This window comes from Xiphophorus maculatus, chromosome 20, assembly GCF_002775205.1.
Source record: "Xiphophorus maculatus strain JP 163 A chromosome 20, X_maculatus-5.0-male, whole genome shotgun sequence".
Classification (NCBI taxonomy): Eukaryota; Metazoa; Chordata; class Actinopteri; order Cyprinodontiformes; family Poeciliidae; genus Xiphophorus; species Xiphophorus maculatus.
Window position 1 is genome coordinate 27,552,300 of NC_036462.1, and position 263,814 is coordinate 27,816,113.

The 263,814-nt window shown below is 41.2% G+C and overlaps 10 protein-coding genes and 2 non-coding genes across 20 annotated transcripts; 4 read left to right on the plus strand and 8 right to left on the minus strand.

Annotated features, from left to right (window-relative positions):
* Positions 1-1,938: 1,938 nt before the first annotated feature.
* trnaf-gaa lies at positions 1,939-2,011 on the minus strand. The gene has a single exon. It is a non-coding gene; the product is annotated as a tRNA-Phe (tRNA).
* A 5,729-nt stretch (positions 2,012-7,740) lies between these two features.
* LOC102235397 (probable G-protein coupled receptor 22) lies at positions 7,741-30,079 on the minus strand. The gene is made up of 2 exons (XM_023324539.1): positions 29,972-30,079; positions 7,741-11,568 (listed from the first exon to the last, which is right to left on the minus strand). Exon 2 carries the CDS (start codon positions 11,452-11,454, stop codon positions 9,937-9,939), a length of 1,518 nt encoding a protein of 505 aa, XP_023180307.1. The 5' UTR covers positions 11,455-11,568; positions 29,972-30,079; the 3' UTR covers positions 7,741-9,936.
* A 960-nt stretch (positions 30,080-31,039) lies between these two features.
* On the minus strand, positions 31,040-38,038 carry LOC102228358 (cell death activator CIDE-3). 2 transcript variants are annotated; one of them, XM_005800647.3, is made up of 6 exons: positions 37,944-38,038; positions 36,432-36,500; positions 36,187-36,340; positions 35,503-35,652; positions 34,995-35,185; positions 31,040-32,039 (listed from the first exon to the last, which is right to left on the minus strand). In XM_005800647.3, the coding sequence occupies exons 2-6, from the start codon at positions 36,482-36,484 to the stop codon at positions 31,859-31,861; spliced, it is 729 nt and encodes a 242-aa protein (XP_005800704.1). In that variant the 5' UTR covers positions 36,485-36,500; positions 37,944-38,038; the 3' UTR covers positions 31,040-31,858. The 2 variants fall into 2 exon arrangements, with proteins under 2 accessions (XP_005800704.1, XP_023209249.1); XM_023353481.1 differs by lacking the exon at positions 37,944-38,038 and adding an exon at positions 36,697-36,893.
* A 1,541-nt stretch (positions 38,039-39,579) lies between these two features.
* Positions 39,580-43,546, plus strand: LOC102228617 (tubulin beta-4B chain-like). Its single transcript, XM_005800648.2, has 7 exons — positions 39,580-39,843; positions 40,156-40,264; positions 40,709-40,819; positions 41,053-41,297; positions 41,854-42,176; positions 42,262-42,606; positions 42,757-43,546. Exons 1-7 carry the CDS (start codon positions 39,787-39,789, stop codon positions 42,902-42,904), a joined length of 1,338 nt encoding a protein of 445 aa, XP_005800705.1. The 5' UTR covers positions 39,580-39,786; the 3' UTR covers positions 42,905-43,546.
* Positions 43,547-45,608: 2,062 nt separating this feature from the next.
* LOC102229072 (urocortin-3-like) lies at positions 45,609-52,836 on the minus strand. 3 transcript variants are annotated; one of them, XM_023324584.1, is made up of 3 exons: positions 52,571-52,836; positions 47,178-47,429; positions 45,609-46,213 (listed from the first exon to the last, which is right to left on the minus strand). In XM_023324584.1, exon 3 carries the CDS (start codon positions 46,200-46,202, stop codon positions 45,819-45,821), a length of 384 nt encoding a protein of 127 aa, XP_023180352.1. In that variant the 5' UTR covers positions 46,203-46,213; positions 47,178-47,429; positions 52,571-52,836; the 3' UTR covers positions 45,609-45,818. The 3 variants fall into 3 exon arrangements, with proteins under 3 accessions (XP_023180352.1, XP_023180351.1, XP_023180353.1); XM_023324583.1 differs by having other exon boundaries at positions 47,178-47,599; XM_023324585.1 differs by lacking the exon at positions 47,178-47,429.
* A 6,459-nt stretch (positions 52,837-59,295) lies between these two features.
* LOC102219450 (cytochrome b-c1 complex subunit 1, mitochondrial) lies at positions 59,296-68,249 on the minus strand. The gene is made up of 13 exons (XM_005816273.2): positions 68,141-68,249; positions 66,708-66,848; positions 66,512-66,598; positions 64,612-64,741; positions 64,282-64,480; positions 63,213-63,292; positions 63,014-63,129; positions 62,172-62,315; positions 61,317-61,477; positions 61,114-61,199; positions 60,008-60,096; positions 59,838-59,913; positions 59,296-59,749 (listed from the first exon to the last, which is right to left on the minus strand). Exons 1-13 carry the CDS (start codon positions 68,201-68,203, stop codon positions 59,685-59,687), a joined length of 1,437 nt encoding a protein of 478 aa, XP_005816330.1. The 5' UTR covers positions 68,204-68,249; the 3' UTR covers positions 59,296-59,684.
* Positions 68,233-77,217, minus strand: LOC102219698 (tubulin monoglycylase TTLL3-like). The gene is made up of 14 exons (XM_023324756.1): positions 77,156-77,217; positions 75,419-75,563; positions 74,482-74,567; positions 74,262-74,403; positions 74,132-74,187; positions 73,913-74,041; positions 73,681-73,795; positions 73,461-73,565; positions 72,822-73,014; positions 72,560-72,708; positions 72,238-72,481; positions 70,435-70,694; positions 69,358-69,533; positions 68,233-68,325 (listed from the first exon to the last, which is right to left on the minus strand). The coding sequence occupies exons 1-14, from the start codon at positions 77,156-77,158 to the stop codon at positions 68,236-68,238; spliced, it is 1,893 nt and encodes a 630-aa protein (XP_023180524.1). The 5' UTR covers positions 77,159-77,217; the 3' UTR covers positions 68,233-68,235.
* A 13-nt stretch (positions 77,218-77,230) lies between these two features.
* On the plus strand, positions 77,231-104,902 carry hmces (5-hydroxymethylcytosine (hmC) binding, ES cell-specific). Its single transcript, XM_023324757.1, has 6 exons — positions 77,231-77,661; positions 78,415-78,558; positions 78,642-78,857; positions 78,992-79,140; positions 103,741-103,933; positions 104,582-104,902. Exons 1-6 carry the CDS (start codon positions 77,473-77,475, stop codon positions 104,771-104,773), a joined length of 1,083 nt encoding a protein of 360 aa, XP_023180525.1. The 5' UTR covers positions 77,231-77,472; the 3' UTR covers positions 104,774-104,902.
* A 17-nt stretch (positions 104,903-104,919) lies between these two features.
* LOC102219790 (ras-related protein rab7-like) lies at positions 104,920-112,735 on the minus strand. The gene is made up of 6 exons (XM_005815883.2): positions 112,634-112,735; positions 108,619-108,681; positions 108,343-108,469; positions 108,047-108,265; positions 106,510-106,638; positions 104,920-106,413 (listed from the first exon to the last, which is right to left on the minus strand). Exons 2-6 carry the CDS (start codon positions 108,669-108,671, stop codon positions 106,318-106,320), a joined length of 624 nt encoding a protein of 207 aa, XP_005815940.1. The 5' UTR covers positions 108,672-108,681; positions 112,634-112,735; the 3' UTR covers positions 104,920-106,317.
* A 1,321-nt stretch (positions 112,736-114,056) lies between these two features.
* On the minus strand, positions 114,057-114,129 carry trnaf-gaa. The gene has a single exon. It is a non-coding gene; the product is annotated as a tRNA-Phe (tRNA).
* A 216-nt stretch (positions 114,130-114,345) lies between these two features.
* On the plus strand, positions 114,346-119,732 carry rpn1 (ribophorin I). 2 transcript variants are annotated; one of them, XM_023325644.1, is made up of 11 exons: positions 114,346-114,707; positions 115,718-115,782; positions 116,472-116,778; positions 116,871-117,080; positions 117,312-117,504; positions 117,604-117,703; positions 117,816-117,954; positions 118,210-118,329; positions 118,494-118,739; positions 118,821-119,042; positions 119,133-119,732. In XM_023325644.1, the coding sequence occupies exons 1-10, from the start codon at positions 114,468-114,470 to the stop codon at positions 119,001-119,003; spliced, it is 1,803 nt and encodes a 600-aa protein (XP_023181412.1). In that variant the 5' UTR covers positions 114,346-114,467; the 3' UTR covers positions 119,004-119,042; positions 119,133-119,732. The 2 variants fall into 2 exon arrangements, with proteins under 2 accessions (XP_023181412.1, XP_005815939.1); XM_005815882.2 differs by having other exon boundaries at positions 118,821-119,732.
* An 11,095-nt stretch (positions 119,733-130,827) lies between these two features.
* On the plus strand, positions 130,828-163,923 carry LOC102235646 (GATA-binding factor 2-like). 5 transcript variants are annotated; one of them, XM_023325162.1, is made up of 6 exons: positions 130,828-131,144; positions 136,714-137,136; positions 137,892-138,461; positions 158,297-158,454; positions 161,824-161,949; positions 162,644-163,923. In XM_023325162.1, exons 2-6 carry the CDS (start codon positions 136,908-136,910, stop codon positions 162,938-162,940), a joined length of 1,380 nt encoding a protein of 459 aa, XP_023180930.1. In that variant the 5' UTR covers positions 130,828-131,144; positions 136,714-136,907; the 3' UTR covers positions 162,941-163,923. The 5 variants fall into 5 exon arrangements, with proteins under 5 accessions (XP_023180930.1, XP_023180933.1, XP_023180932.1 ...); XM_023325165.1 differs by having other exon boundaries at positions 158,309-158,454; XM_023325164.1 differs by lacking the exon at positions 130,828-131,144 and adding an exon at positions 136,069-136,457.
* Positions 163,924-263,814: the final 99,891 nt, after the last annotated feature.

Below are 263,814 nucleotides of genomic sequence, written 5' to 3' on the forward strand. Positions count from 1 at the left end.
AGGAGAACAAAGCTGCCAGGAAACAGAGCTAAACACAGCAAGCAGCGCGAAAAAAAAAAAAAAAAAAAAAGAGGGGAGGAAGCGGGGAAGTGTTGTGTAACACTCTGAGCAGGATGTTCAACGACGGCAAATTAGATTACGACTAAGAAGAAATGGTGCTTATTGGTCTTGAACTGAGTTTTTATGTATCATTTTCAGCATCTTGACCACCCTCAGAAACAGCTGTACTGGCAGAAACACTGATGGGCTAAACTGGTTTTAAAATGTGTCCTTCTAATCATCTGCCAGCTGATCAACTTGTCTGCAGTTCATGAACATGAGCAACAAGGCATGTCTTAAATATTTTAAATATTTCCACTTGTCATTTCTAACAGACTGATTTATGAAAACAACATTCCTGCATGCAGAAGACAACTGTGGACAAAGGGCAACAAATCCAGCACCTTGCAAAAGTATTTACACCCTTTGAATATGTGCACACGTTATCACACTACGTCAATCAGTTCAGTGTTTTTTGTGCGTTTTCTCATATGACAGAACAATGCAAAGTAGTGCACAGAGGTGGAGCAGACAAATGAAGGATATTTTCAGGGGTTTTTTTTCCAAATGAGAATATGAAAAGTGTGGCTTGCATTACATATGTTTTCAACTTTACAATTAAATATTATAAGTAAATATTATGTAGAAACACCTTGTTGTGCAATTCCAGCTGAATTGTTGAACATTTTATCCAAAATAATCGCTTTGTAAGCATCAACATTCAGGTCTTGACACAGATTCTCAATTCGATTAAGTGTGGACTTTGCATAGGCCATTATAACACATAATCCATCGCCTAGTAGCTCATGGCTGTATGTTTAAGGGTGTTGTCCTGCTGGACAGAGACGTTCTGTCCCAGTGTCAAATCTGTTGCTCTTTCTGTCAGATTGTATTCGTTCTTTTAGTTGAACTCAACTCTGATCATTTGTCCCGTCTCTGCTTAAGAAAAAACATCCTATGATGGATACTTTGTGTTTTATTAAGGGTATCAGAATAAAGGCGGGTAGATACAGAGAACCTCTCACTTTTCAAATTTAATTCTTACATTTTGAAAGCAACATATCCACTTCCTTACACTTCATGGTTATGCATCACTTTCTTTTGGTTTGTGATATAAAGACAAAACTACACTGAAGTTTTGTGGTTGTAACATGATACGTTTAAGACACATTAATACTTTTGATGTCTTTTCGGTCAAAGTTTGATTATTCCAGCAAAAAATGGAACTAGCAGGCACACTAGTTGCACAAGCTCTTTGCACTTTTTTGATGTCTTCTCTGCTTCATATTGTCTGTTTTTTTCCATTATTCTTTGAAAACAAACTTATTTCAGACATAGTAGGTGTGTGTGTGTTGACATTCGTCATTACAAGAAATTTGAGAACTTTGCGCCGTTTCCATCCATTACAGTGAATTCCCTTGATTTAACACACTTTCTCTCTGTTCATTATCTATGCACTGCTGATTAGCACATCCCCACAGAGAGAGCCGTTTGGTCATTCATTCAGGTTTCAATGGCAATGACGCAAATCTCTGACCTGTTTGGTGGGCCAGGCATGTTCTTTTGGACTGAGGCCCTGCTGCCTCAACACACCAGCAGCCTAGCGCTCACACGAGCCAGAACAGCTGAGAAACAGTCTGAACCTCCAATGTGCCAGTAGAGCTCCAACAAACATCCCGTGGTTTGTCTGAGATCCACCTGGCACAATCTTTCCTGATCATGTAACAGCAATTGGCTTATGTTCCTGTGCTGTGCTCTAATTTCCCGGTGAGAGCAAACAGTTCAGACATATAGTCAGCAACGTCACGTGATGGCCACAAAAATATTTTCCCAAAGACTATGACTTTACAGTTCTAAATGAATACCTACATAAATAAATTCAAAAATGCTTTCAAGCACTGCCGAAACCCGGGATCGAACCAGGGACCTTTAGATCTTCAGTCTAACGCTCTCCCAACTGAGCTATTTCGGCACCTGATGACGTTGCAGGCGTAATCACATACAATGGGAAAAGTGATCTGTGTGACGTTTTTCTTTGATTGAGGAGGACAAAGGATGATCTGGTATTTTAGTAAAAGAGAATACAACAAAAAAATAAAACTATGTAGTATTCTGGATATTTAAGAACATATTCGTACACTCTGATAAATATTACATTTTCCAGAAATTACAATTGCATCAGATGAATATTTTATTATAACAGGGAGAAATGTGAAGGTTTTAATATAGAATTTAAGATAGGAGCAGTAGTCTTTTTACGTAATTTAAGATGCAATAAAGGTGTCTGCAATGTGTTAAAGTCCCCACCAGAGGGCGATCAAACATAAATCTTTGGTTCTCAGATGATATATTGAAATAATTTTTCAACCACAATTTTATTATAACTAATGAGTGGTGTTTATGATTTCCCCAAATTAAACTGCCTGTAATACCATAGAATATTATGGATCATGCTACGTATCAGTGATGCATGTCTTTGGGGCAGGAAATAGGTATGGAACTAACCTAATATGTTTAATCTTGTCTGACGTCATTCTAAGGTACACAAGTCTTGGGACTAGCCTTTGGTCTGATGTTCCTAATAAATATCTGGTGAGGAGTAAAGAAAAGAACTTTGTGTGTTAATCAGAAAAGAACACAAAGTTTTTGAAACTTTAACAACACTATATTTGCTGTTTTACTTTAGTTGAAAGTAGCTTGAAAAGTCAGTTTATGGGTGTGATGATAATTAGCCCAGCTCTTTACAAGTTTTTAGGAAACATGCCGCTGAGAGGAGACCCTGCAGAGGCAAACCTGGAACGCAAAGAACTGCATTTTTCCTTGGTTCTGGGAATGCTTTGGAATCTCATCGAACAAGCTGAAAGGACTGCTGGGAAAAGGCTCGTTCAGTTTTCCCCTCTGGACCTGTCTCTCTGCAACCCAAGTAAAGATCATGGAAGAGAGCAAGACTTTAACTAGGTAGAAAATTAGGTTTGGGATTTGAAACGATAAATGCATTTTACAAATATATTCATACAATTAGTTGAGTTTTAACCTACATACTAGTATGAGTGTTGCTGGTGTGTTAAAAAAGTGTTTTGTGAGGGCAGAACATCATTTGCCTAATCTTTAAATTTGAATGAGTTCATAAACAAAATCTGTTAAAAAGCAGATCTGAGGAAATGACTGGTGACTGGAATTGGCCAATTTTCAACCTGATCGGTCCTGCTGGCGACCGTGTTACTGGAAACTCAAGAATCCAATCTCTTTGCAATCAGGAAGCACATCATACCTAAGAAGGCTGCAATGACAACACTTTTCAGTGACTCAAGGTTAGCCATTTCCATTACCTTTGACATTGGTAAAATGAAGTGTGAGGAACCACACCGCTGTAAGAAGCTATTGTAAAGGAAACTGTATTTACTACAGTTTGAGACGTCTGTGGCTCATTCAGGTTCCGAGAGAGATCAAAGATTTCAACAGATAACAGGATGGCTGCTTGTATTTCTATGTAACAACAGTTCTGTTTCATCCACATTCTTTGGGTGATAAACACAGAGATGTGATGTCAGTTGTGCTGTTATTTGACTAAAGAACGTTTAAAATAGGAACTTTGCAATCATTTTGCCTTTGTTTTTAAATATTAATAAAACCCTGCTTTTCTGCTCCATCACACAGGCACTGTGATGTTACTTCTGCATAGTCACAGCTAACCCTTTTTGGTGCTGTTCTTCTATTCTTGTTTGTCATATAGTTATTTAAGAGAAACTGCTGGCCAGAATTTGCATCAGCAGGGTAAAGTTTTACAAAAAAACAGAGTTCTGAAATTGGCCACAGAATCCTGATCGGTGCCTTTAATAGGAATCATCAAATTAGGAAACCAGAGCTTTGACACAAACCTGAATGTTCTGGTTCCGAAAAACAATCCTGAAAGCAGTTAATATTTGTGTTGCGTTTCCAAGTTAGCTAGTGGAAGGAAAAATATTAGATCACTCATGGTGAAAATGTGAAGAAGTCATGAAGCAGAAAATTACAAGCTTCGTTTCTTTGCACCTCCTCTGGTTTTTAACACAGTTGGATTTCTGTGAGTCAGGAGCTTCTCTAATAAAAATCAGCATTCTGCATTGATCATTCTTTGCAGGCAAGTTGAGGAAATTACTCTTTGTTCTCTCAATGCATGGCGTGTAATCGGAGTGAAAAACAAAAGGGATAAAAGGAGAAACATTCCTTCATTCCTCACCTTGAGTCACTTTGAGTTCATGTTTGATGATTTGGCATGAATGGCTTGCGAAAATATTCACTCAATTGGTAGTTTTCAAACATTTATTTCTTCTTGTGTTACCTCATTGTTTTCAGTTTACAAGACAGATTTCTATGAAGATTATGTCTTGATGATTTAAGGAGGAACCTCTGGGTCTGCATGTTACCTGTCTTTTTTTTCTGCTGTAACTGTGTTTTATTAGTCTAACAAAAGCCACTGCGAACAATTCACCTTATGTTTTTTTTCTTCTTCTTTTGGCAGGGTGGCCAAATTTCTATTTGTAACTCTAAGATGTAATAAATTAAGTCTGACTGAGAGCTGGGGATCGAGTTGACAAGTTATTTTTCACTGTTCCCTAATAATCTCTTCTTTGGTAAATTTCCATTCAGGCAGTAATTATTTTTCTGTTTAGTTTTGTGTGCAACAATGGCCCATAACTGCATGAACCTCTCTGTGTGTTAATTAAAAATTCAATGGGGCATCTATCGATGAAGCTGTATTATTTCAGTTTGTGAGGTTTAGACTTGAATTATTATTTATTATTAGCATTAATTTCTATGTTATGCCCCCCGTTGTGTCTGTGATCCTGGCCAGAAGTTTGTATTCTCTCATATGGGGATGAATCTTGTGTTCATTTTGAGTTTTTATTGCTGTTGAAGCACCATATTTTATTCAGTCAGTGGATTTAAAAACATTAGTAGATTGTCTGAATCTTTATTGTGGTCCTATGGTTATGTTTATATGTGCTCAGATATATATATATAGCCACACTAATATTTGGAAACCATTTTGTCATCAAAATGGTACTCTCTCAATTTTGACAAACCTGAAACCAGCAACTTCTCAACAGAAACCCACAAAGTTTACCTTTTCAATAGAGTTGAGGTGTTTGAGGTTCAATGAACTCCAGCTTTTAATCAGCTTCCTTTATTTCAGAGTCAGCTCTTACCTGGGTTTGTGTTTAAGCCATCTAGACATCTATTTGCCATGAAGAATTTTATGGATTCTCCTTCTTCTTTGCTGCACTTGGCATATAGGAAAGCAGAACACATACTGATACCGCCATGCATCAAAGTTGTTGGTTCAAAGTTTCTGCTTAACTCCTCCAAACATTTTTTTGTGTCATTGTAGCCAAATGGCTCATTTTTTTTCTTCAACTGACTGTAAAACGGTTCTCTGGATCCTTGACCAGACTGTGTGGTCAGCTGCTGCAAACGCTAGGCAAAGTGATTCTTTCTCACTAAAGAGAGGATGTAAAATTCTGTCCACAACTGTATGTTTTATTGTGAAATTATAATTTGTTCACAGTAAATTTCACTGACTTAAATGTGAAGTAGTTTCAAAATTCATTGTCTCTTTCTCAGCTATTACAACAGATTGAGTATACTGTAATGCCCCCTGGTGTTGGTGGAAATTTCTAGCGTGAGTAGACGTCATCAGTTTGGGTCTGGAAAGCTCCGCCCACCTCCTCTTCTCCAAGCAACAAGACAAACGAGACAAACGGTTGTGAAGGAATATAATTGATGACAACACTCCAGTCCGGTAGGTGGCGGTAAATGCACCTTAAGTTGGTTGCCATCCGCCAATAAAACAGAAAAGAAGAAGAAGAACGGCAGCGAAAGCGCCATTTTTCTCCCACTGAAATGACTGGTAAGTTTCTTAGTGTAAGATAATAACGCAATTTTATGTTCTAATTTAAACAGCAATTGTTTTGGAAGAACGTTGTGTTTTAAGCCCTCGTTTGAGTGAGCTTTGATGTCTTAATGCTAAGTTTAAAACCGCTAACCTGACCCACTGAATGCCTAGCTTAAAATGTGTTCCTGTCCAACTCAACTATATTAACCTTAAATACATATTCTAGCCATGTTATGTAGGTTGTTTTTTTTTTGCTTGTTTTGTTTTTGTTTGTTTTTAAAGAAACATAACCACAGTTTCTTTGTTTGGTTAGTTGTTTTTGCTAGGTGAGTTTAAATATCAACATTTGACAATAGTCTTCTCCATACATAAGGTTTAGATTTTTTGATATGAGTTGTAGGTTAATAACTGATTTAACTTTTTCTTTTCACATGTTTATGATCTTATTTGGATTTTTTTTTCTTCATACTCTTTGGATGTGCCTGATGTGCAAACTAACGCCAATCCAAGATACAAATAGTCTTTCCATCTCATCTTCATGTTGGTTTATAAAATGAAATGTGTCAGTTTCCTCATTAATTGCGCCCCTGTAATGTGAGTCATTTTGTACCAGTAAGTGGGATGTAGAGCTCCGTCCTCTTACGTCAGGGGACTCTCTTGTGCGCAGGTATTGTGACTAACAAAGCTGCGTCATCTGAAAAGCACTTTATTTATTTTTTTACCAAATTACATGCATCTTGTCGTTCAGGTAAAAGATCGTGTCATGTGTATATTTGGATCTTCTGCTGCTGTCCTAGTCGGCATACTTCCATGTCCAGGATATATGTATTAAACATAACTCAGTCTAACTGTATCCCCACTGAGCAAAAACCCGATTTGAATATAAAGAAAAACTGGCTTTACTTTCTGAGTTTAACAGTTGTCCAGTGGCCAGTGCCCTGCATCTTTGTCTCTGATTTCTAAGTTCTTAGTTGAAAATAAACCAAAGAAGCCCCTGAAGTTTGAGAGTTAAGGATCTCCAAGGAACCTTAAGTTCAACATCCAATAGGAATGAATGATGAATGGTCTGTATCATATTTTATGTGGTTAAAGAGATAAAATTCAGAGAAATGCATTGTGAAGAATCTCCTGTTTCTTCTTATGTAATCAAAATCAATCAATAAGCTTCTAAAGTTTGTCATCTTGCTTTTAATCTTTAATTATCACACTAACATCATTTAAAATAAATACTACTGGTGAAAGGTGAAAAGATAAAGTACAATATAGATTAATTGTCGCATTCATAATGTAGAAATGACCAAATGGAGATATGACTAACAACTAAATGTGATTTAAATGTTAGCTCTTGTGGCCAAATTAGCATCTAAAAGACAGTCCAGTCCTACCTAATCATCATCATTATCATCGTTTTTCTTTCGGTTGAATTTGGGCAGGACTTAAAGGCTAAAAAAAGGTCAAATTTACAACACAGTTTCTGGGTCAAGAACAATGATTGGCTGAAATAAAATAGCAGACATGAAACCATTGTTTTCATTTTACCCCAAAACCTGTGATATTAGTTATTTGTTTTTAACCAGCAGATAAAAATCATCTGTGGTATCAGTGGCCTACTTGTTCTCTCTGCTGAATTAGCCTACTTTGCCCTGCAGGCTTCATCCCACATAGATGACCCTCTTTTTTTTTTTTTTTTTTTTTTTTTTTTTACTTTCCTGCTGAGGCCTGCAGCTCCTCCTTCCCACACAGCACAGAACCCACGCAAAGTTGATTTCTTTATTTTTTATTTTTTTAATTTTGCCAGCTCTAGAGCTGGTGTGTGTGCAGAAGGATTCACATGGAGGAGCACATGCTGAATGGTGCCAGGTGGACGCGCTCAGTGCCCACACAGGGATCCAAAGCTGGACATGGATACTGAAACAATATGGCGTCATGATGGAGCTCAAATAGGTCAGTAGGGAGGAGGTCCAGCGAAACTATTCTAAAATCAATTTTCTGATTAAAAAAAACAATTATAGCATACATTAACATCTCGTCTTATGTAAAATATCGAATATTACTCTATAGAAAACACAGAATAAAAGTCAAAGTGGTGATCTATGGTTCAACTTGATAAAATGAAAACTGAAGTTGACTTTCTGCGCCATCAGCAAAGAAAAACTGAACATTTAACTTGACATGTAAACAGTTCATAGAAAAAGAGTACACAACAAAGAAAGCTAATTAGTCCCTAATGTTTTCTTTTAGATTTATTAAAGTAATTTCTGATACATTCACTATAAATCAACACCATAGAGAACACATAAATATCGCACATTCTTGGTGTGAAACAACATCATTTTGCATTTTCCATTTGTTTACATTCAAAAATGCATTGCGACAGTTCACATGGATGCAGTGTGGGCATATCTTCAGAAGAGTGAGCAAACAAGCAGGAAGTCAACAGCAACCACGTGTCCTCATAATAATGATATTAACAATAGTCCCATTGATCCCATTGAACAGGAGCCGGCTGCCGTCTTGTGTGAAATACTCCTCTAATCTAGAAAAGTCGGTCAAAAAACGCTTTCAGGGCAAGTTGCTTGTTTTGAAGAATCCCGTGTAATAAATCACAACTTTGCGATATTTACAACATGTACTGTACATACATGTTTCTTAAAAAGTGCACTGCACCAATGAGCTACAGACATCTACTCAATACTATCCAAATATCATTGGTGAAGGTCTCAACTCCACTGTTGCTTCGTAAAAAGTTTATGTAAAGTACTTTTTTTTGCTATGTCTATCCATTTTACAGGGTTAGTTTGACTCATTTTCTCAGTCATCACCCACAATTCTGTCAACATTTAGTCTTTTGAGCTTACTATGAATCAGGAAAAAAACTAAAACATACACTATATATAACTCTGTGGCCAGTTTCTACAGTGCCTTGCATAAGTATTCATACCTGTTGAACCTTCTCATCTTTTGCCTCATTACAACTTTAAACCTTTTTGTGTTTCATTGTGATTTTACTCCACAGGATGGCAAAGTAGTGCATGATTGTGAACTGAAAAGAAAATGTTACATGGTTTTCAGAATTTTCTACAAATTTCTACCAAAAAAAATAATAAACCCACACCATGTTCCATCATGCGGATGGTTAATTCAGGGGGTGTTAGTTGTTTTTCCTTCATTCTCCAGCCCAAACAACTGGATCTGTTCGTAAAATATTGTAACCATGTATTATTTTGGTTTTTATAATTTGGCACTCTTTTTTGTTGTTTTATGCGAGGCACTGTATTGGACAGAACAAAGTAGAGTAAAAACAAGCAGTGATCAGCTAATCTGCAAGTTTCTGCAAGATGTTACACCATTAGTTAAAAACTAGGAAGAAAAGAAGTTGAAGTAATATCAACTGCTGATGCAAATTTTTACATAACCCTGTTATATCTGTGCAAAACTGCAAAGCTTATTTTACACTTTTACTGTCTTGAGACATGATCTTCATCTCTAGACCAAATCCTTTAGCCTTCCTTTTTTAGGTTTATTCAAGTTTATGTGGCAGTGTTTTTTTCCTTGCTAAATGTTTCTTCTGCAAAATAGAAAGCAAGGCTGGTATTGATTAGATTCGAAGAATATCCATGTATTCAAAGTGAACGAACATAAGATCATTTGAGTGGGAGAGCAGATCAGATCATTCTCTGGAGAAACCCATTCTTGGTTACAGTTACATAAAGACTTTTTGTGTGTAAATAAACCTCAGTATTTGACAAAGTAGGTACAAATAATACAGCCTCATTTACATGTGTGGAAGCTATGTGCTCCATTCTGACGACATCGTCCCGTTTCAACCTGTGCCTGAGGTGAGCGGAGCCGTGTTTAGCCGGGCCTTGCTGGTGGTTACATTTAAACGTCTCCCAGAGGTAAAAAATGTGCTCTTTGCATTTTTTACAGCGGCTCCTCGCTTCAGTGAAGTTCATGATGGAACGCACCTGCGACCTTATTCTGCTTTTTAATTATTCCAGCTGGACCCAAGGGTCTCGGCCTCAAAGGGCCTCGGCCAGGTGACGGTCTGTGCCTTCTCTTGCTTCCAGCCGCACCTGTCGGCTGGTTTTTCTGGTCTCCACCCAGGAGTTGTGGATCACTGTGCCCCCTGGGGACGGGTCCACCTGCAGCAGAGACACCACCCGTTTCTTCACTTTGGCACGAAGGGCACGGCGCAGTTTCTGCCGGGTGAAGGCATAGAGCAACGGGTGGGAGACAGTGGTGCCATAAGCGAGGGCCAGGAACCAGAGCCGCAGGCTGACCAGGACGTCACTGGGGCCAATGCTTAGTATGAGTATGTTGGTCACGGAAAGAGGAGCCCAACAGCCCAGGAAGGTCGTGATGATGATGAGGGACATCTTGAACACCCGTTTTTGTCGTTCTCGACGATCTCGATGGCGTCTCACTGCCCGACGCAGCGCTATTATCGCCGAGACAGAGGCCTGGACGCCCATGGTGGCCGGCAGGGCAGTGGCAGCGCCGGCCTCAGAGGCGATGAGAGGAGCGGCAGAGGACTGGGCGGGGGGAGAGGTAGCTGTTGGGGTTGGAGACTGGGAAGGAATGAGTGGGGGGTGGCTGAGCTGTTTGGTACCATCTATGGTGCACTGTTCCCCTGCTGCCTCTTCGTCGTTCCTCCTGAGTCCCACCTTCCTCTCTTTCTGTCTCTTGTGGCGCCCCCTTCTCCGCTGGCTCTTCCTCATGTGAGAGCCGATGCGGATGTTCAGAGCCCTCAGTATCCTGGAGTAGGTGAACAACATGACCACCACGGTGACGAAGAAGATGGGCACCTGAAGTATGAGATGGTAATACATTCCCAGACCTGTGTAATAACCCTGACCACCGACACATAGAAGGGTCCTGTTCCGCCATGCTGGCATAGCTGTTCCGCCAATACCAACTGAGGAGGTCACCTGACTTGTTTCCTCTGCTTCTGATGCACCGGACCACTGGACCTCCAAGAAAGGCATGAAAAACACTGCAACCGACGTGATCCAGACGGCAGTAAGGAGCAGCGCCGCTCTCCGTGTTGTCAGCAGCCTGTTGGCCGGACGCACCGAGATGTCGTAGCGGTCCAGGCTGATGACCAGGATGTTGATGGCTGTGGCGATGCTGGCGAATGTGACACAAGCCTCGTGGAAGCAGCAGAGCAAGGCCAGATTGGGTCCTGGCGGCAGCAGCACTACCACCAGAGTGAGCGGCACACACAACAAGCACACCGCTACGTCCAACACATGCAGATTGACCGTCACCATGTTGCTCACAGAGTCCACCAAATTAGACTGTGAGCAGTAGAGCACCAGAACCGTCAGGTTGCTGCTGAACCCCAGCACCAGCTCGAGCATGAGGAAGGCGGTGAGCGACATCTGGAAGCCCAGTGAGTACGGCATGTGCCAGGTCACACCACTGACCGGTGAGGCATCTCCTCCCTGATCCTGATGGGCCTCCGTAACCTCCAGGCCCGCTGGTATCCCCATCCAGTCAGTGGTGGCCGGGCCTGCGGTGTAGCTGTCAGACTCCATGACGACCCTTCAGTCCTTGTTGTGTGTTGTGTCTGTTCCCCTGCAGATTAGTTCCCATGATGCACCGGCCCGATCCTCCATGGTGAGGTGGTGAAAAACAGCGTGGCGACAGTTCTGGAGAAATGAGAACACAAAGCAGACTGATGAGAAACGGACTGTGTGGGACAGAATCCAAACGTCGCTCCCAAAGGGTCTGAGCGTGGCTATGGACTCAAATGTCACAAGATGAGACTGTAACCAATGCATGTTGGCTAAGATATGTCAATCTCATGCATATGCACACTGATAAAACCCATCTCCTGCACAGAACAAATTCTGAATTATGTATCAATCAACATGCTGTCAATCAGTGTCACTGATTAGCATTTTGTCTTAGCCACAGATGGGATACTGTATGCATGTTAGCTGCTAGAACCGCGGGCTGCTACAACACGCTGCACTGGAGTTCAGGGGGCACAGCCAAACTGAACAAAGGGAAGTAATCAGCTGAACTCAGTTTATCAGCACTAAAACACTTTGAGCAAAAGATATAAAATTAGCCACAATTTGAGCTTTGCTGCCTGTGGAAGACAACACGGTTATATAAAGTCATCTGAATTTTAAGAGGAGCTAGGTCCTTGCTATAGTAATACCAATATATAGTGTGTTTAAAGCGGCACACTAGAAACTTCACGGCAGAACTTACCCAATCATAGCGAGTTATTAAAACATAATTTAGCAGTTAAGGTGACATGTGCTGTACCATGTAGAAATAAGCGACATCTCTTGATGCATATCTGTGTTTAAGTTTTTGTGACGGACTAACAAAAAGTATCACATAGTTGTTAAGTGCAAGGAAGTCGAGGTTTTCTTCCATGATTCACCTGTATTTAGCTCCACCCATCTTCCCACCAACTCTGACCAGTTCCCTGTTTACCAAAGAAAACTGATGGTGTTAGGATGTAGGTCAGAGAATATTTATGCTGACCACAGAGCTTTCTTCCACATTTTCACCATGTCCCCAACATGGCTTTTTGGATTTATACTGTGATTACATTAAAAGTAGTTTCAAGAGTAAAGGGGCTGAATACAAATGCCTCAGACCTTTCCTTTAAATATGTATAAAACGGGTATCTTTTTTCTTCCACTTCACAATTATGTGCTACTTGGTCTTGGTTTATAACATTTAGTCTTTGTAAAAGGCAAAGACGTTTGCGGGTGTAACATGTTATATGCCAAGAAATGTGGAAAAGAGAAAATACAATTTTTTTCCAAGGCAATGAAAAGCGATTATTTATAGCATTTCAGAGTTTAAACAACATTGTGCATGCTATCAAGATCATCAAGACAAAATCTTTCTGTAGGAACTCTTTCTGTTCTCTTGCCATATTTTCCCCAGAATACACCCAACGCAGCTCAAGGTCTGCTGAACAGAGTCATAGAGTTATTCTGGAAAGGGCAGGAAGAACATTATAGCAGAAGGAGTTTAATTATATCCTTGTTATCTCTGGATCCTGAGCAGCCTGTCCCTCCTGCTATGATGTTGGCAGGTTGGTGCTAGATTGCCTCAGATTAGTTGTAGATTTGCGCTGCTGCGCTGTGAACGGTCGCTTCCCTACAAGGTTGTGAATGGTCTGTTTTCTCTCTCAGGCCACTGATGATTCCTGGGGCTTTTGAAAATATCACAGAGCAGCTCAATTGGGTCAGTTGTTGATTGCTTAATGTTTTACTTTTATTATTTTAAGACTTGGCCACAGATCTTAAAAGGTTGGCCAAATACAGTTTTCACAGATGATTTAATTAGGATTTTCACCGCATTAGTGACAACAACACACTTTTAGATTAGAGCACATTTGATGAAGTCCAGCAGTTATTAATGGAGGGAATGTTGCACATTTAAAATGTTGAGATTATAAATAATTAGTCTTAGTGCAGCTAAAATGTAAAAGCCTGTCATTCAGAACTTTATCACAGTATAAACTGTAACATTATATTTAATTGAAAAAGATGAGTGATTGTAGCTTGACTTGTTCAAGGTTTGGTAACATTCAATTAAGCTACAAAGTTCAGTGAATTTTTAGGTCTATAGTGAATTTTGAAGTTGACTAATTGAATAGGCTAAGTGGATTTAACATATTTGTTTCACATAGTTATACTAAGCACTTGATTTAAATAAGTTGAAGGCTTTTTGAGATAAAATAATTAAATTGAAGTAATGTGAAAGGGTATGTGACAGTGGGAATTGGTCATCCAAGTATGCTGCTGCCACCAGCAGCAGCAGGTAATTAAAGCACTTTGTATAAGGTGAAATGATAAACTCCAAAACATCATCAATGAAGCCACTTCATCAAGAATGAATCTGTATTTCAGAGGAGAGCTCAGCTTTGAGGCATTTCCATTTGCACACATGAAACTGCACCATGAGCGTAGGGTTGCAACACAGCATATGATCGTTTGTTTTACTGAAACCATTTCTATATTTTGTTGAAGTTTGACCGGAGATGTGAGTAAAAAGCAGGAGCCAGGAACTGTTTGAATCAAATAATTTAATTTTCAGTTTTTTTCTTCTTCTTTAGTTTCCCGTTATAATGTGCCTTCAGAAGGCTTTGGTTAGCTATACATATACCCCCAAAATATAAGCTTTGACTGCTGTTTTTGTAATTACAACATACTCAGACTTATTAAGTCAACTCAAGTGACACTCACTAAAACTGCATAAGTAATTTGCCTATATTTTTGAAGTAAAGAATACAGTACACACACAGATATGATGCATTTTCAAGGTAAGATGGAGTACTGAAATAAAACAAGAAACACAACTGAAAACAAAACCCAATCTAGAATAAAACCACAAAATGAAAACAAACTCCTTCAATTCATGACATATTTACCAACCTGCCTGCATCGATAGTCTGTAGGGATATTCCCTCCGACTGTGAAGCAATAATTCCTCTCCTGCTCACGATCCGTCATGTATTGATACTTCATGACAACCCACTCACCTGTGATATAAACGATGATCATCTCTAATAAAGTCCTGCGTGTCACTGCCTCAGCTCATCTCCATTCCCATAACCCCATAAGCACGCACTCTTATGAACCTCCAAGATTACAATTTTGATCGCTGTCTGTTTCTATTTCGTCCACTGTCGGATTTGTTTGCCGCGCGCACCGTGCAGCCGCAACCAGCCGGGTCATTTTCCATGAGCTGCTTTCTGCTGGAGGCTTGTTTCTGTTGCAAAGGGAATCGTGTCTGCTCTACAGAGTCAATCTCCACAGAGGAGGAAGTGGCTTTATAGCATCTGTGATGGCTTTTGCTAGTTTACATACGTAGATCAATGGTAGTAAAATCCTTGGAAATCATGTTCATTCAAATAAATTTCTCCCGCTTTTTGACATTGACCTCTGCGGGAATTTATCTTTCAACCATTTGTGGTATTAGTTGCATTGAGTAAATAGGATCACGTCAGCACGATCAAATCAAATCGCATTTTGCTTTTGAAACAATCCAAAAAAAACTAGGTCGGGTGGAGTGCTGCTGTCAGCATCCCTAAGATTGAAATCGCTTTGTGTTTCTTTGATGTTAATAGTCGTATAGATGGAGTAGGTGTGGCTATTTTAATGTGGTTCCACAAACGTATTTATGTGAATATAAAATTGGAATAGCATCGACAGGCATATTAAGAAAAACCGGACAAATCAGACATTGTTTGAAACATCACGTACCTTATTACATCTCAGTCTTACCTCTTGTCACATTGGCATTATTTTTGAACTTTGGTAGCTATTCTGGAATATTTGCAACTCTGACAAAACCTTTTTTAACCCCCAGGAACACTTTTCTGCAGACCTTTGCCAATATGCATTAAAACTCAGGTAATAGGTAATTAAAACATTGGTGTTAATTATTTAAAACTTTAGAATTAGCTCTCTGGAACTGTTAGAACAGTGATTTGGTACTCTAGGAATAATTTTTTGGAACTCTATTAATAGCTATTTGGAACTTGGAGAACAGGTTTTTTGGAAGTTTTGGGAATATGTATTTGAAACTCTGGGAATGACTCCATGAATCTTTCAGAATAGCTATTTGAAACATTGGAAAACAGTATTTGAATATTGGGAATAGATATTTTGACCTGTGGAATTGACAATCTTGAACTTTGATCATTTGGCATTTTACGAATAGCTATTTGAAAATGGGGGTAACTATTTGGAACTCCGGATTAGTTATTATAAACTCTGGAAATGGCTATTTGGAAAATTAGAAATAGTCATATGAGACTCAGAAAATGGATTTGGGTCACTGAGAATACAAATCACCGGTGGAGCGCTCTGCATAAGTTTGCACATCATTTGTTTTGAGGAGTTGTAGCTGACAAGATATAAACATGCATGTTTTGGTGGAAATGATTTGTATTTAGTATTACAACATTTTAACGTTAGGTTTTATATTTTCAAAACAGCACAATGTTAATATTTGCTAATTATAGGAGAAAAAACATGAATTCTCTCGTAATCTCGATTTGCTTATTTTTGTGTTTAGATCTAAAGTGAGAAAATAGAAATCACATAATATGGGTAAAGTTATGTTGCATAATGATCTTGAATCTAGTTGAGGGATACATTTATTTTTCTGTGATATATGATGGCAAAATCAAAAGTTTCAGCCAAAATAGGTGTTTTTCCTCAGTGGATGGACAGGACAGATAATCAATAATAACAACGACCAAATTTATAACAATCCCTAAGAATTACACAGGCTTTATTTTATTACAAAAGTGACTCCGGATGTCCAAGTTTAAATCACCAAGTCCACTGTAGGATTTGAATCCAAACAGCTAAAACTAGTGTAAAATGTAAAGGGCTTCCTTGATGGCTTTTTCTTCAAAGTTATCTAATTCTGAGAGCGCAGCAGCTCAACTGAGAACAGGCTAAAAGCCAACATTTAAAATACACTCATCGCTGATTAAGGGGGTGGTGACTAATTGCACCCGCAGGAAGCTGCGATTTAGAGCAATTTCAGTCGCGGCCTCTTTTCATCTGAGCTGGCGAGTGAAAGTTGCTAAATCAAGTGTTTAAAACACTGATGACAAAACACCACAGAAGAGCATAAAGTCCCTAACGTACACATCTACGCACATCTGCAGAACAGCAACGAAATGTTCAGTCGACAGATGGACTCGGTTTTCAGCCGTCCTTTGTTGCTCCAGCAACGGCACCAGAGATCTCACTAACGAGAACAAAGGTGATATGACACTGGAAGTGAGTTTTGTCATGACAACATGCTTGCTTCTGCGTCTTAACTACAAAAAAAGAAGCAATAAAAGGTCCAGAACTATTTTTGTTGTGTGGACAGTAAAATAATGCTCTTCCCAGAATCGATTGAGAAATCAAAGGTACGCATTTGAAGTTTAATTGTTTATCACCTAAAATGGATTTCAAATTTATCACAATATTTTGTGGCACTTTGGTGCAGTTATAATGTCAATAAGAACTATTTATTACTTCGGGGCTTAAACTGTTGTGCCATGACTGCATGGCACAACAGTTTAAGCCCCACAAACACAAAGGTTGCTCTTGAAAAACATTCAAGAGCAACCTTGAAAAACATTCCCATTTGTAATACGCTTCACTTCTTTATGACTAGGGCACCAGTCATAAAGAAGTGTGATTTGTATCATTAAACCGCTAACCATAATTGCATTTAATCAAATTTTCTATTTATTAAAATTTACAATCCCGACAATACAGACAGTTTTGGGGGCTCTTAAACATCATTAATTGGAATTTATCATGAGTACAATAAATCACATTTCTTATCATAAGAAATTTATCATGTTAAATGATGACCGATACCATAAATGCCCACCCCTAATCTGAAATACCACTAAACAGCATTAAAGCTAGCGCTAACATAAGAGTTAAAAAGGGTTGGAGTACATTTTAAAAGAGCAGTGTCGACTGCCATTTAAGTTTTGGTTTTAATGGCGCGAAATAAGCCGTGGCAAGTCAAAGAGAGAGGAAAACTGCTGAAGGAACAGATGAAAAACGTTCAAGGGTGAGATGAGACGGGCACGCTCGGAAATGATGGTGCGCAGAAGTCAGCCCCGCAGCTGGCCTCGCCGCCTCACGCTCCCAGCCGGCGTGATGGGGAGCAGGCTGATTGCCACCAGAGGCTTCAGATGAACACAGGATAGAAATGGAAATGCTCACCATCGGTGAAGCAGAGGATTCTCATTTGGAAAGGGGCGCAGCACCTGAAAGTAGGCTACCCAAAACACCGGAGAGAAAATTTTAGACAAGGGCGGGGAGTAAAAGATGCAAAATGAAGGCAGGAAGCGAAGAAGCGGGAAGAAACAGCTAGTGCTCGTAAACAAGCTGTCCCAGAGAGCAGAGGTGGCAGTTTTTTCCACTCTGAAGTCTTACATCAGCCTTCCTCTACAGCAGCTCACGGTTTCCTGGTCGCCAGCGGCCCCCAGAAGGCTGCTTTGGTCTCTAAAGGCTCATGATTGCCTGAGTGAAACGCTGCATGATTACCGGGCTACACACTCAAGGTACATTAAGGAGCAAAGGTGGAAAGATATTCCCAATCTTAAAATCACAGCAGCAGAGCAATCTGATCACCGAAGGATTACGCCGAGTCCTACTCATTTTCACCTTCCTACAATAATGGCCTCAGTCATTTTTTTCGCCAAAAGTTTAGAAAGGTGACGTTGTGCTATGTTGGTTTTCCTGCAGACATCATTGGATTGGCTGTTCCAGATTTATTTTTTAAAGTTTATTTCTAGGAGATTTGTAGCTCTACTGTGATCTCAACCCGCTGCTTTTTAGGCAAAAGTACAGTCCAGTTACTATTTTTAAAAGCACCACCGTCTAATTAGAGGGCTGCTCATGTGGCACGCACATCAGCCGGTGTGACGCTTGCTGAAAAGCCTGACCCTGGAGAGGAAACAGCTTTGAATGTTCTCAATCTTTAAAAAAAAAAAGTCCAATTAGACTGAATCTTTGAGGTTAGCTCTCTGCAGACAGATCATTTTCTAAATGCAGATAAAAGTCTTGGCAGAGAACAGCATGGCCACTCTTGCTAACTAGCTGAGTGTCAAAGGCAGGAAAGTGTACAAGTCGTTGCATTTCTGGACGTAATTTATCTATTTAAGTCACCACAAGTGGAAGAGGATCACCAACTACTCCTCCAGGTGATTGAAACCGGGAATATTTCCAAGATTTGAAGAAACCAATAATGGGAACAAGTACAGTCTGTAAATGATCAGCCTTTTTAGGCACTAATTTTGTCATTTCTCATATGTAATTTGACAGATTTACACCTGTATACACCTGGGGAAGTGTGTCTGCAGCTAGACATAATCGATGTTGCTTTCCACCCTGGGCGCCATCATTTCAGAGAGCAGCATTAGCACTCAAATAAAAAATAGTTCTGCTTATTTGCCGGTCAGATCAAGTAGAGACTAGAAACCAAAGAGAGCGCTCCACCAGCGTCAAGTCAGTGATGCTGAATGGTAAATGGTAAATTTGGGGTTAAGTGCCTTGCCCAGAGGCACATCAACACGTGGCAGGAGGAAGCTGGAATCGAACCTACAACCTTCCGATCGCAAGGTTAGTACTACTCTACCATAGAGCCACAGTCGCCCCTGAAGTTGGTTTCTGATTGAGAGGTTCCAACTTGGCTCTGTTCTAGGGACATTTTACTGTTTTTATTGGAATCTGAACTACATTTGAACGCCTCATGTTCATTATCTAAAAATACTTGGACTGCTACCACTGAAACTAAGTTCCTCTATACTCAAGTTGAGATGTTTGAAATCTAATAAGAAATTCTGGTGTTGACAACACAAAACAACCGAGGTTTCTAGTTTTCTCAAAAGTGCCATTAAAACTTTTCCTGTGCTATTTTTAAGCATGTGTGTTGTAATTGGAATATATGGATTGATTAAACCTGAATTAGTCAGCTGTAGACCCAGATTCTTTACAAGAAGATATTTGAAAAACCATTTTTGTAGAAACAGTTAACCTTGATGTTTCTTTTTTTGTTATTTCATTTTGTCATGGTCATTTGAAGTATACAAACATATTTAAAATTTCTACAATTATTTATTGGAATCAAGGAGCTTAAAATGATGTTGGTAGGAGTAAGCTTTTCTTTTACATTTATTCCTTCAATGTCTCTTTAGGGGGACTGTATGAACCTGTCAGGAAGTTGTAAATACATTTTGAAATGCAGTTTTTTTTTTTATATAACAAGTAAATAAAAATTCATTGGTTTTGATTATACTTCAACACTGTTTTATCATTACCAACCAGAAACAACTCTTGCTTTTGTATATTTCTGCTCTGGGAAATATTAAGACCCACTGCACTGAACCCCATTGAAAACTTCCTGGTTATTCCACCAAATATGAACTCTTTCTGAGTTAAAACATTAGTTTTGTTGTTCCTAAATCAATATGAACTTGTTTTCTTTGCATTATTTGAGGCCTGAAAGCGCTGCATCTTTTTCGTTATTTTGACCATTTCTCATTTTCTGCAAATAAATACTAAATGTTTTTTTCTTGGAATTTTGGAGACATTTTGTCAGTAGTTCATAGAATAAAAGAACGATGTTCATTTTACTCAAACATTTACCTACACAGAGTAAAATCAGAGAAACTAATCATTTTAAGTGGTCTCTTTTCTTTTTTTTTCCACAGCTGCATCTTGCGTAACCTTTTCACTACAGCTTAAATTTAACATGAAATCACTATTTAGAGCATCAAACTGAACCCTAAAAGTTTTACTGTGTTGGAATCTCAGATTTTAAATTGAGTCAATGCTCATCGATGCTGCCCCTTTTCCAATCAGACGCATCAAAAACATAATTTCTGCCACACCAACTAAACTTCTGAACATCGTGTCACAGTAATGTGACAGTATAGTTCATTCTGTTCAATATACACACACCACCAGAGACTCAGATTTACAGATAAAATCACAAATGTAGAGTAGCACCACTTTCCACACACATCTGATCCGCGGTGCTTTTCCCCTCCAGTGTGTGGAACCAGAAAGTGTGAGACAAGAGAACGCCTGGCATGTATAATTGAACAGCTTTGGACACATTGGCTTCTCCCAGAGGCGGCGGCTCAAAGATTAAAAAGATGAATGGCAGCGGAGATAATCTTGCTTTTCCTGCGTGACATGCTGATGTAACAGGTTGTCAAAATGACAGAGCTAGTAATGAGAGATAAAGAGGGGATACATGAATGGAGGATCCGTCAAGGAGCGGGGTTATTTTGAGGAATTTGGTTGGAAATAGAAACGCTGCGAATCACAGAACAAAAAGATCACGGTTGAATAATAACGGTAACAATAACAAGATGTGTAAAGTATGCGCTCAGTGACAACTGAGCCAATCATATCCTCCTCATGATTCTGTTCATTGTGACTTGAGTACCTTAAAACTAAAGACAATTTTTGCATCAGAAAGCGTAGTCTTTCCCTGGGGTTGCTTTTGGAACATGGAAAGTTTTTCATGATCTCTGTATCTTACAGGAACGCTGCAAGAACTGTAGACCAAAACGTGTAATGAATGAGGCAGACACACACTGTGAGAGATCAAACATGCAGCGCCGTGCAAAAATATTTACATCCCATTAACTTTTCCATAAACTATAGGACAAATCTACAGTGCATCTAGAAAGTATCTGCAGCCCTTCATTTTTTAACATTGTGTTATATTACTGCATTATTCCAAGTTTTATTAAATTTACTTCTTTCCTCAACATCATAAACACTTTGACACTCTCTTTTGAGATTTTTGCTAATTTATCAAAAACAGAAAACCAGTAAATCACGTCACAGGTTTTGCTTGATACTTTGTTTGATGGCAGCAATTAGAGCCTCAAATCTTTCTGAACACGGAGCCACCAGCTTCCAGTCACCTATCTTTATGCAGTTTGGCCAAATTTTCTTTCTATTTCTCCTCCAGCTCCATCAGGTTGGATGGGAAAAATATGTCGGACATTTTCAGATCTTTTCAGTGATCAATTGGATTCAAGCCCTGGCCACTCCAGTCCGGTAAGCTTCATATACCGACTGGTGCCTTTTATTAATGAACAGCTTTGGTCTGGTCACATAAATAAAACATTATAAAGCACTCACTCTGCCTTCTGGAGAGTGAGCTTGGCGAGAAATTGTGCTTTTTTTTCCCCTCTGGTGTTCTGTGTTGCAAATGAAAACAGAAAAAAAAACAAGATTTAATGAGCATCTTTAGGAGGATTTCTTCTGTCTGCCAAGCCCTCGCAGGCATTTTTAAACAATTTGTTCTGAATGATCCTAGAAAAACTGTCTGTAATACTGTGGTTTACACAAAATGAGGCCAAGTTCCACTTTTACAAATCCTTTTTTTTTGTTACTCCAGTTTGACCCTTCCCCAAAAATCATCTACAGTTCTGTCATTACAGAACTATAACAAATGGTTAAATTACGAACAAAAACAAGGCAGTCACGAGAGAGTGATCTGCCAATTTCTAATTCGATGCCAATCACAGCATAAAGCACAAAAACTACTGCCTACAGAGCCCTGCGGGGTACAGCTGCACCAGTAAAGTAAACCTTCTGCATACAGAGGCTGAGCACACTGCTTGAGTCTGTATGTTTATTGGAGACAGTGATTTAAACAGTTTTCATTGTCAACCACACGGTGTGTCATGCACAAACGAAATGTGTGCTCTTTCTTGAGGAACGATTTGTTTTAGACGTGTCCCTACGTAACACGGGTCCGTTAAGAAAAGCTGTGATTTACACATTAAAGCTGCATGTAGACCTCATTTAGACAGGAGTCAATAAAAACTCTATTATTAGTGGGTTGGTCTAAGAGGGAGCTTAAAATCCACAAAAAAAACTCAGCAAAAACACCAAGAAGCAAAACTCTAAACCAGCTTCATTTGATTTGGCATTAGAAAATAAACTATGAACCAAGCAAAGTAGCAAAAGTCCAAGATGATGAAAGCGTGAAAAGCCCAGCACCCACCGAAGTCTCACTCTGCTGTAGCAGCCTGAATAACCGGCCAACTAAAATACGTTTTACAAAGCCTCTAATGGTTTCTGTGATTCCTCTGACTTTGTTTTTAAAGACCTCGCTGGTACTGAAAATAGCTAACTTTGAGCTCGCTTCCCATGGTAACAACTTCCAACCCAACGAGTGCGGCGGCTGCTGTGGTGCATTCACTGATCGTAATATTTTTATTGTTTTTTTTACTCTTTTCTTTTAGTCCAGCTAAAAACCGCCCAAAAGCGGTCAACAGATGTCACTGCATCTCTTACGGTAAGTAGAAAAGAGAAGGCTTTCTGATCATGCATGTCTCTAAAGAGTCATTACAGATGGAAACAACTGTGAGGAGGAAGGATCTCCTGTAGAGGGTTGTGCTGCAGTGGGTTAGCAGTGGCCTCTGACTGAAGACGCTGTGTTGTGGAGTTACTGTATTAGGAAGTCTGTTATTAATTTTTTTTTCTTCTTCCCACGATTAGCTCTAAGACAGTGATCAGAACAGAGCTCAGGTTTCTCCTGAGCTTAAGTTTTTTTTAGTCACTGGGTCCCATGTTGCTACGCTAGCTGATGACGTCAGAGGAGATTACACTCTAAACAACAGACTTTCAAAATATAAAGATTTAAGGACATAAACTAAGCAGGCAACATACACACCTTCCATTAACACATGAACATATTTTTGGCACTAATGGAATCCCTACAAATACATAAGCACACAGCATATAGATGCAACATATGCCATTTAAAGCGTCACTTTCCTAAAATAATGGCCTAAATCTTTTTTTGCCACGTTTTTTTTTTTTTTTTTCATCTTCTGGCAAAAAATAGAAGTGGTGATTATTTTTTTTGGTCAAAATTTCTCTTGGCAAAAAATGACTTGGGTCATTATTTTACACACAAGCCTGCTACATACGCAGCTTACATATGTACAGAGACACATTTCATTACATAAGATAGATGTTTACATTTACAGTTTTGACACTAATGGAACCCCACATTAAACTTCTAAAAGCTTCTAAAATCTACTCTTCTCCTTTTCACATTAAAAATACGACAACCGCAAATGTATTTAACTGTCTGTACTGATGTTTTCTTTTTGTTAAGTTATTTATCGCATATAGAAAAACGTATCAACTTCAATAATAAATAGCCATTTTAACTGTTTATTATAATAATCCTCCACATTAGTAGGAGTTTAAGTGTCATAAAGCTCCCCTCATTAGCACAGTCACTCCTGCAGTACGAAATGTTAAGTAAACAAGGAGGCATTCATTAAATACCTCCACTTTTCTCTTCATCCGAGGGCTGACATGCCGTGTTTATGTTCAAATACGCTCATCTTCATTATGATGCAAAGTTATTCAAAGAGGCTCCCTAAAATCCTATCAGGCTGTCAAATCAATCAAGGGAAGCTGTCATGACAATGAAATTTCTGTCATATTCTGTCGCTGAAAGCGTCCAATGTGGCATAATTTGCGGGGTTTAATTTAATGGTCAGATGTAATTAAAGATGGTTCCAGGTGCAACTTGTGGATTATGAATAAATCAGAACATGCAGTCACTTGTTCACGTGTTTGGCCTGGTAAAACCTGACCTCGTGGATTCCGTAAAAAAAAAATTTGTGCAAAAAAAACAAAACAAAAAAAAGTTGACCTCCATCACCTGCTGCAGCAGCGTGGGCACAAAGCAAGTAGAGCAATGAGTCTCATATGAAGGTATTTTTGGTCCAAATATTTTGGTGCAGTGAAAAATACACTTAATTTTTTACTACATTTAAGATCTTTAATTTCTTGTAGTTTATCTGTGAAGGTCTAGCAGTAGTTTTGTGTCTGCGAGTCATAAATATTCATAATTTATTTTGTTTCCTCTCCCACCCCCAACATAGGTATGTGTCATTTGTTCTGGGTCATTTGGGGGCAAAAATGTAAAAGTGTAACTTTTTTAATATATATAATAAATACAATTTGTGGACTTTTTACTTAAGAATTTGAAGAGGTGCAACTGCCGTATGTCGAATGTAAAATTGCAAAACTTCTCTATGATTTTTCTCTCTGACTTCAACTTCTCAGTCACAAATCTTTTTTCATGAAAAATACCTTCATACTCTCATCACATTACATGGATCAAACCTGAGAAGCAGCTGCAAAATGGATGAGCAACAAAAAAATAAAATAAAAGCAACATGAGAATATACAGCAAAAAGTGCCTGTGCAGCAGAAGAATCAAGCTTATTGGAGAACTCGCTCCAGATCAGCCACCATGATGGAGACAAAATGTCAGTTAGATATTTGCAGGCCACTGCTCATCCTCAGCTCAATTGGCCCGAGAGAGAACAAAAACACACACACACACACACCTTCGACCATGCCACACACATAGCAGCGCATGCAGTGAGTAAGATGCTCTCCAAAGACTCCTGCTTATAGTCTACGCTAAATGGCTTTGTGGTGAGGCTGAAAGCAGAGATGATGAAAGTCAGGAGTGTAACACGGAGCTGTGAATGTTTGATACCAGGAGATGAGACGCGTCTAACAAATCAGCCACAGGTTCCTCGGGTCGGTTAGCTCTATTTCTGTCCTGCTCACACAGACCGGTCAACGCGCCTCCTGAGGGACGGAGTGTAGTCCTTGGACGTTTTGTGACTTTCCCAGTAAAACAGTCCTTTAAAAAGTGTTCATGCCTCTTAAGCCTTTTTCCTTTTCTTTATATTACCAAACGAACGTCTCCGTGTTTTATTGGATTTCATGTGATAGACCAACACAAAGTAGACTATAACTGTGAGGAGGAAGGAAAAGGAAACAATAATGAGAAAAAGTATTTACCACCTTACGGATTTGTTTGTTTGCACAATGAAACAAATAAACTCATTTCCATATTAGTTCACGTGCACTTTGCACACAAAAACATTCATCTCCTCGAATGCTCCTTCCTGAATTGCAAGATGGCTACACATTGCCATGGTGCTTACACTTTGTATTGAAAGTTGCAATATGCAACTTTCTCAAAAGTTGCATATCTTGCATGTCTTTTAAAAATAAAAGATTTTTACATATTTGTTAAAACTGTCACCATGTTGTGATAGCATGAGACAGATAATCTGTGGGGGGAAAAAATCTTAACTCCTCTACCTCCTTCTTGAGCTACTATTGCCGTCTGAAGAAATTCACAGCTTCCAATAAAAAACGACCAATCGGAGTCAGGGGGGAGGGACTTAGTGCAGTCAATCATCCCCGTTTACGCACTGCTCATTGTGCTGAGAAACAACTTACCGTTGCAGGAAAACAGTTTATCTATTGTCATTGGTGGTCATGCTAGCTAGCCTTAGCACTCACAACAGCATCTGTTCACAGATTCTCTCATAATATACTGTCCAGACATAGTCACAGTTTTAACAAATATCTACAAAACATTTTTATATATATAAATGTATATATAAACTTTACTTGCTGCAGCTTTAATAGGTTCAACAGATGAATTTTGCACTTTCGGGCTTTTGGAGGTCCGCCGTTATTTTTATGCCCGATATATTTTTATTTTTACATAAAGTCAATCACTGACTCACTGTGTTGAGGTGTTGCCCTTATACCCGTCCTCAGATGCACTTACAGTTGACACAAAAGTTGTGGATCAACTTATCAGAAGCCTACAAAGCCATGACATCATCATCTGGACTTTCTCATAGAAAGTTCTCCTGGCTCAGCGCTGTAGTCTTTTGTTGAACTGAGCCACTGAAAGAGATTTAATTTACTCTGTGTACTGTTTGTTTTTGTATTCTGTAGAAAGTATGCCTGAAGAGGTGCCTTTTTGTTTGTTTTGGTTCCTGTTAAAAGGGAGGGATTCTTTTCCACTGTCGCCACTTGCTTGTTTAATCTGTGGAATTGTTCTGAAACAAATTACTCCATACAGTAGGCTGGGCTTTTTTTGTTTTTTACCAATTGACATTAATGACCAACTGAATTTGCGCTGCATTCTGGGTTATGAATGTGATTCCATGACTTTGCTTTTTCTTGCTTGTCAAGGCAGAAACTTCAACTGACAGTGCAACAGTGGAATATAAAATATGAAAATGCAGCACCAGTTACAGCTACAAAAAGCAGGCAGCACCTACGTTATCAGCCTACAGAGGTATGTCGTGACGCAGGCATTATTTATGCAACGTGTCTTATATGTATTAACAATAATCTGTGAGTACAATGTGGTCATAAGCAAGGACGGGTGTAGCTGTCCAGCGTACAAGCCTGATAAACTGGGTTAAATTTGAAAACACTGGATCAAGTTGGCCTTTCTATTAGCAGTTCAGGTGAGTAAAAAATATGTAATTTTCTGCTGCAGGTAGTGAGAAGCTGGAAAAAAAAATATTCAGAGGCATAAAGCTTTAAAAAAAAACCTCGAGAGCACCATGAGGGAGAGGATAAATAAGAAAAAAAATCAAGTAAAAGCATTTCTTTTACTAAGTTTTTTTTTGTTTTTTTTTTAAACTGCTCTCTCTTTTTCACATTTTGTTTGCATAAACCTTCAACTGACGATAAACAGGAGAAGATTATTTGGTCACATTTGTCGCGTCTGCCTTTCAGCCACTTTGCACCGAATAAAGCCAGATCCATTATTCAGGTAGACTTTCCAAATGCTAGCTTCAGGTTTGAGAGGAGAGCATCGGAGCTCTAAGTGTTGCTTCCCTGAATTATTCATCACACACATGAAATATGGAGCCGAAACAGCCGGCCGCTGAAAGGCAAGAGAGAGAAGGTGGACAGAAAGTTGTCCAGCAACAAATTGATGAGGCAAGTCAACTGAATGAGGATTAGAGGTCAGTTAATCAATCTGGCCGACTGGAATCAGTCACATACACACACACACACACGCCGGCTTTCTGCCTTCAGTGTTTTCCTCCTTAATGTTGCAATCAAAGCTCTCTGCAGCAGAACAGAGCTCCTACCACACGCTTTCATCAAGGCTTCTCCCTTTTTCTTTCTTTGCTTATCTCCACCTCCACACCGTTGCCAGCAACGCCTCCCTGCTCAGTCGCTCCTCTTGCTGCATCTCATGTAGTTTCTCTCCATCTTCTGTACATCCATCTCTCTAGTTCTTTTTTTTCCCCTCGCCATTTTCTTGTTTTTGCAAATAGTTTCGCATCAAAAACCGCACTATGTTGGACTTTCTGGGCGCCATGTTCAACTGGCTCTGATGTCTGTGTCATTTTCAGCCTGAGGGTGAATAATAAGCAGCGGTGGAAACATCCCAGCACCATTTAATTTACAGATTGTTCCCATACGTTTAAATGATGCCCTCTAAACTTTTTCCACATTTAATCCCAAATTGTATGTATTTTATTGGGATTCTGGGTGATTAGATCCAACACTGAAGAGTTGTGTGCGCTCCGAGCAACGACATTTTGTGGACAAATTCACAAGTGTGTCTTTGTGCAAAGACAATAAAGTAAGTCTTAAGTCTAAAACCTCCTACTTATGAAGAGGAAGGAAAATAATTCATGGATATTCTTATTATTCTACAAACAAAAATCTGGATAGATTTCAATTGGATTTGTAAATTCATATTTGTCCCTAAGTCAAATACTTTTGGTGTTTGTTCAACTTTGTTGTTGTTATAAATCACTTGGACTTTCTGCTTTCATCCTCACCTATGATCAGTTTGAATGGCTAGAGCTGTAATTAATGACCAAGAAGAAAATGTTTGTCTTTCCAAATAAATAAATCCTTAAAATTAAAACAAGTACTTTTGGTGGCAAGTGCCCCGGGATGTGTCCCCCACCAGTTTTGCACATCTAGAGACTGAAGCCTTTGACTGTTCTTCTTCTCGGAAGAAGAACAGTCTTCTTCTGGTCATTTTAAATGACCATTTACAATGGTCATTTTAAATGGAGAAGCTCCATCCCAGTGTCCAGTCTTCTGCACCTTCAACAGCTTTTCTTTCAGGATGTTGAGCTTCTCTACATGGCAAACTACAAACAGGAAGTTGTTTGACTTTCTTCTATGACTTTCTTCTTGCCCACCTGCAGTAAACACCCAACAGCTGTCCTGTTACCAGACTCTCAAACCTGATCTGCACGGTTCTTCTAGTGACTGCGTTCGCTAGTTTGCAGTTGTACCACTCTTTTATTTTTCTTCTGTGAGATATCCAACACGTATCTCTAACCAAACTCTACTTTAAACTTCTCCACAAACTCTCTCTCCCAAGATCTCCTTGATCTCCATGATGCTAATCGCTCACTAATGTTCTCTAGTAAACCTAGTAAGACAATAAGTTGCACATGAAATTGTATCCAGGTGTTTCAAAATCAGGGGTTCTCTTTTTGCCTTGTAGTTATTCTTCTGTTGGTACATCAGATTCTGAAGCAAATAAAATGCATTGAGGTTTGTGTTTCTTAGGTACAAAGTTATGAAAAGTGGTGTGAATATTCAAGGATGTTCACATCACTAATATTTCAATGACTTAAATGGATATGAAGTAAAGAAAGCAGGAAAATAAAAAGCTGGATGGCGTAATTGTTAGCATTTTGTTGGAAACAATCATGGACATGAACAGATAGACACTAGGGGGCGGTAGAGCGCCTGCCCCCTTTTTCCCTGGACAAAATAAATCCCCTTCTGAAATCTTTTGGGGGTTTTTTTTGTTTGTTTTTACTGTGTATAGTGTGTGTGGCCCAAGGTAGCATGTATGACTATAGATATGAAATAGATATATAAGCCTTTTTTTAAAAATCTGACATTAGTAACGCAGCTGGCAGTTCCTCCCACAGACCCCTCCTCCCCCTTGATCGCCTGTCCCCCAAAATGTCTGTGCACGCCACTGGAAGCAATTACTCGTAGTCAGCTACTTGTTGATTAACACGGTATAAAATCCGCCAAGCCTTCAGCCACAGTAATTAGCACACATAAACCTCATATGAAAACGATTTGAAACGGCGTTTTTTAAGTTCTGTTGGTTCGCGCAGTGAGACACAAACGCATCCAAGCGACCGGGCGCGCTCTGGTGAGCGCAGCAGCGAGATGTTTCCAGCAGCTGCAGCGGGAGGCTCCCCGAGGAGCGTGGGAGAAGCACAGCCTGTGTCAGGCACCCCACTCCCACAGACACAGCCCCGAGGTTCCCAATAAAACCCAGATTCCAATGCAAAAAAAAGATAAAATCAATAAAAAATCAATATGCGAGCAGGCTCTGTGCCGAGCGGCACGCAGAGCGATGCGCCGCTCTAGCAATGAGCACGTAAACGATGAGAAGTTGAATGCAAATGTTGAAAGCGATGTTTGCTCACGTTTTAGACACTTGAAAGCAAAAAGTCAGGACTGCGTAAAAGTTCACCAAATGCAATATGACAGAAAGAGCTTGACCACAATTATAGAATCATAAGAGGAAATCGCAGTTTTAAATGTTTTTATGAAGATTGGTTTCAACTATCACTATGCTACTTATTTTCATTTTTAAAAGAAATCGCAAACAAAGCATGAGATGTCTAGTTAGGGATGAAAATCATCTCACCTCCCGCGTCCGGACCGCGCGCTCAGTGATGCATGTCTGCAACCTGTGGGCTGCCTGGTTCGGAGAGTTGATGTGAAGCTGGATCCCGCCTCGGTCCTGTGGTGGTGTTTTTTTTTTTTTTTTCCAGCAGCAGCAGCAGCAGAACAAACAGCAGCCAAAGCGACCCAATGAGAAACAGAAGAGCTACAGCATTGTCCGCAGGAAGAGCTCAGGCTCCTGCTGGATCCTCCGAGGATTCTATCAGCATGACTTTCACTGAGGAAGAGGTTCTACACCACATCTATGTTGTTATGAAGTCCAAACCACATTTGCAACTCATTTAGACTTAAGAGTCTGAGCTTTTATCTGGATTCTGCTCTGTGTGTTTGAACTGACTGTATCATACCAGGTTGTTTTTTTTTAAATGTTCATAATTTAGATGTAGTGGAATAACCACAGGAGAATGAGGCCCCTGAGGTGAGCTACAGGAACAATCTCCAAAAAGGTGCACATTAACCAAGAGATTAAAATTATTATTTTTTTAGTCCTTTTCGGAAAAGGTCATTATAAACATGAGCTCTCTTCTCAAAGTTCCTTCCTTCATAAAGCAAAAATGAAACATTAAGGCACTCTGTCCACACTCCAAAGTTAACTCCTTTATTCAGTGCTTAAAAGTTTAAAGCTATTCACCAGGAAACTATTTGAACATTTTAAGAAATCTTAAGTTGCTTCAAAGTGAAAAAGAGCGAGTTTCATCAGATAACAGGAAGGCTGAATGTATTACAACCAGAGATGAGAGTCGAGTAGATTTACCTGAGGATCCTTTCATAACAAATGTAACACTGAGTAGTTTTACAGAACTATTTTTTTTAACTTCTGCAATGCTTAAGTATTGCTTCTCTACCAACCTCTAATTACTTTACAAGTCAAAGAAAAAGCATGTTTTAAACAAAACGCAGACACACATAGCACAGTTAATAGACTGTTATACAATCTTTTTTTCTTAAAACTACTTTTCATTCAAAAAGTTGAGAAACATGTTTAAAATTGTAAATGAAATGTCCTCTACATTAATAAAAACCCAGGAGATAATTTACACAGCATTTATTGTAATTCACACATTTACATTTAAGTACCAATTCTTCCCCATATATATATAAAAAAAAAAAAAGAGGAAAAATTGTTTTAAAATACAGATAAGGCTGGGAAAAAAAGAAACCAGTTGGCATGAACGTGTGCCACATTTACACAAACTAATGAATCTGACATTTATCTTCAGGATGCAGACACCCAATTTTGAGAAAATCTGTCCTGCTTCATTTGCTACCTTCTTGAAAAATGTTGCTTCCCCAGTTTTATCCAGCACCCCCAACCCTCCTCCTGCTCCTCCTGCAGCTGCTGGTCGTTCCCTGTATTCCTTCGTCCTCCTCCGGTTTTCTGAGGCGGAGCTGCAGGCTGCAGCTGACAAGACGGTACGGACCGGGCGACAATTAGGGAAGCGTGGGAGAGACAGCCGAACCTGTTGCCAATTACGGTGACCATGATCTGGAACGGCGCATAAAGTCAGATTAATGGGCTCCCAGAGCGCGGCGCAACTCACTCCACAGCTCACCCAGCTCCACCATCAGGCACGGAGATAAAACAAGGTGCTTTTATTTATCACGTTTCCGTGGGAACAAGTTACACACAGAAGTAAAAAAAAAAAGTGCATTCATAGAACAACTTGTCAACTACAATATTTAGAACAAACTGTAACAGCAAAAAAAAAGAAAAAAAAAAAAAAGGTGACGTTTTAAAGGTATGACAAATCTAACCGGATCTGTTCAGTGTGTGAAATCTACACTGTGACCTAATCAAGGAGGAGATGGCATGTCTGCCTGCGACTTCAGAGCATCATCATCATCATCATCAGTAGGAGCTCTTCCCCAGCAGCATGCTCTGAAGCTGCCGCATCCGGCTCTCCTGCGGCAGCGCCAGCCTCTTCTCGGCACGCTCCTCTTCCTCCAGCAGCTGCTCGATGTAGCAGGAGGAGCCCAGCAGGATGTGGCCTGTGGCCTGCATGGAGAAGATGGTCCATCGCAGAGCCTCCCTACGGCGCAGAGCACAGGCAGAGTGAGGAGGAGAGCAGGCAGAAACGGTACCATAGCAGAAATACACAGCTCTGACATGCATATGCAAACATATATATATACACCATTTGGATTGGTTTGGTGCAGATTAACATGCATACAGAGCATCAACCAAAAAGGACCTGATGCAGTGGGTCGCACAAGCATTCGCACCCCTTAAACATCTCCATGTTTGTCCCATTACAGTGGTAAACTCTTAAAGGGGTTTTACCAGAAACCAAAGTAGCGGATAAGTGTGAAGCTGATGTTTCACAAATAAATCTGAAGTTCACCGTTTCATTGCATTAAGCATCCAGCTGCTTCATCTGTTGAATTAAAATTGTGTTTCATTCAATAGATGATGAAAATTGTGTTTTCATTCCACAATTTTTGTGTTGAGAATAAGAAATTTAAGAAAAGGCACAAAGGTGTGTGTATGTGTAGACAAGGTGGACAGGGGGGATTTGTAATAACTTCTATAGCTCCTGTAGCTCACAGTGTGTGTGTGTGTGTGTGCATTTATTTGTTCTATAATTATAGAACCAGCTGACACTGCAATTACAGCTAGAAACCAGTAGAGGCGCACTTCTACCAGCATGGAGCAGGTAAAGACATTCTGTTGTCCATTCTTGCTAAATAGCTCAAACTGTCGCAAAGTTTTGCTGGATGATGACGTGTCCTAGAAATTGTTGCGATAAATAATGTTTTGAGACCGTTTTAAATTAGTATTTTAATGGTATAGTAATGGAAGTTTTCCCTCTCAAAGACAAACTTTAACTTTGTACAGAACACTCCTGAGTGGAACTGGACATTTTGAATATAGAGAAATTAATAAAATAAAAATAAATAAATAAAGACGTAAGAAAATAAAAACTACACACGACCAAAATCAAATTAAATGGATCTAAACAAATCAATCACACCTTGAAAAAAATAAATAAATCAGAATGATACCAAGCTCATGTTAACTTGTGCAATTAAATGATGATTAATTGCATACTGTGACAGGTTCTCCAAATGCAGGATTAAACCCATTACGACTTCCAAATCTTGGAACTAGGTCTGAACTTGGACTGGACCATTCTGACATGAATATGTTTTACTTTAAACCAGTCTATTGAAGTTCCAGCTGCATGTTTAAGATAATTGTCTGACTGGCTTTCTTTTAGTCCTCTTAGATCAACTAGCTCATCACTGCTGAAAAAAAAAGATAATTAAAAAAAGCATCTCCACCATGTTTTGTTTTGGGGTCTGGTCCCTCGAAACACCAACCCTTTATGGTGTGGTGAAAGTTTGTCATTTCCTGGATTTTATTTAGGCGCATGAGAGTAAAGAGAGTCCAACAAAAATGTTCCACTTTTCAGATTTGAATTTGTAAATATTTTTGTCCTCTACTTTGTGCTCGTCTTCAACATAAAATCCCAATAAACTACAGTACACTGAAAAGTGTTTGGAGTTAAAAAAAAAAAACAGCCCAAAGCCATTTTTAGCCCTGCTTCCTCAAACTGCTCTCCAAGACCTCTCATGTCCTTTCAACAGCAGAGCGAGGGTCACATTTGACAAGTCTGCAAACCGTAATCCTCTTTGGCTGAGGCTCCGTATCAAAGCTGGAAACCAGCCGATCCAGGCAGTGGTGACATAACACCTCGGAAAATTAATCTCACTAAAATCTGACCTTTATTCTTCTGCCAGCTCACTATATTGCCACCAATAGAAAATGAGCAGATAAATTCCTGTTTTGTCTATTTAAGGTGCAAGTAACAATGCTGGAAATTGGTGCTCAGAAAAATAATTAAAAAAAGGTCACTAAAACACATCTGGAAAGGGGGAAACTGGCTCCAAAAAAGCAACTTAAAGATTGGTTTGCGGTTTGTAGATGTCGAGTCAATAATTTTTTTTAAACAAGCCCAGATTTTATATAGACTCAGTTTGACAGGAGTTCATTTCAAAAGGTCAAATCCTTAAATGGGACACAGCAGCCTAGTTTGTCTTTATGTTACTAAAGTAAAATATTAGACAGCAGTTCTGAAAAGGCCTCAGAGAGAACATCCCATGTTTTGAGCTCATGAAGCGCCATTGAATCCATCTGTTAAAACTAGAAAATGGCACAAGAAATGCAACTTCCTGTTTCAGTTTGCCACATAGGAAGCACAGGAATCATGCGGATGAAGCCCTTTGGCACGATTAGATTTGAGAGTATACTCCAAACTAACGCTATGTTGCAATCTGTACACCATTCTTATGGTGAAGCAGGGCGATGGCAGCGTCATGGTGTGGAGCTTAATCACTGCAACGCCATTTAATTTTGACCAATCCGCGTAGAATAGGTTAGACTTTTGAGACGTTCCATCGGATTTGGGTAAACTGCGTTTACACTCCATGCTAACTTGAATGACGGATTCATGTTTTGCACTTTGACAATTCAGAAGATGATTTTATTTGTATTAAGGGCACCATTTCAAAAAAGGCCTTTAAAAAAAAAAGTTATTTGCACTATAATTATCAACGGTGCAAAAAATCCAGTCTTTTTTTGAGAAGATTATATAGAGCAATTTCAACTTTTTTGTAAACTCACATTATAGATTTTACAAAAAAAGGTTTACGTTATAGAAAACCTAAACCTTACACAAATTTTTTTATTTTTTTTAACTGACAACTTAAAAAAAAAAAAAAAAAGAAAAGTGCTGCAGTTATTGGTAATTTTATGCTCTGACAATCACAAAGAGACATGGCAACATCCTGGAAGGACTGACTAGGAGCTCCTAACGAAACCCTCGTCAGCCAATCACCTAGCATCACCCATGTGTCAAACGAACTGACCTCCATGCTTTCTTATAAATGAACTGCTAGATAGTTTGCCAAGGAGAAATCCTGGTGTTGCCTGCATTATTCAAATAAACTAAAATCTCTGATATACGTTTAAGACTCTTACTCACTTGAGCATCTTTTTGGCTGCGTAGCATCGCAGGTCGTAGGACACAGTGTAAGCGCCGTAGAGCGTCGCTTTCACATTAAGGCAGCCAATGAAATCCTTGGGGTTGTTTTTGTATAGGTCGAAGGTCAGTTTGGCCACATCTGTGCGGCGCTTCTGTAGGCACTCGATGGTCTGAAGTCTGGAGGGGCTGTTCTGTGAGGAGGAGAGGAGACATAAGACACATTGATTGGAAGAGCATGTTGTTGGCAATCCAGTAAATATTCATAAAGAGGAATTCAACCTTTCCCTTTAATTAATTTATATTATGAATACACCTTATATTGATTATATCAGTTTAAAGGGCAAACCACATAATTAAAATTGTTTTTATTCTTTAGGTTAGATATCTAACATGCACTGGATCCCAACGCCTGACATTTCCCTACCAAATAAACAAGTGGCATTTTGAGGCATGGACAGACTGCTGAAGAGTGCCATCTAGTGTCCGTTACAGTGAACAAGAGCCTTACAGGATGTAGACTCCACTTTTGCCCCTTCTCCAGAACCATCAGAACCGTGTTCTCCGGCAGCGTTTGGAAGAACTCCTCGGTTTCCACGCCAGTGCCGTCCTCGTCCAGAACCAAGGCGCTGACACACTGCAGACTGAAAGAGTCGCTGACCTGGAGCCAGCAAAGAAAAGCAAAGACAGTCAGCACAGTTTATAATATATATATATATATATATATATATATATATATATATATATATATATATATGATAGACTTTATAAATATGCTAAAAATGTACAGCAAAACTAAATTTAGATGCATCACATGACATTAAAATCCAGGTGGTCTTCTTTGAGAGAGAGTCTGACAAGTACAAACCTATCAAGACAGACGCTTAAACCAGAAGTGAAATGGAAGCGTTTAGGATAGAAATGCAACAATTTGAAAGATTTGGACAGATATCTGATATTAGTATCGCCATTTAAATGCCGATAAACAATATACTGTAAAGATTTCTACCCTGATAACATGAAAATACAACCACATGACTGACATTGATTCTCTGTTTCAGTTAAACACCCAACAGTCTTGATCTGAATCACCATCATATGACCAAGCAAATCCCCCATGGACTCTACCATTAACTCAGGCTATCCTTGCCACTGCTAAGTCTTCAGCTTACATTTAGCTTGTCTATCTTCTCACCTTACTCATCAGGTCTAGAAGCGTCTCTGCCATAATTCCTTTCTTCACGCTGCGGTCCGCATTCGTTACCCTAAAGGGTTTTGGTCGAAGCGTTCGACCCGAAAGCAGCTGGGTGGTCATGGAGGCGCTGGCCGAGACGCTGGACGTCACAACCCTGAAAAAGAAACCAAATGGTTTGAGTGAAAACCTGCTGCTTCAACTTAGCAATGCCTTGATCATGCAGGCTAATGGAGGGTAGGCCTTACTTTGACAGGGAGGATGGAGTCAGAAGACTGAGAGACTTCATGGCATAATCCATGTGAGCGGATGCAGACCTGCAATTAGAAGCAGTGTTGGTTGACATCTTTCTACACGACACCTTGTAGAAAGCTTGAGTTACAAGGTTGAGACAGCTCAACTTGGTAACTCAATACTTCAAATAAAACCCAAGCAAAATGGAATCTATTCCTCAGTTCAGAACAATGTTTGACTGGGAAGCCCAAAACAGTAAGTTAAAACAAACAGTTTTACATTTTGAAAAACGTGACAAATCCCCAGCAGCTGTCCTCAGTTTTCTCTCAAGGGAAACCCTCACGCCTTCTTCCTCCAATACCGATCCAAGCTCAGACTCTTCCACCACCAACACGGATGCGCTCCCTGTTCTCTTGTCTCTCCTTCTTGCAACACTCCGTCACTGAACTTTGTGCTGATGACTGCTGAGCTGGTGGCGGGTCGTCAGCTTTATTGAGAAACTCTCCACGGACACTCCCACTGACTTTGGACCACACTTTGACCCAGTAACACAAACCAGGAAGCCTACTGGCCACCCAGACAGAAAACTACACATACTGCAATTTTAATTTTATCCCAAAGAATTCATTCAGTTCAATATTAGGTTTTAGTTTAATCATAAAATAAATTAAATGTTATTAACTTTGCAGGCTGTAACATTTCAGGCACATCTGAACACTTGGTAGCTTTGGCTGACTTCTACTTTGCTTCATCAGCTGTAGATAGTTGTGATCAAGATAGTCCTGTCATCATTTTATGCTCTTAGTTTAGCATTTTGTGAATGTTCACATGCTTCAATTTAAACCTCTAGTCTCTGACTAAAATGCATTTGAAGTGCTGTACAAATCTGATACTGTTCGCCGTTCCACTGATGTCACGTTGACTCGGTGAAACAACACCAGTGTTGAGTCTAAACTTCTTATTTAGAAACTCTGATTTTAAACATGGGATCAACTAATTAAGCAAGTAGTTCCCCGTTTTACTTCCGTTCAAATACGTATAGAAAATGAGGTAAGCAACCTGTACTGATCTTTCGCTGATGGACTTCAACTTGAGGTTTATGGTGCTGATTATTTACTGTGTCAGAGGTCACGCTGACTTTTGCAGTGATTATGATGGGATGGATCAATTCCCCGCATTAGGTCATGGTTAGTGTACGGTACATGCCAGCTAACACACCACCGCTGTGTCAGCTACTATAAAATCAGACAAGGTGTGTTCAGAACACCTGGTTAATTACCATGGTGCACCTGGAGAGGGTGGATAATTATTATTAAAAGGAACATGGGTCTAGGTACACGGTACTCTGCCGAGATATTGACAAACGACTTACAAAATATGGATATTTAACATGATAAGTAAAACATTTAGGCAGAGCAGGATGATGAGGAAAGCAAGAAGTAGATTTGACCATAAGAAATCCCAGAAACTTCAATAGAATGTTATTAAAAATACTTTTAAAAGGTCGAAAAAACACAGGAACTTACTTTTCCTGTGTGTTGCTCACGCGAAGAAGTTCTTCCAAACGAGCCTGCGTCTAGGTCCGCACCATTTACACGCCGGCGCAGGACTGCGGCTGAGGAAGTAGGCGGAGTCAGCAGTCCCTCTTAAATTGGCACATCAGCTGCCTGACACATAGCGCAAACCGCCAGCATCCGCCAAGTTAAGGTTACAAAAACAATACCCTATGCTCCGCAAAAAGAATAAAAAAAGAAAAAAAGATAAAGAAAGATCACTCGAGTATTTTAGCTTGTAGCCATTCAGGTTATGCATCTGTTTATTTCATGTTCATTTTGGTGTTGCGCTTTTTTTTTGTTGGCAAGTGAGGACACAATATTTCTTATTTGTTCTGAGACGTCTTCTCCGTTTCAACACCATCTCCCCCTGGAGCCGCCCTCACCGCTTACGGCTGGTGTCTGTGTCGGGACTCAGACGTAGGAGCGGACCTGATGTCTGATTAACACCTGGAAAGCATCAATTAAAGGATATGTTTCCAGTCTGCAGTTTTCTGCACATTATTATGTCTTTTTAAGTTGGGTATTAAAACATAGGGTTTGTGTTTATGTATAAAGCTCGGATACAAAAATACATTTTAAAGCAGGGCCGTGCAGAGACCTTTGGAGGGGCCGGGGCTCAAAGTTAGAAAGGGGCACATTGAACAAGATCTTAAAACACCGAACAACAACACAGCAACAACCTATATTGATCAAGAATTTAATATTTAATTGGATCATACTATATCATTGTCATCATGTGGGGACAATGCAAAGCAAATAGTTTCCCCGACAGGTATAATGTTGCTGCTTCTGCTGCTGACAGTCCTGGAGGGCTGAGCTGATCTGAGACTGGAGAGAAGGTCTCTGGTTATGAAGCATGTCATGAAATAAGCAAATGTTATGCTATTTTGCTAAATAAGCCCTACTACTTCTGTTTAACCTCTAACAACTAGGCTGCAAACTGATTTAAAGATCTAAAAAGCTCAGACAGGTTAACTACATAATTGTTTGATGTTAGAACCTCAGAGATCTAGAATTGTAAGACCCAGATATCAAGACAAAGAGAACTCTGTAGCTGCTGGTAGGGCCCTCCAGACATTCAGGGGACCCTAGAAATGGTTGCATTGTAACACAGTCCATAGATCTAAACCTGTAGCATAATTTATTAAAAATTACAATGCTAATAAATTTTATTTAATGCATTCAACAGAGAAAAAAATGTAAAAACTAAATAGTACATTTAGGATTTAATTAGGAAGTTTACTTTGTAAAAGTGCAAAGAAACATCTTGATAGTTTGATTGTTGTGTTACCATGGCTACATTATAGCTTGTATTGGTTTGTTCACACGTTTTTTGGCGGATGTTTACGCCTCCTTTTTTCTACAATGACCCTAATATGTTTGTCGTCGTAACCCTACTGAAATAAATCCTTGTTAAATTAAGAACTAAGAATTAAGAATAAAATGAAAGCTGGAATAGCTCCACGCGCCTGCGCATTAAGTCCCTACACTCTTGCAGGCGGAGTAAAAAGTAGTTCCCATCAAATCCGTCTTTAGGAAAAATCACAATAATTTCGTTACTTTCTAAGGTGCACTCGTTAAGATACATTATCCAAAGCGACTGAAGTATTGAAAGTATTTATACCTGACCTTGAGAGTCGATTTTAAAGCACAAAGGTCTGCTATCGGACGAATAGCTATTCTAGTATCAATCCGCACAACACTTTCACCCGTCAAAAAGCGAAGAAGAAGAAACAGTTCCCTCCATTAACGGATTGGTGCGCCAGACCCAACGTCACTCGTTGGATTATTAGAACGCTTTATTTCGATAAAAATGAGGGAAATTCTTCATCTTCAAGCTGGTCAATGTGGCAACCAGATTGGTGCAAAAGTAAGTAAACATTCATTTTTTTTAAATTATACCTAAATTCGTTGAGACACCGACTGTAAAGTTACATTTAGTTTGGGCGGGCTTCTGAATTAGCGTTAGCTAGCTTAGCAAAAAAGAAACAAAAAGTGAAGGTAAGTACTAGCTAAATGACAATCTTTAGCCATACAAAATAAAATAGCATGTCAATAATCCATCTTATATTGTTTAACACCGTCTGAAATCTTACATTTAGGTTGAGGCCAAAACCAGTTTACATAACCGCCAGCCGTTGGTTTCCATTAAGCCTAATTTTCCCTCTCTCTTTGGTTGTAGTTCTGGGAGGTAATAAGTGACGAACATGGCATTGACCCAACCGGGGTGTACCACGGAGACAGCGACCTGCAGCTCGACCGGATCAACGTTTATTACAACGAGGCTTCAGGTTTGTTCACACTTGGCGTCACAGTGCAGTTCGTGGAGGAAGCGCTTTGGTACCGTTACCACAGGAGGGCCGTTATGTCGCCTAATTAAACTTTTCAGGCGTTGCCATGGCGAAGGGGTAGAGCGCGCGCGACCAAATGCTCCTGCCGCATGTCGTCCCTCTCTGTCGCTTTCCTGTCCGACCAAAATCAAATGAATGAAGACACAATAAAAATAAAAAAAACCTACCAGTTGCTACCATTTTTCCCGAACTGCTAGAAACGAATTATGAGTGTACTGTATATACTGTAGGTTTCTGACGATTCTGCTTCAGTTTATACATGACATTTTCCACAAATCATTTTTGGTCCATTCATTCCAATGTTATCCAGATTTTATTTGTCAACCAGTTAATGATGTTAGTGTTTTTGTGTGACTGTTGTACCCTCTTCCCTCTCTCTTCTAGGGGGAAAATACGTCCCTCGTGCTGTGCTGGTTGACTTAGAGCCAGGCACCATGGACTCTGTGAGGTCTGGGCCATTTGGCCAAGTGTTTAGACCTGACAATTTTGTTTTTGGTATGTGTATTTCTGTAAAAAAAAAAAGAAAAAAAGTTTTGATTAAAATAAATGAAACTACTGCATATTGGGCTGCCAAACAAAACTGGAGTGTTAATGGTTTACTTTCTCGAAAGTTTTCCCATTAAAAAAAAAAAATTAAACTGGATAGCCTATTTAGTTTGTCAGGATTTTTATAGTAAGCTGACTTAAAAAAATAAAATAAAATTATTAAATACTTTGATTTGTAACAGGTCAGAGCGGTGCTGGTAATAACTGGGCTAAGGGCCACTACACCGAAGGAGCTGAGCTGGTGGACTCAGTCCTGGATGTGGTGAGAAAGGAGGCAGAGGGCTGCGACTGTCTGCAGGGATTCCAGCTCACCCACTCCCTGGGAGGAGGCACCGGCTCCGGCATGGGCACGCTCCTCATCAGCAAGATCCGAGAGGAGTACCCAGACCGCATCATGAACACGTTCAGCGTGGTGCCGTCACCCAAGGTTTATGTCGTCACCTTCCTTAAATAATGGGCCAAAATTATTTTATTTATTTATTTTTTGCTTTACTCATCTTTTTTTTTTTTTTTTTTTTTTTTTTTGCAATAAAGACGTGGTGATGTTTTATTTTATTTATTATTATTACTTTGTTTCTTTCTGTTTTTGCCAAAGGCAAAAAATGATTTAGGTCATAATTTTAGGGAGGTGATGATGTTCACTTCTGTTCAGATATGATGCTCTGCTTCCTGAAGGTGTCGACGCATACTTGAGGAAATACATTTATCGCCAGTTGGGTGGATGATATTCGTCTTCTGTTGCCAACTCATAAGATTCTATGTGTGCTGGGTACAAAAGAGACTGTAGTCGGCTGCTTCTAGTACTTCTAGAAGCACAAAGCTACAAATGTCTTTTGTACATTTCTGTTGCGATACAGGTCTTAAATTTCATTCATAGTGATCTTAAAAAGTCTTGTGTTTGGGTTGATGAAACCTTCTGAAATCCTTCTTCTCCCAGCCTTAAACTAGGTTCCATTGTTCTCTCTGTATTCCCCTCCTGGCAGGTGTCGGACACCGTGGTGGAGCCCTACAACGCCACCCTGTCCGTCCACCAGCTGGTGGAGAACACTGACGAGACCTTCTGCATCGACAACGAGGCGCTGTACGACATCTGCTTCCGTACGTTGAAGCTCACCACGCCCACCTACGGCGATCTGAACCACCTGGTGTCGGCCACCATGAGCGGCGTCACTACCTGCCTGCGCTTCCCCGGCCAGCTGAACGCCGACCTGAGGAAGCTGGCCGTCAACATGGTGCCGTTCCCCAGACTGCACTTCTTCATGCCGGGCTTCGCGCCGCTGACGAGCCGCGGCAGCCAGCAGTACCGGTGAAGACGCTCAGTCCACCTTTACATTAGGATCATCCCCCACTTTAGATATTTAATTCCAACTAAATGTCTTCTCTTTTCCAAGGGCCCTGACCGTCCCTGAACTCACCATGCAGATGTTCGACGCCAAGAACATGATGGCGGCGTGCGACCCGCGCCACGGCCGCTACCTGACGGTGGCCGCCATCTTTCGCGGCCGCATGTCCATGAAGGAGGTGGACGAGCAGATGCTGAACGTTCAGAACAAGAACAGCAGCTACTTCGTTGAGTGGATCCCCAACAACGTGAAGACGGCTGTCTGCGACATCCCGCCGCGCGGCCTCAAGATGTCCGCCACCTTCATCGGAAACAGCACGGCCATCCAGGAGCTGTTCAAGCGCATCTCGGAGCAGTTCACTGCCATGTTCCGCCGCAAGGCCTTCCTTCACTGGTGAGTTAGCGTTAATCAAACGTGAGTCTGTTTGCCTAGAGAGTTTGTTTGGGGAGGTGTGAATGTGCTATCCAACTGATGTGGACGGATAAAACAAATTCTGCTCCACCGAAAAACCTAGGTCTCAATTCTAATGTTGTCTCATCACAGGTACACTGGCGAGGGCATGGATGAGATGGAGTTCACCGAGGCGGAGAGCAACATGAACGACCTGGTCTCTGAGTACCAGCAGTACCAGGACGCCACGGCCGAGGAGGAGGGCGAGTTTGAAGAGGAGGGAGAAGAAGACATGGCCTAAGCAGCTGATATGGCGGCTTTGCTCCTGGGCAACATTGTTAGATTTCACCGTTTCTTTCTTTGTTCAAAGTGTCAAACACTTCAGGCGTGATAAATGTCACCAGTTTTGCTTGTTCTAAAAAAAAGTTTTAGGATTGCTTTCAGGCCTTGCAGAAAACATGTTAAATATCACAATAGATTTTTTTTTCCCCTGGAGCATAAATGTGTTAACCTGTAATTCTGCCCTGTAGTATTTTGAATGTTTTGTACATTGAAGCTTTGATATGTGAGCGGTTTGTTTTTATGTGGTGGCTCATTATTTACTGGGACTGTGATGATGAGTGTTTTTCTGAATGTTGTAACTCCTCCAGTCTGAGCGCCACATTTCCCTCTCACAATGCATTTCTTTAAAGCTGTTTGGTATTTTTCTACTTAACTCTGACAAGTTGGTACAGAACCCGTCTAGCGACATGGAAGAACAAAAAAACAACTATACATAATATTTTGTGAGAACCACTTCATTATAAAAAGGTATGGCCAAGAGTGTTTTTTTAATTCCCATGTCACCCGACGGACTCCAAGTTTGTCCGTCTTTGGATTTTGTTATTTTCTGAATGTGATGTATTTAGGATGGTTGCATGGATTTCACTACATTAATAACTTGATGGTATGTTCATAGAGTTTTAAATAAAGGTTTTTACCGTGGTACTAAGCTGTGAATTGTTGTTTTTATCAGTTGAAGGCATATAAATAAATACTTGAGCAATTCGAGGGGATTTCGACGCTTTCATGTTGAAAATGATGGAAATAAATCTGCATGTAAGAGAGCCACTGTATAAAGAGCGACATCTGCTGGCCAAATGGTAGCATTGTATTTAATCGGAGGGAACTTTTGAGCCATATGGAATTAAAATTTAAGCACATGCGCAGTAACATGATGTAATGATCTGTAATCATAATAAGACTAAACTGATAGAATATTTTCAGATCCATCAAACGTACAACAGCTGACGTTGGTGATGATCTGCAGAACTCTGGATCCTGAGGAGATGGGGTCATGTTCTTAAAACTGGTTTTGGCTCAGGATTTTCACTTCATTGGAGCTACTAAAATATTATGTAAAGTCATATTGCATGTCGGTATCATACGCCAAATTAAAACTATTATCCCAGCAGTATTTTTTTTTACAATTTCCTGCGTTGCTATATTGACAAAATACAACAAAAATATTACCATTTGAGATTTCTTTCTTTCTCTTTGCTCATTTGTTGCCCAAAGTCATTACAGCACCTAATTGTGGCCTCAGGATTCCTTTTCTGTGTGGACAGACCATCATGAAGAAGCTCCTAACTCTGCAGTGATAGTAAAATGTTAAATAATTAAATATACATAGATCAAAAAATTTAAAAAATCTGAGAAGTGTGGCGTGCATTTATATTCAGCCCCTTTTACCATTACTTGCGTAATCTTCAAATCTTCCTGCATGCATAATCCATCACATTTACGTCCCGTTTCTCTGTAATTAATTAAAGCTACAGTACTCTGACATGAGATAATCCAATTCCGTGCTCAGCGCAACACAGAACCAAGCTGGACGTAAATCAGGCGAGCAGCTCGTTTTCCCCCCCGCTGCTTCAGATCTTCCACTCCGGAGCAGGAGCGCAGATGACTCATCCGCGCAGATATTCGCCTAATCAAGAGCAGATAATGCATCTAACTTAAAATAGCTGCGGCATGTTAGCCAAATTTATTAAGTATTAAGTGAACAAAGGGTCCGCAGAAAGGATCTGTTCTTCCCTCAGAGGTCAATATCCTGCCCGGGCCTTTGTCCCGCAGTCCACAATCAGATACCGCTGTCGGGTGACGCAGGCTCACTCCGCCGGGCTTTTTACGGGCTGCTGATGCTTGTAATTACGCTGAGCTGCACGGCTGATATCAGCACTGAAATGAGGAGGAAGCGTGATCATCACATTGGATTTAATTGAACAATTTTTTTTTGTCGTTTGTTTTTTTTTTTTCTTTCAATTTAAGATCACACATGCAAACACGAGAGACGTTTCACGCCACAGTGCAAACAAAACGCCAGACCACCAATGTTCACAGCAGCGCGCACGTGGCACACACACGTCCCTCTGTCTGGTTATTTGGACTCCAAAGTCAGTAAATGAGGTGAAGTTTAGGTTATTTATCATGAGTAGAAAAAGTTGCACAGAACCAACACGGATCGTAGCGACAGGATTCACCCCAAACTGAGCTGGTTTGAAACAAAGATTTATGGTACAAAGTCTCGTTTTAGCGATTTTTTCCCCCCAGAGCCGGTCCAAGGTTGAATGAGGCCTTGAGCTGAATTTGATTTGGGGGCCAAGCTTCCTGTCAAACCCACCTCCTTCATAAACCTTTTTGAAATGGAAAATGTTTATGACACCAATAGCTTTTGTTTTTTTTTAATGCCAGTTTTTTTGCTCTTATTCTAAGTGCATTTCACTCAAACATTTTTTATAGTTTTTTTTTTCTTCTTTTACAATAACATTTTTTTTGTTTATTTTTTCTTAAATTTACTCTTTTGCTTTTTGTCTGTTCTAAATAAATAAATAAATACTCTCACAAATTTAGGAAACAAAAACAAACACCCAACACATTTTTGCACCTGCCAACACATTGAACTTGACTATATTCTGGCTTGTTCTGAACTTGGACATTTCCTAATTATTTTTCAAATAAAACAATTCAATTTGTAAAAGTTTAATTGCTCTGAAAATTCCAATTTGTGTTTTAACTTCAAATGTGTTTGAATTTTATTTTATTACATTCTCAACATAACTGTAAGTATTTAAAGATTTAATCTTTGAAAACTGACGCATTCCTTTGAGCCCGAGCTGCGCCTTCCTTCACTTATGCCTCAGGCCGGCTCTGGGTCTCCGTCCCTCCGGCTGCTTTCATTTCCTCTTGCCGATCCTCGCCATGAGTTCCGCGTTGGCCGCCGCCTTGGTCCTCATGTCCTGGTTCTTGGCGAGGTCTATGAGGACACTGAGGATGCTGGTGGGGACATCCAGGGACAGGGCGAAGCGGGAGCCCTGCTGGGCTCTCTTCGGCACCCGGGGCGCGGGGCGCGGGGCTCTGGCCTGCCGCAGCACCAGGTGATGCTCTGAACGGAGCAGTGAGTTCAACACGCCGTCGCGGTCCAGGAAGTCGACGGCCAGGACGTCTCTTTGCGTGTCCTCGTCGAGCCGGGCGAGGGCCGGGCGGCTCACATGGCTCTGAACGCAGCAGGGCAGCAGCAGAGCCAGGCAGAAACACACACACACACACACACTCCTCATGGTGAGCACGTCTAAGGAGAGAGAGAGAGAGAGAGAGAGAGAGAGAGAGAGAGAGAGAGAGAGAGAGAGAGAGAGAGAGAGAGAGAGAGAGAGAGAGACGGATCTGAATTACACAGTTGGGACACCGCAGAGCATCAGCAGGTGAAGGTTTGCGACAGAAATGTTGAGTGTTTAGTTGTTAAAAGCTCCCATTCCTTGTTCTCTGCATGTTTGGTTGTTGTTTTTAATTTTTTTTTTCTTTCTTTATGTTAATTTGACCAGAACTTTGCTCTTTCAAGCCTTTCATAAGCGCAGCAGCAGCTCCGTCCCTGCTGTGCTTTCTGTGCAAGTGACGCCAATTAAAGATCGATTTGTTAAACATGTACTGATGGAATCTCATTTGTGTCGCTTTTTAAAGTTATTTCCGCTGAAATTCCTTACTTCCTATTTTTTTCTACATACCGTAAATGTACCACATTTTATACATTAGAAGGAAAATAAATTCCACTTCCTGACAGTTTTTAATGAGTTTGTACACACACACACACACACACACGCACACACACACACACACACACGCACACACACACACACACACACACACACACACACACACACACACACACACACACACACACACACACACACACACACAAACCAAACAACTCCTGAAAACGGAGCACAATCAGTGTTTCTCCAAAGTTTTTGAAAAATTCGTTTATATGAGCCAGCAGGAAGAACACTTCTGGTTGTTGTTTTTGGTTTGACACAACTGCAGCACAAAAGGTTAATTCACGTTTCTTAAACGTTATTGATACATTTAAATGATCCAATTCATTAAAAAATATATATGTAGACATATACTTTTCTATGACAAGCTTTAAAAGGAAAAAAAAAAAGAAAAGAAGGACCATTTTGGTTGACAAAACTATCTCCAACTCTGATCCAACCTTCCATCCATAAAGGTCATGAAAGCAGAGGACACTCAGCACTCACTCAGGAGGGAAAAGCTGACGGCGTAACCAGGAGGCACTAGTTGCTCCTCTTGTGGTGATCACCTCCCTGCGAATCTGCAGCGTCCTCCTTCTTCTTCCGGCCTGTCAGATCTTCCTCTCCACTCGCGCGTCCTCAGCCTCTCTGGTCTTCCTGTGAGACGCGGCGTCCATCCCCTCTCTGTTTATCTCTCACGCCCGGGCGCCCTCCCCTCTTTTCACGTCCTCTCCACTCCAATCGCCGTCCTTCTCTTTTCTAAAAATAACACGATGCTAATCGCAGAGTGGATTTGCTTTTAATTAGTTGGATATCTGCTCCGGTTTTGGAGCCACGTCAGATTACACATGTTTCATGTGAGATGTTGATTTGACAGCTGATTGCGGGCAGAGAGATGCAGAATGTGGTTTCCGTTGCGCGTTATATAACTGCAGGGAAAAGGGTGTGGGGGAAACAGATTTGAAATAAATATGCATCTAAACACTCTGGACATTTTTTTTTTATAAATGTATAATGAACGTGGGGAACTGCAGGATGCGAGTCTCCCAACATCAACAACAAAACTGTAACTTTTGCAGATTTCTTCATGTTTTTTGTTTTTTTTTTTGTATTTTGCTGGAATTTTCTGTTAAAAATCGGAATAGCATTTTCATTCTCCCCATTTTTTACGGTGATACACTTAAAAAATATATAAATAAAAATTTCAACTGCTTCTAGAAGTGACCTCGATAGTAAATAACATCTCTATCCTGTTAGAGGCTCAGAGAACATTACCAGCGTTTGCAACTATACAAACCGGAGAAAAATATTAATGAAATTAAAAGTAAAAAAAACTAGAAAATTCCTGAAGAAATTTAACCGGGGCCTGCCAAAGTGTGCCTGTCGGTTTGGACCCAGTGTTCGGATGCTAAAAATTAGCATCAATGCTAAGATTAGCTACTGCGCAAGACAGTGACCTGACCTGAGAGAAAAAGATAATGCAAGGTAATATTATTGCATCACCTATGGCGGTGCACTAGTGGAGGGCAGTGAAGTGCTAATGTTTGTGCTAATGTTAATGTACTGCCTTGCTATGAAAGCCAGCGCACTAACCTAAGAGAGAAAGATAATACAGGCTAAAATTATTGCACCCCCTATGGCCGTGCACTAACCAGAGGGGAGTATTAAGGCTTTTATTTTGAAATTTTAAGTATACTTCATTTTAAATGTCCAAACTAATCCCATGAGTAACAGTGATTGGGTTAAATCGTTTCTATAATGCCCAAAAGAGCAATTACCTGATGTAAAAATTGTCAATGCTTTTATTTTGAAATGTTTAATAAGCTTCATTTTAAATGGCCACACTAATCCCATGTGTAACAATGGTTGGGTAAAATCAATTATAAAATGCCCAAAACACAAGTAGTTCTAAAGGCAGACTCAGTCCTCCTCTGTAGTAACTGACAGTTCCGCCATGTTGTAGTCCTAACCTTGAGTCATTGTAGTTCTAAAGAGCAGCTCAGCTGTCACGTGATGAAGCAGACAGGAAGAGACAGAATTCCAGTAGTTTGAAGTAGTTTGTTTTTCTGAAAGATCTGAGAGGAATATTCAGGCTTTTATTTTGAAATGTTCAGTAAGCTTCATTTTAAATGTCCAAACTAATCCCATGAGTAACAGTGATTGGGTGAAATCAGTTATATAATGCCCGAAAGAGCAATTACCTGATGTAAAAACTGTCAAGGCTTTTATTTTGACATTTTTATTAAGATTAATTTAAAATGGCCACACTAATCCCATGTGTAACAATGGTTGGGTAAAATCAGCTATAAAATGCCCAAAACACAAGTAGTTCTAAAGGCAGACTCATTCCTCCTCTGTAGTAACTGACAGTTCTGCCATGTTGTAGTTCTAACCTGCATGTTCTGCCATAGTTAGAACTACAGTGATGCGTTTTTGTAGTCCTAATCAGCTGCTCTGCCCTGCTCTTTGTTCTGTTGCTATGGTAATGAAGCTTGTCTGTCAGACACTCAGGGCTGACAGAATTCCATTTCTTTGAGCCAGCCAGTTTGACAGAAAAAAACAGTCCTAACAACTCCTTCCCGTTCGGGAACCGTGATACGTACTTGAAAACCGTTTGAAGCATCTGAGAGGGCTATTTGTCGTCTCTGATAGTACCACGATTCATATTCTCTACCTCACTCACAGTAATAACAGCGATGAGAGAAAGATGGTGTGTGCTGAGCTCAGAAATGCATGGAAGTCAATCTGTGACTATCCTCAGAGGGATATTGAGGCTTTTATCTTGAAATTTTCAGTAAGCTTCATATAGAATTGTTGTTTAGGTTAAATGAGTTATTTACTGGCAAAACAGCCAGTAGTTCTACATGGCAGCTCAGCCCTCTGTTTTAATTCAGTGTTAGTTAGAACTACAGATATGGCGTATTTGTAGTCCTATCTATTAGCATTAGGTTAAAGGCTAAAGCTAATAGATAGGCACTATCTGCGCAAGCCAGTGCCTTAACCTGAAATAACAAGATAATGCAGGCTAATATTAGGCCCCAATAAAGAGACGTTTTATTAGGTGTGGAACAATAGGTGCCTGCCATGCAAGACATTCTTGTTTTAACCTTCTTGTTTTCAAGAAGGTTAGGGATACAAATTTTCTAACCTTGAAATGTTGAAGATTTTAGAAATTTGGAATGAAGATGATGTCATGGAAAAGAGAACTTCCAACTACAAACACTTGTTTGGATTCTTGTTGGAAAGAAAGAAAATGGTTAAAATACTAGTGGAAACCATTTAAAAAAAAAAAAATAGTACTTAACAGTTGATTTCTTTTTACATAAAATCATGGTAAGTCTGGCTATTTTTAGACCAGGGGTCACAACCTTTTTGAGACCAGGAGCTACTTCACAGGTTCAGAGTAACACGAAGGGTTACTTGTTTGATACAGACATACATTTTCTTTACAACAAAAATTCATTTAAGTAAATATGATTACATGCTGCCTGATCATATTAATGTTAGGGACTATGCACAATAGTTATCAGTAAGGACAGCTATGGTTAATTGCTATATTGTGGTCAGACGTTCTTAGTTCAGAGTTTTAAGTTGGTGAGGTGGGGAACGCCGAAGCCTAAATCTTATAGGTCAGTTTTCTTTTTCTGTGAGCTAAAAATGATGACTGGAGTTTGAACCACTCATCATTTGAACCTCAGGTTCTGCCTGAGCTTTTTACAGTGCGCGGTTCTGGCGGGTTGTCGGTTTATTAGCTTTTTTGTGATTTTGTGAACTGAACAGCTGACGGGTCACCTGCGGGCTGACACAAGCAGATGTCGAAAAAAATGTCTGACAGATTGGAAGGTACAAAACTATCACTGCACCCGACCTGCAGGAGCACAACCACCTCTCCAACGCGCAAACATCGGCACAAAACTACACCACTAAAGCAGCGCACCCTTTTATTTCTTTTTTCTTTTTTTTTACACAAACGATGCTAAATAATAAAGACATTGAAGCGAAGCAGTGAGATCCACGGAAAGAGGAGGATTGGCGAAATCTTATAACTACGGGAGGTTCAAACTCCACTCATCATTTTTAGCTCACAGAAAAAGCAAACTGACCAATAAGATTTAGGCTTTGGGTGCCCTTTGACCCCCACAGACTCACACTGATGCGCGCTACATACAAGATGTTTTGGCACAAAAGAACTTTTTCTTCTCCATAATTTTATTAGTAAACAGGGTTGGATAATAGAAATACAATAACTTTTCTTTTTTTAATTTAAAGGAAAATCTCTCAGTGCGTCCAGCTGTACAGCTGCTGCTGCAACAATCCAAACTCTCAGTCACTTGTGGGCAATTTAGAATCACACAGAAAAGCTCCAAAAGGGAATCAAACTCAAAACTCTGAACTAAGAACTTCTGATCACATAATAGCAATTAACCATAGCTGCCATGGTAAATTATTACTGATAACTACTGTCAGTAGTCCCTAACATTAACATGATCAGGCAGCATGTAATCATATATATATATATATATATATATGTATATATATATATATATATATATATATATATATATATATATATATATATATATATATATATATATATATATAGCCAAGACAATTTATGTCTGTATCAGACAAGTAGCCCTTCGTGTTACTCTGGACCCGTGAAGTAGCTCCCAGTCTCTAAAAGGTTGGTGACCCCTGATCTAAGGAATCTGGGTGAATGAGAAAGACAACGGTATGCTTTAAACTTCTACTTTAATAATTCTGTCTTTTCCACTTTTCCTTCTCTAATGTCTCCTCCCACTTAGTTAATTAAGAAAACAGAGAAATAAATATATGGTAATCTGCTCTAATATTCCCTAAGTAAACATGCTCTGATCTGCATCCAGAAGAGCTTAGAAAGTTCTCAATTAACTATTGTTCTATTGTCTTTTCTGCAAAGAAAATATCATAAAGCATAACTTATTTTAAATACTTCATGTGAATAGCTGCACATTTAATATGCATGTCTTAAAAGTCTTAACTGTGACATTTGTAAAGCATTTCTTGAGGAAACAATGATAGTTCCCCTCTCTGCTGTCGCTATCCCCAAACATCCTGGTACCAGCAACCCCCCAAGCTCCCCTCTCTGCTGGCGCTATCCCCAAACATCCTGGTACCAGCAACCCCCCAAGCTCCCCTCTCTGCTGTCGCTATCCCCAAACATCCTGGTACCAGCAACCCCCCAAGCTCCCCTCTCTGCTGTCGCTATCCCCAAACATCCTGGTACCAGCAACCCCCCAAGCTCCCCTCTCTGCTGGCGCTATCCCCAAACATCCTGGTACCAGCATCCCCCCAAGCTCCCCTCTCTGCTGGCGCTATCCCCAAACATCCTGGTACCAGCAACCCCCCAAGCTCCCCTCTCTGCTGGCGCTATCCTCAAACATCCTGGTACCAGCAACCCCCCAAGCTCCCCTCTCTGCTGGCGCTATCCCCAAACATCCTGGTACCAGCTACCCCCCAAGTTCTCCTCTCTGCTGTCGCTAACCCCACAGCGTTATGGTACCAGCTGTCGTTACGCAATAGTCAGCCCCGCCCTCAACCTCACAACATCCAAGGAGTGACTACTGACCAGCTCTCCGTCCAACGGGTCCAAAAAATCTCTAAGCCTTCGAGTATTACCCTGAAGCAAGTCTAGTAGAGATGATCTATCTAAGCTGGTGTCGAAGGAGACTCAACTAGCCTTTAACTACCTACAGTCCAAGAGTTATGGCCTTTTCCAGTTAAGAAGCAATCAGCTGAGTAGCCCTCACACCTGCACAACCTCAATAACCACTCCTATTAACGGTAGCGCCCCCTCTAAGTACAACGTGCGCTTGTTACAGACTAGTCAAAATCCTCTTTGAAATAGAAGCAAAGCAGACCTGGCTGTTGTCCTTCGAACACTTCAGATCTTCATCACTCAGTCACCTTTGTCTTTTCTCCAAGTCTGTTGCTGCAACTTTGAGATCCTAGGGTTGAGGCAGAGTAAGGCAGCCAAATCAGGAACCAGGGCTGAGGGTCAAGGGGTCTTGTCCCTTCTGGCGGTGCGAAGTCTCAACTTCCCCATGGCTCCAGGGTGCCAGACCTCTCTTCTTGGTCCCCTTGGCCTTATATACCCTTTCAACCCATGCCTCTATAAGGCGTACGTGACCTCTTGAGCATGCAATTACCTCATCGGAAAGTCCCAGCCATTCCCACATATACCCTGCTTCCCTCCCTTACTTTCCTCGTGACCATCTTCGTGACCAGATCCTTAATTGGGACACAGCTCTGGGGCAAGTCCAGACATGTTCGGACTTGCCTTTTTCCCTTGCCTCTGTATCTAACACATTGTTTGATTATTACTTCAATTACAGTTTTATATATGGTGTATGATCATCATAAGTAAATTCAAAATATCTTGTCCCATAATCATCAAAAAATCAAAATGCAAGATTCACTTGCTCAGGCCTTCATGATCTGTTGTCTGCATTAGTCTGGAATGATCCCACCTCCTCATACCAGTTTTCACAACATAGTGACCCCCCAATACTTACGTCCAGTTCCCTGAAATTTTTTTCAGTTATTAAAAAATCCAGGGTGGCACCCAGTACCTCAGCGTTCCCGAATTATACATGTCAACAAAAACACGCCCAACTCTCCGGAATATATTTGGTTTTGGTGTTTCTTCCTCCTGTGTTTGATCAATTTGTGGCTCAATCTTGGTTTTTTCCACCCTGGATTCCATTCTGTCTATCTTGATTTTTAAAGCCACGATCTCCTTATTTAATTCCTCGTTCTCCCTAGTAAGGCACAGCAGTTTTTCTGACTTTTCTTTTAAAGATTTTTCCGCGTCATTTTTTGCCGTGGCCCGCTTCCGTTCTAGTTTAATTGTTAATTGTTGCATGTTGCAATAATCATTTTGCATTCTGTCAGTTGTTGTTCTCGCTTCCTCCAATTCCAAATTAACTTTAATCATTTGTTTTTTATAATACCCATTCGAACTTATGAGTTTGCAATTCTCTACATGCCAATTTGTTGAGTCATCGGTCCTGTTCAGTCTCTCTAGTTTCCTCTTCAGACTCTCCACTGTTTTCTGAAGCTGCTCATTTTCACTGTTCAGCTTCATCTGGTTCTTCTGGAGAATCTCTAACTTTTGTAACGTGAAATCTTTCTCCGCCATTGTTTCTTTCTCGTTCGAACCTTAAACTGCAAATGAATTTCTCTGTGGAATCTGGGAATACAAAGACAGTCACCAGTGATGTCACAAACAGGATGTGTGACATCACAGTTCAACATCATAGCCACAAGAAGTCTGTTGGGTGTGGGGGGGAAAGGGGGGATGTTTTTTTTTAAAAAAAAACTTTATTAACACTGTATAACGACAGAGAGAAACATTTGTTCTGCCTCAAGAAAAAACAAATACAGATAAACATGTTCAAGAAAAAGAAAAAGCTAAGGGGCTTCGGTTCCCAACTGTACATTCAAAGCAATACAGATTTCAATTGTTTTAATATCTATTTTTTGTCTTTGATGGTCGGGATATAAAACTTAACTTCATGGTAAAATGCAGCAAGGCATGGCTTCCCCTACCTGGAACAATGAATATGATATTTAGCTAGTGACAATAAAGGATTTATCAGAAACTCTGAATTGTTGAGCTTCTAGTGAGGCCAAGTAAGAATCTTCCCATAACAGCATAAATTGTGCTTCTATGTTGTTGTGGATAAAGTCACATGTATTGCTAACTAAGGCTAGGCGCCTGACTACAAATATGGTAATAGGCAGTCAGAAAGGTTCGGCTGAGGAGCCGAGTGTGAATAAAACACCAAGAGACAGGTAGTAAGTTTAGGTTATTGTACTCAAGCTTACAGTTTTGCATAAATTTATGGACCAGTTCGGCAAACATCAAAGAAGCTCATAAACCGACGACCCACCAGAACCGCACACGGTAAAAAGCTCTGCCGGGATCCAAACAACTGCTCTCTTAGAACTACGGGAGGTTCAAACTCCTGTCATTCATTTTTATGTCGTGTCTCCCAGTCCTCCCTCATCGCCCCCTGGTGGTCCCAGTGCTCCCTTGTCCCTTCGCAAGTCAGTCACTGCTCTCCTTATGCATTGCTATGGGCAGGCCCCAATTATCTTGAGACATTTTATTTAAATTGAATGGAAACAAAAATCAAAGAAGGCAAAACATATATATGTATCACCACATGCTTTTTGAGGAATTAGGAAGCTACAGCAGAAAAAAGCTTCTGATCCCAGCAAACAAAGAGGGCTGAGACTTCAGAGAGGACCAGCAGCAAGTTCTATACCTATACCAACTTATACCAAGTTGTATTACCTATGCTGAAACGTTTTCTAAAAAAAACACACAGATGCAGACTATTCAGGCAAAAACTTCTTCTGTTTGACAGTTTTTTCCCCATAGTGTTTCACAGTTGTTGCTTTAAGTTTTATCGTGACTCTGCTTCCTGTCTTCTACATAATAAGTAGATAAATACATGAATAAGTAAATTAATAAAATTTGCATCATTCACTAAGAGAGCAATAATGTTAACGTACAATGTTTTTTGTGAGCCATATGAGCCAAGAGCTGCCTGCTTTTTCCTGTCTTTTACTCATGTTGGTTTATCTGACGCCCCATTAAAGGTAGATTCAAATGTGAAGTTAAAAGTTTTCTGAAACATCAACTTCCGTCAAATCTATATGTAGGCTATTTCTCATTTGCAATACATCCTGTTACATACTTTGCACGTGCCTTAGAATGAATGATGTACAATTGACAGTGTGATGCCATCTTTTTTTTTTTTCTTATGACATACTTAATCGTTGCTTGACCAATTCAATTTGAGCCAGCTGGCATTACAAACTAACTTAATTGTAATACAACTGGGATAGAATTGGAATGTATATAACCTGTCTTTACAGCTAGATTGATTTGAAAAAATTGTTTCTATGTGAAATAGAAATGTTTGTTTTGATATGTCTTGTTGTAAACCAGCTCTGTATAAATAAACTCAGTAATTTGACTACGAAACGTTGCCGTTTTAGGAAAGCAGACTGATGCAAATATGGTTTATCCAAAACTTGAGGTCATCCATCATCGACGGCCTGCTTGTGTGCATCCATGTAGGCAAAATCACACTCGCAGCTCTTTAACCAACTGTGTCATGTACATGCGTGATTTAGAGACAGATTTTAAACAGAGGCACTCAGGATCATTAAACTCAGTGGATGCTGCGTTTTGCCTTTAGCACATCCCATGACAACACAATTCTGTCAACTCCTGTGCATAACCTTTTTTGTTGCTGTAGTAATTGCCGATTAAGAGTCTGTTAGAAAAACAAGAATAAGTCAAGTGTGGAGGTTGAAACTGAGAGACACCGTAAGAGGATGGCAAAGGAAAGAAAAGAAAATGAGTAAGCTCCAAAATAAAACAATCTTGTATCTGAAAAGTAAGACAGAGAAAACTGGGCAAATAAGAAAATAAAACTACAGATAGTCAGAATCAACTATTGCTGATGACAGGCTATTGTAATCAATCTATTAGAGAAAAAGCAATCATATAAGCATTCATGGCTAGATTTAATAGAATTTGTTAAAGAGCTCCAACAAGAACACGAGCATTCACCTGCTTTCACATCAATATTTAAATATCAAAGTACATCAAGTCTATCATCAAGTGTCAAAGAGTTTTAAAGAAAGCGTAAACTTCCAAACAGTCACATCGTGGCTCAAACAAAAACAGCCAAAGCGGTTCGCTTCAGCCTTCCTGTGATTTTTGATCTCAGAGTGGTTCAACTCCTGAAGAGCCTGACGTCCTGTCACCATGGCCACCCTGAGTGTTACGCATGAAGCCCACTTTAATTTGAATCTCCATGCACAGAAAACTTTCTGCTGCCTTTGTTGGTTTTCAGGAAGAGGCACAATCCCTTGGTGAAACTAAAAACAAACATTTATTCATCCATTATAATTATAAGGCTATTAAGTCGTTGTAATGTCAATTGATTATTGAAAGAAATTCACAATAGAGGGACCAGTCTCTCTATAAGAAAAAATTAAAACTGAACACATAAACACCCATTAATGATAAGAAGCAACAGGAGGAATGACTGCTTAGAAAGACACAGACCGATCGGATGCGTATCCGATTCAAAGGTGATCTAACGTCCTGGTGGGATTCATCCAACCTGAATGTCATTGATACTCGACAAACGTCACTATTCTGCGTCCTGATACGTGTAAGCAGGAAGAAAAGCAACAACCATGGCGTACTGTAAGCCCAGATCTGAAATTTTAGTCAAATACATGGGAGAGAGCCTCAGAGAGCCTCAGAAAATCCTGTCGCATGACTTTGCTCTGAAGCACCGTGACAGAAAACCGTAGGGTCTAGATAAATTTCGAAAACATTTTACCGGAGCAGACAGGCGTATCAATGTCAGGACCGATTTTGATACCAATCGTGCGATATTTGTGGGCGTGATGGCGTGATTTCAAAATTATTTTGGGGTCAAAAATTCTCTTCATTTCTCACTCTAGCAGAGGGGCAATCAGTCTGAGGCACACTCTAATTTTAGGAAAAATGAAAAACTTTGGGTCGCTTAGAGACAAATTGTGGACAAACTGTAATTGGTATGGACGAGCCGTCTTCACTTTCGAAGAAATCACGGACATATCTACAAAATGAAATTTGAATGGCATTTCTACGTGAATTCGTGACGACACAGAAAATCCTCAAAAATAGGGTATTTTGGGGATTTTTCCCATTGACTTATAATGGGGTTTTTTTCGTAGTTTTTTGCGAATTATGTCGCCACGTTAACCCCAAATCCCACCAGAAGTAATAGCTCCAATGGCGTGAATTTTCGGCACGTTTTGATACCTCATTTGTAGGTGTGCACGCAGCGGTATGAGCCGCATTAACGGTTACGGATGAAAAATAAAGATTAAAGAGACCCTTGTTGGGTGTAGAGTAATAGGTTCCTGCCATTGCTTTGCATGGCAGGCCCCAAAAAACACACAAAAAAGAAAAACCATGAGAGAACAGCTGCAGTTCAACGCAGCTTTAAATGCTGCGATCAGCGTTTAAAACTACTGATCACCGAAGATTTCCAATCCAATCTGCTGGAGAATGGCCTAGTCAAAGTCTAGACCTCAATCCAAATGTTTATTTTTTTAAGCAAAACGTAATAAATGCTGCTTACAGTTTGAGCTATAGATATGCAAAACTGGTACAGCCCAACACGCCTCACTTTTCGAGTTAAAAAAAAAAGAAAGAAAAAAAAACGCACCACTTTTATTGTTTCGCGTTGTTTATTGCGTCCCAAACAACGCAATGAAACGAATAATTAGCGCGTAATTACAACGTCGCAAAATGTGAACAAGCTCAAATTCATAAACATCCGGGCGCTGATTTTCTAAATAACAGAAGCCAGAAACACACGGAGGATTTAAAATAGAAATAAAAAATAAATTGCAGCATCAGAGTAACTCCCTACGAGAACAAGGAGCAGAAGGAAGAGGCTGCAGGCCCACAAATGAAACCCACCGCGTCGTGAGTCACATCACTGCTGCCCCATCAAAGGTCTTCTCCTCATCTAACTAATGATACAGAACCGTAACAATATTCAGAACCCGGAACGCGTGGGGTTTAATCTCAGTGACGTCAGTGCGGCGAATAAACGCCGTGGGTCGGACCAGCAACATGTCTGCCATCCATCCATCAGAACCTGAGGAAACTCCACCCTCATCCCAAGGATAAAGATTTTAATGTTGATTATTGCTCTGAATGACCGTATTCTGATGGCTGTTCTTTTAGTGGGAGAGAATGTGAATGAGTTTTTCTTAGCTTTATTTTATTACTGCTTCTAACATTTTTACGCTACAGAAGACTCACTGTAATCTGATGGTGCTGGAAATAGCAATGATTACGAGACTGTCTTGAATTAGAAAAGAAAGAATAACCTCCCTGCTCAGTCTACTAGCATTAATCAGAATGAAATTTTAAAAAATACCACGAGAGAACAGCAGGACATAAAAGTAAAAACTAGCAGTGATGAATCCCCTAGAATCAGAATAATCTCCAGTGACAATTCAAAAAATTATTTATGTCAATATATATAAATATACATTATGTTGACTTAACATACATTCTCCAAGAATCTTCAAATGGTCGTCTTGGATGGTGAAACTGGGCGCAGGAAGGATCTACTGTAGCTTTCAGTCTTGCAGCGACTCCGAAGAACCCTCTGACCGAAGACTGGCTAAAATTACGGTTAGCTACATGCTAACAGCTCAATTGCCAGGCAGTAGAGACAATATTCCACGTCAACGTCTCCGACAGGACAGTCAGTTGCCGTCAAGCTCTGCCGATCCGCTTCATCTTTAAATCTGTCGGCCGTTTGGTTAGAAAGCCAGGCTGATCTGGGAGGCACTTCAACTATTATCTGAACTTTTGAGATGTTAATCTCAAATGTTAATCAGATGCTCCCAGTTGTTAAAAAAAAAAAAAGAAAGAAGCTAATCTGCTGCCATGGTTACACATAATTGTCCAAAGTAATGAAAAAAATCCTCCAGCTGCACACCGGTTGAGTTTGCCATTTTTGAATTGAGATCAAGGAATAAAACAATTCACTAAAGCTTTATTGTTTTTATTTGTGTCTTAACGACAACTTCTGGTATGTACAATAGTGGACAGAAAACAAATGTTTACAGAATGTATAAATATTCTCTCGTTGCCCCAAATTGGATATTGGCTGAATTGCGTTACGAAGCTAATAATCAAGAATTTATGTTTGTCCTCGCTGCCAGTTTCTCAACAACGTTTCAGATGACAAGTACCTGCAAAGTACAATCAACACATGCAGAGTATTTCAGAGGCTCCAACCGGCTGCTTCCCCGACAGGCAACTAAGGTACAGGATGGGTGAGATGAGAGGAGGACCCTCAGGTGTTCACATTGGTGACAGAAGAAAAGGTAGGAGAAGGACGAAATGAAGAGCAGCGGATGTTTTCCCTAGAACCGGAGCCAGTACATGCCGCTGCGCATCCTGTTGTAGTCCGGTAGCTGCTCAATGGGACCTGGTGGAGACGAGGACGGGACAGATTAGAGCGCGTGCAACGGTACCCGGTTCTGATTCTACAGGAACGGGAAGGGCGGAGAGCTCACCGATAGCAACCATGGCAGGACACTTATCGTAGATGTATTTGGAGCAGATGTCACGCACCATCCTGGGAGTTACAGCCTGGAACACGAGAGGAGAAAGCGAAAACTCTTCAGACCGGAACGTTTTGATTTGCAAAGAAGGCACTGCAGCGTGCTGTGGAAAGAAGACTCACATCGATGCGGGCGCTCCACTCTGCCAGAGGAATACGGCGTCCGTAGTTCAGGATGTGTCTGCCGATGTCATCACAAATTGGTGTTGTACCTACGAGATTGAGGAGCTGTTAGCTTAGATTGATGCGTAGCGTGTAGACTGAATTGTAGACCTCCATGACAGGGAAAGGTTTGCAAACCTGTAGCTCTGGGGCCGCATTTAGTGTGTGTGTGTGTTTAGCTTTGTATTTAGGACTTTTTCTCTAGCATATTCTTATTAGCAACAGGCCTTATGAGGGTCAAAGCTCCGCCCTAATGTGGTGGACCCCTTTCTTTAAGGTTATAGATTAAAGGAGGAATGGAGTCTGGTGTGAATTCACCTTTGGCTAAAGTTTGGAATGTGCTGGTAATGGTTAGGGTAAGAATGGAAGTCAATACATACGCTGAAAACATACATCCTACCAAGTATCTGTGGTCTAGTTTCTACAGCAAATATCCTAGCATACTTAAAATTAGACAAAAACCAACAAGTAAATACTCAGCAGGATGTAGGAGCTTGTTTTAAGTCAATAATTCCTTAATATTAATGAAAAAGTACTAGCTACAAGATAAATAATCTACCAGTGGAACAAAACATTTTCCCCACACAAGTTAAAATGTCTTGTTCCACTGGCAGATTATTTATCTTACAACCAATACTGTTTCATTAATATTAAGGAAATTTTTACAAATTCCTATATCTTACTATAAAGTTACTTGTAAGATAGTTTGGTCTAATTTCAAGAGTACTAGGGTATCTGCAGTAGAAAGTAGACCACAAATACTTGGTTGGATTTTGTGTTTTTGCAGTGTCGTCCTCATACAGGTGGAAACACAAAGTTGTGCCTGTGTGTGCCTCTAAACTGAAATACTTTTGTTATTTTATCACTTAAAAATGTTTCATCTGTCATTGTTTTATGTTTTTATTTGCTTTACGATAAATTAAATTCTAGTTCGGTGGTGTTGCGTTGTTTCTATTTTAGATAACTTGAAAAGCTTTATATTTTTGAAGATTCCTGAACGTTTTGCAGCTCCAGACTATTTAATAGTAAATGAAACAAAAATCACTAATAGTAGAGGCTGCAGGTACCATTGAGCTGTCCAATCAGGCTGGCCTTCAGAGCGTTTTGGGCTCTAACGACATCACTGTCTGTGACCGTGGTGCAAAGGTTCATCCTGCAGGGACAAGAGCAAGGCAGGAATCACATGCAGCACAAGCACTCATCGGATAACCAGTAGGATTCATCCACCTCTCTTGACTCTGGATTAAATGATCTCGGCTCGGTTTCTCACCAGGCGTTCTGGGTCCAGTGCATCATGTCGTCGATGTGGTGCTTATCGCTCACAAAGTGGATGCCCATCAGGCCGGTGTCGCTGTAGGCAGAGTGGAAGGCCTGGAAGCTGTGGCACAGGTTTTCCTCCACCGCCAGGCGAGCCAGACGGCTGCTCAGGTGCTGAGAGAGAGAGAGAAAAAAGACCACAGTTGAGGTCAAAGGTCTTTCCACGGAGACGCACAGAGAAACCTGGTGAGGATTTGCAGGTTGACCAGCACTGAGCAGTGATTGACTGGTTATTAACTGACTGATCTGGAAAGAGATTGCATTCTTTAAAGCATCTTACCTATGCACTGACAACAATTAACATCTCCTTAAAATTAACAATATACAGTAGGTCTGTCGGTCAAACAACGTTGGGAACATTCTGTTTCAGATCTACAATCATTCAAAAATCACATTTCTGGAAAAAAAATTGTTTGCTTCATAAAATACCATGTGGTTAATTGCCGAGTAAAAAAAAAAAAAAAGAGGAAGAAACGATATAAAACTACACAAAGAACTAACTGTGTCAGACGTATGTCAGACCAAAGACATGCAAAGAAATTTACGACACCCAACAATCCACGACGTAAACGTTGCTCAGCAGTTGTGTTCCTCCCGACAGGTCCGGAGGCAGAGGGAAGACCCCTGACTCAGGTTTATAGACAGGCAATGCTTTACCCCTCCATAATGGCCACTCAGGACATGGAGAGTCCCGAGTGGGCAAAGCTTAAAGGGGATTTTCTTTTTTTTCTACCAAGTCATGAGATGTTACTGTTCTCACTACAAGAGGAAAGAAAGAAAGAAAGAAAGAAAACAGACTTTCACCCACCTTTCCACCCCCGTAGGTAAGGTCATAGCTGCCAACGATGGCGTTGGCGACCATAAGGGGAACGATGTCGGGGCTGGAAACACTGGCGCCCTCCACGGCGATGGCGATGTGCGCCAGGGGAAGAGCGTCATCCCGCATGCGGATCTGAGCAAGACAAAGATTTTACTGCGACTGTAAAAGTTCAAGTCGATAAGTGAATATATCATGAAAGTCAGTATGTGACGGCGTCCTGCTGAAGTTTTCATACCCACTGAACTTTTATACATTATGCCTTCACTCCAACCAAAAACTTCAGTATGGAAATAGTTTGTCATTTATTTGTTCATTTAACCCAAAATATAAATTAAATTATGACGAAACCTGAACTGGATCATTTAGCAGTGAATAAAAAAACCTTTATTGTGTTTCTGGACCATGAAAATCTATGTGCATGTTTTTAATTTTCCAAATTTTTTTACCCCTCTCCTCCTGTGAGCTGAATGTGTTGCTGCTCCTCTGTATTTATTATTTCCACTTTGTTCTCGGCAGCAACAACGAAGCCCCAAATTATTCATACGCCCACCAGATTTTGATCTAAAATTCGATTTAATCAACCAAAGCGTTTGCAGAGTTTATCTCAAAAGATAAAACATACAAGGATTCTCCATTCAGAAGAAAAGAACAATTCTACTTTTAATAAATGTTACTTCCAGTCAGATGAAACACGCTGGTCAAACTGAAAGATTAACCTAAATATTCAACGGGTCTGAATAATTCTGGGCTTAATATTTATAGTTATAATTGTCTAACTCAATGTGCTTGAGGATTTTGGGGGGGAGGGGGGTCTATTTTCGGTGTCTCACCTCGCTGCCAGTGAACCGGCAGGGAGACAAGACGGGGACGGCGTCTCCCTCATACTGAAAGGAAAGTCCACTAAAATGAGACTTGGCCATGCCCACCAGCTCGTCGTGGTTAACACCTGTAGATGGGGCGTACGTTAGAAACATTAGAACACTGGCTCCCACCGTCACAAAAAACAGGAGACGGAAGCTGTGGACCCACCTCCTGCAGCCGCCAGCACCATCCGGGGGGCTTTGTAATGGCTGCTGATGTAATCCACCAAGTCCTGACGGGTCAGATTCCTGACAGCGTTCAACACAAGAAGCAGCGTTCATTTTGGCGGCCGTGTTGTCTTCGTCGTCAGTGTTTTTGGCTATGTTACGATAAATAATGTGGCAGCTGGGCTCAATAATGAGCCAAGTCCAAAACCACCAACAGAGCAGTTTCAGTGGTGGCGTTACTCTAGTGGAAAGAATATTTAATACCAGGGTTTGAACACTTTTCCCACGGTAAAAGTTTACGATGTTTCCAAACGTTTCCAGCACCACACTTCGGAGATACAAACAAGACCATTTCATTTCACCATTATAAGACATCATTTATTACCATTATTAAAAATGTTTTGTGGTAGTATTCTTCGTTCGACAGCAGGAACGAGGTAAACTAAAATATAGTTTTCTGTTTGAAAGTTTCTCTCACACATCCTGAAGGCACACCTGATTGGCTCATGAACACAATACTGACTTAACAAAAAAAATCTCCCGATTTCAATAATGTTGTACAAGGTACAAAATATAACATAATCAATAAATCATTAGGAATAATAAATGCGAATGACATTGAAACAATCTTAAACTGTGTTAAGGTAAATGACCTTTCTGCTCAAATTAAATACAGTATTCAAAGTTACAAAAACATCTCTAAACCTTTTCACAAAGTTTTCTAACATTTAACAAATAGAAATAATTTAGTTCATCTTAACAAACCTAAAACATAAAAAGTTTAGTCTGATTTAACTTCAGGCTGAGAAAAAAAAAGTACATTTTTATTAAGTGGAAAAGAAATCTGGTTTCGTCTGTAACTGTAATCAGCTTTAGGCTTTTTGTCAAGCGTTAGATTGATTAAAAGCTTGATATTCAATCTGTGCACTTTCAAGGACTTTATACAGAATTCAAGCCCTTTCCAAATCTTGAAAAAACCTAAATGAAATTCAAGCGTTTTTACGGATTTGCAGCCATACGAACGCTGTAAACCCCGACTGCGTAAGCAGTGAGCTCCCCGTCCCTCCTACCTGGCATTGCTGGACGGCCCCAGCACGCTCTGTCCTAGCGGCGTCCCCTGGTAGGCTGCGGTGTGCAGCAGGTCCAGACAGACTTCCTGCAGGTTGCCCTCCACCTCCTCCATCTCCCGCAGCACCACGCTCCTCTGCTGCTCGATGTCGGCCTCGTTCAGCGAGCAGCTCTGCACCACGTCTGACAGCAGCTCCACAGCTGGAGACCAACGGGCCAGTTAGTGGTCGGGATTTGAGGCGGTGTGGCGAGGATTTAATGTGAGCGTTCTGAATCGCTAAACATTCCGTGGCTTCTAGGAAATGAATGATGAGGCCAGTTTGTTTTCTCACCTTTAGGAAGGTCTTTGGTGAGGGTCTTCATGTAGAAAGCAGTGTGCTCCCTGGAGGTGTAGGCACTCAGGTGAGCACCCATAGACTCCACCTGTTGCTCCAAGGCTGTTTGGGGATGCTTCTTTGTTCCCTGCACAAAATCGATTTGTACACTTAGTTGGGGCCGCTGCATCCAGGCCATTGTTTGGTCTTTGGCTCCCCCTACTGTCACTGGGTTTAACATCACAGGCTAAAGAAAATCTCTGAGCCTAGATGGGAACTGATCAAGCCTAAAAGAAACAGGAGAAGCCATCAAAATCTACAGGAGGTGCAGTTACATGACCCAGCAAGAATAGGACTATGTTCTTTGATAAAGACAGACTTAAATAGAGGAAAATGTAACGTCTTCTTTTTTCTGATATACAATATAACACAGGTATCAAACTCAAGGCCCGGGGGCCACATCTGGCCCACCGTAGTTTTTTATGTGGCCCTTTAAACTCCAAATTACATCTTTAAGTTCATGCAGTTTTTCACAAATCTGCAAAATTAACACAATATTATCAAATCTCTGCATTTTTTAAAATTTATTTTACAGCAAATTTTCTCAAAACTGGTCAAAAACATTGAGTTCAAGTGACTGCTGCCTCAGCCTTACCGGATGTCAAGTTAAAATGTGTAACTGATACCGTGAGTAATAAAAATTAACATTTAACATCAGCGCAAATATTGTAAAAATGCCTTACAAATAGTTCTAAATATTCACCACAAAATCTGTCATTTTTATTGCAAAAAGTAACTAAAACAATCACAAAATCCTGGTGGAGCAGCTATTTATTGGTATTTTAACAATTTAATTGGTTTTATCAATTTATTCTGGCACAACCAGCCCGTTAAGAACACTCAGATTTTTGATATGGTCCAAAATTGAAATGAATTTGACATCCCTGCAATATAAGGATAGCTAAATGTGGCCCAAGTGTAAAAGTGACAAAAATATGTAGCAGAATTTCACTAATTGGACATTGAACACACCAGACCTCAGCGATAAAGACACTCTTCCATGTGGAAAGTGTGACAGAGTTAAAAAAGAAATATCAAAGTAACCTTCAGCATTGATAAGTCATTTAAAAATGAAGTCAGATCAGGACTGTAATTTCGACAACGTATCAAGACATGCCAGTAGTTCACTAATGATGCAAGAGAGTGGGAGACTTTCAACAGATAACGCTAAATGTATTACAGGAAGTTCCCAACATAGCTGGATTTGGAAAAGTTGGCAGCCTTTTAGACATTTTAGAGTTAAAGCAAGAATCTACTGTTCATTCTCTAGAGAACACATGATGGCTGCTATTTCAGTAATGCTAATCACTTTCATTAATCATTTTCTCTGTTTTAGAATGTTAAGACGACATTTGACAGCAACAGGTCTCACATACACTCATATCATGATCATTACAGTAAAAACTACATCAAAATATTCGGAATGCTGCTCTTTTAGCTTGTTAATTTATTGCCCTTACCCAGAAATTAAAACAAAATTAACATGTCATGAAATTCTTATTGGCGCATCTCCAATGTAACCATTTTGTTTCATTATAACACCACCGCAATATGGGAGTTTTACTTTACTCTTTTATGATTTTAGTCTAAGTATTTCCTATTCATCCATACTTCTGATCCAAGTTTACAACATTGGGATTTTTTAAACTGCACCATAAATGCAGTCAAGGAAATGTAAATCGTGATGTTTTGACCTCGTATCCAACTTTACTGCTGTTGCAAGGCAGTTCCAGACAACAAAATGTCATTAAAAGGAGTCAGATGAATAAATACATATAGTATATTTACATGCAACAAACATATATTTTACTTAATCTGGCCAAAAAGTCATATTTTAAACATTGAGTGACAACTCCACCTTGAAAGCCATGTGCTCCAGAAAGAAGCCCGCTCCGTTGTTCTTCTCGTTCTCATAGCGGCTGCCAGCGCTGATCCAGACTCCAACCTGTGAAGGTGAGATGAGATCAGAGGTTAGGTTGTTGATGTCCACTATGTACGTTAATACTGTCTCGGCTGGGACAGGGGACTAAAAGGACAAATGAATATGCTCTTACAGTGCAAGTTGCATGTCCGGTATCCTCAGATGCAATTCTCAGACCGTTGTCCAAGGCAGAGACCTGGGTTTCAGGGGCTCCTACCAGGCTCTGGGCATAGCTGACCGACGCCTGTCCACGTCTCAAAGAGAGCAGGATGGGCTACAGTTCGCAAAAAAGTAAATGAATAAAAAAAATTGTACGTTTGAATTAGGTTCAAAATTATATTCTTTTCAGGGTATTACTGGTTGCAGTTTAGAGATACCCCGCTGAAAACATAAACATACCCAGAATATTATGAGCGTGTTATTTTTTTCATTCCAGTTAGGGAAATAGCTGAGGGTAATTTTTTGAAATTTTATTTTAACTTACTTTATTTACTTATAGATATTTTCTTAGCCATTTATCTAATGAATAGCAACTGATTAGATGTGCGAGTAACGGTTTGATTAGCCAGCTCAAATCCATATTCCATCAAAAACATAACAAAAATAGACATAATTTACATCTAAAATTTAGATGTAACTTTGTTGGAATGCCATATTTTTGTCTCCATGCTAAATATCTGTCAGTATTTCCAGTTGCCATTTTCAAATATAAGAAGAGCATATTTAAGAACACTAATTGTTACCTTATGTCGGACTAAATAATTACACAACAATTAAGGGACGTTTATTCTTGCCACCAAGAAAGTTAGATATAGTATTAACTTAAGAAAACTGTGGTGATTTCGGGTTAAAACCTTTCCGTTTTCAATGTAAATGAGGGACATAAAAAACCAGAGAAATAATAGTTAACCTAAAGGTATGATCATATGGATGTGTTGACACAACTTCTCTGAAAGTTTTACGAACATGTCGCATAAATGATCATGATCCAACAAATTAATTATTCCTAAAAACAGTCCAAAGTAGAAAACATATTCTCAATCTCTGCGGTTTTCGATCTTTAGTTCAAGAACTGCCTTTTGCCGTGTTGTCACCCATTTTAATTTCAGAAAAGTAGACGCTGCTCCTTTAGCTTCGCCGTAAACTGTCATTTTTTTTCCAAAGTTACTGTCCAAACAAAACATACAGCGCAAAGAGTTAGAATCTGCCTTCTACAAGTCACAATGCTAACGCTGCTACCCAGGAAGCTCTGAGGACAGGGGAGGACAAATAGAAGTTATTACAACAACTGACTTCATGGAGGACAACAAACAACGAAAACAACTGGCATCCCACTGTATGAACTTGACATCGTATTATAATAAGAAGTTAAAAGCTGTGCAGCTCCATTTGGTAATTGACCTTGCATTCACTGTTAGCTAAACTATGCTAACCGGTTAGCTGCTCGGCACAGCTAGCTCGAACACTACACCGGTCTGGCCGTTACACGTCCGGTTATTTAGTTCAGCACTAGCAACACTGCTCAGCTAAGACATCTACTAATTAAAAGTTTCCCGTAAAACTCACACTGCGGGTTTTGGCGAGGACTCGCCCAACGGTGCTCCCTACTCGGCACACGGACGCCGCCATTTCTAAATTCGGTGAGAAGTGCTGTCGGAGCTTCACTCTTCTTCTTCCGGCTGAAAGAAAGTGATCTTCAGCTTTTCGAGCGGCTGGTACTGCCACCACATGTCCAGTATGTGGTACTGAACCTAAAAAAAAATTATATTCCTTAAAATTGCAATTCTTTTAGCGCTGATACTGAGACCATTCTGCTCCAAAAAGTTAAAATTAATTAAAATTCCCTATACAAAAATATCAACGAGGTTTCATTAAACCCCGTTGATCGTTCATTTTTTTACAGTATACTTTATCTGTACTGATAAAGTATGGAGGATGAGGATGAGGGAGAAATCTTAACTGTGAACTGTACTGTGAACTTCTATATAATTCACTTAATGTCAGTTTTATCAAATCTTCCAGTAAAATAAATTATTTAAAGTGATTGCCTCCTTTCAGTTACAACTAAAAATATTATGAATTTGTCTTTCATATTTTTCCTGTTAGGAGGTGGGTAACCTGCTTAGTCACTGTAGGAGAGATTCAGGTTAGTAGCATTTAAATAAAACACGTAATGCATGCCAAATCCCAGATTTTATTTTAAGGGAAATAAAATCCCTTAATGGAAGATATTTTCGGCACTTGTGGGGCTGCTGGCTATTTTACTGGGCTGTTTGGATGGGCCATCACCATGCGCAAAGAAGCTTGCTTTTTCTCTATTGCTGTTGGCAGAACTTTTGATACCTCTGCATGTTTCTTTGACAAATGCTCAAAGTTAGAGCCTCCATCAACTGAAAGAACTGTCACTGGCAGATGAAATGCGACTCTGGAGATTGATGGTTCAGAAGGAAGAGCAGGAGATAGTGTTGCTTCGCTGTTGCTGGTCTTGTTCTCTTGTGCCTTTTGAATAACCTTGGGCAGAGGCTTATCCTTCTCTGGTGCAGGCTCCTTTTCTTTGACTGCACCACACCGTTTTGAAGATGGCAATTGGGAAGATTTCAGTGGAGGAAGAAGACACTGAAATCTTCTTGAGTGTTTAACAGCAATGCCCTCAACAACCAGGTTGATTCCTATATATAGTGGGACTCCTACCGCCGCCTGCAGATGAGGAATGACATCTGGAAGACCGCTGACACACACAAACAGAACTGATTATGCATATTATGCTTTGACCTCAATCTTACCTGCCTATATATGAGCTGAAAGTCCCCAGTGTTTGCGGAACGGTCCACTCTGCGGTCCAGGACCACTCGTAATGTGTCCTCCTGCACAGCAGTGCAGAGCTGGGCGGTCACACAGGTTGAGGGTGCCATTGTGGGGCTAGCGTTGATTTCTATTAACCATGGGTGCAGGCTGAAGTCTAGTCAAAACACAAGCAAACCTGTTTATTGGGATGTAAATTTTAATAGGCATTGTGTGGCATGCAAACATAGTTGGACACAAAACATCTATAATATTAAGGCCACATGCTTTAAATTGTGTCTGCTACCAAAATAGCCTTGAATTGTGGAGATTCTACTAGACTTCCAAAGTTGTGCTGTAATATCTAGTCCTAAGATGACAGAGGTCAACATGTGCACCACCTCATCAGCAGTTTGAGCTATAGTAGCTCACCTGTTGGATCAGACCATTGTGCTAAACTAGGTGCGATACAAAGACGCAATATTTTTCAGCCATATGAATGCACTTTTGTCACATCACAAGAGTCATGTGATCAACAGCCGATGTTACTACTGGCAAAAATGACAAAGAAGATGACAGGAAGTAGTAGGAGGATGATGGATTGTTTTTAGGGGGAAGGGGGTTTTGGACAATGTGCAGCTCACAACATTGTACAGTTCATAAAAAGTTGTATGTCATTCAAGTGTTGAATCCATAGTTTTTCTGTTAGTGCTGGGCCATTTAACTGACATGGTAAATGGCCTGTACTTGTACAACTCACACGCTGATAGTAGCAAGCTACTGGACTGTAGTCTGGGGGAGTCTGACAGGAGTGAGGCGCCACAGGGCTCTGTGACCACCAGAAGTGTCTTTACCAAGGACACAATGACAGAAGCGGACAGACCAACGACTGCGGGACGAACTCTTACCATCGTCACCGCTATTGTCCCATCAACACATCAAAGCTGAGTAAGCTGCTTTAATTCTTTATACAAAAACAATTTTGTAACTCCCAAAAGGAGCAGAATTAGGTTGGTGTTTCAGGAGAAATGCTACCTTGCTGTCTTGTTATCTGTAAACATAAATCAAGTGCATCATACCTAACATAAAATCAGCGCCATAAAGCTCAAATGTGTTCTTGCGTGACTCTATCAGATCCTGTGCTGTCAGCAGTGCCTGGATCACGGCTGTCTTCATTCCTGGGACTACAACAGTCTCCCAAAGAGCTTCCTTGCCCTGGCTGGCCAGAAAGGCCTTGAACTGGTCATCCAACCACATGTTGTGTGCTGGAATGCAGCGATGGCGTTGATGAGAGGGCCTCAGGTGCTTCTGGATGGAGTTATTGCACAAGTGCACCGAGCTGAAGAAAGAAAAGAGAAATCAGGTGAAAAGGGATCCGGGACAAAATGAACCCAAACAGTGGCAAGAACACAAAGCTACGCCGGGGATTGTAAACCGCTAAAGGCCTTGTACAAATGTAGCCGGGTTTTTATAAAAACAAATATTTCTGCCGAATTGTGTTGTGTGTATGGTTGTTTGTCCTGTATGTCTTTGTGTTGCCCTGCGACAGACTGGCAACCTGTCCAGGGTGAACCCCGCCTCCCGCCTGGAACGTAGCTGGAGATAGGCACCAGCACCCCTCCCGACCCCATTAGGGACAAAGGGTGAACAGAAAATGGATGGATGGATGTTTTAAAAAAATAATATTGTACACACGGGATTGGTTTCACAAAAGTTTTTAAGCACACAAATATCCCCTCAGTGTTATTTTAAACCAAGAGGGGGCAGTGTAGTGCCAAGCTAAAACCTATGACGGCCAATCAGGTTCAGTTTCTGTTAGGAATTAAACTTCACAAAAGGAGGTTCATTTGTTTAGATAGACAGATAGGTTGAACGACTTTTAAATAGCTTATTAGTATTACAAGTTGATAAAACACACGGCAATGTTTTTATCAAGTATGTGGATATATTGGTGCATTATCTGTCACAGATTGTAATGTGTGGGACCCTAAATCTCCGTCTTCCCACGTACACACGCAAACACAAATACAAAGTTTTCTTGCATCTTTATTTAGTTCAGAGTTTTTATAAATTATTGTTTTTCATTTGTGATATTAAACAGTTTTGTGTGGACGAAATGCCACACAAAACAGGTATAAAGTGTATTTGTTTTCCCAGATATACGGCTACATGTGGACTAGGTCTAATTCTTAGACTCAATGAAAATGACTTATTTCATTTCAGACATAAACATGGATAACAAGGCACAAGGTGTCCTTTGTATTCTTAAAATAATTCACAAATCATTACAAATCATAATTACTTAGACTACATTCATGTACAGTCTGAGACATTATAGAACTTTAATGATTTTTATTTTGAAGAAAATCAGGGGGATTAATGAGTTGACTCTCTTACAATCTGCTGAATCGTGTAAAACCTTCTACTGAGTTAGAAATACAGTTTTAAACGTGATTCCTATGTAATACGTTGTGTTGATCTATTACTGAAAGGTTCAAAGGAAATTCCAAAAAGAAAACACAAACTGACTACACCACTATTTCTGATTTCTGATAATGTGTCTCTTTCTACACATGAGCAGGTTTCTCTGCTCCCTGTGGAATCCATGAAAGTTCAGATGTGATTAGGTTAAAGTTTCAGAAGCTGCTTTTAGTCCAATTTGAATTTTGCTGCTGCAGATGTCACAGATAATAACCCACCCTTAAATAGACCATTTGGTGAAACAGCTTCAGGTCACACACAGATGCAAACCCAAATGTCCCTCCAATAGTGACGGGCAAAGGAGACGCACTGTTTTCTGAATTTTACTTCCTGTTTCTCTATTTCAAGATTAACCACTGACGCATAGTTTGTTTCCCCCAGTATTGAATTTACTGTCTTACCTGTCGAGTGTGTCTAATGAGTACGGCTGGGTGGAAAAGCGCAAATAGCACTTTTTGTAGAACCACACAGTCAGAGGGTTCCAGTCAGTGACCAGAAACCACTGGCGCACGTCAAACTTGGTGTCATGGACCAGAAAGGGTTTCTCTATGTACTTTTGCACCACCCACTTGCTCTCCTTGATAAAGGTTGAGTCCATGCTCACTAGCCTGAGGATCTGATCAAGACGCTTTTCACATTTGATGCCTTGAAGACAAATTCAACAGATCAGACGGGACGTTTCAAATACGATGTGGCTCTGTCTGACAGTTTCCGGCGTCCTACCTCTGCCCCTGGACTTTGCTCCGGGTTTGATGATCCAGATGTTTTGTGTGCCGTCTATGCCCAGCTGTGGGCAAACCTTCTCAAGTTTCTGCAGCATGGCCTTGCAGGAGCTAACGAAATTTCCACTTCTCTCGATTTGCGCTCTGCCACTGTGGAGGAAGCAGAGGAGAAAAAAAGCACTGTAGAGATCCCGAAAGGCACGTTTTCCCCGACAAACAAAAAAATAAATAAATAAAATGTCTCAAGCCTGATGAACACTCACTGAGCAACAAGATAATAACTGTTAAGAAACCCTTCCCACTGTTCCTGTGTCAGTGTCTGTGGTGTTTCCAGGCTTTTGTCGATGTCTCCGTGCTCCAGACTCTCCAGGTATTCCTGGCATACTTTGAGCGCAGTAGTAACCGTTTCGGAAGGGACCAGTGGTTTACAGTGGAGTTTGCTCTGTTTCTTCTGCCCTGAATGTGGAGGGAGAAACTGAATCTTCAGGCGGAAGATTAGGTCAGTGCCTTGCAAAATGTGAGCTGAACCCTTAAGCCTTTTCAAAATGTCACTTTACAACACCCAAACCTGTGTATGATTGAGATTGTACGTGGAACATCAACAACAAAGTTGTGCATTATCTTGCGGTGGAAGGAGAAGACTGCACTGTTTTCAAAACAGCCTTAGATTGGTTTAGATCAACACATAATCGTGTTAGATTTCATAAATTGGCAATGTATAAAACCAATAATGTTTGCACCTATAATTGCAATAAAAAGGTGGTTGTCTGCGTATTAATTTTCTTCCAACTCACTATCATATGCTATCTTGTATAGCATAAAATCCCAATAAAACACATTGAAGCTTGTAGTTTGTAATGTGACAAAATGTAAAAGTGTTCACAGCGATCAACGGATCATACATTGAACATCCTGAAAGTTCTGACATATTTCGTTCCACTGAATGTGCTGGTCCTTTTCCACAACGTATTTCAGTAAACTGGTGCACGCAGTCCGCCTGTAGTCCTCTGCAGAGAACACCACAGAAAGATAAGTCTACGTGAACAAATTTAGACCGATATATGGGAAAAATACATAGTCAGAATAATCGATTGTTAACTCGAATGCAAAACCAGATCTGACCAATGAAAGCGTGCTTCTCGTCGCGGGCTGCGAGTTTGTAACAGCGGGGGAAGAAGCTGTCTGGGTCAGCCGAGTCAAACCAGTGGAGTTTCCTTAAGTTCACACACAACCCCGCCTGTTGGAGTAAAAAGGCTGGTGATGAAGGTGGGCGTGAAGGGCAGAGGTGGAAAGAGTACAAAAATAACGTACTCGAGTAAAAAGAACAGAAAGAAAAAACGTGTTGTAAATCTACCTTTGTGGTGAAACTGCCTGCCTTAGCAAAATGATTGACAATCTGCTCTTTCTGCAAGCTGTTTGTGCAGATTGCGTCTCTACGGTTCGTCCAGTAGAAATAAACCATCTCGTTCCGCACAAGACGAGACTATAAAAAAAAAAAAAAATTGAAAATAATTTTATGGGTTGAACCACTCAGGTAAGTTTTGCTACTTTTAGCGACGAATTCTGCATTTACCATGAGACTGTGCAGCCTATCTGGCTCCTTTTCTTTTTCAGTTTCCTCTGAGTTGTCTGAGGAGAAGGCCCAACATTTCAAACAACGATTCACCACAAAAGGACGATTCGATCAGATGCTTTCAGCTCACCTTCTTCCGCATCATTCGATCTGCTGTCACTGTTCTGACGCTGCTGGACCTGCTGCGGCATGCGTTGTTCAATCCAGCCCCTGGCCCTCAAAGCTGCCCTGATGACAGGATACGGGCCCTGGATGGCGAATATCTTGTGCATCTGAAACAGCGGGATCAAAAGTTGTGGTTCCCTTCTCGGAGCAATGAGAGTTTTGGTCTCGAAGAAGCCGCGGCTGACCTTAACTGCTTTCTCCACCAAACTCTTGGCTAACTTCACACTGCTTGGGTTGAGATCGGATAAGCCCACTCTGATCTCAGGAGGAACTGTCGACACACAAACACGCACTTATTTTTTTTGTAGAATTTTGGACAAAGATCTAACGGTGCAAAGCCAGCCAGAAAATACTAACAGTTTTGCTAGTTAAAGGCAAGAAATCTCCATAAGTAATTTCGGCGATAGAAAATGTGTTCATGCTGGATAATATTTCTGAAGACCTAAGGCTTGGACCAAACAAAAAAAAAAAAAAGATGAATTAGTAATTCACAGTTTCTACATTCAAACATTTGACTCCATGTCCTGCTCAGGACCATATTATTAATTCAGAACTGTTGATCCATAATCTGTTGATTGGAGGTGTAAAAACCAAGTAATTTAAAATCTAATGTTTCGAGTTGAAAAAGGTCCTTTTAGTAATACACACCAGAACAAAGTAATTTATCATTTTAAGGTCAATGGTGTTTGACTTTGTTTTTTTTTTCAGAAATAAAATCTGAAAAGTGCAGCATACATTTGGATTCAGGGCCTCTGAGTGTGTACCTTATTACTACAGTAAGTCTTTTGGTGCATACTAACCACTGAACACTTGAGTTTTGTACATGCTCAACTGGATTTAGATCTTTTATTTACTTATTTATTTTTTGGCATTTTCTTTCTTCGAAATTTGCTGAAATCCACGCATCGTTTTTCTCCCACTTCACATTGATGCCTTATTTTTGCATTGATTTATTACATCCCTTTTAAATACACGAAAACACTGCGGTCAGAATGTGAACAATGTAAAAAAATATATATATTTTTTTTATTTCTCAGAGTTTTGCATTCTGAATATCAGTCACAAAAAAAGATTAAATGGCGATCATTCTTGGCTCGCTCGACATTTACGTTGTTCACTTACTGCATGGACACGGTAAACTGTACTCCCTGCCATCCTGCAGTTTCTCTAGGCTCAGGATTACAGCCTTGGCAGAGTCGGTGGCCTTCTTCCCCAGGGAAACCATGTCATGTGTTTCATTAGTTCCCACTGTCTCGCAGCTTTGGAACTGAAACAGACGGCATAAAGGTGAGCAACCACGTGAAGATAAGACGTTTCCGCAAACACAATAACACATATTTGTACGTTTTAAACTGCTTTGTTGGGGGACAGCTTGGCTTGGCCCCACTCAACATATTTCAAATGTATGAAACTTTCATTAAGCTGCCGTAATAAAAGGAAAGCAAACCTAATTACCAATGTGTTTACGAGACTTTTGTTATGTATTTATTCTTTTTTTTTTTTTTTTTTTTTTTACATAAGCTATGAAACCGTCAGGGCTTCCTTAAATTGTCTGTTAAAACAGACCACATGCTGAGCCGCTTCCAAACTTTTTCTGTAAAAACTGCTACAAACTCCACCTGCCGTGGAGCGGTTTGTTTATCAAACACTTATTAGTTCACAGATGTTCCTCTCACCTGCTCTATTAACCTTGTACCGAGTTTCACCACAGGAATCCCCGATGCGCCGGTGTTAACTTGTTTAACGTTACTATGGCAACCTCCTTTACAGTTACTCGCTAGACGTGGCGACGAAGAGCTGTCCATTGTTTAAAAAGTAAAGAAAAGCCTTAAATCATTAAACGGAATTCATTCTTTCTGATTAGACGAAATATTAATAGAAAGCAAATAAATGAGTTTTTAAAACAATTATAGAAATATATAAATATAAGTAAAATAACAAAATCCGGCCATTTTCTGTTGGAAAAAAGAGTGAAGGAAGCGAATGCCTATTTATTCCTAATACTATTTATTTCATCCTACATGCATACACAGAAATATTAACACGTATTAATTCATTCTACCTATTAATTTACACATATAAAATACCTTTTTCGTATTCAGGTGCGATCACTAATTTACAATATTACTAAAAAGTTAATTTTTTATTAATTTATTAATACAGAAGCATTTTATACATTCAGTACTCGCGTTGGATTTCATAAAACTTTCTACTCCGCTCTATGAAAATCATGAGTGTATATAATTGATTTACAGTTTATAAATGCTTATATCTGTATTGATCATTCCCCCGTTGTGGTGTTAAAGCACTGGTGAAGGGATTTGATTAAAAGTATAATGACAAAAAAGAATTTTGGTGTAAAAACATTTTTTTGTCATATTTTTTAAATCTTTTTTTATGGGTTCAAATTATATATTTTCAGGTTTCTATATTATTTATTGCTTTTATTAGAATAAAAATAAAAGAAATATATTCAATTATGAGTTTTGATTTGTTTAACACACTGTTATACAAGATACCAGTAATTATATACAAATTATAATTGTGTATATAATGTGCTGTATTACATACATTATAATTATATAGTATATAATATATTATATTATAATATATAAATATATTGTGGGAGTTAGCAGAAGAAGCCACATATTGTAATCTGGCATCATAAATTGTTTCTGATATTATATTTATATTTAATATTTATATATATTAATATTATTTATTGTAGCAGTTTTTCTTCAAAGTGCACAATTTAAGCGTCATTCGAGGGTAATTGTCCCGAAGTCGTCATATATATGAAGGACCTCCATAGGTTACGGCCGGTTATAGTGCTGTACGGTAGATAGGCTTATAAATTACCATAGCAACCAGCAGCGGAGGGTTTACGAAACCCTGATGTGGCTTACAGCCGCCATATTGGATCCGGGGCGGGGAGAGTGCTCTGACAGCTTCAGTGTCCTGCCCAGATAAATCCGCGCACTATTTCTAAACACACAGTAACTCCCAGCAAATTGAGTTTGACATTTATCATTATACGTCAGTACTGAAAAACTGATAAGTTTTTTTTTAAGGGTCTTAATAGGCCGCGAGAAATACCTTTTGTTTAAAAAAAAAGTCACTCGTTTTTTTTTAATTTGTTTTTAGCTAAGAAGCAAAGCCAGCTTTAGCTTTCTGAGATGTGTGGAAGAACTGCGTGCACCCTAGCTCCGGACGAGGTGAGCCGAGCCTGCTCGTACAGAAACCGGGGCGGACAGCGGAGACAGCCCCGCTGGAGGGATGGAGACGCGGACAAATACAGACCCTCCTACAACAAGAGTCCCCAGTCCATGAGTCCGGTTCTGGTGTCGCACAGACATTTCGACAAGGTGACTTCAGCTTTAGTGAAAGTGGATATTCGTGTAGCGTTTACAGTTGCGCTAAACGTTACACGGACTTTTTCTAACAAGCTGGCCCATTGTTTCCCTCAGCTGAACGGTACCGAGTCAGATAACTTTTGGTTCCCACCTTTAAATGATTCCGAGCCTGTGCTTTTTACCTCACTTTATTTGAGTTTAAAATAAAAGTTGAATAGACTGCGTTTTGTGATCATTTATTGTTTGCAAATTCAGTAAAAATTTTAATCAAGTTATATAAGCTACTTATATATAAGTAGCTTCTGAGCGTTTTTCCAAAGCATATTTGAATAAGTAGTGCATCTGAAGGAACTTTTGCGTGAAAGTTTTAGTTTTAGATATAATGTGTCCATAAATATGACTGTCCTTTGGATTTTTGAGTACTTTGTTGTGTTTTATTTATATTTTATGTGGTACACCATCACAAAGTGGTGGATAATTGGAAAATGTGAAGAAAAAATATATAAATGTTGAGCTAAAAAAGTGACATGTATTCAGCTCACTTGAGTTGAATACATCTAGAGATATACTGTATGTATGTATTTTTATAAGCATTCCTCTTTTCAAATTAGCTCAAACTCTGTCAGTATCTATCCAGACATTTCTTTTCATCTCTCAATTGCATTTAGATCTGAACAATAATATTAATATATGCTTTGAGTATGCTAAGCCGTCCCGATGGTGAGGGCTGTCCTACCAGAAGGTGCTGATTTATGTCCTCCCTAGGCTGCTCCAGTGGATGAATGTGTTTTGGCCTCAATGCGTTGGGGTCTCATACCCGCCTGGTTCAAGGAGAGTGACCCCAGCAAGATGCAGTACAGCACCAGCAACTGCCGCAGCGAAAACATTCTCGAGAAAAAGTCCTACAAGGTGTGCACTTCAGTGGAAGTCATCCTTTTCTGTGTTTTGTCGTCCTTTTGTTTTAAGCTTGCCATCCTGACCTCTTTTCAAAGGACCCCCTGCTGAAGGGACAGCGCTGCGTCATCATGGCTGATGGATTTTACGAGTGGCGGAGGGTGGACAAGGAGAAGCAGCCTTTCTTCATCTACTTTCCTCAGAAAAATGGCCCGAGCCAGGAGCGGAAAGAGGACCAGCAGCAGGACGTCACGTCTTCAACTCGCAATACAGTCATGTCAGAGAGAGGGGAAATCTCGCATGACCTGGCAGAGGTTTGCATTATGTTCTGTTGGAATAAGAGTACTTCAAATTATTTATCTATCTAGAACAAAATTGCAGAAATCGTTGGAAATCATAGTGTGAGGCAGATGGGTTTTCATTTTGGAAACAAAATGTAATTTGAAAGGAAAGTGAAGCTGAGTGGAGCGGGTGGAGGTTGCTGACGATGGCCGGAGTGTTTGACTGCTGGACACCACCAGGCGGTGGAGAAGCTCTTTACTCCTACAGCGTTATCACTGTGAACGCTTCCCCGAACCTCCAAAGCATTCACGACAGGTTAGTAGTGGCTGCAGTTTTTCTCTTTTTTTGTATGCAACAAAAAGAAAGGTTCCTACACTGTCTTGAAACGTAAAAAAAATGTTTTTTTTAGTGTTTTGAGGAACAAAAATGATAGAATAGTGGATAGAAAATTATTCGGGTTTCAGAGTCTTCTCCATTTTATTTAAAAAAAATGGAAGATTTGGATTTCTATAAAAGAAACTAGAAAATTTCGGAAGAAATTTAGCCGGGGCCTGCCAAGGCGCGCCCGTCGGGCATGGGCCCGGCGTCGTCGCGCCACAAATCGGCGTCGACGCCAAAGGACGCCGCGACGTGATCAGTGGCACGCGGAGAACCGCAAGAACGTTAAGCGAGGCGGACGTGCACCGTTCGGTACGATTTAAAATGTTGTCAAGGCTTTTATTTTGGAAGTTTTGTTAACCTTCATTTCAAAGGGCCAAACTAATCCCATGCGTAATAGTCCTTGGGTTAAAATAGTTATATAATGCTCAAAACACAAGTAGCTGATGTAAAAATATTCAAGGCTTTTATTTTGAAATTTTCAGTATGCTTCATTTCAAAGGGCCAAACTAATACCACGTGTAACAGTGCTTTGGATGAAAAAGTCAAATAAAGCCAAAAAGAGCAATTACGTCATGTAAAATTATTCAAGGCTTTTATTTTGAAATTTTCAGAATGCTTCATTTCAAAGGGCCAAACTAATACCACGTGTAACAGTGCTTTGGATGAAAAAGTCAAATAAAGCCAAAAAGAGCAATTACCTGATGTAAAAATATTCAAGGCTTTTATTTTGAAATTATTATTATGCTCCATTTTAAAGTTCCAAACTAATCCCATGTGTAACAGTGCTTTGGATGAAAAAGTCATATAAAGCCAAAAACAGCAATTACCTGATGTAAAAATATTCAAGGCTTTTATTTTGAAATTTTCAGTATGCTTCATTTCAAAGTTCCAAAGTAATCCCATGTGTAACAGTGCTTTGGATGAAAACGTCAAATAAAGCCAAAAACAGCAATTACCTGATGTAAAAATATTCAAGGCTTTTATTTTGAAATTATTATTATGCTCCATTTTAAAGTTCCGAACTAATCCCATGTGTAACATTGCTTTGGATGAAAAAGTCATATACGGCCAAAAAGAGCAATTACTTCATGTAAAATATTCAAGGCTTTTATTTTGAAATTTTCAGTATGCTTCATTTTAAAGTTCTGAACTAATACCACGTGTAAGAGTGCTTTGGATGAAAAAGTCAAATAAAGCCAAAAAGAGCAATTACGTCATGTAAAAATATTCAAGGCTTTTATTTTGAAACTTTTGTTAAGCTTCATTTCAAAGGGCCAAACTAATACCACGTGTAACAGTGCTTTGGATGAAAAAGTCAAATAAAGCCAAAAAGAGCAATTACATGATGTAAAAATATTCAAGGCTTTAATTTTGAAATTTTTGTTAATATTCATTTCAAAGGGCCAAACTAATACCATGTGTAACAGTGCTTTGGATGAAAAAGTCAAATAAAGCCAAAAAGAGCAATTACGTCATGTAAAAATATTCAAGGCTTTTATTTTGAAATTTGCAGGATGCTTCATTTCAAAGGGCCAAACTAATCCCATGCGTAATAGTCCTTCGGTTAAAATAGTTATATAATGCTCAAAACACAAGTAGCTGATGTAAAAATATTCAAGGCTTTTATTTTGAAATTTTTGTTAAGCTTCATTTTAAAGGGCCAAACTAATACCATGTGTAACAGTGCTTTGGATGAAAAAGTCAAATAAAGCCAAAAAAGAGCAATTACGTCATGTAAAAATATTCAGGGCTTTTATTGTGAAATTTTCAATATGCTTAATTTTAAAGTGTAAAACTAATCCCATGTGTAACAGTTACTGAGTTAAATCAGTTATATACAGCCCAAAGCAGCAAGTAGTTGTAAAGGCCAGTTCTCAGTCCTGATCTGTTTCAACTGAGGATAGATAGAACTACAACGATGCGTATTCGTAGTCCTAACCAGCAGCCAATAGCCTCTTGAGTTCCGTTGCTATGGCAAATAATGGTCTCAGCAGGTGTGAGCTCTGAGCTGTGAGCTCTCAAACACACAAGTGTGTTTGAGCAAACACACTTTACTGAAAAAAAGCATTGGAAACAAATCCTTCTTGTTCGGGAACCGTAATACATATTCGAAAAGCGTTTTAAGCGTATGACAGTTCAATGTGTCTTCTGCGATAGTCCCGAGATTCATATCTGTACCTCACTCAGAGCATTTACAGTGATGAGAGAAAGAAATGTTGTGCCCAGATATGAACCGAGGTCGGCTGTCACTCTAATATGAGCAAAAATGAGAAACTTTGGGTCGCTTAGAGGCAAATTGTGGACAAACCATAACTGGTATCGACGAGCCGTCTTCACTTTCGAAGAGATCACAGACGTATCTACAAAATGAAATTTGAATGGCATTTCTAGGTGAATTTGTGACGACACAGCAAATCCTCAAAAATAGGGTATTTCTAGGATTTTTCCCATTGAGTTATAATGGGGTTTTTTTCGTAGTTTTTTGCGAATTATGTCGCCATGTTAATCCCGAATCCCACCAAAAGTAATAGCTGGAATGGCGTGAATTTTCTGCACGTTTTGATACCTCTTTTGTAGGTGTGCACGCAGCGGTATGAGCCGCATTAACGGTTACGGATGAAAAATAAAGAATAACTAGAAAAACAAAATTTCTGAAGAAATTTAGCCGGGGCCTGCCAAGGCGCGCCCGTGGGGTATGGGCCCGGCGTCGTCACGCTACAAATTGGCATCGACGCTAAAGAACGCCGCAACGTAATCAGTGGCACGCGGAGAATCGCAAGAACATAAAGTAAGGCGGACGTGCACCATTCAGTATGATTTAAAATTTTTGTCAAGGCTTTTATTTTGGAAGTTTTGTTAAACTTCATTTCAAAGGGCCAAACTAATCCCATGCGTAATAGTCATTGGGTTAAATCAGTTATATAATGCTCAACAGAGCAATTATCTGATTTAAAAATATTCAAGGCTTTTATTTTGAAATTTGCAGTATGCTTCATTTCAGAGGGCCAAACTATTCCATTGTGTAACAGTGCTTTGGATAAAAAAGTCACATAAAGCCAAAAAGCGCAATTACCTGATGTAAAAATATTCAAGGCTTTTATTTTGAAATTATTATTATGCTCCATTTGAAAGTTCCGAACTAATCCCATGTGTAACAGTGCTTTGGATGAAAAAGTCATACAAAGCCAAAAACAGCAATTACATGATGTAAAAATATTCAAGGCTTTTATTTTGAAATTATTATTATGCTCCATTTTAAAGTTCCGAACTAATCCCATGTGTAACAGTGCTTTGGATGAAAAAGTCATATACGGCCAAAAACAGCAATTACCTGATGTAAAAATATTCAAGGCTTTTATTTTGAAATTATTGTTATGCTCCATTTTAAAGTTCCGAACTAATCCCATGTGTAACAGTGCTTTGGATGAAAAAGTCATACAAAGCCAAAAACAGCAATTACATGATGTAAAAATATTCAAGGCTTTTATTTTGAAATTATTATTATGCTCCATTTTAAAGTTCCGAACTAATCCCATGTGTAACAGTGCTTTGGATGAAAAAGTCATACAAAGCCAAAAACAGCAATTACATGATGTAAAAATATTCAAGGCTTTTATTTTGAAATTATTATTATGCTCCATTTTAAAGTTCCGAACTAATCCCATGTGTAACAGTGCTTTGGATGAAAAAGTCATATAAAGCCAAAAAGAGCAATTACATGATGTAAAAATATTCAAGGCTTTTATTTTGAAATTATTATTATGCTCCATTTTAAAGTTCCGAACGAATCCCATGTGTAACAGTGCTTTGGATGAAAAAGTCATACAAAGCCAAAAAGAGCAATTACATGATGTAAAAATATTCAAGGCTTTTATTTTGAAATTTTCAGTATGCTTCATTTCAGAGGGCCAAACTATTCCATTGTGTAACAGTGCTTTGGATAAAAAAGTCACATAAAGCCAAAAAGCGCAATTACCTGATGTAAAAATATTCAAGGCTTTTATTTTGAAATTATTATTATGCTCCATGTTAAAGTTCCGAAGTAATCCCATGTGTAACAGTGCTTTGGATGAAAAAGTCATATACGGCCAAAAACAGCAATTACCTGATGTAAAAATATTCAAGGCTTTTATTTTGAAATTATTATTATGCTCCATTTTAAAGTTCCGAACTAATCCCATGTGTAACATTGCTTTGGATGAAAAAGTCATATACGGCCAAAAAGAGCAATTACGTCATGTAAAATATTCAAGGCTTTTATTTTGAAATTTTCAGTATGCTTAATTTTAAAGTTCCAAAATAATCCCATGTGTAACAGTTACTGAGTTAAATCAGTTATATACAGCCCATAGCAGCGGGTAGTTCTAAAGGCCAGTTCTCAGTCCTGATCTGTTTCAACTGAGGATAGATAGAACTACAATGATGCGTATTTGTAGTCCAAATCAGCAGCCAATAGCCTCTTGAGATCCGTTGCTATGTTAAATAAGTTTCACACCAAGGTGTGAAGTGTTAGTGAAACAGCCTGAGAGCCTCAGAAAATCCTGTCGCATGACTTTGCTCTGAAGCACCGTGACAGAAAACCGTACGGTCTAGATAAATTTCGAAAACATTTTACCGGAGCAGACAGGCGTATCAATGTCAGGACCGATTTTGATACAAATCGTGCGATATTTGTGGCCGTGATGGCGATTTCAAAATTATTTTGGGCTCAAAAAACCTCTTCATTTCTCACTCTAGCCGAGATGGGCTGTCACTCTAATTTTAGAAAAAATGAGAAACTTTGGGTCGCTTAGAGGCAAATTGTGGACAAACCGTAACTGGTATCGACGAGCCGTCTTCACTTTCGAAGAGATCACAGACGTATCTACAAAATGAAATTTGAATGGCATTTCTAGGTGAATTTGTGACGACACAGAAAATCCTCAAAAATAGGGTATTTCTAGGATTTTTCCCATTGACTTATAATGGGGTTTTTTTCGTAGTTTTTTGCGAATTATGTCGCCACGTTAAGCCCAAATCCCACCAGAAGTAATAGCTGGAATGGCGTGAATTTTCTGCACGTTTTGATACCTCATTTGTAGGTGTGCACCCAGCGGTATGAGCCGCATTAACGGTTACGGAAGAAAAATAAAGAATAAAGAAACACTTTCTCCGACAATAGCAATAGGTTCCTGCCATTGCTTTGCATGGCAGGCCCCAACTAGAAAATTTCGGAAGAAATTTAGACGGGGCCTGCCGAGGCGCGCCCGTGGGGTTCGGGCCCGGCGTCGTCGCGCCACAAATCGGCGTCGACGCCAAAGGACGCCGCGACGTCACCAGTGGCACGCGGAGAGCCGCAAGAACGTTAAGCGAGGCGGACGTGCACCGTTCGGTACGATTTAAAATGTTGTCGAGGCTTTTATTTTGGAAGTTTCAGTATGCTTCATTTCAAAGGGCCAAACTAATCCCATGCGTAATAGTCCTTGGGTTAAAATAGTTATATAATGCTCAAAACACAAGTAGCTGATGTAAAAGTATTCAAGGCTTTTATTTTGAAATTTTCAGTATGCTTCATTTTAAAGTTCTGAACTAATACCACGTGTAAGAGTGCTTTGGATGAAAAAGTCAAATAAAGCCAAAAAGAGCAATTACGTCATGTAAAAATATTCAAGGCTTTGATTTTGAAATTTTCTGTATGCTTCATTTCAAAGGGCCAAACTAATACCATGTGTAACAGTGCTTTGGATGAAAAAGTCAAATGAAGCCAAAAAGAGCAATTACATGATGTAAAAATATTCAAGGCTTTTATTTTGAAATTATTATTATGCTCCATTTTAAAGTTCCAAACTAATCCCATGTGTAATAGTCATTGGGTTAAATCAGTTATTTATTGCTCAAAAGAGCAATTATCTGATGTAAAATATGTCAAGACTTTTATTTTGGAATTTTTGTTAAACTTCAATTCAAAGGTCCAAACTAATTCCATGTATAACAGTCATTGGGTTAAATCAGTTATATAATGCTGAAAACGCAAGTAGTTAGCAAAATGCTAATGTTAGCATCATTGCTGTCACTAGCATGTGGGACATCACTAGGATGTTCTCTATAATGGACTTACTCCATTCAGTATACTAAACATGGCTAATAAGTCCAATAAATAGCTAATAGCTTATTTAAGCTAAAATGCTAATGCTAATGAACTGCCTTGCTGTGCAAGGCAGTTCCCTAACCTGAGAGAAACAGATAATGCAGAATAATATTATTGCACTGCCTGCGGCGGTGCACTAACCTCAGGGGCATGTTGAGGCTTTTATTTTGAAATTTCAGTATGCTTCATTTTAAAGTTCTGAACTAATACCACGTGTAAGAGTGCTTTGGATGAAAAAGTCAAATAAAGTCAAAAAGAGCAATTACGTCATGTAAAAATATTCAAGGCTTTTATTTTGAAATTTTTAGTATGCTTCATTATAAAGTTCTGAACTAATACCATGTGTAACAGTGCTTTGGATGAAAAAGTCAAATAAAGCCAAAAAGAGCAATTACGTCATGTAAAATTATTCAAGGCTTTTATTTTGAAATTTTCAGTATGCTTCATTTCAAAGGGCCAAACTAATACCACGTGTAACAGTGCTTTGGATGAAAAAGTCAAATAAAGCCAAAAACAGCAATTACCTGATGTAAAAATATTCAAGGCTTTTATTTTGAAATTATTATGCTCCATTTTAAAGTTCCAAACTAATCCCATGTGTAACAGTGCTTTGGATGAATAAGTCATATAAAGCCAAAAACAGCAATTACCTGATGTAAAAATATTCAAGGCTTTTATTTTGAAATTATTATTATTCTCCATTTTAAAGTTCCAAAGTAATCCCATGTGTAACAGTGCTTTGGATGAAAACGTCAAATAAAGCCAAAAACAGCAATTACCTGATGTAAAAATATTCAAGGCTTTTATTTTGAAATTATTATTCTCCATTTTAAAGTTCCAAACTAATCCCATGTGTAACATTGCTTTGGATGAAAAAGTCAGATACGGCCAAAAAAAGCAATTACCTGATGTAAAAATATTCAAGGCTTTTATTTTGAAATTATTATTATTCTCCATTTTAAAGTTCCAAAGTAATCCCATGTGTAACAGTGCTTTGGATGAAAACGTCAAATAAAGCCAAAAACAGCAATTACCTGATGTAAAAATATTCAAGGCTTTTATTTTGAAAATATTATTCTCCATTTTAAAGTTCCAAACTAATCCCATGTGTAACATTGCTTTGGATGAAAAAGTCATATACGGCCAAAAAAAGCAATTACCTGATGTGAAAATATTCAAGGCTTTTATTTTGAAATTATTATTCTCCATTTTAAAGTTCCAAAGTAATCCCATGTGTAACAGTGCTTTGGATGAAAACGTCAAATAAAGCCAAAAACAGCAATTACCTGATGTAAAAATATTCAAGGCTTTTATTTTGAAATTATTATTATGCTCCATTTTAAAGTTCCAAACTAATCCCATGTGTAACAGTTACTGAGTTAAATCAGTTATATACAGCCCATAGCAGCAGTAGTTCTAAAGGCCAGTTCTCAGTCCTGATCTGTTTCAACTGAGGATAGATAGAACTACAGTGATGCGTATTCGTAGTCCTAACCAGCAGCCAATAGCCTCTTGAGTTCCGTTGCTATGGCAAATAATGGTCTCAGCAGGTGTGAGCTCTGAGCTGTGAGCTCTCAAACACACAAGTGTGTTTGAGCAAACACACTTTACTGAAAAAAAGCATTGGAAACAAATCCTTCTTGTTCGGGAACCGTAATACATATTCGAAAAGCGTTTCGAGCGTATGACAGTTCAATGTGTCTTCTGCGATAGTCCCGAGATTCATATCTGTACCTCACTCAGAGCATTTACAGCGATGAGAGAAAGAAATGTTGTGCCCAGATATGAACCGAGATGGGCTGTCACTGTAATTTCAGCAAAAATGAGAAAGTTTGGGTCGCTTAGAGGCAAATTGTGGACAAACCGTAACTGGTATCGACGAGCCGTCTTCACTTTCGAAGAGATCACAGACGTATCTACAAAATGAAATTTGAATGGCATTTCTAGGTGAATTTGTGACGACACAGCAAATCCTCAAAAATAGGGTATTTCTAGGATTTTTCCCATTGAGTTATAATGGGGTTTTTTTCGCAGTTTTTTGCGAATTATGTCGCCACGTTAAGCCCAAATCCCACCAAAAATAATAGCTCCAATGGCGTGAATTTTCTGCACGTTTTGATACCTCATTTGTAGGTGTGCACCCAGCGGTATGAGCCGCATTAACGGTTACGGAAGAAAAATAAAGTTCTATAATAATAATAATAATACTAGAAAATTTCGGAAGAAATTTAGCCGGGGCCTGCCAAGGCGCGCCCGTGGGGTTCGGGCCCGGCGTCGTCACGCCACAAATCGGCATCGACGCCAAAGAACGCCGCAACGTAATCAATGGCACGCGGAGAACCGCAAGAACGTTAAGCGAGGCGGACGTGCACCATTCAGTACGATTTAAAATTTTTGTCAAGGCTTTTATTTTGGAAGTTTTGTTAAACTTCATTTTAAAGTTCCGAACTAATACCATGTGTAACAGTGCTTTGGATGAAAAAGTCATACAAAGCCAAAAACAGCAATTGCATGATGTAAAAATATTCAAGGCTTTTATTCTGAAATTTTCAGTATGCTCCATTTTAAAGTTCCGAACGAATCCCATGTGTAACAGTGCTTTGGATAAAAAAGTCACATAAAGCCAAAAAGCGCAATTACCTGATGTAAAAATATGCAAGGCTTTTATTTTGAAATTATTATTATGCTCCATTTTAAAGTTCCGAACTAATCCCATGTGTAACAGTGCTTTGGATGAAAAAGTCACATAAAGCCAAAAAGCGCAATTACCTGATGTAAAAATATTCAAGGCTTTTATTTTGAAATTATTATTATGCTCCATTTTAAAGTTCCGAACAAATCCCATGTGTAACAGTGCTTTGGATGAAAAAGTCATATACGGCCAAAAAGAGCAATTACATGACGTAAAAATATTCAAGGCTTTTATTTTGAAATTTTCAGTATGCTTCATTTCAGAGGGCCAAACTATTCCATTGTGTAACAGTGCTTTGGATAAAAAAGTCACATAAAGCCAAAAAGCGCAATTACCTGATGTAAAAATATTCAAGGCTTTTATTTTGAAATTATTATTATGCTCCATTTTAAAGTTCCGAACTAATCCCATGTGTAACATTGCTTTGGATGAAAAAGTCAAATAAAGCTCAAAAGAGCAATTACATGATGTAAAAATATTCAAGGCTTTTATTTTGAAATTTTTGTTAAGCTTCATTTTAAAGTTCAAAACTAATCCCATGTGTAACAGTGCTTTGGATGAAAACGTCATATACGGCCAAAAAAAGCAATTACATTATGTAAAAATATTCAAGGCTTTTATTTTGAAATTATTATTATGCTCCATTTTAAAGTTCCGAACTAATCCCATGTGTAACATTGCTTTGGATGAAAAAGTCATATACGGCCAAAAAGAGCAATTACGTCATGTAAAATATTCAAGGCTTTTATTTTGAAATTTTCAGTATGCTTAATTTTAAATTTCCAAACTAATCCCATGTGTAACAGTGCTTTGGATGGAAAAGTCAAATAAAGCCAAAAAGAGCAATTACGTCATGTAAAAATATTCAGGGCTTTTATTTTGAAATTTTCAATATGCTTAATTTTAAAGTTCCAAACTAATCCCATGTGTAACAGTTACTGAGTTAAATCAGTTATATACAGCCCATAGCAGCAAGTAGTTCTAAAGGCCAGTTCTCAGTCCTGATCTGTTTCAACTGAGGATAGATAGAACTACAGCGATGCGTATTTGTAGTCCAAATCAGCAGCCAATAGCCTCTTGAGATCCGTTGCTATGTTAAATAAGTTTCACACCAAGGTGTGAAGTGTTAGTGAAACAGCCTGAGAGCCTCAGAAAATCCTGTCGCATGACTTTGCTCTGAAGCACCGTGACAGAAAACCGTACGGTCTAGATAAATTTCGAAAACATTTTACCGGAGCAGACAGGCGTATCAATGTGAGGACCGATTTTGATACTAATCGTGCGATATTTGTGGGCGTGATGGCGATTTCAAAAATGATTTGGGCTGAAAAAGTTGTCTTGATCTCTCACTCTAATCAGCGAGAGAAGCACTCTAACTTTAGGAAAAATGAGAAACTTTGGGTCGCTTAGAGACAAATTGTGGACAAACCGTAACTGGTATCGACGAGCCGTCTTCACTTTCGAAGAGATCACAGACGTATCTACAAAATGAAATTTGAATGGCATTTCTAGGTGAATTTGTGACGACACAGAAAATCCTCAAAAATAGGGTATTTCTAGGATTTTTCCCATTGACTTATAATGGGTTTTTTTTCGTAGTTTTTTGCGAATTATGTCGCCACGTTAACCCCAAATCCCACCAAAAATAATAGCTCCAATGGCGTGAATTTTCTGCACATTTTGATACCTCATTTGTAGGTGTGCACCCAGCGGTATGAGCCGCATTAACGGTGACGGAAGAAAAATAAAGAAGAAACTTAAAGAGACGCTTCTCTCCGACAATAGTAATAGGTTCCTGCCATTGCTTTGCATGGCAGGCCCCAATTAAAGAGACGCTTCTCTCCGACAATAGTAATAGGTTCCTGCCATTGCTTTGCATGGCAGGCCCCAATAATATTAAAGAGACGCTTCTCTCCGACAATAGTAATAGGTTCCTGCCATTGCTTTGCATGGCAGGCCCCAACTAGAAAATTTCGGAAGAAATTTAGCCGGGGCCTGCCAAGGCGCGCCCGTGGGGTTCGGGCCCGGCGTCGTCACGCCACAAATCGGCATCGACGCCAAAGAACGCCGCAACGTAATCAATGGCACGCGGAGAACCGCAAGAACGTTAAGCGAGGCGGACGTGCACCATTCAGTACGATTTAAAATTTTTGTCAAGGCTTTTATTTTGGAAGTTTTGTTAAACTTCATTTTAAAGTTCCGAACTAATACCATGTGTAACAGTGCTTTGGATGAAAAAGTCATACAAAGCCAAAAACAGCAATTGCATGATGTAAAAATATTCAAGGCTTTTATTCTGAAATTTTCAGTATGCTCCATTTTAAAGTTCCGAACGAATCCCATGTGTAACAGTGCTTTGGATAAAAAAGTCACATAAAGCCAAAAAGCGCAATTACCTGATGTAAAAATATGCAAGGCTTTTATTTTGAAATTATTATTATGCTCCATTTTAAAGTTCCGAACTAATCCCATGTGTAACAGTGCTTTGGATGAAAAAGTCACATAAAGCCAAAAAGCGCAATTACCTGATGTAAAAATATTCAAGGCTTTTATTTTGAAATTATTATTATGCTCCATTTTAAAGTTCCGAACAAATCCCATGTGTAACAGTGCTTTGGATGAAAAAGTCATATACGGCCAAAAAGAGCAATTACATGACGTAAAAATATTCAAGGCTTTTATTTTGAAATTTTCAGTATGCTTCATTTCAGAGGGCCAAACTATTCCATTGTGTAACAGTGCTTTGGATAAAAAAGTCACATAAAGCCAAAAAGCGCAATTACCTGATGTAAAAATATTCAAGGCTTTTATTTTGAAATTATTATTATGCTCCATTTTAAAGTTCCGAACTAATCCCATGTGTAACATTGCTTTGGATGAAAAAGTCAAATAAAGCTCAAAAGAGCAATTACATGATGTAAAAATATTCAAGGCTTTTATTTTGAAATTTTTGTTAAGCTTCATTTTAAAGTTCAAAACTAATCCCATGTGTAACAGTGCTTTGGATGAAAACGTCATATACGGCCAAAAAAAGCAATTACATTATGTAAAAATATTCAAGGCTTTTATTTTGAAATTATTATTATGCTCCATTTTAAAGTTCCGAACTAATCCCATGTGTAACATTGCTTTGGATGAAAAAGTCATATACGGCCAAAAAGAGCAATTACGTCATGTAAAATATTCAAGGCTTTTATTTTGAAATTTTCAGTATGCTTAATTTTAAATTTCCAAACTAATCCCATGTGTAACAGTGCTTTGGATGGAAAAGTCAAATAAAGCCAAAAAGAGCAATTACGTCATGTAAAAATATTCAGGGCTTTTATTTTGAAATTTTCAATATGCTTAATTTTAAAGTTCCAAACTAATCCCATGTGTAACAGTTACTGAGTTAAATCAGTTATATACAGCCCATAGCAGCAAGTAGTTCTAAAGGCCAGTTCTCAGTCCTGATCTGTTTCAACTGAGGATAGATAGAACTACAGCGATGCGTATTTGTAGTCCAAATCAGCAGCCAATAGCCTCTTGAGATCCGTTGCTATGTTAAATAAGTTTCACACCAAGGTGTGAAGTGTTAGTGAAACAGCCTGAGAGCCTCAGAAAATCCTGTCGCATGACTTTGCTCTGAAGCACCGTGACAGAAAACCGTACGGTCTAGATAAATTTCGAAAACATTTTACCGGAGCAGACAGGCGTATCAATGTGAGGACCGATTTTGATACTAATCGTGCGATATTTGTGGGCGTGATGGCGATTTCAAAAATGATTTGGGCTGAAAAAGTTGTCTTGATCTCTCACTCTAATCAGCGAGAGAAGCACTCTAACTTTAGGAAAAATGAGAAACTTTGGGTCGCTTAGAGACAAATTGTGGACAAACCGTAACTGGTATCGACGAGCCGTCTTCACTTTCGAAGAGATCACAGACGTATCTACAAAATGAAATTTGAATGGCATTTCTAGGTGAATTTGTGACGACACAGAAAATCCTCAAAAATAGGGTATTTCTAGGATTTTTCCCATTGACTTATAATGGGTTTTTTTTCGTAGTTTTTTGCGAATTATGTCGCCACGTTAACCCCAAATCCCACCAAAAATAATAGCTCCAATGGCGTGAATTTTCTGCACATTTTGATACCTCATTTGTAGGTGTGCACCCAGCGGTATGAGCCGCATTAACGGTGACGGAAGAAAAATAAAGAAGAAACTTAAAGAGACGCTTCTCTCCGACAATAGTAATAGGTTCCTGCCATTGCTTTGCATGGCAGGCCCCAACTAGAAAATTTCTGAAGAAATTTAGCCGGGGCCTGCCAAGGCGCGCCCGTCGGGCATGGGCCCGGCGTCGTCGCGCCACAAATCGGCGTCGACGCTAAAGAACGCCGCGACGTAATCAGTGGCACGCGGAGAACCGCAAGAACGTTAAGCGAGGCGGACGTGCACCGTTCGGTACGATTTAAAATGTTGTCGAGGCTTTTATTTTGGAAGTTTCAGTATGCTTCATTTCAAAGGGCCAAACTAATCCCATGCGTAATAGTCCTTGGGTTAAAATAGTTATATAAGGCTCAAAACACAAGTAGCTGATGTAAAAATATTCAAGGCTTTTATTTTGGAATTTTCAGTATGCTTCATTTCAAAAGGGCCAAACTAATACCACGTGTAACAGTGCTTTGGATGAAAAAGTCAAATAAAGCCAAAAAGAGCAATTACCTGATGTAAAAATATTCAAGGCTTTTATTTTGAAATTATCATTATGCTCCATTTCAAAGTTCCGAACTAATCCCATGTGTAACAGTGCTTTGGATGAAAAAGTCATATACGGCCAAAAAGAGCAATTACATGATGTAAAAATATTCAAGGCTTTTATTTTGAAATTTTCAGTATGCTTCATTTCAGAGGGCCAAACTATTCCATTGTGTAACAGTGCTTTGGATAAAAAAGTCACATAAAGCCAAAAACCGCAATTACATGATGTAAAAATATTCAAGGCTTTTATTTTGAAATTTTCAGTATGCTTAATTTCAAAGTTCCAAACTAATCCCATGTGTAACATTGCTTTGGATGAAAAAGTCACATAAAGCCAAAAACAGCAATTACCTGATGTAAAAATATTCAAGGCTTTTATTTTGAAATTATTATTATGCTCCATTTTAAAGTTCCAAACTAATCCCATGTGTAACAGTGCTTTGGATGAAAAAGTCATATAAAGCCAAAAACAGCAATTACCTGATGTAAAAATATTCAAGGCTTTTATTTTGAAATTATTATTATTCTCCATTTTAAAGTTCCAAAGTAATCCCATGTGTAACAGTGCTTTGGATGAAAACGTCAAATAAAGCCAAAAACAGCAATTACCTGATGTAAAAATATTCAAGGCTTTTATTTTGAAATTATTATTCTCCATTTTAAAGTTCCAAACTAATCCCATGTGTAACATTGCTTTGGATGAAAAAGTAATATACGGCCAAAAAAAGCAATTACCTGATGTAAAAATATTCAAGGCTTTTATTTTGAAATTATTATTATTCTCCATTTTAAAGTTCCAAAGTAATCCCATGTGTAACAGTGCTTTGGATGAAAACGTCAAATAAAGCCAAAAACAGCAATTACCTGATGTAAAACTATTCAAGGCTTTTATTTTGAAATTATTATTATGCTCCATTTTAAAGTTCCAAACTAATCCCATGTGTAACAGTTACTGAGTTAAATCAGTTATATACAGCCCATAGCAGCAGTAGTTCTAAAGGCCAGTTCTCAGTCCTGATCTGTTTCAACTGAGGATAGATAGAACTACAGCGATGCGTATTCGTAGTCCAAATCAGCAGCCAATAGCCTCTTGAGTTCCGTTGCTATGGCAAATAATGGTCTCAGCAGGTGTGAGCTCTGAGCTGTGAGCTCTCAAACACACAAGTGTGTTTGAGCAAACACACTTTACTGAAAAAAAGCATTGGAAACAAATCCTTCTTGTTCGGGAACCGTAATACATATTCGAAAAGCGTTTCGAGCGTATGACAGTTCAATGTGTCTTCTGCGATAGTCCCGAGATTCATATCTGTACCTCACTCAGAGCATTTACAGCGATGAGAGAAAGAAATGTTGTGCCCAGATATGAACCGAGATGGGCTGTCACTCTAATGTGAAGAAAAATGAGAAACTTTGGGTCGCTTAGAGGCAAATTGTGGACAAACCGTAACTGGTATCGACGAGCCGTCTTCACTTTCGAAGAGATCACAGACGTATCTACAAAATGAAATTTGAATGGCATTTCTAGGTGAATTTGTGACGACACAGCAAATCCTCAAAAATAGGGTATTTCTAGGATTTTTCCCATTGAGTTATAATGGGGTTTTTTTCGTAGTTTTTTGCGAATTATGTCGCCACGTTAAGCCCAAATCCCACCAGAAGTAATAGCTCCAATGGCGTGAATTTTCTGCACGTTTTGATACCTCATTTGTAGGTGTGCACCCAGCGGTACGAGCCGCATTAACGGTTACGGAAGAAAAATAAAGAATTATAAAAATTTCGGAAGAAATTTAGCCGGGGCCTGCCAAGGCGCGGCCGTGGGGTTCGGGCCCGGCGTCGTCGCGCCACAAATCGGCGTCGACGCCAAAGAACGCCGCGACGTAAGCAGTGGCACGCGGAGAACCGCAAGAACGTTAAGCGAGGCGGACGTGCATCGTTCGGTACGATTTAAAATGTTGTCGAGGCTTTTATTTTGGAAGTTTTGTTAAACTTCATTTCAAAGGGCCAAACTAATCCCATGCGTAATAGTCCTTGGGTTAAAATAGTTATATAATGCTCAAAACACAAGTAGCTGATGTAAAAATATTCAAGGCTTTTATTTTGAAATTTTGAGTATGCTTCATTTCAAAGGGCCAAACTAATACCACGTGTAACAGTGCTTTGGATGAAAAAGTCAAATAAAGCCTAAAAGAGCAATTACGTCATGTAAAATTATTCAAGGCTTTTATTTTGAAATTTTCAGTATGCTTCATTTCAAAGGGCCAAACTAATACCACGTGTAACAGTGCTTTGGATGAAAAAGTCCAATAAAGCCAAAAAGAGCAATTACCTGATGTAAAAATATTCAAGGCTTTTATTTTGAAATTATTATTATTCTCCATTTTAAAGTTCCAAAGTAATCCCATGTGTAACAGTGCTTTGGATGAAAACGTCAAATAAAGCCAAAAACAGCAATTACCTGATGTAAAAATATTCAAGGCTTTTATTTTGAAATTATTATTATTCTCCATTTTAAAGTTCCAAAGTAATCCCATGTGTAACAGTGCTTTGGATGAAAACGTCAAATAAAGCCAAAAACAGCAATTACCTGATGTAAAAATATTCAAGGCTTTTATTTTGAAATTATTATTCTCCATTTTAAAGTTCCAAACTAATCCCATGTGTAACAGTGCTTTGGATGAAAACGTCAAATAAAGCCAAAAACAGCAATTACCTGATGTAAAAATATTCAAGGCTTTTATTTTGAAATTATTATTCTCCATTTTAAAGTTCCAAACTAATCCCATGTGTAACATTGCTTTGGATGAAAAAGTCATATACGGCCAAAAAAAGCAATTACCTGATGTAAAAATATTCAAGGCTTTTATTTTGAAATTATTATTATTCTCCATTTTAAAGTTCCAAAGTAATCCCATGTGTAACAGTGATTTGGATGAAAACGTCAAATAAAGCCAAAAACAGCAATTACCTGATGTAAAAATATTCAAGGCTTTTATTTTGAAATTATTATTCTCCATTTTAAAGTTCCAAACTAATCCCATGTGTAACATTGCTTTGGATGAAAAAGTCATATACGGCCAAAAAAAGCAATTACCTGATGTGAAAATATTCAAGGCTTTTATTTTGAAATTATTATTCTCCATTTTAAAGTTCCAAAGTAATCCCATGTGTAACATTGCTTTGGATGAAAAAGTCATATACGGCCAAAAAGAGCAATTACTTCATGTAAAATATTCAAGGCTTTTATTTTGAAATTTTCAGTATGCTTCATTTTAAAGTTCTGAACTAATACCACGTGTAAGAGTGCTTTGGATGAAAAAGTCAAATAAAGCCAAAAAGAGCAATTACGTCATGTAAAAATATTCAAGGCTTTTATTTTGAAACTTTTGTTAAGCTTCATTTCAAAGGGCCAAACTAATACCACGTGTAACAGTGCTTTGGATGAAAAAGTCAAATAAAGCCAAAAAGAGCAATTACATGATGTAAAAATATTCAAGGCTTTAATTTTGAAATTTTTGTTAATATTCATTTCAAAGGGCCAAACTAATACCATGTGTAACAGTGCTTTGGATGAAAAAGTCAAATAAAGCCAAAAAGAGCAATTACGTCATGTAAAAATATTCAAGGCTTTTATTTTGAAATTTGCAGGATGCTTCATTTCAAAGGGCCAAACTAATCCCATGCGTAATAGTCCTTCGGTTAAAATAGTTATATAATGCTCAAAACACAAGTAGCTGATGTAAAAATATTCAAGGCTTTTATTTTGAAATTTTTGTTAAGCTTCATTTTAAAGGGCCAAACTAATACCATGTGTAACAGTGCTTTGGATGAAAAAGTCAAATAAAGCCAAAAAAGAGCAATTACGTCATGTAAAAATATTCAGGGCTTTTATTGTGAAATTTTCAATATGCTTAATTTTAAAGTGTAAAACTAATCCCATGTGTAACAGTTACTGAGTTAAATCAGTTATATACAGCCCAAAGCAGCAAGTAGTTGTAAAGGCCAGTTCTCAGTCCTGATCTGTTTCAACTGAGGATAGATAGAACTACAACGATGCGTATTCGTAGTCCTAACCAGCAGCCAATAGCCTCTTGAGTTCCGTTGCTATGGCAAATAATGGTCTCAGCAGGTGTGAGCTCTGAGCTGTGAGCTCTCAAACACACAAGTGTGTTTGAGCAAACACACTTTACTGAAAAAAAGCATTGGAAACAAATCCTTCTTGTTCGGGAACCGTAATACATATTCGAAAAGCGTTTTAAGCGTATGACAGTTCAATGTGTCTTCTGCGATAGTCCCGAGATTCATATCTGTACCTCACTCAGAGCATTTACAGTGATGAGAGAAAGAAATGTTGTGCCCAGATATGAACCGAGGTCGGCTGTCACTCTAATATGAGCAAAAATGAGAAACTTTGGGTCGCTTAGAGGCAAATTGTGGACAAACCATAACTGGTATCGACGAGCCGTCTTCACTTTCGAAGAGATCACAGACGTATCTACAAAATGAAATTTGAATGGCATTTCTAGGTGAATTTGTGACGACACAGCAAATCCTCAAAAATAGGGTATTTCTAGGATTTTTCCCATTGAGTTATAATGGGGTTTTTTTCGTAGTTTTTTGCGAATTATGTCGCCATGTTAATCCCGAATCCCACCAAAAGTAATAGCTGGAATGGCGTGAATTTTCTGCACGTTTTGATACCTCTTTTGTAGGTGTGCACGCAGCGGTATGAGCCGCATTAACGGTTACGGATGAAAAATAAAGAATAACTAGAAAATTTCGGAAGAAATTTAGCCGGGGCCTGCCAAGGCGCGCCCGTGGGGTTCGGGCCCGGCGTCGTCGCGCCACAAATCGGCGTCGACGCCAAAGAACGCCGCGACGTGACCAGTGGCACGCGGAGAACCGCAAGAACGTTAAGCGAGGCGGACGTGCACCGTTCGGTACGATTTAAAATGTTGTCGAGGCTTTTATTTTGGAAGTTTCAGTATGCTTCATTTCAAAGGGCCAAACTAATCCCATGCGTAATAGTCCTTGGGTTAAAATAGTTATATAATGCTCAAAACACAAGTAGCTGATGTAAAAGTATTCAAGGCTTTTATTTTGAAATTTTCAGTATGCTTCATTTTAAAGTTCTGAACTAATACCACGTGTAAGAGTGCTTTGGATGAAAAAGTCAAATAAAGCCAAAAAGAGCAATTACGTCATGTAAAAATATTCAAGGCTTTGATTTTGAAATTTTCTGTATGCTTCATTTCAAAGGGCCAAACTAATACCATGTGTAACAGTGCTTTGGATGAAAAAGTCAAATGAAGCCAAAAAGAGCAATTACATGATGTAAAAATATTCAAGGCTTTTATTTTGAAATTATTATTATGCTCCATTTTAAAGTTCCAAACTAATCCCATGTGTAATAGTCATTGGGTTAAATCAGTTATTTATTGCTCAAAAGAGCAATTATCTGATGTAAAATATGTCAAGGCTTTTATTTTGGAATTTTTGTTAAACTTCAATTCAAAGGTCCAAACTAATTCCATGTATAACAGTCATTGGGTTAAATCAGTTATATAATGCTGAAAACGCAAGTAGTTAGCAAAATGCTAATGTTAGCATCATTGCTGTCACTAGCATGTGGGACATCACTAGGATGTTCTCTATAATGGACTTACTCCATTCAGTATACTAAACATGGCTAATAAGTCCAATAAATAGCTAATAGCTTATTTAAGCTAAAATGCTAATGCTAATGAACTGCCTTGCTGTGCAAGGCAGTTCCCTAACCTGAGAGAAACAGATAATGCAGAATAATATTATTGCACTGCCTGCGGCGGTGCACTAACCTCAGGGGCATGTTGAGGCTTTTATTTTGAAATTTCAGTATGCTTCATTTTAAAGTTCTGAACTAATACCACGTGTAAGAGTGCTTTGGATGAAAAAGTCAAATAAAGTCAAAAAGAGCAATTACGTCATGTAAAAATATTCAAGGCTTTTATTTTGAAATTTTTAGTATGCTTCATTATAAAGTTCTGAACTAATACCATGTGTAACAGTGCTTTGGATGAAAAAGTCAAATAAAGCCAAAAAGAGCAATTACGTCATGTAAAATTATTCAAGGCTTTTATTTTGAAATTTTCAGTATGCTTCATTTCAAAGGGCCAAACTAATACCACGTGTAACAGTGCTTTGGATGAAAAAGTCAAATAAAGCCAAAAACAGCAATTACCTGATGTAAAAATATTCAAGGCTTTTATTTTGAAATTATTATGCTCCATTTTAAAGTTCCAAACTAATCCCATGTGTAACAGTGCTTTGGATGAAAAAGTCATATAAAGCCAAAAACAGCAATTACCTGATGTAAAAATATTCAAGGCTTTTATTTTGAAATTATTATTATTCTCCATTTTAAAGTTCCAAAGTAATCCCATGTGTAACAGTGCTTTGGATGAAAACGTCAAATAAAGCCAAAAACAGCAATTACCTGATGTAAAAATATTCAAGGCTTTTATTTTGAAATTATTATTATTCTCCATTTTAAAGTTCCAAACTAATCCCATGTGTAACATTGCTTTGGATGAAAAAGTCATATACGGCCAAAAAAAGCAATTACCTGATGTAAAAATATTCAAGGCTTTTATTTTGAAATTATTATTATTCTCCATTTTAAAGTTCCAAAGTAATCCCATGTGTAACAGTGCTTTGGATGAAAACGTCAAATAAAGCCAAAAACAGCAATTACCTGATGTAAAAATATTCAAGGCTTTTATTTTGAAATTATTATTATGCTCCATTTTAAAGTTCCAAACTAATCCCATGTGTAACATTGCTTTGGATGAAAAAGTCATATACGGCCAAAAAAAGCAATTACCTGATGTAAAAATATTCAAGGCTTTTATTTTGAAATTATTATTATTCTCCATTTTAAAGTTCCAAAGTAATCCCATGTGTAACAGTGCTTTGGATGAAAACGTCAAATAAAGCCAAAAACAGCAATTACCTGATGTAAAAATATTCAAGGCTTTTATTTTGAAATTATTATTATGCTCCATTTTAAAGTTCCAAACTAATCCCATGTGTAACAGTTACTGAGTTAAATCAGTTATATACAGCCCATAGCAGCAGTAGTTCTAAAGGCCAGTTCTCAGTCCTGATCTGTTTCAACTGAGTATTCCACTATAGATAGAACTACAGTGATGCGTATTCGTAGTCCTAACCAGCAGCCAATAGCCTCTTGAGGTCCGTTGCTATGGCAAATAATGGTCTCAGCAGGTGTGAGCTCTGAGCTCTGAGCTCTCAAACACACAAGTGTGTTTGAGCAAACACACTTTACTGAAAAAAAGCATTGGAAACAAATCCTTCTTTTTCGGGAACCGTAATACATATTCGAAAAGCGTTTCGAGCGTATGACAGTTCAATGTGTCTTCTGCGATAGTCCCGAGATTCATATCTGTACCTCACTCAGAGCATTTACAGTGATGAGAGAAAGAAATGTTGTGCCCAGATATGAACCGAGATCGGCTGTCACTGTAATTTCAGCAAAAATGAGAAAGTTTGGGTCGCTTAGAGGCAAATTGTGGACAAACCGTAACTGGTATCGACGAGCCGTCTTCACTTTCGAAGAGATCACAGACGTATCTACAAAATGAAATTTGAATGGCATTTCTAGGTGAATTTGTGACGACACAGCAAATCCTCAAAAATAGGGTATTTCTAGGATTTTTCCCATTGAGTTATAATGGGGTTTTTTTCGTAGTTTTTTGCGAATTATGTCGCCACGTTAAGCCCAAATCCCACCAGAAGTAATAGCTCCAATGGCGTGAATTTTCTGCACATTTTGATACCTCATTTGTAGGTGTGCACGCAGCGGTATGAGCCGCATTAACGGTTACGGAAGAAAAATAAAGAATTATAATAATACTTAAAGAGACGCTTCTCTCCGACAATAGTAATAGGTTCCTGCCATTGCTTTGCATGGCAGGCCCCAATAATAACTAGAAAAACAAAATTTCTGAAGAAATTTAGCCGGGGCCTGCCAAGGCGCGCCCGTCGGGCTTGGGCCCGGCGTCGTCACGCCACAAATTGGCGTCGACGCTAAAGAACGCCGCGACGTAATCAGTGGCACGCGGAGAACCGCAAGAACGTTAAGCGAGGCGGACGTGCACCATTCGGTACGATTTAAAATGTTGTCAAGGCTTTTATTTTGGAAGTTTTGTTAAACTTCATTTCAAAGGGCCAAACTAATCCCATGCGTAATAGTCCTTGGGTTAAAATAGTTATATAATGCTCAAAACACAAGTAGCTGATGTAAAAATATTCAAGGCTTTTATTTTGAAATTTTCAGTATGCTCCATTTTAAATTTCCGAACTAATCCCATGTGTAACAGTGCTTTGGATGAAAAAGTCATATACGGCCAAAAAAAGCAATTACGTCATGTAAAATATTCAAGGCTTTTATTTTGAAATTTTCAGTATGCTTAATTTTAAAGTTCCAAACTAATCCCATGTGTAACAGTGCTTTGGATGAAAAAGTCACATAAAGCCAAAAACAGCAATTACCTGATGTAAAAATATTCAAGGCTTTTATTTTGAAATTATTATTATGCTCCATTTTAAAGTTCCGAACTAATCCCATGTGTAACATTGCTTTGGATGAAAAAGTCATATACGGCCAAAAAGAGCAATTACGTCATGTAAAATATTCAAGGCTTTTATTTTGAAATTTTCAGTATGCTTAATTTTAAAGTTCTGAACTCATACCACGTGTAACAGTGCTTTGGATGAAAAAGTCAAATAAAGGCAAAAACAGCAATTACGTCATGTAAAAATATTCAGGGCTTTTATTGTGAAATTTTCAGTATGCTTCATTTCAAAGGGCCAAACTAATCCCATGTGTAACAGTGCTTTGGATGAAAAAGTCAAATAAAGCCAAAAAGAGCAATTACATGATGTAAAAATATTCAAGGCTTTTATTTTGAAACTTTTGTTAAGCTTCATTTCAAAGGGCCAAACTAATACCACGTGTAACAGTGCTTTGGATGAAAAAGTCAAATAAAGCCAAAAAGAGCAATAACATGATGTAAAAATATTCAAGGCTTTTATTTTGAAATTTTCAGTATGCTTCATTTTAAAGTTCTGAACTAATCCCATGTGTAACAGTGCTTTGGATGAAAAAGTCAAATAAAGCCAAAAAGAGCAATTATGTCATGTAAAAATATTCAAGGCTTTTATTTTGAAATTTTTGTTAAGCTTCATTTTAAAGGGCCAAACTAATACCATGTGTAACAGTGCTTTGGATGAAAAAGTCAAATAAAGCCAAAAAAGAGCAATTACGTCATGTAAAAATATTCAGGGCTTTTATTGTGAAATTTTCAATATGCTTAATTTTAAAGTGTAAAACTAATCCCATGTGTAACAGTTACTGAGTTAAATCAGTTATATATAGCCCAAAGCAGCAAGTAGTTGTAAAGGCCAGTTCAGTCCTGATCTGTTTCAACTGAGTATTCCACTATAGATAGAACTACAGTGATGCGTATTCGTAGTCCTAACCAGCAGCCAATAGCCTCTTGAGTTCCGTTGCTATGGCAAATAATGGTCTCAGCAGGTGTGAGCTCTGAGCTGTGAGCTCTCAAACACACAAGTGTGTTTGAGCAAACACACTTTACTGAAAAAAAGCATTGGAAACAAATCCTTCTTGTTCGGGAACCGTAATACATATTCGAAAAGCGTTTTAAGCGTATGACAGTTCAATGTGTCTTCTGCGATAGTCCCGAGATTCATATCTGTACCTCACTCAGAGCATTTACAGCGATGAGAGAAAGAAATGTTGTGCCCAGATATGAACCGAGATGGGCTGTCACTCTAATTTGAAGAAAAATGAGAAACTTTGGGTCGCTTAGAGGCAAATTGTGGACAAACCGTAACTGTTATCGACGAGCCGTCTTCACTTTCGAAGAGATCACAGACGTATCTACAAAATGAAATTTGAATGGCATTTCTACGTGAATTAGTGACGACACAGAAAATCCTCAAAAATAGGGTATTTCCAGGATTTTTCCCATTGACTTATAATGGGGTTTTTTTCGTAGTTTTTTGCGAATTATGTCGCCACGTTAAGCCCAAATCCCACCAAAAGTAATAGCAACAATGGCGTGAATTTTCTGCACGTTTTGATACCTCATTTGTAGGTGTGCACCCAGCGGTATGAGCCGCATTAACGGTTACGGAAGAAAAATAAAGAACTATAATAATAAAGAGACGCTTGTTGGGTGTAGAGTAATAGGTTCCTGCCATTGCTTTGCATGGCAGGCCCCAATAAAGAAACTTTTCTTGGGAGAATAGCAATAGGTTCCTGCCATTGCTTTGCATGGCAGGCCCCAATAATAATAAAGAAACTTTTCTTGGGAGAATAGCAATAGGTTCCTGCCATTGCTTTGCATGGCAGGCCCCAATAAGATACTTGCTTTCTGTACACAGCAGTGTTTTCGCTTAAAACAAACTTAAATTTAAAAATGTAGCTATAAATGCACTTTAAAGAATCAAATCATATATTAATTAATGCTTGATAAGTTGCTATTATCTAAACCTGTGGGATCTTTGGTATTTGTAAGCTTTCAAATGACAGATAAGGAGTTGAGTTTTCTTCATCATCATATTTAAAGATGCACCCTCTCTGATTGGATTTTATACCTGGTTAGGGACCCGGACCTTTCTATGCATCATTGTTTTTTTACACAAGACGATTTATTTTTTGATTTTACAGATATGTCGAAAATTCGGTAACCAAAATCACTTATTGTTAGAGACGTATGACATATTGGCATCAACATCGGTATCGGCCGATGTTAGTAATGACATTTTTTTTTTTTACATATTCTAATCAATTCATTAAGAAAAAAATATATATTAATGGAAAATGGAAATTTTAATTGTATTACCCGGATAATAAAATTTAAACAACTACGTGTTTTATTTATTTTTTTGTTAGGATGCCAGCCATCCTGGATGGAGAAGACGAAGTGAGAAGATGGCTCGATTTTGGGGAGGTGAGATCTCTGGACGCCATCAAGCTGCTTCAGTCCAAGGACGTTTTGACTTTTCACCCCGTCTCGTCTTTTGTCAACAACTCGCGCAACAACTCCCCAGAGTGCCTCCAACCGGTGGATCTCGACCGCAAAAAGGTAGCAATACCAACAAGTGACTGTCTTTCAATAACAGCCATACAGTCAGACAAGTGCATCTCAGTAAATGAAACTATTATTAAAAAGTGAATTCATCTCAGTTATTCAATTCAAAGTGAAACATATGTATTATATGGATGAGCAACATATTCCAGTATATACATGTGCTTATTTTTGCTGTTTTAATATCACATAAGACCTGTTAGATAAAAGTATTTTAAAAATTGAAACGTGATGTTTTAGCCAACATAATCATGGGGAGACGGCTGGTCAGACCCAAGAGTGCAGACAAACTGAAGGGCGTTATTGGAGCAATCTTCGTCACTTTTTCCATCCAAGCCACGCCTCTTTGGTGCAATAATTCATGCAAAACAAGAGCTTGGAGTGAAATTAATGCAACACTGGATGGGAATAAATCTTGTGACATTTGCAGAAAGTTTTTGAAACAATACCACAGGGAGCGCGAACCAACAAAGTAGTGTGACACTTCTTGTTGGTCTCACCAAAAAAAAGAAGTACGTAGGCCATCTTTCCTGTCTGACATGTTTGCACCAAAACACTTTTTATAACTTGTAAAACATCTAGAGAAATTTGAATTTCGAGAACTTCTTTTCCCCAACAGACTGATTTGCCTCTTGGTTTTTTCAGGCGATCAAAGCCACAGCTAGCAGTAAGATGATGATGAGCTGGCTGTCGAGCGGCAGCCCGGCTAAAAGGAAGGAGCCCGAAGCGAAAGAGACCAAAGGAGAGAAAGACAGCGAGGCTAAGAGTCGATGCAAGCCCACTGGAGGACTGCAGCTGTGGCTTCAGGGAGCCAATAAGAAACCGAGAACAAAATAAACACAAGAAATGTAGCTGTGTACTGTTAAGAAATCATTTCAGTCTTCATTTTTGTAGATGAAAATGTTTGTGCATTTCTTATGTTGATGCCATTTATGTTTTTTGATTGCCCAAGATTTAATAATAAATACCAAGAACTCTTTACGCTTAAGTCAAGATTTTTTATTATCCATATTACTTGAAACGCAAAGACATTTTGAAACAATGTAGATGTTGTGCATTACCATATTATAATAATGATGAATGCCAAAGACTTCCATGTTTCTTTTTAAGAGTCAGAGTTACAGTATGTGTGCTATTTTAGACTCTACGATGTATTTCTAGCTCTCAGTATAGTACAAACCAACAGTTAAAGATCCAATCAGTTAAAATAAGATGAGAAGCACTTAAACTGTTTGCCACCACAGGCGAGTTGGCAGAGTCGGATATGGAGATTTACAACAGCTTTCTTTGCCTTCCCTAAATCATGATTGAGAAATTCGCAATTATACACAAAGTCTTGTAAAAGAAACATATTTAATAATAGGAGTTATTTCAGAAAAAAAAAAAAAAAAAAAAGCTCTCCTCCCGGTTTATCTGACATGCTGTATTGATGCAGCTGGTTCCCATGTCAAATGGTGTGAGAACGGTACAAGATTACAAGATGAACCTTCATTTTCCCAACAGAGGAGCAGCGCTTAGACCAAAAGTCCCAACCTAAGCTACAATCACCTTTATTGTGTGGCTCGAAATGAGTCGTCTCCATAAATTTAAGCTACTGGGTATGACAGCATGGTTGTGATGGAAAATAACTGTACATATTTGTCAGATTGACCCCTGCCGCCCCCTTTAATTCTCAATTATATGCAAATTTTTTTAAAAGTCAGCCACCATTATTTTCATCTAATTCACTTGTTTAGTTTCACACAAAAGCCCTGCTGAAGTAGGGAGATTTCTTTTATGCGGTCCAGGCTGTACATGCCACCGTAACAAGTATTAGGGAAAATACGGAGCAGCAGTGTTTCCTCTGTTCGTGCAGCAGTGGTGGACTGAGAGAAAATAACCACCACAATTACAGACATTTTGATTATTAAAAAAAACAAACAATATTTGTCCAACTCAGAAACTCAAAATACATACAGAAGTAATGCTTTGATTTCCCACTTTAAGTATCAAAATACAAGCAGTTGGGAGCACACTGGGAGTGAAAGCAGGAAATACGTGAAACGGAAGGAAATTCAGCCCCAAACCACCAAGGACGAGTAAGAGGGGCAAAGACTGGGGAGGAAACAAGCTTCAAACAAATAAACACCTAACTTTTTTCCTTAAAGTGTTCTTTGGACTAAAAGACTATTTTATAGAAAATGTATTTTGTATATATATATTTATATAAGGAGGTGGGTGCAGCATGTTTGTGTGTAGTAATATACTCTTATGAGCGGGGACGCTGCTTGTATGTTGGACGTCAGGGCGTAACACAGCGGGGCCACGGGGCAGGGGATAAATAGACAAGGCAAGACAGGGTGATGCAGGCGATGACGAGCCCCTGATGATCCTCAGAGGCCTCAGCAGCTGCAGGTCTCTGCTGAAGGCTTGGCTCGCTCGTTCCTGTCCAGCTTTATTGGCTCGGGGAACTCGTTGTACAACTCCACTTCGGTTTCCTGAGATCAGAGCCAGAGCGAGTGGAGCGAACATTAACTAAACTTCAACAGCAACAAAAAGCTGATGCTTCAAAATGACAGTCACGGTCCTGATACCTGTTTAAGAGCGTTGCGTGCGATAGTCTGGAAAGCCTGCTCCACGTTGATTGCCTCCTTGGCGCTGGTTTCAAAATATGGGATGTTGTTCTTGCTCTGACACCAAATCTGTGCCCGTTTGGTTGGTACCTGAAACGCAACAGGAGCCAGTATTATTGTCTAAAAAAAAAAATGAGGCTGGTGATTGATCTATTGGAATGCCAAAAATCTGATCTTTATGTGATCAGTGAACGCACCACACCGGGCCACAAGAGCTACAATCAGGATTTCTGCAGGTTTCACCAACTCAAATTTAAGACTTTAAAACCATTATGAATGGAATTTAAGACAAATATCTTCACAGAAATGTTGTCTACCCAACTGACGATAGAGTTGCATGTTACCCTTGATACTCACAAAAAAGATAGCTAGATAGCAAGGGCATATTAGCCATGAGTTACCGATAGCCTCAACCACCTCGAGTCACAGAGAGCAATAAAGAAGCTAACCGAAAAGTACAGCTAGACAAAAAAAATGACACAAATATACATATAATGTACAAGGTTAAATAGTTAATACTGTCTACCAGTTTTTAATAGTCAAGTCTTAAATGTCAAGTCAAAATTTAAGACCTGTGATTAGGTTAACTTATTTTTTGTAATGTTTTCAAGACATTTTAAGTCCTTAATTTTAGATACATGACTTTAAGACTTTTTAAGGATGTGCGGACTCCTGTAGCCCCTGTATTGTACAGGAGTCCTGTACTGTACAATACTCCTCACTGTGGACAGGGCTACTGAAAGAAAAATGTTTGTTCATTTAGGGTTCATAAATACCCTCTCCGTCAACATGAGCGCTAAGACGCTCGTGCTGGGTTTACACCTGTGCAGCAGCAAAGAAGAGCTGCTACTGCTGCTTTGCAGAGCTACTCAGGTGTGTTTTAGAATCATGGCAGCAAACCAGTAAAACTCAAAGAACTTTGCACAATTTTCCCCCCCAAACTAATACCGACCTGAGTTGAGTAATGCTGTTGGATACAGGTAATGTTAGCTAAAAGATGACTAGCTAATACCAATACAGCGCGTTAAGCTTGCTAAGAAGTAGCCTACAGGCTAGCGATGTTGGTTACATTCACTTGAGTAACTTTTTTGAAAAAAAGGTACTTATAAGAGTAGCTTTACTTCACTGTATCTTTTTCTTTTACTTGAGTAATGTTATTATTGCTACGTAGATTCATGCGATGCCCCACCCTGCTAAACTTGCCTGGAGCTGGCTAGGGAATGTTTGGAACAATTGGTAACAAAGCAAACAGACCCAGAAGAGACTTCAGCAGCTACAATGCAGCCTGAACTCATTACAGCAGAACTTTCTCTGTCCGATCTTGGAACATGCTGGATTTGGAAATCTTTCTGTGCCAATTAAAGGCTACAAATCTTTGAGAGATGCTCCTCCTGTCATGTACAGACTTTTCCAACATACCCCAATGCACTTTTAAGTAACTAATTTTAATCAAATATTGTAGCCTAGAAATATTTCTATAGTAAAAACATCATTTAACCTGTCTGTTCTCCAGGTCAATCTTGTTGCCCAGCACCACAAAAGGGAAATTCTCTGGGTCTCGTGGGCTGGCCTGGATCAAGAACTCGTCTCTCCAGCTGTCTAGGGTCTTGAAGGTGTTGGGTGCGGTCACATCGAACACCAGCACACAGCAGTCTGCTCCACGGTAGAAAGCTACACCCAAAGACTGGAACCTCTCCTGACCTGCTGTGTCCCAAATCTGAAAGGGAGAACAGTTACGGTTTCTTAAAGCTTGTATGCACCAAACAGATGAAGAGTCAGAAGTCGCTTCAATACCTGCATTGTGACAAGTCTGTCATCCACCATGACTTCTTTCGTCAGGAAATCGGCGCCAATCGTGGCTTTGTACTGGTTGCTGAACTTCTTATTCACATACTGGTTCATTAGTGAGGTCTTCCCAACTCTACAACAAAACAAATATGAAGCCCATATTGAAAACATTAGGAAAAGAAAAGTCACCATAATGCCAGGGTTGCTGAAACCATGAAGAGGCTTTTCAGTCGCTAGGAGAGACGTTTTAAGAACCAACGTAAATCTGCAACAACTACTTACCCAGAGTCTCCAAGGATGATGACTTTGAGTAGAACTTTCTTCCTTGATGTCATGATTTCACAGCTGCGAAGACAAAAAAAATTAGATGAAAAATAAAAACAAGAGAAGTAATTGGAGTTCCTACATCTTCTCCTTGACAAAGTTTTGACTTTTCAGTCTTAAATCTCCAAAGTTAGTTCATTCTTGATCTTGTGATGGATTGAGAGACAGTTGGATGTTAATAACAAAGATTTTCAACATTTCATTAAATTCAGTAAACCAAGCCGTAGACTGCTGCATTACTCCAAAAGTGAGCATTAACTGTAGTGGAGGATGGCGTGCGTGCGTACGTATGTACCACAGAGGTCGCGCTGGACATTTTTGTTCTCCGACATTTTGACCGACAGCATAAAAAAGAAATTGGTCATGTACTATTTTTACCCGTCAAATTACAATCATATTAACATTAGGCTGTTTAGCCATGTGGTTTAGTTAATATTCACCTAGTTGAACCGTGAATCCAGATCCCACCACACATACAGCAGATGAACGCATCTATGGTAACTTTTTCTCCGTAGTGACAAAGACCACTGACTGTGGCCCCAATAACTTATAATAAATTAAATTAAATGACTCCACTTAAATTACCAGCACTTCACCCGCTGGAGTCTGAACGCACAGCCTCACAAATTCCTCCTGGTCGCATCTGCAGAGAAATCTGTGCGCTAGTTCATCAGTCAGTTGGATCTGTCTGATCCAAACCGATCAATTGAACTGTTTGATCTTTTTTTTCCTTTTTTTCCCTGTGCGCGGTCCGGGCGTGCGAGGATTGTTTAGCGTGGTTTCGCCTCCCCGAAACGGACAGATGTTACGTCTGCTGCCCTTCTGAGCGCCGCTCTCCTTCTGGGTGTAGGAGGGTCATGTCTTCCTGCTCCATTTGTTAAAACCACAGAGTGAGTTAAGTTTAATTCTTCGCAGCGGCAGAGCCGCGTCCGCATTGGTTGTAAAGCGTACTGTTCATGTTACGGTCTAATTAATTTCTGCATCTTTATTTATTTCCTCAAGATAAACTGCCTGCTCCTCTGTTTAGAATATAAATGGATTAACCCAACATTGCATTCTCTTTAGTTTTCTCTGGTCTGTAATGGAGACTTGAATTAAACGCGCCATTTCTACCAAAGGTTTGGTCTTCTGAACCAGACGCTCCAAAGCGTCCGGTCCATAACTCTTCAACACGCTGTCAGCTCCCGATCAGAAGGATTCATTTAGCTCAGCGTCCATAAAATGATATTCAGAAAGGATTTTTTATTAATTGATTTTAGTTGCCTCTGCGATGAACTCTTTGCTTAAAGCCTATAATGTCTGCCCTTGTGCACCAATCAGGGGTGTTAATTATAACTTGTCAAATGACGGACGGGCTTCAAATTTTCCGGTCGTTTAAAAAAATAACTTGTCACATACAGAAAATACGGATTTTGAACAGTAATATTACGCAATCGTCATATACTGTGCTGCCCAAACTTGAACGTTTGGATTTGGGCCAAACACTGTACCTCTTCTTTAAAAAAATGTCTGGAAATACAAACGTAAGTAAACACACACACTTTAGCCGTATTACTAACATGATGCTAAAAATATCCGAGCAACTGACTGGACTGGAAATACAAAGAAAGCGTTAACTGGAAACACTGAAACAACCCATGATAATATATCAAGGTTCATACAGACACAGAGAGCAAAGGTTTCCCCACCAAAAGCAAGAAAAAAAAAACTAAAAGTGAAACCTAAAACAATGCGTAGCTCTACAAGACTCTGGTCCTTGAACAATGAAGTATCCGTCTCAGGCCTCTTCAGCTCTACTCCAGGAAAAACAACCGCAAGAGACTTTAATGTTAGATTAAAGTTAAGAACAGATACCAAGGTGCATTAATGGGATTCATTTAGTAAACTGTTCTTCCACTTTGTGTTGTGATCAAAATGAACTCTGTCAAAAAAATTCAAAGCTCATTTCTTTCTGTGTTTAGTCCTTAGAAAAAACTAAACTCTGAATCAGCAGGTTAGACCAAAAAATAAATAAAAATAAAAAACAGAAACTGACATCTCTAAAAAGTACAACAAATCCTCATTTATTGCAGTACTGTTGTTTTCCAGTTATGATAACTGGAAACCTTTAGTAATAAAAAAAAAGGTATAAATAATTACAATACGATGTTGATGGTTATTCTGATTGTCTGTTGGACACTTTTGACAAATAGCAAAGACACAAACTATTTCATACCTGTAGCTTTCTAAAAAAAAAAAACCTGATGATGAATAGTACGTGAAACAACAGGAACACAAAGCAACTCAAATTTTTAGTGAAATTTTTCAGCATTTTAATGTAATAACACTGATATATTGTAATAAGAAATGCACTGAGATCAGGTCTTTCCCAGCCAAAGATTCATGTATCAGATGGTTTTCTTTGAGATTTCACCTGCAGATTCAGATATTTCTCCTAACATAAACCATAAAAAATAATAGTAGTTTTGAATCAACCACAAAAAGTACAAATTACAAGATAATCCATACTTATTATGGATTATTATGTATTTCTCTTTTTCCTGTTTATTTATTTATTTGATAAAACTTGCTTATTCTGATCTCTGACTGTCTGACATTGACAGGTTCAAACATAGCTGTAATCACATCCACTTAGACAAACACAGCGGCTCATGCCAAACAAGACAGTAAAATATGTAAAAAAAAATCTGTATCACTAAAATTAGAAAGCTCCTAGAGCAAGATGATTTGTTTTAGTAAGTCCGGTAAATCAAATGCAACCATTAAAGCTGCGTTTAATGTTTCATTTTAAAATGTAATCCATAACCTCCCCAACTTACAATACGCCTAAATTTTATAGTAAAAGCCTCCAATCATGGCAGAGGGGCTGCTTTGGTAGCAGAGCCTCAGGAAGACATTACAGAAGACTTCTGACTTCAGTCTAACCCTGTTGCGCAATAATAACCTCCCCATAAAGCTGTAATTCTCAAAGTCCAAACTCCATTACTCTATTATTACAGTGGGGTTAAAGCTATCACTGCTATCAGGTGACGCAGTCAGATAACGAGCCCAGAGGAGTCACGGATTCCCAACAACCAGTGTCCTAAACTTTGATGTACTAAAAGTTGCCCGCGCACAGCCAGAAGGCAAAACTAGCACACTGCTATCTTTGCAGCTCGCATAATCTGAACCCCATGACACAGTGTCAGGAACTGATCACATGGCTTTAAACACACGACTGAAGGAACCATGACTTGGCAGGCTTCGTTAGCACAACAAGCGCTGTTGACTGGAACATAATGGGTTACAACCGGCATCATTCACAACTGACCTGTTTGGTTCAATGCGTTTTTCTTATGCTGATCCACTGTACCATGTATCTAAAGGTTATAAACACGGGAATGTAAGACTTGCAACACACTTTCAGATAGTTACCACTGTAAACAACAGACAAAGCTACACGGTAAGGGAAGCAAATGAGCAGAAAAAGAAACACCATAAACAGCTTCTAATCGGCTCTATTACACATATGTAAAGAAATCTGCTTGAAACTATTTCATGGTCGGTTTTACAACACGACAAAAACCATCTAGTAAACAATTAGGTAACATACCGCTGGCTAAAGGAGGGGAATGTTAATATTTATGATAATTAGAAAACTACAGCAATGATATATTGTCAGTAATAAACAGATTGAGTCACTACAAACCAACCTGGGCGACGAGCCGTCAGATTAAAAGACGATTTTTAATTTTTTTTTTTTTTTTTTTTTTTCCAGAAATCAAAGGTGGACTTTTTGTTTCGCCTGTGATGGAAGACCTAGCTTAACGCGCAGGACGGCTAACAGCACCGACAAAATATGACACAAAACAACACGTTTAGAGCGACGACAGCTGTCCGAAAGTTAGGCTCTCCACTAAGTCCGCACGATAAAATCAATACTGTCAATGTCGGAGTAAAATGACTAGATATGACGGGCGATTTAGGCACTCACTTTTCCTGTCAGGCTAAGCGGCTAGCTGCTAGCTGAACGGAGCTCTCTTCTTCACTTCCTCCAAAACAAGCTGCGCTCGTGAGGTCTGACGTCACGCGCTGGTCACGCCTTGTTGCACAAGAGCCAATAGAATACGCGCATGTTGCGAGCAAATCACGTGGCCAGACTCAATGACTGATTTATTTCCCTTAAATAAAGAAAACAAACCTATCAATTATTAGCAAGTTAAACAAATCTCTAAAAATTTGCAGAAAAATTAGAAAAGAATATAAAAATGTTTTAATGTATCTAGAACATTGGTGTAAATTGTATAGGCCAGGGTACCGTCTAAAACCCTTTACAGCCTAAATAAAACTTGTTCAGAGCCGAAAATGTTCCATAGCATTTTGGGAAATAATCATAATTTTTGAAAAAGTATCTCATGTAGAAAACTTGGTGTCATTTTTGAAGACCTACTATTTTATTTATATTTCTAAGAGACACATAAATCTTTTGCAATTTTTTTTTATGTCTACCAATCTATGGGATTGATTGTGGGTTTTTTGAAACCCATACTTTCCAGCATAATGACAAGAAAAACAGATTTAAAAGAAACAATGGTGGTGCGTTTAGTGTCAAAAATAGAATAGAATAGAAATAACCTTCACTGAGATGGCTGAAGCCAGGACCTCCATAACACATGGATACAAAAAGTTTGGGACATTCATTTGATGGAAGAAATCACATATTCCTCAAGGCTTCAAAAAAACAGTTAATATAAGGTGGAGCTCTGTCATACCGTTATTATTTCAGTGACACAATTACAGGATTACCCTTTTGCACTTGTGTGTTCTCTTGGGTCGGTCTAACATACCATGGTGTGGACCACCTTAACTCAGGGGGGATTTAATCGTATGTTTTGTATTTATTTTATTTTGCTGTTATCTGTCTGTTGATTCCGTTCTGTTGTTTTGTAATCATTATTACATTTGTTAAGAACACCTACTGTCTCATCTCCTGCTGCCAAGTTATAATGCAGATGATAAATGTCAGTAAGAGACAGAATAATGTAACTATGAACATGTGTTGTTAAAAATAAATAAAAATGAAGTTAAAAAAAAAAAAATCTTCACTGCCCCTCAGTTTGGGCAGTGAAAATTAATAACAGTTATGGCGTCAAGTTATTAACACAGTTAATAACATCACTGTTATTAACTCTGACGTTAATAACTGATACTTCTTTAATAACCGTGACAGTTCCAGCTATAGATTGCAACTTGTAGTATTGGCTAGGTCATAAACATAGTAATAAGTTGAAAGCAAAAGCAGTGTTGTGTTGGACATTATGTAGACCATAGGGCGCATTCTATATGTTCTACATGTTATTAGATTTAACTGAAAGTTTGCTGAACTCTCATGGGGAAAAAATATGATCCACTATCCCTGCCGAAACCCGGGATCGAACCAGGGACCTTTAGATCTTCAGTCTAACGCTCTCCCAACTGAGCTATTTCGGCGCGGGTCGAAGGACTCCACACACAGCGGTTTTCATAAAAGAAGAATACGTCTGTGTGGAATTCTGTTTGTGAATGTTTTTTTTCATATTATAAAATACGCATGATATCACTCTCTGGCGATGTAGTAGGGTTATCTGAAACGTTATCTGGTTTATGTACTCCTTACTCCCGGCACGCTGTTGAGTGCGCAGTGACGCCATCACGTTCGACTGAGTGAAGCGTCATCCTTTCTGATGTAGAGAGCGGCGCGGCGGCCTTTTTTTCAGCTGCGCTCCGTTTCCTACTGCAAACCTTCTACTCCAGCTCCAGCATTTTAGTTCTTATTTCCCCCATTAACGATGACACGAAGGTCGGCGTTCGTGGCAGCGTGCTTGCTGTTTGTGGCCGCTTTGAGCTCGGAGGTTTCAGCGGACGGTTTGGTGAATGAGGATGTGAAGAGGACGGTGGACCTGAGCACTCATCTGGCTAAGATCACCGCGGAGATCGTGCTGTCCAACCATGGGCAGTCCTCCGTCCAGAGCTTTATACTGGCCGTAGATGCAGACCTGGCACCTCACATGGCGTATATTGGAGCTTCGGTGAGTCCAGCGTCTGTTAAAGAAACAGTACCGACACCGCATCACGTCACCCGCCAGCTAGCGTTAGCTTGTGATCTTTTGTAAGCGCAGATCACTGGCATCAGAAACCGCCACAAAAGCAGCTCGCTACTGTTTTATATTTTTAGGTTTCAACTGCATTAGTATGCGCTCATATCGTGGAATTGTGTGGGTTTTTTTTTAATAGCAAAGCAAAAAGACGACCCTGTTTGGTTGTTATTCTGCAAGCTAGGAAGTCAGTTCACCATAAACAGCGAGTGGTTGCAAATGTTAACAGTTGTGTTTTAATAAATGCATGACATTTACATCAGTTCACAGACTGTGGTGTAATAACTAAACCCCGAGAGAATCAATGGACGCTGAAGAGGCTAACAATGCTAGCAGATAGCCTCTAACTTCCGCGGGGCTCCACGCTCTGTCAGTGGCTGAATGACACGTATGCGCTGGGCAGGTCACTTCCGTGTGTGACTCCTCACGGCTCTGCCTCCTTTTCCCGTGAATCACTGTCACGATAACTAATTTTGCTGGACGATGAATTGTGCCAGAAGTTATTGCGGTGAACGATAATACTGTTGTTTTGAGGCCATTTTCAAGTAATATAATCGTAACGGTATAATAATGCAAGAACAATTTCTCAAAGATCAGTGAATTTTAAATTCTAATGAATATTTAATACGGGAGCTCTAAGACATTTTATTATCCAAAAATAAATAAGCAAAACAACAAATAAAATTAATTATAAAGTCTCTGCAAACAGTTGAGACCAACGCACAGAAGCAGACTGAAGACCGTTGCCACCCAGGTTTCGGCAGAAAGAGAAAAACAGTAAATCATCAATATGGAATTTATTAAGCTTGTTTTAGTTGATCGTGCGATTCATTGATATATTGTTTATTTCAACAGGCCTACTTGCAAGGCTCTGTTTTCTGACTGGACACCGTGACATCAAGCTTGACGTTCGCTCATGTTTTATATCTTAACTGTTGTTGCAGGTGAAGGGCGACGAAGAGGAGGATGGCACACTTGAACTTCAGCAGACATCAATCCAGGGACAAAGGTGATTTGATCTCCTGAACTGCAAGTGTTCTCCATTGTTTTCCGTTGTAATTAAAATACCAAGTCAATTGATTACAATCCTTATCAAAAAGATTGGATTATCAATTTCAAATATTTCAAATAAAAACAGAATAAGATGATCCTATCACTATGCTTGACTGTGTTTTTAAATATGAACACCTTACCTTGACTCCTGTAAACATTGCTACTGTCATTGTGACCAAATGTCTCAGTTTTTTTTTTTATTTCATTTTTTTATGTTGAGTATAAAGCTCTTCTCCAGAAGGCATTCCGGTTGTTCACTGGCCCCAACCTCAAGCTTAATGAAAATCTGTGGATTATGGAAGGAAATGATAAATTTCAATGAGCTTTTTGTTTTAGAAAAAGGTCAAATTGGTCCATAAGATGCGGTTAATATGGTTCCAAATGTTTTATGGCTGCAAAATACACGGTTTTGAGGTGCAACTTGGTTTTTAAAATTTTCTCAGTGGGGGTTGCATCAATATATTTGAACCTGTGTGTATAACTTTACCTGTATGCAGATTGGAGAAAATTCAGAGTAAATTCAAACTTCCACATCAGATGTTTCATTAAAAGTACAAAAAAAAAAAGGATTGAAATTCATGATGACTGAAAGCAAGCTTCGGTCTGATAACTAATCCAAATTTTTCTTCTTCCGTCTTGTGTCAGAGGGGAGTTCTACAAAGTGCTGCTGCCCTCGACTCTGGCCGCCGGTGCTCAGCTGAAAGTGAAGACCGAGATGATGTTTAGCCACGTCCTGAAGCCGTTCCCCACGCAGATCACCCAGGCGGAGCGTCAGCTGGTGGTTTTCCAGGGCAACCACTATCTGTACTCCCCGTATCCCACCCGCAGCCAGACCACCCGCGTCCGTCTGGCCTCGAAGACGGCGGAGAGCTACACCAAGCTGGGCAACCCCAGCAAGACCGACGAGATCATCGAGTACGGACCTTTCCGCGACGTCGCTCCGTTCAGCGAGGTATGGCTCCGCCCACATTTGGTCAGCTCGCCATAAAGGTGCCAGCAATGCCGTGCGACTTAGGTTTGGTTTTTGTTTTTTCCACCCGTCAGGATGCGTTGAAGATCCATTATGAAAACAACACACCCTTCCTCACCATCACCAGCATCACGCGCACCATTGAGGTGTCTCACTGGGGGAACATTGCCGTTGAGGAAACCATCGATCTGAGGCACACAGGAGCCATTTTGAAGGGCCCTTTCTCGCGTTACGACTACCAGCGTCAGTCGGACAGCGGCATCTCCTCTGTCAAGTCCTTCAAGGTATAAATACCAACATACAACAAAAGAAAATCCTTCAAACATCAACACCTGAAAAGCTCAGGCCTTTCTACTGGACATAAAGTCAAAACAATGTAGGGCTGATCTGGTGATTTTTTTTATTTTTATTTATTCTTTTTTAGATTGAAAACCATCTGATTTGATTCTCTGTTTCTCTTATTTTCTCTGGTTTGTTGATGACATAAGGTGACTCCCATCTTTTCTCCCCCGCAGACCATCCTTCCTGCCTCGGCTCAAGACGTCTACTACCGGGATGAGATCGGCAACATCTCCACCTCCCACCTGCAGGTTTTGGATGACTCTGTGGAAGTGGAGGTCAGACCGCGGTTCCCCCTGTTTGGAGGCTGGAAGACTCACTACATCATCGGCTACAATCTGCCCAGCTACGAATACCTCTACACCCTCGGTGAGTTCTGGAAATACTTAGTCACTTTTTCTGCATAAAACTGAGATGCTAACTGTTTTTTTTTTTGGGGGGGGGGGGTTGCATCATTTTCCATTCTAGGCGACCAGTATGCACTGAAAATGAGATTAGTTGACCATGTTTATGATGACCAGGTCATCGATTACATGACTGTGAAGATTGTTCTGCCAGAAGGCGCAAAGTAAGTATTTATTTATCCCTCCTCCCCAGAGTCAAATCTGTCCGGTAGGTCGATAAGATGAAAATGAAACTTTGGCCAACGTTAATGGGTTTTTTTGTTTTGTACAAATCAGAAACATCCACGTGGACACACCTTACAAAATTGACCGCATGCCAAACCAGCTGCACTACACGTACCTGGACACGTTTGGCAGACCGGTGTTGGTAGCTACTAAGAACAACCTGGTGGAGCAGCATATTCAGGACTTTGTGGTAAGATGATGGGCACAGTTGAATTAGTGATTAGCGGGGTCGGGGGGGTTCTGTTGTAGACGAAAACCATCCATTTTTAGCTGTACCTTGACTTGATGCATGTAACAACCATGAAATAAAGGACTGTTAAAGTAGCTGTAGTGTTTGCCGCCCTAACAAATCTAGAATAAGATGTGAGTGGTTGTACCCTAACCTTACCCTTTTGAACGTGTAATTATTCATGATTAACTCGCCGTTCCCTCTTATCATCTGCAGGTTCATTATACCTTCAACAAGATCCTGATGCTGCAGGAGCCTCTGTTGGTGGTCGGGGCCTTCTACATACTCTTCTTCACTGTGATCATCTACGTACGGCTGGACTTTGCCATCACAAAGGTATAAAAGACCGAATGTCATCACGAGTTATGTTTGTGTAATTTCTTCGTTTGCTTTGTTCATTTTACTGTTCTGAAGATTCGAGGCATCGCCATACGGCATTTGCCGCTCCTAACAGCTGAATAAAAGCCGCATCATTCCAGCCGTGTCTGTCGTTTGTTCAGGATCCAGCGGCCGAGGTGCGGATGAAGGTGGCCTCCATCACGGAGCAGGTGCTCACTCTGGTCAACAGGCGTCTGGGTCTGTACCGCCACATGGACGAGGTGGTGAACCGCTACAAACAGTCCCGCGACACGGGCGCGCTCAACAGCGGCCGCAAGACCCTGGAGGCCGACCACCGCACCCTGACCAGCGAAATCAGCTCGCTGCAGGCCCGCCTCAAGACGGAGGGCTCCGACCTGGCCGAGAAGGTGCGCGGGTCGGCTGTTGAGAATTGGGAAGACCGTTGAACCACCGCGTCGCTCACCAGACTGTGCTCTTTTTTTTTTCAGGTTGGAGAGATTCAGAAGCTGGACGGCCAGGTGAAGGATCTGGTGTGCCGCTCCTGTTCGGAGGCGGAGCGGCTGGTGGGCGGTAAGGTCAAGAAGGAGACTTACATTGAGAGCGAGAAGAATCTGACGGGCAGGAGACAAGAGCTCATCAGCCGCATCGACAGCCTGCTGGACGCCCTCTAAGCTTCACACCCACCAAGATGCTGCTTTCATCAAGTATTGGTATGAAAATGACATGAAATGTGACATATTTTACGTTTGTTTTTTTGTTGTTGTTGATTTTTTTTTATTTTTTACCATCATTGCATCCAGACATGGACTATCAACATCTCGTTTTATGGAAGTGATGAGTTTATCTGGACATGTACCTCTGTGCCTGGTGATAAACTTGTGGTTCACTGTTTGCTCGGGTTCGGAGCAGCTACATAACGATGTTTGTTTCTGATCCTCTTTTCTTTTTTTCTTTTTTTTTGAGCTAGCCCTTAATCTCTGTTCCACTTGCCTCAGATTTCATGTTCTGGTCTTTCCCTCTGAAGCATGCATGGTTTAAGGTTTTTGAAATGGCCTCACATCTTTACTCACATACTGTACTCTGAAGCTAAAGATTGTAAGTGTTGAAGAGGATGCTTTTTGTTCTATGCTGACCTCAGCTGCAGTCTTTGCCCCCGGACTGGTGTTTTAAAATTTGAAGCTCTGAATCTGCATCAAGGCCAGCGCTCGTTTTGGATGTTCCCGACTCATATTTTCTACATTTTGTATGATTTACTTTTTTCTTTTTTTTCCCACTCTTTGAGATTAAAGACTAAAGGAGATTAGATTGTGCGGAAGACGAGACATGGAAGCTTTTATTTTGTGAAGGGGGCATTGATATGGATCTCGGTTAAATTTGGAAATAAAGTTTGGAGAAACTCATCTTTGTCTGCTTTTTTAATTTTTTCTAGAAACACAGTACCCTTCATTCACCACAAGAGGGCATACTGGTGCAAAGAGCCGCCTTTCTGAAAAGCTAAAAACCGTCTTTGAAATGTCAGTTTCATATTTTTATTCTTTAACATCTTCAAACAAGATTAATCCACATTTTTGTGGCGGCTTCTGGCTCTCATGGTGAATGAAGTTCCTGCAACTTTCTAACTCCAACCCCACCAAAGAGTTTGGTGAAAACTGGGGTTAGGACAAGTGCAAAGAGGGTCAGCTGAAGGTCAAAGCTTTCCCTCCAAGGTCACCGGAGGTCCCGACAGGTCATTTCCTGCTTCATAATAACAGCCCGGCTTCTCTCACAATGATGGCGCTCACGCATTGTGTGCGCCGTACAATAATCATTCTCAAAACACGGCGGTGAGAAACCACAGACAATGTCTGTCAGCACAGACGCTTAGTGGTGGCGAAAGGTCACACAATGGCATTTTTGTTTGTATCTTTGGACTTGAGTGGAGCTTTCTCTGAGTCAAAGATGACGTCTACTTTCACAAGCTACTTGGATCACGTCTGCTCTCTACTCTAGCATGACATAATCAAATGTCTGTAAGATGGATTGGTCAGTTTATTAAGAAAAGTTCAGGTCTGAGTGAGAATGACAACTCTCCACATTTACATTCCATGTCTCCAACTTCCTGAAAGGTTGTACACGTAGAAGTGGTGCCCCATGAGTCAGGGGACCGTTTATACAGTAACAAGGCCACCATGATGCACAACAGTACTAAAACAGCCCTGCAAAAAAACAATAGAAACTGACCCGTCTGATGTAAATCAACCAAGACAACTGTGAAATAACCAAAAGAAAACACAAAAAAACTTCAGTTAAATGAGATGCAAAATGAAAATGGACTGAGATTCACCAAAGTCAAAACATCTAAAACAAACATAAAATAACTACAAGAATCTGTATTAGAGCAGCATGATACATGGCTAGAAACAAACCAACCACTAACCAGGTAACTACGGTGTTTTATGTTTGTTGGGTTGTATGTTTTTCCTTTTGGTAAATGAGATTTTATTTTTAACATAATTCTAAGAGGGATGATTGCGTACATTTAAATGTGCCAGAATCCTGGACTCCAACATTTTTATTCTAAACCAGCTGCTTTTGTTATACCTGGATGGACTGTGGGGCAGATGAAAGCAATTATACATTAGTGTTTTTTTTTAATCTTTTGTACTAAAAGTATGCATAGCCTTAAAAGCTCTGCTGTCACATTACAACCACAAACTTTAATTCGTTCTAATGCGATTTTATAAAATAGACCAACAGAAAGTAGCTGCATGGTGGCACAGTTGGTAGCACTGTCTTCTTATAACAAGAAGGTCCTGGCTTTGATATCAGCCTGGGTTCTATTTGCCCCGAACATAACTGTCCTATGAGTTGTTTGTCCTGTGTAGTCTGTGATGGACTGGCGACTTGTCTAGGGTGTACCCAACCTCTCACCCAGTGACCGCAGGAGATAGGTACCAGCTTCCTTGTGACCCTAGACAACTGACGGATGGAAAAGATGTTTAAATCTGGGGATATTGTTTTGTAACATAACCCTGCTTGATACATTCCCTCAACTTTCTCCCTGACATGTCTTCCTTGGTTTTCATGATGCTGTTTGTTCTCTAATGTTCACTGACAAATCTCTGCTTTACAGAACAGCTGCATTTATACTGAGAGTAAGGGAGTGGACAGTCGGGTAACTTATGAAGGCAAATACTCACTACGTCCTATTTATGGACATCAGAGTTAATGGGGGCTAATAAAAACGGACAATGAAAAGTACCTGCACCATAAAGAGACCCAGCTGAATGTCAGAGGGTATTTCGGGGTTGTGCTGCTTTGTTGAAGCCACCTCACATGGCTCCCTGCATCCCTGACAGGCCACTGTCATGTTGTGGCTGACTGGAGGCCTTGCAGTCCTTTCAGTTCTTAGCCCAGGATATGATTACCGGTCGCACAAGCACTGCGGTTTATCTGTTGCTGTAAACTGAGCAGAATACAGTTTAAACCGGAATTCGTGTGCAGCACTGTATCCTGATGTGGCCAACCGAGCGTGTGTGCGAGTCTGAGGTGGATGCTGGGGTTTGTGCAGGGCGTGTTTGGGACTGGTTTGGGCCATGTGGTTGAGCTGCTCATGATCCCCCTCAGGCACGGGCTTGATTATTATCTTCCTTTCCTGAAACATGGTGTTGACGCAGCCTATGTTTTGCCTTTTATCTGCCAGAAATCATGAATATGCAAAATGAAAGAGGAAATATGGACAGGGTTTAAACTAGACATCAGGTGAGTGTGAGCCGTACAACTTCTGGGCCCAGTGACGTGGTGGTGATTGATTACATTGGGGGCTCACCTGCGATGCTCTTCCTCTTAATCTTTCTTGCTCTATAGGAGACACACACAATCACACACCGACACACACAAAGAGAGAGGCAGAAGTCACCAGTCAGGGAACAATATCCTGCTTAGAAGACCCTTCACAGCACACTCTCATAAATCACTGAGACAGAGCCACCACCCTGACTGTCAGCATGTTATTATGCGCCCACTCTCAGGTCTGCATTCTTCACAATATAAATTCATTCAATTCCCCCAATCCTACACCTCTGCCATGAACGCAAGTCATGAAAAAAAAAGAAGAAATACGAGTTCAATCTGAACACACACACACAAAAAAAAAACCTTCCTCACCTGCGCTGATACCCTCTGGCTACGCTCAAAGTGCACACCATCACAACGGCGGCCCTGTGTGCCCCGAACCCACCGCGGCCTTCTGCAACCGGCCATTCCTCAGTGACAGGGTGCCGGGACGAGGGGGATGAGAGGCTCTGAAGGGCGAGGGTGAGGAGTGGATGAAAGCCTCCGCGGCTCGGCAGCCTTGTGCAGGTGGCAGGTGTGATGCGGCCGGGTGCAGAAGCGCGAGGGTGAGGAAGAGGAGGACAATGAAGGCATCTGTGACCCTCGGCGCAGCTGCAGGAGGAGGGGAGGAGCAGGGGCTGACAGACGAGACGGTCCGACAGGAGAGAGGAAGGGGAAAGGATGGCCCCGGTGAGCGCGGAGATGGAGATGGAACTTCAAACGGAGGATTGGGTTTGTGGGTGTAGAGAGACACATTCTTGTCTGGCACGGAGTAGGTAGGGACATGAATGGGTGGGGGGTCAAAAGTAAGGCTTGGATGAACCAAACCCAAGTCTACAGACGTATTCCTCCTGTGTGGATTTTATTGCGCCATGCACTTTCCCCTCAAAGCCTCTTGTCTCTGTCAGTGTGCATACTGATGTCAACCACTCTCTGTATGGATTTGTACTGATGAGACAGTAATCCTCTCCCCTAGCTGCCCTTGTGTGAAACTGTCCACAGCTCCCACTAAGGCCCACTGATCTCTGCCACATGGCGCCCCATCAAAGCATCGACGGTCATGCCTCTCAGAGCACGTTTTGCCAAACATGCGCCGAGTGGCTCGCACACGGTCCCTCGGCACGGAGGATAAGCCGCAGATGAAGGTCTCTAACGCCACGCCAGACTTTGTATCATCTTGGATCACGCGAAGACGGAGTGAAACAAGGCTGCTCTGTGTTAAAACAGACACATGCCCGTGCTCGCTTCCTACTTTCTCTATCGGACCTGATTAGAGTGACAGGGGCACTTCCCATTGGCTGTGAGAGTGGCCCTCTCCTTTCCAGGGCAGCCAATTTCCCCTACTCCAGAGCTGATAGGAAACTTTGATTGTCCACTCAGCTCAGGAGAGACAAAGAGATTTTTCCTCCTGCAATCCACATATCGCTCCATCACATCTCTGCCTACAACACCCCCACTCCCCTCTTCTCTTTCCTTTTCCTCTTTCCCTCCACCATCTCTCCTTCTTAGACTTTCTGGGCGTATTTCTATGAAGCTATAGCCACTTTCTGTTGCGGGCTGCAGATGGTGAGTCCATTAAACAGGCACTGACTACTTTGATGGGCAGGAAGTTTCACTTCATGTGGTGACATCTGCATCCTGTGACAAAATCCTACCCCCTGTGCATGATTTACTCTGTTGGCTAACCACCGTCCACTGATAGCATTCCTTGATGAGATACATTTGCAATCCTGCCGCATGCAGAGCAGTGCCATGGTCTTGTTGGGTGTGAAGTAAAACAAGCATGGATTAAAGATTTGGGGGGGATGGGTCACGCTTAGAGAGGCTTCTGAACATATCTGGGTGGGTAGGTGGGGGTGAACAGGAAACATCTCTCCCTTTCTCCCTCCACCCGAAGCTGGCGCTCCATGAGAACACACTTCCTGTCAGGCCTCCTCAAACTTCCTGTCCAGTCACCGGGAATCCCAGCTGGAACATTCCAGCTGGGTGCCGCTCCTCCCCTCCCTCCATCCCTCCCTCTTCATCCAGTTTCTTTGTTACAGAGTTCATTGGAGATATCCACTCACATTTATTCCAGCGCAGGAAGAAATCAAGGTGAAAAACCTCAAATCTCCCATTGGCAATGTTTACGTGGGCAGTCTGGACGGTTAAACAAGCAAACGAAGACGAGAAAAAAAAAAATTACATTCCACAGGAGAATAAAACAAACAGAGAAGGTTTGGGAAGGAATAGAAGCAGAGCAGGTCAGCAACAGAAAGACCTGAAACTGTGAATAGAACCAGATAATGTGAATCGGAGTGGTAAGACAGAATCAGACAATGCAAACTCTCTGCAGAAAGATGGGGATTCAAACCCTGGACCTTTTTGCTGCAAGGTAACAGAGTTACTACATCTGTCGGACCTGGTTAGAGTGTCCATCCTGATCTCTTACTTACTCCATAAAATGAACAATATATACTACATTTCACATACAAAACAGTGGTCCCCAACCCCAGGGCCGCGGACCGGTACCGGTCCCTGGACCAATTGGTACCGGGCCGCACAAGAAATAATAAAATATTTCCGTATTATGTATTATTTGAGTCTGGAGGAGCTTTTATTTTGAAACTACTTTAACCAGATTCTCTCGGTTACCTCTTGCGTGCCAACATTGAGCCACAAGCAGCAAAATGAGTAAGAAACAGATCAGATTCTTTGGAAAGTTTCTTTGCGAGCGGAAAAGGCCCAGAGAAGAGACAGGAGAATGGATTTATCCCGGCAGGTGATTCCCACAGTCCAAGCCCGCTCTGCATGATATGGTGACCGGCTCGTTACTGAGGAAACGAACCCTTTAAACTGCTTCGCTACTTAGAGACCAAGCTCCCTGTGCATATGACAAACATTGGGGGTTGCTGTGGTGGTGCAGGGGTTAAGCACACCCCACATGAGGAGGCTTTAGTCCTCCACACGGCTGTCGCAGGTTCGATTCCTGGCCTGATGATCTTTGCCGCATGTCTTCACTCTCTCTTTACCCAGTTTCCTGGCTTAGCAGTTTTCAATAAAGGCAACTAGAGCCAAAAAAGACGAAGAACAGTGAAATTGAGGAGTTGTACGGGGCTGGGGGAGACAGCTTTATTAATAATCTCTGAGCATAGCTAAAAGCACAGAGGTCAAACGGTATAAAGCAGGGGTCTCAAACTCCAGTCCTGAAGGGCCACTGTTCTGCAGTTTTTAGATGTGCCACAAGTACAAAACACTGGAACACAGGAATGAAATGGCTTAATTACCTTCTTCTTGTGTAGATCAGTTCTCCAGAGCCTTGCTAATGACCTAATTATTCTATTCAGGTGGTGCAGCAGAGGCACATCTAAAAGTTGCAGGACACCGGCCCTCCGGAGTTTGACACTTCTGGTATAAAAGAAAAAATCCTAAAAATTCCCAGAAGTTGCGCTTTAGTAAAAGGTTCCTGATCTATCTTTAAAGGTTGTGCACTCCAGAAATCTGGTCTCTATGGGAGAGTGGCAGGAAGAGAACGCTACTGTTCAAAGAAGTCAGAAGTCCTGTTTGCAGTGGGCCACAGAAAACATCTGGCAGAAGGTCGTCCTGTCGGATGAGACCAATGTTTTTGGTCTTCGTTTAAACGTATGCGTGGATGAATGTTAACGCAGCACTACGCCCTGAAAACACCGTCTGACATGGTGGCAGCGAGGATGGAGATGCAAACGACTTGAAGCGTTCAGAAGCACGTTAACATCTCAGAAAGTCCCGACTTAAGAACAATTCAAAATCTGTGACAAGACTTTGAATTCAAATTTCACAGATAATTTCCATCCAATTTGACCTTGCTGGAGCTGATGTGAGATGAAGACTGAACAAACATTTCAGAATTTAGACGCGCAAAGTTGGTGGCAGCTGTAACAATGTATAATACACTCAGCAAACTTTTCAGACATGTATTCAAAAAATACTTTGAAAATTCTGAATCCTTTTCCTTTCACTGCAGGATTACTACTTGTGTTGGTCCACCGCATCGAGTCCCAGCAAAAGGTTTGTGTGAAATATTTTCTACGTACCATATCTAGAAAAACGAGTCAGTCCGTTCAATCACGCAGTAATGTCTCCTGACAGAGCCCCGCTGCTGAAGTTCATGTCTTTCTCGCCAGGGGTCGCTACATACCAGCACATTCCCTTCTCCTGCAACTCGAGTCTCGCAGCTTCAATCCCAAAGGTTCCTACCTTTACTGAGTTTTGCAGCCTCCTCATTTCTACGTGCACGACTTTGTGTGAAAGCGGGGAAATGTTTTCGGGGCTATTAGTCTAATGGCACGAAATGAAAATGGCACAGGCATGCTTATGAATGCGCCCTGACACCGGGGGCCCCATATGGCGGAGGAAAAGAGCAGGTTTGGTGACTTTGCGTATGACCTTTTCGGAAAGAGAGCTAATCCCGAGCTATAATAGACTCCGGGACCGATATGGAAAACTGCAGGCCCGTTATCTCGGTTGTCTAGGAGACCATCAGAGCACCGGAGCCGGTGGAGATGCGGCGGTATTAAAAGAGAAGCGTGCGTGCGTGTGTGTGTGTGTGTGTGTGTGTGTGTGTGTGTGTGTCTTGAAAAAACATTTTCGTGTTTTTTTCCCCCCCTTCTTTTTTTTTCTTCGAAAAATATGCTGAATCACATCTTATAAACCCGGAAATGCTTATTTTATCCCCTGATCAATTTTTCCCTTTAGTTTTAAATTCAGAATAGCAAAGAAAAAGGTTCGCAGCGCTCATACGTCAATGGGCTTTTGTCATTATTCATTTAAAAATGAAAACTCACTCGCCTGACATCAATTATATATATTTTTTAAAAGGTCTGATATGATTTAAATGGGAGCTGAAATTGGCACAAAATGCCACTGCAGTTTGTTAGAAAGATACCAAGAAAGAGAGAGAGAGAGAGAGAGAGAGAGAGAAAAGAAGTCAGATTCATTTGGCCTGCAGATAACAGGGCTGGTAAAAACCAGTGGTGCTTGTTAATAACGCCTCCGTCCTGTTGTGGAGGTGAAGGTGGTGCTATCATAATTAGATGTGTTTATTAGTGAGAAATCAACTAGGAAATTAGGCCTTATCGTGTTATCTGCCCACCCCCACCTCGGTGTTGGATAAATGAAAAGTTTATAAATCATTACAGGCCAAATTAACAAGGCGGCGTCATATATTGCCTAGCAACACAATAAGCATCCCGAAAGGTGACATGGAGAAATCAAAGAACTGCATCTCACCTAAATAAGATCAATCAGGCAGATAGGCTTCGCATTATGGTTAATATTGTATTGATGTGCAAAGTGCGTCTGGCCAATAAGCCCCCCGTGTGACGCCAAGTATAGAGTCTATTGGTGTAAAAATAAAAACACAAAAAACGTGCAAATATGTCTCTTTCCCTACGCGCCTATCTGTCTGTATCAACCTGCGGCATCTCTCCCCCCACCTCGTCAGCCCCCTCCACCAAATGATGCATTAGATGCATTGAATGTATTTGTTGTGCGAGTTTGAAAAGGCGGCGATAATCTGGGAGGGAGAGATAAGGAACACCAATTTATTCAGCAGCACTTTGGACCCTGCTTCCAGCCTCGGTCGGCGCTGACACCCCCAGCAGTTTGCTGATAACGATTAGGCCATTTATTATCTTCACGGAGAACAAAGATTGCGCGGTGCCGATGAAATATTACCCCTGGTAATAATCAGAAGGAGAAGGGCCCCGGCATCTATAATGCGGTGTGCATATTATATATATATATATATATATATATATATATATATATATATATATATATATATATATATATATATATATATATATATATATATATATATAATATATATAACCGCCGTGCGCGCATGCACACTACAAGAAGCACTCAAATTAACCCTTAAAAAATATAATAATAATAATAATAATAATAATAATAATAATAATAATAATAATAATAATAATAATAATGCTTTGCTGATGTAAAAATGTTACACAAAAGTTTTCTTTTACATTTAATCTGAGCTAGACGTCATTGATATTTGCTGCTGCCGAAAAGTCAGACCACAAAGAGCCCACAGTTGTATTTTTAATCTAATAAGATTCTAATTAAGGTGGTAATGTTAGAGGCATCAACGCTAAACCGAACTATTGCTTCCGGGATAATTAGATTCATGTTGAATTCAGGGTAAAATCAAGAAGAAAATAAACAAATAAATCGGATAAACTATAAACTACATCACACCCAGCCCACATCTTTAACTTTAATAAGTTAAGTGAATTTTATGATTGTGATGATGAATTGTGTTTGTTATATTTACACTAAACAAAAATCTGTTAGCTCTGCTGCTTTTAAGCATTTCACGGTGGTTCCGGCAGGCTCCACTTTTTATTCTCCTTTCTTTCTTTCTTTCTTTCTTTCTTTCTTTCTTTCTTTCTTTCTTTCTTTCTTTCTTTCTTTCTTTCTTTCTTTCTTTCTTTCTTTCTTTCTTTCTTTCTTTCTTTCTTTCTTTCTTTCTTTCTTTCTTTCTTTCTTTCTTTCTTTCTTTTTCTCCTTTTTTTTAATCGTCTCCTTTTTGTGTGCGTGTGCACTCTGGGGAGCGCGAGGCCCGAGTAACAGCGGTCCTCGCGCCCCTTGCACCTGCCTGGCCGCGGCGCCGCGCACGAGTCCAGGTCGCGTGCAGGAGATTTTAGGAGCTTTGCATGTTTTACAAAGTTTGATGCTGCTCTGCTGCTGTGTTGGGGGCACAAAGCACCAAAAGGAGAGGGGCGAGGCGGGGTGGAGGGAAGGAGCAGGGCGCATTTTTCTTCTCTAACACGTTTAACAAAGTGGGTCGGATGGGGTTTGCGGGGGAAGCAGAGGCTGAAACCACACATAGCCAAATCTCAGTGAGTTAATTAAGGCGCAGGGAGCTGTCAGAGTTCTCTCAATTTTGGGTGACCGTCAAAACTGAGAAATGAGATCAAACATACACGAATAAAGCAAACAATGAGGATCTAACGTACAGAAACGGTGCAATAATTAGCATACCGTTTATTTAGGTCGATTTCAATCACTATTTCTGGGTAGAAATCTGCATGTTTAACATATAAAAGAGAAATGCATTAAGTTAGTTGTTAGCAAACATTTCCCTAAATGAAATCCCTTGTTCACAAGAAACGTGAATTGATTTGTAGCTAAAATGTTGCTAAACTGTAAGCGCAGCAAATGACTTCCCCATGGGTAAGAAGCTAAACTTGCTAGCTAGTCTGGTTTAGCTAAAGCACGATACAAACTGAGACTTCCCAAACTTTCTCAAGCACAAGCCCTATGAGGGTTCTGTAACTCTTACCAAATTTGATATATATTTTTTCTTAATACAACCCGTATAAACATATCCTTACAGTTGATGGACGCCACCACACACAACCAGTTGACAAAACCAACAATTCCAGTTACATTTTTAATTTCAAAAAGTAGCATTTCTTACCAAAATAAATCAACATCCTTAGCTTCCAACCATTATTTAATACTATTTTAAAAAAGCATCGGAAACTAATATGAGTTATAAAAATGTACAAAAGTTAATTGCCTCATATTTAATAGACCCAAAGTACGTTTTTATAGTGTAAACAATAACTAGCTGGAGGGCCTAATGAACGACTGCTGGGTGGCACAATCTTTTTTTTTTAATAAACTATTTCTGCAGCTGCGACAATTTTTTTTTAAAGTGCTCCAAATAATTAACCCATCATTTAATAGTTGTGCAGCCATTATGGTTTCCTTCCTTTAGCTTAATGTGATTTTAAAGGGGTATTGTCTCCAACAGGCCTTTGTACAAACAATAGTCACACACTCTAAAAAAGAGCTTTGGAGACTGATGAATACTAGTCAATAAATTTATCAGCATTTTACTCAATCCTAATATTCAGTAATCGGTTAAATTCTAATATTGGCTTCTTTACTTTGGTAAGAAAACCATCCTGAACATTTTAATTAGCATTAACTTGTTGGTTTGAGTGAGTTAGGAATGGTGAGACTGTCATGGTTATGTTGGTTTTATTAAGTAAAACAACTTGGTAAAGGCTACGAGTTATCATAAGGCTTAGGATTAATATTTCTCCGAAGAATGCAAGTAAGCAACTTGTGCTTGTGAAAAACAATCATTTAAATGCCATCTTGTTGGAACAGATTTTCAAAGTTTACCACCGTTTCAGTAACGTTTGATGCCCTGACCGGAAATCAGTCAGGGAAAACAAAATGATCTGAATAACTAGACAGAATTTAAACTAGAGACACGACTGTAATAAAATGGCTGTACATCGTTGCATTGATCCATTAGATCAAATTCTAACAGTTTGTAGCTTCATGGTGTATTTTACGCAGTTTGGCACAAACTCAACAATACATTTACATTTATTCGTCATTTTAAACAAACGTTTTCATCTAAAGTCAAAGATAGGATGGTAACTAGTGCGCATGTACAGAAAAAAGAAGAAGAAGAAGAAGAAGAAGAAGAAAAAAAAGAACGACTCTTCATTGTGAATCGATGTGACTCTGTTGGCTCTCCTCTTATGGATCAGGTAGAACCATCCGCTGTCAGTGTCTGTGTTTAACCGGGACCCGGAAGACAAGCCGCTGGCTGGCTGGCTGACTGGCTGGCTGACGTGCCATTACGTCGGGTTGTGTGCCCGTAGTCTCTCTCTCATCCAGCCACACAAGTTTTTAGCTCTGTGCACAGAGAGGCTGTGCGCAGAGCAGACAGGAGGGAGAGTCAGAGCGCAACGGGGTAGAAGCACCGCTCTCTGCCCGGCGGATCTTACAGCCTGTTCGGAGACCGATACTTCATTAAATCCCCTGAACCAACGGGACAGGTGTGGACACTTTTTGTTTTTTCTTTTTGATTAATTTTTCTTTCACACTGAGCGTCATTATTTTTTGGAGAGTGAACCGGAGGGAGCCGCTTTCACTGGACGCGCTGTGACTTCAAAACAGCAGCCCCACGTCTTCTCTCAGTAGAAAAGGTAAGAGGTGTGTTTTAACACCGAAAGGAATAAATAATAATAATAATGATAATTAAATATAAAGTTTGTTGAGAATTATTTATAAAGGGAGGGGGGGTGGGATAACGTTGCATGTTTGTTTGTTTAAAAAAAAAATTACCCTCAAAACTTACTGTCGCAAATATTCCAACACTTACTGACAACTACATTAAAATCGATTATTTATTTATTACAATGAAGGGAAAGAATCGGCTGCATTTTTGTCTTCAACACAATTCGGTGTTTTTAATAAATGCAAGCAATACAATACAACAAAATAAGAAAAAAAACAAAAAACATATGCACTTGAAATTGTAAATATATCCCAACTACCAGCTCCGCTCACCACAACAATGACGCGCCTGGCGGGAGTGCGCACTTTCTAATACTTCGCTGTATTTCCTTGCAGCACACATGCGGCCAATAACGGGGCTTTTTATTATTATTATTTTTTTGTATGCGGCGCGCCCCGCGTCGCCTGCGGGAAGGGAGAAGGTGCTGCGCTCCTGGAATAAACCCCCTCGATCGCGAAAATGGTCCAGTTAGTGTGTCATCAGCATTGTATTAGCGGCGACAAAAGTATTCAATTGTCACGCATTTGAAACGCATAATGACTGCGGCGGTCCTCTTTCATCAGCAGACAGAGCAATCACACCCGTACAATGGTGGAGCCGAGGCAGGGGGCGGGCTGGGGGTCTCCGCAGGCATGCATGGAGCAAGGAGCACACACACTCACACACACACACACACCCCCCTGCGAAGACTGACACCTTGTTATACCCCTTTCAAATACCTGATGGCTGATTTGTGTATATTATTCAAGCAACATGCAATGGCGCCACCAGGGGAGGGGTGAGGGACGCAAAAGGCCACCACTGTAAATTGGCACACTACAGCCCTGATCCATGCAATCTTATCAGCACAATATTTTTATGAGTACACATTTAGAAGTATATAATGTGTACTCATAATATATAAGTATATATATAAAAAAACAAGTTGAGGAGATATATTGCTTTCTTTATTCATTAAATACAGATTGTTGCGAAAAGCAAAATATGAACAGTTTTTCACGTCTGCTTCTAAGGTAGGATTGAATCTGTACAGAGACAAATCCTGAACTATAAGGGAGTACTTTTTTTCTTTTTTTTTTTTTACACATATATAACCTCCAAATGGCAGCAGCATAATAATAGTAATAATATAACCCCATAAAGTCACTCCTTTTGAAAACTCTCTGGAGGCGTCCAGTGAAACAACCTGCACTGTTTAGAACATTTCGCAAACAAAATGTTGCAGAATCTTTCTGCGCTTTCTTCTCTGCACCCTCCGCGCCCTTTGCTTTCTCCGAAATGTTGTTGATTGTTTTGCTCATTCTTAAATAAGGAAGTGGAGTGGTGCCCTCCACGCTGCATCCAGGCCCCCTCTCACAGCGGTTTTATGGTCTTGTGTCTGGGTGCTTGTGTCTATAAAGCCCTCCCCAGCGCCCTGGCTCAATCTAATTAGCCGTGAGTAAAGGAGACAATAATGCTTCAGCTGGTTTGTGTCATTCTCTTCTCTCTGCCTCTGCTTATCTTCACAAGCCCCACTGTGGCTCTTCACATAAAGATACACACACACACACCTCTCCAAGCAGCACACAGAGCCCGGCGCTGCAGTCACACACACCTCCACTCCGGATAATGATGGATGACCGTGCCCAATGGGAACAAACAGGTAGATAAAGCCAATCCCATTTAATAACGCCGTGGATCGGAATGATAATCTTGTTGTTCATTAGCCGCTGCGGCCAGCACGGCGCCGCGGACTCCCCCTCGCCGCCGCCGCTCGCGCAGGAGGCGTTATGAGGAGGATGTGTCCTCCGGCGAAGGCGTAGGACAGGGTAGCATCCTTGGGTGAAAACAACAATGCCGTGTCCTTGAGAGAGACGGAAAGCAGCAGCGTGTCCCTCCCCTCCACTCCTCATCCTCACCTCCGACACACTCCCCCATCTTTTGTTGGGGCGCATATACAAATGGGATTAATGAAGGTATGAATTACAGAGAGCTAAATCCTGCTGAGTAATCCATTTGGCAAACACACAAACAACAATGGGCATGCGGCAGCCGCTCTCCTGAGCCTGGGCCTGCGGTCTTCAACGCAGCCCAGACAACACAGGCTGACCACTTGGCTCGGTGACACCTTACAGTATCCATATAAAGTGTCCTTTCACTGCAAAACCGCAAGACCAACGGCATCAGCAGCCACTCAGGATCCAGGCTCAAATAGAGGCGAGCCATTAGATCCTACAGGCTCAGCGATTAGCCTACTCAGAGACGCTAAATTCCTGTAAGTAATGCTTTACTGATGACTGATCATCTATGAAATACATTCAGTTACAGGACAGACTATGAGGGTAAGAATGTTCTTATACTCACACCTGCCTAATTTGACCCTTTCCCCCCTTTTTCTGGAATGCAAGTTACCATAGGCTGATGAAACAGAGACTGTTGGATTAAACTAATAATGTTGATGGAAATATTTGAATTGGATACATTTTTTTAAAGGTCTTTTAAACAACAACATATTTAGCCAAACTCCAAACGACAATTCCAACTTGCTAGGTTCAATTTGTTACATTTCTACTATTTATTTTGTTAATTTTTCTCCCCTGGTTTGTTCTCTCATCCTAAAACGAAGCAGATAAGTGGTTTATGATTAAGTTGTAAAACATTAGTGTAACTGTAAGAAGTCCTGACAACAAAAGCAAAAGCTATCCTGTCAAGATAACTACTTCAGCTCAGCTTGTTAGGAAGCTGTAGCTAGTTTAGCTAGTTTAACTAATTTAGCGACAATACTAAACAAGCCAAAGCTTGCTGGCTGTATACAAACCTAGGTTCTTGCTTTGACACAGAAACGTCCTTGAGAGAATACTCTAATTTCATTCTCATGTTTTGCCATTTTAAAATTTACAATCAGTAGGCTAAATTTCAAGATTTAGACAGGCAGATAGAAACTATATGGTATATTAAACGTAAGGACAGGAAGTCCACTGACACTGTGATTCCCCAAATTTCAAGCAAAATAAAAATGTAAAAAGGTCACGACCCCAACTCTTGGTTCAACATACAGGCATTTTTACCAAGCCGGTAAAAAAAAAAAAAAACAGTACAATGACAACATAATAAGCATCAACAGCTATCATATTAGCCGCCATGTTTGTCCTGTTCTTCATCTTTACAACATTTCTAATATCCGTAAGCTCGCTCATCGTCATTTTTGGTATTTCGTAAGAGTACCTCCTGACCCCAAAGTTACGTATTTGTGACCCCAAGTGGGGCCTCGACCCCAGCTTTGGAAGCTACTTCTCTAGCACGTGGAAAAACGTCCTCTGGGCTGGTACGAAACATCCAGGTGCCATGAGTTCTTACCCGAAAAACGTGGGTACAAAACAAACAAATGACCAACATTCAAAATGGCAAGCACAAGCAATGTATTATTAAAAACTCTATTTTGACGTAGACATGGCCAAAAAAAACATTAAGGCTGTGAAACTATTAATCCATTGTAATTTATATGTAAAATAATCTTGTTGGTTTTGGCACCAAAACCGATTCTAGTGCAAGAATGTGGTTTCCTTTAAGTTAAAGTTATTTTAAAGCTTTAAAAGTTACAAAAAATAAAATGATGTTGTTCAACTACCATTGAACATTACATTTAAAACCGTATGCTCAACTAAAATTCTAATTAATATTTAATACCCTACAAAATTCTTTTTTTATAGTGTAATCTTCCTTCTATTGCTGCCATTGCACACACCCACACTAATTTGTTGATTTTAAGAGTTGACAAGCTCATCAGCCCCCTGCCCCTGGCAACATGCCAGTGATTTAATGACTGCTGACTGACGCACACACACGCACACACGTACACGCGCATTCACACACAAGAACCAGGAGTCCATGATGGCTGCTCTAATGACCTGAACAGAGGCATCGTTTAACGGAGGGACTTCCTGCTAGGTTGTCCACAGGTACCTAAAGTCTCACGTCACTCAGTCTACTGCACATTTTCTCACTTCAGATCAAGGCGTCTGTCTGTGTGTCGGATAGTAACACACAGGCAGCCTCCATTTTTATTTATTTTATTGTATTTTTTTCTGTACGTGTCAACCAGAGTCGCGAGCAACCAACCGCATGTCGCGCACTTCAAGTTTGATCTAGCCGGGGGGGTAGGGGGGGGAAGCTAAACACGCCTATCGGGGTAAAAGTAACCGGCCACAGTTTTGAGTCCTCGCGCAGGTGAGGCCTCGCGCCCATCTTCTGCGGCCTCCCTCGCGGCGCGGCGCCCTGTGTGCACCGCGGGCTCCGACTGGCCGGACCCTGTTCTCTCAGCAGGAATGTCCCGCTCCTAATTAAAGACAATTATCCCCGCACAATGCAAAGAAGCCCAGTTTAAGGGGGCCATAAATTCACTCCTCCCCTGTTGGTTCAAGAGGTGCTAAAATCGCTGTTTATTTACACAACAGCGCTATACAAACAATAGCACTTACTTGTTATTATTATGATTATGATTAGAGGGATATAACACACCCAATTAATCGCATCTTGCGGAGTCCGGATAGGTAAAAACTAAAACAATATATCTGTTCTCTACTGCTTAATGCAGGAAAAGGGAATTATTCTTTATTTGAAATGACAATAATACTGTGCAAGCAGAATTGCCTCCATACGTTTTGACGCTCTTAAAAAAGCTTATTGGTTCTAAAAAAATAAACCCCAAAAAACAAGAAGTTCGCTCCGTTTGAGCTTCTGGCGAGAGAGAGAAAGAGAGAGAGAGAGAGAGAGAGAGAGAGAGAGACAACATAAAGTGGGCTGCTGATTGATAAGTCGTTTAGTTTAGTGGGGGTTGAGGAGAAATAGAGAAATTTAAAAGCAGGGAGAAGAGAGAGCGAGGACGCAGCGAGCCAATTGTGGCAGCGCGCTCCGTGATTGGCGCAGAGCGACGCTCCACCCCGTCCTGGCTTGATATGGGAATTTACTGGCGCCAGCCGCATCAGTCTGCGCCACATCTCATTAATGAGCCCGAGCTCTGCACGGATCAAGAGGTTTAGCACATCCAGGCTGCGTTTTGTGCATGTGCATGTGTGTGTGTGTGTGTGTGTGTGTGTGTGTGTGTGTGTGTGTGTGTGTGTGTGTGTGAGAGAGAGAGAGAGTGTTTGTGTGTGTCCCGTCAGCTGATCGGAACCGCAACAGGTAGCTACTTACTGCAAACGGGACAGAACTTTTTCCCTGCTTTTCTTTTTGCAGACACGGGGTATGCTTTAAGACACACACACACACACACACGCACACGCACACGCACACGCACACACACACACACACACACACACACACACACACACACACACACACACACAGCTGTGCTCCTTACTTTGCCACAGCCGCAAGGACCCGCTAAAGCTCACTTCACGTGTCATTCGATATGAGTAGATAAAACACGCAGGACGCTCCTTGTTTTCCGTCGGGATGCAGAGGTGAAAAGTTGACGCTTTGCTCTCATCACTTCGCAGGTCGTCGCTGAAGGAGAAGGAGGGACGCGGCGCTATTTAAGGATTCTATTTCCAAAGGCGACAAAACAGCTGGGAACTATACACTGCAAAGAGGAGAGCGAGCTGACACGGGCCGACCAGGAGACGGAATCGGAGGGGTTGGGGGAAGAAAAGAAAAATAAAGAAGAAGAGAGAGAGAGAGAGAGAGCCGAGCCATGGAGGTCGCAGCGGCGGATCAGTCGCGGTGGATGGCGCACCATCACGCGGTGCTGAACGGCCAGCACCCGGATTCCCACCACCACAGTCTGAGCCACAACTACATGGAGCCGATGGCGCCTTTGCTGCCCCAGGACGAGGTTGACATGTTTCTGAACCACTTGGACTCCCAAGGGAACCCTTACTACACCAACTCCCGGGCCAGGGTCACGTACAGCCAGGCACACGGTGAGGACGACCGCGGGTTTATAGAATAATACGAAATGTAAAGGAACAAGCGATAATAATAATAATAATAATAATAATAATAATAATAATAATAATAATAATAATAATAATAATAATTCAGATATAATAATAATAATAAAAATTTGTGATAAAATTGTAAAAAGCTCCTCCTTACAATTCTGGGCCGATTCACTGACATAAAAGGGATTTCTAGCAAATGACAGCGAGAGGAAAGGGAAGTATGTCACTTAACCCCTCCGTGTTGGGGCAGGGGTTCTGCAGAGAGAGAGAGGGAGAGAGAGAGAGGCACTTCCCGGATATAAAATAAAAACCGCAAATTTACTAATAACAATCTTTAGTTCGAGAGCTGCAGCAGGGAGGAAAAGAGAGCCAGCCTGTACTGTCCAGACCTGGAGCTGCGTTTATCTACCATCAGCGGGACTTTATTGTTTTAACAACAATGGGCCTGTTGTCATTTTAGTGAAACGAGGCCTATAAAACTAGACAGTAATTAGATCTACAATTTAAAACCGGCCTGAACGTTTTATTTACGTCTGGAACTAAATGTCGGATTTGAGTCACTTTGAGGCTTTAGCTGGTGAGATCTTTCATTTGAACTTTTAGAACTTGTGTCAGAAATGTTCTGCTCTTAAAGGTTGTTGAATAAAATGTGGCACGTATGCTGATTGTATTACAAAGAATTCAATAATAATATTGTAAAAAATAAAAAATAAAAAAAAAATCTGTATTTTCAGCTCGCCTTGCTGGAAACCAGGTTTGCCGGCCACACCTCATCCACAGCCCCGGCATCCCCTGGCTGGACCCCGGGAAAGCCGCCCTGTCCGCCGCGCACCACCACAACGCATGGGCGGTCAGCCACTTCAGCAAACCCGGCCTCCACCCCGCCAGCTCCGGATACCCCTGCAGCAGCAGCGCCGGCACGGCCTCCGTGTCCTCGCTCACCCCCGCCTCCCACTCCAGCCCGCACCTCTACAGCTTCCCCCCGACCCCTCCGAAAGACGTCTCCCCGGACCCGGGCCCCACCTCCCCGACCTCCGCCAGGATGGACGAGAAGGACTCGATCAAGTACCAGGTGCCGCTGACGGACGGCATGAAGATGGAGAACTGCAGCCCGCTCCGCGGCGGCCTGGCCTCCATGAACGGCCAGGCCGCGGCCACGCATCACCCCATCCCGACCTACCCGGCCTACTCGCTCCCCACGCCCCACGAATACAGCGGCAGCCTCTTCCACCCGGGCAGCCTGCTCGGCGGGTCTTCCTCCAGCTTTACGCCCAAATGCAAAAGCAAAGCCAGGTCGAGCTCAGGTGAGTCTCTGATGTTTTCGTTCCTCCGCATCATCAACAGATTATTAAGCCAATTAAAACGATTTATATTCATACTCGCCCGATCCAGCCTTTTACAGAGAGCATGCATGTTTTATCTGGCGCGGTAATAATGTTAGAGTTGTTGTTGTTGTTAAACATGCGGATATAATTGTGTATGCATTGCCTGGAGGGTATTTGCATATTTTGTCTGAGCTCAGTTTTGGACCTAAAATCCCTCCCTGTGCAGTTTTGACATTTGTTTGCCGCTCTGTAAAAAAAATAAATAAATAAAAAAAAATCTCTCATTTCTAAGCAACATTTCCTCTCTGACACCTCTTATCTGTGTTCCGTCTCACTCTTTGCAACTTCATTTTAACGGAGGGTGTGTGTGGGGTGTGTGTGTGTGTGTGTGTGTGGGTGTGTGTGTGTGTGTGGGGAGGGGGTCAGTTCATCCACTTCAGGATGAAAGCTTTCAATCCAATCACGGCGATTTAAGATTTAAAAATAAAGGAAGCTGGATGGGCTTTAATTGTTCAACTCATCGATTATTCGTGAATATCTCAGATTCGTCTGCGTGTTTTCAATGGAACATATTATTATGCGATTATTAGACGAAACTGACCGAACTTTGCAGCGACTCATCCGGTTCTGTAAGTCACCCCCGTCACCACAAACCGCCTAATTGCTTCTTCTTCTTCTCTTTCGTGCCACAGACTAGTTTCTTTTTCTTTTTGCCTTTTAAACGTGGCCTTTTACTGCGCTTCGACAAAATAAAGCAGTCACGACGCCCTGGCTCCTGCTATATCCTGTATACCTCCAAGTGAACAAATCACGACCTCCACCCCCCCACCCCGCCCCCCGCTCTCCACAGTCCTAACAAAGCCCCGGCGACAGAGTCCTGCTGTTTGTGTTTTTAAGCATGGCCTTGGCCCAGTGCGTCCACAGTGGTGGACCCGCTTCTCTGTGAAGATGAGAACGCATTCTGCAGAGCATTGAGTAATCATCATGGGCGCTGGGTTTTTTTTTTTTTTTTTTGGTTTGTTTTGTTTTTCATTCTTGCACTTAAAAGTCTCACGGTGTTAATATATATTTTTTTACTTACATGTTTTTGCGACGTTTATGGGAATTGTACGACTCTGTGTGCTCTCCGCTAATGGGAAACCAAGTGAAAATAGTGATAGAAAGAAAAACAACAAAAGCTCTTGTAATGAGTCAGTAATTTCCCCACATTGTTTCATTTGTTTTCCATTGAATTAACAGACAAAGAATGCATTAGCAGCTTGTTCACTACTAATACTCCAGTCAGCTAGAAGTCAGATATGACTACGCTCATTTGTAGGTCAAATTCTGGCAGATCTTATATTTTTCTTATATATATTTTTTGCCCATAGTTACATGCATCAAAAAAAAAAAAAAAAAAAAAAAAAAGAGATGCACTGTGGGACAGCTTTTCATATTTCTTTGAGTTTTGACAATTCCAACTTTGACCTATTCCACTATTTTTATTCTAAGGATTAATGAATATAACACAGAAAATGTGCTGCAGGTTCCTTGATAAATGGCATAATTAAATTCTAAAGAAAATAAATAAAAAAATGAAATAAAAAAACAAACAGTCCACCTTGGTTAATTCCATCTCTGGCTAGATCATCTCTTCAGTTTTGTGATAATCAGTCGTCCAGAAATTGGTCGATTTTCTCTTGATTGTCTCTGACAGACGTTTGGCTGGTGTCAAGAAAACTGGCATAGGGTGTGAGATCTTTCCGGGTGCATGCAGAAAAGGTGCATAGAGGCCTGAGAGAAAATAAGTAATCTTGTAGTTTGATTAAAAGCTAATTAAATTGAATATGAAGGAATAGTAAAATGAATACAAGTAATCACATAATAACCTTCTGAAATGTATTATCTGAAATGTGATCTGTAATGATTTCTGTAATGAATTAACTGTGGAAAGATTATGGTTGATGAATTATAATAAGTAAGAGATGTGATTGATTGTTAACTAAGGATCAAACTTGTGATAATGTGAAGTTGTAATCATTTGAAATTAATTCAAACAGGTTTAACAACAGATTTAATGTGTTTAATGAGCTATAATACATAATAGTGGGTTATAGAAAAAGAGAGGAATACAGTACAGTCCTGAAACAGGAAATGTCGCAAGCAGTTCTGAACAGATGGTCAGAGCGCACAGGGTGGTTGGAGTGTTGAGTTTGGCTGAAGCAACGGAGAAAGGGGAAGTACGGGACTTTCCACTATGGTCAGCAGAAATAGATTGGGCAATGTGAGGATTTTTTCGTGAGATACAGCAGATGTGGAGAAAGTCACGTAGGCCAAACCTCCCCATACACACACATGGTGGAGAGATGCATAAAAAGGGGCTGAAAAGAGGAACCAGCCGTTCCCAGTCCGACGGCGCAGAAGGAGAGACAACTTGCTGAAGCAGATTGAGCCACGGACCGCACTTCAGAACCACGGGGGAGCTCGGACTTCACACCGCCAAGAAAGGACTGGGTTCCATCGCCCCATCCCTGGTTCTTCATTCGATCGTCGGTCTCGTCTCAGCCCAGCACTTACAAACTCTGCAACAAGACTTGGAGGAAGGACAAAGCTCCCTCAGGGATGAGGAACTGGGTTTTGCAAAAGGATTCGGACCCGTCCTGCTTTGTTTCTTTTCTAAAGAGGGTTTTTCCACACAAGGCAAAGACCTCAACCAAGGATGCTAGAAATTCCTGTTGCCAAAGATCCACCATCGTCTGGGTATGAGTTGAATCTGCTCATTGAAATTCCATCTCAGAACTTGCGACTTTAGTCAGGGAAAAGAGGACAGGGTAGTATGATTGTACATGTAAATTTTATTACACTGTTTTTGAATTATTTACGATTGATTATTGATTTGTATGTCGCATATCCCTGCTTAAGCTTGCTTAATAAATTTATACTATAAAATTCTAAAGAGGTTGGTGGACATTGGAATTAGTAAAGTCATTTAATCTTTGTTCAGTTCTTTTAATTAAGGTAAAACTAATGTACATGATTCCAGTAAATAGGAGGCTTCATAATTTCCTTTGGTGAGAATAAATAATGACCCTGGGACTTACATCTAAGTCACTAAACATAATCTAGCCGGTTTCAAGTGCAAGTTATGATTAGAAAGTGGGCTACCGTTAACAGAAGTGGTTATTGGAATTATGCAGCTGTGAGGGCTACTCAGCTGATTGTTTCTTAACTGTAAAGGGTCATAACTTCTGGATTGGAGGTAGTTAGAGCTAGACGAATCACTTTCGCCACCAGTTTAAATAGATTATCTCTTATAGAGTACTTTTAGGGTAATACCCAGGTCTCAGAGATTTTCCGGACCTGTTAGACAGAGAACTGGTCAGTAGGCAGCCCTGGGTAGTAGTGAGGAGTGGGCGGGGCTGACTATTGCAGGATAACCTTCATGGCGCCCAACGTGGGGCGGCGCACAACTGAGTAGGCGGGCCCCAAAGACACCAAGTCAGTGAAAACAGATGCGAGACTCTGAATAGCTCACTTGGGTTTCTAACTCTTAGGGAAGAGAGTTAGTGGTGACTGACAAGGCCATCAGTCACAACCCTCGCAGTAACTGTATAGCATACAGGTGAGGGAAAGCTTCTACTGAGGATAGAATGACCAGATCCAGACAGTGAAGCCAGTAGCCAACACAGCCTGGACCCATCCCTACTCGAAAGCGCAAAGAGAGGCTTTGGGGGATAGGCGACTCGAAAGACAAAGACAACTATGAGTGAAGAAGAAGAAAGAGGGGAACTGGAGCCCCTACAAAAGCCAGCAATGGAACAAGAGGCAAGCAACATCAGCCGGGATGGGAAGAATCATCAATCCCATCTTTCCAAATCTGCATTATCGCAATTTCCTGTAATGTTGATATTACTTGGTGATGGATTGGAATCCTGGACTGAGATAAATAAAAAGATGTTCTTTGATTCTCACTTCACCATGAGCAAGGACGTTGCTCGGAGCCCAATGGAAATCATAGTGCAAAAACGGATATACTACTGCACCCAGCTTAGACACGGCCACCGACTGGGGGTCGTCAGATGCCCAGTGAAAGTGGCTAAGAAGCCGGAGGTTAGAGGATGGCTGGAATGGTTCGCTGACCTCCTTGAAGGATGGGCGGATGGTGAGCTACGAATTGTCCACAGCCCCTCCGAAAAGTATGACCGCGTAGTAAAAACAGCTACCTTGGCGGCGGGCATCGATGGAATCCTGGTGGACCCAAACGCCAAGGGGGTGAACCAGTACAAAGACTACGCTGAGGCCATGCAGAGACTTTCAACCTACAAAGAGGGCAAGGAAAAGGAGCGAGCCCTCGAAGAGGCAGGGTCGGAGGTGGCTGAGCCTCCGTCCCGACTGCCCAGCAGAACCACGACACCGACTCGCCAGACGAAGCAACCTCCGAGGTATCTGATAGACCTGACGGGCGGCAGCGACGACAACGCCGGCGGTGACAGCAGCGACGACAGCGATGGAGGTCCCTCAGCTCCACCAGGTCCATCGCGGAACGAGGACATCCCACCTGCACCAGCCAATGAGGAAGACCCCGAGGAAGCGCTCGTCGGCGGCCTCACTGAGGAGCAGTTGGAGCAAGCGGCCAGGGACTGGTCCCTGCGACGAGGTCTGGAGCCCGGGTTTCATCCCCGAGCCCACAGCACGGAGAGAAGGCATCCACTACCACCTACGGAGACCCCAGCGGCCAGCAGTTCCGACGAGGACAGGGAGGAATCGGACGAGGAGCAGCGGGACCCCGGTCGCCCTAAGAAGAAGACTCAGAAATCGGACACCTGGAGGATGGCCCGAGAATTAGCCGAAATACCACCGGGGGCCAGCAACTTTAGACTGCAGACCGGCCTCCGGATTTATCAGGTTATTGGAAGAATATGGGATCTTGAGGGTGACGGACTGATTGTGTTCACCAATGACAGATACAAGATCCACAATCGAAAGTTCAGACGCAGCCTTGAGGACCAAGCAGGGCAATATTACCAAGCGGATTCAAAATTGCTAGAAGCCACCTGTAGCCCAAAGACAAGGGGAGAAGTAGTCTTGATGAACGGCTATAGTCTCCCTTATGGAGCTGTAATCCTAGTCCCGATTGACGTCTACCGAAAAGGAGAGAGTTTGGAGGAATATCGGAAGAAGATGTGGCATGGACTCGAGCGGGGCTTAGCGGCGGCCAGCAACGAATGCATGAGAAGAGTGATAGTGAGTGTACAGGGACTGAGATCGCCAGATCTGCCAAGGGACACCGCCAGATCAATAGCGGAGAACGGAGTGGTGAATATAGCCAAGACCAACAGTCATTTCTTTGTGTTCAAAGAAGTGGTGGTGGTGGTTGACCCCCGTCTGCATCGACTCCGCACTGAGCAAGGGGTGAAATTGGCAGCTGAGATGGAGGAGCAATGCCGCATTAGCCATCCATCGCAAGAAATCAAGAAATATCCCTTAAAAATTCCACAGAGTGAGGTTTCAAACACCACCCAGATCGGTAAAGCCAAAGCCGTGCAGCCACCCAGGATAAAGATAAAGGAGGCACCTGTTGAACCAGAGTTCTCCGCAGCAAGGTACGTTAAGGAGTTCTCGTTTGAAGAGAGCCACAGTGAACTGAAAAAACCCAATGCGGGAAAAGTCAAGAATGAGCAGCCGACGGTCCCGAAAGAAGAAGGACCGATGAAACCAGCCAAGATTCGACCGCTGAACTCCCCCAGGAGAGAACCTCTTCGACAACAGCAGTATGAGGACATCAGTGACTCGGAGGACGAAGAGGAGCAACCGGAGATCGAACATCCTGGAGAAGAAGAAGAGGAGAGCGATCACGGCAGCGTCTTCTCCGACCCAAAGCAACTACCGGCCGAGCATAAGACACTCCGAACAGGACAGCATCGGGGTAAGAAGAAAGAAATAGAAACCTTTGACATCGAAGGATCTTCTGAGAGACTGGCAAGAGACGTGACCTGGGGTCCCGTGCAGGCTAAGGACGGACGGCGTACGTATGTACCAGAAGTCGGCCAAACCGAGTACCAGATCCCGGCAGGATGGGCCAGCAGATTGGGAGACCGGGTGCAGCTCGAGGTGGAAGCGACAATCGGAGAATGGGCTAACATCCTGATGACACCATCCTGCTCCACTCTGACAGCACACTATTCCCTGACCACCAACTTCAGGAATGCATACATTGGAATTATGTATGATGTGATGCTGCGACGACTGAAGAAAGCCGCCTTCAAATACTCCAGGGAGGCTCGACAGAAGCTGGACGAAGTGTCGGCTGATGAAGAGGAACCCCAGGCGACGTCTTCGGAGCCAGGACCACAGATCCCGGTGAGGCCACCAGGGGCGTTGGCTCAGCTACCTGCCGCTAATACGGGACAGGATGCTTACGCCGAGTTGAAGAATCTAAGGCTGGTAATTAGGAGTAAAAACGCAGACGAAAACAATGAGGAGTATCTAAAAGATGTTTGGCCAACTGTGTTGTCTACCACCAACCACGAGGGAGCCAAAAAGTTGTGGCTGACCAGCGTGACTGCGGACCCGATGGTTGGAACAGATTCAGCACAGAGCAACTATGAAAGGCTGGTGTTGGAGGACATGGATGATGAAGAGTCCCAGGTGAAGAGAGCCAGAGGACGGCTGGACAAGGGAAGCCGGTTGGAACCGCTGTGGCACACACTTAAGCAGACCGTTTCCCCTGCGAGATATGTGAAAGTACTGCGTGAGGTGACAAAAGGACGCAGAGGGGAGATCGTGTTCGTAAAGTTGCCAGTGAGAAGCACGACGGTCGCTCAGATGGATGTAGCGGTGCAGGGATTCGACCTGGAACAACAGTACTACGAGGACAAAAGGAAGAAGGAGGCTAGCCAACCGGCAAAGCCACCTGGGAGGGTTAACATCAGACAACCAGCCAACTTCCAGGGTAGACCGTTCCAGCAAGGAGCACCGCCATCCAACTTCCAGAGCAGACCGTTTCAACAAGGAGCACCGCCACCCAACTTCCGGAACCGGCCGTTCCAGCAGAAACCACCAGGACCACAAGGGAAACCGACCAACCCTCCGGCTTCATCAAATCAGCCAGGGAAAGGTCAGTTCCTGACAGATGAGGAGTATAGGAAATTGAGCCCAGAAGAGAGGACGGCCCTCCGTGAGTCCCGTAAAGCCGGGGCCGGAGGGTCACCAAAGTAATGACGTCCAGGTCGCGGGTTGTTTTAGAAAATGCCTACTGGGAAGGGGACGAAATCTATGCTAAAGTGGAAGGAGTGCCCTACCTAGTGGACACCGGAGCGGAGGTGTCGATGACCCGCAAAGACCTAAAAACAGCAGGACACCTAAAGGTTCAGTTTGCCAATGGAAAAATAGAAGAAATGCCATATGGGACCTGGAAAGGAGTAGTGTGGGTGAAAGGTCCCTACAATCTCCTCACAGTAAAAGACTTAGACGAACTCAGTAAAAAGAAAGGCACACATCGCCGACTGGAGCGAAGGCTGACGAGCTTGAAAGCAAGATTGGTGAAAGTCGGCCCAACACAAACAGGATCAGAGAAGCGAGACTGGTACAAACCGGTCGACATACCAACGGTGACAGAACAGAAACTTGAAGAGAGTGACTTCTCCCCGGCTGGGAGAGAGAAGCTACGTGAAATCATCGCTACAGCACAGGTAGCACGGTTCAAAAATGATTGTGGAGATTTGGGCCCAAAGTTTGTTCATCACATCGAAGGTGGGGTTCATCCACCTGTTCGGCAGTACCCGTTGAACCCAGGAGCAGTCGAGGAGATGGACAAGATCGTGAAGGAGCTGGGCGCCCTAGAGATCATCAGAGAGGAGCTCAACCCGATCACCAACAGCCCCATCCAGGCGGTGAAGAAACCTGAATCGGCTGGAGGGGGTTGGAGGCCAGTTATCAACTTCAAGGCCCTGAATCGGAGAACAATAGCAAACCGAGCCAGTTTAATTAATCCACAAGGAGCGTTGAAAACTCTTCGAGTCAAGAAGTTCAAGTCATGCATCGATCTAGCCAATGGATTTTTCTCTCTACGCCTCGCCAGACAGTCGCAAGGTAAAACTGCATTCACCCACAAAGGCAAGAGCTATGTGTGGCAAAGGTTACCCCAGGGGTACAAGAACTCCCCAAACGTGTTCCAGTCAGCAGTGATGGAAGTGTTGGGGGACGTGGGTGCAACTGTGTACATTGATGATGTTTTTATTGCTGATGACACAGAAGAAGAACACCTAGAGAGGCTACGAAAAGTGGTTAAAAATCTCACCAAAGCAGGTTTGAAGCTAAACCTCAAGAAATGTCAATTTGGACAGTTCCAAGTGAATTATCTGGGTTTCCAAGTCACGTCGGACTTGGGACTCTCGGATGGGTACAGAGAAAAGCTGACGAACATTCAACCACCACAGTCAGAAAATGACTTGCAGAAAATATTGGGACTGTGCAACTATGTCAGAGACCATGTACCCAACTATCAGAAATATGCCAAACCTTTGTACCACTGCCTGAGGAAAAGTGAGGACGACGAGAAAGACGGAAAAAGACCCTGGGTTTGGACAGCAGCAAATCAACAGAACCTAGAGGAACTGAGAAGGGCCATTCAAGCAGCTGTGAGATTGGAACCAAGGAGTTTGTCAGAAAGACTGGTGGCAGAGATCAGCTGCGAGAATGACGATGCCATGATCAAAGTGAGTAACGAAAATGGAGGCTTAGTTACCCTGTGGAGTTACACCCTAACTTCTGTTGAAAAGAAATATCCGCAGGAAGAGAAAGAGCTAGCGGTGTTAGCCCGCTATTGGGGTGTGCTGAAAGATTTAGCACAAGGACAACCAGTTAAAGTCATCACACAAAGCCAAGTTCACAAGTACCTAAGAAAAGGGACTGTGGAAAGTACTAAAGCAACCAATACTCGGTGGGGAAGATGGGAGGACATCTTGCTGGACCCGGAGCTTGAAATTGGGCCAGCACAACCTACCAGTAAGAAAAAACCACAAGAAACACTTGAGAAGCCAGGACAACCGGAATGGACAATCTACACCGATGGATCCAGAAAGGGGTCCGACCAGTCGGCATACTGGGGATTTATTCTGAAGCAGGACGGCAAAGAGAAATGCCGCCAGAAAGGAAAGGCCCCGGGTAGTGCTCAAGCCGGAGAAGTGACGGCAGTACTGGAAGGATTGCTGGAGCTGGTGAAAAGGAAAATCAAAAGTGCCAGGTTAGTAACCGACAGTTACTACTGCGCTCAGGCTCTCAGAGAGGACTTGGCCATTTGGGAAGAAAATGGTTTCGAGACAGCAAAGGGCAAGCCAGTGGCACACAAAGATTTGTGGAAAAAGATTGCTGAGCTGAAGCTGCAGTTGGAAATAGAAGTGCAGCACCAAAGAGCACACACGCATGAGGGAGCTCATTGGCGTGGGAATGATGAAGTGGACTGTTATGTCCAACAAAGGAAGATCGTCTTTGTCGGTACCGAGAAGTGGGACAGAACTCCCAAAGGACGGGAGGTCCCAGAAGAATACGTGGTTGAGGTCGTGCGGAGCGTGCATGAGGCCCTTGGACATGCAGGCGTGCGACCTACCCGTAAGGAACTGGAGGAGCAAGACCTTTGGATCCCAGTGAAACAAGTCCAACGCGTGCTAAGGGACTGTGAAGTGTGTGGTCAATACAACGCAGGTCGCCGAGGGCAGCGGATGGATGGGTTGTCCATCAAAAGCACAGTCCCCTGGGGCTCAGTCTGCATGGATGTTGCAGGACCCATGGGGATAACAGGAAGGAGAGGTGAGAAGTACCTCTTAGTGCTGGTGGATTCCATGTCGGGGTTTGTAACTACAAAAGCAGCCAGGAAAGCAAACGGCAATAGCGTTGTCGGCATGCTGGAACAAGTATGCAGTGCCCTGGGAATCCCGAAAGAGCTGCGCACGGACAATGGGACTCATTTCCGTAATTCACAGGTTGACCAGTGGTGTCAGAAGTATGGAGTAATGCGAGTTTACTCGCCACCCTACACCCCACAAGCTAACGGAGTGGTGGAACGAGCCATAGGGTTAGTGAAAAGCTGGATAGCTAAAAATGCTAACACCAACAGTTGGAGCACCCAAGCGGTGGAAATAGGGCAGGCCCTGAACGACAGAAGCAGAGCCGAAAGACCCGCCCCTGCGATGGAACTCAACCAACGGCCGTTCACCACGAAGGAAGTGGGGCGGGGCTCCAGCGACAAAAAGGAGAAGCTGACGCCCAGAGTGCCATTCCGAGAGGGACAGCGCGTGTGGGTCAAAGCAAGAGAGCAACCTGTACATGCAGCAGTAAAACCCAAGTTTGAGACAACTGACATCGTCAAAAAAGTACTGGATAGGAACACAGTATTGCTGGAAAGAAAAGGGATCCAAGGAGTTGAGCAGCTCAAGCCGGTTCCTGACTAAAGCGAAACAGAAGCCGGTGAAATGGCCAGTGAATCATGTACCATTCCACCCTATCTCGGACTGGCCACCGTGAAAGGGGTGGTTGTAATTAGAAGAACCCCTTCAGGGATTTGGGCAGGACGAGCCCTGAAGAAATTGGATTGGGCCAAAAATGGAGTCCTGTCGGAGGACAGAGAGATGCTGGTTTGGAGAAAAGCTAAAAGCGGCTGCCCGGTTTGTTTAGCCGACCACCATCTTCCCATTATCTGGGAAGGACCGGGCCGTGAGAAGCCAAGACACCAGGAGGCTACCGCAGAGATGCTACAACACCTTCGCGTCTCCCCAGTCACGGTATTGAACAACACAGTCTGTGGGAACTGCCGAGTGGGTTACCTGCCCCGACTTAAGTTGGAAACCCAATGGGGGTGGCTCCAGGAAAAACCAAGAACTTGTTATTGCACGTGGGACGGAGATGAGCTACACCACTGCCCTGTGTGCGAGGAACAGCTGAAGAGTGGAGAGGTAACACTGACAGGCGAAGCTGAAGGGTGGCAAGTGACAAGATTTTACAGCTCGCTGCGATATTACAGAACCTATGGGCAAGTGCAGCCGAACTATGGGAGCTCCATACCGATAATATTACCAGGACCTTCCGCCCCTCCGAACACTCCAGAGGAACTGGACCCATGGGTGTGGAAGAGGGAAGAAGGGCCCCATGATGTCCTGTGGGATTCTGTTCAGGCCGCCTGGCCATATGACGCTGCTAGAGCATCCCTGTCGTGTCCACCATTGAATGCCAACCACTCTCCTGTGGTCTTCCGGGTACATCGGCCTCATGCATACCAACCATCAGCTGAGGAGCTAAGTGCACTCCCAGATGACGCCCGAGAGCAAGCCGTTAACGGTGGGTGGACAGGCCCCTGGGAACTAACCACCTGGGCACATCTAATTTTGGAGGTCATCAATGACTGCACGATACCCATAGTGGATCTGCCGGATGTACCAAGAGAAGATGGGGTGCGCAGCTCGGATATGTATTACTACACCACAGAGGTGGAAGGATGGGGCAGCAATGCGGTGAGACCAAAAGAGAAGTCTTGCCTGTACTGGGTGACAGCGGAATCCCAGTTTCGGGATGGAGTTTTGCAACACCCGGGAGGCGTGGCTCACAGGGCGAGTACGCCCTCTGATCCTAGCACCTCCTGTCATGTCCAGCTGTCAGTGCGCATGATCACCGTCCCCTATAAAGGGATCTACTCAGTCGGAGCAGCCATCAAAGTGGTACCAGACGAGCAGACTCACGCCACCGTGTCCAGTACGGAGCCGGAGCCTCCCAAGAAGAAATCCAAAACTCACGCCTGGCAGAAGCTCGCCTCAGCATTTCCATGGAAAAGGACAAACCAAGACTGATGGACGCACCGGAAGGAGGAAAACGAGTCGTCGAGTCTGCAGGTCAGCAAAAAACCAAAAAGCGAAAGGGGAGACAGTGTTTTGTGACTAGATTGTTCAAAGTGGGGGTTGGAGCCTCATCGGGACTGTCAGACAGAGGCCCGTTTTTAAAACTCCCTACCACCTCCATTCTACTAGATATGCCAAGAGAAGATTTCACTGTTTCCAATCCGCTCACCGAGGCCTATTTTCTCAAGTTTCTCATATATCTCCGACCCACCAATTTCCAAAACGTAAAAGAGGTGGGGGAAAGTGAAGAATACACGACGCCCCCTGCCATGAAGCCACATTTATTTATCCCTACCGCACCGCCCGCTTGGAAAGGAAGAGGATCCGACAACACGGTTAATGTTGCATCAATCTCCCCTATGTGCCCAAGATCTCTACCATGGACTTTTAATACAGTGTATTTCAGGTTACAGGGGATCGAGCTACGGATTAGGTGGGGTCCCCATTATCTTGAACCACTGCAAGGACTGTATTGTGAAATTTCACTTAATGACATGATGATTTGGACCACTTCACCAAGTATGGCGAAAACCATAGTAAGGAGGGAAATAAATCCTGAATGTTATATATTTAATAACACCAGGCTTCCATTGAAATTGGAAATAGACAGGGTCTACCCCAATCCACCACACCAGAGGATTTTTACTCCGTCAACCTGGGGGTACCGCACTAGACTAACTCTGCATGGACAATCATTGTACACCTACGTCTCAGTACCTGCCCCAATAGGGTACAAACACGAATCCTGGCAAGACCAGGCGCTGAAAAATGGAACCGCCCCAGGCCCATTCCCTAGGCCGGACTACTGGAGGGTGTTCCACTGGAAGTGGGTGTGGAGGGGGTTGGAGCCTGATTTACCCTACCCCTCTCCCATATATACAGCCCTACAGCAGAGAAGGGCCACCAGACGGGTTGGAAAGAACCCTGCCAACCAAGGCCACCTCAACTCTTTGAGAAAAATCTGTACAGCGCCTGATACAGCGGATCCCAGAGAAGCACTAATCTGGCCAGGATGGATGCTATCGGCATGAGGCGCCGACCTACAGACCCGGAGTTGCTGGATGTTACATCGGAATCAGACAGCTCTACTGACACCGACGACGACTCGGAAATCTCTAACGAACCCTTGCTACGGAAAACGACTACGATAACCAGAAAAACCCTATGCCTGAAAGGGCTGCTAACGCTTCTTGCCCTGCTGTTTGCTGCTGCTGTTCTTGCTACTATCTTCTACTTCATCGGAGTTGGACCGTGGTATCTTACGCATACAAGGGTCACCTATGGACATTCTAAGTACGCTAACTTCAATTGTTGGAATACAAGCACTACGGCTATTTTTGTACCATGGAACAACGACACATCTGTCCAGAACCGAACCGGGCTGTTCGCCAAAGACAACGGGAAAAAGTACGTGGAGCGCCGAGCCTTCGGATTGAACGACTCCACTCTGGACGACCTTCTGAATCGCACCTGGGAGATCTACAACTATGACTTCCTCGAAACTGGAGTGCTCTGCTGGATACGGGTTCTGCGAAACAAAGAACGACGGACCGTCAGATGCAACTGGATTCACCCGGACCGAGGCATGCCAGAATGGCATTGCAACATGGCTTGTCGATCGTTGCTACTGCTGCCCAACCAAGGGTACTGGGACACCGAAGTAGTTTACCCAGCCCCACCCAGGTCCTCAGGCTGTCGAGCCTGGCTCCCACGAGGGGAGTTTTGGGGGGACTATCACCTGAACTGCAGAGAGGATGACATCATCCCAACAGCACCAACGGGCAACTGGACCTTCCGAAATGCCTCCCGAGGTAATCTTCCAGTCAATACAACGATGCCACCTACATCAGCCAATTTGACCAACATGACGGCTTTCCTGATCAGGCTAGGACCTAGACGGTTTATGTATGATGAGGAGCAAAAGCACTGTTATAGACACCACTTCAGTTGGTTAAATCCTTGCCTCTGGAATAAGTTTGTGCAATGTGCAGGACAGAATTATATAGTTACAGCCATAGAAGAATACTGGGCAGATTTGTGGCACTCTATACGCACAGTCCGCACAGAAGTTGAAACCTGGCTGAACAACTCATTCCCATGGACATACATAGCCAAAGACCAGACGTTCTTTATGGGAGACTTTCCGGAGGGAACGGTTCGCTCTCATACTGGTTTGGAGGAGCTACACATTGCCAATTTGCGTACACAACCCCTTCCAACTCCTGATGACCTTCTGAAAGCTCCTAAAAACGACTTTGCAAAAATTGACAAATGTGTCGCCAAAAGAATTTTTGAGAGCCTTAATGACACCTGTTGGAGGAAAACCCACTCATCGCCACGTTGTGACCTCTGGCAAACTGGGAACGCTCTTCACTCCACCTGGAGGTACAACTGCCCTGATCCTGACAAAGCACCTACTGCTAAGTGGGCTTTGCGGGCCTGGTATGAAGATTACACTCGAAATTGGGAATACGAGTGGTGGGGACTCCAACAAGATGAGTTCGAAGCTTGGGTAACACCATGCCTCACGGAATCAACAAACTACTGGGTTAAGTACCAGTACATCGCCACGGTTTATTCGAAAGACCGCATGATTTGGCCTGGAGTTTTTTGGAGACCTGACAGTTATGTCAACCCGAGACCTTGGCGCATGACCTGTAGAAACACAACAAGACGGGTCCTCGAATGCACAATCAGTTTGGCTAGAAGACCCTGCCAAACCGTCCGAGGTTGGGAAAGCTACTGCAAGGAACATTATGCAGATGAGTATGACACTCACTCTTCTGAGGTTACTTGGCGGAAAATCAATGGCACATGGCGGAGGGCCATAGTGAGTGGACGGACATGCACCGACGCAATCCTAGGATATCATCTCCAGAAGCGCAAGAGCATTCTTGGACTACCCGTTCCGTTCATTCCAAATCCCCTTATAGCCATCGCCGAAGGACATGCTTTTCGGAAAAGTCTGTGTGAAGGGAACATCGACTCAGGGTTTGACTGGGTAGGACCCAACCTGTTGTATTCCAATCTCACCTGCTCCACCACTATGGAGCATTGGCAGCAATGTGGAGAAGGCTCTAATAAACATGACTGTTTCTGGTATGAGACTATGGGAGCAACTTTGGTGGCCGTCGCCACCGAGGTTGTGGAAGAAATTGCTCATGTGGTGGAAGAAGGCCTCAACATTGTTGAACAGTGGCTGCTAGACGCTCTTAGCGTTCTATGGCCATATCTCTTAGGTCTCCTGGGCGTCGCCGTAGCAATACTCATCGGCAAAATCGTCTTGGAGGCGTGGCTGAAAGCACTTTGTCGTTGCAAAAAGAGGAACTACCAGCCCCTCCCCCCTAAGGAGGAGCCTACTTCTGCATAAGAGAGAGCTGCCGTGTGCCTGCGACCCATTCAACCTTCATCGCAGCTGCCGACAGGACCTGATCCAGAGCGACCATCATCTCACATCATGGAAAACAACTCTTCGACCAACTCATCAAATCCCAACTCACTTTTTGCACCGATTCAAGCATCAACCTGCTGTGTGGGATGTGGGATCACCGCAGAATCCTATGGATTCATTTGGGTGGCATCGTCCGCCCGCTGGTGTCACAAATGCGTGAGCAGCCATTTTAATGATGTAACGGCAATTCTCTGCGCCACAGGGCTGGAGGATTTGCCCTACATAGCGGATTCCACATCTAGATCCCTGGAACGGGTGCACAAAATCGTGTGGACCTCTGCATTTGGCCTAGCCGACGACGACTTCCCAGCATCTCCATTGTATACGGGGCTACGGCTGCCCGTAATTCATAAGTTGTGGGAACACCAGCTTACTCGGCAATGCCTCCCAACTTTACATCTGTTGGATGGCCGAGTTGTGGCGGTGGGCGACTATCTTCCGCCTACACGTCCCGTGTCTCCGGATTTGTTTATCGACGTCGGATGCCAAGCCAGCAGTGCGACTAACGAGAGAGGTACCCAAACTGAGAACCTCAGTTCATCTCCCCAAGCATGCCAGACTGAGGACATCCTTTCCCCTTCATCTCCATCACCAAGTGATATGGATTTCCAGAATCTGCTGGCAGAGTTGGACGGCTACTGCAACACTCCATCAACGCTGCCAGACTTCGGCATGGACTTGCCTTCGCCTCTGCCGCCTCCGCTGGAACGTTCCACCCTTTCCGTCTCAGGTGACTCTACACTTGACAACGATTTGGGCGCAGAACTCTGGCTTTCTCCGCCATCCAATCTGTCGGAGTATGCGGTTGTGGATTCCTGGACACCTTCATTGTCGCCGGTTACCTGCTATGAGCGGGACATCCTCACTATCACTTGTGATGATGGACTTGATCTCCTTTGACTTTGGACTCTGTGTTTTCTGCGAAGCACCGTCCGATCTCATGGAGGGGGTGTCAAGAAAACTGGCATAGGGTGTGAGATCTTTCCGGGTGCATGCAGAAAAGGTGCATAGAGGCCTGAGAGAAAATAAGTAATCTTGTAGTTTGATTAAAAGCTAATTAAATTGAATATGAAGGAATAGTAAAATGAATACAAGTAATCACATAATAACCTTCTGAAATGTATTATCTGAAATGTGATCTGTAATGATTTCTGTAATGAATTAACTGTGGAAAGATTATGGTTGATGAATTATAATAAGTAAGAGATGTGATTGATTGTTAACTAAGGATCAAACTTGTGATAATGTGAAGTTGTAATCATTTGAAATTAATTCAAACAGGTTTAACAACAGATTTAATGTGTTTAATGAGCTATAATACATAATAGTGGGTTATAGAAAAAGAGAGGAATACAGTACAGTCCTGAAACAGGAAATGTCGCAAGCAGTTCTGAACAGATGGTCAGAGCGCACAGGGTGGTTGGAGTGTTGAGTTTGGCTGAAGCAACGGAGAAAGGGGAAGTACGGGACTTTCCACTATGGTCAGCAGAAATAGATTGGGCAATGTGAGGATTTTTTCGTGAGATACAGCAGATGTGGAGAAAGTCACGTAGGCCAAACCTCCCCATACACACACATGGTGGAGAGATGCATAAAAAGGGGCTGAAAAGAGGAACCAGCCGTTCCCAGTCCGACGGCGCAGAAGGAGAGACAACTTGCTGAAGCAGATTGAGCCACGGACCGCACTTCAGAACCACGGGGGAGCTCGGACTTCACACCGCCAAGAAAGGACTGGGTTCCATCGCCCCATCCCTGGTTCTTCATTCGATCGTCGGTCTCGTCTCAGCCCAGCACTTACAAACTCTGCAACAAGACTTGGAGGAAGGACAAAGCTCCCTCAGGGATGAGGAACTGGGTTTTGCAAAAGGATTCGGACCCGTCCTGCTTTGTTTCTTTTCTAAAGAGGGTTTTTCCACACAAGGCAAAGACCTCAACCAAGGATGCTAGAAATTCCTGTTGCCAAAGATCCACCATCGTCTGGGTATGAGTTGAATCTGCTCATTGAAATTCCATCTCAGAACTTGCGACTTTAGTCAGGGAAAAGAGGACAGGGTAGTATGATTGTACATGTAAATTTTATTACACTGTTTTTGAATTATTTACGATTGATTATTGATTTGTATGTCGCATATCCCTGCTTAAGCTTGCTTAATAAATTTATACTATAAAATTCTAAAGAGGTTGGTGGACATTGGAATTAGTAAAGTCATTTAATCTTTGTTCAGTTCTTTTAATTAAGGTAAAACTAATGTACATGATTCCAGTAAATAGGAGGCTTCATAATTTCCTTTGGTGAGAATAAATAATGACCCTGGGACTTACATCTAAGTCACTAAACATAATCTAGCCGGTTTCAAGTGCAAGTTATGATTAGAAAGTGGGCTACCGTTAACAGAAGTGGTTATTGGAATTATGCAGCTGTGAGGGCTACTCAGCTGATTGTTTCTTAACTGTAAAGGGTCATAACTTCTGGATTGGAGGTAGTTAGAGCTAGACGAATCACTTTCGCCACCAGTTTAAATAGATTATCTCTTATAGAGTACTTTTAGGGTAATACCCAGGTCTCAGAGATTTTCCGGACCTGTTAGACAGAGAACTGGTCAGTAGGCAGCCCTGGGTAGTAGTGAGGAGTGGGCGGGGCTGACTATTGCAGGATAACCTTCACTGGTTAAGTAAAGGAAATTTAGATTTAAAAAAATAATAAATTAAATGTATTAAAAATCACAGTTTTTAGTCCATAATAGCCTAAACCTACAACATTCACTTTGCGCTGTCTAATGAGCTAGAGGTCGGAACTGGCCGATTTTTTTCTTCATCTGTTTTTAATAAGTGATCAAAACATTAAATATTGTTTTTTTTTTTTGCTATTTGTTTAGTGCATCAAACCTAAAGACGGCCACCATTTTCTGTATGTAAACTCCTCAACAAAAACTATGTATTTTAATAAATTTTTTTTTCAGCTTTATAAAAATCAGATAAAGGCCAGGGACGTGAGTTTTGACACGTAAACAGACACAGTCTTGCAGTATTTTCTCTATCAAGAAACCTTCAGACCAGGTTTTATCTTTCATTTTTATTGGGAAAAAAAAAAAATCGAACCATCAGAACTGGCAAGTCAGATTTCAAAGAAAATTGGCAATAGGCATCAGGAAGGAGAAGCTCGATCGGTGCATCTCTACTGTTGACAAGTTGTTCCGGATGCAGTTGTGCAATTATCAGCACTGTCATCTCTCTAAACTACACCTGGGGAAAATGCTGGCCGCCCGATAATCGGAGTGAATATGAGCTGTTGTGGCAGGAGAAATGCTATAGTGTGACATTTAAAACAAGCCGGCCAGTCTGTGCCCGAGTCAGTAACACAAACATATCTGCTGTACGGCATTCAAAAAAGAAAAAAAAGGCCTCTTATCTGTCAAACTCTCTGCCCGGTGCCCGTAATGTTGATTGACTGTTGTACAAAATGCCACAATGACATTTCAGCTGTCAGCACAAACACCTTGCAGTCCTGCGGCTTCCTGTCGAACTGACCTCAAACCAAGAGCTCTTCCCCCATCTGACTTTCTTGTGCTCGATGCTTCTTCACCCTTCCCATTTTCTTTTCTTATTTCGACACAATGCGTTGCATAAAACAGAACATAGAAGTCACGGTTGATGAATATTTGCAGCTTTAATGAGGGCCTCTTCAGTCGGGTCGCTGGACTTGTGAAACACTTAGTGCATCGTAAGATGCACTAAGAGGAAGGAGAAGGGAGGTCTAAGAAAGATGCATTTCAAAAGGAGAGCCTAGCTTTGTACTCAGGTCAGATTCCATTGTAGAGCAAAGGGTGGGACTTTGGGTGTCGCTGGCTTTATAACAGGAATAATGAGATGGTGCTCTGGGGAAAAATAGGGATTCTTGAAGTGAATTGTCGGTTTAGCAATAGGCTGTTTGAAGTCAAACCTGTAAGGGAGAGACGAGGGCATGGACGGAAGATTTAAAAAAGATGATTTTTTTTTCTCTCTCTCTCTCTCTCTCTTTTTTTTACCCACAAAGAATGAGCATTTGTGGTTTGAAACCAGCTCAAAGTCATTATTAGCAGCCAAGTGACATGAAAGCCTTTCATCAAGCCCTGCAACACTGTCTGCCACATTTAATACCTCCAACTCGCACTAATGCTTCCTCTCATGGGTTCCCATTGAGTTGATAAATAATGTAGCCCTAATTTGATGGTGTGTCTCATTCTTCTTGTTGGACACCTCTGGACATGCTCTCGCCGCCTCTGGATCGGTTTACACGGAGCCGTTTGTGTGTGACAACCGCTTACTCTGCTACACCTGCACGCCGATGCGGACATTGTCCCCAATTCCAGGCGGATTTTCTCTTCATGTTACAGTGCCATCTGGGGTCACCCGGCGCGGGACGGTTGCCCGGTAGCGCCGGGCAGCTGCCACATGTGCCGCCTCTGACAGAAGGTGAACTTTTTAATTATATAAATTTTCTTTCCCTTGTCTTCCTCTTGAACTATATGCAGAGGGCCGAGAGTGCGTGAACTGCGGCGCCACGTCCACCCCTCTGTGGCGGCGGGACGGCACCGGCCACTACCTGTGCAACGCCTGCGGACTGTACCACAAGATGAACGGCCAGAACCGACCGCTCATCAAGCCCAAGCGGAGACTGGTGAGTCTCTCGACTCTTGCTCTACGCCCCGAAGCTGTGCTCCGAGAGCCGGCTACCCAAATATGAGCACAAAGCAGATGCCGGCAGCACAATTCCAGGAAAGTTATATTTTCCCTATGATCTTCCTGGAATTGTTTGTCCCTCTCGCCCCCCGACGAACCGCCTTCGCGGCCTGTTACAATACTGCTACTATTGCCATTGTTCCTGCTATCGTTATTGCTGGTACTTCTGATACTGTTACTGATACTGATGCCCAGGCTGCTTGAGTTAACACCATGATGGAGTCTATCTATCTATCTATCTATCTATCTATCTATCTATCTATCTATCTATCTATCTATCTATCTATCTATCTATCTATCTATCTATCTATCTATCTATCTATCTATCTATCTATCTATCTATCATGCTTCATCATCCTTTCCTACTTGTAAATTAGCAGTTTAAAATCCATGTACTCAAACCATTGCATATGATTATTTTAATTTATTTTCTTGTATTTGAATCTGTTTATGAATTCTGGCACTAAATAGTTGCGAAAATGTTCTAATCTCATGTGTATTTTAATTTACTTGCATTTTACAGAGTGTAATATTTGTGTTTCACTGTTTGTTTTGGTTCTGATTCTCGTTTGGGTAACCAGACTGTATTAAAATATGACCGATTTGAAACTCTGATCAAACTAAAATAACTCTGACCAACTTCCTGGTGGCGGGGATCGTTATTTATGACAGTATTTTATGGTCAGGCTCCTTACAGTAGACAGTGAGGAGATAAAAAAAAAAAAAAAAGAATTGGGTACCAAACGTGGTCTTGTTGGGTGTGAATCGAATGTTCTGCTGGAGAACCATTTCCCAATGAACACTGTGGTTGGGTCAAATTAATAAAATATCATCAGCAGGTCAATGATGTTGCTTCAAAGTATTCCAAAGGCTACGGTCCTGATCAAAATGTCCTCATAAACATTAGCAAGTAATTAGTCTCGCCATTAGACGATCTCTGAAGATACTTCTGATTGGCTCTTTTTCTATTTATTTATTTTTCCCCCCTTCTGCCTCCATCACCTCCACGCCGTTCCTCCTCCATTAGCCCGCACTTTCCACTGCCCATGTGGCCGTGCAGCGTTTTGCATTTTCAGCTCAAGTGTTTTTCAGAGTTGTGTTCAAAGGGGCATCCAGTTGTTTCCTATCCGGATATCTGGCCGGGCCAGATAAGGAAGTCAGGCTCCCGGCTGTTTCCGCCTTCACCCGGCGCGCAGCATTCTCTGCGGCCGCGGCTGACATATACTGTAAAAGAGATTATCACAACACTGAAGGAGCCGCTTATGTGTGAAGAGACGGGCCGAGAGGGGCGGCCATTGGAAAATAGACGGATTTATGGTCCTCCTCCTGTTTGTCATTCTGTGAGGTGAAATGTTAATGAGCGGTTGTTGTTGTTGTTGTTGTTGTTGTTGTTGTTTTCCCCGCTATATTTGTTTATAGAAAAAACAGCAGAAACGCGTATTTTGTGGAGTTTTTTTTTTTTTTTTTAAAAAAAGAGCGAGCATAGATGTTAGTGAACCGCCAACTCACCTGAAATTGATTTAAAAGGGAAAAACCTGAATGCTGCGTGCGTTTAAAAAAAAAAAAAAAGAGAGCGAGAGAGAGAGAGAACCGGAGGGGTTCGTGCGTGTTCGCTTAATGTTTCTCATTATGCGTGGAGAATTGATCCGCAGTGGATGCGGGAGCGCATTGTCGGCGAGGACAGCGGCTCCGCTTACACAACCTGTAGCGCAGCTTTTCCTGCGTCAGGGCGCGCGCACTGGGACCCGACCGGGTCCTCCATTACAAACTGGTAATAACCGGTTACGTAATGCAGCGCACAAATTACCTGCAGCGACACACTGGAAAAATTAGAGTGTGCGAATAAACGGAGCAATACGTATATAAATATATTTTTTTATACTTTATTGTAAGAATGTGCGGTGCCGTTTCCTCCTCCCAAACTTATATGTAATAGCTTAAAAAAAAAAAAAAAAGCCACTTCGTACCCATGTATATGTGGCCACCACATATAGGTTGGCTTCTCTATGCACTATTATCATGGAGATAAAGGCTCGGACTGTCACACACATATGAATCTAATTAGCTGCATGTTATTTTCATAATTGACATAATATCGTATTTTCCGCTAATGGCGATTCTAGATCTTTTTTGGGGCCCCTGACATAATCACCTCACAAACTAATCGGAACTCCAGGAGACGGAATAAATATTTTTTCAGGTCACATTCCTACATTTCAGTGCAGCAAACGACGACTTATTGCAGAAAATCGATTTCAATCTGTGCTTGTTGTCGAAAAGTCAATAGGAAACCACGAACACCGCAGAAGTACGAAATGGCGAGGGGTGTCAAAAATGATCAGCACCCAAAGCTCCCACAAATGGCTGCCGCGACCGCCACAAGTGGAAACTGGTTGTGCTCCAGGTTGCAGAAAATCATCTACATTGAAATGACTTTTATGCACGTGTTGCTTCATAATGTCTGAAAATCAATGCAACAACAAAAATGCTTAAAATGGTTTGATTGGTACATGAATATGAAAGTAAAATGAACAAAACTAAATAGGAAGAAATGACGAGGTGTGTACAAAAAGTGGGCTTGAAGGGGAGAAACCTCAGTTAATAATAATAATAATAAATTATAATAATCGTAGAGATTAACTGATGCAGTGTCTATATGGGAAATGATAACCACAGGTGTTTTTGGAGCATGCCCTCAAAACACTGAACATTCGTGATTTTATTTTATTTTATTTTTTGTAATTGTTATTTAAGGATTTGTGTCTCCTTTGTTTTTATTTAAAACAAAAGGTCATCTTGAAAACATAACATTTTATTGTCATTGTTGCTTCCATCCAAATTTAGCAAAACAAAGACTTCGGTAAGCCCGTTTGATCACCTCCAACCACATTTAGATGTTAATTTTTAACCAGACATCTTTTTAGACGTGTGCTTTTCACCTCTGTTTGCACCAGAGGTTTCTAAAATTGGGGTCGCAAACCAACAAATGTGAGGTCCTGGGTTCCTCTTCGTAAGTCAAAGCAAATGGGGACAATTAGTTTAAGACCACCTTCAAAAGAGATGGAAGCAGTGCATGCATATCGATAAATAAAATATATTTACAGTGGTGATGTGTAGAGATATTATTTATACTTTCACATAGGGTCAGAAGTTTGCTCTTATTTTGCAGGTTGGAACCGCTGCTTTAGAGAACAGACACTCTGAACCACATGTTGCCCAGGGGTGTTTCGCCCAAACCGACCAGCTCACAACGACATAATGGAGCATTATTTACAATGTTTACGTTCACTCTGTCTGCTCTCCTCAGTCTGCTGCCAGACGTGCAGGCACCTGCTGTGCAAACTGCCAGACCACCACCACCACCCTGTGGAGGCGCAACGGGAATGGAGACCCGGTGTGTAATGCTTGCGGCCTCTACTTCAAACTACACAACGTAAGTAAGCTTAGAGAGTGGACACACACACACACGCACACACACACACACACACACACACAAAGACTTTCACCCAATTGTGGAGTTTTGGGGGGGCGAAGGTGGTGCTTAACCGGTTAAGTGGGCGGACAGCGTGTATCGATTTAGGAGTGTGCAAGCAGAGGCTGCTCACCCTGTCGTGCAGAACCCACACCGGTCGTCTCTTTTTATTAATCCGTCGTTGTTTCAATGGGGGCGTTACTCCCCGGAGAGGCTGCCGGGTGGGACTGTCATTCAGTGTAACGGCGTCGGTTACACTGATGAGGATTTGTCTGAGGCTGCTCCTTTCACACCCAGCCTGTCCTCGTCCCCATGAATTCATATTGACCGGGAAGGTTCTGTTTGGCCCAGACAATTAGACAAAAGCTAAAATAAAACGCCCCTGACTGGCCCCAGAATGCAGCCAGTGGACATGCAAAGCAGCTGCTCATTATTTATGGGGTTTACTTTACACTGGTACGATTCATGAAGGGCAACTGCCATGACAGAAACGCCGTGTACATGATAATTGGCGGCAAGTGAGAGATTCCGGCTGACATTTTCGGCCGAAGTTAGAAGGCAAAAAACAACCTTGCAGCACAATGATGTAGCATTCACACTGTCAGAGCGGCTTTTGTTTGGCGTGCCTTCAGCTAATGTGCCCACTCCTCAACAGGTCAACAGACCCTTGACCATGAAGAAGGAAGGCATCCAGACGCGCAACCGCAAGATGTCCAGCAAGTCCAAGAGGAACAAGCGGGCGGGGGACGGCTTTGATGAGCTCTCCAAGTGCATGCAGGACAAGGCATCGCCCTTTGGAGGGCCCGGCCTCACCAGCCACATGACCCACATGGGTCACCTTCCGCCCTTCAGCCACTCGGGACACATGCTGCCCACTCCCACGCCCATTCACCCGTCATTCGGTCACCCGCACCACTCCAATCGGTCGCCGGTCTGGGCCGAGCCCCACTGAGGTCGTCCCTCTCCGCCCCGCGGGACGCAGGACCCGCCGCATCTCCATAGACACTAAACGGTGGACTTGTGTCCTGTACAGCGGTTGATCGGAGCGCAGCGGCTTTCAGTTGGACTCAATGACCGAGGGCCTCGTCAGGCCACGGCCTCGCCGAGAGGGGGTGGCCGTCGCGAACTTTTTGCGGACTCTGTGAAGAGCTAATGCGACGAGGGGGTTTGTCCGTTCCACCCACCTCCTCCGTCCCCTGGGGCAAGTGGGGCTGACAGGAGTGAATGGAGAAGCTTGTCATTCTTTTTTATTTTTTGTGCTTATTTTTACTAAGTCACTTTGGTACCCCCCTCTCCCTGACCCTGTAACAGGAGACTCCAGAGAGGGCCTGAAAACAACCGCTGTTTCTCACCTCATGATCATACCGTCATACTTCGAGATACGTGCACCTCGTCCATCCCTGCGCTGTTGTTCACAACTGCCGCCACCACACACACACGCAAGCACGCACACACACACTCCTACACGTGCGCGCACACACCCACACACACACACACACACACACACACGCCCACACAGACGGACTCCTTGGTGCTGGAAGCTGTCTTACAGGCAGAACTGCTGAAAGGCAGCAACCAACCAGTGCTCTCTTCACATGCTGGATTGTGCACCACAGAGCTCACCTGTTTTTCATAACTGTTTTATGGGAAAAAGAAAAAAGAAAAAAAAAAACACCCCAACACAGTAAATAGAGTGTTTATAAATGCTTAATTGCTATTATTGTTGTTATATTTGATGTTATAATTATTGCTACGATAATTTATTTTCACTCTTTAAACTTTCACCGGACACACATGGAAACGTATGATTTTAATTACATGGTTATTACGTAAAGAAAAACACTGACCTGTCTTGGGCGAGTAAAAGTCCCTGAGCTGTACGTTTTTATCATTTTTCCATCTCACAAAGAAGAGAAAATAAAGTTTAATACTGAAGTAACGTATGTCTCTATGATTCTTACAGATGTACGTCCTAGAAAGCAGAGTGGAGAGAAAAGCAGAGATGAGGAAAAAAATAAAAAATTGAAGGAATTTCACGTGTTTTTTAAAGAGGCTGCGATTTTCAGTCGGGTCGCTTTGCAAAAGTATTCACACCCTTTGGAAGTGATTTGGTGTGGTTGTATGTGCAAAAAGCAAAACAATGAAGCAAGCATTTTTGAACTGGAAGGTTAATCATAAATTTATTTCCAATATTACAACAAAGAGTGAAAACTGCAGTGTGTACTTGTAGTCTGTCCATACATGCTGTGTTGTGATGGTACAAGCTTTGCCACATTGAATGGAGACATCTATGAACAACAATCCTTATGTGTTGTCTAAATTGTGTAAATTTCCCATTTGGATTCAGGTCTAAACTTTGACAAGGCCATTATAACTTATGAGTATACATTCATATAAATCATTTGGCTGTTAAAGGTCGTAATGCTGAAAAATGAACATCAGAACCGGTCTCAAGCTCTTTGCAGGATCTAACAGGCATACTACCAAGAGTCTCCTGTGCTTCGCTCCATCCATCTTCCCATCAACTCTGACCACTTCCCCTGTCCCCGCAAAAGAAAAGCATCCCCACATTATTAGGCGGCTGCCACCGTGTCTCACCATGGTGATGGTTCAGGCTTTTGTGCAGTGTGTGTTAGTCATACGAGCCTCTGAAGGAAGACCAGAAGTTCTTCCACAGGTTTCTTTTTGCTACTTTTTCAATGAAGGACAGATTTGTGGACTCCATAACTAAAAGTTGACTAAAGTCTCCAAGCTGAGCTCTCGGTCTCAGTTTGGGTTGGACGGCCGTGTCTTGGTAGGTTTCAGTACATCTTCAAACGATGCTATGGACTGGGCTCTGTGAGATGTTTAAAGGCTGGGACGTTGTTTTAAACATCTTTCTTCCCCTGACCTGCTTGCAGTGATACTTGGTCTTCATGGTGCTGTTTGTTCTCTGAAAACCTTTTGAGCCCGTCACAGAGCAGATGGATTTACACTGGGATTAAATGACACACGGGGTAAAGTTCATTTACAAAATCAAAATATACAAAATATAAAATCATCACGCGTCTTCTGAAGGCAACTGGTTGCACTGGGTTTTATTTGAATGCAAAAGCGACTTACATTTTCCAGAATTTCAATGTTTCATCTTCACCGCTTGAACTAACACAGTTATTGGCTTGTCAGATAAAATCCTAATACGTTACAGAGAAGCTTGCGGTAAAAAGATTACATGCTATAAATACCTTTTACAAGTTGCTGCCTTTTGCCTCATCACACGATCTTGCTTTCGGATGCGTCTCTTAATGAGTCCGGTTCCATGTTGGGCCTTTTTTTTTTTTTTTTTTTTATGATAGCAAGCGTGTTATTCTGAAATGTTTGTGTGGGACGGTACACACGGCTATTACGCTGAAGTTCCCCCTTCACAAAGGGTGCGTGGTCATTAAAATCATAAGCGGTATCAGATGCATCAAGAGAAGCTCTCTGATCCCTAAAGCGTGGTAATGCTTTGGTCAGGCTCCTCCTCTATCTGTGATGGCTCGTCGTTAAGAGAAGGCCTCTTTGTGGAGCGAAGGCCCCAGGCTGGACCATTGTGCCCAGACAGCAGGCTCCAGCGAAGGGCTCCGGAGTCACACACAGTCATGCATCATGCATATGCGCGTATCCTCATGCTTACGCACATGCAGCCAAGAATTCACACCCCTGCATTTGACGAAACAACGTACGCAGGCGTCACCCTGTTTTTTGGCGTTCAGTAGTCCCCAAACGTCGTGTGTGAACTCGCGTGTGTGTGAAAACTACTGAGTCATGAGAGCGGTGTTTTTCTCACTCCCAGCGTCTGTCACAGAGCGGGCCCCCTGTCTCTCGCTTTTGGCCGTGGCGACTGGAGTGAGAGGAAGGACAGCGGGGTCTTTAGTGGGAGAGCGGAGAGGAAGGAAAGGCAATCAGGCGACCTGAGCAAACACGTGGGGGTCTGCTCAAACCCCTTCACACACAGATGTGCTCGCAGCTGAGGCTGCCAGGAAGCAGGCGTCGACTCTGTTTCTCCCTCTTTTTCTTTCTCTTTGTTTATTTTTTGTGTGCTCTCTCTCTCTCTCTCTCTCTCTCTCTCTGTCTGCTCTCCCATGTTTTCTGTTTGCCTTGTGGTCTCCTCCTTTCTGCGCCGCTTGCCCCGTCTCTGCCTCCCATTTGGACGATTACAGTAAAGCGAAGGGGGCGCGGGGACGGATTGAAGAAACTTTGAACACCGCCAAGCGACTAATGAGTCTGCTCGATTAGGGCCAATTTTAGGTCATCATTGCCGAGCTCAACATGCCCTCACACGCCCACAACACAAACCGTCCGATTAAACGGTCTAAGCTAAAAGTGGACAGCTACCCCTTCCTGAACCCTCCGCCCTGTTGACATCTGCTGGGGTTTTCCAGAGGTCTGGGCTGTTTAAATCATGGAAAAAAAGGAAAAAGATTTGTCCAGGGACTTTTATAGGTACTGTTTTTGTTATCCAGTGTAGGCAAAATGCTGCGTCGTACGCAGCTGTCCGCTTCAGAAACCCTGACAGTATGCAGGACCGGGTGGCTGCGTCCAACCATCTGAGAGAGGAGGGATCCTCTTGATTCACCGGTGAAAAATGCAACGCACGACTTGGCAGCGAGCGGTCTGGCCATCTGTGTGCAGCGCAGCTCTGTGGGAGCCGGGCCGAGCGCCGAGGGCCGCGACTCCAGTGGGCTGTGAGCCGCCGCAGCCGAAGGGTCCGCTCGGCTGGGCTTTGGCCGGGCTCCCAGAGAGCAAGCACTCTTCAGGGAGGCCCTCCGGAGGGAAGGAGCAGCCCTCCCAAAAATAATACAGCGGTCTGAAACACCAGAGACTCCCACATCACACATGAACATGCAAGTGCGCGCACAGATGCGGACAAATTTATTGGTCTAGCAAAAAAGAAGAAGAAAAAAAAAAGCCTTAGAATAGTTTCGTTTTGAGTGTCAGAAGCAAAATCGCGCAGTGGAAAGATTAGAGAAAATTTTCAATTGGACATCTATTAAGTGAGATAAAAGAAAAAAACCCTCCATGTCAAGATATAAATTTTTTTTTTAAGTGAGCAGTAGTGCCCCCCAAAAATGTAGGGGGCACAGTTTTAAAAAAAAGATGAATCTGTGTACCTTTCTGTGACATGAACATTATTCTCTGGCAGCATTTTTTAAGATAGGGCTATGGCCCCCCTGGACCCTTCCTTGAAGGTGCCACTGCTGGTGACACAAATAATGGATCCGATAACAGAACAATAACAACAAATGTAGCTGAAGCATTTTTAGTTGATCCTTTTTTTTTTAAGCTAACCAACGATTCTCTGACCCTCCAATTAATAATCCATAATGTTCTGTTTAAATGCATGAGGTGTAAATATGCCACAATGCAGAGGGCCTGGCCGCTCGGCTGAACGACAGTCCAGATTAGTTTTACCTCCATACTCAGAAAGAAGGATGCTAAGGGAGGGAAAGACAAGAATCAAAACTTTTTGTTAGATAACTTCAGAAACGAGTGACCTCCTGGGGTCAAGGGTCTCTAACAGCCATTAGGTGTCGTCTACCTGCCAATCGGTTCTTTTGGAGGGAGAGTCTTTAACTAGACTGATTAGATGAGACTAAAATTTAGCTAAAAGTAGGTGTTGCACAAAGCAAAAGATGAATATGAGGAAAAAATAAGCATGGTGGAGGAGATGTCATGCTTTCTCCTCCAAAGATCCTGGAAGCCGGTTACCTTGGTAGAGTTTATGAGCTGTTTGAAATACCAGGAAGGATAAAAATAATGACCTCTGCCAGAAAGCTGAAAATGGCTTATAGATCTTAAGGCGAGATAGTGATCCAAAACATGTCGAAATCGACAAGGAAATGGTTCAACAGACACAAAATTAACCAACAAGGTACTGATAAAAGGCATGCCGTAACCATGCAACTAGCAATGAGGAGAAAATCAGAAAATAATTTCAATAGGTATTTTTCAGCTGAATAAATCAAACATGACATTTTTCTAAAGTTTTAGTAGGAGATTATGCTGCTGACTAACACATTTTTGTTGCCAGGGCAATAAAAAACACATATTCATGGTTGCAATGTTTTAATGAGGTGGTAGAAGGTTGTGCATTTTCATGTCAGCGATAATCAAGATTGGGGTTAGTGATGGGAAATAAACCTTTGATAGGAGTACGAGAAAGTTCTTTGTAAAGCTTTTAAGAGTATGGACTTCTGGATCCTTTTAATTTGTTGATCTGCCGTCTTAAAAAGAACCTTATCTATGTATCCATATTTTAGGCCTTGAAATTTTTTAAAAGGACATGCAGGAAACTCTATTTGGATAACTATTTCCACCTACAACAACAAAGTAGAATTAAATCTTTACAAATAAGAATCTGACTCCTCTGACATCCCTTAGCACAATTCAGAGGAACTAATGCGCGTAAGAAAACCTGATGCACTAATACAAGATCTCCATGGCGACCTATGACGGCGAAGGCACCTGCACACTGTAATAAAGTGCTAATGCACTGGAATCACACGCCAGAGTTAAGAAACATCAGTTACATTTAACCTGGTTGAGTTATTAGGTAAGTTAAAGATAATTTATTCATTACGTAGGTTGTTGGTAATTCATTTAGGTCTTAAATTTAAACAAGATTACCTTAAAATGGTCTATGTAAAATTGTAAAAGAAACTGATTATCGTAAATGTGATCAGTCACGTGACAAACACGTTTGCTACAGTGGCTTGCCATATAATCATGAGCCCTGAATCTTCACATTTTGCCACGTACTGCCCACAAATCTCACCGTATTTGAGGTGGGAGAAAAATAAAACAAGGTTTAAAGCAGATCTTAAAAATAAGAGCAGTTTGAAAAGAGTGGTGGACAGCTGTGTTCAGCTGCAAGAGCCGATACGTTGTAGTGTTTGTCTCATTGTCCCCATCAGCTTTACGCATCTAGACTTAGTTTTTGCTTGTAAGAAGCTCAAGGTCAGTCAGACTGGATGAAGAAAATCTGTGAATAATTTTTGACATTTTGCCAACAGATTCTGGCTGCATAACTCGCTGTTTGTTTGGTCGCTGTCACCCGACCAAACAAACAACTCGTGTCCAATCCGCCCCTCTCCCGCCCAAAACATGTACACAAATGTCAAAAAGATGGAAATAAAATTAGATTTTATTAGCTGCAAAGGTTTACTTATCATACCGATACTGATATGTCAAAAAAAGACAATAATATCGGCCGATGACATATTATTGCTGATACATTGTGCATGTAGCTCAAACCACTTCAGAATTGGTCTCTTGGTCAGCAGAGCGCCTCGTTCCACCAACATTACATCACAAACTGCAAACATTTTATGGCTTCATTTCTTTGTCACTTTTCTGATTTTCCAGTAGCACATCTTCTATTTATCATATTGACACGTGCTCCCACCTGAGCTGTGGATTTCTGCAGCTCCTCCAGAGTTCCTCCAAGAATTTCGATTTGAGCTCTAAAAAAAGTGGGATTTATTGTTTCTCTTTCTTCACAGGTTTCTCCCGGAGCTGTCTGGTGTGTTTGTTGATCTTCACGATGCTGCTACTTGACTAAAATTCTTCTAAAATTACTTCTGACAGCATCCAGAAGTAATTTTATTTCTGATAACCCTTTTATTTAGGGTTATCAGAGTAAAAGTGGGTCAGTACAAGGATCATTTTTCAGAAAGCCACATCTTTTCCGTTCTACATCATTATTCGGCACTTCTTTGTGCTGGTCTAGCGCATAAAATCCCAATAACATACCCTGACGTTTAAGGTTAAAATGTAACAAAACTAACTGGTGGGGAAACGCTGATGGGCCCGAAGATAAGGCAATAACATTCACACTTGGAATGAGGTTTATATTTTGAATACCGAACACTGCTTTCACCATTGCTCACCCGTTCAGATTTCTCGGCCCTTTATTTTGGTAAAGTGAGGACGTTGTATGTTTTTCGCCTCCCTGGGCGGACGGCTGCGCTGAGCGCGGAGGCGTCCCCTCTTGACTCTCCTCCTGAATTATGTGACACAGAAAAACATAAAGTAGGAAGTTACTTATCTTGACTATCAGAGTGGCATTCCTGAGGAGAGATGAAGAGGAGAGATCTTCGATGCGTCAGTGGGGTGAACATGGCGGCCACCTAGATCAGAGCACCGGGAGGTTTTACGACTTCAACCTGGAACTGGATGTTTTAGCTCATCTCCCACTCCCTGCCTCCTTCTCTTTCTCCCCTCCGCTCTCTTCTGTTTATACTCACCAACTTCCCTCACCGCCTCCCTCGCTCCCTCCCAGGGCTCGGCGCGAGTGTCCGATCTCCTCGTCCTCCTCGCCATCCATCCATCCCCCCTTGCTACTCCCACTCTTTCCTCGTCCCCCGTCTCTCCCCCGGAGTATTTGTTTTTCCATCAAATTGAATTAGCGGAATCAAAAGGTATTCCGAACATCCCCTCGCAGAGTTGAGTTAGGGAGAAGGAGACGTAGAAGATGAAAGGAAGTGCAGCGCGGTTCAAATGCAGGTCTCGTAGAGTGTGTGCTGTAAAAACGGGCCGGGGTTAAGGGGACGGAGGGGGGGGTTGACCTTTGTCTGGGCCTTGCTGGTAAAGCATCCCTCCTTCCTCAGACCCATAGAAGGATATTAAAGCCACAGGACAAGAAAGAAGTTAGATAAAACGTGGATTGGAGGAACCGATCAGTGCCATTAGAAGTCCAAAACCCCTGTGGCCTTAAGGCTGGCGCGTCCAAACCTTCTGTCAGGTGGGCCAAAATCATTTCATTAAAAGTACTTAAAGGGCCAAAAGAAAAAAATAACTTAAAACAAATAAATAAAGTTGTCAATTTTATTATAATTTTTTTGGTCCAAAATGGCTTTTATTCATCATAGATCCAAAACTTTAACAGGATTTTGCACGTTTACTGTGTCAATAGAAAGGAATCTGGTTTTCAATTTCTTTCGGGCTCTACTGAGCAAATTTATTCTCGGTCGTAAAAACGGGATTTGGGTCACTTTCTTTCAAGAAGCTTGATGTACTTGGCCGTGTTTAGTAAATTAAGTTAAATCTGATTTGGGTGCAGTGAAGTGGGCTTTTCAGTAAAAGTCTCCGGATAAACGTGGTTCTACTAATTATAAAAGCTCGGTTATAAAAAGATGAATACTTTGTGTTGAAATGAACATTTTCCATTGTAAGAAAATTATCTCGGTGATGATTTTACCCTGACTGGAATAAAAAGTCTCTTTCTGAATCAAGCATCCATGCTGGATGGGTCACATCTGTATCATTCTTAAGCTACAGTGTCCTCACAAAATCAGTCCAAGGACCTCAAATGGCCCCCAGGCCACGTTTTGGACACCGCTGCCTGGAGAAGAACTTGAGCAACACAATGACAAAGTATATCTATGAAAAGCTTCACTTGTAATGTTATCAATTTATTGGGTTTCTTGCTATCAAGAGACCCAAAAATGAACTTCCTCTTTTGCCAGATGAAGAGAAATTCATAGAAACACCCCGAGTCAGAGTCTTACAGGAAAAAGGAGTGTGTATTCAGTAAAACACCTGGTCCGGGCTATTCATGGAAACCTCAGCAGACACACCAAAAAGTGACACTTGAATAACCCTGTGCACTTCTAAGATTAGCCGAGCGCGTCGTGTGGAGCGATGTTGCGATCAGCAGAGCCCTGACAGGAGGAGCCGTCAGTTGCAGCGTTTCTGAGGTGAGAGTTGATCATCGCCGAGAGGAAGGAGGCGCATCCTGACCCGCCCGGAAACAAAAAAACGTAGCCAGATCTCATCGATGACTGATATCTCCGTATTATGAAAGTTCGTACGAAAGTAGCGTTTCTTGATCTTGTGTAATTCTGCCTCTGTCGACCTTTACACCTTTTTGAATGTCTCTCCGCCTGAGGACCGGCGCTGAGAGACTCTGAGCCGCCTACAGCTGCGCCTCAAGCTTGACTGAAGAGACGGCCTCTGAAACACGTGGGAAAGAAAAGAAAAGAGAAGAAAAACGAGAAGTGAGAGATTCAAACAGGAAGTACTTGTGTGGCGCTATTAGGAGCAATTAAAACCATAGATGTTTGACAGGGACAGTAAAAGGAGATTGATTGGAGCGGGTCCAGCACTTCAAAGCAATTCTGTCATCACAGAGCTCACCACTATTATAATATTTCATATTCATTTTGGTCATTACACGTCTTTTTTCTTCACAGACTGTACATTGCCTCCTTCAAAATGGCGACACAAACAGTCAGGAATTCAGTAAACATTGCCGTTCCTGAGATTAATATTCTCGGCCTCTGCTGCATATTGGCACATCAGCGGTTTGTCATCGAAGTAGAAAAGCCAAAAAGGAAAAATGAAAACATTCAGAGCTAGACCTTCTTGCTATGGTTTGTGGTCTTCAAACGGATTCTCAGTAAAGTGCAGTAACACTGAAAGAAGCTTATGAGTTGTGCATGAACTCACAGGATTTTTGTGGTTACTAAAGTTGTTCTCGCTTAAGATGAGCTGCCTCTGCCACTTAGTGATGTCTGGCTCCATTGTAGTGATTGTAATGCCGCTGATTCGGTGAAGTTTATGCGTTTCCTTGTAAAATAAATACTTCGATACCCTGAACTTAAGTGTGTTTACCTGATTTAAAAAGCAGCCTTCATCAGGCTCAGAACCGCAAAGATATATAAAAACTACAAAGAAAGAGAAAACAGAAGGTCATCAAGGTAAAGGTAAAACAGCAAAACAATCATATCGCTCTCGTTTAGTTAAAATCAGTGTGAACAAATGAGTCACTAGTTGCTGCTGTATCAACACCACCAAGACAGTAATCATGCCTCAGTTTAGACCTACATTACCACGCAAAAGGTTTCACACCCCTTGATTTTTGTTTATTTATTATTTTGACAATGACAAAAGTGTTGCCTGAATATTTAGTCTGACATTGCAAAATTTAAATCCAGTTCAACCAATGGCATGAAGGAGTTAGCTAATTTGTGAATAGAGGCACCGGTGTGTATTTTCGGGTGCGTTCACAGCAGCCCTGTTCGGTCCGCTGTAACCCAACTCTGGTTTGTTTGCCTAAAAAGTCCGGTTCGTTTGAGGAGGTGAGAATGCGTAATCCAACTCTGATGTGTACCAAAAAAGCGAACTCTGGTCCGCCTAAAAACCCAGGGCTTGGTTCGGTTGAAGTAGGAAGAGAACTACAGTGCAGGGCATTCTGGGTAAGTACAATCAAAATAAACATATGAGTCAAGCTCTAGAGGGAGAAATGGGTTGTGGTCTTTAACCAAAGACAAATTCTACAAATCTGACGCTTCTCCATTTGTGTTTACAGTTTGCGAAGAAGGAAGTTGTACTCGTGTCTTCTTTGTTGAAGAAGACTTGATTGACTGAACTAAAACATTAGACTGAACAGTCACGTTGAAACATGGTGGTAACATAATGCGGTTGGGATGCTGTGGTGGCGTAGGGGCAAAACATAACCCACATATGGAGACCTTAAGTCTTCGATGTGATTGTTACAGGATCAAATCCCGGCCTGGCGACCTTTACCGCATGTCTTCCCCTCCTCTCATTACCTACTTTCTCGTCTAACAATTCTCAAATAAAGGCCACCAGAGCCAACAAATCCTGTTTTAAAAATACATAATGCGGCCAGTCAGAGTTAGCAGGAAGATGGGTGGAGCTAAATGGAACATAGTTTTTGAAGAAAAGCCATTTCATCAGGGCAATAACCCAAAACAAACACCTAGAGCTGCAAAAGTCAAATTCAGGTCAAACATTTATGTGTTAGAAAACCCAAGTCAAAGTTTGAACTTGTATCCTATTGCAAACCACAGCGTGATTTGAACCGTTTGGAGCATTAGACGCGTCAGGAGTGTTCAACGCGTCCGACAACAGAAAACAACCACTAGAGCAATTTTGTTGCGCCTGATGTGCCCTCAACGTGCCTCCACATAGACTTTAAATGTAAACCAGACATGGCTGACGCACGAAATGCTAGGTGTAGAGCAAAATTTCAAGGATCTACATTCAAAGTGCGCATGAGTTGAACTTGAAGCGTCAGACGAGTCTTTGATGCGTGTAACACGTTTGGTGTGAACGCACCATGAGTGAGGTAGTTGATGCCATTGACCTAGCTTAGCTGGCCATGAGCGGCTAAAGTCTTTCCTCTGCCTATATCTCCCAGAATGCTGTGCGGTTCTGGATCAGAGTTCAGTGAATTGACTGAATATTATACCTAACATATTATCTATTGATATTAACCATGTGTTTATCATGGTATTTTGGTACTGATGTATTGCCATACATGTTTTCCTTCTATTTCCCAATAAGCTTCTTTCTGTTGGTCTACCAAACACAAAAAACATGGAAAGGCTCAACGGATTTCATCTCTTTCGAAAGGCTCTGAAATTGTTGCAGTTAACCTGTTCTGGATGTTTTCACAAATTCTTCACTGATAGATTAAAGTGTGTAATCAGCAAAGAAGCAGCTGTGAGGACACAGGGTGTGGACACGCTCCCTCTCACCGTCCCTCCCTCCCTCCATTCACCCTGAAAACCAGGCCAGTCTCCTCTCACCAGGGACGGGGAGCATTCAGCATGTCCACCTGGGGACAGGTAGTGTTCAGGTCTCATTCATGCCCGGCTCTGCGTCTCCTGCTCACCTGCTCTGACAGACAAATTCTTCTCTGCTGTTTGAGGACAAATGGGCCCATTCATGTTGAGGCTCCCACTGACATAGTGAGGCTGGGGGGTGGAGGGGATACAGTACCAATGCCTGGGAAGGCTCTGGGGAGTGGGCGTCTGGATCTGGCAACCTCTTCGCCGCCCATATAATGTCGCCCAGCATTCCCAGCCTCTGACCTGCTCCCCTTGCTTTCACCGGAACGTAACAGGAGACACGCATGAGTGGGTGAGTCAAGGGCATTCTGGACCGTCGCCAGGAGTGAGAGGATAAGACCCAGGTGCCTACTCCTGGGTAGATCCTCTGGACGAGGACGGGGGAGGTGGGCGGAGGATGACCAGACAGAGAATGGGGCAGCAACAGAGGACTGTAGGAGCCCGCAGAGACCTGATGTTCTCTGCTCAAACTCCCAAGCTGTTCTGCTCGCTATTGTGGACGAACCATAGATGCACGAGAGGAGGATTAAGTGACAAAGCCGCCCTGAATTTATCCACTGTATTTTGTTGGCTCTTATGGATGAGGTGATGAACTAAGTAGGGCTGTCAATCGACTACAAAATTGAACAAAATGAATCAAACTATGGCACGGGGCCATTTGTGTTGGTCCTGCTTAGGGATGGTAAAAATGAGATTTTCAATGATAAATTTATATCTCAGATATAAAATTTCAGGTACAAAACAGATATTTTTGTTTTATTAGTCAAGTTTTTTTTTTTGCTTTAATGTCAGCAGGGCTGAAAATCCCCAGCAACTTAACTCAGAAACAGATTTAATCACACAAAAAATGATTTCACGAGGTTAAAGACAGTCTAGGGTTTTTTGTTTATTGCAGGGAACAACAAGTTGAACAACTTCAAGATTCTTTTCTTACCTTTTTCATTAGGATACTTGTTTATTTGTTACCCATAAGGCAAAAAGAAAATAATTCACAGTAAAATAATTTTTGCATTTTTAACTGAAAAAAAAATCAACAGCAAAAAAAAAAAAAAACTAATAAATTGCTGAGTGCTTCCAACTTGATAATTTTGGCTCTCTGTGCAAAAATGCTCGGACACCACTCATCTACATACTTGACTGTAAAAACCCACGTTTTCAAAAAACCTTTTAAAAAACGCTTCGTTGTCTCAAACCAAGCAACTCAGTTTTGCAGGTCTTCATTTCATTGCTTTAAAAGATGTGGCTTTGTTTTAAAACCTAAATTAGAAATGATAAGAAACTATAAACTGGCGGGTTAAACGCCCATCGCTGTGTTTTTCAAAGCGGAATCTACAGCTGCAGCGACGCTCTTCGATCAGGTGAGATCATCTGTACTCCGATCACCTGAACGGTGTCTGCTCTTTTAGCAACTTGGTTAGCGATTCTGAGAGGTGTGAGCTCAGCTAAATGTCGTCATTTAACCTAAGGTTGTTGGTTGATAAGTCAAAATATCATCCGCACAGTTAGTCATAAGGTTTTCCTCATGTAGACGTACAGTCATGAGCAAACAGCATTGGAAACCACAACACTACGAACGAAAGGAAACTTCCCTCACAGGAGCCAGTCGGCCAGGCCTCATTGAAGCTCTGCTCCTCTGGCCACTCATGTGGAAACACCACATGCAATGAGGGCATTCCTAGATCAGTTTGTTGTTGTGTTTGTCGTCACCGTGGCATCTTGTTATGTCTTGTGTTCTGTTTACTTGGTGAGTAAACATGGACAGGCATGCACAAACACAGCCAGATACGAGTCTAAGCGAATTTTGAGGGAAATAATACGTGAGAAACTATCGGTTTAATGCGACGCAATGTGCTCTGAGTGAACTCTGCAATTGAGTTCAATGAGTTTAGACAGGAATGGCTGTAATTATTATTATTTTTTTTTTTATGTGATTGGTTGATTCAAGTTGATAAACAGTATCAACCCAGTCTGCGAGACCTTAATACTGTCCACGTTCTCCGAATGTCTCCTATTCAACTTCTGCTTAACTTCAGACAAGTTTCAGGATCGGACATGTGTGCAAACTCCAGTGGAGACAGAAATTATCAGGGGCATCGCAGACGCAAGCGCTTGCTCACGGACTGAAGGCCTATCTTTGGTAGGATCGGTATGAAAAAGACGTTGTGCTCACTCATTGGCTCGGTGGGATGTTGCAACCCCGGCACCTAACTGGTCCTTATCTCCCCTGAGCAGACTGCACATCTTGATATGCATCTGTCATATTTGTCGAGGGAAAAAAAGACACAGCGGTAAGAGCACGACGAGTCAAAAAAAAAAAAGACACAGTGACATAAACTCACTTCTCTGCGGTTTCTGCATGATCGTGATGATTCGTCTTGTCTGCACCGCCTCCATGTTGGAGAACATGAAAACCCATCCACTGGTTCTTTGAAAGCAATGCTAGGTTTTTGTATTTATGGACGTATCTATTATTTTACAAAAGTCGCTTTACCACGTGAACATTTTTTAATTTTCCCATGTCAAAAACTTCATTGTGCTTCATTTGGATTCTACTGTATGTGATAAATTATCACAAAGCAGTTCTTGATGTGGAAGACGATTCAGCTCTCCTTTTATGCCGATACCCTTAAAAAAACCAATCCAGTCTCAGGTGTTCAGAAGACACCTGAGCAGCAAAGAGTCCACCTGCATGTAATTTAATCTCAGTACAAATCCAGCCATTCCACGAAGGCCTCAGAGGTTTGATAGAGAATATTAGTGAGCAAACAGTCTCATGAAATCCAAGGAACACAGCAGACAGGTCGGGGGAGAAGGTTATGGAGGATCAGGGTCAAAGGTCATCGTCCAATCATTCATCATCTGACAGTGGGATAAGTGTGGCAGAACTGCAAACCTACCAAGACACGGCTGTCCACGTAAGCTAACAGGCTGGACAAGGGAAGTAATAATCATAGTAACTATGGAGGAGCTGCAGAGAGCCTCAACTCGGGTAGAAAAATTTGTGGAAAAGACAACTATTACAAAACTGGCCTTTATGGAGGTGTGGGGAAAAAAAACTGCTGCCCACACGAAGTTAAATTTTAAATTTTCTATAAACTTCCTCATGTAGGGAACACAGCAGTCCTTATGTATGTGTTATAGCAATATCAGCACAAAATGTATTTTTGTACTGTTTCAGTGCTGTGATGTTCAACCAGTAACAATGTCCTTTTTGTTGCTAAATGAGCCTTTTCTTTTCCTTACTACCAATAAAAATAAAAACAACTTAACTGGCCTTGTCCTACAAAGCAACATTTTTTTCCCCTCTATAAAACTTTAAGATTTATTCTTTGCACTAAAATGTAATCAAAACTCGCTCTCTTGTACATAAAGGTCAAATAGTACAAAAATAAATAAATGAAATGTATTTTTGATTGTTTAAAACAAAATCATATGCATGACACTTCAGATGTCACTTTCCCAAAAAACGTCAAATGCAAGATTGACTTCAAGGATCGCTCTTCGGAATAAAAAGCTGGCTGACGCATAAAATCTGTAAAATACGTCAAAGTTTGGTTTTGCAGATTGATAAAAGTTGTGGGAAAATTTTATTGCAAGGTGGCACTCCTGATCTCTTAATCTGCTAAGATCTCTGCGCCGGGGTTTTTGTTCCTTTTTTCATGTACTGCCTTCATGCCATCATGTTCAAATTCACCAGAAGAGCAGCTTGTCGTCATTCCATCACCTCAGCGATAGATAAGGCCCCGACCGCCGGTCGTCACAGCTGCTTGCATCAGCTCCGTCGGCTGCTGCCGACGCTAACTGAACCTGCAAATGTGCGGGCATGGTCGGAGCAACGCTCCTTATCCAGGAGGTCAGCGCCTGTCCGTGCATTGAAGCCGCTGATTGACACTTAGCCTGCCAAATCCTCGTCAGCCGGCACAAACACACATAAAACAACACACACCGACATCTAATCCAGCTAATCCGTCCGGCCGGTTCAACAATTGCTAACGCGGTTAATCACCCATGTAAAAATACAGACGAGACCAAATTGGCTGATAGAGCTATTCCATTTACGCGTTTGATTAAAGCGTTTCTCCGCTGCCATGGTTCACTGCAGATCATCTTGGGTAAAAAAAAAAAAAGGAAGGAAAAGAAAAGAAAACAATGCATTGAAATTAATTAAAGCCGACGCTTCAAACAGCTTCATTCAATTATTTGGTACAAATAACAAGCTCTGAAGTACGATAGCTGCAACACGCAGACGCATAGAATTAGCTCAGAAGGAAAATGGGGATTCGGCGAAGCGCTTAGACGTTTAGACAAAGGCCTGTTCTCCAAAAAAAGGGGAACACGTTCCTGAAAGGCAAGAGAAAGCATTTTACTACATCCTTTCAGCTGGCGTAAACACCAACTGGACATGTGCTTGTTAAATTTTGGGTCAGAGCCCTAGAACCTTTGCTCCTCATCTGACCTGTGACCGCTCAAAGTGAGGAGCACTTACACGACGGTGCGTACACGTCCCCTCCGCCTCCCTCAAGTCTGAGCCCCGAGAGGCAGAGTGAAACAAAGGAAAAGTGTGGCGGCTGAAGGGAAGCGCTGCGATTCGTTTCCTTGGCAGCTTGACAAAACTGCGGGGAATGCAAATGGAGAAGGGAAAGAGAGGTGATCAAGAGCTCAAGATGGGACGGAGGGAGAAAAACGACACAGCAGACGAGTGGAGAGAGGGGAGTGCTGGATGAGCCGGGGCTTTCAACTGACTCGCTGTTTTATTTAAGATCCTACTCTTAAAAATGCACTCTACTGTACAAATGCAGCGCTTCTGCAAAAGTATTCGTGCCTCTTGAGCTTCTTTGTCTCCACATTTTGGCACGTAACAACCGCAGACTTTACCGTTTATTTTGTTGGTGTTTTTTATGCGATGGACCAACACAAGCCAGTGCAAAATCACAAAGAGGAACGAAAAAGTGACACCGCTTTCAAAATGCCTTACAAATAAAGGTCGGACATTTTGGTATTTTTGGACATTTTTGTATTCGGTCTCCTCAGTTAGCAACTTTGCATATCTTCATCCTTTCTTCTTTAAAACTAAGCTCAACCTCAGTCTGATTGGATGAAAATGATCTACAAACCCCAGCTTTCTGGTTTTGACAAAATATTCCCAGCTGGATTAGAGTCAGGGACTTTGACTAGGCCACTCTAACTCATGGATATGCTTTGATCCTCTGCTAGCGGCGGTGATGTGTTCAGGATGATGTGCAGTGCTATTTCTACACATTATGTTTCAAGTTTGGTTTTTTGAGCCTTCTCTAACATTTTTGTTGTGCCCCCTACAGAGCTTGTCCAATCAGCATAACGGCTTTCTTTCACCATCGGTTTTCTTCTTCTCCTCTCTCTTCTATAAGTTATTTTAAGACCAGTTAAGAGCATGACTAACAACTGTCCTGTGGAAAGAGCTGTGCTCGTCCTGTCAATGCTCGGCAGGTTTGAAGTTGCGCTCTGCTCTGCATTTTTGGACGATGTCCTGTCCTATCAGTGACGCTGAAATCTTGGGACACCGTTTTACAGCGTAACGCCACTGGATTTTCCTTAGAGGTATCAGAATAGGGGTGGAGGGGTAAAAAAAATCTATGAAAACTACAACATATGCCTTCCTTCAAGCAGCGGCCCGCGTACACTCATTCGACAGTGGGCACATTGGGAGAAACAAACACACAATGACAGTGGAGAGGCAATGGGCTGCCTCTGTCAGGCACATTTCACAGTGGCCCATCATGGCTAGTTACAGCAGGCCTGCGGCCAACCACTGCTTATGTTCTGGGTAAACAGTACCACTTCAGTCGCATGCAGTCTCAGGCACTCTCCGGCGGTGCCAGCCAACTCACAGCCACACATACGCTGGATGATTAATGGTTTGTTAGTGCTAGGGACGACACCGTAGCTAAGCCTCAGAGATAAAAACGTTAGACAAAGTCATTGCAGCTCCTTTCATCCGCATTTGTCGGTTTTGCCCCCCTTCGCTGGTGTGCTTCCTTGGAATATTTGGTTTTTAATTTAGCAGCGATGTAATCTTCTGGTTTTTCATATCTGCAAGTCCTTCACTGTTTGTAGGGCAAGCACACAGTTATGTACTGTAGTAATGCTGCAGTATGTAACTTTTATACACAAAAAAAGTGTTTTTGCATATTTGTTAAAACTGTCACTATGTTGTGACAGTGTAATATGAAACAGTATGTGGAAAAAAAATGGAGCTCATCTGTCTTCTCTCTATGGACCTACTGCCATTTGCACAAATACACCACTCGGTCAGAAACAACCAATCAGAGCCAGGAGGAGGGACTTAGCGCTGTAAATCACTGATTCACAACAAGATGAATGCTAAGGGTAGCTACCATAGCCACCAGTGACGGCAGATAGACGGTTTTCTTGGAATGGTAAATTGAATCCCTGCCATTAGCACATTGAGACTAGGCTCAATGTATACAAGGTTGATTGACAGCACTAAGACACTCCTCCTTGCTCTGATTGGTTGTTTCTTACAGGGGGCGGTACATTTCTTCAGACAGCAGGAGCATACACAGGAAGGAGGTGGAGGAGCTGGATCTGTTCACAGATTATCTGTCTCATAGTATACTGTCACCACATGATGACACTTAATAAATATGTAGAAAAACATCGTTTTTGTAAAAGTTACATACTGCAGCCTTAAAGGGGCGTTGGTAAGTCTAAGCATTTCGGTATAGTTTAGAGGTTTAAAAGGTGTGAAGCTGTGAAGACAAGATAGGTTGACTCTGGATTCAAAAGTATAATCTCTGGTTTATTCAGAGAACTGAACTGAGGCCACATGTTTACACAACCCAAAGTCAGGTCATGAGTCATTTGTGCAGTTATTCAACAGTTTGAATATAGTTTGGCTTCATTATATGCCCATCATGTGACAGCAGTCAGCAAGACAACCCCCCCCTCCACAACGCCGTAGCTCCTCTTCCCTCGCTCTGAGTCTTTTCTCACAGCCCCCCCCCCCCCCCCCCCCCCCCCCCGCCTCCCCTCCACCCCCAACAACCTTCAACTGGCGCCTGTACGGTTAGTTAGGGAACGCCACAGGACATCATGTGACGAACAAGCAAACACACATGGACACGCAGCCACGTGCGCGCACGCACACACAGCGGGCCAAAACACTGCGAGCACGGACACATTCATTCGTCATTCCCCCATCCATTGACTTCTTTCATGTGGGCTGAGCTCAATGAAGAGCCGGCCGCCCCGACAATAGAACCTATTCTACTGGCCGCGTCGAGGCCGCCTGTCCGTGTGTGTGTTTGCCCCAGCGGTGGCCAGACGCACCTTGAGGCCAAATGTTATCGGGGGCTGCGGCCAGAGAGGCTTGCTAAATTTAAAAATTTGCTAGATGCTCTTTTTTCATGTTGCATGCAAATTTATGTTAGTTTGGCTTTCATGTTTGAATGGTGTGTCCTTGATGATTTTGTGGGCATTAATATTTCTAAGAAAGAAGACAGCTCACCCTTCAAGTGCTTTGATTTATCAAGGTTGGGGGGAGGGAGGGTTTCTCCCTTTTTGTGACAAATGGATGCTAGAGCAACAGAAGATATTAATATTTCAAAACAAGGTCATTATGAGATAACCGGCTGTTGATCGCCGTATTCATCGCTGAACCTCCTTTACCTAAAACATCCAACACAGCGTAGCTCCACTGAAGCACCCCCATCTCTCTCTCTTCCCCTCCTCTCTGGCAGACCTCCAGCATCTGAAACTCTAGACGGTGCCGGTTCGACCTTTTACACAAAATTTAGGAAGCCATTAGAGACATCAAATCATTATTTGGGCGGGGGGGGGGGGGGAAGAAAAAAAAAAGGAGAGATTGAGAGAGAAAGAGATTGGAAGGAAGAACAAGAGACACACAGAGAAACAGACGCGGAGAACGAGATCAGATTTCTTCTGTTTTTCAGTCGCCCAATTATAATAATGTGCAAGGCCCGATTTTACTAATACATATTGGAATGATACCCAGAACAGGCTAAATCACCGTCGTAGAGGTTAAACTCGATACATTCAGCCTACCGACGAGCATGGGAGGAATGCCATTTTTGCGGGATATGCACATGAACGAGCTTCGGATAGCTACCTAGATATTCAAACCAGACCTTAAAAGACACATATCATGATTTTTACAACCTTTTCAGTTGTTTACAGTTTTGTAACACACCATATGTGTGTCCGTTTCCATAAACACAGCTGAAGAGATGTAAAAAATTGTGAAAGAAAAAAAGCGAGTAGCCGAGAATACTGCCAAAGTTTGTTGAACAGTGATGAGATTATGTTTGATAGCGATGTCTCCTGCTCCAATTTGAGTTGAGTTAATAAAGCCAGGATTTATGAGGCAGTTCATCCGGTGAGGAGGAGGACGTCAGAAGGAATGTTGTCTGAGAGCAGTAGCTCTGCCACCTAACAAACTAGCAACCTTCTGAGACATTTAGTCGTTCCTCGTAATTACTGGCAAAGTCTGGTTTGCCAGTAATTAATCTCCAGATATCTGGCACAATTAAAAGAGACATAATTTCTGCTCCTGTTCTGACCAGCATTGTTACTCTGATGTGAATCAGCACCTTCCTAAACTATGTCACTAAAATAGCAAATCTCACCTTTCTCCAGGTAATCAGCTTTAGTTATGATAGTTGAAGTAAGGCTGGATACAAAGCTGTCAAACGTTATTCCAAGGTCACATCAAACTCTTAATTCATCAATGGTTAGCTTACCTACATCAAAATGCTGTTTGTGCCTAAAACGCCACCTCACGGTAAAGCTAAACAGTCACAGTCTCTCTCATTTGCCATGAGGGGAGAAAATAACAGTGACAGCTGAAGCTGAGCAGCTACTCTTTCCTGTCCCACAGTGGGGACATTCAGGTGTCGCTGCAGCAAAGTGACACTCATAGAGGACACACAGAAAGCGCAAAGGTTGTAAAATTAAATTCTTGCCTCATAAACTTTATGCTCGCAAACAACGGCTGTGATGGTTCATGCCGTCTAAGTGTTTACGCCCTTCTTGAGCTCTCCGTGATACCTCAGCTACCTTGTAAAAATGATCTTTTTATCAGGTGTTTACACCACCCTGTTTTTTGCATTGCCAAGTTTTCCCAAAGCTTTTTAATACACTCCATTTTTTTTTAAATGCCATTTTTTATTGAGAAAAACAACCTGTGGCCTACATGAAAGCAGATCTAGATGAAAACTGATCAACATGGGGTACCTTACGGAAAGGTGTAGCAACAGCATGTAGTTATGTGACAATGTCTCTACTTTTAGGAAGAATGGAGAGGCAAATTAGTTTTTGTGACTTTTAGATGTAATGATAGTCGCTATGTAAATCCTAGCACAAAATAAACTTCTTCATTAAACAATAACAACCTGTGGCTGATTCCTGCCAACATTTCTACCGCTGTTACTTCTTTTCCCCAACTTTCCCTTCCAGTTAGCGAGTCTCTTCAGTCCACTGTCACCCCGATTCTAATCCGGTTCATATGTAAACAGGCTTAGGTCTTCATTCCTCACTTAAACCATATCAAATGCATCAAAGCAGAGGCTCGCTGGTGTCCCTGGCTACAGAAGGGTCAGACCAGGGCCACACGGGGCCACACACTCTACTCAATTAGTCCAAGAGCCAGCTAGTCTGTCCAACTAACACCACGTTAGTTTCAGCTCGATGTGCGTGCCACACGGAAAGAGGCTGTGAGTGTTTGTGCACATCCCTAGTTTTATGTGTCTACATGTTGCGATTTCTGGATGTGAAACCTTACTTGTGTTTGTGAGACTGAATGTAAATGGTGCTGTGTGCTGGGTTAATGGGTCAGTTCATGGTTATAAGGGGCATGAATGTGTCTATATAATCAGGGGTGTGTGTGTGTGTGTGTCCTGCAGAGACATAAAGTCTAAAAGCTTCAACAACCAAAAAGGAAAATATGTGAAAGGTTGTCTGCAGGCTAAGGACAATAATATACTCTGTGTCTCCAGAAACATTATTTCTCTGGTTAAGCCAGAAGCCCTGGAGGAGTCCTTGATGGCCTTGAGAGTGCATCTCTGATCTCAGTGGAAAATGTTTTTTTTTTTCCCCCACTCCGTTTGAAGTCCCTGTGAAATCAAATTCAATGTCAAATGACAAAACTTTTAATGTCACGTGTACGTCTGTACTTAATAAGAGAGCAGTTGTTTTGCAGACATTCTTAATAAAATTTTAAGGTTTGCAATTTCCTGAAAGAACAAAACACATATTGATAACCCAACCTGCCTTGTGAGGCTACAGTCGAAGGTGGTGAGTGCTGGTTTTGGCCTGCTGGAGCCAAGCCAGTAACCAACGAGACTGGACTGGTATTTCATGGAGCAGTTTTTAACCTTCACTTTGTAATATGTAAAACTAACAGCTAAATTTGGACAGGTCTGTTAGAAAAAACATGTTATAATTTTAAAATTGCATAGAGAGGTTGTAAATGAGTCTAAATGGATCGTAATGACCCTCACACACCAGCGCCGTGCTCAAAAGCCCATTAGTGAGTCTCGGAGGCTGTGTGCAAAAACCTGTTTTTTGTGCTGTTCTGATGCAACGTTGAGCAGAGCAACGCTTGCTCTGGAACAAACTAAGTTGGTATGAGCTTTGACCACAGTGTGCCTTGACGTACCTTAGCAGACACTTGTGGCATCATGAGTAAATCCAGCCCAACCAAAAGTCTTGGTAAAACTGAAAGCGACTGAAAAACAATTGTGAACACACTTTAAAGGATGACAAGATCAAGTGGTCGGACATCTACTCCTTGAAGAGACAACCACAAACACTAAAATCATTTTTGGCACAGCTCATTTATATCCAAACACAGTCACATATTGCGTCAAGCAAGAGAGAAGTCAACTCCAACAATCCTGCAAATGTGATAAATTGATTCATCTTGAAGTTGATGAAGATATTTCTCTCTCTTTAGAGTATCTTGTCTAGAGATTTTCCCTTTTACAAGGGATGCTTTTCTCCAGATAAAATCATAGCATTTACCCTTTGACCCCTATTCTTAGATGATGTAGCTTCCATGCTACATTTATATGTGAGAACGAGCGACAGCTACAGCTCTCATTGTACATCGATCTGGCTTCATGACAGAGCAGGAGGAAAAGGAACGGCATCGGGAGTCGTCAATTACAACATGTTTCCTTATCGGAATCTAAAAATTAAGATCTCATAGCTTTTGCAGGGACGTAATTGGACACAATCTAACAAATCAGCAAAAGTGAAACTCATGAGGAAAATAAATAATTACAGAAATCACCCACTCAATTGATAGAGATTGCTGCTAATAATAATTCAATTGAATTACCACTGAAGTCATTTCACCCCAATCAGCTCCCTTATGTGCAACATATTTTGTAAACTCCAGAGGTCCCAGTGGGGCCGAAGGGATCCTCCTCCCAATCTGAGTCCCAAGCCCATCACTCTTCCTCAGGCACTCAGCTGTCAATCCGGCCCTGATCTGGGAACCCTGTTTTATCTGATCCCTCAGAGTTCCCTGGAGGATCCGCGATGGAGGGCAGAGGCGGTGGGCCGCCCCAGCCAAGCCAAGCCACGTCTACAAGCCTCCCAATAAACAGCTGCGTTAAAAACTCAGCAAGTGAAGCACGACTGTGTGAATGTGTTTTGAAAAATGTCTTAATATGTAATGAATGGGGGGGAAAAAAAGAAAAAGCTTGTCAGATATGTTTGCCGATTGAAAAGTTATCATTATTTCACGGCTCGATTCATCTTACTCCAAAGTTTTTTGGCAGAGTGAGGGTCAGTACATTTTGCAGTCCGGTGATGTCCGTGATTTAATTTGTGTCCCTTCAGAACCAGTTTCTCGTGTTGTTGGGTGTTTGCACCTGAAACAAGTTTCAGGCAAAAAGGTAGTCTTTTCTTTTTCCACACAAATGCTTTGGTAATTTCCTGTGTCCATTATTTTTTACAACTTTATCAACAGAAAATGCAATGTTGTGCTGCTCACGATGGCGTGTTTTTCTTTGCTTAATTAGTTTTGTTGCCAATAGTCTCTCTCTGATTTAGCCAACCCTGTTCATAAAACATTAGTCCAGGTAGAATTCAGTTGACTTGGAATAGTTTTTGTCATGTCTCTCTTAATTCTTTGTCATTTACTTATAGCATGATTCATTTTTCATTACTTCTTGACTTCTTACCCAGAAAATACATATTTCAGTACTGAGCTCGCTGTGCAAACAAACCATTCCTCGAGGTTGGACCTGATCGGCCTGAAGCCCTTTTGATGAACAATTGAAACAAGGACTGAAAAACCTAGCGAGTCTGGGAATGACTCAGAAATATTTCCGCTTTCTGATCACTTTTGCTTTGGAAATCACTCAGAAAATGACACAAAAAAATCCCCCAGATCAAAAACGGTGTATCAAAACTACATTTCTTCACACAAACACTGACAAGCTCAGGTGAGATTCTTCAAGTCATCCAGTGGGAGTCAAATATGCAACAAATTCAAACACAAAGTTTAAGATGATTTATAAAGAATTGGCACATAATTGAGAAGTAAAATAAAAAAGTCTAGAGTGTTTTTGTATGCAATCCGCCTGCTAAAATTTCTTGGGGTATAAATGTTGAATAAAAAGCATGATTCTGCCACTAACGTGTTTCATCATGGGGATAATGATGGTCAGAGTAAGGACCTTTAATGCACAGGCAACATTAATGTCATCCAACCTTCTTCCACATATTTGTTGTGTTCTCAACTTTACTTGTGGCAAAATGTAAACAGGACTTTTGATACACCTCTTCAATAATGACTTTTTAATGGCCACTCTTCCACAAAATGCCTTCTTGTTAAGTAAGGTTTTTGGAACAGAGCAAAGATGTTAGAAATGATTCAGTGACTGATGTCAATTTAGACGTGGCTGCTGTACAAAGGATGCAGGTAAAAAAACAATGCAAGGTTCACCTATTTGAAATTATGTGTAAATGTTATATTTAAGTGTTGTGTTTCACTGCATTGTTGTTGTTGTTCACTGTCTTTCCTCAGAGTATCGTTTTGCTAATTATTGCCAAAGATCTGCAAACAGCTGTGGCACCAGAAGGAGACCGTGAACGCAGAAACAACATCATCTCCTCAAATAAAATAAAATAACGTGGCGACGATCAGAATCTGCCCAGGAACAGAGCACATCGGTTTGCCCGTGCCTCCGTGTGTATGACATTGTATCAATGTGTCGCCCCGTCGTGTTTCCCTTTATCGACAGGTTCCATCATGTAGGAATAACCTCCGTCGGGCCTCGCTGCTAATCATCCTGAGCCTCGTCCGTCAGACGCAGATTCAATTGGGGCCTTTTAATTAATAATGCTGTTTATCGGGGGGGACATCAGGAGCTGGAACAGAGGCGGGGGGTGGAGGGGAGGTTGGTCGTCTTTGTAATTGGGACGCCTGATTAGGCTCTGGAGGAAGCTTTTAAGCCTGCAAGGTTATCAGTGCTCCTCCCTCAGCTTGTCATCGTCTCCTCAACGTGGGCTCTGCTTTTCCTTTGCTCTCGTCTCGTCATTTTGATCGCACTATATATCTCTCTCTCTCTCCATCCCGGCACCTTATGCTGCTTTCAACAGGTGTCTTGTGTTAAATTCCTTCAGTGAGCTGCCTGCAAGGTGTATTAAATGTCTTCTTTCCATTTTTTCTCAACGATTCAACGACTCCCTGATGTCCGGGTCCAACGTATCGGAGCAGACGGCGAGGCTCAGCACTCAGCCAGCTGGACAGCTCCGGCCCGGCCCGATGTGAATAGAGACTTATTGATCCCAGTGGGCTGTGGTTTCCATTCCCACCCTCCAGTACGCTTTCTACACATTCTGTTTGTCCCTCTTAATTACGCAGACACTGTAATGGATCTATGCAACTCTCCCGATGCTAAATGGCTTCCTCTCCTTCTTTTATTACCTATTCATTTGATCCAATTTACCCTCCTCCATCTTTGCCCCCACCCACAGCTTCTCTGCGCTCAGGATTCCCCGGGGTATTGCTGCTAACGGCACCGCTTGTCAGCCCGGTCTGGTGTCAGCATGGCTTGTGTTGTTTTTGCTGTGCAATGGTGTGTGCTCTTTTGAAACGATTCAAATTGACCAATAGTGCTGGGTAACAATGCGTAACCCCCCCGCCACCACAGTCGGCTGATGCTTCATGCGGTCGTGACTTGTGTTTGAGTTTCTATTTTGTAATGGACATTGCATCACATTCTCTCCAAGATCCGACGCTCAGCATGTACAACACACACTCATGTCTTCGTTTCGAAGTATTTCTTTTAAATCTCGACTAAAAACCCACCTGTTTAGGATTGTATTTGAAATGTAATCAATTACAAATTTATTGAGGGAACCTGACAATGTCGTGTTTTGACTGTTGATTCTATCTTGCATTGTTTCTGTGTTTGATATGATGTAAAGCACTTTGAAATGCCTTGCTGCTGAAATGTGCTATACAAATAAAATTTGATTGATTGATTGATTTTGCATTTTTGAGCGCTGTGATCAGGATTATAAATCATCCCATGTCAGATTATTCGTACATTGTGGGATTGTATTACCTGCTGACAAGTTAAAAGCTTGGGAAAATGTCCGCCTCTAGAAATGTGAGGATCAAGTTAGAAGCCAAACCAGACTACTCCAAATCTTTCATTCTCATCTCATCAAGTCATTTGCACGTTTGACTGAACTCTCAAACTATACGCACAGTGAGCTTGAGTGATTTCTCCAGAAACGTCTGGCTGGTACCTTTACGTCCGGCAGAAGGAAATCATCAAGTACCCAGAAAGAAAAAGACACTTTTGATTTAAAGCACTTTTCATTATGACTGCAGATGACTAAGAACAAAAACAAATGAATCACTTTTGGATGAAAACAAACCACATTTCTTTCCATGTAATAAAACCCATTAACGTCCCATGTGAAAAATATCTAGCAGCGAGATAACGGCGTTAGGGTCTGTGTTGGGGAGTTGTGCGATCTTTGTCTGCTTGTTTACAGAAGAGACGTAAATCATCAGAGAACAGTCTTAAATTGTGTCACAAGACAGAGCCAGATAAATGAACAAGGACGAGGAGGAGGAGGACAGCTTACATACCAGTCTATTTATGACGGAGGTTCTTCAATATACTCAATCCAACACCTTAAAACTAATGGCTTTGTGTCTTTGTTATAGATAACTCTCAACACATGCAGAAAATGTGGTTCATCTTTTAAGACAATTTTGACAGGGGGAGAGTGACAGTGAAATGTTGGAGTACAATGATAATTATTCAGTTTGAGTTCCAAATTTATGTTAAATACTTTCAAATAAAAGATTAAACCTTCAGGTTAGACGTGTAGTTTGGGGTTTAAAATAATATTCTAAAAAAATGTAGCAGGCAGTTTTTTTTTTTTGCAGTTAAGGTCTTTCTTAGTGTCCTCATTAAGTATTAACCCACATTAACTGGACCTGGACGTTGAAGCTAACCGCTAAAGACCAAAACGAACCTATGCCGACGTAAAACAACTCCAACCTAAAAAATGTCACAGCGGTTTGTACAAAAGGGATGCTATGAACCTTTAACCTGTCATCACATTTGCGTTGGAAGGTTATTTACGCAAAATCTGATGATTGTTTGCATGAGGAAACGGGGTAGGAGGTGATCTTCCTGTGTGAAACGTGTACTAATAACAGAACGTGTAAAACATTTCTGGGCAGATTACCTACTTAATGGTAAAGTAAGGTAGACAAAAATCCATAAACTAATGCACACTTAATCCACTTATGTCTATTACATCACTCTACCTTTATATCAGACAATTTCTATGACGAGAGACACTTTACATGTTTCTTTCTCTGTATGTGTATCTTACAGGGAGATCATTGGTGGAGCACTGCCTGCTTCCTCCATTTCCTGGTTTACATTCATCGACATCGGCATAAAAATGCCAATAGAAGCCTTTTTTGGCGTTAATACTAATTAAAGATGCTAAGTAAGTGATGCAAGGAAGATTTTAACCTTTTGCAGGAACCTGACTCAAAGAAACGATCCCTTTAATAACTATAAACTGTCACTGATACTATTCTGCTGTTATGTAGCTCATACTGGAAAAACAGAGACAAACTAAAGTCAAAAGGGCAGAAATGTACAATTTGGTTTTTGTGGGGGGGTGGAGGGAAATTCTCTGTTTTTATTGTGTTTTAAGCCAGAATCCAGATTGGTGTAAAGCACATTAAAATGTGATGTCATATCTTGAAGTGATCTGATAAAGATTTTAAATAACGCATTAATGGCAGCCCCAGGACTATTACTAAACCACAGACACACAGCTCTGGTGTAGTCAACAGCCCTATCTATTCAAAGTGAAACCCCAGTGATGCAACACAAAAATACCCTTCCATCAGTTGCATGCAGATCAAAAGGAAGCACAAAATGGTGGCATTGGTGACAGCATCACCGCTGTAATCTATGACTGATTATTTGGTGTCTAGTCACCTTAGGAAACGTTCATCTTCAGGTTATCCTTTTAAAGAAAACATTAACCCATAGATAACCCTGGGCATCACAACAATAGATGCATTCTTTGTGTTAACGTATGATTTGTTGGGTAAAGTGTCATTGACACAACCTGGTATATTAAAACTCAGTGGCGTTCAAATCTGCTCAGTGGGAGTCCCACACACATGAAGCTCAGTGCAACTAAAAAACCAACCTGACCGACACAAACTGTTCTCTCTTCTACTTTTCTCACCTACGTCAGCTTTGCATGGCTCCAAGGTAAACAGGGTCCTGGTCCAGGCTTGCTGGTGGCAGACTATATATATATATATATATACATATATATATACAGTATATGTATGTGCAAAGGTTTTAGTGAATAGCTATTTTCTTCTACATGTGAACAGCCGTGTCTTCTTGTCTTTCCCATTTTTAAGAGTGTTCAAAATAAACGAGCCTCTGTATCACCTTATATTTGCACTCTAGGAGGCATAAGGATGTGGATTACTATCTAAGGGTTCCTGGACACTCTAATCAACATAAGCTAAGTATAAATTATAAAATTGGCTTCCGATATTTTTTATTGGACAAAACCTGTTGGAGAAGGTTGGAGGAGATTATGCTTCTGCAACAAAAGATGGATTTAGTTCAAGGCTTTTTCCACATCTTTCATATTAAAGTCACAAAAAAAAAGAGAGAGAAAAAAATGAATGACTATTTATACCAACTAATAACTCTCCCTTGCATCTTACCTACCTCTGTTTTGGTTTATTGGGGACTTGTGGTTGGGCCAGGGCGCTCTGTCCCGCGGCCCATCCGTCGGTCGTTTCCTAATCCAGTTAAAGCGCATGGGGTCTGGCGCTTCCCGTCTTGGCTGAACAGGCTGTGCTAAATGAGGTTTCCACTTGCCCTGGGGAATCCAACTTTAATGGACGGTGGTCAATGAATGCAAGAAGAAGAGAGGCAGGCCAGAGCAGGAAGTAGCGCTCAGAGGGAGAGGAGGAGGAAGAGCAGTGACGGTAATTAACAGGTGAAATGATCGGCGGATGATCCGATAAATCAAACGTGGACATACAGCGCCTTGCACAAGTGCTCATGCCACTTCGACTCTGTCACATTTTGTCGCTTGACAATCGCCGACTTTTCCGATTTGAATCGACAGTTTTTTCTGAAAGAGCAACAAAAACTAGCAAACAGCTTCAGAGAGTAAAAACGACTGTTTACACTTTTTCTTTTGCAAATAAAAGAAAAACGTTGAAGGAGAACACTGAAGTCATCCATGTCTGCCGCATTTATGATCATAAAAGTATTGAATGTAGAGTTGGAAATGCTGTAATGCTTTTAGTCACACAACACCGAGGCGACAGAGGTCTATGCACTGCTCCGTCCACTTCCTTTCTCCCACTATTAGAAAAAAAAGCACTATTGTGTGTATGGAAGTATTTATAAGCTGTAGCCAGTGTTGTGGCTGCCTGGAGCCCTTTGGTACGGTCAGAAAATAGTTCCATCTATAACTCTCTCTCTCCCTCATGCATACACACAACAACAAACAGCCCTCCACTCCACCCTTTCCCACTGGGTCCACTGGATGGGCAGCGCACTCAGGGGAAATGAGGCAACACATACACACCCCACATCCACACACAGATACCTTAAGCAAACATTAAAAACACACACACACACACAGTGGCAATACGGTGCCATTCAGGCCTCTGTTCTCCTCCCTCCATCACAGCTGTCAATCTTAGGGAATTTCTCATTGCATCAGGAGACCTCGACCCACCTTTTAAGGCCTGGAATATTTGGTCCTGCCAGTTGTCATGGGAACCATCCAGATGTTGGCCTCTGATTAGCTGGCAACGGTCAAATGAAATCAGAGGAGGTGCGATAAGATCGGTAAGCGACAGAAAACTGGGAGAGAGGTGGCCGCGAGCGGCAGAGGGAAGAGGGGGGGGCGGCGGGGATGGGAGGATAGTAAAAGTCACAGAAAAGAAGGGAGGTGGGCAATGGGGGGGGGCGGCAGGGGCTGCAGACAAGGTAATGCATTCAATGGGAGCGCTATTCTGTTCCATACAAATACTTTAATATCCAACCAGTGTAGACCTCGTCGTGTTTTCTGAATGAACGCGTCTTATGAACAATTGTACGCAGAGGCAGCAGGAAAGCTGAGACTTTTCTGCCGTGTCCTGCGAACCAAACACAGAAACATCTGTAAAGCAGATGCGCCTTTATTGAGCCGATAAGTCGATGGTAAGTGGGATACGCCGTTTGCAAAACAAACTCCAAACGGCACTTCTCTTCCACCCCTACCTGTCCAACAACAAATCTAATCGCATCCAAAGTCCCATTTCCTGTCAATGAAATTACATTTAACATTTCCCTCAAGGTCCTTGTCCAAAGTGACCCCAAACTCACTGCGACCGATAAGGGTGCTAACTAGGTAAAAGCGCTTCCCCGTGTCCGCTCAGTGAAAAGAGCCGCAGCGCAGGGAACGGGGAGTGGAGACGAGTGGGGTGGGGGGTCTCGGCCCTGCCCCTGCTCACTCCATTTTCCAATAAAGTCTGGCAATCAGATCAGTGCTGCTTTAAATGGACGACTCGATGGCAGCAGGCTGCATTAGCCCCTGGTGTTCTCCCAATCCGATTAGATGGAGACAGTGACAGTTTCCAGCTAGAAAGGGCAGGTAGCACACACACGCACACACACACACACACACACACACACACACACACACACACACACACACACACACACACACACACACACACACACACACACACACACACACACACACACACACACACACACACACACACAAGAACACACACTTAATCTTAAAGCAAAGACTTTACCAAAATAAAGCTCTCTAAGAGAATTAATACAGCAGCATAAAAGGACGCGTGCAGACGGGACCTCTTGTGGCGCTAATTGGATAGTCAGAGGCAGATGTCATTATTGTTATGTGGTCAGTCACTTGATGTTTTCAGGTTATTCTGCAGTCATTTGGGCATATTAGCAGCTTCTTTGGGGCAGAGGTCGTGCCCTAAGGCTACTTTACGAGTCTGTCAGTGCACACATAGATGTGTTGCATGACTGTCGATGTGCGCCGATGTGTGCGCCTGTGATTTATGCACACAAAAAAACCCGACTCCCTCCGTCTCTGCCCCTTTGCCTTAAGCAGCAGCCTTTTACGACCATATAATTGCCTTTAATTGTTTTTATGTTAACAATGGGGTGCTTTCCGACGAGCCTGACGTGACGAATAAGCTGCTAGCCGCAACAGGCAGCACTATAAAAATGGTTGCCATTCTTCAGATGGCTTAAACCTAGGGAACGACTGCCGCTCATGAGGACTTACAGAGAAGAGAATTGTTCCTCAGTGTGCTTATCAGGTAAAATAAACCGTCACGATGCAAAGCAATGGCTGGGTTACATGAGACTGCATGTGTGGGGTAGAGACGGGGAACTCTGCTCCTTATCACAGTCCAAGAAACAGAGGAGTGAGACGGTACTTAACAGATTTAGACAGCCAGTGAAGCCCAACACCTGGACATGCAAGAATAAGAGGGAGGAGACTGTTGCAACTTATGTTAACATTTAAAACTCAGCTTATACACAGAAACGGAAAACCTGGACATTGGGTAGTTTGCACAGGTTTAATGGCACTGGAGTCTGTAAGATTAGGGTTGGTCAGTAATACAGTGTTAGGTACTGCCATCAATAACGATATAAAACAATGTTTCTGAAGTTGATTCTTGTGTTCACTGTTGCCTACTAATTAGTGAGGATATTGGCTACTGGCTATACTAAAAGTCAGCATGAGACATCATCAGCTAACATACATAATTGCCCAGCTAAAATATGTGCATATAAAAACACATTCTATATGTATTTTACTTATTTAGTCCAGCTTTCTTAGGTATAATTTGGTTTTTAACTCCACATAAAGTTCCCCTCAGTCGTTTCTCCACTGTGAAGTGTCAGTCTAGCTGGTTAATGTCTGGTACGGCCGTGTCTCTAATGTGTTAATCACTATGTGAGCATGAATATGGGCAGGAACATGGAAGGGTGTGTGGAAACGTAGGCAGACTGTGAGCGCAAAGCCTCTGTGGTCAACGCTATGATGTTGTGCACGTATGCTGGGCAACCAATCTATTGGCATATTTGTTCGTTGTGGGTTGCTCCATTCAACTGACGTTGTATGCGTTCTTCAGTCACAACTGATAAAAAGGTTTGGAGCTCAAGGTTTGGCCATCTACTTGGTAACTACTACGGTCTGAAAGTGGCGACTGAGATGTTCTTGTTGACGAAAATCCATACAGGTCAGTTAAAGAACGCAGTCTGCTGCCAATCAAATGAGAACAGATCTTCGTCTGCCATTTCTGTTATGTGAAGGTATTATTATCAGTGCATTTGACTCACAGGTGTAAACACCCAGGCCTGCTTCACAATAACCCAGATAATTGGCAAAACCTTATTCTGCTTACACAAGCTGAGATTTAGTTGTGGCTTTTAACAACTCTGTAGTATATTCAATAGATAGAAGAGAGGTCCACTTTGAAATGCGCAACCTCTGCATTCTTACAAAGAAAGTACAACTTTGAGTTTTTCATGGGATTATATCAAGTTCACTTCACGTGTAAGATGGGTAATAAAAACATTTAGTACAGACTCTTTCTGGCCTGCATTTGTACCCATAAACCACAAGCTGCAAATAGTTTGGAAGAAAATTTAGCTCCAAATCAGAATCTATTGATTTAAATTTTGATGTATTACTGGAGGAGAAAATATTACAGTTTTATTGATGGGAATCTGGTACAGGGTAGATACAGATTAACTTCAAAAACGCTTCTATGGTATCAGAGTTGTGATTTGGCAACACATTGATGTATGACCTTGTTTATTTCTTAGACACCTGAAACTGTTAACATCGAGATAACTTCCCAGATTCGTCAAGACAAGAATATCTTTCCTCGTTTAAAACCCTGACTTTGTGAAGAGTTTGTCTTGGGTGGAGGAGAAGAGGGAGGCAGTGAAAGAAAAATGCAAGTGTGAGTCATCCTCTGATCAATACCAACACAAACCCCATGGAGGAATAAAAACATTCGGGAACAAGAAGCACTGGACTGACTGGATGCTAGGAAAAGTTTGTCTTTCACTAAAGGGAAAGGTGGCAACTGTTCCTTCTGTGTGAGCCCCACGAACATCTTGGCTCAGGTACAGCTAAGCCCAAAATGTTTGTACTCAAAGAATAATTAAATTTCAAATAATTTTCATTTACTTATGAATTTGTTTCTGATCGGTAATGAGGAAGGCATATTGCCAAAGATGATAAAACAAACTAAGAGGCAAATCCATTTTGTGAAAAAAGTATTTTTATTTATATTGTCACAATAAAATGGTACGTAAAAAATATTTATGCACTTCATAATAAATGCATGCTTTTACTGGTATTTTGACCATTTACCTTCATTGATAAGTTCCCAGTATATTTAGAGATGTAAACATACTGGGATTCTTGTATTCTTTTCCTTTTAGTTAACAAATTTACGTTGCTTTATTGCATAAAATCAAAACAAAATACTTCAGTGTTTTCAGTTGTGATGTGACAAAAACAAAAATGGTATAAATATGTTTGACAAGGAAATGCTATGGTGGTGCCATTAAGTGAAAAAGTTAGGCACACCAGTGGCACCAGTGCAAAAACAGTGGTGAAGCCGTTTACATTCAGATCTTTTTGTTCTCTGTGATTTCAACGAGTTCAGCAGTTTCACGTTTCTGTGTGATAAACCCTCCTGGCTGCTTTCAGACCATGTGCAACACATCACAAAGAGCAGCCTGTCGATAGAAAGATTTAAAATGAGTTTACTCGGCATAAGTGAGAGCTGATAAAAGCAGGCTACCGGCTGTTTTTTAGTGTTTCATGTTGGAAACACATTAGCACTGCGCAGCGCTACCTGACGCTTTCTGATCCGCCGGTTGATGACAGACCGCAAATCAGCTAGTTAATTTAGGAAAGATAAAAGCCTCTCATCTCCGCTGAGGTAGATTACTGTAATAGCAGCCTTTCACATCTTTTGATCTTTTTTTGTTTTACTGCTGTGTTGCTTCATTTGCATGTGTCAGAGATACAGCTTTATTTGGGACAATTTTAATGGGAACAGGAGGGGTTCTAGACACTAAAATCTGAGGCAGATTAGCACTGACCCCCCCCGTATGATATTTCACGGTGTTGCTTCACATACATTTATGAGCGAATTATCTGGGTGCAGGTATCCTGCAAACACTGATTGTATAAAATGCATGCAGACGTATAATCTAATAAAGCACTCAAGCAGCTTCCAGAAAAGGAGACATAACATACGCAGACATGACGGGGATGCAAACACACAACAAGACACAAACATTCCTTCATGCCTGCACCTCACTGACAACACGTTGGACTTCTAAGCTTTTTCTCAGGCCTCGACTTGTCACTCTCCTGTCTCTCCCCGGCTGCTTTTCTCCCGCAGATATGGTCGACGCGGACGTGTATTTTGTCCAGATCATGGTGAGATGAGATGAGAGAAAGTGGGAGGTATTGTTCTTCCTGTGGCGCTAAGCCTCTGGGCGATTACCCTGTCAGGAGAGAGAACTCAGCGCCGGCGCCGACTGCCACGAACCAGTGCTAAATCCCAACTGATCGCGAAAAGAGGGCGATTTTACACTTTAGATTCCTCCCATCTCTTAATGCGGCCGATGAAGCAGCGGATCTTCGCCTCTCCCTCATCTTATCCTCCGCTGCTATCCTCCTCAGCCGGTGGCGTCAACCCCTAAGCTTGCGCTGCGGGGATAAGACTCAACGCCTTGTCAGGCCAGATCAATGTGATCTTACAACGCAGTCCAAGAGAGGGGGGCCCACATAGCCAAGCGTGGCACAGCCACGGCGGATGGCCCCTTAAACAAGCTCAAGCTCGGCTCAGGAGTGATTCTTGCCACCACTTTGTATCTATCTTGCTCAGATAGATACCGCAATCTAACAACAATCTAGTACACAAAACCTGCCAGCTGCATCGGCTAAATCTGACTACCTTACACATACCTGTACTATCTATCACCCCTTTCCTCTCCCTATCTACTAGTTTATCATAAGGGTCGATCTCCCTGAATGCCTCATTGAACTCCTCCATCGGTTTATCTTATCTGGTTTCTCAGAAACACTCCTCAGGACAGTTCTTCAAATTCCTCCCAAAGTTGTCAAAGCATTTCTTTTAACAGAGAGAGATCCCCAGAGGATTTGTCCCCTGAAGACGTTACAGTGCATGTACATTTGTGTATGTGTGAGAGAGAAGCAGGGATTGTTTACAGTGCCTGCCAAGCGTATTCACACCCTCGACACTTTCCCCCATTACTGCAAAGTTAAATGTATTTAACCGAGTATAAAGAAGTGCTTAGCTGTGATGCTGAAGGGATGTGACACAGAGTAGTACAATATTTTATGAATAAAAATCTGAACATTTTGATGTGCATTCTGAGTCAATGCTTTACAGAATCACCGTTCGTTCTTCTTTTTGGGGTGTACATGTACCAGCTTTGACATCTAAAGGTTGACACACTTGCAAAACAGCTGAATCTTAGAGAGACTGACTAGGATTCGTCTGTGGGCACATTTTATAAAGTCTTGACTCATATTCTCATTTGGATTCAGGACTAGTCTAACAGGTGAACATGTTTGGGTGTAAACCCCGCCACTGTAACTCTGGCTGTGTGTTTCCACTCATTCTCCTGTTAGAAGATAAACTAAAACCTCGGACTAGACGATATGGCTGAAAAACATATGCAGTCGATACTGATAATTGTCAATATCCATAATTATTGTCTTGGTTTTTGTTTTAAATGTCTGAAATACTGCAGAACTGGGAGTGTGACCTTTCCTGTTTCACCCAGTTTTCACCACTCTGTGCCTCGTATTTTTAAGCAGCTATGAGGCACAGTGGCAAAATCTGAAACTGCTGCTGCGCAAGCTACCCAACAAGTTGTTGCTAGGTAACCAAAGCATGAGTGAATTAGTTGATGCCACCAATCTTGATTAGCTGAACATGAGAGGTTGAGCTGCTAAAGCCTTTTATCTGCCTAGATCTCCCAGAATGCAGCGCGGTTCTGGATCGGAGTTCAGTGAATAGTCCGTATATTGACTATTGACTACGTCTATTCTATCAGACGTATTATCTATTGATACTGATCATGCTTTTATTGCAGTATATACTTTTATTTATTTTGTCCAACCCTACTTGAACCCCAGTCTTGAACGGTGAAAATGGAGATGATGGTAAGCCAGGAAGTGCGGTCTGAGCAGGGGATGAAGCCAGATTTCTGAAGCACACGACTAATAGTGGTCCTTTCAACAGAGTCTCACACCTGAGCTGTTAATTTTTGTAGATCCTCTTGATTGTTGCGCTCCTTGCCTAGACAATCAGGTTAACCATGTCTTCAAAGAAATGCACACCTTCATGTCTTTGAAGGTTTGCAATCACGAGTGAATGATTATGTTGTAAACTAGGAGAGCAAATCAGGAAAAACACACAGCCCTCCAACCTGCACTCTCCTTCGTTTAACCTTTCCTCTCCGTGGTTGTAAATTGCCCAACTAGAGAGATCACATTGCCTTTTATGAGGCGAGTTGGATCAAAACAACTGTGAGCTGAAGGACAGTGGGTCAAATATTTTGTAGTTATTTCTAATAGCTATGTTTTGCTTGCAAGTTCAAAATGTACAATGACAATGAACAGAGACGCTCTAATTTTCAGAGTAATCCAAATTTTTTTGAGTCATAAAATAGAAAAGTAGAAGCACTCTAAAAATGGGGGAACAGCTGATCTGCTTGCTCCATTTGTTTAGGCTCCTATGTGTTGTAGTCTTTCCATCTGCAGACGATGGTACTTAGATGTCCGGTGAAAACAATATATTGCACTGGGTTTTCTTTGGCGGCATCAAAGTAAAGCAGTCTGAATGCAAATATACAAAGCACTTCTCAGATTTGTATTTGTTAAAAAACTTGATTTGATAATTTTCCATCATTTTCATAATACTGTGTTGAGTTATTCTAAACACAAAATCTCAATACAAGACCATGTATTGAGATTGTCTTTAACATGACGTGAAAATGTCCAAGGGCTGTGACTACCTTTCCAAGAGGATGTATGTCTGAGTGTGACAGACGATGTTAGAACAGATTTAACCATAATCCAGCTGTTATTGTGTTGCATAATGCAGTTACAGTATAATTGGACCTTTCTATTACATTTCCAATAGGGATAAATGAAATCAGGTTTCCTTAGAAAGCAGGTATGTTGGCAGACTGGCTCTGGGTGAAATGAGAATTAATATAAATATCACTCCACATCAGTGCATTGAGCGTCAGTGTGCCATCTCTGCCAAGCAGTCCGACTGATTTCCTGTTTCATTTCGATAATCACACAAGGCCGTGCTCCGATATCATCCACTCCCTCACTTCTTCTCTCTTTTAGCTTTACGAGTGACAGTGGGGGAATAAAGTGGAGCGTAAATCTCTGGCAGTAATAAAGCTGCTCAGGCCAATGTTCCTGCCTAATGCCGGTTCGTCTCTGCCTCTCAACAAATTTGTACTTTTTTACAAGACAGGCTCCGGGCCGCCTTTCAGTGCTCCCACTAAGTCCTCCTAAAGTGTCAGGACTCAATCCGGGTTTAGTGGAAGATCCACAGAGCAAATACATCCACAAGTGTAGCAACATATAAATGTAGAGTTATGTCTGGCCTTTCACAGCAGCTCACCTCTTTCTACTTTGCGTGCGCACACACACGTTTGTATTTCTACCCACCTTAGGACTTTGCGTTGACTTCCATTCACTTAGGTAACTACATTTATGCCTATCCCTGATAATAACCCTAATCCTTAACCATTACTAGTCTGTTCCTGACCTTAACCAAAACCTAACTCACACCTTACCTCTAACCATAAACAAGGGGGTACCCCATATTAGGACCAGGATTTGGTCCCCATAAGACCCATTGGTCTTCAGAGGATTAGTAAATAATCCAGAACTTGTCCTAAGTAGGGTAACTATACAAGCACACACACACACTCACAAACACAGTTTTACCTTTGCTTGACCACATTCCAGTAAAGGGCAATCATGAATCTTGGCTAGGAATCCGAGCCCTGAACTGGTAATACAGCCTGTGGCAGCACTCCTCCTATCCCCTATAAAGTATCCTCTGGGTGGGCAGGAGAAGCCCCCCCTACACCTCTCTGACCTCCATCCATCATTTAGGGGAGAGTGCTCACCTTTAGTCAATGAGGTGAGGTCCCAAATCTGCCCTCCAGAACGCAGCACAAGCCTTCATGTGGACACAGACAGACTGGACTCATTCCCTCCGGCTACATCTAACCTGTTAGAGGCCCACAGGTGTCAAAACATGCACTACCTAAAGCACACGGCTCAAATCAGTCAAGTGTTAGATAATGCAGTCAAACCGTTAGTGATTCAGCTCCTACCTGAGCAATTAAAAATCAGTCTTTAACTCATTAGTAAAGCTGCAAGAACAGCAGGCTGTCATTAACCTGATGCTCAATTTTAACAACTAAATGATCCTACCGCATTCAGACTTCTGTGTGATTTGAGGTTTATGACCTCAAAGCGAGTTGCATGCGCAGAAGAAAAATTTTGACATCACACAGCAGCGCACTGATTGCGGAAGTAATAATAGATGGAGCCGTTTATGAATTGATATGAAAGTTATTGATCAATGGGAGCTGAGAGTATCGTTGCAAGATCATAACAACACGAAGGAAGCGAAACAAAAGAAAGCACAACTACTAGCGATGGCCTTTTGTGGCCTGCGATTTCTGTGGAGAAGTCTGTTTGGATTGGTAGTTGGAGCCAAAAGTGGTGGGGTTGTGATGTGATGCGCTTCAGTGACACAAACTTCTTTCATAATTTTATAATTATAATTTTCAAACATTGTTTATATCCTGATTTACTATGTCTGTTTTCTTCTGGTGCAGAATTAAGATGAGGTAAAAGTCAGATGAAATACGATCAGAATTTGACCATTTAGACTGCCAGGGGCAAAAAAAAAAAGAAAAAAAAAGTTGGATTGGGATTGCATTTTACTGCTGTGTGAACGTAGAATACGGTGAACTTAAAAATGATGACAAGAGAAACATGTGGATGAATTAACAAGTATGTAATCCACATCCGCTTTCACAGTAAGGTTGCATTTTCAGTCCAAATCCACTGCACAGGCTGCAGCTCATGCAAATAGAGTTTGTGTGATCAGATTTTTCTAATTACAGTCAATTTTTATGTGGACAACTTGCCAATTTGCATTAGAGGCTGGGCACATTATTTTCTCTCTTGCGGCTTAGTTGACTTGTAAACCAACAGCATGTCTGCCTTGACGATAAGTTAATGTGAGAACAGATGTCAACATTCTAGGGGTTGAACGACTACATATTTTTTAAGGTCGACTACATCATGATAATAGTCGAGTCGATGTCGACTAGTCGCGGTGACGTCATAGTGACGTAAGCGCAAAAACCCTTCACAACTACTTGGAGGCTTTATTAGCTATTTTCACGGCAAATATTGACCCCCCCCCCCCCACACACACACACACACACTCTCTCTCCCCTTCTCCTGCTTTTACTAAGTCTATTATGGAGATTCTTCGTGAGCAGCTGGGAAAAGTTTGTTGCACAAAGTCGGGTCTGACTTTTTTTTTCTAAACACCGGCTGATGCTGATGATCTCTGGATAGTTACTATAGGAGTCAAATGATCACACTGACTACATGGTGCTTTTGGAACATCACAAGCCAAACTTGTTATGAACGGATCCCGTTTGGTTACAGCTGAATTCAACGAAACCACCTGCTTCTCCTCCGCCCGATGCGCGGCAGGAAGCTCTGCTGACTCAGCAGATTGAACGATTTAAGATATTTTCTAGTCAACGTCAACATGATAAAAGTCGAGTCGATGTCGAGTTGACTAGTCGTTGTGACGTCATGGCAACGCAAGACGCAAAGCTTTGGAGTAACGTAGAGGCTTTATTACCCGTTTTCACGGAAAAATACGGCATTTATACAGAACAGCAACAAGTGAAACAACAAAACATCGGGATAGTTTATGATAAATAATAAGTTGCTGGGAAACCAACATTCAAAAGGAAACGCACATCTTTTAGATGGCATGTAAAAACAATAAAAAGAGGTGGCACGGGGGCGGGGGGGTAAATAAAGTTCACTCGCTGTCAATATTCTCTTCGCTAAGAGTTCGCTAAGAGCACATTGTCATACAAGGACCCAGTAATTTCTACCTGTTTGACAAGATGCGGGCTTGTCCTCGATCTGTTTTGAAGACGCCATTTTGTAGCCAGTGTTCTGTCAGATCAGCTGTCAGAGTGTCATACACTCTGACAGCTGATCTGATACTTCTAAGCACGAAGTGTCATTCTTAGCACGAACTCACGGCTATATATATGTCAGACAAGTATACACTGTCATTACCAACTACAGGCTTTTATTTAATCAGCAACATAACATCATAACGTATTCGTTAGATCGTCGTGACAAAGACACTCGCGAGCCGGCTAAGTGACATCCTTAGCGGGAAGGGGGCGAGTTTTAGACGGCTTGTGTTTTGTAGTGGACTGCAGCTGCAACTCCATCTCCTTTTAAAAACACTGTAAAACCACAAATATGCATCCATCTACATATCATTTAAACTAATGTATTAACTTATTTTTCTTCTGTCTTGTGACGTATACTGTGCTGTCAGATCAGCACAGGCTGTCACCACCGGCAATCACATGACTGCGACTAGTCGACATGAAATGTAAAAACTCGCGAGACGTCCTAGAGTCGACTAGTCGACTAATTGGTTCAACCCCTACAACATTCATCAATGTGAGAAAACCTTAAACACCATCCCCCAACGAAGCAACTGAGAGATGCTCGTCTGCCTGCCTATCTGTGGGATCTTGCCCTTAAACTTGTGCTAAGCAGTTGCTTAATCGGTGCAACGTGGTACAAAAAGCAGATGCAGTAAAATTAGACCCTTGCAAATCACATATTGGGTATTACTGAAGGTTTGATTAACGGCGCTCTGTTTATCTATTCACACTGTCGCCGCTATTTTCTATTAAATCTCTAAAGAGGACTCGTAAAATATGAACTGACTCTTGTTTAGTGGATTCGTGTGACGTGGGACGACTAAACTGTTTTCAATGATTAAACAAGCATCGCCAGGGGCTGTGTTCCAGTTTACAAAGGCTTTCTCTCACCTCGATCTTTGAGATCATTCCCACCAGATTTTGGCCGCTCTTGACAAAACAAGCACAAAGAATGAGTTGTTGTCAAACCGTCGAAGGAAATAATGGCGGCATGTAGCAAGTAAGAAGTTGTGGTCAGCCTCCATAAAATATCAGCGTGAAGGTCAGATTATTTCGTTTTCTAGGGTGGAAGGATTACACACTCAGTGGCAATGGTTGTTAAAGCAAGAGTTAAGTGAACAAGTCAGAATTTACTGTGGATTTTCTAATCCACAGAGGGTCAGAATTATACATACAGGCTGAAGTATGCACACACACACTAGTTATTTAGTTCTTCTTTTCAAAGTTTCATTTGGATCATGTGGCTTCTGACTTAATTTTTCGGGCTGAGCTAACATTTTCTTTAAAACCGGTTGCTTTGAAACATGACCCACAGTTTTTAAAATGGCTGACGTCAAGGCTTTGGATAGGCCGTTTCAGAAGCTTAATGATGCGTTCACACCAAAGGCGTTTTGAGCATCAGGTGCATCAGCTTACATTCAAAGTCTATGTGGAGGCGCGTCGAGGACCGCTGCGGCGCGTTTCGAGGGTCTAGCGCCGCAAGATTTGAACCGTTTGTAGCATTTTGAGCGTTTGAAGCATCAAGAGCATCCAACAGAAAACACACGTGTCAAACTTCAAGCCTTGGACGCGTTTTTGACGCACGTAACACTTTTGGTGTGAACGCACCATAATGTTTGCCTAAAGAAATTAGACCAGAGGATACTTACTTATACTTATCTACCAATCCTGAATAGGAGTATCTAGTTTATTTACTTTGGATCAACATTATTAGCTTTTTCTTCTTTTGCTCTTTCTTTTGGTTTGTTATTTTGTTTGTATTTCCTTTTAAATCCTGTGAAGTATTTTGTATTCCCTTGTTGCTGAAAATGTGCTATATAAATAAAATTACCTTTGTCTTTACTTTATCTATTCCATAAATAGTTTTTATGTATATTTAGGAAGGACATTTAGTCCCAAACAAGAAAGAAGCCACTGCTACAAATTCAAGACTTTCAAGCATAATTTAAATTTACAAAGGTCCACATGGACAACCTACAAAGCTTCTGTAGATAAGCTTTGTGGTCAGACAAATATGTGTTGCTAAACCCAATTTACTGGGGCACATAACCCAGGACTTATCAGCCGTTTCCCAGTCAAATGTCCAGATCACATGTCAGACACTAGCCATTCAGGGGTAGACTAGTCCATTCTGGAAATGTCCATAATTGTCTCTTACAGCGAACAACAGCGGAGGATGCGGCTCCTTTAAGACCGGGCGAGGAGGATGAGGAATGCGTGCGTGTGGCAGAGCATGTCTCGATGCACGTAGGCGCAGGTGGCATCAGAGAGATAGGAGCGAGACTGAAGTCAGCGGTAAAACCTTCCTGCTAACTGAGACTGATCAGATAGCAAAAAAATGCAACAAATACTTACATTTTTATGTTTTTACGTTTAATCCTAAAGAAAGTAGGTGCTTTTCCTCCTAAAAGAAGCATCTTCCCTGCATCAGATTGCATCTAAAGCAGGAGAGGTTATAACTGTAAAACACAGAAAAAAAGAGAACCTCTAATTGTAAAAGATAATCTGAGACGCAAACACAAGAAGAACGATCGGAAAGTCGAAAGAGTGTCTGAAAAAGGAAGTTCATAAATGTTTAAGTAGCTCAGAGCTTTTTGGTGGCAGTGTAACTTCCAGTAGACGTGTAATGCAGTCACATTGGTCAACCAAAGAACTGGTTCAGCAGGAACTACACCAGGTGGAAGACAACCAGAGGAGCAGGTCGTGACGAGCAGAGAGAATCCAGGCCGTTTGAAGGTCCAGAATATTATGAAGAAAACAGTCATACTTATTAATCACAGCAGAATGGTACCATAAATTGTTTCATCTACTTGAACCAATATATTTTTTAAAAAGATTATTTTGCTTAAATGATATACCAATGTTAATATTAAGAAAACAAGCAATTATGAAATTATTTGACTCTTGCCACAACTATTTATTCATTTTAAACACCATAAGTTGACAACATGTCTCTGAGGAAAGTGTCGAATTGTAGAGATTACACTACAAGCTCACATTCTGAGTGGAGAGTAACAGAGTGCAGCACAAATAAAGTTTGTTGATAAAACTACCCCCTTGAAAAACAGGAAGCAAGTCAGCCAAAGAGATGTTGTCAGGCACGGTGGTGGCAGCATCCTGGTGTTTCACAAGGAAGTGGGTGGATTAATGAAGAATTTTATTTCACAAACATCAAAACAGTTCTTGAACAGACAAAGCAGGCCGTCATTTGTCCTCCTGAATGGGTTTGACACAAACCCTGTAACACACTTACAGTATATAAGATTAATTTAATAATTAAGTAGGATTAATTTTACATAATCCTTCCAATCCACAGTATCATCATCCACTACTCTTAAGATATTTGGATGACGTAAGTTATTACATTCAATTTCCCTTTGGGATAAATAAATTCACTTTGAACTGAAGTGAACTGAATTGAATGTTCTCCACTTAAGGGCTTGGCCCATGCCAGGAAGCCAGTCAGTTTAAATAAACTCTGTTACTTATGATAAGAAGAGTAGTAAGGTTACTATTCAGATTAATGCCAGAAGCTGGTTAGTGGCTACAAAAAGGGTGTAAATAGCTGTGGGGCTATTAGAATTTGCTAACAACGTGCAGAGACCCAGATTTGATTGATTTTATCCCCATCCACACTACTGCTGTTTAAGAACATTGTCATTATATTGAATTAGCCTGTTATCTCTGTGGCCATCTCTTACGCAGAGGAAATAAAAACAGAAAGTGAACAGAAAAAAAACTCATTTTGAATCGACTTTAGTGCGTCTTATATCAGATCGGTGATAAAAATAGTTACCCTTGTGGTATGAATAGGGCCAAAGAGTTTCTGTCCTGTCTTTTCATTTATTTGCCACAGTTTGCTGCTGAACCAAAAGGATACTTGCAAAACCACATCCAAGATCACAACCTGTACTTCAACACGTTTTGATATTTTATTTGGATCACCGGCACTGATTAACGAGCGCGAAACTTCTCTCCAGGAATAAAGTGAGAGCCCCACCCCGACATGTTGCTTTTGACAGCGTGGACTTGTCAAACATGAGCCACATGAAACTGAATTTTTCTCTCCTTAATGATCGAGATGAAGGCAAAAACTGGGAAATTTGATCGCCTCAAAGTCATTATCGTCATTATTTACAGCAAGGACTTAAATCTACCAGTGATGTGTTTTACAGTAGACAAGCTACTGCTTTGCTATTAGTGCTGTTCACCTCTTTTTAGTCTGCAGGCACAAGGTGGCAAAGATCATGTGAGCGTTGGAGCTGTAATCATAAGAGTTCTATTATGTTTGGATATAGCTGTAAGAAAAATTCAAGAAAAGAGACCTTTTCAGTCGAATGGAGCGTGCAGGCTCATATATTCCACGTGTGAAAAGGGAACACTGCCATAACTCCACATCGCTCTATAGTTTTCAGTTTTGATGATCCTTTAAATTATTCTACCATCAAACATATTTTGTCATATTTACTAACTCCGTGATTGGCTCACGCTTTGCCGCTGCTGCTTTTATTTACATTTCTCATCACAAAAATGATCACACAGATCATATTGGTTGCTCCACAATAAAAATGCAGCACATAGCTACAGATTCAGATGGCCCATTTACACAACACAGAATACTCACATAATCAAAACACATCTCAAGAAAAGCGCAAGACATTTCTGTAGCTTAGTGGGTTATCACCATTTGAAATCCAATTACTAATACAACCCTATCTGGGTACTGTGGTCTTCACATTTATATGCTTAGTCTATTTAAATTGTAAACAGTATGTCTGATTTTTTTAAGTTTGCTTAAACTAGTCAGTCGGCTCGTACAAAACTTTATTTACAAGTATGAACAGTATCTACTACCTTAAAAATATCAAAACAAAAGATGAAGTGAAACAAAACTTCCTTCTCACCTTCAAAACAAAAGTCTTAAGGAAAATATAATGTAATCTGAAATAAATATATTGTCACAGCATCATCTAAGCTCGTATGTGCTCTATATGATCTAACATTGTTTAATTTAGGGAACTGCTTAACTTTATTAATCATTGTTTTTAAGAACAAGCATCAAAATAGGTCATATTTCCCTCAGGCCTTATCAAGACTAACCTAAACATATTGCAAAACAAGACAAAATATAGTCTCAAAAATGAATGCTATTTGTGTTCTCTGTGCAAAAACCACAACAATAATAAAGTCACTTTTGTTTTCTTTGCCCAGCTGTATCGCTTTGTCCTGACTCTGCTTGTTATTCGTTGCAATGTGAGCTGAAGAACTGTGACTGAGAGGAAGAGGTCAAATATGTCAGAAAACCATGAGCTACAAATGTTTCAGCCCATCCCTGCTTTATTCATGCTCAAAATCTTCTATAAATGTTGATTACGTTCATCTCAAACTCAATGACAGCTACTGTGTAGATCGTACAATATAATTAAACTTTGTTTAATGGAATCTAGCTTTTGTACCCTAAAATGATCCAAAGTAATGTATCTGAGGTTTGGTTTGTTTTCAACTTTGTAACTCTGCTATGAAGAGTTTTGGGAAATGTTTTTGTCCTTTTCCCCACAGAAGAAAAATCCTCTGCCTCAATTCACTAAATGACTAGCAACTAATGCTAAGCTAGTTAGCGCTTAGCCTGACGTATTCAATAATCTGATTTGTCTGTTTAACTCATTAGCTTGTAAAATTCTCAGGAAGGTAAAATAATAAAACATTGCTTTTTGCTGTTTCTCTAATTGCTGAAGTTGTAAAATGCAGCAGAACAACACAACTTAAAACAAACCTTCAAAATAAAAGTGTTAAGGGAAATATGACCTATTTTAAAGCTAATAATTACAAGTTGATGTAAATAGCTAAATAGCTTACAGAATCGTTTCCAAACTTAAAACAAGGGCCTGAATGTTAAGTGCTTAGTCCTCAGTTAATAAAAGATGTTAACCTGTTAACTTTGGTAATCAACACTTGTAAAAACATTAGTGCAATGAGGGATGCTTGGCAGAAACCTTAGTTTCACATAAGCATTTTATTATGCATCATTTGTTCAATTAAGTCTCTCCAACAATTAAGACATAATTTGTGCAAACCCTTTCTTATGGGGGACATAGGATTATTTCAATTGAACTACATTTTTAAAAATGCTAGCTTTCCTAATCTTTAAGTTATTTTGTTGATTTGATTTATTTTAAATTTTCCATTTAATTATACAGGTAATTACTGAATACAGGGTCTCTGTCTCAAGACGAAAGGAATTTGTAGTTAAAAATAAGACATTCTGTGCACGATGGTTCAATCTCTGCAAACATTAATATTAAAATCACTACAACTACTACTAGTAATAACTCCTATTTTCAAGAGTAATTGCACAAGATGCTAAGATGCTAATAGAAATTTATTGTTAAGTTTCTATTAAGACTAAAGCATATATTTTAAACATATTTTAGCAAAATATTCACAGTGGTTCCAGTGATGAATCTGCAAGCACACACTCATATAATCACGATAGGAAGATGTTTATATTGTTGCATCCTTAAAAACTCAGGAACTTTCTCAGTGTAGAAACTTTAAGAAAAAGCCATTAAACCAAAAAGTTTTTCAAAGAAATGAGCAAGAAAAGAAAAAAGCAATGCAGTGCTCTTTTACAGTAAGCAGGGGATTAATTAAGACCATTGTTGATTATATGTAGAGATCCTAATATGTTGTAGAAATAAAATGGTGACTTTTTGAAAGTACCGAGGTGTGTTACTAAAAAGACAAACTATAATACGAATTAAATCAGAAAACACATGAATTTCGGAGGGCAAGCATGATGAGCATTTGTTCTCAGAATGATTTATAAAAAGGGAAAGTCCTTCCTGAACCGAGGTGATTTCTCTCTAGTCTGTGATTTGCCTGCACAACCGCAACGGATGATAACTGCAGCAGCAAATGAAGCGTGAAGCTGTGAACCTGAAAGAACAATATGGGCCCTGAAAATGGTTCTATCTGATGGAGCAACACGGCTTGTTTTCACTTCACATTTCCAGTAATTTGTTTACGTTTTACTCCACAGTAACACGTTAAGCTCAGAATAAACGTAGATGTGGAGCCGGAGCACCTGGCACTTTTTCTTTTAAGGATCTGACAGAAACGAGTTGTGTGGACCGTTTGAGTCATTTAGATTCAGTCGTTTTAGGCTCTGGAAATATTTTCTGCTTTTCTATGTGCATCAAAGAGACAGCACCATCAGTCATTTAAATACACAGTCATTGTAAAAACAAAGTGCATCCCCATTTAAATTCTCTGAATTTTCAGAACGAATGATTTTAGAGAAAAATGTGTTTAAACTGTATTGTGTTCCTGTTTTTGACAGTGAATGTACACAAAATATCATTCTGGCATAGTCACCCGTTTTCTCTATGAGCGCATTATTTGTTTTGGTTTGGTCACAGATCATGAGGATTTCTCAAAACAGAATGACGCACTCTGATATTACACAAAAACCCTCCTAATTTTTGCAAGAGATGTGATCATATAATTGACATTAAAACAATCAATTCCCAGAGGAGTTTCTAAAACATTATTAATTAGTCGAGATTTACAATTATGACCCAGAAACAGTGTCCTCCACCCACCTACGGTCCGTTTAACACTTGGACGTCTTATAAGTAAATCTTTCTGTCTCTTATGTCTGTCTGTTTGTAACTAAAGAGAGGAATTATAGTATTTAGACATTTAAGCACAGCTGCTTATTATTAAATACAGAAAAGTGAAGACTTTTTTCTTTGACAGTACACAGGCGTTTGAAAAAAGCCTCATTACTTTCTGCCCTGTTTTTGAGTTGGACTCAGTTATGTTCCCAATTGGATCAGAAATGTGGAAACCCTCTTCTGAAGGTAAATCATAAAACATTTCCTGCATCTGCTGCATCATTAGAAGAAGTCGTGCGATTTTTTTTCTTGTTGCTTTATTAACTTTTGAATGAACACTAAACAATATATCAAAATAAAATTTTCCTTCACATAATTAATGTGTGCTACATTGCAATCACAAGGGCAGCTTGCAGGCAACATGTGATGGGCAGTAACATTTCAAAGGCATTAAATATTTAGCTACTTGGAGGGATTTTCATTATATGTTATCACCAAAACTGATTTTTGGCAAACAAAGTCAGAAAGATTTGTGATGATAGATGTACATATGTGTTAGTGATAAATAATATTATCTTAAAATAAAACGGTAATCTTGGAATATCAGTTTTTCCTTATAATGTGAAGCCCTTTCTTATATGTAGAGTTAAATTAAGATTTTATTAACCACAAAAATCTTTGTATCAGTAAAAATAAATAATTTAAATGACCACAATTTCTTTTGTCTTTACTATTTTATCTTCCAAGTTTGTGGTGAGTTCAATACAATTTGTTTCAACTTACAAGAATTATTTTGTTTTGCAACACAAATCCTCTTTTGTAATTTTAAATCAGTAAAATTAAAAACAGGCTGATGGTTTTGGAAGTGCCAAGAGATTGCCATGGTTTCAGTTATTTTATTTCAGTTATTATATATACGGATATTTATATATACGGATATTTAAAAAATTAAATATGATACTTCAGAAATAAATGTTTTCAATCTTCAATTGCACTGAAATACACTTTAGCTTTGAATATTTTAAACTATAAGACAGAATATTTAAAATTCAGTTTCAAGTTATTTTTTTTAAGGATTAACGTATTTTTAAAATAATACTCTAATATTATCCAAAATTGAAACTTTACGGCTCATTTTACGTTCAATAATGACAGAGGCATGGCTTAAAAATCGTGGCACATGACGAGCACACTTGATGTTCTGCAACGCTTAGCGCAGAAACGATTCATCCTACATCCTCTCACGCTGCTGATAAACCAAAAAAAAAAGTCCAGATGGTGTTTGTCTCTAGCAACCTTGAAACTGATTACAAAGGTGTCAAAACCTCCCATATTTAGAGGGAAATCCCATATGATGTAAAAAAGCATCCAAGATAGAAGCAAATTGCAGATGTTTCTAAGAAGCAACCGTATCAAAGGTCTACATAATTTGTTCATCCGGCTTATATTGGAGTGTTCAGTGGCGTCAATGGTAGCTATCTATAGCAAAGGTGGTAATGTCAGCATAGTGTCTGATGTTAGCTTTTAGGTAATGCTGGCACATCAGATGCTATTAGCCTAAAAACTAGCTGCTTTCAATTCACGCATTTCAACTTATTTTAACGCTATTCCACACTAACTTTTGCTATTTATTGACACTAGTGCATGTAGTCGAGCATTTATTGAAAACACTTTGCTTTTCTAATATTTTTGCTAATTTACACTTTAATGACTTTCTTCCTGTTTACATTACAGTTCAGCTTCTTCAGCAGATCAGCTAAATAATTCATCCAACAGGACTCACACTTTTTTTTTTCAGAGAAATTTTATCCAGTTTTTTCTTGGTAATTCAAATTTTTGTCAAATCGGTAAGAACTTGAGAATACTTGATAATTGAATCCTTCAACCCTCTCCCTGAACTTAATGCTCTTTTACGTGATTCATTGTGTCGAATAACAGAGCGAAGAGACTGTGTGGAGGTATGCAGGGCGTGGCTGTATTCTTGTCACTTTTTGTCAGGAAAAAGGGTTACATATTATTTCCTGCTTAAATCTCAAAATCCTTGATATATTTATTCACAAAGAATATTAAAACCCTAAAACAGAGAGAGCAAAATGAAAAAAAGTGCAGGGAAAGACGAACAAAAGAAAATGCAGTTCTATCGTTGACGCTAAAGGGTAAATATGTGGAGACATGGATGCAGTATACGCATCACTCCACACGTATATTAACTACGTCTAATACGTTCTCAGGGGTGGGACTGTGGGAACCATGCTGTCACTTCCTGCGCCCGCAGGCCTCAGCCAATCCCAATCAGATAAGAACCACAACTCTACCAATGAGAGCTGATCTTCAGCTTCACATGATGGGACCGAGGCAGCGATAAGGACATAACTTGCCAGGGAAAATGTCTTGATCTCAATCGTACTCCCCCTTCCCCAAAATCCCCACTTCCCACCAAAATAGTTGTTTGGAGACAAGGTTTCTTTTTGTCTTTTGCCCATAATTACGCTCCCTTTCATCTGCCCCCCTGTTCCCCTTGACCCCTACTCTGGGGTCAGTGGCCAGGATATCCCACTCTCTTCGGTCCAATAATGTGCCTTTTAGGGTGGATGAAGAGGGGCATTCATGCCAGGGCAGACAGGAGAGCAGCAAGGAGAGTAATCACTCCATCACACTCTGCCCCCGTCTGTCCCAGCTCCTGCCCAAACACCCAAACAGCTTGCCTCACTCCTCACATCAAAGACCTGGAGCTGGACTGCAGCCTCAGCTTCAGCCCCACTCGGCACAGAGGGAGACTGTGCCGCCACCAGGCATGGAGAGCGCTGACTCGCACACACAGATCACCAAGGAAAACCCCCCTAAAAAATTTCCCAGTGATGATACAGATTACTCAGAACTGAACCTTCACATTTGCTGTCATGAATCCACACCATGTTGTGCACACAGAAAGACTTACCTGGAGATCAACACGGTTTGTGAAAACAGAACAGGATGCTTGAACCCGAACCCCAGTCTGAGCGGGCAATGGCTAATGTGAACACAGGCGGCTGAGGGTTCATCCACACTAGCCCTGTTTGGTCCACTTTAATTTAACTCTAGTTTGTTTGTCTAGAAAATCTGCCTTGATTGGAGAGTTGTGAATGCACAATAGAACGGACCGAAACAGTGAACTCTGGCCCGCCTAAAGACCTAGGTCTCGGTTTGGTTGAAGTGATCTCTGGTGCAGTTTCAATGCAAACTTGGATGCAAGCAGACCGGAGATCGCTCCAAAAGCAGGAAGTGGACTATAGCGCAAGGCATTGTGGGTAAAACAAACACATGAGTCTAGTGCTAGCGGCAGAAAGAGCTTGTGGTGTTTAGCTGTAGACCAAAAAGAAATCCTACAACCACTAAAATTTGACACTACTCCATATTTATTTACATTTTGTGAAGAAGGAAGGTGTGCTGGTCTTCTTCTGAGGATTTCGTTTTGTTTCTTTTGGTGATTCTTGGTGCAGCCCCACCACAGGTGAGGAGATGAACAAGTTTTTCAAAATGGTTTGAATAGATTGACACAGTACAGTGTAAATGTGAACCTCATTGGCTGAAAATATAACAAATGCTGCAATTTTGGTCAGCAATCAAACAGAGTTTACCGATTTTCACACCTGTACTATCAGGTGTGAAAACAACCAAAGTCTCTGGTTTCTCAAAAGCCGTAGGTCAAAGCACAGGCAAGAAGCACATCCCTGAGACTTTTTGACAAGTGACAAACACACCATTCTTTTTCATTTGTTCACATTTTCACAAGAAAATTAAAGTATTGTGTGCTTTTGTTTTCAAACCTCTTTACTTTGATACCCTAGATGCATTCAGAGCTCAGCCAATTAGTAAGTAGAGTCCAGCTGTGCTTCATTTAATCTCAGCTGATCTATGAAGGCCGTAGAGGTGTTTCTGAGAACATTAATGAGCAAACAGCGTCACCAAGAAACAGAACAGAAAAAGAAGAAGAAAAGTTCAAATTTGCAAGGGAAGAAGATGGAAACAGTGAAGCAGTGCGAGAATTGGTAGCAGCGTAGAAATGCTGTGAGCTGTCTTCCAGACTACAGCTGTATAAATGCAGGCTACCTGGGGGATCGTTTCATGCGCTAAAACTTCAGCAGCACAGATGTAACATATCACTGTCACAGAAGGTGGTCTGGTTTGTGGGTTGGTCCCTTGATGCTTTCAGAGCTGCACAAACTAGTCGGGGTGTGTAAACAGTGTGAATATATTTTAAAGCAGAGTGTGCCAAAAGAGTATTGGAAAATCTGCCTGGTTTTAGATCACCATAAAATGTTGGAGGGTCTTTATTACCCTGCATGAAAAGAACAATAAGCAGTTTGGGTCAGGATCTTAAAAAAGGCTCATAAAGCGTTGAAGAATGACTGGAATCCTGCCAGAACAGTCCAGTCTGTCGAAAGCATTTCTAATACGGAGAGCAATGAGGCAATAAGATCAAACAAGTACGTTGTTTTTGCTCAGCTTTACACACCATATTAATTTGGGGAATCTTGCAGTGACTTGTGTAAGTTTTCAGACCATTTTAACTTTTACACATTTGTAAACTTTTCTACCAGCTTTGCACATTTTGGCCATTCTTCTTTGAAAATTGCCACAAATTCAGTCATACTGGACTGGGACTATTGTATTTATTAAAAGAAACTAATATTATGAGTCCTTTGAAACACTTATTTAATGAAATATATTATGTCTCTTTTGATGGCTGCTTTGTCCAATAAGTAGGTTCATCCTCATCAATCAGTGCATTAAAACATTTTCGCTTCATTATAAATAGCATAGATATTGAGATATTGTTTTCTAACTGAGCTCTAAGCTTCTCCTCCATCACCCTGATTGTCTGCTTTGGTCTTCATGATGCTGACGCTCTCTAATAAACGTCTGAGGCCTTCGCAGAACAGCTGGATTTATACTGAGATAAATAACACACCTGGACTCACTACACTAATCTGGCAAAGACAGAAGGCTGCTATGCGCTGCATTTATGTGCATCTGTGTACAGGGGGTTGAATACAAATGGGAACAACATTTTTTACATTTTTATATATAAAAATGATTGAAAACAATCTATCATTCTCTTACACTACATAATACATAAAAAATCCTTTAAAAACATACATTATTTCATAGTAAGGGTAGCCGATATGGACAATAAAGTTTATGGTAAAAAACAATTTATTGCTTATTTTTCAGGTAAATGTATGGCACATTATTCATAGCACCACAAGCACAAATATTGCTCTTGAATACCATTTCCATTTGAAACGGGCTTCTTAAGGACAGCACTCACCTAAAAAAGTGATTTTTTTCAGTAAACTGCTCACATTAACCACAGTAAATATTTTCAAATTTACGAATATTTTTTTTATGCTCTCGTGGAAAACACAGTGGAAAAATATTAATAAAATTTACAATCATACTGTAATTTAAAAAAAAGTACTATCAATAACTTAAATTCATCATGACACATATAAATAAAAATGTTCACAATAATTGATAAGCGATAAATAAATGCCCACCCGTATTTCATAGAGATTTTTAATTCCTGTGTGTCCTGACAAAATGTGAAAAAGTTTATATGGAACGGTATGAATACTTTTGCGAGGCTCTATGTGTGATATTTGAGTGAGAGCAGATATCCAAGAGAACAAACTAAACTACGAGGAAGTGTCAGGTACGGCACGGCGCTCATCAGTAGCGCGACCTCGTACGCCCACAGGACTAAACAGTCCTCAACCCGCCCGCCTGCAGCCTTCGAGCCTTTAAAGTTTTACTGTGATCAATAGCAGGATTAATTGCTGAAAGGACAAGGGGAGGAGGAGGAGGTGGAGAGAAGGAGGAGGCCTTCGGAGCCCCAGGCGAGGGAGGGTTTTCAGAAGGTGGGGGGGGGTTAAGATGCCGCTGACAGCTAGGGAAAGCTGAAGGGATTTAAAAGGCGAGTGGAGGGGAGCTGGACTTGGAGCTGCAAAGGCTCAAGAGGGGGAACTTCTACCTCCCCTCCCATCCATCCTACCCCACCCCAGGTCACCTGGCGGCGCGCGGGGTGGCGGGCCATCAGATTAGGATCTGAGAGGAGGAGATAACGAGTTTATTGCCCCCTGGACGGGACTGCTGGAGCCAGGGAAGGAGGAGGGCAGGCCGAGCAGGCCTGGCTGGGAGGCTGAATGGTGCCGGGCGTTTTGTGTTTGTTTTAACCTGGGGAGATAGATGCAGTCAGGCAGGGTCTTCATGAAAGATCACCCCGGCAGGGCAGTAAAAGATGCAGGCAGCATGGTTAGAATACCAGTAAAATCGCCCCACCAGCAACTGCAGCAGCCCATCCGTCACAGCCTTGACAACGGATATTTGCATATACTTGTTTGCAAACAGGCTTAGACAGTCCAATAAACACAGTGAAAGCATTCTTTCTTCTTCTTTTGCTCAGTGGATTAAAAAAAAAAAAAAAAAAGCTGAAATTTCATGATCGCAACATAAGTGATGCTGCTAATTACACCAGTTCAACCACCGGTCCAATTCATGTGTTGAGTAACATCTAAGGTCCTGAATAGAACTCCATTCCTCCATTGATCCGCAGCATTTACTTTCATGTCATCTCCTGAGTTATTGGAAATGGGATAAGGCCAATCCTATTACAAGCGAACACAGAATAACGTATGAAATCTATACGTATTTCACAGCGCCGTAATCTTCGGTCACTGGATTCTGCACACGTACTGGGAGCCCGTATTAGCTTTGCGTGTCTGGCCCCGACGCTGGAGGAGAGATAAGGGGAGCGGATATGAGAAATATGAAAAATAGCTCTGTGATAGGATGATCAGTGAGAATGAGCAATACGGGGGCTGCGGTGACAAATGGGACAGGGCGTCACGAAGGAGAGCAATGCAAAAACGGCATTAGAGCCAAGGACACAGTGATTTTCCGAGAGGAGTGGAGGTACTTTGTTAGAACGAACAGGTCAATAAGAAATTCATAATATCAGTCATTTAGTTATTTTCTTTCCTTTCACATAATTCAGTTTGAAGGTATTTGGGGAAATCCTATTAACAACAAAGAAGAGGCAGACATGCTGCACTTTCACTTCCAGGAAATGAGAAATTTAGTGCTTTTCATGCTGCAAACACAACCTTCAAAGCATTTTCTAGGAGTTTTTATGGGAGAGACCAACACAAGGTACTGCATAATTGTAAGATAGAAGGGAAATGGTACATTTACAAACATTTTTGAAGGAAAAAAAAAATCATTTGCAACCAATTGATTCTAGAAGTCACACGATTTGTAGAAACCAGTCTGGGTATACTTGTGTGTAATTTAATCCCAGTATAAATCCAGCAGCTCTGAAGGCCTCAGAGGTTTGTTGAGGTGTTTTCACACCTAAATGAAATTGTAACGTTTGTTACATTTTCAGCTGCTATGGTTTGTTTTCACACTGTACTGAGTTAGATGATCCAAACCCTTTGAAACCTGTCCTCCCCCCTCCTCACCTGCGGTGGCGCTGCACCAGGAATCACTGAATAAGACAAAACAAATACCATTGAAGAAGATATGAGTACAACTTCCTTCTTCACGAAATGTAAAGAAAAATGGAGTAGCATCAGATATTAGAGGTTGGTCTGTAGCAAAACACCACAACACATTCCTTCCTCTAGCGTTAGACTGTCGCATTTGTTTTGGTTGTTTTTACCCAGAATGCATTGCGCTATAGATTGCTTCCTGCTTCTGGAGCAGTCTCTGGTCCGCTTGCATCCACATATGTACCAGAATTTACTTCAACTGAACTGAAATCTAGGATTTTAGGAGGACCAGAGGTCATTTTTTTTCCGCATCAGAGTTTGACTTCACATCCATACCAAACCACGCGATCCGGACTTCATAGGCAAATGAACAAGAGTTTGATTAAACTGGACTAAACAGGGCTGGTGTGAATAAACCCTTTCAGAACATTAGTGAACAACCATCATGAAGACTGGCGAACACAGCACACAGGTCATGATGCGGCGTGTCTTTTCTCCACCAGGGATAACATTACGAAATGCAGTTACTTACACAAACATAAAACCTTGAAGTGGCACTAAAGCTTGAAACTGGGAGGGAGGTTCACTTTCCAGGAAGAGAATGACCCCAAACATGTGATCAGGACTGGAATGTGTTAAAGCCTTATTAAAATTCCAGGCCTAAAGCAAAGTTCTACCAAAACTTTTAAATTGTTTTTGATAGAAACTGTCCTTCCAATCTAAGCTAAGCCTGAGCTATCTAGTAGAGGAACGGCAGAACTTCCTGTCTGTGGATTTGCGCAGCAGGTACAGACCAAGACTTGCAGCTCGGGTTGCAACAAAGGTGGCTCTACAAAGTATTGTCTCACTGAGGCTGAATACCAATGTAAGCCACACTTTTAAAATTTGTATTAGAGAAAACAAACCATTTTTCCACTTCCTTTTCTTTCACAAGTATGCACCACTGGGTTGGTGCATCTTCTAAGACCTTCAATAACACTGAGGTTTGTGGTTTTAACGTGACACAATGTGAAAAAGTTCAGGGGGTATGAATGCTTTTGCAAGACTCTGTGTACCTTTATTAGCACAATGATCTGATAGTAGGTGATAAAAAAACATGCCATACAATGGAGTGATCTGGCAAACAATCCAACAAGGCAATTGAAAACGGACAGACATCCGCCGCGTTGAGATACGGGATGAATGGCAACAGCTATCCTCAACCCTCACACACTCGTTTGCACACTCGGAGGGATTTTGGGGGCCCTGCCGAGCGGCACGTGAGCAGCCCTCTGTCAGCTGTGTTTGCGTTGGGGCAGGCGAGGGGCGCCCCGCACCTTGGAAAGAAAGTAGCGACCCAGTGGCAAAGGGAAAGAGGAGGGGTTGCTCCGTGGAAAGGCCAAGGCCCGAAGAAGAGAGAAAAGAGCAGCCACAAAACAGCTTTCCTCCAAAAAGAGAGACACACAAACCCACAGAGAGAGAGAGAGGGAAAGAATGAGGAGGGGGTTGCTGGAACAATGCTCCTTCAGCTGCAGGTGCAATGGCTATAAGGCGGCGTGTGTGTGAGTGAGTGTGTGCGTAGACACCACTTTCTTTTTTGTGTTAATTGAGCTGATCTGTTGTCTTTTCTCTGCTGCAAGTTCAACTCACAGCTGATTAACATGTGGCCTTTCGGAGCTCCTGTGTGTGCGGAGAGTGTGTGCAGACACACAGAACGAGCCCCGGGTAAACGACACAGGCGCGGGGTGTGTAGACAGAGAGCGCTAACTCGATTTGCACTTGTATGGAGCGCGGCGCAATGGTTAACACATCTGAATACAGGCTTTATGCGCCGCATGTCATACAATTGGAAGTGCACAGAGGCGTCACCCAGCCACTAGATTAAATAGCATACTCAGAGGATTAGAGGATTTTTACCTAAGAACAGCGATGCGGCGCATAAAGCCCGCATTCAGCTCACCTACAGTAATTACTGCCACAGTGTTATGTTCCTATTATGAAACTCTATCGGCTCTCCTCATGCACTTCAAAAGCCAGAACAGGAGACGCTACTGTGATCGCGCCAGGTTAAACAAAGAGAGAACTTTAATATTGTTGAGTTTGACATGAAAACATTTTGGGCGACTGAGCCTAAATCAGGCCCGGCGAGTTGACGCCGCGACAGCCGCCCCCATGGTGGGCCATCCTGATATCCAGACCCCACCAGACTCGAAGAGCCTGTTTGGACAACTGGTTCCTATCCTAAAACTCACACAGAGTATCGCAGCCCGAGGCCAGGCTGGGGCCAGGCCGGGGCCGGGCCGGGGCCGGGCCGGGGCCGCGCCTCGGCAGAGAGGTGCCATCACGCCGCCCGCCAGCTTCAGACATCGTTTTCGCTCGTGCAGAGAGGACACGAAACGCTTTGCGAGAGAAACCCTCGGGCCATCGACGGAGGAATGAGGCACAGAAACATGTGTAAGGCCTCAAAGAAGACACCAAACATCACAGAAGAGCGTGTCTCCCCCCCATCCCACCATCATCCTACACCTTGGCCCGTCCCTTTCATAAGAGATTACAGGGAGAGAGAGGAGCAGAGGGTAAAGATGGGGAACTGCGATACAGAAAGTGAGCGAGCGAGGATGTCGAAGGCAGAAACAAGGAGATTTTGCTCTCCACTCCTCTCTGCAGATATTACTGCTTAATTAAAAGGGCAGCATGTGCTAAGTATTATTCCAGCTGAGATCTCTATCTCGGGCCTATGTAATAAGATCTTCGGCGGGCTTACAGCTAAATTTTCGAGCAAATTTCCTTCCTATTCTTTACCCTTATTTTGCCTTTTTGCTCTGTTTTCTGCTGTCACTGTAATCCTTTTTGCTCGCTCGCAGGGGCGCAGGGGCCACGCGCGATTGCATATGCGGAGCGTGACTGTTTTGCATGTTAATTAATGTAATATTTTGTACACCTCTCGGGAGCTTGTAAGTGTTCTCTTGAATGTGTTCCAATTAAGAAACATCCCCTTGGGCGCAAATGTCTTTGGACACACTGAAATTGTCCCCCGTATTTTTTTTTTTTCTGTTCGCGTTTTTTCGGGAGACCATGACGTACGTGAAGAAAATGCAAAGTTTTGCGTAGAGGATGTGGGGAAATGTGCTCGTTGTTGTGTGCAGCCTCGCCCGCTGAGCCGCCTCGTTCTCCTTAACTGTCAGTCTCAAAGCCGTTCCCGCTCGTCTCCATCTGCTCGCCGTGGATCCCGATGATGATTCATGTCTGCTGCTAATGCCGCAAATCCAGAGATGGTGCCTGGCTCGGGTGTCAGGCTGTCGTCTTTTAAAAGCAGCAATCTCCAAAGCCCTTAACAGTGAGACTGCATCTTAAAAGCAATTTGAAAAAAATAAAAATATATATATATATGTGCAGAATTTGATGAAATGTACATCTGGAATTCACTCAGAAGTCGCGTGTAATTTCTGAGGAGTAACATGCTCCAGGTTTATATATGTCCACCAGGATCTGAGCGTGACTGCCAAGTCATTCATGTATCATGGCTACTGGAAACTGCGGAGGGGGGTGACCATCAGTCCCTTTTTGCATTTTTTCCAAAAGAGTGGCTTTGGACTCACATTCAATCATCTGGTAAATTAGTTTAATCCTGCAGCAAATCTGTCGCTCTCCTGGGACGTTTCCAGAGGTGTCAACCAGAGATAAGGACTGTGTGACAATAAAGCCACTAAAACCCACCAGGAGCAGGGGTGAGGTGGAGGGGGGGCACAGGTTTTAACTCCTCCATATATTCGATGCTATTTGATTTATGAGAGCAGGAAGAAGCACTGCAGTTTACTGCGGTTCATAGGAAGCAAAATGACGACAAGCGATGATGTAAAGAGTGTTAGACGAGGAGAGAAGAGTCATCTGCGGCAAAATTACACGAAGTGGCGTAAGTGCTATGTGCTAGGGAGAAACGCACCGTGAATCAAGCGTGATTGTTTTTAACGAAAAATATAGTTACTCTTACTTAAAAAAGAAAATAAACCTAGACCTCATACTGCTCCAAATGTTATGTAGCATACAGACTATTAGAGTTGTTGTAATGTTGTCAATTGTGAAACAAAATTTCAAATATGAAGTTTTAAAACGCTACTGCTAAAGCAAGGCCACTGACGAGTGGCACTGACAAAATTTGTCTAAACAGCTTAATTTGTCGTAATGCGAGGGAATACTGTAACAGTTTCATTTCAGCCAGCTGACTGGCAGTGTGCAGCAACAGGTGGAGGAGGAGGAGCTCTGTGTCACTTTGAAGCTTCGTAATGTCAGAAAAAAACGACGCTAATCTGGAGGAACAACAAGAAAAAACAGTTCTGAAACTGAAACTTTTAAAAATCTAACTCTAAAACACACCAGTATCTCTAATTCAAACATTTTCTAGCAGTCAATTTCTGCTCCAATATCCATTTTGAAAAATTACACCATAAACAATAACTCTATAGTAGTGTGAAGTAACAGAACTGATCATGTTCCATTTATCACGTTTATTGCTCTTTTTCTCCTCTGGACATCTTTTTTTTTTTTTCCATCTCAACGACACTCCACAAGGGTCTATTAAAACCCGACCACCCGGAGCAGCTGGATCAGTGTCATCCAGAGGTTCATTAAAGGCATAAACAACCAAACAGGAATAGAGACGGGCAGATGAGCACACATGGCCCAATGACAGGAATCGCCACACAACAGCAGACTGTATGTCTCTGTTTACGCTCACACACAAGCCCATGTGGATCACTTCTGCCCTCTATTGACTATAAAGAGGACTGCGGCTGGCGGGTCGTGGGGTTGCTGGTTGCACTTAACAGATGCTAGAATAAAATTTCACTGGTTGCATGTGCAGAAAGCACAACAATGCAGAGCAGGAAAAGGAAAAGGTTGTCAGATTGATTTATGGCATTAACACATATTACTGGAACTCGTTTTACTTTTATGTAAGTCACAGTCTTACCCAAAATGAGAACGAAGAGTAAATCTTCTACTCCTTATACGAGATCTTGATACAAAAACATATATTAAAACATCTACAAAAATTTCAATAAATATAATTTTGAATAGTACATAAAAAGTGCAGAAAATCAAAACAAACAGGATTATTTCATTTTTTTAGAAGAAAAAAATTCTAATCTCATCAAGTATTTTTGACAACTCTGTTCATAAGTAAGGAAATCGTGAATGGCACAGACTGAAGTGTTTTTAAACTAATAAAAGTTCCCAGATGTGAGTTAACTCTCTGGACGTCTAGAAGTTTCTGAAAGCAAAAAGAAACAATGAGCTCAAAGTTAATGCGCCGCAGAGTGGCAGTACAGCAAGTGGGAGACAGAGGAAACAAAATGTGCAAAAGAGGAAAGAAAACTTCAAAAATTCTCTTTGAGGGAAAATAAGATCACAGGCCGCAATTATATAATTCTTGTCAAGCGATGGTGACGATAGGCGAGCAGGAATGCAATGAACATGCACACACATAAATGTAACCCAGTGGGAGAATAGCCTTTCTGCCTGCATTTCTAAATGTTGAAAACTTATGGGGGTCACACGAGGGTCAGGTACAGGATGAGCGTGTGGGCGTGTGTGTGTGTGTGTGTGTGTGTGTGTGTGTGTGTGTGTGTGTGTGTGGGTGTGTGTGTGTGTGTGTGAGCCGGGCTATGAGGAGTGGGCCCCTGATAAAAGCACTTCTTCTAATTTCCTCCTTTTTCTTCCTTTGTGTCCATTTGGTCCCACTCTTTCTAGTTATGATGAAAGTCAAAAAGTCAAACGTTTCCAAGTGCCCTGATGCCAAGAGCAGATTGGAGAGGGGAGCAGGACTTGTGAAGTGTGTTGTTGCGTCCAGCGCTGTGCTCGGGTGCTTTTTTTTTTTTTTTTTTTGCATGGTTGTGGCAGTGTGCTTCGCTCTCTCAGGGCTTTGAGAACAATCAGCAGCAATGTGGCGCACTGTTTCCAGATGAGCAGAGAAAACAAACCGGGCGTTTATGCTGTGGATCGGTGCAGCACATCCCCAACTAACTTCCTCTGTTTGCGAAAAAACGTTCACAATGAAGTGAAAGAAACAAGTCGAAGCCCTTGTTACGCGTCCACCCCCCCCCCCCACGCTAGCATGCATATACTGTAATCACATGGAGCCACACACACGCAGACTGGTGGTGGGGCCAAGGGGTCTGTTGTGAGGTTCCCAGGGAGCCTCAGCAGTCTGATGGAGGCACTTTGTCTGAAGCCGGTGCAGACTGCAGCAGACTCCAGAGGAGATGCTATCAGCTGCTAGCTATGCTACGGCCGGGAGGAGAGTGGGAGGGAGAGAGTCGAACAAAATGAGGGCGCACAATAACAGAAGGCACAAAATTTAGCTTTTGAAATCAGGTTATAAAAATAGGTAATGTAAACACAGTAAAACAGAGACTCTGGTTGGCCACACTAGTGTGAGTTGTGTTAGCCACATTACCATGACTGCTCAAAAGGATTGTTTAGATTTTTTTTTTATCTACTATTTTTTTTTTCTTCACTTTGAGTTTACTGCAAAGTGAAGAAAGTGCTCAGGAAAGCTAACCGGTAGTTACACAAGATTTTAGCTAGCTAGTTTGACTAGCTTTAGCTGATTTTTGCCGTTTAAGCAAATCAAACTCAAAAAGTTGAAATCCATGGAATACAAAGCAAAACAAACAAATCAGAGTCTGAAATTAAACTTTAAAAAACGTTTTAATTGTTTCTTTGTACCTTCCTAGTTGTCATTTTAGGAGCCCTCTTTTGTCTCTTTACCCGTTTGGCTTCTTTATATCTTCCACCTAATAACACAGAGGTTAATGGAAGAAAGTGTTTGTAACCATGAAAAACTATTCAAGAAGAAATGGTACTACATATGAAATTAACTATAGACGTTGTCACATTCCCACTTTGGTTTCAACATTAATTACTGTTCTTTTTAATGTTCTTCCATAGTGGCTCTCTCTCTTGTCTTTTGCTTTCCATTTCATGTTCTGTTCTTTTTCAGCTACATTTCTCTCCATAGTAACAACTTTGTTGAAATAAATTGCTCACATGACCTCTATGCTGGGCTGGCATCAGAGATAATCTAAACTATTTACATTGCTATAATTCGTTCCCTCTTTCTCCGACTCTTTGGGTTGCATCAGTGATCCTCTCGGTGCCTCCTTCTCCTCTCTTGCCTCCACCTTTTCTTGCCTCTGTTTCCTGATTATATTTTTTAGCATTACATGCTTCTGCAGTAAATTGGCCAGCTTTTCGAAGCGTTTTTGTTTCCTATTCACACTGCATCTGTGTGTCTTCAGTAACCTTAAATACCACACATCTTGCTGAATCTACCTCAAGTTTTCCGTTCACCGCTGCTGTTTGAGAAACATCATCCGACTGTCGGCACAAAGTTGAAAGTTTGCAGCATCGACTAGTAAAAGGCGAAGCAAATGGAGCAGGTAACTTCATCATTGTTGTTTAAGTCACGGATATATTCTGAAACAGCTAGTCTAACATTTATTTTTGAGCTGCTCTGCAACGTTTCTGCTACTGGCACTACCTGTTGGAGAATCTGAGGATTTGGGTCATTACTGACATCAGTAGTGTTTTTGGGAGAGGCTGTCCTTCAGCTATCATAAATTTAAATCTATGTTTTAATGAGTGCTACATGTTAGCTTACAGTTAAAAGCGTTGAATTCAACAACCATGGCTGGATTTACAAGAACAAGGGCTCCTGGGCTAGATTCAGCTTTGGAACCCAATCCCCTCACTCCTCCCAAAATGCCATGCAGTTGCAGCAGATTCTTGTTTGGAGTGCTATCACAAGAAGCTCTCCAGTATGTTTCTCCATCAATATGACACAAAAGAACAAAAAACAGAAAAAATAGCAGAAGAGTAAGAAGAACATCTTCAGATTATGTAAAGAACTTACACGTCACATCATCCCTATAGCTCAGTTTGTCTTTTTACATTCACAACTCCCAATGTAAGCAACCCACACCCACTTAAAGCCAAAGAGAGACCCACGTTTTCAGGCAGACCAGATTTCATCAGCTCATCAGCTGAGGTTTCACATCTGTCCAATTAAAGCAGACTATCCAAGACACTGAACTCTGCTACATTTAAGAAGGAACAAGCAAATCTGGAGTGAAAGTGCAATAAATGCCTACACTTTCACAAGAAATAGTTTTAGGTTTGTTCCTGTTTCCTCAGCCAAGCAACATGTTACTGTCCTTAAGTTACTTTGGCTGATGCTACTAGATGTATCAATTTTCCTGATCAGTTGCAGCTTGAGTTCTCCCGCCTTCTCCCAGTGCAAACTAGAAACAACCAATCTGAGGCAGGAGGCGGGTCTTAGTGCTGTCAATCACCCTTCTGGAGCTTGCAATAGGAGCAGTGGAAGGAGCTCCTACTTCTCACAGATTATCTGTCTTATATTTTAACAACATAGTGAAAGTTTCAACAAATATGTAAAAGGTTTTTCTAATAAAAAGTTACACACTGCAGCTTTAAGCACAGGTGGACAATCAGCAAAGTCACAAAAGTCTGTGTGGTCGTCCAAACTAGTTTAACAAAAGGCTCAGGTTCAAGAACCTAACATCTTTCCCCATTAACAAATCTGTGCACATTACACACAAAAAGCTTCAGAAAGCAGTGAGAGTGAACGCCTGAGGCAAGTGTTGGCAGGCAGAGTGATGAATAGTGAAGCTGTGGAGGGGTCAGGCCCGAGACAGACAAAAGTTCAACAAGGAGCAAGACCTCTCCAGGTGTGGCCTCCTTCCTTTGTGGCTACAAAGCAGTAGGCTCCTGTAATCACTTTCTCCTGCTTTCTTTTTTTTATCTTACAATATTCCCCTATGACAGGTCTTAAAATTATAAGGAATTTACAGAGAAAGGTGCTGAGCAATGATATGAACCACAAAAAGTGGATACAAGGATGACTGTTTTTCATTTCTTCTGTTTTTTTTTCCTCTTTAATCTCTGATTACAAAGGCAACGTGGCGTTATGGATCGGCTGGGGCGAGATGACGTAGCAGTAGACAGATCTAATGTGTGCTGTCTGCTGCATGGCGACTCCTTCGTTAGAGCGTGAGGGTGAAGGGGAGGATGACAAGGGGTAGGCATGAGGGACTCGCTCCGTGACCCAAGGATTTCCATGGCCTCTGTCAGCGGAAAATTAGATTACAACAGTCCGACCAGGGGGGCGACCGAGGAGGGGGCGTCAAGAAGTCTAAATATGGAGGGCCCAGTATGTCTATAATCACTTTATACAAGTTAAATGAACTAAGAGACTTATCTCCTCCTCGCTGTCCAGATTGTCTATGTTGTGTCAAGCAAATGCGTGGCGCTTGGCTCTCTGTGGTGTAACCATGCAAGGATGCCGAACAGCGAGGCATAAATATTAGCGATATGTCCAGACGGACGGCTTTGACGTGGGATCAGACTATATGGACCAATTTAGCTGGTGCCGTTCAAAATGAAGCGTCCCAGGAAACAAGCATAAATACGATAAGCAGCATGTCTGCTTGGATTATACCATTCAGCATAATGAAATTAATAACCCAAGGTGGAAAATTGATTTTGTGTTTTATTTTTTTCTTTTCTAAAATCTCAAGAAAAGAAGCACAAAATGTTTTTTTGTTTGTTTTTTTTTTTTCCTCCAGTCAAATGATTGAATACAACTAGCTTCAGGGCTACAACATTTCAATGAGGAACTGATCATTTCAGAAAGAACATTTAAGGACAGAAGGCCACAAAAGAAAGATGAGAAGGACAAAGTCTGGAGGACAGAGGATAGCAGCTGAGGATGAACGGCGACGTAGGAAAAAAAACACAAGGCAAGACGGGGTGACGGACAGAGACAAAGCAGAAAACTAGGTACGTGTAACATGACACAAATGGACAAAAAGTATTTAGCTAATGATTTATTATTAAGCAGTGCAGGCTGCCTTCCCCTGTCCAATCCTTGAGCCCAGCCCCGGTCCCATTGTAGGGAGATGGAGAGCCAGATAAGCGCGGCTGTAATGGTAGTCAGATGGCAGGTGGGCCGGCTGAATCCGGGGTTAATCACTGCTAAGTGCTGTGGAGAGGGGAGGACAGGGAGCCTGACTGAAACACTGTATCCTACGGGTGGTGGAGGCGGCGACGGTGTGTTTGGCCGTAGGTAAGTCAGCCCAGGTAACTCAGCCCAACAGCTCACGGAGACAGCTGGACCCTCTGTGCCGGGCGGATAATGGTGTTAACTCAGAAGAGTCGCCACAATGATGCGTTACATCAACACAGTCCCCTCCTTCTCGCTGCCCGGCCTGCACTATCAAACCATGTTAGGCTCTTTTGTACGAGCTCCATCCTGCCTTATTGCTTGGAGCATTTCCGAGTAACACAAGTGATTTAATCTGTCTGAGAGGAAGAGGAGAGCGCTGCACAATGCGACAGGGAGGCCCAGGGACCCCAACATGGCACTCTTCTAGAATCAAATAAAGCTGCTACAGACGCGCCGATCAAAAAGTTTGGGACTGGTTTCCAACTGTCCTCTCACCCGCTGATTGCAGTTCACCATCAAGGACTATCGAAAATTGAAGTGTTAATAAAATGTTCAAAATAATAGGAAAAGGCCAAAATTAAGAGTTTCTTTTCTCTCTGCATCACTGCAAATCTGTGACATTGACTTTGTTGCAACAAGTCATTGGAATAGTTTGCCAAATGAAAATGTTTCTAGTTATGAAATGTTTGCATATTTTCGAAAAATACGGTTGCTAAATAAGCAGATTGTACTCACCATAGATGAAGTCAATGATGTTGTTTTCTGAATCGTTTGCACTTTGATTGGTTTACTCGGTTTTAGTGAGAATGAAACCAATGAATTATCAGACATGCATGGAATTAATTATTATATTGGCCTTTTACCAAATCATTATCTGTTAAATCAGACTTGATTACATCAAACTGTCCAGGTGCTGCAAACTGGAAATTGATATTTTTTGTTATAACCTGGTACCATGATCCTCTCCCACTAAAAGAATAATGAAATATACTCTGTATCTGTGTAAATAAATAATCTAAACAAAAAGACTGTATGAATACAGTAAAATTCCTTCATATTTTAATAAAATATGCTTATTTATTTAAAATATGCTGCTTTACCTTTGAGACAATGTATGGCTCACCAATCATTTTTTTGAGTTGCTCAAAATATAGAAGTGGATCATATTACAATATTTGATTTTTTTTTTATCAAGGCGCTAATTTACTGCAATGTGGTAGATTGTTAAATTCTTTATTCATTTATTATAACTTCATGAGAACATCAAAAATCCTTTCTGTGATCAATAATTTGTCATTTATATTGGGAAAAGTGTCTGGTGTTACGCAGCTCTGCAGTTACATAAGTTTGAACTAAATGATGACAGAGTTGACATTTTAAATCATCGTCCACGCATTGTTTCGCTTCCTCAGACTCAATTTCTTTTTACAAACACCTCAATGATTCCAAAAATAACTAAGTGGTCTTCTCTCAGTAATAACTTTGACACAGAAGAGTGTTATTGTAGGTGTGACCTGGCAGGACTTCTGTCCTGTGTGCGCAGTGATAGGAAAAAGATTGGATTTTGTCAACATTCAAGCTTAATCTCTATTAATTCTGAGCACTAAATGGTTTCTTCTTCCTCTGGACGTCTCTGGACCCAGACGTCCAGAGGAAACTTACTTACTTACACTTAGTTAGCAACCCAGAACAGGGCTTAGAACAAACTTACAATCCAGAAAAACTACCTTAGCAATACTTTTTAGACTCCTATTCTTCCTACCCAAAAAAGGAATTAGAGCAGAAGATACTTACTTATACTTATCTACCAATCCTGAATAAGAGAACCTGGTTTACATACTTTAGATCAGTGGTTCTCAAATGGGGGTACGCGTACCCCTGGGGCTACGTGGAGGTACTGCAGGGGGTACGTGAAGCTTTTCAAAATATCTTTAAAAAATCAGTAGGCTCCTCATAATAAGTCTTGGGAAAAATTATTTTGTAAAAAGTTTGATAAAATATAAATGTGTGTTCATGCACTGAATTTTATATTCAGTATTTTCAGGGTATTTACAGCACTGTATCTCTGTTTTATTCCAAAAATGTTTTGCCCATGTCAGGGGGTACTTGACTAAAAATATATTTTTAAGGGGGTACATCACTGAAAAAAGTTTGAGAACCACTGCTTTAGATCAACATTAGATACTTTTTCTTCTTTTGCTCTTTCCTTTGGTATATTTTGTTTGTATTTCCTTTTAATTCCTGTAAAGCACTTTGTATTGCCTTGTTGCTGAAAATGTGCTACATAAATAAAAATTACCTTTACTTTTTACCTTTGATGCATTTGTGGTACTGACTTGGTAGGATTAGCTATAAAAGTAAATTTAGATCCCATAAAATCAGCGGATTCGCCAGCCAGACTCCAAAAGCAACTGTCAAACAGTTTAATATTCACTTTTAACCACTCTCGATCCACAACGCTACAACACACACTACTAAATGCAGTTACTTTATAGCCAATTTGCAGCAAGGATTTGAACTTAAATTTCCACCGATTGGTGATGGTCTTTATACTGACGTCTGACTTCAAACAGGCTTCAAACAGGCAAATCAAAACAAAACACCAGGAAGGAAACACAAAGCGTACGGAGCAGCGACTGCTGATGGGCTGTTTCTGCTGGAGCCTGCCGTCTGGGCAGAGGTGGGCTTTCCTCGGCCTTTAACATGAACCAGGTTGCAACTCGGACTCGCTACGGAGAGCTGGAGCCGTTAACGGTTTCAGTGCGTGAGCACTGTTCATTTTCAGGATGTTTGACATAGATTAAGTATTATGTAACTTCAAGAGGAAGGGGCATTAAATTAGTATATTAATATAATTATTTAAAATAAAATGTAAAAGCTTGGTGTGCATTTGTAAACAGTCTCCAATAAACGAGTAAAGTCGAGTCCAGTGCAAGCAACTAATTTCATTTTAGCTTACTAACTCAGTAAAAATAGTTATGAATGAGTGACTTAACGTTTCCTCAACATGGGTGAACAAACGGCGTCATAAAGACAGAGGGACACAGACGACAGCTATGGGATTACATCCAGAAAAGTTTAAAGCAGACTTAGAACAATGCCTCAGGTTTCTCACAGAGTACAGTTCAATCCAGCACCTGAAAATGGTAAAAGTATGATACAAATGAAAACATATGACAGGATGTGAGAGGAGAGCATTCATTAGAGAATCAGCCAAGAGGCCAAAGGTCACCCTGGAGAAGCGGGAGACACTCACTGCTCAGGAGGGAGAATCTGACGACACTCCACAGAAAGTGAGTGGACGAGTAGAAAAGTAGAAGAGTGGCGAGAAGGAAGCCGCTGTTAAATGCAGGCCATACAAATTCCTGTTTGCAGTTTTCGCAAAGCAAAGATGTAGAAAAAGATGCTCTTGTCAGAGGAGATCGATACCAAGCTTCTTTTTTTTTTTTTTTACCTACATGCAAAATATTATGTGTGGGCAAAACTAACACTGCACATCACCCTGTACACACACACTGCCTCTGCTGTAAAAGAAAGTGGTCAAAACGTCATGTATTGTTTTTTTGTTTTTTTTTTTTTTGTAGGCACAGGTGTGAAGGTGGATGGAGCTGAACACAAGGTAGCCCTGGAAAAACAACCTGTTAAAACATGCAAAAGAATTTCAGACTGGAGTAGAGGTTCATCTTTCTGCAGAAAAAATATTTTTTGCCTAGTTTCTAGTGTAAATATGTTAGTACACGTGAAGTAAGACATAACTGACTTACAAGTAACTTTTCAGCAAGAGATAGGAGATTGTTTCCATTCAATTTCTTAATGTTGATATAAAAAGATACAAGTTTCAATGGCAGAAATAACAAGAAATGATCTGCCAGATTAACTTGTGCTTTTTTAAGCAACATAAATTAATTATTTAATTAAATGCTTGTGAAAGTTAGAAAGTTAAACGCTTGTGAAACTTGCAAGTTAGACTTTTCACTAACTTGCAAGTGAAAAGTCACTTGCAAGTTAGTTTTGTCTTATTTCAAGTGTGCTAAGATATTTGAACTAGAAACTAGACCAAAAACACTTGGGAAGATTTCACATTTTTGCAGTGAATGACACGCAAGATACAGCCAAAGCTTTTGCTCATTTTTATGTGTTGTAGTTAAATCAAAATCCGGACCTCAATCTAATTGAGAATCTGACATGAAAACTGATGTTTAAAGATGCTCTCTGTCCATTCTGGTTGAGCTTGGGAAGAAAAGATTTTGCCTCTAGATGTGGAAAGTTGGTAAAAGAACTCAAAACGTAATTGCATCATAAGATGGTTCTACAAACTGCTGACTCAAGAGGACTGAGTACAAATGCATGCCCCACTTTCCACTTTTCTCTTCCCAAGTGTGCACATAAAACATCAACGAAGTTCTGCTGTGTTGCTCTTACACTGCTATGTAAAAACAACACAAAAATCTGCACTAACTTTATCATTTCAACTCCGAAAAGCACTTTTGTGCTTTTAACAGTAAAGCTGATTCCTCCGCCTCCTCATATAAAATGGAGTTGTTGTAAACAACAGATGAAGTTGTCCTGTTTCAGAAGAAGAAGACGAAAAGAGGAGAGGTCAAGTTGAACAGAGAGTCTTAGTTAAATCATCTGCTCGCAGTAAACAGTTGAGAGGAACATCTATCAGCCGGGCACGTGCCGCTGACAGTATAATAATAAGGTAGCCAGAGCTGGAGCGTGCGCTGCAAACAGATAAAGAGGGCCCTCCAGAGAAAGAGCGAGAGCAGCCAGGGAGGGAAAAGAGCCGACAGAGAAAAAGCAGCTCATCGCCTTTTCCATCAGCGGCGGCAGTGGACGGAGCTGGTGTGAGTGCGCGCTCGGTTCATAATCACAAGGTTACTGTTCATTGTTCAACACGACCCGCTGGACATGAGTGACAAGGTGGGCAGCAGAGGTCCGTGCTACTGTGCCGATAATTACCTCATGACGACAAAGCTGACTTTGATGTCCACTCTCCCCACTGTAATGCCTTAATGACCTTAGAGCTGGTATTCCTGCAAGTTGGGGGGGGGGGGGGGGGGGGATATATTTGAAGAAGAAGAGAAAAAAGAAAAAGAACGATGCCTACACACATATAACAAGCGTACACGCTGGTTCCTGAACAGGAGCACACACTCATTCTCCTCGCACACGCACACCCTCACACACACAGCTCCAGCCGCCAGTGGGCTTGATGTCAATCAAGAGGGTGTCTAATTAAAAGTAACAGGAGGAAGCTGCTGGGGACAGCAATCGCTATCGGACTCCCATTTTCATATGAATGGCCTTTTTTAATTAAACTCAACAGCTAATAAGCCTCAGCATCCAGAACATGCAGCAGTTTAACAGACAAAGCCACAAAGAAACACACACACACACACACACCCACACATGCACGCCGACAGACAGAGAAGAGCAAGAGGAAGGAGAGGTAAAGACAGTAGGATGAATAATGAAGAGTCAGAAGCAGAGTGATGCATTGCCTTTGAACCTGATGGCTCCGCTTTGTTGGTGGAGGCGCTTTGCCAGAAGCTATTGTTGTCAACAAAGTTTATTTAGCACTGATGGTATTAAAGAACACAGTCAAACAGAATTTGCCTTTGCCATTAGTCAGAAAGAAATGAAAGAGGGGGTGAAAAGAAAGAGCGTATCTCTTCCTTAGATGAAAAGGGGAGTCTACAAACAATTTGGACACGTGCGTGTTAGTTATTCTGTCCCACAGCTGAAGGCTAATTAGAAAATATATTTGAGCTCTGGTGAATGGATCAAACATGAAACAACATTGAGAGTAAAGCAGCTGTCTTTATTAAAGGCAACAAAGACAAAATAAAAATGACAATACTTTACCAACTGAGTTATGTGTTATCATAAAATTAAATAGAATAATAACACATTCCAGCAGATTAAGCTGTGAACACGTCCGATTTATCCACTAATTCATTCATTCCTTTTAGCAATTTGTGGATGTTGGGCATTTCTCCTCATCACACTTTAATACTTTTGCAGTTTTAATCATTTTGTAGGTGAATCTATCAGGTGAAAAAAAAAAGACAGAATGGGGCCGCTTTGTTCCTACTATGACAACCAACACGTTAAGAAAAATTTTACAGTCTGTGTAATGTAGGGAAATGTGGTTTAGTGACCTATTTTCTCTAATCAGGATCCCTTATCTTTCACATTTTAAAGGAGTCAACCAGCAGCGAAGGAACCAGAACCAAATTACATGAAAACAGGTTGTAATTCAAGCTATTAATATCTTTTAAGACTTAATATACGACTAAATTCAAAAGCAATGTGAGAGTTGAAGGTATAATTCTCCATATAGTTAAGAAGAAATACTTGATTGACTCACAAGGGATAAGTAAAGGGGTGTAAAGTTATATACAAGAAAAGGAAAAAATGGCAACATTCTCTTGTAAGCTTCTTCCTTTTTCCTCTAAGTGTAGCGATGGTCATCAAAGCAAAACATTTAAAACTTAGTTTGGTCAGACAAGTCTCCAAAAGTTAAGATCTTTGTCCCCAAGTTGTGAACTCTAATCTCTCTCTAGTTTCGGTTTGGGATTGATGACCTTTCTGTCCACGTCGTGTAGGAGCTGTTTCACTGCGGACAGTGACGCTTTCTTGCCGTCTTCAAACATAAGCACTGCGATGATTGAGGACCAGCTTCTTTCCTATTTAATATAGTACAGAAGCTGAAATATTATGTTTTATATTTCACAGCAAAACATGTTAATCTCTGGGAAACGGAAAACCTCTTCTTCCTGCATAAGTTATCATGTAGGTCCAAACTGGGGCGATCAGCATGACTTATTCTGGAACTTATCATTATTATGACCATTAGTAGTGTTATTATTATTACTATTATGTTATATTAATTGTATCATTGATGCAGGAAAAGGTAAAAGGGTTTAAGTAAAAAATGAAAACAGATTTCATTTTGAGTCACCTTTGTTGCTTATAATTTTACTTGGTTTTAATGTATTTAAAAAGGACTTTTAAATCATTTTAATTTTTGTCATTATTTATTTATTATATGTTTATCGTTGTCTTCAAGTAAAAACGATCTATTGTCTGTCCCCATATAATATTGCATATTACACTGAGATAGATCTCACTTTATTCAGTGACCCAAATGTAATGCAGTGTGGTTATGTGAGGTCCGGCCCTTTACTGGTGAGTTTGAACAATTACCATCTTAATAGTTTGTTCATAAACAGCATTTAATTATCAACTCTATATTTACATGGAGTGAGCTACCCCAAGTATATAAAAAAAGAAAAAAAATCTGCATATCAACACATAAAATTACATAGGAAGTGAGAGTTGGCGCAACAGATGAAATAAACATAACATAAGATTCCCATATTGCTCAGATTTGTCTGTGGAAGAGATTAGGGTTTCGTTCTTACAAACACGACAAATCTCCATTTTTTCCAACCTTTTATGGAAGATAAAGAGCCTCAGATCCCCTTTCCGTACTAAATCCCACATCAGCGTCTGGTTGGCTATAGAAACCACCCAGCAGGTTGTTTCTAAATGACTTAAAAGAGAGCAGATAGATAGCCGGCTCTGGCAATCTCAAAGTGGAGCTCTCCGTGCTGGCCGTGACGAGCGCTCGACTCACTAATTCTCTCGCTTCTTCACTTCCTCAGAAACTTTTAACATCGTGACCCCGAGAAACATTTGCAAACTATAACAATAAAATTAACATGTAATGAGCAAAATAATTGCACATCAAACGGTGCTCGATGGTGGAGCTCGAGCTGGGAAGAAAGGGGCCAATTTACAGATTACATGGCTCACGACTACCGAAGTTCAAAACACGGAGAAATTGGTTTAGGAGTGAGGGGGTGGTGGTGGGAGAAAGGACCCTTCCAAAACGACTCAGAAGCATTCTTTAAACTTGTGTAATGGATACGCTGCGGGCAACTCCGCGAATTTACCATGCAAAGAATCTCCATTCTGCACGCAGCACTTCAAAGAGCGAAAGTAACTGAGTTTCAGGAAGCCAGTGGGCAAAGGGAGAGGAAACTCAGAGATGCACATTTGTCTCCCGGAGTGACAGAAATTTGAGGAGGGTAGGGGGGTTAAAATGAAAGATTTATCTGATGCGAGGCAGAGTATTAGTCAACATCACAGTGCTCCCTCAATTTTCAAAAACAGAGGAAAATCAGTAATCAGAGAGGAGAAATGCTAAGAAAGTCAAAAAAGATCAAACTGGGGCAATTTTTTTAATACTCTCAGCTGTTGGGAAGGGAAAACACGGGATAGAGGAGCAGAAGAGAGACAGCTGGGGCGACAACAGGCCAAGTTCCTGTGCTGTATTTCTCTACTGGGCAGCAGTCTTTTATGTTGTTTTGGTACAGCAACTAAATGAAAGCAGAAGATTACATAGAAGTGATAAAGTGCTGCCCTTTGCTATCAGATACACACAGTGTCAGAGATTACAGTGAGAAAACACCTAAAAACTGCAGATACACTCTGGACTCCAGTGGACAGCTGATATCACATCAACAAGCTAACAAGTAGGAATACGAGGGTCACAACACGCGGCCTCTTCTTTAGACCTGAAACAGCTTCAAGGAGCTTGTGAATGTGCCATGCTTTGCAAAAGTATTCAATCACCTTTAACCTTTCCAATATTTAGCCACGTTATCAACAAAAGCTTTAATAGCTACTTCATTAGGATCTTTGATTATAGAAGACAGAGCTGTCCATAACTGCAAAGTGAAAACAAAATTACATATAATTTTCAAGTTTATTCTCAGCATAAATACATTTGTCCTGTGATAGCTTCAGAATGAACAGCGTGACTAAGGAACACAGCAGACAGGTCAGGGATAACGTTAAGAAAAGCAGGATTAGGTTTAAAAAAAAGAACATATCAAACTGCAAATATCTCAAAGTGCACTTTTCAATTCACCATCATGTTGGCAGTGTTATGCTGGGAGGATGCCTTTCTTCAAGCTAGTATAGGGAAGTTGATTAGTTTGATGGGAAGATGGATGGAGCCAATAACACAGCGCGATTTCCCCCAGTGTATTATAAGCCTGGCTGGTCACCAGGCTTTATTTGCGCCCCCACCAGGCTGACCATCCTTTATTTACTTATTAAAAGGTTTTTGTACACCAGTAACAGTGATAACTGTGGGCTAAAGAGTCTTTTTGGTGAAATGGCTGGAAGCACAATGGCAACAATGTGAACACACAAGAAGTGGGAGGTCAGGGGTCATTTTTCATTCACTCCTTAACTACAGTCTGTCTTTACCATTCTACACCCCAACAGCAGAGAATAAGGTGACAAAACAAAAATTTGGTCACTTTAATTAGGATGAAACAACTCCAGTGAAAAAAAAGTTCATATTTATCTTAACTGATTGTTTTTTTAATGTTTGCCTTTCTTAAGACTTTATAGTTGGTGTTTAGGTATTGTTAATAATGTCTTCCAATAAAACATCATTATCTACTCATATTTACAAATTTCCTGTCAACTTTAAAAAATGTTACCCCCATACCACTGGGCTTCTGGGTAAAACCCTGACACAGGGCAATCCTGGAAGATAGAAGCCATGACTACAAGTTGAAGAAGACTTGAGATTGGGTCAGATAATCACCTTCCAGCAGAGTAGCTAATATACTACAGCCTGCGCTACAACAGAACAGCTGAGGACAAAGCATATTTATGTATTAGATTGGTCCGGTTAAAGCTCCCACTTAAATCAAATTCAGTTTTAATTTAAATTAGCGAAATACTTTTCAACTATAGGCTCACAAAAAGTGCTGACTCATAAGAGCTGAATACAAATACATCCCACACTTTTCAGATCTTATTCGTAAAAACTCTAGAAAATGTTGCATACTTTCCTTCTTCACAGTTGAGCACTATTTTGTGCTGTTTTATCATATGGAAGCACTGTTAATTATATTGTAGTCTGCAGCTGTAACATCTCAGAATGTAACGGATTCAACGCTCATGGACACCTTTGAAAGGCACTGCAGAGGGAATAAGGAATGTCAGGGTGACCCCACTCTAAAAAATTTTACTCAAAGTGAACGGAAATGTTAGGCTCAAATGGCACAAAAGATCGACTTAAAATGGTTCAAATACGGTATTCCTGTTTGAAAGTTGCCCTTACTGAAAAGAATGTCTCTCTCAACATTTTGTGCTCCTTGCTCACATGGCCTCCTCTCTCAGCCCTCACTCACTCCGCTTTTGCTGCAACCCCCACTCTCTCTTCCTCACAAGGCAGTCAACCTTCTCCTGTTCTGGAGTCTTATCTGATGGGCGCGCTGCCACTGTTTGCATAAAACACTGTTTATAAGGGGTTGCATATGTTAAAACATTAAAACCCACATTACTGCGTGCACACACACTAATGTTGCAAAAAGTGCACACACTGACAAGTTGAGCTCCTCTGACCTTGCTGAAAAGCCACGCAACTGACATGTAGCGGATTTGTTTAAATAGGGCTTCTCCTTGTGTATTATCAAGGTAACAAAAACGGTTCACTAAACACACACAGACGCGCTTAAACGGCCAAACAGTGTGATTTATTTTGCTTTCACTATAATATTTTAATTTCAACAATATTCTTTAAAGATTATTTTTAAATGTAAACTGTTTTGATCTTCTTTCCTAAAAAAGAGGGAGCAAGAACATAATCTAACCATGATATTGTATTAAAAATCATAATTTTTTTTTTTTTTTTTGCTAAATCATAGGGTAAGCGCTTTAAATTGAATTGGTAAGCTAATTTTCTTAAAAAGCTGAACTGAAACAAACACTTGCTAATAAAGAAAGTTCTAGGAGAGAAAATAATCTTTAGAGAAAGAAAGGGAAACCCTACTGAATGGAGGAAGGCTGAAAACTACAGTAAAACAGAAAACTGCAGACCAGCCGTCTGTGCCTGAACTGCTCAATAAGTTCCCAATTTTGGGATTAATAAAGCAAATCTCATCGTAAATTAGTTTTAGACCTGAAGCATCATCAGACAAGCGGAAGACACACTAAGAAAAGAAGAAAAACTGAAAGCCTTCCAGTTTAAATTAACTGGAAAAAAGCAACACATACATAACATATATACGTTTGTCCAAAACATATATAGTAACCTTTATATCTGCTTTGCTATCAGCAGCCTGTACTATAACTAGCTAAAATGCTTTATTAACTATGGTAGTATGATAGCATATTGCTAATGTTTTAGCCTTAGTGAAAAGGTCACTACTAATAGCACAATAACAAAAGTAGCTAACAGTATTTTCTATGCTACCGATTTGCTATCATTATCTAAGGTGCCAACTTAGCTAATTGGATGTTAACTAAAAACAAAAGCAACCATTATTTGCTGGGCTAACGTTAGCTATAACTTGATGATTTATCAACAATTATTAGTTTGGAAGTTTTTCTTTAAGCATTCTCCATGCTAATTACTGTTCTTTTGGAAAAATGGGATCACTATCAGATCATGAACACTGAGACAGTAATTTGTACCATTAGAACCTCCTTGCTGCTGTGCACCTTTTTTTGAATATTAAATCATATATTTAAATGTTTGTTGTATTTGCCCTCCCAGCTTAAGAAAGCAAAATCAGCCGATAATCGTTGTGGCAGCCGTCCACACAACATTAGTCTTTCCATTGGTCTTGCTTTATTTCCCCCATTCTGTCCCGTGTGCTGACCGTTATTGCACTCAATTAAAATTCCACCATTTGTTTTTTTTTTAAATTAGGTTACTTTTTCAAATTTTCGCTAATTTACTTAACATGTGAAAACCTCAGACTTCAGCGACTCAAAGGTCTAGTTGTTTGTTTAACACACAACTTGAACTTTTCTTCTTTTTTTCACGTCAGCCCTTCTTTCACCCATCTATATATCCTTCTCTTATATACATTTCAGTATCAGTGCTCCATGCAGACTTTGGTGGAATAAAGATGTTAACCTGAAGTGATCGTTGTGGTAAATCAGTGATGATGGGAGTACCACACCTACTTGGGAAAGCCTTTCTCCTTCCTTATAGACCCTTTTCACATGACGTCACACAACTTCCGTTTTGGCTCGAAGCTGTGTATCCTTAGTTCCGGTGTACATAGTAAGTAATGATAAAGTTGTCTATTTCATATATATATATATATATATATATATATATATATATATATATATATATATATATATATATAGAGAGAGAGAGAGAGAGAGAGAGAGAGAGAGAGAGAGAGAGAGAGAGAGAGAGAGAGAGATATGTATAAATCTGACAGCATATGTTGATCAGACAGATCACCGGAGCATGGAGTTTACACAGTCTCTAAAACATTTGCCTAAAATAAGATTTGAAGATATATCACGATTTGCAAACCAGTTCTCTCTGACAAAAAAATCTAAATTAGACAAAGGCTACAAATTCTTCACCGAACAATACCTGTTTGACTATGAAGGTAGGTATTTTTGTTTTGCGTAACCGTTAGCTTAGCATTAGTGAATTTTGTTAGCTAGCTAACTACGTGACATAACTGTTCCTTAACCAGAACTTTTTACTGTTTTTGAACTATAACGTTTTAGGCTCTAATCTTGATCAGATTATTAAATTATAGACTGGAGTTGCCACTCATCCCATAAAATAGGGATTTGTTTGTTATAAGCAGAGATGTCCGGTGCCGCCGCTGCTTTGTAATGCCTTTAATCGGACCACTTTTTCGGTAACGAATAATCTAACGAGTTCGTATTTCAAATCCAGTAATCAGATTAAAGTTATTTATCCAAATCATTGCACATTAATATTTTCTTGTGTATTTATTTTTATTCCTTCTTTGCGTCTTTGGGAGAGACTCTGTGACAGTTAGCAGTGACAGAAACATGAACAGTGCATGGAGATGCGCATTTTGTTGCTGGAAAAACAGAAATATCGTCAAGCCCAACTGTTATTTGTGGCTTTTGTCTTGTTTTTTCTAAACTTATAAAAAATAATGATTCACCGGTTGCGTTTTTTGCGCTGACAGAGAGTATATTTTTCCTAAATGTGGCTAAAGCTGCTGCTAGGTGGTTTACTCTCCGATCGGAGGCTGTTTATTTTATACACAGATAGAGAATGGTGAATTTACAATGATTAGTAACAGCTATCTAACACTTAAATGCTGTTATTATTAAACTTACCTTTTATTATATCCTTAGGATTATGAGAATGCGGGAAGTTTTCAGCTTGGTTCCCAAGGCAAAATCACACCGGAAGTAAAGATACCCAGTTTTGAGTTATGGCGGCCATTGTCTGACGTCACTGTGAAAAGGGTCTATTTCCCCGTAAAATGAAAACCTGTTATATCCAAATAGCAAATTGGTAGCATGGAATAGCTAACACTATTGGCTATCATTAACTTGATTAGATTTGATCAAGTTAAATCTGATCATGTCAATCCCACCACACAAAATGAGTAAAGCTTTTCTTTGCTATGGCCTGTCGCGCCAACCTGACTGTCACTGGGTGAAGGAAGTGAACAGCCAGGGAGTAAGGTTCCCAGGAAGTTGAGGAGTAAGACTTGTGTATAGATTGGAAAGGGTGCTGTCAACAGAGCGGAGCCTTTTGCCCTGACACATGACCTGACTACTTCCGGGTCATGTTGCGATAGCTTTCTTTAAGGTTATTCAGAGTGCCAGCAGTGTTTCACATGACCTCCAGCACATAACATTCCGTGGCACAAATATCATGAAACGCTTTTCCCCTTGCTATTTTTCTTCCAAAGAAACACTCAACACACATGCACACACGCCACACTTGTTCACACACAGTCTACTCAAGTCAAATCTGATCATGTCAATCCCACCACACAAAATGAGTAAGTCCTTCATGGCCGTTTGATGTGTGAACATTAAACTGGGATGGGGTTAGAGAGAGCAGTGAAGTCATAGGGGTTAATGGAGGCAATGGCAAGTGCAAGGATCTTAACTTCAAAACGTTCTTTCTTTGGGCACGCGTGACTCAAGATCATCATCATTAACGATCAGGGTATGCAGCCATGAGCTCATTATGGACCTATGATGGTGCTCATTTGTCATGTCCCCAAGTAGGAATATTTAGTTCCCCGAGAAAGATGTCGACTGGAAATTTCTTCTGTTTAAATCATTTTTATTAGATTTAAGAAACGAAATGTTGAAAAAAAAATCTGTCTTGTTATGCCTTAAATAACTAGTCCTTGCACTCTCACCACAAACCTCAAATGGACTTGTTTAATTGGATAGGATCAGACATTCACATGGCAGCAACTCAATGCATGGAGTAGACGACTTGCTGAAGTTAAGCCCAAGCTTTCGGATGGGGAAGTCAGAAAATATAACTAACCGTATGTGACGTGGTTGTTTGTGCCAGACAGGCTGATCTATCTCTTTTAGAAACTACTGATCTACAATGAGTTCTTACAAATCACAAATAATGTTATTCCAAGGGTGATATGAGGTCACTATATAGTTTTTCCTGGTTCTTAAAAAAAAAAACCACCTCCCCAAAGCTACAGCGGGATGTAAAGTTTAGTCAGATTAATGGAGAATTATCATAGTTTCTGGCTCTCTCTCCCTCTCATTTGTACATCTAGTGTGAGAACATGGCATTTGAAGCCCCCCCCCCCAGACAAAGACAGTGATATCTGCACTTTGTTCATTATGCTGCACAAGTGATTGTCCATTTTCCTATTTCTTGTCTTTTATTCATTTTAATTCATCCTCCATTTGATCCATTTCCCCGGAGTCAGTGCTCAGCCTGGGCTCCAGGTCTCCTCTCTATCTCTTAATTCCCCTCTGACTGGTGGAACTGAATGGCATCAAAGACATTTCAACTGCATCGGCCAAGTTTCAGGGTCTCCTGTGTGTTTGAAGTAAGAAAGTGCAATTCATCATGCGTCTGTGTGTTTAAAATTTCCAACATGTGAAGAGGCAACTCCAAACACACAACTTTTCCTTTCTCTATTGTTTTCCTTCTCCAGTTAGATAACCCGGTATTATTTGTTAGAGTTGTTGACAGTATTCTGCCTTCCTGTCTCTGCACCTGTCGAGTCGGACTAAAATGGCCACTGATGGTTAGAAGAAAGGATGAGGCAAAGGTAATATGGCTTCAATTGTTAAAGTCTGCTTGAGAGACAGCCAAAAGAGACAGAGCCACCAAACTGGGCCAAGAGAGAGCTTCATGAATGCTGTGTGTGTCGGCGTGTGTGTGTGTGTGTGTGTGTGTGTGTGTGTGTGTGTGTGTGTGTGTGTGTGTGTGTATTTAGGGGGTAGCATGGATGGAAGATGTCAACATGCTTTCTTCACGGTGCCCATCTCCATTTGCATAATTTTCATTCCTCACAAGCAACAAAGAAAAGAAGGAGATGCTCATACAAAAACCAAAATTGACGAGCGAACAATGGTGGTCTGAAGGGTCATTTCGCAAGGGCTAGGTTTTTCAAATTTGTGGCTAAATACTTTGTCAGTCTAGTTTTGGAAAGTGCAGTTTTTGCCAAAGCTCAGTCAAACTCTGGCTTTGTCTGATTTGACGAGCAGTGTGAGCCGAACTCAAATCGTCCTCAAATATTCAAATACAAAATAAAAAGCAAACAATGCCCTTCATTTTACTTGTCAGCAAGACGATGATGAACAGCGAGAGATACAGGTGCAGTGGATGGTGGACTGGTCAGTGATTAATGTTCAGGCCTTTTAAACTTGAGTTTAAGATGCATAAATCACTGGGGACAACCTCCAAATCGCATCAAAAACATAGACGGGAAGCCCACAGTTCATGCTGCAGCTTTAAATCACAGCTGCATTTAGAACACAAAAAGTTACAAAATTATTTATATACTTTGTCACTTTTTAACCACAAACTACAATGTATCTTATGGAATTTTATTTTACAAAGCCATAATAAGGGCAAAAAATATATAAAGCTGTCCAAAATGTTTCTTTTACAAGTTTCAATCCGGAAAAGAAATGAATTTGTGCTAAATATCTCATGCTTAAAGTGGACAGAGAGCATCTAAACTTTTGTTTTTGTGCTTTGTTGTATGTTTGTCAAAAATTGCTTGCTCATCTCACCTTCTCCCATTTGGTTGATGGGTTTCCTCCATGACTGGTGACAAACCTGAATCAGGATTTTCTTCTGACTACTCTTCCAAATAAAGTCAGATTTGTAAAGTGTTTGACTGACACTTCAGAGAGCAGCGATTATCTGCAGCAGAGTTCCCATGAGTTTCTAAAATTATTTTCTAATTAATGCTCCTCATGCCCAGCCTGTCAGTTAGGCGGACAATGATGATGCTGTGCTAAAACCTGATCCTGCTTTAAACGTCTCTACACCTTCATCCCTAAGCATTACTTGGTTTACTTTGTTTACTGATGTTCTCTAAAAGGTTCCCGGCTTACAACTGGATTTATGCTGAAATTAAATTGCCATCCAGAGGGACCTCTGACGTCAGTTGGTTTTGCCAAATTTTATTTAGGGGTATGGAATTAAAACTGTACTTTTTTGAGATTTGTTCTATTTGCAAAAAAAAAAAAAAATGTCAACAATTTTTCAAATTCATAATAATGCAAAGTTTTGTTTTGATTTGTTCCAACAAACTTTAAAGTTTGTGGTTCTAATATAACAAAACAGATAGTGGAAAATAAAATAGTCGCTTTATATTTTTGGAAGTTTAGTAAATGATCCAGTGGGAGAAAAAAAACCAAGCAGGTGTACAGAGTGAAAGTGGCAGACACGAGGGCGAATAAGAGGGCGGGTAGGCAGGCAAAGATGGATGATGGATGGTGTTGATACAGGAGGAAGCAGCCTCGCTTTATCTAGGCAGCACAAGCCAGACCTGCCGGGGTGATGGGTGGGCTGTCAGCCTTTTGTTTATGGACCATCTCCCATCTCCTATATGTCCCAAAACCCAAGATCACTCAAAACCAGCCAGAACCTTCCTATTTTTTGTCTCCATCATATCTAGATGCATTTTGCAAGTCCTTAAATAGATTACAGTCTACGCTTTATTTTAGATACACAGTACAGAAGACTACTTAATATATGCTATTTAATAGTTGGCAAAAACTGAAAGAGAAATCTTAAATATACTGGGATCCTTTCTAAAATGAGACAAACACATTAAAGTCAATCCCTGAGTGAAGAGAGCTGGAGAAAAAGCAGCTCGGAGAAAAGGGGAAGAATTAAATCTAATCCAACCATATCCCCACGAGTTGCACGCTTCCAATTAACGACTGGTTGGTTTATCAGTTTCCAACGGGTGATTGCTGTTTTTAATCATTTTCTCTTTTTTCCACTCTATCAGTTCTTCCCACTCTTATCATCTAACCCCCCTCCTCTTGCAGTCTCACTTCCCACCCCATCTCTGTTCAGCACTTCCTCCGTTTCACCGTGAATCTCATGGAACCGTTCTCTCACGCTGCGTCCCGCGCTGAAGGCCGCTCTGTCTACTAAAGGAGACTTTGATGTGTCTTTTTAAGTGTGCCTGTGGTTGTTCTACCACCACCGACACAGCAACCACTGTTCAGCTACGCACGCATGGATATCAAACAAATTCAACTGTAGAAAACTTACAAGACACATTTTCAAAAAACCCCACCAGGAATCAGCTGGCAACCAAAGTCAAGATAAAAATCTGAACTTTACCCACCCACTGAAGGCTAGGGGTTGAACCAATTAGTCGACTAGTCGACTAGTCGACTCTAGGACGTCTTGCGAGTTTTTACATTTCATGTCGACTAGTCGCAGTCATGTGATTGCCGGTGGTGACAGCCTGTGCTGATCTGACAGCACAGTATACGTCACAAGACAGAAGAAAAATAAGTTAATACATTAGTTTAAATGATATGTAGATGGATGCATATTTGTGGTTTTACAGTGTTTTTAAAAGGAGATGGAGTTGCAGCTGCAGTCCACTACAAAACACGAGCCGTCTAAAACTCGCCCCCTTCCCGCTAAGGATGTCACTTAGCCGGCTCGCGAGTGTCTTTGTCACGACGATCTAACTAATACATTATGATGTTATGTTGCTGATTAAATAAAGATCTGTGGTAATGATAGCTGCTGATTATATAAAAGCCTGTAGTTGGTAATGACAGTGTATACTTGTCTGACATATATTAGCCGTGAGTTCGTGCTAAGAATGACACTTCGTACTTAGAAGTGTCATCAGATCAGCTGTCAGAAGTGTATAACACTCTGACAGCAGATCTGACAGAACACTGGCTACAAAATGGCGTCTTCAAAACAGATCGAGGACAAGCCCACATCTTGTCAAACAGGTAGGTAGAAATTACTGGGTCCTTGTATGACAATGTGCTCTTAGCGAAGAGAATATTGACAGCGAGTGAACTTTATTTACCACCGCCGCCCGTGCCACCTCTTTTTATTGTTTTTACATGCCATCTAAAAGATGTGCGTTTCCTTTTGAATGTTGGTTTCCCAGCAACTTATTATTTATCATAAACTATCCCGATGTTTTGTTGTTTCACTTGTTGCTGTTCTGTGTAAATGCCGTATTTTTCCGTGAAAACGGGTAATAAAGCCTGTACGTTACTCCAAAGCTTTGCGTCTTGCGATGCTATGACGTCACAATGACTAGTCAACTCGACATCGACTCGACTTTTATCATGTTGACGTTGACTAGAAAATATCTTAAATCGTTCAATCTGCTGAGTCAGCAGAGCTTCCTGCCGCGCATCGGGCGGAGGAGAAGCAGGTGGTTTCGTTGAATTCAGCTGTAACCAAACGGGATCCGTTCATAACAAGTTTGGCTTGTGATGTTCCAAAAGCACCATGTAGTCAGTGTGATCATTTGACTCCTATAGTAACTATCCAGAGATCATCAGCATCAGCCGGTGTTTAGAAAAAAAAAAGTCAGACCCGACTTTGTGCAACAAACTTTTCCCCGCTGCTCACGAAGAATCTCCGTAATAGACTTAGTAAAAGCAGGAGAAGGGGAGAGTGTGTGTGTGTGTGTGTGTTGGGGGGGTCGGGGGGGTGTCAATATTTGCCGTGAAAATAGCTAATAAAGCCTTCAAGTAGTTGTGAAGGGTTTTTGCGCTTACGTCACTATGACGTCACCGCGACTAGTCGACATCGACTCGACTATTATCATGATGTAGTCGACCTTAAAAAATATGTAGTCGTTCAACCCCTACTGAAGGCACCATCATTGTGCTGACGACAACACTCTGTGGGATGGAAGTTGTTGCTAAGTGATAGGGACTCAACACTGGCCCTGTTGGCTTCAATGAGGTGTTTAAAAATGAAGTCAGGGAAGCACCATATGATCTAGGAAGCACTTGGCATGAAAATATCGGACCAAAATGAACAGTGGTTTACTTAGGCCGCAGGAGAGCAAAAAAGAGCAAGACCTTCAGCAGACAACAGGAAGGCTGAACAGAGTATGGCCAAGTTGCTTTGCTTTATACATTTGATCTTCCAATCTGCCTGTTATTAAATATACTACATTTGGAAATACTAGTATCTTTTGAAAATATCAGTGTCTCAGTCTAAGGAATACATTTAGAGATGGCATTTTCAGTAATGCTATATTGCTAACAATGCTAGAAATGTACAAATGTAATTCTAATCATTTCTATTTTGTTTTAAAATATGTTGTTTCACAATATTTGCGCACATACACCTCTGCTTCTAATACAATCTTTTATGGGGTTTTCTTTTCCTACCATATAAAGAGCACTTTGAACTGCCTTGCTGTTGAAATGTGCAATCCAAATAAACTTTAGCCGACTTGAATATTAATGACCGTCCCCTAATTTATTGATCATTCAAAATGGGTAAGAAAACAAATCTTCTTATAGTCCTTGAAGAGAAATCAGAATTGGCTAATTTACCAGGAACCGGCAGGTCAAGTTCTTTGCTTTTTTTTAAAGGAAATAGCATTTATCAGAAATTGTACAAAGACTCTGATACTCTGATATATATTGAGGGTTTGAGTTCTTTGCTGAGGTAACGAGACTTTCTTCAGGCCTTTTCTCATGACTCATTCAAAAACTCAACTATACAGACCTTTACAAATTCCTCTCCTTTTACCTGCGTTTGTCCGTGTGATTGATTAGAAGACCTGCAACGTCTCTGTCGCGCTGATCGATCGGCCAGCTACGCCTGCCGGCACAGTAATAAATGGGACATGATGGACGGGTGATGAAGCTGCAGTTATGGCTTTAATTTACCTGACGCCTCACACTGACAGAGACTCATAACGAGCTGACAAGGGTCTGTAATGGTTATGCTCAGTCACCTCTTGTCGGGCAGACAGGGTGGGCGGAGGTGTATGATGTGAGTGGAGTTTGTGTGTGTAGTACAGAGCCTGTTTGGTTAGTGTGAGTGTGGATTTGTGTGTACTAAGAAGTTCAATGAATCAGTGCTGCTGCTTCTCCTCCCTCTGGTCAAGGTGTTATTGAGAGCAGGGCTGTTATCTCTGTCGATGAGGTCGCCCGCCGCCTCACTAACAGGGGAGTACGCCACCCATTCCAATCCCAGCATGCTGAGCAGCGTGTCCGCGTGGGTCGTTGCTAGCCACATCCTCCTGGGTGGGCTATAACTCATCTCGAGATGGGGATAGGGCCTTATCTCAGTCCCCCCTCCGCAGGCCTGCCCCTTGCCTGCTCTGTCTTTGGGAAAAGATTTCCTGGTGCCCTGGTGTGTGAGTTATAGTTGGAGTTAAGGTGACTGAATAGACCTGTCTGTTTGGGTTGTCTCAGAGAAATTATGTCTGTGTTGCTGGAGGGATGTGAAGCTCTATGCATGACTGTTTGTATAGTGTGCATTTCCTGGTTACACTGAGATTCATTGATCAGTTGCGGGCGCTCGTCTTAGTACATCCTGTTCCATAAGTTACAACGTAACGGTCATAAGTTATTTAATCATGTGAAGGGCATTGTTACAGTTGTATAAGGGCTGCACCCCTCCTCTAGCTGCATGCACACACACCCAGGCTCCCCCCTGCACCCATCCACACCGCCTTTCTCTGTCATCTTGGCCTATCAATCAAAAATGTATTAAGTCCAAAGTCGGGGCCGATCAAAGGCAGAATTCCTGGGAGGAGAGCAGATAAGGCCTATCTCATTAATAAGTGCTTTACCATCGTAGGGGCCCGTGCGCCTCGCCACACCCAGCCTGCTTTCCTTTGATATCTAATTATCCATCCGTTTCATTCTGTCAGAGAGGGAGGAGAGAGACGACTCACAGTTGTCAAATACTGTTGCCCCTGTGTGTGTGTGTGTGTGCGTGTGTGTGTGTGTGTGTGTGTGTGTGTGTGTGTGTGTGTGTGTGTGTGTGTGAGTGTGTGAGTGTGTGGGGGGGTGGACGGGGGTGCGTATGAGTGAGAGTGCATATGTATCAGGATATGGGCAAGGGACTGCACCAAAACACTGACATGCAGAAAATCCAAACGTGCAGAAAGTGGCACATGTAGACAAATGCAAATAAGATGTTTTTGCAACGGAACGGGAGCCTTGAAAAGCTGTCATCCAAACAGGATGAAGTCTGAGATGGAGACAGGGATCTGTTTTACAGGCTGCCAAGATTCAGATGGGACTTGCATGTCTTCCATTGTACAGAATCTGGGCGCAAAAGGGCCTCAAAACGTTCTTAGAGGAACTTGAAGAGGGATGAGGTAGTAAAGGACGAGGAGAGGAACAAGATCAATCATCTAACTGGTGACCGCAGTTAGATGATGTAACATTTGACTGGTCCAAAATTGGGACACTGAAAACATGATTGGAGAAGGCAACACACCTTATGCCTACCAAAAGATTTAATTTAAACACCTCACTTATAGTAACAGACTTGAAGTCTTTTCTCAGTAACAACTTCCTCACTAAAGAGGGATGTGGTTAGCACAACTTGGCAGCTCTGGGGTAGCTACTAGAATGGAAACTGTACTTTTTTCCAAGGAGCTTTGTCGTTCCTTCATGCTTCCACTTTCAAACTGATTTAAGACTTTAAATCATTTAGTTAGGTTTCCAACATTCTGTCACTTTTAACATTTTTTTATGAAATCAATCTTAATAGTCTTGCTATTGAGAGAGAATTATCAATTGATGCAGAAAGTTGAAGCAAAGCAGTACTGGTCAGTCAGAGCTTTCCAATATCCATAATCAGAAATTGGCTCCAAAATCCTTGATCCCGCTAGAGAGAGATATTAAAACATCAAAGGAAGATACCACAAAGAGGGGGCAATTGAAGGAGTTCAAAAGTTAAGAGGATTTTTAAGAAATACAGAGTAAGGAACATGGACAAAAGGAGAAGAAGAAATCAAGCAGGAAGAGAAAGGACAGGAGAGATGAGGAGGAGAACAGGGTATGGGAGGGAGAGAAAGAGCAGGGCATTCTTTAGCCTTCTCTCCTTGGTTTTCTGTAAGAGTAGCTCTGGCAGATAAGGCTAAAAGGTCCGTCAGTCTGTTGTGGAACAATCCATTCTGTGTCTCTCCCCTTCTTGTCTCCCTCACGATACTGCCTTTCTCTCTGTCTAATGGCACAACTCGGATTTCTAGCGATGCCTCTCGTGATATGGCTCATCTCTGGTGGCAGGGCTTACCGGCATCACTCGCCCAATTCAATAAACTCCCGAGTTGTGAGGAATCAAGCAGCCTCGAAATCTAAAGTGACAGAAAAACTCTGCTGCATCTCTTTAAAGAGCGAACCTTAAAACGAGGCTAGTGTTCAAACCGGCGTCGCTTGTTGATGTAAAGGAGGACTATTCAAAGCTGCAATAAAGAGCTGAAATTATGTCTTCATTCACCCGAGCTGTTCAAACCTTCATCCCTAATCGCTCAAAGCAGAGCTCGGAGAGACAAACACAAACCAAGGAGGATTTAGGAGAACAAAACCGACACAAACACAGGCCCACGTGTCTAACAAAGACTCCAAAGTCTGCCTCGCCATCCGCATGTCCTCTCTGAAAAAGGAACTTTCATCTCTGAGCGCTCGTGTTATGAAGAGACTTTCTTCAAGAAAAGAAGAGAGGCGTGTCAAAGACATGGGTCACGATGTTTACAAAGGCGACTTTTAATCCAATCACAGCATCCCCGTGGCTTTCATTTCCTGTTTCATGGGATTAAAAATGAAATGAAATATATTAAACAAATTAATTTACAGCTGAAAACACTTTTTTTTCTGTTTTAAAGGGATGGGTTGAAACGCTAAAGAAATCTACAAAGGTAATTACTGGTCAAAGAAGCAAATTAGTTCCTGAGGCTTAATATTACGATTTATATTTCAGAAGACAGAACGATGTGAGTCAAACAAACAAAGATACTTCACAAAGTCTCACTTCTTCTTCATAAAAAAAAAAGTCCATCATCCCCCATCTGACGCTGAAACACATGTTAACCAGTAAACAATCAGCTGCTCCCTCTTCCTTTCACTACCTCTCTGTGTTTCTGCCTCTGACCTGTTGCGAAGCTTGCCTGAGGGTTTGAATAACTGTCTGGTGCCAGGCTGCCTCCCCCCAGGGCCTTGTGGGAAATGAAGAGGAGGTCAGCGGAGGTGTGTGCGTAAATGTTTCCGAGAGTAGGCGCAGGCTCGTGTGCATGGGACGGTGTGTGCCTTTGGCTGATGTTCCTTATCGAGTGTTGAGAGGCAGACGGATGGAATGATGGAGAAATGAAAAAACTGTGGCCATGAAAAGAATATTTGGAAAAATACATGTGGAGTTTCATATAGGACTTAGAGCATCAGAAAAATATTTTTAGATTTACTCTTGGATTTTACAATACATCTGGTTATCATAGTTAGTGATATTTCAAAAGAATCAATACAGAAAAATTGTATTATTTAAAATGACTGTTTCATCAAAGTTGACACAAAAGGCACACAGCTTTACACAACAGTGCTGCTGAAACACAGACTGTCCTCTGCCTTGGCTAATCCCTGGGCTAAGAGCTAATCAAAACAGTGAGCCGCTGCTGCTGGAAATATGACACTCTGTTAACATGGCAAAGACCCTTTGGGACGGTCTTTAGTTTTGTAAGCAAAGCCAAAACCGAAAGTGTTGTTCATCAGTTTCTATTAAACAAATCGGAAAAGCCGAAGGAAGCTGGCAACTGGAATTAAGCCCAGACGCTAGCTGCTAGCACTACAACAGACGCTCTGTTGCGTTTCCCTGCATGGTGCAACTACTGAAGTACAAATTAACCAAGGCACATAAAACTACCAAATAAATAAGGGTGCAAGATGAATAGCACATCCTTCTCCCCTCCTCTAGTTAGTCCTCTAATTAATTGTAAAGGAATTAGCAGCAAATGTGGCTAATATTGTAAGGAGTAATCATTAACAAAAGACTGTTTCATGGGACTATGACTATGGGAGCAGAAACTACAGTCAGAAACAGAAGCAAAATGCTCTACTTGGTCCAAGAAATAAGATGAAAAATGACCAGAAACAGAAATTGAACTGCTGCAATTTCAGTGTATTAGCAGCATGGTGACAGGCAAACGGAAGCACACAGATAAACACAGCAATAAAATGTAGTTCCTGCACAGTTTAAGCCAAGGTATATTGTTCCAAAAAAGGATATTAACATTTCTACTAAGCGCTAAGTTGTCTACTATTTTTCAATACGGGGATATTAGAGTTTGAAACAATATATTGTGACAACCTAACTTGGACTTCTACTAAAATAATTTTAGAATCACCCACAGAAACTAGCCGGTGATCTGGATCAGGTGATTTTTAGCTGTAATCCAATCTCTCTCTGACTAATGTATACATCATGCTCAGTGTGGAGAATCCTACTGAGTGAAGAACTCTTTCAAAGGAAACTAAACATTTGTCACAAGACATTAATTTGTACTTGCCTGGAAGATGTTTCATCAAACTGGCGAAGGAACAAATTGACCTGGAGATGACTTTAGCAGATAGCATCCACACTCTGCAGTGTGGAAGTTTCTCCTGAGCAAAGAAGACAAATGTTAGGTGTTTTTTAAGGATGCAAAGAGGTCAAGACACATCTGGTGTTCAATTGGGCAGCAAGAGAGAGCAAGACTTTGAGCAGATAACAGGAAGGCTGAATGCATCGAATGTGAATTCAGCATACATAAGTGCCACTATGTCACACCGAGTTATTACATTTTCAACCTTGTTTGCTTGAAATCTGTTACTGAATTAAGACGTAAAGCAAGCTATTTTTTACTTTTAACTTAATATTTATTTTATTATTAATATTCCATATTTATATCATACTCAAAAATGCTGAAGAAAACTTATAAAGCGAAGTTGAAATACTTTGTCTTTAGTTTAAGATAAAAATGAAATCCTGTCTTATCACACTCCCTGCTACAATATAAACAAGTAATAACTGTTACTAGCAGAAAAGCTAGAAATATATACTTTTATTGATTTATAGCTTCAAACAAGTCAAAATGTCAGTTCATAAAGTTACCACAAAACTCACCAGTGCATCTCTAAGTTAACTGTACTTCACCACAAATAAAGTTTTGATACTAAGTTTCTCCAACACCGTTTTTTGAGTGTCTATCGCATCAGTTGCAAAACATGGACAAGGTGCAGTAGCTGCCCGAAGCCAGTCTTTCTCTGGAGAACACCTCAGACACACAGGCAGATGAAAGAGAGGTCAGCACCGGGATGAACCTCTTACAAGCCTGGTCAGGGCTGGAGTGGGGCCAGCATGCCTGGGTGGCAATGCCTGCACCCCCAGAGAGAACCAGTCTGGTTGTGATTTGGTCCAGCAGACACTAAAGACACAGCAGAGTCTTCCTTCATTTACTTTTTCTGCTCTGAGCATGCCTTGGCTAACATGGGTCAGGAAGGGGTAACAGGGAGGTCATAGGGGGCTCCAGTTGACTCTGCCCTAAGGGGGGATCCAAGGGAGGCATAGCAGTGTGATAGCGGGTGTGTGTGAAGGGGTGCGGATGTGTGTGGGGGGTATCCCTAAGGAGTGTAACCCCTCCCAAATCAAAACAAACAAACAGAGCAGTGCTCTGATCTAATCTGACTCTAAAGCTTTGCAAACAGGCTGCCTGGAGCAGCTACCGCTCCAAACTGCACCTTCTATTGTCTTTTCCTCCAGAGCAACCGAAGCAATGCAGTTATTTCATTTTTTACACCTTGTGAGTTATCGATGAAAACGGACCGAGACCCATTCACATTACTGCGGTGACGGATCGAAGCGTGAGTTCAGACAGAGGCGCTTCCCTTGTGTACAGAGGCTATAACAACAAGAATTTACTGATAGGGGATCATGTTTGTGCACATTACCAGGGATCAGTGAAACTATAAAAATTATTTCACAGTTTACAGCCCCGATCGAGTCGTGACGTTTGCCCCATTGGATCCTGACCCCAAACATTCCCTTCCTTGCCTCTGTGTTTTGAAGCTTTTGCTGTGGTTCAGACAGTAGACTAAACTTCTCACCGTCTAAGTGCAACATCAACACAACGCCAAACAAACCCCTCCTCCGCGAGCCGGGTCCGCCGCCAATCCCCGCCCGTCGCTCCGTCAGCTGACTGGTGAGAAAAGATAAGGGGGGAGATTAGACCAATCAGAGGGTCAGGCTGAGGTTATCACAACCACTCTAAAACTAAAACAGATTGGGGAGAGGAGAGGTGGGGAGCAGTCCGGCATCTACTGTCAAGTCTCATATCTGGAGGCCGTGTATTGCCCTGCTCTGCTGGACTGGGAGGATGTCAGGCTTAGTTTGGGTTAGAAATTTCTGGGTCAGGCTGATGTTAGCAAAACATAGCATGGATAAGCTGGTCCCAGGCCCACGATACGACACATGATAAGATTTCTACGTCTTACACAGTGGCTAGCACGCTGTCCCGTAAGAGTATACATACATTGTTGAAGTCTTCAAATTATTGTTGTGTTTTTGCCATGGATGCCTCCGTCAAAGCCGTCTGTCTTTTCATTTATTAATCGAGCTATGAAACTACAACGTCCTAATTCCTTTTGCTTTGGGCTGATGATGGAAAACTGTTGAATAATTACATCTGATAAATCAAACCTTGCATTCAAAATCACTCCTGTCGTCTATCAGTCTGGTCGTGCTTTTCTTCCCCCCTCGCTCTGTCTATTTTTGCATAATTGTTTGCTTATTTTTTTCATTATCTCAACATCTGGAATCCAACTCCCCGCAGTGATAAACATTAGGCCCCTCTCAGTCTCTTTCTCCACCCTTCTCCCTCTCCAGCTCCTTGCACCTACATGCGATGGAACGGTGATTAACGGCGGCGTGACAGGAGGACACAAGGCTTTTCGTCACGACGGAAAAACAAACAAACACAACTGGTGGGATGAAATGGTGGAAATATGTACAGCATCTTATCACAGATGCTAATTGTTTCCGTGTGCAAGGGGAGCGGGGGCGGCGGAGGAGAGAAGCGGAGCACGTGAGGGAGGGAAAGAGGAACTTGAGAATATCCTCCCTGTGCCTTTGGCCTGCGCCTGACTTCAGAGCTAAGCCTCTCTCAGGAGAAGGTCAACACTGGGTTCAACTTTTCACCTCTGCAGTTGGAGAGATGCGCCAAATACCGAGGATTACACCAAAGCGCCCTGCAGTGTCACCTCGTCCCCCTGGTGCTTTGCAGAGACGAGCAGACCAGCAAAACCACAGCATAAAATTATACAGTTTCTATAGAAAAATGTATACTGCTACGGTTAAATTACAATTCCTTCCAAAAGTGTTCATACTTCTTGAATATTTGTGCAACTAAAAATCCTAAAGCTCTAAATAAAATCCAAAGACATGCTTTAAAAGGTACCTAATTAGTAAATAGAGTCTACCTGTGAGTTAGTTAATCTAATTATAAACAGTGTTGTGTTAGCTGTTTTGTGGTAGCCTCAGAGTTTTGTTAGAAAATATTAAAGAACAAGCATCACAAAGAAAACAAGGGAAGAAACCAAACAGGTGAGAGATGAAGCTTAACACAGAGTCAGGTTCTAAGATAATATGCCAACCTTCAAACTTCTCATGAAGCATTTCTTGCCATCTGAAATGCTTGGTAGGTTTGCCACAACTGCAAACCTATCAAGACGTGGCCATCCGAAGCTGACAGGCCAAGCAAAGAGAGCTCCAACCAGGGGATCAGACAACATCAAAACTCACATTTTTTTCTCTAAATTCAAAGCATTGTTTGACTTATAACTAACAACCGCACTGTCCCCACAGAGAAACATGGTGGTAGTAGCATCATGCTGTGGCAATGCTTTTGATCAGAGGGGACAGGGAGGATGGTCAGCATTGATAGGAAGGTGGATGGAGCTAAAAATGGGGCAATCCTGGAAGAAAATCTATTAGAGGCTGCAAAAGATTTGAGATTTGTGTGGAGGTTAATCTCACAGGACGACAACAATGCAAATCATACAGCCTGAGCTCCAATGTAGTCTGTAACACAAGAGCATGTTGGTGTATAACAATAAATGCCCAGACCTAAATCCAATTCAAAATCTTTGGCAAGGCTTGAAAATTGCTGCTCAGAGTTGCTCTCCACCTAGCGTGACTGAGCTTGAGCTATTGTGCACAAAAGAATGGGCAAAGCTGGTAGAAACATACCCCAGAAGACATGCAGCTGTTATTGTTTTGACTGAAGGAGGCTGCACACAACACTTTTTAGTTTTTTTATATTATTTTTTATTTTCAATTTTCCTCCCCACTTCACATTCATGTGCTATTTTGTGTGGCTCTACTAATCAAAATCCAAATGAAACACATTAAAGTTTGGTTTAATGTGTTTTTAAATAAAGTGTGAAAAATTGCAAAGTGTGTTATTGTTTTTGCCAGGTCCTTATGACTTTAACATATTCAGAAAAAAATAATTACAATAGTAAATTTCAAATTCTACCTTTGGCAAGTGTAACCACATTTCAGCTATCCATTTGTGTCATTTTCATGTTTTTTTTTTTTGTTTTCTCTTTTTTTTTTTACAAACAAAATCTAAATTCCAATTTAAAAATATTTCAGTAGCATTACTATTAGAGGCTGCAAAAGGTTTGAGATTTGTGTGCAGCATAGATTTGTGTGCACAAACCTATGCTGCCTTTGCAGCATAGGTTTCCTTTGCACCCTATGTAGTAAAGGCAACATAATAGATCTGTGTCACCCTCGAATGACAAATGTGAACAGAGAACTTTGTCCACGAGGGAAAAACATACAGCCTGGTCTCCGATGTCTGCGTGTGGGTGCAACATTGTAATCAACGGTCAGGTGTCACTGAACTGATGGACAAACGGACATGCCGACAGGCGGCCGGCTGGCGTCAGCAGCCACACGCCTGTCACGACACACTGCACGGCAAGAGGCTGCATACCGCAGCACCCACACTGCGTTCACACAATGAGCGCTCAGTGCCCCGCATCACGCACCAGCGACAGCAGCAATGTGAAATATTCATACGGGGACAAAAGGTAGAGAGACGTGCGGGTTGGGAGGCAAAAACTCACAGACAGGAAGCTGGAGGAGAAAGTTTTAAAGCTGTCAAACTGTTACTTAGAAAAGAAGAACTGACATGAAATAATATAATGTAAAATCGTTGATATTTTAAGAAAAACTTCCCTGCAGGAGGAGGGCCAATTCTGGCTTATTTATGGCTTTTGGTTCGTTCTTAAAAAAACAAAAAACAAAGAGTGTGTGTGTGTGTTGGGGGTAGAGGAGGTTAGTGCAAATATGAAGGTGCAAATACGTATTTGTTTTATAGTTAATAAGGTAACAATTTTCAGTAATTAGCCAGACAGGGACAATTTCAACAAGGAAATACCAGTGACAGTAACTGCATAACTTTGAACTAATACTTGGTTGTTACATTGACAATATCAAATTGAGGCTATCCTTCAGACTTCATGAGGCTGTTATCAGGGTAAGAGTAGACAGCCAAAAATAGCTTGACAAATATTAAATATGACCAACATGTGATGCTGATCAAACGTTTAATAAAGCTAGTCTCTAAAAATTGTTTAATAATGAACTCGGAAGTTTGTCTAAAATGTAATTTCCAAGGTTAGTTAGTGCAGTAAGGTAACTCATTTAACGACATAAAATATTTTGTTTGTAATTTGAATAAAACTAGCCACTGCAGTCAATCCAGTCGGCAGGACCTTCACGTTTCCAGCGGCATTGGCAGAAATTGGATTAACAGCTCTCTCACGCCCTCTGCTGGACAAGCAGGAGACTTACATGTACTCCCTCCCATAAAACAATCATCCACTCCTCCTTTAAGTTCAGACTGACTTTTTTTTTCTGGTTTCCAATATTGCTGGGGTTAAGAGTGTGTTCAGCAAACAATAATATCACCCATGTGTGAAGAGGCTGCCATTTTCTACAACAGAGCCCAAACTTATTACAGTGGGGGGCCCTCTGAAGTTGGCCCCCGACACCCAGAGCCTGTCCACATCTGCTGTTAATCAGCAAGGCTTGCAAAAACACCAGCATACAAGGAGACAGATGCACACAGTCAAACACGTCTGCACAGAGCCACCCGCCCCTCACCACCATCACAAAATCCCTCTCAACTCCTGAACTTCCGACATGACTGAGGTTAATACACTTGCCCTGTGTCTACTAGAGCTCACACATCGCTATGAAATAAGAGCGGGGAGTACAAGGAGTTTCCTCATACATGCACATACATAATAGATTTTAGGTTCCCTCCTCAGACCCAACCTGACATGTAAGCATGCATTCAGTAAAGTGTCAAGAATTCAACGTACAGACACAGAAACATCAATTAATGGCTTCAGTCTGCTGTCCAATCAAGTACAATCCTACCATGGCCTTTAAACCAGGTATTAGTAAATTTCTTTGTATGGAAAGGGATAAAATCCCACTGGAAAATGAAATTAGCATCTACATAAAGTTTGAAAGCAGAGGTAAGTATGAGGCTCTCTAAATATTCCCGGTGGATGGTTGTGCTGACATGGTTCCTCAAATTGTCACTGACTGGAGGCTTTATGCTTGTCGTCAAACAACTTGGATGTGTTTCTTCAGCTTTGTTTATTCTCCAATCTGGGTCGTTTATTTCAAAATTAACTTTATTTTCCTCTAAGAGACTAAGAAACTTAAGATTTCAAGCATTAAGCAGCAGTTCAGCACTTTTTCTCCTTAGCCACGATAGAATGCTTCTGAAGTTTATCTTTGGTTTGTGAGTGGCTCAACACAAGAAATGAAACGCGTCCAAGTTCTGAATACCTGTTTGTGTGTTCGCTCAAGAAGCAATGACTACAGGAGGGACAAATATCTGGTGAGGTGAAGACTCCAGAAACAAATGAAGAACTGAGGAAGCAACTTTAATAACAGGCTGATAAATTTTAGCTTGTGGCCATCTTAAGGGCCAAAGGCTCAAGTCAAAATGGGTTGATTTGTTAATAAAGTTGGTGAAGTACTTCAAGTGTCGTTGGAGTTTTGGTGAGATTGAAATAAATATCGGTAGTTAATATCAGTTTTATTCATCTGACTGATACCGATATGAATGACTGATATTGGCAGATATCGATGACAAAGTGTTGAGTCGGGCAATTAGTTCCTGACCTAAACATTCTCCATGTATTCAGGTATGAAATGGTGCTGTATTAGTTCGGTAAATGTGAACCAAATTGATATGGCTCTAGAAAATATTTTCTGTTCAAATGCATTTACCATTACACCTCTACATGTCCTTAATGTCTGATTTAATGTCTGATTCATGTTCTCAGTGTGTGAAATGTTAAAGTTCTCAGAGGATGGTGGGAACATGTGTGGTCAAAAGGAATAACTTAGGAAATGGTTGGTTAATCACAATTAATATATTTATCACAACTTTCAGCAACAGTATAAATTTCTTGATATTGAGAAGCCCTAAATGTAGACGAATTTATATACAGGTCAATAAACAAAAATACGTTAAAACCTTTTAATATTTCAATTTTTTAAGAAACTGAATTTTGTGTCAATAACTGTAAGCCATAAACATCCAAACTAACTGAATTAAGAGGCTTAAAATATATCACTATGTGTATTGAATATAACTTGGTTACTTTTTGATTTATTTGAATAAGGTAATTCAAGCTCGTCTCTAAATATTGTTCATATTAATATTAATAATCTTGCATTTTACCTCAAGTGTAGCAATGTATTTATTAAACCACAGAAAAAAACATAACATACCTCTCTGTTCTTCCTGTCCAATTAGCAGCGGGTGTGTCAAACAAATCACCTTCCTCGCATTACGATTTAATTAAAGGCTACGATCAGAAATATCCCAATAATAAAACAATACTAATATTTCGGGTCAAATTAACTTACTTTTCCGCATTAATGTCTTTAAGAAACGGTTCATTCTTCAACGCTGTTATGTTGCAACAGCTAGCTAGCCAGCTAGCTAGCTCATATAAAGCTAGTTTAACTTTAACTTAAGGACTTTGCTAAAAAATCGGTTTTGGTCGGGTTTTTCTTGTTAAAACAAAAACAAGCTTATAAACGTCATACACTCAACACCCGCATTTTCCGTTATCTGCGTAAATAAATGTGAGCACGCATTAGTGTTGCCTCACTTCTGCCCCTTGTGGAAGATATACGCAACTCACTTCCTGCTTTTGATTTTCAAATAGCTGAGAAAGGAAATGGCGGCACTGGCTTGAATTTTAGTACTTAAAAGAAAACTATAAATGTTATCAATTTATGATTGTAGTGTAAACACAAGACTTAAGTATTTGTTAATTTCAGTTAGAAGTGGTAAAAATGGATTTATAAACCATTATTCACTTAAGTAGATAAAGGCAGACAACGTTTTAGCGAAGAATTTCACAGGTGTATATATTACCCACAAGTTCACTCTATTGGCTAACGATTGACTTCTGAAAGCAGTTGCACACGAAGAATTTATGTTTGAAGTATCATTGTAAAATTGATTAAATCCAAATGAATTCCACACTTTGAAGACTTTTATTTGTTAATAGGAAGGGAATAGTGACGACAAAGTCCCTGTGAACTTTATGAAGCTTATGGTTTACCAAAGAGGTAGAAAACACTGCGCAAAGCCAATAGTTAGTTTCTTTCTTAAGATGATTACCACTGAATGCCTCGTGAGCAAAAAGTTTAAACCAGACACAAAAACGTCTAAACAAATCAGTAAACGTTAGCATTAGACAATTAGTGACTTACTTAATGACTTACGTTGCAGCGACCTGCAGCACCTTCCTTCAACACAGCTTACAAAGGAGTACTAATTGCATAATGATTTACAACTGAAAATTCAAAATCCACTGTATTTTACCACCTTAGACCAATGATGTTACAGATATGGTGAGTTTCTAAGATTTAAAAAGTGAAAAGGTGAGGCACAGTGTAGTCTGAAGCTGATCCGTCGATGAGGCCGTGTCCGTCATCGTTCACGAACCAGCAGAGGACGTTCTTTCCCGTTTTCACATCCCTGCTGAAATCTTTTCCCCAGTGCCTTCAGAGTATTGAAAATAATAGTTAAAAAAAGAATAATTCTTTAGTCCTTTTTTTTTTTAAAGTCCCGTTTTACAAAAATTCAAACATTTACCTGGTAAAAGAAAGACCTTGATGGTTTGGCCTTTTATGTACATTATCGCATTTGACTTTCCCTCCACTTCTCCTGGATGCGAATCTGTCACTTCAAACTCAACTCCATGGTAGAACTGAGAGAGATTTTTTTTCTGATACACAGTAAAGCTCCTTTGCAGAAAAGCGAATAAAACAAATATGTACATATTACTTCATATGTTGTTCAGAGTAAATACCTGTCTCAGGCCATCTCTTTGGGAAAGAACCAGAGCTCCTTGGACCTGAACCGGAGAATTGATACAGACGCAAATCCACAGCAGCAGCATCCTGGGAAGAAGCTGGAGGCAAGAGGGCCTCCGCACCGGCCCAGCTGGAAACAAGTGTGCAGGGAATTCGAAGCATGTCTTCCTGTAAAAGTCACTCCGCCCACACTGCATAAAAAAAAAAGAGAAAAAAAACAGAGTGCCTACACCTATTGAACAAAGATTGTGTGTGTGTGTGTGGTTTCATGCACATGGTATGTCTGCAGGGATGAGGGATGAATAGTGGGGACGCTCATCCTGTCCAAACAAGGTTTCATGTTCAAGTAGTCAGGTTTTCACTCCATGAATAAAGACTATTCATGCTGCATTTTGAATGAAGACAGCAGTTTGTCAATGTAGCTTTTATTTGGTATCACTTCGTCCTGCAGCAGAGTGTTACAAACATTTTAATGACAATGGCCCTGCTGGCACTTTTAATACAAGTATTAAAAGATCAGGGCGTGACCTTGCAATGCGACTAATTATGAGCTGGTGTTGCATTATGTCGCGTAATGAGCAACGCCAGTTCATAATGCTCATTATGAGCTGGCTATTGGACCTCAGGTAGGTTTTGATCTGTTTTATAAAAGCTGAAACAAACACAAGAGAATTTGTCCTCCTAAATGAAAGAATAACAACAAAATATAGATCCAGCTTGAGAGCATTTGTAAGAACTTTGACCCCTACACTAAAATAAACACGGAGCATTTTCCCCAACGTCGATAATCACTTTACACACACACACACACCCACACACTAAAAAAAAAGCAACAAGAAGTTTTGTGCTTTTGGAACAGGAGTTGAAAATCAAAAATTATGACTCGTTTTGTTAGATTAGCCAAGAAACGAGCAGAACACTCATCATACTTCACAGGCCGCCATTTTGTAGTAAGCGACTGATCACACTTCACTGAACCGCTGCCACGGGATGGAATAGGAATGGTAAGATGGTAAAATGATGCAGCATAATGATGCTAATATCAGTGGGTTGTGTTTATGACTTTCGTTCACTCTGGAGGGCAAGTTTCTAACCCGCGAGATAGCGTTTTGTTGCACACATAGCACAAGCTAGCGGTAGCTACGCTCAGGATTCACGCATTGACAAATACTAACAAGAATTGATCATAAAGTCCGTATAGACAGGAAATGTATTCCACAGAGTGTAATAGAGTGTGAACTTTGTTAATTAAATTCAACAGTTTATCTGTACTGTTAGGTTTTATATATTGCTGGACATTTTGCAGTTTAGGGTGTTTCATACTCAGTGTTGCCAGGTTTTCATCAAGCTAAATAACTCTTGGCTGTCCTAAATATCACCAACAACTAGCTTGCTGTGGC

Coding starts and splice junctions, on each gene's coding strand:
- rpn1 (XM_005815882.2), top strand. CDS start 114,468: ATGACACGAAGGTCGGCGTTCGTGGCAGCGTGCTTGCTGTTTGTGGCC. Junction 114,708..115,717: donor TGGCGTATATTGGAGCTTCG/GTGAGTCCAGCG, acceptor CTGTTGTTGCAG/GTGAAGGGCGACGAAGAGGA. Junction 117,505..117,603: donor CGAATACCTCTACACCCTCG/GTGAGTTCTGGA, acceptor TTTCCATTCTAG/GCGACCAGTATGCACTGAAA.
- LOC102235397 (XM_023324539.1), bottom strand. CDS start 11,454: ATGGAGTCTGACAGCTACACCGCAGGCCCGGCCACCACTGACTGGATG.
- LOC102219698 (XM_023324756.1), bottom strand. Junction 73,796..73,912: donor CAGGCAGTTTCACCACAAAG/GTAGATTTACAA, acceptor TTACTCCAACAG/GCGGGGTTGTGTGTGAACTT. Junction 72,482..72,559: donor AGCAAAGTCCAGGGGCAGAG/GTAGGACGCCGG, acceptor TTTGTCTTCAAG/GCATCAAATGTGAAAAGCGT.
- hmces (XM_023324757.1), top strand. CDS start 77,473: ATGTGTGGAAGAACTGCGTGCACCCTAGCTCCGGACGAGGTGAGCCGA. Junction 78,559..78,641: donor TCGAGAAAAAGTCCTACAAG/GTGTGCACTTCA, acceptor CTCTTTTCAAAG/GACCCCCTGCTGAAGGGACA. Junction 78,858..78,991: donor TCTCGCATGACCTGGCAGAG/GTTTGCATTATG, acceptor GTAATTTGAAAG/GAAAGTGAAGCTGAGTGGAG.
- LOC102228358 (XM_023353481.1), bottom strand. Junction 35,653..36,186: donor TTCTAGACCTGATGAGTAAG/GTGAGAAGATAG, acceptor TGCTGGCTCCAG/GTCAGCGACTCTTTCAGTCT. Junction 32,040..34,994: donor GCAGCCAAAAAGATGCTCAA/GTGAGTAAGAGT, acceptor TCTGCGCCGTAG/GGAGGCTCTGCGATGGACCA.
- LOC102229072 (XM_023324585.1), bottom strand. CDS start 46,202: ATGAGGAGTGTGTGTGTGTGTGTGTGTTTCTGCCTGGCTCTGCTGCTG.
- LOC102228617 (XM_005800648.2), top strand. CDS start 39,787: ATGAGGGAAATTCTTCATCTTCAAGCTGGTCAATGTGGCAACCAGATT. Junction 39,844..40,155: donor GCAACCAGATTGGTGCAAAA/GTAAGTAAACAT, acceptor CTTTGGTTGTAG/TTCTGGGAGGTAATAAGTGA. Junction 42,177..42,261: donor CGCGGCAGCCAGCAGTACCG/GTGAAGACGCTC, acceptor CTCTTTTCCAAG/GGCCCTGACCGTCCCTGAAC.
- LOC102219790 (XM_005815883.2), bottom strand. CDS start 108,671: ATGACATCAAGGAAGAAAGTTCTACTCAAAGTCATCATCCTTGGAGAC. Junction 108,470..108,618: donor ATCATCCTTGGAGACTCTGG/GTAAGTAGTTGT, acceptor GTTTTGTTGTAG/AGTTGGGAAGACCTCACTAA. Junction 106,639..108,046: donor TTGACCTGGAGAACAGACAG/GTTAAATGATGT, acceptor GTTGCGTTTCAG/GTACCAACCAAACGGGCACA.
- LOC102219450 (XM_005816273.2), bottom strand. CDS start 68,203: ATGGCGGCGTCCGTGTGCCGAGTAGGGAGCACCGTTGGGCGAGTCCTC. Junction 63,293..64,281: donor GGGCCGTCCAGCAATGCCAG/GTAGGAGGGACG, acceptor GAACGCTGTCAG/GAATCTGACCCGTCAGGACT. Junction 60,097..61,113: donor CCTGATTGGACAGCTCAATG/GTACCTGCAGCC, acceptor TCAATCTCGTAG/GTACAACACCAATTTGTGAT.
- LOC102235646 (XM_023325162.1), top strand. CDS start 136,908: ATGGAGGTCGCAGCGGCGGATCAGTCGCGGTGGATGGCGCACCATCAC. Junction 158,455..161,823: donor TCAAGCCCAAGCGGAGACTG/GTGAGTCTCTCG, acceptor TGCTCTCCTCAG/TCTGCTGCCAGACGTGCAGG. Junction 161,950..162,643: donor TCTACTTCAAACTACACAAC/GTAAGTAAGCTT, acceptor ACTCCTCAACAG/GTCAACAGACCCTTGACCAT.